We start from the raw sequence: 250,117 nt of genomic DNA, 5'->3' as shown, positions 1-250,117 counted from the left end.
TCTGTGATTTCACAAAGATTCTCCAGGAGCCAAATCAAATATTCTAAGAACATTATCTGTATGCCCAGATTTAATTAATCAGCCAATATTCTCTCTTTCAAATACATGGAGAGTTTGCCATTTCAGAATCAGACTTACTTTTAATGTCAGGGGCATCCTTGCCCTTAATTCCACAAAACAGGGAGCCAAATGTCCTATGGATTTAGACATCTTGTTTCAGAACCCAGTGATTTTCCCAATGTGACTGACTTCCTATGCTTGCCTTTTGCTTTATGTCAGTTGAACAGAGCATTTCATGTTTGCCCAGTTATTTAAATGTTTGGTGACTACTTCACTGGATTAAATCATACAGCACTGCAAGCAACAATTCAGCCATGGTCTGTGTAGGTCATTCAGATTGTTCACTGTGTTTTTTGATTGATCGATTTGGACTGGGTCGCTTTGGCGAATAATGGCTCTGTGTGGGCAAGCAGGGCAGCACTGAACTGAACAAAACTGAATGCTACTGGACTCCTGTTTTGATGTCTTATATTGTGTTGTCCACTCATTCTGTTTGCCAGTTGTGCAGTTTGTTCTTTTCTTGCTTGTTGGATGTTTGATGTTTTCTTGACTGGATTCCATGGTGTTTCTTTGTTTTGTGGTTGCCTGCAGGAGGACAAATCCCAGAGCTGTATTCTGTATACATACTTTGATAATAAACACACTTTGAATCTTTAATGTAACCATTTACGAGTTATGATTAAGGCAAGGAAATTTATACTCAGTGGTCAGTTTATTAGGTATCTCCTGTAACAAATAAATTTGGCACTGACGGTATGATCATGGTCATTTGCTGCTGTGGCCCATTCACTTAAGGTTCAATGTGTTGTGTAATCAGAGAGCTCTTCTGTACACCGCTATTATAACATGCGGTTATTTAAATTACTGTTGCCTTCCTGTCAGCTTGAACCAGTCCGGCCATTCTCCTCTGACCTCTCTCATCAACAAGGTGTTTTCACCCATTGTTGATCACTAGATCCTGTTTTTATTTGTTATTTTTCACAGTGTTCTCTGTAAATTCTGGATACTGCTGTACGTAAAAACTCCAGGAAGTCAGCAGTTTCTGAGATACTCAAACCAGCCCTTCTGGCACCAATAATCATTCTACCTTGAATTCATTTACATCAGATGTCTTCCCCCATTCTGGTGTTTGGTCTGAACTACAACTGAATCTCTTGACCATGTCTGCATGCTTTTATACATTGAGTTGCTGTCACATGATTGGCTGATTAGATATTTGCATTAACAAGAAGGTGTACCTGAAAAGAAGGTGTACAAAGGCTGTTGTAAATCTAGTCAAAAGAAAAGAAGAGCTTACAAATGGTTCTAAAAACTAGGTAATGATAGAGACCTAAAAGATTATAAAACAGCAGGAAGGAGCTTAAGAATGAAATTAGGAGAGCCAGAAGGGGCCATGAGAAGGCCTTGGTGAGCAGAATTAAGGAAAACCCCAAGGCATTCTACAAGTATGTGAAGAGCGAGAGGATAATACGTGAGAGAATAGGACAAATCAAATGTGACAGTGGAAAAGTGTGTATGGAACTGGAGGAGATAGCAGCAGTACTTAATGAATACTTTGATTCAGTATTCTCTATGGAAAAGGATCTTGGCAAATCTAGGGATGACTTGCAGCGGACTGAAAAGCTTGAGCAGGTAGATATTAAGGAAGAGGATGTGCTGGAGCTTTTTGAAAGCATCAAGTCGGGTAAGTCACCAGGACCAGACAGGATGTACCCCAGGCTACTGTAGGAAGCAAGGGAGGCGTTTGCTGAGCCTCTGGTGATGATCACTAAGGACAGAAACAGTTCCGGAGGTTTGGAGGGTTGCAGATGCTGTTCCTTTATTCAAGAAAGGGAGTAGAGATAGCCCAGGAAATTATAGACCAGTGAGTCTTACTTCAGTGTTTGTAAGTTGATCGAGAAGATCCTAAGAGGCAGGATTTATGAAAGTTTGGAGAGGCATAATATGATCTGGAATAGTCAATATGGCTTTGTAAAAGGCAGATCATGCCTTACGAGCCTGATTGAATCCTTTGAGGACGTTACTAAACACATTGATGAAGGTAGAGCAGTAGAAGTAGTGTATGTGGATTTCAGCAAGGCACTTGATAAGGTCCCCCATACAAAGCTATTGAGAAAGTAAGGAGGCATGGGATCCAAAGGGACATTGCTTTGTGGATCCAGAACTAGCATGCCTACAGAAAGCAAAGAATGTTTGTAGCCGGGTTATGTTCTGCATGGAGGTCAGTGACCAGTGGTGTGCCTCAGGGATCTGTTCTGCCATCCATACTCTTTGTGATTTTCATAAATGGCCTGGATGAAGAAGTGGAGGGATGGGTTAGTAAATTTGCTGATGACACAAAGGTTGGAGGTGTTGTGGATAGTGTGGAGGGATGTCAGAGGTTACAGTGGGACATTGATAGGATGCAAGATTGTGCTGAGAAGTGGCAGATGGAGCTCAGAAAAATAGTGGGCTATGGATAACCCTGGGTAATTTCAAAGGTAAGGACATGTTTGGCACAGCTTTGTGAAATGAAGGGCCTGTATTGTGCTGTAGGTTTTCTATGTTTCTAACAAGGTGGCCACTGAGTGTGAATTTGAGTTTGGATGTGGAACACTGATTTATTGAAGGGAACTGGTTGTTCAGATACAGTATATTCATTAACTGACACCTTAAAAATCAATGCATTTGCTGAGCTGGGCCACTCAACTTTTGGGAGGTCTGACCAATGGAAAATAAGACAATTTCTAACAGTTCATTGTTGGAATCTAACATTCCCAACTGCGTATCAAGTATCAGCAGTTAAAAACAAAACAAAATAAAGTTGTTATTGTGGTCTTGGTTGCTCCCTTTGCTCTCCTGTTTTGACTGTACCCAAACTGTATACACTCTAGAGGTCTCACCTTGTTCATTTCCTTAGCTGACCTTTCTTATATTAATCCATCAGGGTAAGACTCTCTTCCAGCTCTCTGAATTTGGCTCATTTATCAAGTTCATATTTTATTGAGTTGCATGTCCTGATCTATTTCTTATGATTATGTTTTTCCCAGTGGTACCCCCAATAAATATACTCTATTTACCTTTTAACCCTTGTGAAAATACAATGACCACAAGGTACATATTGCTGGCAGACATACTCAGTGGCCAATTTAGTAGGTACACCTGTACAATGGCTTGTTAATGCATGTATTTAATCAGCCAATCGTGTGGCAGCAACTCAATGCAACAAAAACATGCAGACATGCTCAAGGGGCTCATTTTATGTTCAGCCTAAACATCAGAATGGGGAAGAAATGTGACCTGGGTGACTTTGGTCATTGGTGCCAGACAGGGTGGTTTGAGTATCTCAGGAAATGCTGATCTCCTGGCATTTTCATGCACAACAGTCTCTAAGGTTTACAGAGAATGGCGCAAAAACCAAAAAAAAAAAATGACTCCAATGAGCAGCAATTCTGTGAGTGAAAACTCCTTGTTAGTGAGAGGTGTCAGAGGAGAATGGCCAGATTGGTTCAAATTGCCAGGAAGGCAACAGTAGTCCAGATAAACTCATGTTACAATGGTGGTGTGCAGAAGAGCATTTCTGAATGCAGAACTCATTGAACTTTTGTGTGACTGGCTACAGCAGCCAAAGACCATGAACATACACTATATATATTTCAGTAATCCTTCCCCCTCTACACCACTGTTCTTGGTTGTTAGATATTGAAGTCACCTGTAATAGTCATTCTATAAATATTTCTGCTTTCTATTGAAGAATTGGCCTTCCATCTCATTTCCTCTATTTTGTAATTAAATATACCACAGATAATAAGAATTCATTTATCTTCCCATAATTCAACCCAGATAGGATTTACTTCATGATCTGAAGCGCAATGGCAGCAGCTGTATTACTGGGCCAAATGTGGCTGTCAACAACATGGGAAGGATGCTCACCATCTACCACTCTAACGACTCCTCACGTGGTATACATGTGCTTTTGAACACAGTCCATGTGTGGATTGCCTCTGCGGAGTACCTGTGACTTGCATGATACAAGGATATACAAAACCAGAATGGAAACGTTTTACTGAGGTACCAGGAAGTACAACTTGGATTTAAACTGTACAGGGAAATGAAATAAAGATTAAGAAAGATGGGATTAGGGAAAAGTAACACAGGTTAATGAATATATATTTTAAATCTCCTGGACAATCTATACTTTTAGAATTAACACTTCAAAACCAGAAAGGTTGGAAGAACTGACACAATTTCTGGAAATTCACATTTACTTTGACATTTACAACTTATGTTCTTTTCTGATTTACCTCATAATAAAAGTGCTATTATTGTCAATACATAATGAGTACATCTAATGAGTACTCCCATGACTCCTCTTCATTTTCCCTCCCTATTCCTGAAACCTTCGTAATTAGGAATATTAACCAGAGTTCCAAATGTAAGTTATACTGCTGACGTTCTGAGTGTTTTTGTATTTTTTAATTTCACAACATATGCCGGTGATATTAAATCTGACTCTGACTCAGGTTTCCAGCATCTGCAGATTGATGGTGGGTGTTAGAGTTGAGGTTGGCAAGCAAGAATCAGTCTTGAGATCAGCAGCAATGGTGATGCTGGAGATAAATGGTGTGGGATGGTGGAGGGATTTGTGAACAAGCCATTGTGCCAAACTCACGGAACTTGGGCCTACTCAGGCCAATGGCCCCCATGTGAAGGCTCCCGTGCATCAATTGCATCCACTGGATGCTAATATGCATGCTCAGGATATCCTAACTTGAGCACACTAATAGGAACTATGGTAGTACTTGGCAACCAGGGCTCTCTTTCTAGTTAATGTTACAGCTCTGATGTTGTCTGGTTAGCAGAGAAGATCACTGCCTGCAGTTTACCGTAACTGCATGACGTGTATGTGTCCAGGACAAAGAGACAGGCAGAGAAAGATTGTTGTGGACACTACCCAACCAGCAAACTACATTTCTGAAATCTCCCTTCTGGAAAGCACTAAAGGACTATTAAATCAAAAACTTCATGCTATCTTAAAATTTTCTTCCCCCACCCAGTTAATCTTATCAACCGCTCTAGGTAGCATCCTTCATCTCCCTCTATCTATTACCTCAGTCACTGTATACACTTTTAACCACTTCTTATAATACTGCTTACATTGAAAATACATACTGGTATTCAGTATATTTTATTCTATATCCCCACTTTAACCTCTAACTTTATTTTTTATATAATTCTATATTCTTTATAATTGTTTAATGTTCGACCATAAGACATAGAACTGGAACTAGGCCTTTCAGCCCATCAGGTCTGCTCTGTTACTTCATCATGGCTGATCCCAGATCACCATACACCTGCATTCTTACCATAACCATTGATGCCCTGACCAATCAGGAATCGATCAATTTTCTCTTCAAATATAGTCATGGTCTTGGCCTCCACAACTATCCGTGGCTCAACATCCCACAGATTCACCACGCTCTGGCTAAAAAAATTCCTCCTTAACTCTGCTCTCAAGGGTCGCCCTTCAACTTTGAGGCAGTGCTCTCTAGTTCTGGCGCTTTCACCAGAGGAAACATCCTCTCTGCATCCACCTTATCTAGTCCTTTTAACATTCAAGCAACACACACAAAATGCTGGTGGAACGCAGCAGGCCAGGCAGCACCTATAGGAAGAAGTACAGTCGACGTTTCGGGCTGAAACCCTTTGTCAGGACTAACTGAAAGAAGAGATCGTAAGAGATTTGAAAGTGGGAGGGGATGGGGAGATCTGAAATAATAAAACAAGACAGGGGGGAGGGATGAAGCTAAGAGCTGGAAAGGTGATTGGCAAAAGGGAAACACAGCTGCAGAAGGGAAAGGATCATGGGACGGGAGGCCTAGGGAGTAAGAAAGGGGAAGGGGAGCACCAGAGGGAGATGGAGACCAAGCAAGAATGATAGTGAGAGGGACAGAGAAAGAGAGAAAAGAGGGAGAGAAAATAAGAAAAAAAGGGGAAATAATAAATAAATAGATAGATAAGGGATGGGATAAGAAGGGGAAGGGGGGGATTAACAGAAGTTAGAGAAGTCAATGTTCATGCCATCAGGTTGGAGGCTACCCAGCCGGTATATAAGGTGTTGTTCCTCCAACCTGAGTGTGGCTTCATCTTGACAGTAGAGGAGGCCATGGATAGACATATCAGAATGGGAATGGGATGTGGAATTAAAATCTTTTAACATTCAGTAGGTTTCAATAAGATCCCAGCTGGTTCTTCTAAATGCCAGTGAGTACAGGCCCAAAGCTGCCAAATGCTCCTCATATGTTAACCCCTTCAGTCTCAGAATTTTTATACTCTATTGCTTTTGAAATGAATGCCAACCTTGCATTTGTCTTCTTTACCACAGGCTCATCCTGTAAATTAATCTTCTGGGAGTCTCGTACATGGACTCTTAAGTCCCTTTGCACCTCTGATGTTTGAATTTTCCTGCCATTTAGATTATAGTCGGTACTTGTGTTACTTTTACCAAAATTCATTACCCTACATTTCCTAACACTGTATTCCATCTGCCACTTTTTGCCCATTCTTCTAATATGCCTAATCCTTCTGTAATCGCATTTCATTCTCTGCACTACCTCCGTCTCCACCTGTCTTCCTATCTGCAAAAACTCCACCTACAAAGATTCGGCATTCTTTGACCCTTTATCACCTCTTTCTAAAGATATACTTCCATATCTTACCAACCGAGCCACACTACCACCTATACCTTCCTGCCCGTCCTTTTCATATAAAGTATATCCTTTGAAGTTAAGCTCCCAATTATGACCTTCTTTTGACCACAACTCAGTGATGCCCACAATGCCATATCGACCAATCTCTAATTGCGCCATGAGTTCATCCACCTTGTCCCAAACTCTATGTGCATTTAAATACAGCACCTTCAGTCCTGAATCCTTCTCCCTTTTTGAATTTTGCCTCTGTAGTAGAACTTAACTCTGCATTTGTACCCAATTGTCCTTCCTTACATTCATATTATACCCATCTATTTGTAAACCTGCTGGTTCATCCTCAGCTCTGTCATATTGGTTCAAATCCCCCTGCCATATTAGTTCAAACCACTCCCAACAGCTTTAGTAAATCTGCCCACAAGAATATTAGTCCCCCTCTGATTCAAATGCAACGTGTCCCTTTTATACAGGTCACACTTGCCCCAGAAGAGGTCCCAATTATCCAGAAATCTGAATCCATGCTCCAGTTTTTCATCCACACATTTATCTGCCACTTCATTCTATTCCTATCCTCACTGTCGCGTGGCATAGGCAGCAATCCTGAGATTATTGCCCTTGGGGTCCTGCTTCTCAACTTCCTTCCTAACTCCTTGTATTCTGTTTTCATGACCTCTTCCTTTTTTCTACCTATGTTGTTGGTAGCAATATGTACCACAACTTCTGGCTGTTCACCCTCCCTTTCCAGAATAGTGTGGACACGTTCAGAAACATCGCGGAATTTTGCACCTGGGAAGCAAATTACCATCCTTCTTTCTTTTTCACGTCCACAGAATCACTGATCTGTCAGCCTTGCTATAGAGACTCTATTATTGCTGCCATCCTCTCCCATTCCCTACCCTTCTGAGCCACAGGGCCAGACTCAGTGCCAGAGGAACGGCTGCTGTTGCTTCACCCAGGAATGTCGTCTCCTCCCAACCGTATTTGTTGTTGAGGGGGACAGCCACAGGGGTGTTCTCCACTATCTGACATTCTCCCTCCCTTTCCTGACAATCACCCATTTATCAGTCTTCTGTAGCCTTGGGTTGACTGTCTCCCTGTAACACCTGTTATTGTTGTTTGGTTGCATGTCACAGCCTGACTAACACACCACAGCAAATTCATGAAACATGTAAATGCATATGGGAAACAAAGTTGTTCCTTGACATTAATGCCTTTACAAAAGCAAAGCTGGGGAGTTCTTCCAGACCACACAAAAACAAAACTCTCCACTTCAATTACAACAGCGGATGCTCAGTTGAAGAGCTTTTATATCTCTATCTATTCTTGAATGATAGTCAACATTAACTATGGTAAAGCACATGTCAGGGTAAATTTAGATTAGTTCTCTGTCTAATAAACATTCTGAGTCAGCTTCTAGAAATAATCTATTTATTGTGAATTGCCATTTTCATAATACATTGTTTTTTTAAACAGTTTTAATGAAAAATGCAGTTGCCTAATACGCCGTAACTAGTTGTCGTGTTCACAAAATGGCAAAAAGCAGATGATTTAAGATAAAAGTTGCATAGTTTTATTTTCAGACCTATACAATAATTGAGTGCATTTGCATTTCATGTTATATGTAAACCAAAAAAAAAACAAAATGATACATAGCGTAGCAGTTGTAGCACATCTTTGGGTTGTCCTTTCACCTTTATTTGACTTTACGTAGAGATGACTAAATACAAGAGTGATGTAAGCCTGTTTTCCTATTCAGTCTCAACATTAAACTGTTCCATGTATTATAAATTCCAAATTCTTTCCAGACCAAGACCTTTATACTCTTGTGTATTGTCACATATACAGCTTAAGATATAAATAAAAGTGTATCAAAATGTATGTGGTACAACTCCTGTGACATGCATAGTGGAAATTCAGTGTTTCTGAGAACTCATAACCCCTTTTTTTAATCTCTTAATACCATGTCCGTATTCCAATCTCCTTGCAGACACACACATCGATGCATACACACACACACACACGCACGCACATTCATCCCTTAAAATATAATGATACTTTTTTTTATAATTTTGAGGCAGATTCTATATCTTTTGTTTGCTTCAGAATTCACTTTGAACATCTAAGGCCTGATGACGGAACAAAATTTCAGGAGAAAGTGTGAACTTTTCAAATACACTATGATGTAGGCTGCTATTTGGTTTATTGCTGAATATATGATCTAGCATTTTAAGCTAGTTAAAAAGCATTCTATTTTTGTTACACTACAAAGCTAGAAGTTGTGATTGTTATCTGTAATGAATCACCTTTGCTCTATGTTCCTCCATTCAGAGCAAAATGAACCAATCCATAATCAGTACCACTATTACAAATCAATTTTAAACCTATTAAAACATATTTAACAAAAATGAAAAAAAATGACATTAGGCAGAGCACTCAAAATTGAGGAGAAAGTCTGATTACAAATCATACTGGTTTTATTATTTAACTCATCTAAGAATTCATGAAAAAATCTTATTTTGTTTTTAAATTAATTTTGTTTTAAAATATGTATAATCAATCTTCTAAATGTTCAAATGTCACAGCATATTTTGTTTTTCAATAACCGTGACTTTGATCTGTATAAAGGCAATATACCAATGACTTCAATTGCAGGTACAGATTTGTAACGCTGTGATATTACAAATGGCTTTGGTTGGGACAATGAGAAACTATTTGCTAATAAAATACTACGTAAATCCTGCTGATCTTCTCCAGCGTGTTGTGTGGGTGTTGCTTTGGGTTTCCAGCATCTGTGGGAATCTCTTGTGTTTATATAAATATAAAAAGTTCGTCAAGGCATCTCAGATCTACATGGGCCAGTATTCTGTGAATATTTCTCTAAGGTTGCTTTGCATAATGTGCCGTCCCTGCTGAAGAAAGAAAGAGAAATCAGATTTGTTCTGTGCCAAAAATAAAGTATAAATAGATCAAAACCAAACCTTATGTGCAGTTCAGAAATGTGTGATGTTAACATCATATGCTGAATGGATAAATAAAAATATTGAAAACATGGGCGAATATGCTATTGGCATCAAGTAGCAATCACAATTAACAGGGCCTGAAAATTGAACAATAATTGGCAACCAAATCCAGCCAACCTAAAAATGGAACATCAAAGAACTCCTGTTCCCTTCAATCAATCTTCAGGAGAAGCAGAAAGAAATACAGCTGATTCAGAAATACCTGGAAGTTCCTTTTTTCATTTACTCCATGCTATTAAGAAGAATACCACAGTAAATCCTGGTCTGTAACTCCAATCAATCCTTCCCCAACAATATGAGGATACATTTATTAAAAGTACTGACTTTTTAAAACACATGCATGTGGCTCTAATGTAATGTCACTGATACATCATGTAGTTCTTGACATGGATAAGTTACATAAGCAACAGATCTCTTATTTTCCTAACTGGAAAGTGATAGTTTTTAACAACTTGCTATCACTCAAAACCACTGGCTCAGTTGCTGAGTTCTTAATGCAGCTTTAAAAAAATGAGAAACACATGTTTCTCTTCTAAGGTACGATGATTATGGAAAACTAACTAAAAGGTCAGAGGGAAAAGGAAAAAAAAGGTTCAAGCTACTCAATCATTAGATGTTTTGGAGATAGTGGTAAAGGAGAGGCAAAATCTTCAATACACAGTAATTGACGGAAAGATTCAAGAATTAGTTTGCAATTAGTTCATTATTGTCACATGTATTGACTGAAAGGATTTAAATTGTGTGCCATCCAGACAGGTCATTCCATGTAAGGACAAAAGGGAACAAATACAGAACATCATAAACAGAGAAAATGCAGTGCAGGTAGTCAGGGGTAGTTGATGAGCAATGAGTCAAATCAAGGAACTTATAAGGGAATAGCACTCTGAGAGAATGTGCCCACAGAGCTCAGGTTGAGCCAATACGGTGGAAGGACGACAGAGACTGCAAAGCACGAAACAAATAAAAGTTTATTATTATATTAGAAAAATACAATTTCTGCGTAGAATGGAACTCAACAAGTGGTAAAGGCATTGAATGTCTAGAAAATATTGACAGCAGTTCTCCACATTAAGATTTTTTTTTACAAAATTAGAGTTCATAATGACAAATGCAAATAAACAGAAATGCGGAAAAAGGGAAAGGTTGGGAGAAAGTTAAATTCTTTTAAAGCATTGCATTAAGTTCAGTTTAAATAAATTAAAATTATTGCATGATTTAGTAGAAAATTGCACAGAAATGGTGAAAAATTGAAGGGGTTTATGGAATAGTAGAAGCACGTGTGTCTACAAATGGATGCTCCCTCCAATACAGAATGTGTGACAGTTCCATTCTTTGCAGTGGGTGCCCCTACATCACCATCAGCATCACAGCCTTGGACTGACGTTTCTGAGACATGGAGGTACTGGTGCAATGATGCTTCAATCAGTACTCTGGGCTGATAGCAATATGATCTTTAACATTCAGTATTAAAGTGAACTCGGGAGGATTAATATATAAAAAACGATGTTCCAGATCTGATACTTTAAATCACCATTTTCAACATAATGCACATTGTATTTTATTGAGAGTTAGTAGCAAAAGTGGCTCATGCTCCATCTTTGTTTGCTAAGAAGTAATGGATATTGTGGATATTGGCGAGGTCCTCGTGAGCATGATAGTCAATGGGGAAATGATACCCTTGTGAGGATGTATCACAATTGGAGGTGCCTAGTCTGATTTCCCAATTGGCAAATTTCAATAAGGATGGGAACAAATACTTCAAAACAGGAATAAAATGCAATGCTTTGGAGAAGATATTCACATCAATATTAGCTGAAAATGGGTCCACTTTCTGGGCATATCTGTTTACACGTTTCTGTTTAAGGAGACAACCAACCTATGCCACAAGATAACACAAAGTAAATTGAACTTAACAAATATAATTAACGTGAGCAGTAAATGTAAACAGTATGGGGTTAGGGTTAGATAAATCTGCAGGACCAAATGATCACCACTCTTGTATTAAGGAAATTCTCAGCAGGACAGGCAGCATCTGTGGAGAGAGAAATAAAGCACTTCTTCAAGTCTTGATGAAGAATCTTTGACATGAAACGTTGACTCTGTTTCTCTTTCCACAAAGGCTGCTGAATGAATTTTTAGTGTTGTGTAAAAACCAAACGTTAATCATATATCAATGTGAGAAGTCCTAAATTTTTCCCTTACTTAACTGTTAATCCAGTTCTAGCAAAAGTTCATCAATATTGGAATTCTATCTCTGATTTACTCTCCATATTGCTTCCTTCAAAGTAAATTTATTATCAAAGTACATATATGTCACCAGAAACAACACTGAGATTTTGTGAGCATACTCAGTAAATCCAAGGAATACTATAGAATCAATGAAAGAACCTCACCCAAAAGGGCAGACAAGCAATCAATGTGTAAAAGACAACAAACTGCAAATACAAAAGAGAAGAAAATAATAATAATTATTATAAGCAATTAATATTGATAATGAGAGATGAAGAGTTCTTGAAAGTGAGTTCATTGGTTGTGGGAACAGTTCTGTGATGGGGCAAGTGAAGTTGAATGAAGTTATCCCCAATGGTTCAAGAGCCTGAAGGTTGAAGAGTAATAACTGTTCCTGAACTTGGTGGTATGGGTCCTGAGGCTTCTGTACCTTCTTCCGGATGGCAGCAGCAAGAATAGAGCATGACCTGGGTGGTGGGGATGACTAATGCTGAATTCTGCTTTTCAACGACAATGCTCTGTGTAGATGTGCTCAGTGGAGTGGAGAACTTTACACATGATGAACTAGGCCATATTAACTGTTTTTATAGGATTTTCCATTCAAAGGCATTGGTGTTTCTGTACCAGACTGCCATGCAACCAGTTGATATACTCTCCGCCACACATCTATTGAAGTTTCTCAAAGTATTAGGTATCATGTCGAAATTTGCAAATTTGTAAGGAAGTAAAGGTGCTGCCATACTTTCTTTACAATTACGCTTACTTGCTGGACCTAGGACAGGTCCTCTGAAATTATAACACCGAGAAATTTAAACTTTCTACCTTTGACCTCCCAATGAGGACAACTCATGGACCTCTGGTTCTTCCTCCCAAATCAGCTCCTTGGTTTTGCTGACATTGAGTGAAAGTGGTTGTTCTGGCACCACTGAGCCCAATTTTCAATCTCCCTCCTATATGCTGATTCATCAAATGACAGTGGTGTTGTCAGCAAACTTAAATATGGCATTGGAGTTGTGCTTAGCCACACAGTATTAAGTGTAAAGGGAGTAGAGCTGGCGGCTAGGCACTCAGCCTTGTGGTGCATCTGTGCTGATGGACCTTCTGGAGGAGATGTTGTTACCATTCTGAACTGGTTGGGGTCTGCAAGTAAGGAAATTAGAAACCAATTGCCCAAGGAGGTAGAGAGGTCAATACCTTTAAGCTTAATGATTAGTTTTGAGTGGATGATATTATTAAATGCCAAGCAGTATTTGATAAAGAGCATCCTGTTGTATTTATCTTTGCTGTCCAGATATGCCAGGGCTGAATGAAGAGTCAATGGGATGGCATCTGCTGTGGACCTGTTATGCTGGTAGGCAAACTGGAGCTGATCCGCGACAATTCATTGCAGGAGTTGATGTGTTTTATCACCAACATCTCAAAGCACTTTCCCAGCTTTATCTGGTCTCACTGTAAATATGATTTGACTACAGCTTATGACAGGTTAGTGTGTAGAATGAAACAGAAATCTGTGTCAGAATAATTGCCCTAACATCTTCTGAACATAAGAACATGAGCAGGAGTAGGCCATTCGGCCCATCCAGTCTGCCCTGCCATTCAATAAGATCACGGCTGGTCTGTCCGTAAACTCAGCTCCACCTACCTGCCTTTTCCCCATAACCCTTAATTCCCCTACTATGTAAACATCTATCTAACTATCTTAAATATATTTAGTAAAGAAGCCTAAACTGCTTTCCTGGGCAGAGAATTCCACAGATTCACCACTCTCTGGAAAAACAGTTTCTCCTAATTTCTGTCCTAAATGTGCTGTCCTGAATCTTGAGGCAATGTCCCCTAGTTCTAGACTCACCTACCAATGGAAACAACTTTACTACTTCTATCTTATATATCCCTTTCAAAATTTGGTGCGTTTCTATAAGATTCCCTCTCATTCTTCTGAATTCCAAAGAGTATAGTCCCAGGCGACTCCATCTCACAATGAGCCTTCAATCCTTGCTCAAATCAACCCTATGTAATTATCTGTATTTGGCAAGATGTTAACTTCACTGACTTCCACACAACAGTCCAAAACAATACTCAGTTGCCTTTAGATACATTGATACAACTCTAGTTTTGTTTTTCTTTGTATAGTGGATAAGGCATTTTGAAATCCCATTGCAACTATAGGGTGATTAGCAGCCAATTTTGATTTGCTCTCTATTTTAACAACACAAGGTCTCACATGTGATTCCTCAAGCCCGGTTCAGGTTTCAATGTCTATTTAAATTTAGACAAGACAATGCAAAGTTGACATTTTAATATTTTAAAACATTCTCTAAGAGAAATAAACACCTGACTTATCACCTTTTTGGTAAATATAGTTATTTACAGAGAGAGAAAAAGATGTACTAGCACATGGGCAGCCATTTATCACAGTGGCTATTTTTTGGTTGCCCTTTGAAGAGTGAGTGTGCAGTTTATTCTTAATGCTACTGCTTGCTCAGGTTTATGATTTTGCAACCTTTGTGCTGATGCAGGAGAAACACTATTGAAAGCACCATAAAATATTTTAATGTTCAGCTGTTAGCATTCATTAGTAACTGTCAGTATAGACTGAAATAGTACTGTGCACATATTGCACATACCTGAACATAATGTTAATTTTCCAAACTGAAGTGCTTATGAAAGTCACTTACCATTGGTCTAACTGCAGTGACCCTCTGCGGACTTGAGCTTACTTCCGGCTGTAATCTAGGTGTGACAAAAGGCAACAGTTATCTTTTATCCTAGTGTTTAAGTTATACCATTTTGTGCCCATCTTCCCCTGTCCTGCAGTGCTGCCTTCAATCCGTTTTCAGATTACATATCTTCTGTGTCAGATCTGCTAAGTATCTTTTCCAAATGTAGTTTAGATTTCAAAGTCAAAGTAAATTTATTATCAAAGTGCATATATATCACCATATACTACCTTGAGATTCATGTTAGGTTTAATTGAAAATTTATAGATTTAATAAAATAGATTAAATCCCAGAAGAGTTGTCAATTCAGTAGATGTCCTAATGTTAGTCTGATCGGAAATTGCATACAAGGTTCCTTTACTTGCTTGGAATGGAGAGAAAGAGCTGAGCATTCAGAACCTACAAAGGGAATCTAGACCTTAGGATAGAAAATTAGTCAGGTGATATGTTCTATTGAGAATGATTGAACTTGCACATTTAAACAATCTATTCTACTGTTTATTACAAGCACTTTTTAAACTTAGCAATGAATATGATTTTAATTCCTCTTTTTAAAAAAAGATGGAAGAGCCTGTTGCTTGCAAACTCTCAAGAGCTTCACTTCCCCAAAGATTACCCATATCATCTCTCTTATTAAACCAACTCATTGCTCTGTTTAATATCGTACACTAACTCACTTCCTACTGAGTTCACAGAGTTGGCTCTCAATTAGTCTTTAGGAGAAGCATTGAGTTGCAATAATTTTATCTGCTTGGGGCACTGAAGCTTGAAGGGGTTTTTGCCAGCTCATCTTTCAGGATGGAACAATTTATTCACAATTTTCCATCCAGTATTTGATAGATTATGAGTAGCCTATACTCAGTTTTGCAAAAGTTTGAGAGTGTCAAGAGATGAGACATTCATTGCAGAATAACCTGCTTGAGCTTTGTCTTCATAGTCACAATAGAGACCTGGCAAGTTGAGTTAAATTCTTTGGGCATTGCTGATTCCCAAAATATTGTTAGCCTTAACTTTGGTTCCAGTGGGGTTAAAGTTTAGGGAAGATACTCCTACATTTTCTTCTGGGAGATGCTCTGTACTTCAGTAGTGGGCTAACATTTTGTACTCACATTGACTTTGGCCATGTTCTAGGTTGACAGTGCTTTATGATTGTAAAAATTAAATCCAAGCTAACTGTGCTCAAAAATGACTAATAGAATTTTTTTTATTAAAACCAGCTGAACATTGTTGGATTAGGGGCATAGTTCTAGGAAACTTTTTCACAGAGGTATTAAGGCATTGTGTTAATTAGCTTGCAGTCAATCAGGGCATTTTCCTGTGTGTTTAAGACACCAGTAATTATCAAAGGGTTTTGCTACAGATTCAATGTTGTCTTAATGTCAAGAGCAGTAACTTTTCCTTCAGCATTTAGCATCAGTGAATATTAAAGTTGAGTAGATGCTACTGAGGGTAACTATTGATTGATCTTCTCACTACTTTGCTGATGACTGACAAACTAGTAATTGGCTGGTGGACAAGATGTACCTAAGCAATTTGCACATTGCCAGGTGTAAGACTGGGGTGAGGTGTTGTCAGTGTTAGTGTGTCATGTTTTTAGCGACATTCTCATGACCTTTCTGTGTGCAAATCTCTCAGTACCTTTGCAATGTCGTATAGAGGGAAACAAATAGGTTTGTTTCCTAGAAGGGTTCCTTCAAGATGATGTTGGGTAGGAACATTCATTTTCTGTTCAAAGTATCTTTGTGTACTGGATGGACTGAGAATGGGGATATATTCTTCACCTGGAGGATTAATGCAGCTAAATTTGTCACCAAATACATAGTCAATACTATTATTCTAATATACTTTAGATAATTTTGAAATTTGTCTGAATTCCTTAAAATCCTTCTGAATCAATCTTTCTGGAATCCATCGGGATTTTAAGTAAAATTTAGCTGCTTTAATGCTACTTTTTCATGTTATCAACCCTTACCTGATCATGATGGGATTTAAATCCATATACTATATGCTAATTCAGGAAAGCCTCAAAGACCTTCTCCCCAGTGAAGTATCTCTTCAGCAATCTGTCCACTCTAAGGTTCTCCCAGCATCTTCCTCCTTCTTTCGCTCCTGCATTATCACTTATTGTCCCCTTTAACTTTTACCCAACAATACCTTTGCCTCAGTTTGATCTTTCCTGTTCTGTTGTGCATTCATATCATTTGGTTCACTTCCCTATGTCCCCTTGATTTTGTTTTGATCTATTTCCCCCTTCACTGCCAAGCACTTCCACGCATGGCAATAAACCCTACAATCCCATCTATTTCCCTCTTTCTGGTACCTCCCAAGCCAATCATTTCCCCCTCCTCTCCCTTGGTAATACAGTTTCCCTTACTTATTTTGTCCCTTTGCCCCTTTGCAAATCATTTTCTCTCACCTACCCCACCCCTGCCACCAATTCATATTCCTCACCCCTTTCCATCAATTCTGTCCTCTCCCCTATCCCTGGAGCAGGGATATTAATGCTTGAAATTTTGATGATTAAATAGATGGGAAAAAAAGTTATATGACTGCCTTGAAATATTTACTTTATTCCCTGGTATAATGTACTTGGCAAAATGATGGTTCAGCAGGTGGGTGAACGGCTTTGAAGAATTGGGCTGGTTGTAAAATGTCAACAGTCACCAATACAAAGCAGTCACATTCAAGAGATTTTCAATCCAGCTTGTCTGACTGACATCTGGGGTTCAAGATCTGATTTTGACTCTAGTGTTGGTGAGTGAATTTTTAACGTTTGAAGATCCGTTCTGATATCAATTTCACTCTTGCTCTAAACTTTCTTCCTTATTAATCTTAACACAAAATACCTATCAGAACTTTTCTTCATTTTGATAAGTTACAGGATTAGGATCAAAAATTTCAGTATAGTTTTTGGATAATCACTAATAATATTTAAATAGCTCCCTGGTGGACATTTTTGTTTTGTACAGCCATTCCAGGGATGGAACAGTTTACATCTTAGACAAAGTTGGAATGGGCATGAACATAGATATATATCTTCTATCCAACGATGACCTTAGAAGGGGTGGCTGATTTTCCATTGGAAGAATCAGTTTTATTCTCCCATAGGTTGCGCTTGCTTGATACATCTCCTGGCTTCACATCCTAGAATCAGAAATACAAAAACTGTAAGATGGCAGAAAAGAGAAGGAAATTGCAGATCCATAAGACAAACGCAGGAAATGGACATTGTGCATCTTTTCATTACTTTGTGATGTGTTCAATAAACTTTGATTTATCATTCATTTTTTCATGTGCAGCAGGAGAAACAAGCACAATGCAGTTCTGTTAACTGAGCAGCACTCGTGTAAGAGTTTAAAAGCAAGTGCTTATTAAAGTAGAAATCCGATGATTTGCAAATTGTGTTCAAATTAACATCCATCAATACATTGTAACTATGGCATCTAAAGACACACGTGCACATTGCTGCTTAAACTCAAAATATACTTACAATTGTGAATTTAGCAAAGATAATTAAGGTAGTTTATTTCCACAATGTGACTGAATAACTCTCATTCCAACAGATCTGAGCGCAGTTCAAAGAACTTCAAAGTTGGCATTGTAACACAGGTACCACGGCACGTAATTCAGCAGAAACAAAAATCAGCTTATCATTGTAAATGATAACGGACCCAAGGTGGAACGTTTCACCCATATTGTCATTTACCCACATGATTCCACAATTAAAATGTAATAATGAGCAAAGGGCCCTCAGTAGTTAGGTTTTGTTGCAGAGAGAAAGCTTTGGAAAACCTATATGGTACAAGAAATGGAAATCCTGAGAACCTGTATTTTGGAGATAGAATGGAAAGGTTAAAACCTTAGGACAGATGTATACATGTTCTGGATTTGTTTGCAGTATGTGGGCAGCATTTATTGTCCATCCCTTAATTTTCATGAACTGCGTGTCTCACTCACCCAGCTTAGAGGACAGTTAAGACTCAATTATTTTGTTGGATCAAGATTCATATTGACCAGACCAGCTAAGGCTCAGAAAGTTCCATTACAAAAAGTCATTAATTAAACATATGGGTTTTATCCATAGTCATCTGCTCTCTTGATAGCCAATGTTATTTGCTCACTTTTTACCCCAATTCTGGATTTAATTAATCTCTTGAATTTGGGTTACTCACAATTAATTTTATCATTATGCTATACAATCGATATGAATTATGGGGAGATTACATGGAGGAGGAGGCGAATGGAGTTGAGAGGGTTAACAAGTCAGCTAGGATGGAATGGTGGAACAGACTTGATGGACTGAATGGTCTTATTCCACTCCTATATCTTCAGGGTCCTATGAATGAAAGAGACTACATATGTTGCTATTTCACACCTTGCAACACAGTCAAGAAGTTACTTTGGAACAGGTAAGAAAATGCATGAATCTCGAGTCCTTTACACAACGCACAAGGGCAACTCAGAATCACAGAATGAATCGGGCTTATTATCACTCTCTTCTATGACTAAAAATTGTTATTTTGCAGCAGCACACTGAAGACATAAATTACTATAAGTTACAAAATAAATAAATAATGCTAAAATAAGGAATGACGTGGTGGTGTTCATGGACCAAGCATATTGGCGTATTTATCTCAGTTTATAAAATGTAAAGTTCCTCTTATTTGCACAGTCTTTATTTTAACATTGAAATGAATGCACACTATGACACACAGCCCAATAAAACACCATCACACCATCACCATCAAACCTTTAAAAAGAATGATAGATTTTTAAACTTGGTAGTTGCAATCACTAAATGAAGTTTCTTTAGAATGAAATCTGAGAACTGGCAGGGATAACAACCTCTGGTACCTGGGTTTAAATTTAATGCTGGTTGAAATAAAATGAGCAATCGATAAAGGATCATTTAGCTCTGTTATTCTTAGCTTTGACTATTCTCTCTCGATACAAAGAGTACTCTGGACAGAAGAATACATTTCAAACTTTCTACTCACTTTCTTGTTTTCCCCTAAGTGTCTACTGAGTTGTCGTGACAGAAGAGGACTGACATAAATGTCTTACGGGGAGGCATTCCTGTTCTATGTAAATATGACCAGAAAAACAAGGTGGCACCTATTAGATACACCTACTAGATTGAGCTCTTCTGCAAGGGAGGTAGGAAAACGCACTAAATTCCAAATGTTCTCTTTTAATATTAAAACGAAATTATCTTTGCATTCTATTTAACACAGCACCTCAACTGGAGGTAATAAGTTTTATCTCATCTCTTGATAAAAAGACCTTCAGAAGATATAATATTGAGCCTCAATAAAAGATCTAGGGGGAGATAGAAGGATAGTCAAAGATGCCATGCATCAATGCATTTTAGATAACTGATGCAGAGTACTTTCACTTCTGTTCTGATAGTAGTGTGGAAATATTGTGACTGCAGGAATCAAGGGAAAATCCACCATCTCATCCAATAATTTTAAAATCAATGCTTTTTGTATGCATTGATCTGAATGAGATCAGCAAAAATAAAATTACACACAATCCTGCCCAATATAAAACAGTACTTGTTTATAAACAATAATAATCATAATAATATAAACAATAATTGTTTATAAACAATAATAAACAAAAACAATGTAGATTTACCTGATTATTGACAAGAATCTCTGACCAGTAAGAAGTAGAAGAAAGAAAGAAGGAGAAGACATGCCCAGCTGGAAAGAAATGAATGAAGATACAAAGAAAGGAAGTGGAGGAGTCAACTAGGTAAGAAAATAGGAGAGGTGAGAGGTTAATAAACTTTACACTAAGCTCTTATGTTTTAAACCAGTGCAACTCATTTTGAGTTAACAGCAGAGTCTCATAATGTAGATTCAAATGAATTATTTCAAGTTACAAAACTGAATAGTGGTCATTTAAACTGTTAAGCTCTTTGCAACCGGCAGCTCAAAAACTTAAGGTGTATAACATCTCCCCCTTGTGGAGAATGTAATAACTCACCATGCAGCACACATTGTGCCAATTGTCTTATTTAATATTTTATGCCTTAATGTTTAAAACCAGACAAATGAAATAGGCAATGTTCTTTTTATTAAATGTGCACTTCCCTATATTACCATCACACTTCCTCCTCCTCCAAATACACAGGCAAATTCAGGTGAGCTTGTGACTATTGACATGTGCCTTTTGTCTATATAATAAATGAAGCATTTCTGCAGGGCAGGAATAATAGCCATGTTCCCCTTCAAGTCAAGCCTTGCTGTCACCATTCAAAAAAAAGCAGTGATGTATCTGATCCAGTGAATGTTAGGGTTTCAGTTGGTGCTGTGAACGAAGCTGGTCTTACTCTGAAAAGCTGTTTCTCACAGCCAATCAACTCTGCCTGCTGTAACATAAAGTTACCGAAGTGTGTAGGCAGACTTCATTCTAAACTTTTACTCACTCAGTGGCAGTCTATCTAATCTTTGTTGTGATTGATTGTTTGGGACTTTCCTCCAGTATAACAAAAAAAAATTGGGTCGGATGATAGAGGATTACACCCAGTGCCTGGAGTTCCCAACCCAATCCCCTTGCAGCTGTGGTTACTTGGCCACGTGCAGTGTCTGGTCGCAGTGGTCTCTTTCCAGCAAGTCCAGTGGCTACACTTAGCAGCTGTCCAAACTACTGTTATTTCTATGATAAGTTGTGTGGTGTTATAGTTCACCTCTGGTATGACAAATGGGCCAACAACTAACATAACAAATCATGATCTCAGAGGGATTTCTTCACAGACTGAGTGGTGAGAATGAGCGGGCTTGATACAGATATTACTGGCACTTCTGAGGAGGAAGCTTGATGTGGCTCTGAAGGAGAAGGAAACACAAGCTATTGGAGGAAGTGTGGGAGGTGTTCATTTGTAAGGTGTATAAATACAGGGCTAATTTCAGTGCAGTAAAGACATTAATATTCCATTCATCACACACAAAATGCTAGTGGAATGCAGCAGGCCAGGCAGCATCTACAGGGAGAAGCACTGTCAACGTTTCAGGCCAAGGCCTTTCGTTAGCCCTGACGAAGGGTCTCAGCCCGAAACGTCGACAGCGTTTCTCCCTATAGATGTTGCCTGGCCTGCTGCATTCCACCAGTATTTTGTGCGTGTTGCTTGAATTTCCAGCATCTGCAGATTTCTTGGTGTTTGCTTAATATTCCATCAATGTTGTGCTTAACATGCTGGATTATGAAATGGCATTTGAAAAAGTACTGCCATTATTATAATTGGATAAGCTTTTTAATCAATGTTTTCAAAATTCTAAAATAGGAAACTAATGCATGGATATGATTTTTAAAAGTATATTAAATTTATAAAATCTTGTCCTAAAGTTAGCACTGTAGCCAAACCAAACGAATTCTGAGCTCTTTTTCTCACCTACAGTTCCACATCTTCACCAGGTGTCTGCTCTTTTAGTAAATCCCATTGGTCAATGGCACTGAATTTTTGACACAAACCAAATCCTAGCTCCAAAATTGAAGTGAAACAGCAAATGTCGCTGAGTAATAGTTTTGCCACATCCATTCCCTGTACATATTATTCCTGCTCCTGTTTCTAAGCATAGATAATAACCTGAGGCCAAGATCAAAGGTAGGCAAATACCACAAGAATGGTATAGAACAGCCTCTACACATCAGGCTTACATTTAGAAGCTGCTAGTTGAATGGTTGCTGCACAGTCTGTCTTTTGAAGAACTTTACTTGATATGACTAAGAAATTGGAGAAAAGTTCTTGTGAATATCTAAGAGAATCAAGAATTTTGCTTGGAAACCCTTCAGCTGAGCATTGAAATTGACTTTGATCTGTCTACTTGCTCTTGGAAGGTATCTTAATAATTTACACTTGAAGCCTTTCATGGTCAAGTTGTATCAACATTCATCTGTGAGTCCAGGCCTAGCATCAGTTGTATCAACACAGGGCACTGACTCAAGAAGGCAACATCTATCATCAAAGGCTCTCACCATCTGGACCGTGCTGTCTTTGGGCAGGAGGTACAATAACCTAAAGTCCCACACCACCAGGTTCAAGAACAACTTCCTCTCTTCAACCATTCAGTTTTTGAACTAGCCTGCACAACCTTAATCACCACCTCAGTAGAGCAACGGAGGACGGAGATTAGGATGATGGCTTCTAATGGCGGCTCCTTTGCTTGCACCTTAGGAAACAGCTCTATTTCTATCTTTACTATCTTTTTTTTCCTTTTCAGGGTTCTTTTGAAGACTCTGACCTGGAGTTACACGCTGACTTCGGTTCTTTGCGGAAATGGGACCCGCTCTCTGGGTGTCATGACCGGTCGTTTCTCGATATGCCAAGGACATGTCCTGGAAGACTAGCTCACCTTCGGATTTTCTTGGCCCTGGAGGCAGGCAGACTCGAGGCCAGTGTCACTGCCCGATGCATCGTGGGAGACGGAAGATCGTAAGAAGTGAGCCAGTTGCTGGGTCTGTGCCCAGAGACCAGAGATCTTTGGGCATAGAGCTCGGAAAAAGGGACGTAACAGACTTGTAACATCATAAATCGGCGAGTTGTTTTGTTATGGGGACATCTCTTTTTCCCTTATCGGGGAGAGAGCCTGTGGTATGTCGAATTACTGGGTGAACGAGTAGTCTTTGGGGTTCTGCAAGTCTGTGTCTTTATTGTTGCTTTGTTGCACGCTTGAGTGCTTAGTAGGGAGTGTCGATGCTTTTTTGCTAGTGGGGAGGGGCTTTGTCTATGCGTCGAGGGGGTAGCGGGTGGGCTTCGGGATTCTAACATTTGACTGTCATTCATTCTTTGGGGCACTCCTCGGTTTTTGTGGATGTTTGCAAAGAAAATTAATTTCAGGATGTATATTGTACACATTTCTCTGACATTAAATGCGCCTAATGACCTATTGATCACTTTGCACTTATATTGACATGTTTTTTTCGGTTCTAATTGTATTTTTCTTGTATAATTTGTGTTGTTAATTTATGTTTTCTTGTGAATGTTGAGTAGCTGAAGCTATGTCCTGTGCTGCTGCTGCATGTTTTCATTGCACTTGTGCTTACATTTACTTACGAAGACGACCATAAACTCGACTTTGAAACTTTGCCAATATAATTCCCTCCAGTCTAACTGACTATATTTGAGATCAGACCCATGAATTTAATGCATGTTTATCTATTGAATTCAGTGCAGAATAGGCCCTTCTGGCCCTTCGAGCCAAGTCACCCAGCAATCACGTGAATCAACCCTAGTCTAATCATGGGACAATTTACAATGACCAATTAACCTACCAACTGGTATGTCTTTGGACTGTGGGAGGAAACTGGAGCACATGGAGGAAACCCACACCATCATGTGGAGAATGTACAGATTCCTTGTAGGCAGCGGTGGGAATCAACCCTGGGTCACTGGCACTATTTCACAAACCTCCAATGCAATACCATCCACAAATACATCTTTCCCTCCCCACTCTTTTCAGTGTTTCCTATTTTTGTTTCATTCTCTCCCTTTCCCTTGGAAACTCCTGCTCTTTTACCTCTTCACTTCATGCTGAGCAGGGTTCAAGCAATCTTTCCATTAAAACAATCTTTACTGCTTCCAATTCATTAGATTGTCTTTGCTGCTCATGTTGCCTAGTCTGCACTGGCAGGTCACATATAGCTGGCTCAGGCTCCATGTAAGATACCTGTTTCATGTGTAAATACACCTCTTTCCCATTGATTCTGCATCCTATTTACACTGACCTCTCTGTCCTTGGCCTCCTATATCAATCCAATAAAATTCACTGCAAGTTTGAGCAACAGCAGATTATCTTTCAATTGGTTCATTAGGGCATTATGTTGCAATGTCTGGTCCAAGTTGCTTCAAATAATTATTCTGCTTTTCCCATTTACTGTACATCTCCTTTTGTTCCATTATTATTCTCTTGCCATCTCCATTTGCCTTGCCTTACTCCATCTTCCTGCTTCCACCCATTACAGACCCTTTAGTTCTCTCCCCCCCTCTCTTTCTTCACACCTCCCATCTCTTTTATGTGACCAAACTGTAAAAGAAAGGCCCTTGCTGTTCTATTTCAGTTTTAGAACTAGGATTTGACCTCTGTCAAAAATTCAGTGCCATGGGCCAATAGGTTTGGTTAATACAGCCGGTACCTTGTGAAAAAGTACAACTGAGGGAGGAAAAGGAGATCCAAACTGCTTTGATTTTATTTCTGGTTTATGAACCCCATACTAAATTTTTTAATTGTAATTGTGTCTGTCAATTTTACATTTTGGTGTTTGGAAAACACTGAATAAACAATTCATCCAACACCAATAATGGTGTTGCTACTTCAGATGCTCTCTCACAAACCTACTCATTAAGCACAATACCACAGATAATTTCTTCTGTCCTTTCATCTCACCCATCCTTTTCAACATCTCATTTATTTCTTTAACAGTTTGCAGTTCTATTGAGAAGTCATTGCTTCTCTCACCTGACCTGCTGAGAGTTTCCTGCCCTTAAACAGATGCAGTTCCAGGGAATTTCAATGCAAGTAGTTCCTGCATCCTGGATTAGGGTTAGGATCAGTTTATTATCCTCCAAGAGACCACAACCTTATCATAGGATTTGGAGGCTTGTGTGTCTCAAATGCCCAGAGAGCTATGGTGGCTGGAGTCAGGGCTTTGTGCTTTGGCTGTTGGTAGGGTCACCCATGCCAAATGGGTCAAAGGGCATAGAGGCCAGACTAAGAGTGGTCAACCGGTCCTTCAGGTTCATGGGTTCAGCTCAGGGCTAACAACCCCGACTGGTCAAACAAACTGTTTTGGATGAGCAATGAAGAATCCTTCTACAGTTGTGTGTGATGGTATAACGATAGAAAAGGACAGTGATGGAGGACCTTCATTGCTGCCCTAAACGCCAGCTGGTGTAATGGACAGTAAGTATGTAAGTAGGTTATTATGACACTAAGCAAAACCTGTCTTTTATTCCTTCAGGCCACAGCCCCCACCCCCCAAGCTCCTCCAAATCTTAAGCAACACATGCAAAATGCTGGAGGAACTCATCAAGTTAGACATCATCTATGGAGGGAAATAAACAGTTGACATTCTGCATCAAGACTCTTCATCAGGGCTGAGTCTCAGGCTGAAATGTTGACTGTTTATTTTCCTCCATAAATGCTGCCTGGCCTGCTGAATTCCTCCAGTACTTTGTGTGTATTGCTCCAGATTTCTAGCATCTTCAGAATCTCCTGTCCCTCACAGCCTCAGTACTGTTTCCCATGGTGTGATGTATAGGGAATGACATCATGAAAAGCAACTAAATCACATTAGAAAATGAGACAGGCTCCATTCCAGTCAAATTTTCAGAGCAAAATCATCTGTAATGAAAGCTCTTACTTCTGTCTGTGAAAATGCATTTTTAAAAGCACAGATCTGGGAGTAAAATCAGAATAATATCTTCATATTTTTGGAGGAGCTGTGCAGAATTCTCTCAATACTCTAATGAAAGATTAGTATAGCTCTTTCTGGTCAAACTTCAAAAGAGAAGAAAGTCCACAATCGTCTATCTGTCCAGCATCCGGCATGAATAAAAGCAGTACTGGTAGAGTGTAAATTAAACATTCAATTAAGAACAAATTACTTTTTATTCTGAAGTGTGACTTCAATTATTGAAGAAAAACGCAACAATATGCATCTAACTTCCAATGCAGCAAGTGAAATGTGAATGTTAATGTAAACTGCATCTTTCATCAGAAGATTCTGTTTCATATCCAGTTAAGTATTTTGGAAAAATATATAATGATGAAGAGCCTCTTTGTAACTGATGCTATAGATATAGATTAAAAACATTTCTTTAACTAATGTGGAAAGAATATAAACTTCTATGATATTACAGTTTCATCAAGGTAAAGCCATCTATCAGACATTGAATTTTAGAGCTAGAAATTTCTTCATTTTAGTCTATTTTTTGTTTTCCCAACTTAACCAATTCATGCTACCATTCCAAATTAATTAGGGTGGAAATGAGTACACATGCACATTTGCAGTCATGTTGTCAGTGTTCACTTCTGGCAGGCAGACTTACTAAAAGCTCTGATCACATTATGCACCTCTGCTCTGATCATCACAATTTAAATCAGACTTTAGGATCACTTGGTCTTTGAAAAAACCTGAGTGCAATGTTCAGCACATGCTACTTAGAGTCTAGTCTTAGAGTCACAGAACACGAGAACATAGAAACAGGCTATTCAGCCCATCTAGTCTGTACTGAACAATTAATCTGCCTAGTCCGTCGACCCGCATTCTGATCATAGCCTTCCATACTCCTCTCATCCATGTATCTATCCAAATTTTGCTTAAGAGTTGCAATCAAACCCATATCTTCCACTTCTGCTGGCAGCTTGTTCCACACTCTCACCACCCTCTGACTGAAGAATTTCCCCCTCATTTTCCCCTTAAACATTTCATCTTTCACCCTTAACCTATGTCCTCTAATTCTAGTCTCACCCAACTTTGATAAAAAAAAGCCTTCTTTCATTTACCCTGTCTGCAACCCTCATAATTTTGTGTACCTGTATCAGACCTTCCTTCATTCCTCTACACTTTAAGAAATAAAGTCCTAACCAATTAAATCTTTCCCTATACCTCAGGTCCTCAATTCCTAGCAACATCCTTGTAAAATTTCCTTGCACTCTTTCAATCTTATTGACATATTTCTTGTAGGTAGGTGATCAAAACTGCATATAATACTCAAATTTAGGCCTCACCGACATTTTATACAGCTTCAACATAGCGTCTCAACCCCATAACTCAGATATTTCGGTTTTTGAAGGGCAATGTGCCAAAAGCTTTCTTTATGACCCTGTTCACCTATGATACTACTTTCAAAGAATTATGGATCTATATTCCCAGATCCCTCTGTTCTAGCACACTTCTCAGTACCCTACCGCTCGCCATGTAAGTCCTACCTTGGTTTGTCCTCCCAAATTGTAATACCTCACAGCTGCCTGCATTATATTCCATCTGCCATTTTTCAGTCCATTTTTCCAGCTAGTCCAGATCCCGCTCCAACCTTTGACAGCCTTCCATACTGCCTTCTACACCTCCAATCTTGGTGTCATCTGCAAATTTGATGATCTGATTTAACCTTTCCGTATAACTCAGGTCCGGACAGCATCCTTGTAAGTAGAGTCCCAGTTCAACACTAATGGTCCAGAATTGTCCCTGAGCAGGTAGCCCTGAGATATGAGAAAGGCAGGGAAGAGGCGGGCAACTTACTGAGGGTTTGGATGCAGGTGATTTGTTTGTTTCAGGAGTTTTGGTGAGCCACTGGTTGATGCGACCGGCAACGCCAACTTTCAGACCCGCTACTTCCTACAAGGACAGCCACAAACAGAATCTGTGAAGCTTTTTGTGATTGCATGCAAGTTCCAGTCAGATCTAAAAGCTTGCCACCACAACATATCGTTAAAAAAATAATTTCACCAAAGTGGTTTTCCTGAAGTACTCTCTGTAATTAAGATTCAGAACACATTAAGGACTGATAAATTTATTTTTCAAGCAAAAGAAGCTGTTGTATAATGTACTTCATACAAGGGAGGCCATTGCTAAGGATTTAATAATAAAAAATTGGAGACTATTCAAATATAAGTGTGAAATTGTGTTGGGGGTGTTTTCAGAATGTTAGCTGCCTTGCCCTTTGAAACAATCTAGAGTATAATTCAATTCCTAGTTCTGTATTGTTACCCAGCCTGAACCTCTGCTGGTTATACTGGAAGAAGCCAAGCACAGTGTCTTGGAAGTAGCCGAACAAACTATACACAATTCTGGACACCAAGAATGGAAAGCCAGCTCAGGAGATATTCTCCAGTACTTAAACTTAGTACTTAACTTGCAGCAGCATTGTAAGGGGCTTAGAAAATTTGCAAAAGAATCAAAGGTAAAATACAAAAGCAGTTTCTTATGCAGCGAATTGCTGTCATCAAAGGCATCGGCACATAACACGTTTAGGAACTGCCCCGAAACAATTTCATTTTCAATACTTTGGAGTTGAGTACTAGTTTGTTTCAGTCTCAAGCACAATGTGTACATATCATCTCAAGTACACTGCCTCATGAGAAGATTTAATTGAATTTTCAAAATGGAACTAGATAAATATTTGAAAAAGGTTGGGGATAAACACGGAGGCATAAATGGAAAAGATAGGGAGTGAGATTCTTCTATCACTTTCCTCTATGAAGCATCATTCTGCATTCCACATAGTTATGTTTATTTATTCCTGTTAAAATATAGGAGCAAATCTTCAAAAACATTTCATATTAAATATCTAAAGGTGTAATATCTGCAAAGAGTTTACCTTTCTATCATAGACGCTTACTAAACTTGCTGGGTTAAGTTCCTATGGTGAAAGATTTCACAGGGTCCTGTAAATAAGCCTCCCAGATCAAAGGCTCCTGCTTAGAAATTTCACAGGCGTTTGAAGTGTTTAAGTGTGTTTTCTAATTCTGATACTACGAGGGGGTTTTTATCTTGTAGTTAACAGTTTAGGATTAACTCCTGGGTATTTCAAGCAGTGTCAAACAATAATAATTCTTTTTAAGTTGTGGTGGAGGCATTTTTGGATTTTCTCTATTTCACAGCAGTGGGCAAATCTGTTTTGGTTCAATCAGAGAGAATGACCATCTATTATGCCCAATACAATGAAAAGATTTTTAAAATAAAAAATGACGCTGTGACATCAAGCATACTTTGAATGTTTAACTCTTTAACCCAGAGGCGTTTTTCACACAAAGCATCCTGACATCTTTTGATCCATTTGACACAAGTGGTTGGGCCCAATTTATCACTATAATTAATATTGATAAATTGGCAGAATATTATCTTTAAATTTTTGCCTGTTACCAGTTGTAAAGCAATGGAGATTTTATTCAACCCAAAGAAAACGTGAATTAACCTGAATTTGTCAAAGAGGTAAAGAAGACCGTCTGCACAGTCTTGAGATGCGAGTTCGCTCTCCTCATGTTCAGAACTGTGTGTCAAAACATACCCATGGGAAAAAGAGTTTAAGAAAACAAAGGATACAAACCATATCAAGAACAAAAATAGCAGTGCAGTAAACCTGTGAGCAGTTTTATGCTAGTGTCAGCACACTGACTTGATGTTGTGTCATGCCGTAGACATACCTACGTCCTATTTCAGGTTGACCTTAGGAAGGCAGGAGGACCTCATGGAGAAACCTTACCTTGTTGGGTGTACCCTTATTAGTTGGGGAAGTAGAACTATAGACATCACCAGTTTCCCACATGCTCTTTATGTTCCGCACCCCTTCAGCTGTCAGTGGGAGATCTGAGGCTGAAGTCTTGCCTCCCTTGGTTGACTTGGCGACCTACAAGGAGACTAAAGTGGTCAGTATCCTCTCAAAGCAAACTGGCTATGCAAATGCACAAAGTAGCAGCATCAAAATACAATCTCAATAGGGATAACATTGTCAGCTTCAGAAATGATAAAAATACTTATCAATTCAAAGAGGGTTTTTTTGCAATTGATTTGAAAATTAGTTCTACTAATGAGTGAGACTGAGTGTAAGTGAGGTTAATGTACTCTTGAGCACAAAGCTACTGATTCACGATGTGGAATGGTAGCGTAACACTACTACAGTGCCAGTGATCGGGGTTCATTTCCGGCCGCTGTCTGTAAGGAGTTTGCACGGTCTCCCTGTGGGTTTTCTCAAGGTTCTCTGCTTTCCTCCCACATTCCAACGGTGTAGAGGTTAGGGTTAGTAAGTTGTGGGTGTGCTCTTGTGTGCTGCCCTTCAAGCACATATTCAGACCGTTATTGATGCAAAAGACACTTTTCACTGTATGGTTAGCTATACATGTGACAAGTAAAGCAAATCCTTGTATCTTTGATTGTTAATGCCTAAGAATTAAGCTGTGTGCCACAGCTCTGAGTTTGGGTAATGAGGACATACTGCTATAGTTGCACTTTACATCAGCAAAGCTTGTTTGTGCCTGTGGATTTTATTGCAGTAACAGCTTTGTAACCTCATTTGTGCTACTCTCTGCCAATACATGATCTTACAATATTCCTTTCTCAATTGCCAGAACCCTTGACAGTAAACTAATTCTGAAAGTCATTATTCAAGATAATGCTGTTCCCATAATTATTTAACGAGAACTAACAAGTGGTGTTTTGTATCACCTATTTCCTCTTAACTGATACATTCAGGAAGGTAGGAGCTTGAGATTTTGACTTAACAATATGGGAGTATTTTCTTGATGCTCTGCAATGATATAGAGATTATGTGAAGCATGTGATACAGCAGTTCGTGGAAACAAATGTCACCATGACGTGTGGCGACATTTGCGGGCTGCCCATCCTTAGGCTGTGTTGATTGTTAACGCAAGTAACCCATTTCATTGCATGTTTCAATATATATATGTGATAAGCTCACAAATCCGAACAACACACTCAAAATGCTGGAGGAACTCAGCAGGCCAGGCATCATCGATGGAAAAAGTCCAGTCCATGTTTTGGGCTGACACTCTTCAGCAGGACTGGAGGAAAAAAGATGAGGAGTAGATTTAAAAGGTGGGAGGATGTGAGAGAGAAGCACAAGGTGATAGGTGAAACTGGGAGGGGGGGGGGGAATGAAGTAAATAGCTAGGAAGTTGATTGGTGAAAGAGATATAGGGCTGGAGGGGATTCCTGCCCTGTTATTTGTAAGAACACCAGTCCCTTCTCTTAGTTCCTCCATCTCTGCCATACCTTCTCTCAAGATGAGACTTTTCATTCAGAATGAAGATGTCCTCCTTTTTCAAAGAAAGAGGCTTCCCTTCCTCCATCACCAATGCTACTCTCAACCACATCTCTTCCATTTCACACATCTGCACCTATCACATCCTCCTGCCACCCTACCAGGGATAGGATTCCTCTTGTCCTCAACTACCACCTCACCAGCCTCCGCATCCAGCACATAATTCTTGGAAATGTCCGCCACCTCCAACAGGATCCCACCACCAAGCACATCCTTTCCTCCCCCACCCCTGTTTTTTGCTTTCCACAGGGATCGCTCCCTACACGACTCCCTCCCCACTGATCTCCCTCCTGCCACTTATCCTTGCAAGCGGAACAAGTGCTACACTTGCCCCAACATCTCCTCCCTCACTACCATTCAGAACCCTAAACAGTCCTTGCATATGAGGTGACACTTCACCTGTGAGTCTGTTGGGGTCATATACTCTGTCCAGTGCTCCCAATATGGCCTCTTGTATATTGGTGAGACCCAGAGTAGATTGGGAAACTGCTTCACCAAGCATCTACGCTTCATCTGCTGAAGAAGTGGGAGCTCCCAGTGGCCACCCATTTTAACTCCACTTCCCATTCAACAGGTTAATCCATGGCCTCCTCTACTGTCGCAAGAGGCCACACTCGGGTTGGAGGAACAACATCTTGTATTCTGTCTGGCTAGCCTCCAACCTGCTGACATGAACATCAATTTCTCAAATTTCCGGAAATGCTCCACCACCACCCCCCACCATTCCTCATGCCCTTTTCCCTCTCTCACCTCATCTCCTTGCCTGCCCATTACCTCCCTCTGGTATTCCTTACCCCTTTTCTTTCTTTCATGGCCTTTTGTCCTCTCCTATCAGGCTCCCCCCTTCTCCAGCCCTCTATCTCTTTTACCGAAATGTCGACTATACTTTTTTTTCCCTAGATGCTGCTTTGTTTGCTCAGCATTTTGTGTGTGTTGCTTGGACTTGCAGAATCTGCAGACTTTCTCTTGTTTGTAAATGAATCTGAATCTGAAATTTGGGACTCCCATCGCCAAGGTGCTCAAAGAGCACAGGTGAATGGGAACACCGGCATCGTAGATTCCTCTCCAAGTCACATTTCCTAACAAGCATAGTGAATTTTTAAAAAAGGTTCATGTTAAATGTCTACCAATCAGATTTAATAGCAGTAAATAATTTACCCAGATGTATCTATTCTTACTAAGCCAGCTGGGATAAAATTCCTGTTATGAAAGATTTCATGGGTTCTGTTAATATATCTCCTAGATCTTACTAAGAAATATCACACATATCCGAAGGGTTTTAGTGTGCTTACTCATTCTGACATGATGAGGGAGTTTTAAATTGTGGTTAACAGTTCAGGATTAACTTCTGGGTAGATCAATAAATCAATATAATCCACAAGCTCCAGACATCACCTAAGGTCAGGATAGAACCTAGCCATTCAGCCTATGGAGTGTCAGGCAGGCACCTCCCAGTCTCCATCCAGCTAACAGGAATCACCTACCACTCATTTCTAAATCATCACCTGCAGCCTATTTAAACCCAGCCCAGATCCCCAATTCTTGCTCACTCATATGAGTCAGTCAGCCTCAACCAGTTGTTCCTAGCCTTCAGTTCCCCTGTTAAGTATCCATTTTCACTATTTTGTGGCCCCCTTGTGGCTTGTTATTTTGTAGCTTATTAGTAAAATATTGTTTATTCTTAAGTCATCTGTGTTGCTCTGCATTTTGGTCAAGCCTTCTTTGCAGTTCCAGACGTGGAGTGTCTATGTTGGCTCTTCAGAACAACTCCATTGTCCTGCATATTTTCCTGTAAAATAGTCACTTTTGCCTCCTCTTCAACTCTCCCAATTCTGTTGCCAGCCATCTACGCTAGGGGCAAAACAGTACAAGCTGCTCCACTCTTCCACAAGTCGTTGGGAACTGGAAGCACTCAGGGAAAACCACAGGAAGAACACACAAGCCTCAGACAGCACCCAGGGTCAGCAGTGAACCCAAGTTGTGGAGCAGGGAAGTAACAATAATACCTGCTGCACCGTATATTTAAAGCAGAAGTTGACAGGTTCTTGATTAGTAAGGGTATCAAAGAAGGAGAGGCAGGGCAATGTGGTTAAGAGGGATAATAAATGATTGAATGGTGGAGCAAACTTGATGGGCTGAATAGCCTAATTCTGTTCCTACATCTCATGGTTTTAACACTATGCCTATCCACTTGGAAATATATAACATTTATTATCACTATGGCTTAATTCCTGGAGCTCCCAATCTAGCACCATGAGGAGAACATTGTTTCAAGGTAGCTCAAGGCATTTACTGATCCTCAATAAACACTGAGCAACACACACACACACAAATGTTGGAGGAATTCAGCAGGTCAGGCAGCATTTATGCAGAGGAATAAAGAGTCAACGTTTTGGGCAACGATGCTTCATTGTCATTTCTTGAGAAATTCTTCTGAATGTTTAAATTTTTTCAAATCCCCAAAACTTCCTGTTAAGGAAAATTGGCACAGGTTAAGTACCCCTTATCTGAAATGACAAAATCTGAAAACCTCTGAAATCCGAAATTTTTTTGAGTGCCGACATGCTGCCACAAATGGAAAATTCTGCGTGGCACTGGGAAGGTTCCCAGGCAATGAGCAGATCTCTGTGCACCACAGACAGTTTTTAGAAGTAAACACACATGCGTAATGAACAGAAGTTAATGAAAAATAGAAAAACACCACATGAAGTGAAAAATAAAGATCTTGGTCATGTATAGAAAGAGTGGATTCGTCAGTGTCGGAGTGAACATATGCCACTTAATGATATGCTGATCATCCAGCATGCAAAGATGTATCATGATGAACTGGAAATGAAAGATAATTGTGAATATTCTGCAGGCTGGTTGAAGAAATTTAAGAAAAGGCACAGCATTGAATTTTTAAAGATTTTTAAAAATTTAAAGATAAAGCTTCTGTCTATCACGAAGCAGCAGGGAGATTCATTGATGAGCTTGCGAAGACTGTCGCTGACGAGGATCTAAGACCAGAACAAGCCTACAATGATGATTGTTTTTTATACCTTACATAAAACCTAAAAAAAAGGAAAATAGAAATAGTGTATTGTAATCTCATAATCAAAGCAAGGCATCGTAAATGGAAACTGAGAGTCTGCCATTGTTTGTTGTTGTTCAACAGCTGCTGTGCTGCTTCTGTTACCTTGCCCATATTATATTTTCGTTATATTAATGGTATATAATTATTTTTATTGTTAGTACATATGTTTGGTGAACAAGTGAAAGACAAGGACTGCTTACTGGTAGCACATATACTCATAATAGGAAATGATGGCAATCTCATTATATATTCCAAAATCCAATGCACCTCTAGTCCCAGGCATTTCTGATAAGGAGAACTCAACCTGTAATAACATCAGATAACTGTTGCACTCACCTCAATTGCACTGGTGTACTGCTCCAATTTACTGTCAATCTTGGAGACACCCAGTAGAGGGCGTGCAACCTTGGTGGTTGTGCTGCAGATACAACAAAGTTGACAGTGATCTTCATCGAAGTAAGAAACAACTCCATTAAAAAATATATCGTTAAAAGGGAGCTGATAAATGATTTACCTCTTTTTTGCTGATTTATTCAAGAAGTCTGCCCTTTCGCCAATCTGAAATTAAAATAAAGAAAAGTAGTTTAACATATTCACCACGAGTTGTAAAGCAGAACAGCTGAGAATTAATTCACAAACAAAAGGCACTGCATTGTCCATAACAAACTCACACCTGATCAGATCCAGCAAGAAATCAAACAGAAAGCATATAGAGGAATTGCTTACCTAAAGCTTCCATATCCACTTTGTGCCAATGTATTTGGAGAACCTTTCCAATGATAAGGTGCACATTGTACCTCCCCCCAAACCACCAAAAGTAGGATTTTTACTCCTCAAGTATGTGAAGGATGTAAGAAGTAAAGTCAATTCAGTAGTGGATCTGGGGGTAATTGGAACAAAACCACTAAACAGTTTCCTCAGCACTAAAACATTTTTTTAGAGTAATGAAGTATTGTAACTTCTTATCAATTTCCATAATATATAATTTTAATGCCTTTGACTTTTGAAGCTGCAAACTAAAATACATCATAAAGGATTGAATTAACTGTCTGCTGTTGGCATGTTAAAATGTCAAAAATGCAGGCTGAGAGAAGTTTCACAGCTTGGTGTACCTGATGGAGTATTTTGTTTGATGGAATGTTATTCTATTAATTCCAATATGCAAGGATGTTGAATTACGCTCTAACTCATCAATTCCAGTAGCATAACATCACTGTTCACAGATTCCCATAAAGGAGTTAGAGTGAAAGTGTGCACAGGGAATGCCATTATGGTGCTGTACTTTTGCCTTGATCTCATGCTGGGATCAAGTATAACCCCTCACTGTTAATGAGCCCATCTTCACTTCCTTCCCCCCCCCCCACTGTCGTTAGGTGAAGTTCTGCCCTACCGTTACCAAATGAGCAAACTTAACCCGATAAAGGAATCTCTACTCTTCAACCTTCCACCAATTCAGATAGCTGCTCAAAGTCACCGAGATGCCCAAGTCTTTGTAGAAATGCGTCCACTTTTGGGTTGGATTTTCTCTATATTGCATCAGTTTGTGTGATGGTTGAATGTTGTTTTTAAAAATGTTTTGCTGTGAGAGGTCATTTAAATAAAAGATTTTTTTTCATGAATTTCCTTTCGAACTTGTTTGTTTCTTGCTGCAGTTTGCAACACTATCGCATCACAGTTAACATGCACTTGTGACCTTTGTGGTTACATGCACCCCAGGGAAAAAAAGGACAGAATATCTAATAACCTTGGATTTGCCTGCTTGTTTATTGTGTTTTTATTTCTTACATCACAGGAACTGGCTGCAGAGATAGAAGATACCTTGAATCTACAATACCAAGGTTCTCTAGATTCTGCCCAGGTTCCAGATGACTGGAAAATGATGATAGAACACCAATATTTGAGAAAGGAAAAAGATGGAAGCAGGAAACTATAGATCAGTTAGCCTGACATCTGTCCCTGGGAATTGATATTAAGGAGGTAAAAGCAGTACATTTAGAAAATCGTAAGACAGTCAAGCAAAATCAATATGGTTTCATGAAAGCGAGATCACAATTGACAAATTTATTAGAGTTCTTTGAGGCTTTAACAGGCAGCACAGATAAAGGGAAAAAAATATGAGGAGTGAACTTGGAATTCAGAATCTATTAGATAATGTGCAACATTAAAACTAACTGCACAAGGCAAGTGCACATTTGGGGATTATAAATTGCATAGAGAAGTGGCTAACTGACAGAATATAGTAAATCAGGATAAATGGGTCATTCTTGGATTGACTCAGCCGGGACTCAGCTATGTATAATTATGATTGGTGAGGGCATGAAGGGATTTGGGGAGATTGAGTCTGAGATGAAAAATGGATCAGCCATGATGAAACGGAGGAGCAGACTCGATGGGTCAAATAGCTTAATCCTGCTCCTATTTCTTATGGTCTTCCGGTCTTATAATGAAGACTTGGATGAAGGGCCCAAGATATTGCAGAAAGATTTGCTGGCAGTTCAAAATTAGCTGGCCTATCAAGTTGTGAGGCAGACACAAAGAACCTGCAAAGCAGTTTAGGACAGGTTATTGGACAAGAAGTTTACAGGCGGAGTAAAAGGTGGGAAAATGCAAGGTTATTCACTTGAGGGGCTTGAATGAATAAATACATTATTCCTTAAATAGATTGAGTCTCCAAAACGTGCTGATACAAAGATATCTGGGGTTCCTAGTATATGAATCACAGGAGGTCAATCAGCAGGTGCAACAAGCGGGAAAGAAGACCCTCATTGTAGTGGGAATGAAATGTGAAAATAGAGATGGCTTTATGCAGCCTTACGGGAACTCGGTGTGGTTGCCACCTGGAATACCGCGTACTGTTTTGGTCTGCTTATTTCAGGAAGGATGTGTTTGCGTTAGAGACAGTGCTGAGAAAGTTCACTAGGCTGATTCCTGGCAAGCAGGTTTTTGACATATGAAGAAAAGCTGAGCTTATAATAGGGTGATTTTATGGATATGAGATTCTGAAGGAGCTGCCAGGGTGGGTGCTGAGAAGAAGTTTCTAGCACTGGGGGTGGAGTTTTAGAATAAGGGCCACCCCTTTTAGATAGGGGTGAGGAGAAATTTCTTTTGTCAAGGGTGGTGACTCTTTGGAAGTCTTTACCCTGGATAGCTGAATTTACAGACTCGCTGAATATATGAAGTGGACAAGCATTGAAACTATGAAAAAGTTAAGGAGTATAGAAAGAAAGAGCAAGAAAGTGGGGTTGAGGCCAAGACTAGATCAGCTATTATCATATTGAAAGGCAGAGTGGGTTCAAGTGTGGCTGAAGGTTCCTGCTCCTATTTCTTATGTTCTTTTATTACATTCTTTTAACCAAACCAAAGGTTCTCAATGGTAGTGAATACCTGCTACACTGCTTTCACATTTATTTTTACAAAACAGAAAGAGGCCTTTTGCCCCATTAGGTCCATGCCAGGTCTCAGAGCCTACCCATCAGTCCCTCTGACCCACCCATCTCTCTAACCTATTGTCTCAATGTCCATCATGATTCTTCTGCCACCTACCACATCAGGGGCATTTAGCCTATCAGCATGTTTCTGGGGTGTGGGAGGAAGCCAGAGCACCCAACAGAAACCCATACAGTCATAGGAAGAAAGTGCAAACTCCACACAGACAGCAGCTAAACCCAGGTTGCTGGATCACTGATGTAATCCCACTATGCTGCCCGTTTTAGTACACAATCTCTTCAAATACCTTCCTTTGTTGGGCGTTTAGGGTTAGTGAATGTATTTCCTGAATGAATGGGACAATTTATGTTCAGGCTCAGATTATTTCTTAAGATGTTACACTGCTGAAGGCCTAGAGATGGCGCCACCCCAAAAGGGGATTAAATATATAGGTGATTGTTTTGAAGGAGGTATATTGATGTCGTTTGATCAATTAAAAAATAAATATAAAATATCAAATAATAATCTTTTTTGTTATTTTCAATTAAAAGCTTATTTACGAGAAAAGCTGGGTCAAACAATGTTGATGCCAAAATCTAGTGAAATAGAAATATTAATTCAGAAAGGAAAAATTTAAAAATTTATATCTTGTATGTATAATTTGATCCAAACTCAGACAAGTAAATTAGTTCATAAATCAAGACAAAAATGGGAATCTGATTTGAATGTTAAATTTGATGGAAAAAATTGGTCAAGATTATGTTCTGATAGTATGAGAAATACAATAAATGTTTGACTTAGATTAATACAATATAATTTTTACATCAATTATATATAACACCACAGAAAATAAATAGATTAAATTTAAATATGTCTGACCAATGTTTTCGATGTAATCAAGAAATCTGTACTTTTTTACATTCTACTTGGTCTTGTTTTAAAATTCAACCATTTTGGATAAATCTAAGACTTTTATTGGAACAAATTACTGGAGTACAACTCCCACGTAGTCCAGTATTATTTTTATTAGGAGACATTGAAGGGATAATACCGAAACTTAAATTGAATAAGTATCAGAAAAAAATTATAAAAATTGCATTGGCAGTAGCGAAAAAAGTTATTGCAGTTACTTGGAAATCTGATTTATACTTAACTATGGATCGTTGGAATAATGAAATACATAGTTGTATTCCACTTGAAAAAATTACACACAAACTAAGAAATGAATATGATATATTTTTGAAAATTTGGTTCCCATACTTACAAAAGATAGGATTAAATACATAGGTCCTTTGAAGATAAAATTATAAAGTAATTGGGGAAAGAAAAAAATAAATATTAAAATTATTTTGAACTCCATGGAGCATGTGGGGATTCTCCGATATCCAGGCAATCTTTCTCTTCTTTCTTTTTTCTCTTTAGATCAGGGTTAAGGGGAGGGGGGAGAGTTAATATTTTTCTTACTATTTTATCATCACATTTATTCTTGTAATTTTCTAAAATTTAATAAATAAATATTTTTTTTTTAAAAAGAGGTGGCGCTGCTGTGGTGAAAATCAGAATCCGATTTAATATCCCCGGCAAATGTTTTTAAAATTGTGAACAATATGTGATAAATATATATATTAAATGTATATATGTATATTAAATAGTTAAATTAAATAAGTAGTGCAAAAACAGAAATAAAATAAAATAGGGTTAGTGTTCATGGCTTCTACGATTATTTAGATATCAGGTGGCAGAGGGGAAGGAGCTGTTCTTGAATCGTTGAGTGTGTGTCTCCAGGCTCCTGTACCTCCTCCCTGATGGCAGAGGGGAAGGAACTGTTCTTGAATCGTTGAGTGTGTGTCTCCAGGCTCCTGTACCTCCTCCCTGATGGCAGAGGGGAAGGAACTGTTCCTGAATCGTTGAGTGTGTGTCTTCAGGCTCCTGTACCTCCTCCCTGATGGCAGAGGGGAAGGAACTGTTCCTGAATCGTTGAGTGTGTGTCTTCAGGCTCCTGTACCTCCTCCCTGACGGCAGAGGGGAAGGAACTGTTCCTGAATCGTTGAGTGTGTGTCTCCAGGCTCCTGTACCTCCTCCCTGATGGCAGAGGGGAAGGAACTGTTCCTGAATCGTTGAGTGTGTGTCTCCAGGCTCCTGTACCTCCTCCCTGACGGCAGAGGGGAAGGAACTGTTCCTGAATCGTTGAGTGTGTGTCTCCAGGCTCCTGTACCTCCTCCCTGACGGCAGAGGGGAAGGAACTGTTCCTGAATCGTTGAGTGTGTGTCTCCAGGCTCCTGTACCTCCTCCCTGACGGCAGAGGGGAAGGAACTGTTCCTGAATCGTTGAGTGTGTGTCTCCAGGCTCCTGTACCTCCTCCCTGACGGCAGAGGGGAAGGAACTGTTCCTGAATCGTTGAGTGTGTGTCTCCAGGCTCCTGTACCTCCTCCCTGACGGCAGAGGGGAAGGAACTGTTCCTGAATCGTTGAGTGTGTGTCTCCAGGCTCCTGTACCTCCTCCCTGACGGCAGAGGGGAAGGAACTGTTCCTGAATCGTTGAGTGTGTGTCTCCAGGCTCCTGTACCTCCTCCCTGACGGCAGAGGGGAAGGAACTGTTCCTGAATCGTTGAGTGTGTGTCTCCAGGCTCCTGTACCTCCTCCCTGATGGCAGAGGGGAAGGAACTGTTCCTGAATCGTTGAGTGTGTGCCTTTAGGTTTGCACACTCCTTCCTGATGGTAACAATAAGAGGGCATGCCCTGTGTTGGGGGCCCTTCACGATAGACACCACCTTTTTGAGGCACCGCTCCTTGAAAATGTCTTGGATACTATGGAGGCTAGTACCCATGATGAATCTGACAAATTTTACAACTCTCTGCATCTTACTTCAATTCAATCATTTCCCCACGCCATGAAAAACCAGTAAGGGGGAAGATCAAGGGGTGGAGGAGGGGAAGCAGGGAGGGGATAGGCAGGAAAGGTGAAGAAGGAATGTAAGGGGAAAGCACTATGTGTAGTAAAGGAAGGCAGAATCATGAGAGAGCTGATAGGCAGCTGGAGGAGGAGGCAGAGTGAAACTGGGATGGGGAGGGAAGGGGAGGGAATTACCAGAAGTTGGAGAATTCAGCTGGAGACTTGGCATGAACATTGAATTCTCCAACTTCGGGTAATTCCCTCCCCCTCCCTCCCCATCCCAGTTTCACTCTGCCTCCTTCTCTAGCTGCCTATCACCTCTCTCATGATTCTGCCTTCTTCTACTACACATAGTGCTTTCCCCTTACATTCCTTCTTCACCTTTCCTGCCTATCCCCTCCCTGCTTCCCCTCCTCCACCCCTTGATCTTTCCCCTTACTGGTTTTTCACCTGGCACCTACCAGCCTTCTCCTTCCCACCCTCCCTCCACCTTCTTTCTAGGGCCCCTGCCCCCTCACTCTTCAGTCCTGATGAAGGGTCTCGGCCCAAAACATTGACTGCTCATTTCCACGGATGCTGCCCGACCTGCTGAGTTCCTCCAGCGTGTTGTACGTGTTGCAGTTGTCCAGTGTGTTGGTTCCTCTAGTACTACAAGTAATTTGTTGATGATTATTATTTAGAAACTTCACCAAGTCAGCCTGGTTAAAATACTGGAAAATGTCAGGGTAGGCATCAGGATGTTCTGTTTCATGCCTGTGGATTACATTGCTCAGTTCTTCCAGAGCCTGCTTGACATTGGCCTGCTTATTTATTGAGGTACAGTGAAGAATAGGGTCTTCCAGACAACAATCCCTAACAATCCCCAATTTAACTCTATCCTAATCATGGAATTTACAATGACTAATTATCACTAAACCAGCACAGCTTTGGACTATGGGAGGAAACTGGAGCACCTGGAGAAAACCCATGCATTCCCGGGGCGGAGGGTAGGGGAGGTGATGCAGAAAGTCTTCTTACAGCTGACTTCAGAATGGAATTCCAAACACCAGAGCCTTGAGCTGTAATAGTGTCAGGCTACAATGGTGGAAGTGAAGACACTTGATGCAGCTGAGAATGTGCATGTTCGCTCTATATGCATCTCAATATTTTGTCACACTTCTTCTAAATTTAAGGCAAGACCATAAATCAGAACTCAAATCGGGATTGGAGCAAGACGCAATACAATGAGAATACAATGTATTCTGGTTAAAGTTTGGATATCAAGAACGTTCCATAAAAATTGCCCAACATTGTGACGATATTAATGAAAGTAGTCCACTGACGTAAACTGCTCTTTTAACTGTGTGCAATTTTTGTTTAAAGTGCATGTGTGTTTGAAACAGATAAAGACAAAGAGCAGAAAGAATGTTTGCATAAGTGTGTAGTGTTCTTCTTAAAGTCACTTTCAAACAGTGACTCTGCCATATTTTAAGCAAGTATGAGATGGAATAGTTGTGACATTTTAGGACATTCTCTGTCAGATCTTAATTATTTAAAAAAAGTCAGGAAAATGTTCTTGATTGCCTTGTTCGGTTTTGCTCTGGGTATAAGTTCTGTAGGGTTAATTGGAATAACACTCTCAGCATGCATCAATGCAAAGAACGATGCAGAGTTTTGAATTCATGAAACAATCTTTTGTTTTGATTGTTTACTTCAGTTGGGGTGGACAGTATCAACCAAGTGTAGGAGCACACAGCAACACAGCAAAAGAACTATTGAATGGCATAGATACGGACACATACGGTAAATAGGATGCACATATATTGGGGGATCTGAAACAGATTGCAGAAAGTACAGTCTTATAACCAACTAATGCTTAACCTTCAGGACTCAGATATAATTCTGGAGCTATCCATAAGAATTACAGTTCAATATTTTCCCTATGTCCACTTAAGTTCTTCTAAATAAATCATGTTATAAAGGCCACATTACACATTTACAGAATCAGCTCTCTAATCTCTGCCTTGATAAAAGCCAACAGTAAGATATTTTGTACTCTAACTATGCTCTGTGTGAAAATGATACATGATATAACACTTTCTTTTTTCTTGCCAAATTGCCCAGTTTTTATAAGAGCTCACCTGCAAATGGAAATAAGAACTTAAACTTATCTTTTTCTTCTCTAAGTAAATAGCACCAGATCTTGTGCCTTATCCTAATCCCCAAATCCACTCACTCTCTTGGTGCCAAATACCTAATGATCCCAACCTTCAATGTATTAAACTACTGAGAAACTACAATCAACTGAGGTAGAAAATCCTTAAGGTGTATGATCATCTACATAAAGGAATTCTTCCAAAGCTCATTTTCTTATCCTAATACTACCCATGGTTCTGGACACTACAGTCTGAGGAAACATCCTGTCATTATCTAACATGTCAATCCCTCTCAGAAGCTCAGATTTTTCGGTGGGGTCATATCTTGGGTTTTGAAGCTCTGGAGACAAAGATTATGGATCATTCACAGCATGAACTCCACATCCCAGTAATCAGTCTAATGAATCTGTAATGGATTGATCCATGGACTTTCATGAAAAGTGAAGAAGTTTAAACAATATATTTTAAAAGAAACCTCACCAAACCTATACCCAATTACTCCTGGATTCCCATAATTTTGTATTCCACTTCCTTCCAATGCAAGTCAGTGTACCATTGTCTCTTCAATTGCTCGCTCTGCCTGCATTTCATAAACTAGCACATCAAGTAGTATTTTGTTCTGTCTTTCTCATAACCCCAGGTGTTCCCCATTGTCTACCATCTTCTCATTCACCTAACTGGCCCCCATCCTTCTGCTTCTCTGCGTCCTTCACACAACTCACATTGTCACCTGACTTTGAAAGCGCGGCACACTTAATCAGGATGCACAGCTCAGTTTCAGTGCAGTTGTGCAGAAGGATTGGATTCACAAAATACCCACAATCACAGTTTGCAGAGGATATCAATCCCTCTGGCTCCTCACAAAAATGGATAGGGCTCACTGCATGAATTTGCAAATGCACAAGAATTTCTAGCCTACAATATGGTGATTGTGACATTGCTGTTTGTAGAAGCTGGTTCTGCATGATCCAACTACTTCTTTTCTCTATATTACACAATAATCATATATCAGAAAATGATTAATTGGGTGTAATGTCCTGGGATTGGGACAAATGCAGCATTAATGCAATTTTCCAGATGGAATCAACTATAGCATAAGTGAATTTCAATAATTAATTTATGAGGGCAAAGTCATTTGAATGACTGTTTTAATTATTTTCAAACTTTTCCAAAGAGAATCTCAGATTGTTATAAATTGGGAGTTTCAAGATGGCGACGTAGACATCTGCCTTCGGGCACTCTTCATTTTATAAACTATAATCACCCTTTAATCAAATCTTTTCGTACTTAATTACATGGGTTGATACTCACGATTTACTTCTTTTTTAAAATAATACTTTATTTAATCTTCAAACTTAAAATGTCTGTATCTAAGAAATCGTCGAAAGACCCTCCATCTCTTGAGGCAATCTCTAGTCTTCTGGATACTAAATTTGCAAGTCTGGAAAATAAGCTTACTGCGAAAATGTCTGAGCTTGAAGAAGTCGTTAGGTCGTTTGATACCAAGCTTCAATCACAGGCAGCAGATATTGAACGGCATGAAGAAAAGTTTGCGGCTCTTGACAAGTTAATTTGTGAAAAAATACGTACTATTGAAACTTTGGAGGAGAAGTTACGGTCGACCGTTAAAATAGTGGAGCAGAGTAAGTTTAAAATCACCGATCTTGAAAACTGATCTCGCAGACAAAACTTGCGAATTATCGGTTTTCCCGAAAATATTGAGTCTGGTGACCTAACTGAATATTTCTCTAACTTATTGTGGGAAATTTTTGGTGAGGACGCTTTGCAGGCTAAACCTACTATTGATCGTGCTCACAGAGTTTCAAGATTTTCGATCTCGAGAGATAAACGGCGAGCTGTGATTGTTCGCCTCCATTATCCTCAGGAGAAAGAGCTTTTAATCCGATTAGCTCATCAGAAAGGTATGATTTCTCACAGAAACAACCACTTTCGAATTGTTGAAGATTATTCATTTGATGTGATGAGGGCGAGAATCGCTTTTAAACCAGTGATGGCAGAGATTCATTCGATTGGACTTAAACAAGCTTTAAGATATCCAGCGAATCTCAGAATTACGTTGAGTGACGACAGTCAGCGCTTCTTTAATACTCCGGAAGAAGCGAAGAAATTCGTCAAAGAATATCGGTCTTCTAGTACAAGTTGAACTATGTGTTATGTTGAAGAAATTTTGGAGAGAAGATGCCATTTCGTTTTGGGCTTTAACTTATGAAGCTGCGGTATAGCTTTTTACTTTGGTCTGTAGACCTGGTCTTTTTTTATTATCATGGTTTATAGAAGCTCTTCTAATTTTACTGTAATGTTTTTTTTTCTTAATTTTTTTCTTCTGAATTGGATATACATGTTAATACTCTGTAATAATGATTTATTTTTTAAGATGTTGTTTCTTCTTCCCATAAGACTTTGCTTTTCGTAAGCATTTATTTGCTTGTACTTGAAAATGGGACGAATGTTTTGGATTTTTGGACCTTTTTTTATATATTGTAGTGATTATTGAATCCTTTTTTAATCCTTTTTTGATGACCTTTTTCTAATAGATTGGTGAATTTACATTTATATTCTGTAATATGGTTTTTTCAAAATGTCGTTTCTTCTTCCCTAAGTCTTTGTTTTTGAAACGTCATTTTCTTGTATCTGAATATGGAATCTTTTTTTAAAGGCATATTACACTATTTTAAACTTTAATGTACAGGAGACCCATATTAGGAGGGAGGATAATCAATGCTTTTTTAGGTTCTGGGAGGATCAACAATTTCACTTGAATTGTACCGCCAAAATTAGGGGTGTGTCTATTTTTATAGCACCTCAATTTTGTTTACACATCATGAAATTATTTCTGATCCACAGGGCAGATTTTTGTTGATAACTGGCTCACTTTTTAATCGAAAAGTGGCTCTAGTTAATATTTACGCTCCAAACTTTGACTGCCCTGAATTTTTAAACGTTTATTTACTTCCCTCCCTAATCTAAATGAATATATGCTGATAATGGGTGGAGATTTCAACTGTTGTCTGAATCCTTTGATGGATAGATCTAAACCTATTTGAATTTTTCCGAACAGATCAGCCTTACTAATTAATTCCTTTGTGGTTGATTCAGGAATTACTGAAATATGGCAGTTTTTGAACCCTAAAGATAAAGAATTTTCATTTTTTTTCACGTTTATCACAGTTATTCTAGAATTGATTATTTCCTTATTGATCATCGTTTATTAACAGATGTTACTGATTGTAAATATGACTCTATTGCCATTTCGGATCATGCACCTTTGAAGTTATCTATCAAGATTTCGGACTCTTTCAATAATACTAGATCTTGGAGACTTAACGCTACTTTGCTTCAAGATCTAGAATTTATCACCTTCATAAAACAGCAAATTGACTTGTTTTTTTCAACAAACTATACCGAAGAGATTGACAGAGGAATACTTTGGGACTCTTTTAAGGCTTTTATCCGTGGACAAATTATCTCATATTCCGTCGGTAAAAGAAAACAAAGATATGTAGATATTGCTTTATTAGTGGATAAAATTAAAGAAATTGATAAGATTTATTCTGTGACTCCTACCAAAGAACTCTATAAGAAGAGAGTTGAGCTTCAAATGGAACATAGCTTATTATTATCTTCTTCAATTGAGAATCAATTAATTAAGACTAGGGCTCAATTTTACATTCATAGTGATCGAACTGGTAAATTGTCAGCTAACCAATTAAAAGCTATTTCGACTAAGCGACAAATTATTAAAATTCGTAAACAAGATGGTAATCTGACTACTGATCATAAAGAAATTAATAATACTTTCCAATATTTTTATAAATCTTTATATCAATCAGAATTTGATGGCGATCTGTCCATGATGGATAATTTTTTTAACAATTTGAATATTCCTAAACTGACAGATGAAGATCGGAGCTTGTTCGATGCTTCTATCTCTATGGCCGAAATAGGAGAGGCTATTTCATCAATGAACCCAGGGAAAGCTCCTGGTCCTGATGGTTATATTATAGAATTTTTTAAAACTTTTTCTTCTTTGCTTTCCCCTTGGTTATGTGAAATCTTTAATGATGCATTTACTCAGAAGAGACTACCCCAGTCTTTTTATGAAGCTACTATCTCTCTAATTCTTAAAAAAAGATAAGGATCCTACTCTATGTGCATCTTATCGCCCTATATCACTATTAAATGTAGACTCTAAGATTCTTACAAAAATTTTAGCCATTAGGTTAGAAAAGTTACTATCACAAATTATTTCAGAAGACCAAACTGGTTTTATTAGGAACCGGTATTCCTTTTTTAATGTTAGAAAATTGATTAATATAATTTACACTTCTTCACCCACAACCTCAGAATGTGTTATTTCATTAGATGCTGAAAAAGCTTTTGATAGAGTTGAATGGACATACTTATTTAATGCCTTGAGAAATTTTAATTTTAGTCCTAATTTTATATCATGGATTAAATGAATATATTATAAACCTGTTGCTTCTGTTCTTACAAATAATTACAGATCCTCTTTTTTTCAATTATCTTGTGGTACGAGACAAGGTTGTCCCTTAAGTCCTTTATTATTTAATATTGCATTAGCACCTTTAGCCATTGCTATTCGTGAATCCCCTAATATTTTTGGTATTACCCGTAATGAGAAGTTATACAAGTTATCACTTTATGCTGATGACTTGTTATATATTTCTGATCCTGACAGATCTATTCCCGCTATTTTATCCTTGTTGGTTCAATTTGGTAGTTTTTCTGGTTATAAACTAAACTTGGATAAGAGTGAATTATTCCCTTTAAATGCGCAAACTTTATTGAATGACAGGATACCATTTAAATTTGTTACTGATAACTTTATTTATTTAGGTATAAAAATTACCAAGAAATATAAAGATTTATTCAGATTAAATTTTTTACCTATGCTTCATCAAATTCAACAACTTACTACAAGATGGTCTCCTTTATCCTTATCATTAGTTGGCCAGATTAATGCTATTAAAATGATGACTTTACTGAAATTTTTATATTTATTTCAAGCCTTACCAATTTTTATTCCTAAATCTTTTTTTGACAACATTGATTCAAAAATTTCCTCATTTGTGTGGCAAAATAAAAACCCCAGGTTAAGTAAAGGGCAGTTACAAAAATCTAAAAAAGATGGTGGTTTAGCTTTACCTAACTTTAGATTTTACTATTGGGCGAATAATATTCGAAACTTAATATATTGGAAATTAGATTTGGATTCACCATTGTGCCCACAGTGGGTAAATTTAGAATGCAATGATGCACAGGGATATTCTTTATTCTCCGTTCTTGGTTCTTCTCTTCCTCCTGATTTAGTTAAATTCAATAAACAGTTATCCAACCCTATTGTCAAACACACATTACGAATTTGGTTTCAATTTCCTAAGTTTTTTACTCTGAAAAACTTTGTTCTAGATAGCCCTATCTTACTTAACTTCTTTTTTAAACCTTCTTTGACAGATCAAGCTTTCAGCATATGGAAAAGGAAAGGTATAATATGTTTTCGAGATCTTTTTTCTGAAGGTAGTTTGATGTCTTTCGACCAACTTTCCAACAAATTTAAGTTACCTAAATCTAATTTTTTTAGATACTTACAAATCAGAAATTTTTTACATAAAGTTCTACCATCCTTCCCCAATTCAACTTTGATAGATTTTTCAGATATGATTTTTACCTTGAATCCTTGTCAGAAGGGATTAGTGGCTCTTATTTATAATATGATTATGAAGATACAACCAGAAATATCAGGTAGAATTAAACAAGAATGGGAAAAAGAACTTCAATATAATATATCAACAGAAAAATGGGAAAAAATTCTACAAATGGTTAATTCTTCTTCTATATGTGCTAAACATGCTTTAATACAATTTAAGGTTCTACATAGAGCCCATATGTCTAAAGATAAGCTTGCTCGATTCTATTCTCATATTAACCCTCAATGTGACAGATGTCATTTAGATGTGGCCTCATTGACCCACATGTTTTGGTCATGTCCCACTTTACATAACTATTGGAAGGACATATTTGCTATTATTTCCTCAATTTGGAATATTGATTTACAACCTCATTTTATTACTGCAATTTTTGGTATACCAAATGAGGATGGTAATTGGTTTTCCCCTTCAATTAGACGAATGATCGCCTTTGTAACATTAATGGCCAGAAGGTCTATATTACAAAATTGGAAAGAAGTAAATCCTCCTACCACATTTCAGTGGCTCTCTCAAACTATTTCTTATTTGAGCTTAGAAAAAATTAGAAGCACTATTTTTGACTCATCAATTAAATTTGAAGAAACTTGGGGACCGTTCATTCGACATTTTCATATGAATTAATTTGGTCTCTTCCAGACCTTTTCTCTTCTTATTCTTGTTCTGGTATGGAGTTCCGGAGTTTTTGACACTATCATATACATATAAACTGTTATTATTGCCCATGTTAGTTTAGTTTAGGTTTAATTTTTTTTCATTATATATTATTTTTTCTTGTATTTTTTAATTTTTTTTCTTTTGATGATTATTCTTATTCTTTTTCATGTATAATTAATATAGGTTAGATTGATCAATGTACTATTTTTCTTTGCTGATATTTTAATAAGATATTGTTATCTTATTACTAATTCAACTTTAAGTCTAATGTACTCATAACCTATTCAATATTATGATATGTTTTTATATATGAAATTGAATAAAAAGATTGAAAAAGAAAGAAAAGATTGTTATAAATTGAAAAGTAGATCAGACTCTCTGTGTGTCATAGGAACTGTTCCACCAGTGGTTATTGTTTAAACTTGATTAGTCAAGTAAGCTGGCTTCGGGGAATAACAATTAAAAAAAAAGAATTGCATTTGGGATAACTAACATTTCAAGATATTTCAACACCATTGTAATGGCAGACTGTTGAAATTTGTCTCAGTGCTATTGGATTTGGGGAGGGATAGTCATCCTAAATCCATGCTCCCAAAGGATACTGAATGAGCTCCGCTGGAACTGGATACAAGTATGGACATTTTAGCAGATGATCAGCCACAATGCCTAAGTCCTCCTGTGGCACGTGTATGTGTCTGCAAGCCTCATATCACCATGGCAAGTGCCCCAAAAAATGGAGAGCACAGAGATAGCAAACTTCCAGTGAAAGAGGTGAAGGCACAAGAGATTCAAGGAAATATCAAAGGAGATAATGCAGCCACTCCTTTTTGCACATCATATTTGCCAAAATAGTAGCATGGACACCACCAGGATCTCCCTAGGACTCTGGTAATCTACAAAGAGATTCAATTTCCAAGGACTTTGGATCCCATTGACCATACCCATTCAAAGCCTCTGATATACACCTAACATCTGAATAAATCTTCATCCGTTTGGAGCCCAGGTCTTGGAAGATGCCAGGGTCAGAGATCAGGTAAATCTCGTATGCATTGCAGGATGGGCAGCTATACAAAGGGGTACTAGAGCTCAAGAGGAGAACAGATCAGAGATGTTGTCTGATTTCTTTCCCCAACAATGAAGCGTTTCAGAGGACCCAAAAAAAACAGTGTGAATTCCTGAAAATCTCCATGATATAGCTTGTGAAATATAATTAAATCAATGTTAAATGTTCTTTAGTTACACATTTTAGTACACAGGGTTGGAACTGTACAGCTCACTGAGTACTTACTTTTAGAGCGGAACCACGAGGGCTCACACATTTGAATGGTTCATTATCATTGGCTGCCTCGGCATCTTCTGGCTTCTGGCGTTTCTCTGCTGCCTCGGCCCTTCGTCTCTCAATCTCTTCCCTCAGCTTTCTCTTCTCCTCCTTAAAGAAAGACCCAGAGGTTAAAAATACCTTCAAAGATTCATGGTTATTTCACACATATAAACTGCCATTGGGTGGTAGCACTCTGATCTCTGAGCTGGAGAGTTTTCTGTTCAAACCCCACTTGGAAGATTAAATAAATTAGTCTATGGAATTTCAATCACTTGCACCTCACTTTGGCCTGAGCCTTCCATTGTGGATCCCTTTACCTGATCTTGTTGGTGAACACTGTCCTAAGGTCCCCCAATGCATCCTCACATGGTGCACAGAACATGCGATAGGATCTACCTACAAACCCCCACTGGAAACTGTTGACTAAAGGGCAAAGCCCAGCCCTCTGAATCTCCCCCAGAGCACTGCCCACCTTCCTGCATAAACCTTCACCCGCCCTTGCTCCCTGTGATCTGTAAAAACTATCAATTTTACTGTTGCTGTGTCACCCAAAAACATTTAAAACTTTAAAAAATGAAATAGAAGTTTTTTTTTTAAGTGTTAAAATATGAGATCATGTATAACATATAAAGGCATTTTTAAGTAACCAAAACATGTTAAAACAAGCAAATAACAATTATGGGCTAAGATTAGTTTCAACTAGGGATTGCCAGCCTGGGATCTGTAGACCCCTTGCTTTATGGTTTTGGTCCATGCTATAGACATGGTGGGCTGAAGGGCTTCTCACTCTTTTGTTTGACACTTGGATTCTAACCCTTCACTCTCACATCACAACATAAATGGCTGCACTGAATCTGCACCAGCTCCCAGCTACAGCGGGATCCATGGCCAAATTCCCAGTGGGTTACGCTTGGAGATTTCTGCTCCACGTATGGCCTAGGGGTGAAGTACATCTGGGAAGACTCCCCCCCACCCTCCATCCCCAGCCCATTAGCATCTCTTTCCACTTGATCCTTACCTCTTCCCTTGCCTTTCTCTCAGCCTCGTCCTGTTGCCGTTTCTGCTCCTCCTCTTCTCGTACCTTCCTGCGCCCTTCTCGTTTCTTCTTCAGCTCCTCCAGCTCGACTGCAGCCTCCTGCTGCTTCTGCTTCATCTTCTCAAACTCCTCACTCTCCTTCTCGTCCTGACGTCGCTTCAGTTCTTCCAGCTTTTTCTCGGCCTCCAGCTTGGCTGCAGCCTCTTCTGCCTCTTGGGCCGACTTGGACTCTGCGTGGCTGCGCTCCCCCCCAACCAAAAGGAAAAAGAGCAGGATGTTATAAGGCAACAAGTTGGAATGTCCCTCCTTTACTCCAGCTCAGGATGCTTTCAATGTATTCCAAATTTATGGGGCAATGCACCCTCTGCAGCATTGTGGATGGGATCAGGTGCTTATGACTGAAACTAGGGATTGCCCTACCTAACTCCCTGGGATTATACACGGTGTCTTCATTTTTGGTAACATGGTCCAGTCAAACAGTGAGGAAAGCAATGCACTGGTCCAAAATGACTCCCTATAACTGTGTTAAATCAAAGAAATACAAGTGACTACTTAGTTAGACTGAGTGGAAACTGAGGAACAGGGAGGTTCACTCTGCACATCTTTTTCATCTGTTACCACACTATGGCTAATTATTGTTGAAGGAAAATCGACACTACAATTGTTATTTTAGGACAAGCAGCAAACTTCCACCAGAAAGAAGGATTGGTTCATCATTTATGAACAGCCATGCTTCTAATGATCCCTTCTTATATACTTAATGCTGTGGATAAGCAGAACAAAATATCCTGCAGTTAAACATGAGCATTCCTGAAGAGAAATCTCACCCTGCTATCATCCAAACTATGTGCTCGGAGGTTGCATAGCCTGAAGGTACATATACCTTTATTTTAACAGAATCACCTCAAACCAGAAGAATGCTTTCAAGGCAGAAACTGACAAACATTTAAGCTACAAGTGGGAAGAGTGCAGGAACATGTTGAGGCCCAGAATGTTTCAGTAATGATCTTATTGAGAAGTGACTGGAGCCTTTGAGTCTGTTTCTCCACTCAATAAAATGCTTCTATAAAACTATGCAAGACTGCCAACATGCCAAAATCTCTTGAATGGGCCTTGGGTATTATTTTTTTTTTGGCTATTTGCGTGATTTGTCCTCCTTTGCAGATTGGTTGTTTGGCAGTCTTTGTTGTGTGTTGTTTTTCGTGGATCCCGTTGTGTTTCTTTGTCTTGTGGGTGCGTGCAAGACATAAATCTCAAGGTCATATATGGAATTCAAACTTCAATAATAAATTTGAACTTTGAACGTTTGAACTTTGGAACCCATCATCTTCTGACAAAGAAGGGTGAGGGAGCAACAGCTGACATCATAATAAAAATGGTTTTATTTACAGCAAGAGACAGTTGATACACTTCCACTTAACTGATTGATGATATGCACTCAACCCATTCATTTCTGCTGTCCACAGGGTAACATTAGAACAAGCTGACTTGGCTGTTGATTCCATGCATCTGTAAAGTGTCCCTCAAATAGTACTTGCTTTGAAACTTGTATAATTTTGCAATGAACTCTTCAGTGTAATTGTGTGAACATTAATAGAAGATTAATAGATTCGTGAGATCTCTAAAATAAAAAAAGTCCTTGAATTTAGAAAGGATTAATAATTTTTCAGTCAACATGGAGACAAATGTGGGAAGATGGTGGTGAATACAAGACTGAAGAAGTTATACTCAAATGTACACCAAGGTAGTAGCAAGCATGGATTTGTGCATGGAAGGTCATGTTTGACAAACCTTATTGAATTTTTTGAAGAAGTTACGAGGAATGTTGACAAGGGTAAGGCAGTGGATGTAGTCTATATGGACTTCAGCAAGGCCTTTGATAAAGTTCCACATGGAAGGTTAGTTAAGAAGGTTCAGTCGTTAGGTATTAATGCTGGAGTAATAAAATGGATTCAACAGTGGCTAGATGGGAGATGCCAGAGAGTAGTGGTGGATAATTGTTTATCGGGATGGAGGCCAGTGACTAGCGGGATGCCTCAGAGATCTGTTTTGGGCCCAATGTTGTTTGTAATATGATCTGGATGATGGGGTGGTAAATTGGATTAGTAAGTATGCCGATGATACTAAGGTAGGAGGTGTTGTGGATAATGAGGTGGGTTTTCAAAGCTTGCAGGGAGATTTATGCCGGTTAGAAGAATGGGCTGAACGTTGGCAGATGGAGTTTAATGCTGAGAAGTGTGAGGTTCTACATTTTGGCAGGAATAATCCAAATAGAACATACAGGGTAAATGGTAGGGCATTGAGGATTGCAGTGGAACAGAGAGATCTAGGAATAACAGTGCATAGTTCCCTGAAGGTGGAGTCTCATGTAGATAGGGTGATGAAGAAGGCTTTTGGAACGCTGGCCTTTATAAATCAGAGAATTGAGTACAGAAGTTGGGATGTAATGTTAAAATTGTACAAGGCATTGGTAAGGCCAAATTTGGAATATTGTGTACAGTTCTGATCACCGAATTATAGGAAAGATATCAATAAATTAGAGAGAGTGCAGAGACGATTTACTAGGATGTTACCTGGGTTTCAGCACTTAAGTTACAGCGAAAGGTTGAACAAGTTAGGTCTCTATTCATTGGAGCGTAGAAGGTTGAGGGGGGATTTGATCGAGGTATTTAAAATTTTGAGAGGGATAGATAGAGTTGACGTGAATAGGCTGTTTCCATTGAGAGTAGGGGAGATTCAAACGAGAGGACATGATTTGAGAGTTCGGGGGCAGAAGTTTAAGGGAAACACGAGGGGATATTTCTTTACTCAGAGAGTGATAGCTGTGTGGAATGAGCTTTCTGTAGAAGTAGTAGAGGCCAGTTCAGTTGTGTCATTTAAGGTAAAATTGGATAGGTATATGGACAGGAAAGGAGTGGAGGGTTATGGGCTGAGTGCGGGTAGGTGGGACTAGGTGAGATAAAGAGTTTGGCACGGACTAGGGGGCTGAGATGGCCTGTTTCCGTGCTGTGATTGTTATATGGTAGTGCAGTTAGAAGGAGGCAGGTATGATATCATGGGCATTACAGAGGAAGATCACAGCTGGGAGCTAAACATCGAAGGATACATATTCTATCAAAAAGTCAGGCAGGTAGACAGAGGGATTGCAATACGTGAAATGTCAGAAGATATAGAATCCTTGTAGGTGGACCCAACGAACTTTAAGGTTAAAAAGACCCTGATGGGAGTTATATACAGGGCTCTGAATTGTCATAAGAAAGTGGGGTACAACTTACAAATGGAGTTAGATAAAGCGTATCAGAAAGGCAATGCTATGAGGTCATGGGGAACTTCAACATGCAAGTATACTGGAAAAATCAGGTTGGCACAGAATGCCATCAGAACGAACTTGTAAAATGGAAATGAAATGGCATTTTAGAGCAAGACCTGTGTGGTTGAACCGTTGACTAGAAAGGAAATGTTGGATTGGCCATTGTGAAAGGAACCAGATTTGATTAGGGAGCTTAAAGTAAATGTACCCTTAGGAGCTAGGAATCATAATAGAATAGAATTTACCCTGCAGTTTGAGAGAGAGAAGATAAGGTCAGATGTATCAGTATTACAGTGGAGAAACGGGAATTAAAGAGGCATGAGAGAGAACTGGTTAAGGTTGTTTGGAAGGGCACACTAACAAGGATGATGGCAGAGCAGCAATCACTGGACTTTCTTGGGCCAGCTCAGAAGATGCAGGATAGATACGTACATCCCAAAAACAAAGAAGTATTATAAAGGGAGGGTGAGACAACTGCGGCTGACAAGGGAAATCAAAGACAGCATAAAATCCAAAGAGAGGGCATATAATAAAACAAAAAATAGTAGGAAATTAGAAGATTGGAAAACTTTTAATAACAATTAGTAGGCAACTAAAATGCTATAAGAAGAGAAAAGATGAAATTTGAAGATAAGCTAGCCAATAATATCAAAGGGGACACCAAAGGTTTTTTTTTTCAGATATATAAAGAATAAAAGGGAGGTGAGAGTGGATGTTGAACCATTATAAAATGACACTAGAGATATAGTAATGGGGACAATGAGATGGTACACAAACTTACTAAGTATTTTGTGTTAGTCTACACTATGAAAGACATTAGCAGTAGGCCAAAATTCAAGAGTGTCATGGGGGAGAAGTGAGTGTAGTTGTTAATACTAAGATGGTGGTGCTTGGGAAGTAAAAAGGTCTGAAAGAGGTCATCATCATCATCATCAACATGGGCTGAAAGAAGCAGCTGAAGAGACTACACAGACAGGATAGAGAAAAGAGAGTCAGAGGACACTTACTTGGGTTTTCAGAAGGCTTTTGACAAGGTGCCACACATGAGGCTGCTAAACATCTTAGGAGCCTATGGTATTACAGGAAAGATACTATCATGGACAGAAGATTGACTGATGGGAAGTAGATAAAGAATATGAATGAAGGGGCCCTTTCCTTATTGCTATAGCTGACTAGTGATATTCTGCAGTGTCAGTGTTGGTTCACTACTTTTCATGTTATATAGTATGTTAACGATCTGGATGATGGAATTGACAGCTTTGTGGCCATGTTTGTGAATTTTACATAGATAGGTGGAGGGGTAGGCAGCAGGGGCTACAAAGAGACAGATGGAAGATGGCATAGGGAAGTGTATGTATTGCTAGAAGGAATAGAAGTGTAAACTGTTTTCTAAAGGGGAAGAAAATTCCTAAATTGGAGGTGCAAAGGGACTTGGATATCCTAGTGCAGGACTCCTGAAATGTTGACTTGCAGGTTGGAGTTGACAATAAAGAAGGCAAATTCATTATTAGCATTCATTTCAAGATAACTAGAATATAAAAGCAAGGATGTAATGCTGAGGCTTGATAAGCATTAATTAGATCATATTTGCAGTAACGTGAACAGTCTTAGGTCCCATATAAGACGACAAGACAATAAGATATAGTATCAGAATTAAGCCACTTGGCCCATAAAGTCTGCTCTGCCATTTCAACACGGCTGATCCAATGTTCCTCTCAGTCCCAATCTCCAGCCTTCTCCCCATATCCCTTCATGCCCTGACCAATCATTAACCTATCAACCTGTAGCTTAAATATATATGAAGACCTGGCCTCCACAGCTGCTTCTGACAAAGAACTCCACAAATTCACTACTCTAGGCTAAAGATATTCCTCCTCATCTCCATTCTAAAAGGAACCCTCTCTCTTCTAAGACTGTGTCCTCTGGTATTAGAATCTCCCACCATAGGAGACATCCTCTCTACATCCACTCTATCAAGGTATTTCATCATTCGATAGGTTTCAATAAGGTCTTCTCTCATTCTTCTGAATTCTAATGAATACATGTCTAAAGCCATTGAATCCTGAAATCATTTCTGTGAGTCTCCTTTGAACCCCCTCCAGTTTCAGCACCTTTTCTAAGGGGCCCAAAACTGCTCACCAGTGCTTTATTAAGTCTCAACATTCCATCCTTGTGTTTATATTCTAGTTCTCTTGAAATGTATGTTAACCGTGTTTGCCTTCTTTAGCAGAGAGTCGACATGCAAATTAACCTTTAGGGAATCTTGCACAAGGACTCCCAAGTCCCTCTGTGCATCAGGTTTTTGTATTTTCTCTCCATTTAGAAAATAGCCAACTTTTTAATTTTTTCTACCAAAATGCATGACCATACACCTCCTGACACTGTATTCCATCTGCTATTTATTTGCCCATTCTCCGAGTCTGGCTAATTCCTTTTGTAGTCTCTCTACTTCCTCAAAACTACCTGGTTCTCCAACTATCTTCATATTGTCTGTAAACTTTACAACAAAGCCATCAATTCCATCATCCAAATCATTGACATATAACGTAAAAAGAATCAGTCCCAACACAGACATCTATGGAACACCACTAGTCACCAGCAGCCAACCAGAAAAGGCTCCCTTTATTCCCACTCTTTGCCTCCTGCCAATCAACCATATTTTATCTATGCTAGACTCCTTGTAATACCATGGGCTTGTAGTTTGTTAAGCAGCCTCATGTGCGCCAGCTTTTCAAAGGCCTTCTGAAAATCCAAGTACATAACTTCAACCAATTTTCCTTTGCCTAACCTGTGTGTTGTTTCTTGAAAGAATTCCAACAGATTTGTCGGGCAAGATTTTCCCTTGAGGAAACCATGCTGATTACGACCTATTTTATCATGTGCCTCCAAGTACCCTGAGAAATCACCCTTGATAATTAACTCCAACATCTTTCCAACCACTGAGGTCAGACTAACTGGCCTATAGTTTCTTTTCTTCTGACTCCTTCCCCTCTTGAAGAGTGGAATGACAATTACAATTTTCCAGTCTTCCAGAACCATTCCAGAATCCAGTGATTCTTGAAAGATCATTACTAATGCCTCCATAATCTCTTCAGCTACCTCTTTCAGAACCCTGGAGTGTACATCATCTGGTCCAGTTAACCTATTTACCTGCAGACCTTTCAGTTTCTCAAGAATCTTCTTTCTAGTAATGGTAATTTCACACATTTCATGACCTCAGGTACCTGTAATTTCTACCATACAGCTAGTGTCTTCCACAGTGAAGACTGATGCAAAATACTTATAAAGTATCAGTGTAGTTTTTGTACGGTTTCATGTAGCACCATGGTCCTGAAAAATGTTGTCTTGTTTTTACTGTGTACTGTACCAGCAGTTATGATCGAAATGACAATAAAAAGTGATTTGACGACTTGAAGTTCATCTGCCATTTCGCTGTCCCCCATTACTACCTCTCCAGCATCGTTTTCCAAAGGTCCGATATCCACTCATACCTCTTTTAAAGTTTATGTATCTGATGAAACTTTTGGTATCCTCTTTAATATTACTAGCTAGCTTACTTCTGTATTCCATCTTTACCTTCTTACTACTTTTTTAGTTGTCTTCTGTTGGTTTTTGATATTTCCCAAACCTCTAACTTCCCATTAATTTTTATATTATATGCATTCTCTTTTGCTTTTATGCTGGCTTTGACTTCTCTTGTTAGCCACAATTGTGTCATCTTACCTTTAGAATACTTCTTCCTTTTTGGGGATGTATATATCCTGTGCCTTCCAAATTGCTTCCAGAAATTCCAGCCATTGCTGCTCTGCCATCATCCCTGCCAGTGTTCTTTTCCAATCAATTCTGGCCAACCCCTCTCTCATGCTTCTGTAAATCCCTTTACTCCACTGTAGTACTGATACATCTGACTTTAGCTTGTTCATCTCAAATTTCAGCATGAATTTGATCATATTATGTTCACTTTCCCCTAAAGGTTCTTTTACCTTAAGCCTTCTAATCAATTCCAGTTCATTACACAACACCCAGTCCAGAGTATTTGATCCCCTAGTGGGATTAACCACCAGCTGCTCTAAAAAGCAATCTTGTAGGCACTCTAAAAATTCCCCCTCCTGGAATCCAGCACTAACCTGATTTTCTCAATCTCCCAGCATATTGTAATCCCCCATGACCATTGTAACAATGCCCTTTTGGCATGCATTTTCTACCTCCCATTGCAATTTGTAGATTCCACACTTACTACTTTTTTTGGGGGGGGGGGGTCTGTATCCAACTCTCATTAAGGTCTTTTTACCTTTGCAGTTCCTCAGCTCTATCAATACGCCCTGACTCTATGTCACCTCTTTCTAATGATTTGTTTTCATTTTTTACCAACAGAGCAATGCTGCTCCCTCTGCCTTCCTGCCTGTCCTTTTGACGTAATGTGTATCCTAGGACATTAAGCTCCCAGGACATTAATCCTAGGACATTAATCTTTTGGCCATGATTCAGTGACGCCTACAAGATTATATCTGCCAAACTGCAACTGTGCTACAAGTTCATCTATCTTATTCTGTATACTGTTCACATTCAAATACAACACCTTCAGTCCTGTATTCATCCTTTTCTGTTGCAACCCAGCCTGCTGAGTTGCAATTTTGCCCTATCAACAGCTCTCTTCACTATACACTGCCTCTGTTTGTAAACCAGCTACTTCATCTTCAGCACTATCAGCTGCCTTTCCTACGGTACTTCTTGCATTGAAAGATACACAGCTCAGTCACGCTCAACCTTTGCCTCCACAACCTTTCCACTAACTGTTCTGGCACCCTGGTTTCCATCCCTCTATAACACTAGTTTAAACCACACCGTGCAACATTAACAAACCTTCCTGTTAGGATATTCATCCCCCTCCAGTTCATGTGCAAACCGTCCCTTCTGTACAGGCCCCATCTTTCCTGGAAGGGTGCCCAATGATCCAAAAATGTTACGTCCTTCCTCCTACACCAACTCCTTATCCATATATTAAACTGTATAATCTTCCTAGTTCTGGTCACATCAGCATGTGTCATAGGTATCAATCCTGAGATCACAACCCTTGAGGTCCTGCTCTTCAACTTATCATCTAACTCCCTGAACTCTCAATGTTGAATCTCGTCACTCATCCTGCCTATCTCATTGGTAGCTACATGGATCACGATATTTGGCTGTTCTTTCCAATTAAGAATGCTGAGGACACGATCTGAGATGTCCAGGACCCTGGCATTTGAGAGGTGGCATAACATCTGGGAATCTCACTCTTGCCCACAGCCAGTCCATTCTCCTAATTAACAAATCCCTTATCACCATAGTGTGCTTCTTTTCCCCTTTTCCCTTCTGAGTCACAGAGGCAGACCTTGTGCCAGAGACCTGACCACTGTGACTTTCCTCTCCCCCCCAAAGAGTATGCAAAGTGATACCCCTGTTGTTGAGGGGGACAGCCACAGGGGTACTCTGCACTGGCTCCTTAATCCTTTTCCCCTTCCTGACTGTCACCCAGTTGTCTGTGTCCTGCCCCTTGAGTATAACTACCTCTCTATATGTCCAATCTAAAACCCCCTCAGCCTTCCAAATGATCCTGATTTCATCCAGTTCCAGCTCCAACTCCGTAACGCATATTGTTAGAGAGTGCAGCTGGATGAACTTCATGCAAATTTAGTCAGGGACACTGGAGGTCTCTCTGCCTTCCCAGATCCTGCAAGAGGAGCATTCGACTATCCTGCCTGGCTAGCTGAGCAGATATAAAGGAGGGAAGGAAAAATGACCTTAACCCACAGCTTTTCTTCTGCTTTCTCTGACTGAATCCTCTCTTCACTGAAGCCTCAAAAAGCTAAACCCTCAGGATGACCAGTCTGACTCTGTCCACTGCAATGACAACCACTGCGCTTGCCACTGCCTTCCTTTAATTTGCTTTTGTGAATCGATTCCAAATACCAATTGGTTACTGGTCAAAGCTCTTTTTCATAAGCTGCTGTGAAACTCTGCCTTTCAATTCTAGATCGCCATCCTGATTAAAAGGTGGCTCCCTAATGCACTCCCTGCCATGGATTGTCCAACTCAGAGGGAATAGGTGTGAAGCTCTGTCTTTAAATCTTGAATGCATTCCTGACTGAAAGGCAGCTCTATAACATATTCCCTGCCATGGATTGTCCAGCTGTAAGGAAGTACTGCTGGCTTTGAAGAAGGCCCAGAGGAGGTTTACATGAATGATCCTGGATATGGAAGGGTTAACATATGAGTGTTTTATTGCTTTGGTCCTGCCCGCACTGAAGTTTACAAGGGGGAATTTCATTGACACCTATTGAATATTGAAAGGCCTGGATAGAGTGGAAGTGGATTTCTCCAGAAGTGGGAGAATCTAAGATTAGAGGACATGGCCTTAGAATAAAAGTATTCTCCTTTAGAAATGAGATGAGGCAGAATTTTTTTAGTAAGTGGTAGGTGTAATTGGAATTTATTGCTACAGACGACCGTGGAGGCATGTCATTGAGTATATTTTAGACAGATGTTGATAGGCTCTTGATTAATATGGCCATCAATGGTTACAAGGAAAAGGTGGATGAATGGGGTTGAGAGGGAAAATGAATCAGACATAGAATACTATGTATAAGTCTTAGGTAAATATATATTGCAAGGGTGCTTAAGAGTTTTACATAGTATTGTATCCGTCAACGTGGAGTGGGGAGCGAGTTTGTAAATCTGGTGGGAGCAAATGGATGTTGGGAATGGCGAGGGTGGAGTGCTGCGGGAGGGGTGTGGGACTGGTGATAGAGAAGGATTGGCAGGGTGGGGGGTGGTGAGGGTGTAGACACACCCAGCTCTGAGACACCAGGCAAGGTCAATGATTCCCAGCAAATATTGATCATTACAGAATGTCTCTCAGGTGCTTCCTGTTCCATTCCCCTTTTCCCAACTATGATTCCCCTCTCCCTGCCCCTCTCCCACTCTCAGTCCACAACAGAGACCTATATCAGAATCTGGTTTACCATCACTCTCATCTCATGACATTTGTTTTGTTTTTATGGCAGCAGTATAGTGCAATACGTTAAATTAGTACAGTATTGTGCAAAAGTCTTATGTGCCATAGCTATGCCTAAGAATGTTACACAGTGCTCTACATTGGTTAAAATAGGAAGGTGGTTGGGGAACAGAACTAAGAGTACTTGGGTTTGTATTAGCTCAGTAGTATCAAGTGTTATTTGGTAACTGGAAAAACATAAAGTACAGTACTCAGCAAAAGTCTTAGGCACCCAAGCTTTAAGTATGTGCCTAAGACTTCTGTTACTATATTGTTAATAGTATACAAATAAATATTAATTATTATTTTTCTATCCAATATTTCTACTCTATAGATGTTGTAAAAGATTCAGGGCTTGCAGCTCAGAAGAGGGGTTGGTTAGGTGAAAGAGTGGAGCAGTTAACGAATAGATACAAAGAAAGTTAGTGGAAGAATAAGGGATCCAGCTGAATGTGGGATTCCAAAGGTGGGAGAAAAAAAATCCACCAGGGGATGAAAACTCTTCACCAAAGAAATAAGCCTGTAGAGCAGAGGTTTCCAATCTTCCTTATGCCATGGAACATCACCATTAATCAAGCAGTCCACAGACCCCGGGCTGAGAACCCCTTTTGTAGAGGAAGGAAGAAAAATAATTCAGCATTGCATCATTGAGTTGGGGGGATAGTTGTCTATGAGGACAGATTATTTGGGAGAACAGAGGGGAAGGGGAGAAGGGATAGCAAGAATATGGAAAGAGGAAAGGAGAATATATCAGGTACAAATGAAGGAGAAGAAGGAGACCCCAAGCTCAAGGTTTATTGGGGTCTGGAATGCTCAGCACCAGAAAGTAAGTTGAGAAGTCTTTTGTTGAACATAGAATGCAGTGAAGGGTGAAGTGGAACTGAAGACCAGGACAGGTCCGAGTGAGCCAAGAAATTCTACAGATGCTGGAAATCTAGAGTGTCACGCACAAAATGCTGGAGGAACTCAGCAGGTCAGGCAGCATCTATGGAGAGGAATAAAGAGTTGATGTTGGCCGAGATCCTTCATTAGGAAATTAAGAGGGCAGATGCCAGAATAAGAAGGTACTCTGAGGTAGGATCTGGCCTGCTGGGGGGAGAGGTCAAAAACACATAGGTACTAGTGAGTGAGTGATATCACTGATCACCGACAGATCCAAAATGGGAAGGATGACATTTCAGTTAGAATCCACGTGGAATAAGTCAGAGCTGACGATACCCATCAGGGAAAGGGAAAGGGATGGAGTGATGGAAGTGAGATTTAGTGGATACTTGTTCAAAAACAGAAAGGGGAACAGAAACCAAGATGGAACAAGATAATAGAGACAGCTGTTAATCCTGTCACAGAGAACAGAATTTCTCCAAGGTGTCTGTTGCAGGAGGAGTGGCACGGAAATAGACAAAAAAATAAATAAATAAATAACAATTCAAGAGACAGATTCAGCACATGTTGGAGAATGGAAAGCATTTGAAATATTCAGTAGCTTGGGTTGTGCTGCGGTTTGAGGAAAGATCATCACTGAAACATGAACTGTTTTTCTCTCTTTTTAAATTGCTGCCCAACTGCCTAAGTATTTCTAGCATTTTCTGTTTTACATTGTGTTCAGATTTACTGACAATACTTAAATTCCATTACAATGATACAACAGTCTGGACATTTCACAATGGACTGCTTACTAATTTGCGCTTCACATCATACCTACGTAAAAGGGGAGTTAAATTGCGAGTTACTACCATCCATCAATATTAACTTCAGGTCGATCTCCCGGAAACCTGATCCCAACAAGTGGACGTTAAAAAAAAAGCAGTTCTTCTGCTCCTACCTCGACACTTTTTCCATCTTTTTATATTTCTGTGTAATCTCTTCATGGAGTGCCTCTCCGTTCTCAGAGCTGGCTTTTGATATTTTCTTCTCAGTGCGCTCAACAATTTCTTCCTTCCATACCTGGCTTTTCTGTGGGGTGGGGTTCAAACAAAGATCGTTGTTTGTGAAACTATTTCCAAAAAAGGACAAGCATTTAAAAGTCAAGTTCGTTGCCAAACATTGCAAGGAGAGTTACCTCCATGTAGCAAAGACAGTGCAAAATTGGATATTAAGCAAGGGAGCTGTTAATTCATCAAGAATGCAGTAATGAAACAGCCATCTCACTACAGAAGGGGAAGTATTCCCTGAAGGCAAATTGTTACTGGACTGATTATCTATTCCAACCCCCCAGTATCTCTTTTCAATTCATATCACATTGTATTTGGCTCATAAATTCCATAGGTGCTATAATACTGTATGTTTGTAAATGCTGTGTGGCTGAGATGCCGGAGTAGATTGTCATGAGCACCTCTCCTTGAGAGCTGACACCACACTGTGGTTTCATAACATTAAAAATTAACCAGTCAGGTAAGGCCTGTGCACACAGATGCTTGTGGTGATCTCACTATGTATGACTCATGTATGCTGACTACCAATTAGCCTCGGAACCTAGTGATATAAAGTCACTGCTTGATAAACTTTTCTACCTCATGGATTTAGGCAAATCAGGAAGCTTGCTACACTGAAAGGTAATGTATGCGTTTAGGTCTTAATGCTCATGTTTACAAATCAATGAGTTTTGTCTTAAACCTTCCCTGGGAGGAATGAGGGATTCTGCTTTGGCGCTCCTACCTGTAATTGTCCCACACTTGACGTGGTTGGGGTTGCGGGCAGCTCCTCCAATGGTGTAAGGAAGCCGAGGCAGAAAGAGGCATCTCCTGCCCCTAGAAGTAATTGCTCACCTTTCCTAATCTACCCTCTTACAACTTCTCATAGTTATATATAACCTATAATAAAATAAAATGCTGACTTTGATAATAAATGTACTTTGAGCTTTGATTAAGAACAATGCTTAATAGTAGTGAAGTGACTCATCTTCAGGACTGAGAGTACCGATATAAAACTGGGACAGGATTTCCTTACTGGATTGTGACTTTGCCAACTGAATATAGTCTATCACAGTGGGCAGTCAATTTCTTGCTGGATTGGCAAGTATTCATACTGGGATACTAACTGTGTAGCCCATTCATTTAATAATGTTCTCTGGAGAATGAAATTAACGGATTGTATTACATCAACAATAATGGAGTTGAGATTAAAGAAGTTAATTAGAATTTCTGTACATTGATGGGTCTTCACATCGTATCTGTTCACTGAAGAATGGGCAGCTGAGCATGATATTGAGCAAGAGAGAGAGAGAGTGAGCTGGAGCTGGAATGAGCAGTACAGCTGACAAGAGCAAGGGTGAGGTAGGTCGAGCAAACAAGCATAAATGAGCAAGAGACATCGAGTGAGGGCATGCGCAAGTGAGAGCCAGCGCAGGTGAGAAAGAGGGATAGAGTACTCAAGCAAGCGAGAGTGAATGGGGCAGACTGCAAGCAAGGGTTTGAATAGTTTAATACTATTATAATATACTGTTAGAATTCAATACTATTAAAATTAACATGTAAAATGAAATGGTCAATTCATTCTTCAACCATGCCATTCAAACATACTCAACCACATACATGAAGATGTGAAAGCAAAACAAAAGTTTAAATGAGTTAAGTAACGGCTGTGTTTCTATAGCCGGAGGGTGCTGCACCTGTGAAATTCATTGGCACAGACAGCTCTGGAGAACAAGTCACTGGGGAATTTAAAGTAGAGGTTGATAGATTCTTGATCAGTCAGGGCATCAAAGGTAATGGGGAAAGGGAAGGAGAATGGGGTTGAGAAAGATAACAAATCCGCCATGATGGAGTGTTGGAGCAGGCACAATGGGCCAAATGACCATTCTGCTCCTATGCCTTATGCTCTTATTTGTTGTAAGCTTTTCAAAGCCCAAGATGCTTGTTTAAAGTTATTTTTCTCGTTACTTTGTGCATAATTTTCACCTGCAGTTAATATTTCCACCAGGGAGTTGCAGTCGAGCTTCTACTCGATGTATCACTGGTCTCCCAATCTCCGACTGCCACCTCCTAGCATCAATCTGCTTGCTCTCAACAACTTGCTTCAGAAAAAGCAGCTCTCAATATATAAGACAGAAAGAGTTAAAAAGACTGAATATCTGTAATGCAAAATCTTGTTACATTCTCAGGGCATCTTCATGTGAATCACAGCCCAAGAATTACTCTCAAAGTGTAGTCACTGTTAGTTTATTAGCATGTAGAGCAGCTAGATGGGCAAAGAAATTCCCCACAAAGAAATAAGATAATTAAATTCTTTGTTGTTGATGGAACATTAGCCATGACTTTGGAAGAACTATTCAGGGACTGATTTATGTTGCTTTAGCTGGGTCTTATTTACTTTGCTTGGGATTCTATGTGAAGTATTGATCTTTAGTTTCTCTATTTTAAAAAAAAATATATATTCATTTTTAAAGTCCTGGGATTTGGCATGTTTTTGTGTAAAACAGATGGTCACAAATGCACAGTTTACCTTACCCTCTGCCCAGCTTTCAACCTGTTAAATAGTCGGTAGCCAACAAAGCTCGGTGTGCTCAGGTCCCATAAGTGGACCGAAGAAAAGCAAAGCAAATGCAAAACACTTGGGAGATTTTGCGACCATCTGTTTCCTACCACCTCTCCTGGTGAATCCCTACCCCACATTTTCAACCTTGAAAACTGAGCAAAGTTCCAAAGCAAACTTTAAATAAATTGTCGGGTTACAACTACAGAAATTAATTTACAGCACCAACTCAGAGCTCAGTTTCAATTCTGCCCAGACAGAGGAGATAAACATCTTCTCTATTGCTGCCCATGAATGGTTGTAAATGAGTTCTTTAATGTTAATCTAATCAACTGTGGGTACGGTTCTGAAGTACAAAGTGTCTAGTATTTGGCACTGAATATGGTAGTGTGCAGACAGTGGAATTATCTCATCATAGCACCACCAGCAAACATTGAGCTGATGTTTTAAGGAAAATATAGGGGAGGGAATCAAGGATAAAGTGCTGAAGTCAAAGCTTCTTTAAGTTAATAGAACATAGAATAGTACAGCACATTACAGGCCCTTTGGCCCACAATGTTGTGCCGACCCTCAAACCCTGCCTCCCATATAATCCCCACCTTAAATTCCTCCATATACCTGTCTAGTAGTCTCTTAAACTTCGCTAGTGTGTCTGCCTCTACCACTGACTCAGGCAGTGCATTCCATGCACCAACCACTCTCTGAGTGAAAATCCTTCCTCTAATATCCCCCTTGAACTTCCCTCTCCTTAAAGCCATGTCCTCTTGTACTGAGCCGTGGTGCCCTGGGGAAGAGGCGCTGGCTGTCCACTCTGTCTATTCCTTAATATCTTGTACACCTCTATCATGTCTCCTCTCGTCCTCCTTCTCTCCAAAGAATAAAGCCCTAGCTCCCTTAATCTCTGATCATAATCCATACTCTCTAAACCAGGCAGCAAGCTGGTAAATCTCCTCTGTACCCTTTGCAATGCTTCCACATCCTTCCTATACTGAGGGGACCAGAACTGGACACAGTACTCCAAGTGTGGCCGAACTAGAGTTTTATAGAGCTGCATCATTACATTGTGTCTCTTAAACTCTATCCCTCGACTTATGAAAGTTAACACCCCATAAGCTTTAACTACCCTATCTACCTGTGAGGCAACTTTCAGGGATCTGTGGACATGTACGCCCAGATCCCTCTGCTCCTCCACGCTACCAAGTATCCTGCCATTTACTTTGTACTCTGCCTTGGAGTTTGCCCTTCCAAAGTGTACCACCTCACACTTCTTCAGGTTGAACTCCATTTGCCACTTCTCAGCCCACTTCTGCAACCTATCAATGTGTCTCTGCAATCTTCGACAATCCTCTACACTGTCTACAACACCACCAACCTTTGTGTCGTCTGAAAACTTGCCAACCCACCCTTCTACCCCCACATCCAGGTTGTTAATAAAAATCACAAAAAGTAGAGGTCCCAGAACAGATCCTTGTGGGACACTAGTCAGAACCCTCCAATCTGAATGTACTCCCTCCACCACAACCCTCTACCTTCTGCAGGCAAGCCAATTCTGAATCCACCTGGCCAAACTTCCCTGGATCCCATGCCTTCTGACTTTCTGAATGTAATTAGCTGTAATTAGTTGGTTAAATGAGAGCATGTTGAAGTAAGTTTTCTTGGGGGAGTCTCACTGAAGCATAGTGGCACTGAAGGGCAGAGATTAAGGGGTCCTGCATGGTTTTTCACACCCCCTAATCTTAAAAGGTGAAAAGCCGATAGAGGTAGGCAATTTCTGTCGGATTGGTGAGCTAATAAATGAAGGCATAGAGTCGTAGAGTAACACGGCATGAAAACAAAGCATGCCAAGCATGGTGCTCCCCTGGCTAGTCCCATTTACCAAGTTTGGCCAATACCCTTCTAGACCCCTCCAATCCATATCCAAGGGTCTTTTAAACATGGATTTAAACATTTAAACACAATTTCCTATCCTGATACCTGTCGTGTTGAAATAGAAATAAGGTTATGTGGTAAGAAGTTGAGGGTAGGGGATCAGATGGTGGTTGGGATTCTGTCTGCTCACTATTACCTTTTCCATTTGGTATGGCTTTTCAAATCTTTCTTCTACTATCTCCTTCTTCTCCACTTTTGGTTCCGGCTCCGGCTCGGGCTCCAGTTCTGGCTCTGGTTCCGGCTCTGGTTCCGGCTCCGGTTCGGGTTCGGGCTCTGGCTCCGGCTCCAGCTCTGGTTCGGGCTCCGGTTCGGGCTCCAGCTCCGGCTCCGGCTCATGTTCAGGTTCCGGTTCCGGCTCTTGCCGCCACTCATTTCGCTGGCTGGTCACCTCCTCCTCCTCCTCTTCTCTCTCATTTCTTCGGTTTTCTTTCAAAATGTCTCTAGATTCTCTAATTGTCGGGTCATATTCAGATTGGCGCTCCATTGCCTCTTGAAGACGTTTCTGACGTCGCTCTTCTCGCTTCTGCAACCTCTCTGCCATCTCATCATCATCATCCATTATGTTCTGAGCTCTGGGAACTTTGGTCTCTTCTTCTATTGCACTGGGTGAGAAGAAGATTTATTCCAATTAGATCTCACATTCCACATTCGTATTTGCACATTTCAATGTTCACAATTATTTCATAGAAAAACCATTATATCTTGGCTTATGCTCTCAGTAGCACAGACTCCTAATGAAAATTCCCATTTAGATATTATCATTTGAGTAGACATCCCCTCATTTAGGCACAATACCTTATCATAATGTGAAACTGAAAGGATCTTGACTTAATTAAAATCATACGCAATGGTGCTAGAAACTTTGTGAACACTGTAGAATTTTCTCTATTTCTGCATAAGTATAATCTAAAATATGATCAGATCTTCACATGTCCTCAAACTAGATAAATGGAACCCAATTAAATAAATAGCTCAGAACATTATATTTGTTCATTTATTTACTGAGAAAAATGATCCAATATTTCATGTATTTGTTGGAAGAAGCATGTGAACCTCTGACGTAATGCCGCCTACAAAAGCTCTTTAGAGTCAGGTGTTCCAATCAATGAGATGAGACTGGAGGTGTGGGTTGCAGAGGTGCCCTTCCCTATAAAAAGGCACACAAAGTCACATTACTGACAGAGCCTGCTCTTCTCAAGAAAGATCTGTTTATGTGCACCATGCCTCAATTGAAACAACTTTCAGAGGATCTTAAAGAAGAATTATAGAAATGCATGAATAAATAAATAGCAATATCCACCCAGTATGGCAGTGCACAGTTAGATCATGTTTATTTGGTTGACTCCATTCTCAGTTTTTGAAGCCACGTAAAGGAGGCTTTTGGTAATTGGTGAGCACAGAGGGGAGGATGGTAGGCTGATACCGAGGTTAAAGAAAGGATGACAAAAATTCATTCTCTACTCAAAAGAGCATTGACAATTATTTTTGGATTATTATATCTACAAGTTACTGATCACACTAACATATCGTGAGCTGTAGGTATAATAATTTTTATGCAGGGATTTCCTGAGGCCTGAAAATTATTTCAAGGGTTCCTCCAGTGCAAAAAGGTTGAGAAAGGCTGCTCTATCATGTCAAGACTCCTTAGAACTTATATGTTTGAATAAGATCACAAATCATTTTTCTAAATTCTAAGGTGTACAAACCCAAATCAAGTAGTTACTTTTGAAAGGACAACTCTGCCATTCCAGCAATTAGCCTAGTGAATCTCCTTTAGACTATCCACAGTGCTACCATATTCTTTTTTTTTTGGGAGTTAAGCGGACTAAAACTGAAACTGTGCACAGTATTGTGTGTGTGGACTCATGAACACCCTTCAAAACTCAAACAAACCCTTCTCACTTTCTAAACTTCAATCCAATTGCCAGAATTTTGTTTGCTATCTTAAGCACTTATTGGAGCTGCTGAAAATTGCATGAACTGCATTGGAACACCTAGATTAATTACTCTGTACTTCACTGAGTTACAGCCGCTCACTAGTTAGAAAACTATCTGCCTTTTGATTCATCTTACCAAGTGCAGGACTATACACTTCCAGGCATTAAACTCCATTTGACACGTTTTTTGCCCAATTACTATATTTATATCTCCTTACAGAATCAAGGTATCTTCATCCCAACAAGTCCATCCACCAGTTTTTGTATCATTGGCACATTTGAAAATGTTACATTTTCATTTCCCCTGTTGGTTGTGAGTTTATGTAGTGAGCATTGGATGGACATGAAGTGATCTTTGGGCAACACACACAAAACGCCGGTGGAACGCAGCAGGCCAGGTAGACCCTTCATCCTGGCCCGAAACATCGACAGTGCCTCTCCTTATAGATGCTGCCTGGCCTGCTGTGTTCCACCAGCATTTTGTGTGTGTTGTTTGAATTTCCAGCATCTGCAGATTTCCTCGTGTTTGATCTTTGGGCTATTCCACTAGTTCACTTGATTTACCTTGCATTTTGCAATTTACATCATGGAGTCACAGAATTTGACACACAAAAACCGCTACTTTGGCCCACCAGACCAACAAGCAATCTACTTTGATATGACCTTACTCCTATTGTCTGTCTACACGGCACTTTCTCAGTAACTGTCACAACTTATTCTGCATTCTATTATTGTTTTCCCTTGTTCTACCTCAAGGTATTGTGATAATGAAATGATCTGTCCGTTTGACATGTGGAACAATGGTTTTCCACTGTACCTTGGTATGTTTGACAATAATAACCCAATTTACCAGCTTGGATCAGTCTTACTAATTCTGTTTTAGTCTACTAGGTTCCACCACTCATCTCCACATTGGGGGTCATTTACAGTGGCCACTAACTGACCAACTTTCACATCTTTGGGACAAGAGAGGAACCAGAACAACTAAAGGAAACTCATGTGGTCACAATGAAGACATGCAAACTCTGCGTACACAGCTGTTGAGGCCACGATTGAACTTGGCTGTTGGAGCCGTGTGAACTGCACCACTGCACTGCCTACTTGATAAAACCAAATTAAACATATTCAACAAAAAATAGTTCAGAATTCATGGGCTATAAATTTAACAATAAGGAAATGTTAGAATTACTCAGCAGGTCAATCAAAATCTGTGGAGAGATAAATAGTTAACACGTCCCATCAGTGACAGAAAGCAGTGCTTTCAGCTTCTTCGCAAAGACTTTTGAAACTTACCACCTTAATCCTTAATCTTGGCCAAGGATTTTTTTTTAAAACAGCATAGTTTATGCTTTCAGTAAAGATCACTCTCAGGTTTCATATTAAGCGGTGGACTCTCTTCTCACTAATGGAGACCATGCCAGAAACCTTATCGTATCAGAAATGAGCCCAAAACCAGAAAAGTGAGTGAGGGATTTCAGGGTGAGAATGGGAATGCTGAAGGGAAATCCTGTGATCCATTATTAAACCTATGATTTATGTTTCATCAGTGATTACCTTCCTTGATCACATCACAATCTTTAATCTTGTTTACTGAGTGAATTCAATCCAGTAATGATAACCATCCATCTCATAATCAATAAATCTAAAACTGGCAGAATATCTTTATCTATAAAGTGGCAAAAGTGTTAAACTTTTACCCCATGGAGGTAATGGTAGAGACAGAGGTAGATAATACATCATGAAGAATGAAAGAGAAGTATTTAGTGTCTCTTTGGAAGAAGATTATATGGACTAATGCTGTTACAGATCACCCAACATAGAGTCCTTTTCTCATTTGTTATTTTATGGCTGATTGGAGTGAACTCTCCAAACTCTGCTCAAAACAGTTCCTGATTTAGATAAAAAATGGACTGTTGGAGGTACTCAATGGGACAGACAGCATCTGTGGAGGGAAATACAGCCAATTGAAGGCCTCGACCAGAAATGTCAACTGTCTATTTCCCTCCACAGATTCAGTCTGCTTTGCCAAATTTGTATACTCCAGATTCCAACATATGCAGTCTCTTGTGTCACCTAGCTTGGATATTGTATCCTGCATCATTGTATGCAGTAGGGTAGGCTTCTCCTCTGCTTTGTAGGCAGTAGAGATTGCACAGAAATTGAGATGAGGAGGCAATCATGCAGAGGTTGACAAATTTGGGTTGTTTCCCTGGAGTGACAAAGGCTGAAGGGAGACCTGATTGATGTTTATAGGATTATAAGAGACGTAGATAGAATAGAGAGCCAGTAGTTTTCTCCGAGGTTGAAATGTCTAATACTAGAGAGCAAGTTGTTCTACACAGAGAGTAATACACAGCGAGTGTGGTGGTGAAGGCAAATATGATAGAGGAGACTGAGAAAATCTTAGACCAGCACATGGATATGTAGAGAATGGAGGAATATAGACACTGTGCAAGCAGAAGAAATTAGTTTAGTTGAGCCTTTAATTACTAGTTTTATTAGTCTGGCACGGTATCATGTGCAGAAGGGCCTTTTCCTATGTTCAATGCTCTAAGCTCTAGGTGTGCAGTCAGGGACCAGCTTGGATAATGAACAATCCAATGGTAAGGGAGTAAGGAAGGACAAGAGGGTTGTTCAAGTCAGACAGGTGAAGGGCATAGTTTGGGAAGAAGATAGTTGAGCAGATAAGGTGGAAAGGACTGACTGAGACCAGGCACAGCAAGTGAGGTCTACAAAGACAATCAGTCAATATATCAAATTTTGTCAGAGTTATTCTCAGCAATCTGTTGGCCTAAAGAGTGTAAATGCCATTTTCTAGCTACTTTGGTTCTTTTGCTGAGGTTATGAAGACTAGTGGGGAAGCTCCTGAAGACGTTTACATCCAGTGCATGGACTTATGAATGGGGCCATCAATAATCCAGCAGTTTTCTCCTGCTTTAGCGCTGGCTAGTTTTATATGAGGGCTCAGACACAAGCTTCCTCCAGTTCTAACTCACGTTCAAACACGTTCAAGGCCTTTTGAAGAACATATTCCATTGATATGCTCAGAAAAAAACAGCACGGCTTCCCTAATGACCAATCTGACAATAGAAACGCTGCCAATGTTTTAGCAACGACTCGAAAGGATTGTGTAGATATTCAAATAACAATTAACTTTAGATTCATAGGCTTAACTCAGATACAAACCGCTTTGCAGGCAATGAAAAATGAATTGGCAATTGGCACTTATTCTACTTGGTTTACCTTCCATCAGTGCTGAACTCTACTTCTTGAACCACTGGTCATTTGTTCAAATTAAACTCTACTTCAACTACCAGAGTTTCTGATTGTTCTTGATGAGTGGGATTAACTGGATTTATGCCCATTTATGGCTTGTCATGGAGCAAAATGACAGTTAATTCAAGAATTTCAGATCAGGGCATTAGCAAGTTGTGGGTCACAGCATGCTATTCAGTGACTTAATATGAAACAATGTTTTTATTGGCAGTAATGAGCTTTTTAAGTGGACTTGTGACAATTAGACATATAATTGTCTAATACTGCCTGTGTATCACTCTCTGTGTAGAACAACTTGCTCTCTAATATTAGACATTTTGTTGACACAAAACATATATTCAAATAGTCCAGCATCATTATCACTATATTTCTGGACACCATGTACCTTGCTTTAACAGAAAAGCTATTATGGATGATTGCATTCCATTTAATTCTCACTAACAGTCGAGCCTTTTGTGCTTAGGCAGCTTGGCTCAGCTCTGCCTGTACCATTCAATGGAAATTCTACTTTTGAACACATGTCAACCCTCCATTTTACTAGTGGATCTATCTAAACTAACCTGGGGTATGCGATCTGATGAATTACCAATACCTATCCTCCTTTAACACACAGTTCTAGAGACCCAAAATGGAACTTGAACTCAAAAACTTCAATGAAAAAAAAGTTAAATATCTACTTCCGCTAAATGCTTAAGAAATCCATCGGTATGTATGAATGAATCAATTAAAAATTACCCCAGGTGTCTAAATTACTTTCTGCTTGTTGCTTTTTTTGTATGGCGTCTCCTGCAGCAATCCATTCAATTCCTCTGTGCTTCAAAATTAGCCACAGTGGGAAAATATGTTTGATCCATCCCACTTCCCATGAATACTCTGGTGGATTTTCAGTTTTTCCCTTTGATCTGCCTGGTGGGTAGGCAGAATGTTTGTAATCAACACTTACAGTTTAGTGGAAGGATTAAAGGCATCAGTTCTCTGATATGCAGCTGGAAGAATATATCCATCCAATGTTGTGCTACCTCTTCTAAACAAATCAAAATCTGTGGATGATGAAAATCTTAACAAAAGCACATGGGGATCCTAGGATCTGAAACACAAATTCTATTTCCCATTCTGTGGGTGCTGACTAACCTTGCTGAGCGTTGGCAGTATTTTCTGTTTATGTTTCTGGAGAATAAATAGGGTTGAGGAGAAATATCTTTATCCGGAGGCTGCTGAATCTGTTAGCTTCATTACCACAGATGGCTGCGGAGGCTTATTTGAGATAATAAAAGCAGAAGTCGATAGGCTCTTGATTAGTAAGGATGTCAAAGATTATGGGGAGAAGGCAGGAGAATGGGGAAGAGGGAGATAATAGTCAGACATGAGAGAATGCAGAGCAGACTTGATGGACTGAATGGCCCAATTCTGCTTCTGTGTCTAATGTTAATTTCAGCTTGGCGCGACTCTCCTTCCGTCGTTTTACTAAATATGACTGTACCTTTATCTGTGAAGGGTCTATGTTCTGGAAACCAGCCCTGAAACTCTGTTGTTCTTCAGCTCCCTAAGCTTCTGCTCATACTATCTCAGTTCCTTAATTCACCCGTTTTTGGATGAGGTTTGACCTATGCTTTTAGACTCTCTGAAATTCAAGGATCTGAGTCCCAATGAAGCCATCTCTGGTGCTTTGAGGAAAAGGATGGGAAACTAGAGCTGATAGAGGAATAGCTTAGAGGTGAGATGAAGATACTCTCATGAAGCATAAATACTGGCACAGACTGGTTTGACTGAATGGTTTATAATATATATATATTATTACAAATAATCTATGTACAAATGTACAGATTATTTCTAATAAATAATTTTGGGGGTGTATCAGTGACTACTGAGTGCATGTTCATGGTCTTCTTCTGCTGTAGACAATCGATTTCAAGGTTCAGTGTGTTGAGAGTTCAGTGATGCTTGTCTGCACATCACTGTTGTAACACATGGTTATTTGAGTTTGGTCTGAACAGCAACTGAACTTTCTGAACATGCCTGCAAGGTATAAATACAGTACATATACATTTATAAACCTGAAAAGTCTGCAGGTGCTGGAAATTCAGAGTAACACACACAAAATGCTGGAGGAACTCAACAGGTCAGGCAGCATCTATGGAAATGAATAAACAGTCAACGCTTTGGGCTGAGACCCTGCTTTGGAAATTTTTTTATATATGTATAAACTAACCCCTCCCCTCAATTGTCTGTAGCAAATAATCTATAATGGTGAGATTAGAAACTGACACTTGTTAAATTGAATCTGTTATTTTATTTCATTTATTCTTTTTTTCAGGAGTCTGGGGCATTATTTCAAGACTAACATTTATTGTCCATCTTTAATTGCCCCTGACCAGTGTACTTGGTAGTCCACTTCAGAGGACCTTTAAGAGTTAATCACATTGTGGTGGGCTTGTGATCACATGCAGGCCAGGCTGGGTAAGGACATTAATAAATCAGATGGGACTTCACAACAATCTGAACAATCTAACATCATTACTAGTTGCTTTTGTTTTCAAACATTCCAGATTTGTAGGTCAATTCTTTAAGACCATATTTCCGGAGCAAATCTTTGCTTGGGAGAGAACAAGACCAAAGCAATTGGGACCTCAATGGTATTTCTGCAATGCTGACTTATTCTCTAGAGTAATAAGGCTTTGGGATGGAAAGCAGCATTGCTGAACTATATTTATAAGGAATGATAAAGGTCAAAAGTGTTTCATTCCTAAACACATCATGGATCAAGATGACTAAATGGGAAACTTAAGCATACAGTTCTTTGGTATGGTGTGGCGAAGTGAGAAATAGGAGCAACAAACTACTCCCTACTCCCCAACCACGCCATGTCATCAAGAGCACATGGCCACAATCATCTTAAGGGAGATGGATAGGGCATGTGGGCATGTGATGAGAAGAAACTTCATCATCAAGACCATAATTATTGGACTCCTAGAGGGCAGAGGAAATGGGAGGGACACAAAGAAAACATGGCACCATACCATAGAGGCAGAAATGAGGACCCTGAATCATACTTGGGGCACAATAGAGAAGATGGCCAAAGACAGACAAAGATGGAGGACTTAAATGTCAGCGGGATAACAGGCAAAAACTAATCTAACAGGAGACACACCTACTGTGACCACCCACTCAGGAACTCTGTAAAAAAAAAAGAAACTGGTAAATGGTAAAGGAGCCTCTCCTCATGACAACCATTGTGCAAATCCAGAAAAGGCTGTTACTGCCGTGAGAAAAATAGTGGTGAGGGAGCTGTGTGCCTTCAGTAACTGGCCACCTCACCGCGATCATCTACTCACACTGAGTTGCTGGCAGTGAGTGCTGTTGTGAGGTGTGGGCTCAGCACACATTGCAGCACGACCCTGTGTACTGCATTATGTAGATAGGTTACAATAGGTTATGGGACAGCCAGCATTGTTGTGTGAAGCAGGGTGAGTGACAAAATCAGAGGGTGGCAAAAACAGAGAGCAAAATACTGCTGAGGCAGTCACAGCACTTCCCCAGTCAGATGTGAGCTTTGTATCTTGTTGTTTTGCAAGATTTAGGCTGATTTTCATCAGACCTTTAATAGATAAATGTCTGTCAGCAAACACAGACAGGACTACTGTGCACCAGATGAAACGATTAGTCACTTGCAGACCCCAATCATTCTGGATTGACAACAACATCTCCTCCATAATCACAATCAGCACAGGTGAACCACAAAGCTGTGTGCTTAGCCCCCTGTTCTACTTGATTTACACTATAACTGTGAGACTAAGAACAGCTCCAAAGCCATATTTAGGGTTGCTGTTGGCCAAATCAAAAATGGTGACAAATTAATATATAGGAGGATGATTGAAAATCTGGCTGAGTGGCGCCACAACAATAACTTCTCACTCGATGTCAGCAAGATCAAGGAGCTGATTAGTTACTTCAAGAGGAGCAAACTGGAGGTCCCTGAACTGTTCTCATCAGAGGATCAGAGGTGGAGAAGGTCAGCAGCTTTATATTCCTCGATGCTATCATTTCAAAACATCTTTCTTGGGGCCAGCACTTATGTGCAATTTTGAAGAGACTATGGCAGTGCCTCTATTTCCATAGAAGTCTGCGAAGATTTGGCATGGCATCGCACTTTCATAGATGCAAGGTGGAGAGCGCATTACCTGGATGCATTCTGCCTTGGTATGGGGATGCCAATGCCCTTGAATGAAAAAGCTTACAAATGAAGCCCTCCCCATCATTGAACACATCTACAAGGAGTGCTGTCACAGAAAAGTAGCATTTTTTATCAAAAACCCCAAGGTCTCCACACCACCAGATCCAGGAACGGTCATTACCCCTCAACCATCAACTCTCGCACCTCTGAGCGGATGAGTTCATTCAACCTCTATCCCCAACACTGAACTGATTCTGCAACCTATGGATCTGCAACTCATGTTCTCAATATTTATTGCTTATTTATTTATTATTAGCACTTTGCTTCTTTTTCCTTTTTGTATTTGCACAGTTTGATTTTTTTTGTACGTTGATTGTTTGTCTATATTTGTTGTGTTCAGATTTTCATTGATTCTATTCATGGTAAGGGTCCATGGCATATAAAGGTCAGGAGCCCCTGTTCTAGGTACAGCTTCAGGACAATGACAAATACTGTGACTCAATTCACAGCCCCAGGTAAAGTGGTTCCATTTGAGGCATTTGTACAATTCCATCTGTACAAAATTACCCACAAAGTAAACTGCAGTGATTCATGAATTTGAAGCTCAACGAAGAAGTGGACCACTTGGTCCAACCCTTCTCCCCACCCACACCAATCCCACTTGTCTACATTAGAAAGGTAGTTAGAATCACTGAGGATTCTCCTGAACGGTGGAGTGAAGACAGTGTGTAATCAATAACTGATAACAATTAATAAGCAGCAAAATCACACAAATCTGGAAGGTCTCCAGCTTGTGCTGGGTTTGCCTTTCTCAGCCAGAAGTCACATTGCCCTGAAGCCCTGATAAAAAAAAAATCAGATGCTCCCCTGTTCACAATACAAGTCCCTGAACATCATACAGAGGATAAGGCCCAGATGTGCAGCCCGCTGCTGACACCTCTACGTCCATTTGCCCAGAAATGTAGGCTAAAAAGTGGCCCGGCCAGTGATGCTCTCAAGGTGTGTTGTCATATTCCCACATGAGACTTATATGTGCAGCTTGAGGAAGGATTGCCTGAGCAGCACTAATTTCGCAGTACTTCACAGTACTTCCATTTATGGTGAGCTAATGGCATGAGGCTCAGGCACCAGCTCAACACAAGCTCTTAAAGGAAAAGTACCAATTGTTCTCAACCACAACTGTTAGGTTTGTGCAACTTGCGGTGGTCAGAACTATCATGGTGAGCTTGACATGATCAGCCTACCTCAGGTCCAGCCTTAGAAATCTGGTGGCAGATCAACTGGTCACATCATGGTCTGGTATCCCAATTCAAATGGACAGGAACAGAAGAAGCTGCAGAGAGTAGTGGACTCAACTCATATCATGAGCACATCCCTCCCCACCTTCCGTAGTGAGGCACTACCTCAAGAAGGAAACATCTGTTGACCACATGTGTCTTGCTTTTTATTCAGGCTTTTTCCCCTTTCCTTTTTGGCTCCAATGAAGGGCCATTGCCCTAAAACGTGGATTGTTAATTCTCCTCTATACAGTGGTGCTAGAAAGTTTTGTGAACCCTGTAAAATTCTCTTTATTGCTGCATTAATGACCTAAAATGTGATCAGATCTTCATGCAAATCCTAAAGATAAAGAGAACCCAATTAAATAAATAACACAAAAACATTATACTTGTTCATTTATTTATTGAGAGGTGAGAGAGGAGATCAGACTGCTAGAAAATGATACTGGAGAGATAGCAACGAAGGAGAGGGGAGACCAAAAATGGTGGATGAATCTAATAAGTACTTTATGCTAGTCTTCACTGTGGAAGACGCTGCAGTATGCAAGAAAATTGAGAGTGTTGGGGGCAGAAGTGAGAAGGTGCTTGGGAAGCTGCAAGATCTGAAGATAAATGAGTCACCGAGAGCAGACGGACTACTCACCAAGGTTTTGAAAGAGGTAGCAGAAAAGATTGTGGAGGCTTTAGTAGTGATCCTTTAAGAATTACTAGATTCTGGAATGGTTGCTGATGACTAGAAAATTGCAAATGCTACTCCACTCTTTAAGAAGGGATGAAGGCTATAAACAAGAAATAAGAGGACAGTTGGCCTGACCTCAGTGGTGAGGAAGATGCTGGTGTCCATTATTACAGATGAGGTTTTGGAGGCACATGATAAAATAGACCAAAGTCAGCATGGTCTATTCTCATCTGTGGAATCCATTGCATAGATGGCTGTAGAGGGCAAGTCATTGTATATATTTTAAAATGAAGGGTGATAGATTCTTGATTAGTAAGGTAGTCAAAAGTTACAGGGAGAAGGCAGGAGAATAGTGTTGAGGGGGATAATAAATCAGCCATAACAGAATGGCAGAGCAGACTTGATGGGCTGAATGGCCTAATTCTGCTTCTATGTCTTAGGGTCTTATGTGCAATTAAGCTTTTCACTGCATTGATATATGCATGTACTTGTGCAATAAGCACAACTTTGTCTCTTCAAGCGACCCACTGCAAGAAAAAAGCAAGCTGGAGCTGGATTGCCGGGGGCATTGACACTATGAAGCCTCTAGGACCAGGTCCCAGTACCTGTAGAAGTTTAACAATATCACAAGTATAGTTAAACTTGGTGAAGATGTCAGCAAATGCCATCTATCAACAGCCACATGAACATCAATAGTATTTCAAGCAAACCATACACAAATAATACTTTAAGCCTGCAGCAATTGTTTAATATCTATCTCTATTAATCAGCACACTTCTCTCTCATTCATGACATGTCTCACTCTGTGATTACTTTGCCAACACCCAGATCTACATCTCACAGCTTACCAACTGGTTAGTATCAAACATAGCAGGAACATTAACCAAACATTATAAGGGGCTCAGTTTCATTTTCCCCTGATGTGGGCTCAGGGTCCAACCATGCCCCAGATCTACAGTATCTATCTGGATAAACCACGAACACTGGGGTTGTCAGCCTCAGAGGCCATGCCCAACGGAGACCCCTTCCCCACATACCCCACCCCCCCCACCACTGTCTGACCTTAACTCGGTGTCCTCCTCCTTACAGGACTCCAGGTAGTCTCAACTCTACAGGTTTTGGTAGCTGGGCCAAACAAAAGCAGAAGATGACAACAGTCCGAGAGCCCCGAGCACTCACACAGCCACCTGCAGACATCATAGGCAGTAGGTTGTGGCTTTAAGCAGAGATCCATATTGCCATGCACGAGCCAACCAGAAACGGGCCGGGGGACAGTATTGTACAGGATTGTCATGATGCCAGCTCCCTAGAGGGCAAGGTTGCACATTCATTCTGCACAGCTGGCACACAGCAGCGGGCTGTCATTAAGACCACAGCTCCTGCACGTGCATGTCAAGATGGTGGTGGTTGTAGGGAGAGGGACGGAAGCTAATGCGCTGGCCTGAAAGCTCGTGAAATATCTACCAGTACACAAGTGACTCCAGTCCTAAACAGATCCAGGGCTTTTCAAAGGTGTCATGGTAATGAGTCACCAAACTTCTGTCAATGCTCTTGGACGCAATCAAGTGCTAATCCAGAATGAGGTTGTTTTCACTGACACATGTCATGAAATTTACTGCTTTGTGGCAATACAGAAAAATAACTATAAATTACAATCTATCAATAAATAAGTAATGCAAAAAAGGGATAGTGAGGTAAAACTCATGGTTCATGGACTGTTCAGATATCTGACGGTAAAGCGGTTTGTAAACATTGAGTGTGGGTCTTCAGGTTCCTGAACCTCCTCCCCAGTGGTAGTAATAGAATAGGGCATGCCTTGGGATGGTGAGGGCCCTTGATGATCGATGCTGCCTTCTTGAGGGAGGGTTGAGCCCATGATGGACCTGGCTGTGTTTACAACCCTGTAACTGGTTTTGATCCCGAGCACTGGAGCAGCTATACCGGGTGGTGCTGTAACCAATCAGAATACTCTCCATGTTACATCAACAGAAACTTGCAAGGGCCATTGTTAATATACCGGATCACCTCAGACCCCTATGAAGGTGGCACACTGGATGCAGTGGCCTCTAAGGAGGCAGTCAGAAGTGTAACTTTCTTTTTTAAATGTACTTTTTACAATCATGAGATCCTGCTGGACATTAAGAACTTTAAGTACTGGAGGTCTGCCCCATCAGTGAGTTACCCATTGACAGAGAAACTGAAGGAACTGGACTTGGAGAAGACCACACTGCTGCCTGTGACAGAAAAGAGTCAGTTCGTGAAGGCAGTGCTCAATCTAACAGCGAGTGATCGACTTAATTGTGTTTCTTGTGATTGCAAAACCTTGTTGGACATTGATAATGTGGAATTTGCAGGTGCGTGTGACAGGGGAACTGTGTGGCCTCAGTCACAGCAAGGACTAGGCCGCAAACCATAGTGTCATCTGTTTTCAGGAGAGAGGTGTCAGTCAGTGCACTCCCCTGGACAGCTAGAGGTGGTGTGGTGCATCCATGCTGGAGACGGTGCTGCCCTCCATTGTTCACTCAGCAGAAGACAAGATGTATTGTGTTCAACTTCAGACTGCTGCAATATTCATACACTCAGGAACTTAGACTATTTTTTTGTGTGACTGTATTTTATTGCTGCCTTATACTGTGTGTGCTATGTGTGTCTTGTACTGTGTATGACTATTGATATTTTGCTTTGCATCTTGGCCCTCGTGTCATTTGGCTGTATTCATGGGTATTCTTGTTTGCTTGAATGGCAATTAAATTTGAACTTGAAGTATAGATGCAAGCATGCTTTCTTCATGAATGCATTGATGTGTTAGCACCAGGTTGATGCTCTGTGATGTTGATGTCCAATATCTGCTGCATAGTCCAGCTATTGCACATTCAGCCCACTGTGGACATTCCTGCAGCATCCATTGGCTGTTCCCACATTGCCCTCTGCAGCTCAGGCAGAAGTGCAGGAGCAGGCTGTGGCCAGCAAAATCTGAATTCCTCTGAGGGTGTCACAACTCTCTCTGTCCACAATAGTGGACAACACAAGTGATCATTGTACTGCCACTTGTCCCTAATCCTTGCTGATGCAGACCATTCCTGCTCATGCTAAATCAGCACTGTGAGAAGCGTGATTGGCTAATTCATGACCAATTTCAGCTCAACAGGTCAGGCTGCATCTACAGAGGTAAATATACAATCATCATTCTGGGCAGAGACCTTCTGAAATATTGGCTGCTTATTCCCCTCCATTGATGCTGCATGACCTGCTGAGTTCCTCCATAACTTTGTGTGTGTGTTGCTCCAGATTTCCAGCAACTGCAGAATCTCTTGTGTCACTGTTGGAAATGATCCTTTCAAAACCCCGTATTCTGTGGATGGATGACATTGTGACTTGGTGCTTTATTTTTGCATGCACATTGGGCTCACATAGACAGCAAAAGGATCAATAACTGTGGGATGGAATTTTAGGAACTGTCCAGCAGTGGGTAAAGACAAGCTCATGTAAGATGGTCAGCATTTATTGACTATCCAGCTTGCAGCTTCTCAGTTCACTCCCTTCCCCCATCCATCTCATCTAGTTACATCTATCACCTGTCAGCTTGTTTTCCATAACCTCCCTCACCTCCTTATTCTGGCTTCTTCGCCCTTCCTTTCCAGTCTGATGAACGATCTTGGTCCAAAATGTCAACTGTTTATTCATCTCCATAAATGTTACCTGACCTGCTGAGGTCCTCCAGGAAGTCAGTATGTGTTTTTAAAGAGAATGTTGTTTCCAAAGGAGCTTCCACAGCACTGTATGTGGGCAGCCCCTCCACTGAAGATTGGCAATGGAGATATATTCCCAGGTCTGGATGTTATCTATCTTGGAGTTTACCCTTCTCATGCATGGCCTCAGACATTTCCCTCTCTGGGTCTTCCTTAGTACTAGAGGTTGTGTGGGAAACTTAAGCAAGTTTCTGGTCATCCACAAGGTCATCACATGAATGCAGGTGGCAATAGTTGGATTGACAATCACAGACTGTGTCGTGAATGGCTTCAAGATTTTCCTGTGTCATTCACTCTGCATTTATTCGCACTTGCCTGGTGCTGTTGGTGCTTGGACTACGCGGCATTCAAGCCAGGTAGCAGCTTCTTATGGGACCCTGACTTGACCGACTGGTGGAAAGATTTTGCAAGGTCAGGGACTTAGTCTTCTGCAGAACATGCAGCTTCAGGTTAAGGAGGGTTTACATCTAATATCAAAGTGGTGGATGCATTTGGGAAGGTAATCAGGGAACCTCTGATCATCCTGGTAAGATCTCTGTCTGAAGACCCCAGTGTTTGTTGTCCCAGTGACTGTAAGCTGCTCTATGGGTCTGGTAGTAACTTTGCTCTACAGCACCTGTAGGGGTCTATACAAGAGTGAAGGAACATGGAATCAAAGGATAAACCCGGACTGCAAATGGACCAGCCTGAATGGCAAGCAACTTGTAAGCTGGCACCGCAGAGTTCTTGACAATGTATGAATTGCCTGAACTTCTCATTTGGACTCTTGATAAGCCTTCCCTCTATCCACAAGGCTTGTGTCATGAGCACGGTGGAATACTCTTCATTCCCTCCATCAACATTCACAACGCTTTACTCTATTGAGCTCACCTTTTTATCGACCACCCCATCCATCACACTGCATGTTCATTCCATCCACCACCAGCAGTGACTGCAATACCTAGACTATTCCGACAACACCTCCCAAACCTGTGACCTTCAACAAGGGCACCTGCACCACCTTGATCTTCTTCGTCAGTGCCGACTATACATTCATTTTACCCCTTTACTAGCCACACCTGTACACCTACTCTTTAATGCAAAGATCTAATCAGACAATTATGTGGTAACAACTCAAGGCATGTATGCATACAGACGTGTTGAAGAGGTTCAGCTGATCAGACCAAACATCAGTGAGCTAGTTACGCAAGCCCATCACCCCTACTGGGGCATGGGCTGCCAACAGCAACTCATGAAAATCCTCTGTCCTGGGCCAGTCTTTGAAGTTCTCCCCAGGTGTAGCACATTTTCTTGGTGTCAGCTTCAAGGTTAGGATGCCAGGTGTTCTTTGGTTAGCCTCTCTTTCACTTTCCGTGGCGATTCCACATTAGTGTTTGCCTGGTGACCTTGCTTCTGGCTTACCACGTGTGTCCTATCCATCCTCATCTCCTTCTTCTAAATTCTTTTTCCGCTGGAAGCAGCCGCATTCTCTGTTATACATTTGTGTTGCTGATGGATATGGAGGATTTTTCCCAGAAAACTATTGATCTGAGTGACGCTGATGCTGGAATGATTACTGGTGTCAGATAGGCTGTTGTGAGTATCTCCAAATCTGCTGATTTCCTGGGAATTTCACATATAACAGTCTCCAGCGTTTACAGGGAATGATGCGAAAAACAAAAAAAAAATCCAGTGAGTGGCAGTTCTGAGGGTGAAAACACCTTGTTAATGAGAGGTCAGAGGAGAATGGCCAGCCTGATTCAAGCTGTCACGAAAGTGATAACAACTCAAATAACCAGAAGAGCTTCACTGAATGTACAACATGTCAAAACCTTGAAGCAAATGGGCTACAGTAACTGAAGACCACAAATATACACTCAATAGCCACTTCATTAGGTATAGAAGGCAGTCAGCTTCTCAAAGATGAACCAATAAGCACCAGCAGATGGCACAAAGCATAACAGTTCACATATCACTTCAGTGCCAGTTGTAAGATTGGGGTTTGATTCCCAATGCTTTCTGTAAGGAGTTCGTACATTCTCCAAGTGACCATGTGCATTTCCTTCAGGTAGATTCCCTGCCATATTCCAGTGATGTACTGGTTAGGATTAGTGAGTTGTGGGCATGCTATGTTGGAACCAGACATGTGGGAGCACTTGTGTGCTGCCCAGCAGAATCCTCGGTGATTTGATTTGACTTGACTCACTGTGTTTCAAGGTACACCTGCTAAATAAAACTAATCTTAAAAATATTAATCTTTAATCAGTGCCAGCTGCTAACAAAGTGAATAAACAAGAAAATAAAAATAAGTAAAAATCTCTGTCACTCCAAAATTCACCCAGGTGAATGAAATGAGCTCCCTTCCAAGTCAACAAATCAAAGATCTTTTCAAACAGTACATGAGAAGGGCCACTGCATGCTGTTCATCCCAGTGATCCATGGTAGGCACAGGCCTCAATAAGCTAGGGCGGATATTAAAAGTGCATTGTCCTAAAACCAATGTCAAAGCCTTGTACCTAGTTCATGCATGCACATTGCACACGGAATCAGGCAATCTAATGTTACAAATAGCTCAAGGTGCCATAATGCCTGAAAGCAAATCTCAATTACAGCTCCATGGAACAGGTTCCAACGGCAAAACAAAACCTGTTTATGCAGTTGATTTTTTTATCCTCTGTGATCAGGGGGTAGAATAGCAATTTTGGCCAGGAAGCAACAAGTTAGAATAAAAGAGTGAAGCATCACAAACAAAATTCTGGAAGAAATCAGGAGGTCAGGAAGCATCTATGGTTTTGGACCAAGATCCTAAATCAGGACCGGAAAGGAAGGGGGAAGAAGCTAGAATATGAAGGTGGGTGGGGGGGGGGGGGGGTTTAAGAAGGAGTAAAAGAGGCAGCGAGCAGTAGAGATCACAGAGGGGGGAGCAGTGATAGAGGATCTTGGCAAACTCCCATTGAAGAGAAAATTTGAACTTCTTCAGGGTACTGGTACCTCAATGAGACTTCACAGTGAAGCAGCAAACCATAAACACAGGAGATTTTGCAGATGCAGGAAACCAGGGCAACACACACAAAATGCTGAAGGAACTCAACAGGTCTGGTAGTAGTTATGAAGAGGAATAAACTGTCGATCTGGGCTGATCTTTCATCAGGACTGAAAGGGGAGGGGTGTAGAAGCTAGAATAAGAAGGTGGGGGGGGGGAAGAAAAGAAGAAAGAGGCTAGTTCCAGGCTTCCTAAATCTGCCTGAAACTAAGAGTGTGGGGGGGGGGTGAGAGAGGGAGGGAGATGTCTCCACTTTAATCCAGTCAAAATTGATGAATTCCAGCATTCTGGCTGAGATTAGCTCACTCAACATGCAATGGTGATCAAGCCAACATCCTGTGATAACAGAAGAAAGTGCAACTGAAGTACTTGTGAACCCAGACACCATGGTTTCAGGTTCAAAACTCAAAACTCCCTGTTTCATTAGAGCAAAAGGACAGTATGGCTGCATCAGCGGAAAGATTCTCTGCACAATTGTTCATGAAGGTTTCAGGTTTCAACATAGAATGAGTTGAATGAGATGAGGAAGTGTTCCTTTACACATCTACACAGGACACCTTACTCAGGATTCTTTCCCATAGCATGTTGGCACCCAAAATATCAGTGTCAATAACAAATTAATTTAGTAATTTTAGAAAGTGAATCTTTTCTTAGATCACTGGCTAGTCTGAAAAGCAAAATACTGCAGATGCTGGAACTCTGAAATTAAAGTAGAAAATGCTAGAAGGTCTAGCTGGATCTGAGAGGGGAAGTTAGGACGAACTCTGTAGGTTATGACCTTTCAGCTGGTATTAACAAACCTTCTCTTCATGGATGCTGCCTTATCTGCAGAACTTTTCATCATTGGAGATTATTTGTTATTGTTTAAGGTGCTTCTCCCCTTTCACTTAAACTGCAAGGTTTCAGCTGCCTGAACCTCCCTGCCTGTCTCAAAGGCAGTTCCAGTGGTGATAATCCCTCCTTAGCTGAAAGCATTTTTTCAGCCTCATTGCAGGTCCGGCAATGAAAATTTAACTTTTTTTTGGAAATTTTATTTTCCTCTCAATCATGTTTTTATTTGGTTTGTCAGCATGCAATAAACAACATATTTATCCTCCCTAACCTCCCTAGCTCAATGGCTTAAGACCAGAACAAATTCTGAAAGTTCCGGGAATCTTATCCAAGCTTTGGCTGGATTAACTGGCATCTTGCAGTTTTTCCAGAGACAGCCGATTTTACTGAATTCAATTCTACAGATGTTGTTTAAGTTTAAAGTTTCAACACCTTTAAATGAAAAGAAAAAATAGCTTAGAAGAAGCAGCTTTTGGGCAGGATTTTAAAGGAGAACATCAGTGCTTATGAGAAGTGAGCATCTCCCCCTCGCTGACAATCAACACTGGTGCATCTCAAGGAGATGTGCTTAGCCCACTGCTCAGCTCTCTCTACACCAACAATTGTGTGGCCAGGCATAGTTCAAATGCCATCTATCCATTTGCTGACAATAGACACAACTATTGTTGGTGGAACTTCAGATGGTGACGAGGAGACATACTGGGGTGAGGGAGATCAGCTGGCTGAGAGGTGTTGCGGCAACAACTTTGCACTCAATGTCAGCAAGACCAAGGAATTGACTGGGGACTTCAGAAAGGTGAAGTCAAGGGTACGCAGATCAGTCCTCTTTGAGAGATCAGCAGTGGAGAGGACGAACAGATCCAAGTTCTTTGCTATCAGTATCTCTGAGGATCTATCCTGGGCCAAGCACGTTGATGTAATTCTGAAGGTGGCAGGACAATGGCTATGTTTCATTAGGAGTTTGAAGAGAATTGGTATTTCACCAAAGGCACTCAAAAATTACTACAGATGTTCTATGGAGAACATTCTAACTGGTTGCATCACCATCTGGCATGGAGGGGCCACTGCATAGGATCAGAAAACACTGCAGGAAGTTGTAAACATAGTCAGCTCCATCATGGGAACTAACCTGCCCAGCTTTAAGGACACCTTCAAAAGCCAATGCCTCCAAAAGTTGTCATCCATCATTAAGATTCAAGTACATTTATTATCAAAGAATAAAACGTTATACAACCTTGAGGTTCATCTACTTACAGGTAACCCCAAGCAAGAAACCCAAAAGAGCCCCATTAAAGAATAAAAAGTATAGAAATAAAAATATATTACCAAAACTCAATGTGCAAGAGAAAGAAAAAGTACAAATCATGCAAACAATGGCATTCTAAACCAAAAGTGAGTCCTCAGATCTAAGCCCTGGAGCAGCCTGGAGTAGGCCCAAAGCCTTGCTTATCAGTTCATCATTTTCGCGGGCACGGAGCACAGCATCCAGGGAAGTCTTCATAGCTTCAGTGCCACGGAAACAACCATCATGGAGATAGAGCAAAATTGGCTCTTGGCCCGACCGGCATCCTGTCTTTTCAGACCCCGACACCTAGGCTATGCCCTCTTCTCATTGCTGCCATCAAATAGGAGGTACAGGAGCCTGAAGGCATGCACTCAAAGTTTCGGGAACAACTTCTTCCCCTCCACCAAATTTCTGAATGGACAGTGAACTTCTGACCACCACTTCAGTATCTTCCCTCTTTTTTGCACTGCTTACTGAAATACATTTTCTTTTTTATATACACCTATTGTAATTTATAGTTTTTATTAAAATGTACTGCAATGTACTGCTGCTGCAAAATTTTTAAAAAATCACAACATATGACAATGATATTAAAACTGACTCTGAAGAAAAAGGAAACTTCAATAGTCCCTCAGTATCGTGTCCTCCACAATGAGTATTGTAAAGTGCAAGCTTGCATATTAAAAAGCTACCTTCAATGACTTCTCCAACTTCCGTTAATGCCCCCTCCCCTTCTTACCCCATCCCTGTTGTTTGTTTTTTTCTCTCTCTCTCTCTGCCCATTACCCTGCCTGTTCTCCATCTCCCTCTGGTGCTCTCTCCCTCCCCTTTTCTTTCTCCCGAGGCCTCCCGTCCCATGATCCTTTCCCTTCTCCAGCTCTGTATCACTTTCGCCAATCACCTTTCCAGCTCTCAGCTTCACCCCACCCCGTCCGGTCTTCTCCTATCATTTCACATTTCCCTCTCCCCCCACTACTTCCAAATCTCTTAGTATCTTTCCTTTCAGTTAGCCCTGACGAAGGGTCTCGGTCCGAAACGTCGACAGTGTTTCTCCCTATAGATGCTGCCTGGCCTGCTGTGTTCCACCAGCATTTTGTGTGTGTTGTCATATATTGAGTTTATCCCACTCGGGCCCAGCCCATTAAACACAAAAGCTTGATCCAAACCACCATAGCCATCAATAAAAATTCTTGCACAAAATGTTTCAAATACCTTTATCAAAGAACTAATAAATTATACAACCTTGAGAGTTGTTTGCTTACAGGCAGCCACAAAGCAAGAAACCCAAAAGAACCAAATAAAAACCAACCACCTGACGTGCAGAGAAAGGGGGAAAAAAGACACAAATCATGCAAACTATAGAAGTGAACAACAATGTTCCGAACCAAAATGAGCCCTCAGATCCAAACCCCAGAGCAGGCCCAAAGCTCATTATATTAGTGGGTACGATGCACAGCAGCTAATATTCATCTTAATATTTAAATTGTCTGCTTCAAGGCTTTTTCAGTGGATATTTCTGTTTTTTTTTTAAATATTTAAACAGTATCTGCTTAGGAATTTATTTCCAGTTGCTCAGGCAAAATGCTCTATCAGTCACGCAAGCATATGGAACTTTAACCAATGGACTGAACTACAAAAGCTATTCTGATGAAAGGCTTGAAATTAATAGTCCACAAATTAGACACCTGCAAGTTAAAATAGCAGGGGTTAAGGAAGGTTATGGAAATTTTTAAGCTAAATTGGATGAATGGGAGACTGGATCAGTGTTTTAATAAAAAGACAATTTAGGATCCATACTAAAAAATTCTTGTTTTAAATAATGCTAATCCACAGTTGGAAGCCATCGCCAGGAGGAGTAGTAAAGGAGCCAAACCTAAATTATTTCAAGAAAGCTACTTGGTTCAGTCTCATCATGACTGAGAAGCCATAAGGGTCTTAAGCCAACTGAAAAATAATGAAGTCTCAGAACCAGGCTATGTTTTTACTGCAGTCTTAAAACATGGTAAAGAGGAATTTCAGTCTCAAAACTAACAGCTTCATCTCTCACTCCGGGAAGAGAGGTTATAAACAGGAGACCTTAGAAACATGGTACTCATAAATATTTTTTTTAAAAAAGAGGTAAGTTTGATTTCTATACCCACAGCAGGGTCTCCATGCTGTGTACTAGAGGGAAGGACATCATCAGGATTCTCCTCAGCTGCCATTCCCAGTAGGTAAGGATACAGTGGATTCTCTCTATCGAACCCAATCTTTATTGTGTGCCAAATCCAAGAGATATGCAGAGATACACTGTGATATTTGTCTTCACAAAACCCACAAATTGAGAGAGAGAATTACAACCATAGCTAACCAATCAGGAACAGTCTCACTGAAGACCAGTGTTGAATCTGACCCTGTCCTTAATTTGAGCGAATCTGCAGGACAAAGGGGAAAATGGCTGACAATGCTGACTTCCTTCCAGAGCCACTGTTTACACAATTTTAATCACAGAGTTGCTGCACACATCCACATATTTGGAGGTAGTAGTCCAAATCGTCATTGGCTTGTTCACACACACACTCACACAGTTCTTACACTGAACATCTGTGAAACAGATCTCCTCTATCCTGCCCCTACTGTATGACTCCAGAAATACACAGGCTACTGTAGAGTTTTAGAAGATGGAAAAAAAGTTATTTGGCCAATAAGTATCCATTTACACTAATCCAATTTTACAATTCACAGAGGCCAATTAACATACCAACCCACATATCTTTGGGACTTGAAAGAACACCAAATCAATCGGAAGGACCTAAAAGAGAAAATGTTGCAGATGAGGCTGTAACTGTGGAAAGAGAAAGTCAACGTCTCAGGTCATGGGTCTCTGATGAAGAGTCTTTAACCTGAATCATTGACTCTGTTTCTTTTCCCACAGATGCTGCCTCTCTTCTGAGTATTTCTATAAATTTCCAGCATCTTCAGATTATTTTGTGATTTTCCACACACTGAACAAATGTGTGCAGATTTCTATACGGACTGTGTCAGAGGTCAGATTTGAACCCAGACAGTTGGAGCCGTGTGTTAACAGTTTTACCCCAGCTGTACCACTTGCCACACCGTCTCATTGAAGTAGGACATTGATAATGATATTCACCATTGTCTTCAGTGAACTGGTGCAACATTCACCTCTCTGAGGAAAGGAACATTTAAAGATTGAGACCTCAAACCCTTCTGTAATTACGAAAGTTAGCTTCCCAAACCTTTGCTGGCATGGTGGATAAGGGAAAAGATCCAAGAATGTTATTGGAAGCTTCCTTGAAAATGTGTAACATTGCCAACAGCTTGTTGGAGTTGCTGGCCATTGACTATTCAAAGTAGTGAAGAAGCATTTGGGATGGTGTTGAGAAATGTTGGAAGAACTCCACCCTGCAGAAGGACTGACCACCTTCATTGTCTACATTGCCCTCATAACCCCCGGAAAACCCAAAGAACTGACGAGCCTCAAGACATCTGAAATCCCAAGGAATTGTCTAAGAAGCAGAAGTTTTAAGAAACAGTTGATGTCATTGCATGATTCCTAAGGAAAAACAAGTTAAGATGGACTAATTGAGCTTTCTGACCATAGTTATCCAGTGGATTGTTATTATCTTTCTACTAGACAGATTCACATCAATGGGCACTGGAATATGATGTGAATTCATTATAATCAGAGACACTGAGGAGACTGCAGATGCAGGAAATCCAAATCATCAGACACAAAATGCTGCTGATCAGACGACGTGTTGAGAGGGGTGTGGGGAGGGAAGGGTGAAATCATATGTTTTTAATTTAAAAAAAAAGAAAAAAAAAACAAAATGCTGGAGGAACACAGCAGGTCAGGCCACGTCTATGGAGATGAACAAACAGTCGGCATTTCAGGTGATTTCTAATGCACAAGGTTATAAACCAGCATTCTCTTTTGGGGATACCTCTGGGGAAATCACAGCTCACAGATATGAAGAAACTGACAGCAAATGGATTTTTAATTTTTCTGGAGGTATTCCTCGACATTTACCTTTTCCCTTTCGTCACTGTGGAAAAGACAGAGAAAATCTAACCATCTCCAGGGCTGCCATTAATTTCAAAACCTTTAGATTTAATTTGTGGTGACACTTGCCAACTCTCAATTTCCATCACAACCAGTGAAATACACACAAGGTGAAATACATACATCACCCAAGATATTTTGTCCTTCCGTTAAATAATAAGGTCAGTTCATTAGTTGGAATATCCTGTTGTAAACTCACCCTCCTGCTTCAGATCTACTTCCAATCACCTGTTTAATGGTGATGTTCTTTCGTAACCCTCCCCATAAGTTCAAGACAGTTCAACGTTTATCTATTTGGTGGCATGTTAGTGATTAATAAAAAGCTGATACATGAAAGGATGTTGCTCATTTTAAATATAATTCATCCTGGCACTGTTCTTAAAGCTTCTGGTAATCTGGTAGATGCATTCAGTTTTTAACCACAGTGATGAGGTGGGCCAACAACAGGGTATGGAAAATCAATTGATAGCAAAGTGGGGCACAGAGGATATTGTAAGGCTTAATGGTTCTTGCAAGGTGTAAAACCAACTGGTTTCAAACCTGTTACATTGAGCAAATCTACATCCTGCATAGCAGCCATTTTGTTGGATATGCCCAGTGTGAAACATATCCAGTACAATCTATACAACGTGAAGCTCAGCTGGCCTTCAAATGGCCAAGAACTTTTTGTTAACGGTTCTCCACCCAATGGAAATATCCATCTAATTAGGATAATAAATCAATGCCAGTCCAATTTCCCCCTCCACAGGTGCTGCGTGATCTGCTGAATATCTCTAGCAAATTTTGTTTTAATTTCAAATGCCCAATAGTCATGAAACGGAAGGTACATATAAAAATGTAATGGTGGGCAAGGACTCAGATGTACACAGAAATCTTCATCTGTGTTTGTGGGGCAAGGAAATAATTGGTCTGTGACCACAAACCCTAACCTGTCTTAAATCTAAACTAATGACAGCTAGTCGGAACAAGACTCAAGTATGACCCAAGTCAAACCCAAACCTGATCCACTGCATTCCTTATCCTGGGTCTTTACAAACTTTGATTGCTGTTCACACACAAAATGCCAAAGGAACTCCCCAGGTCGTGCAGCATCTATGGAATGGAATAAACAGATGATATTTCAGGCCGTCACCTTCCATCAGTGAAGGATCTTAGCCCGAAACAACTACAGTTTATTCATTTCCATAGATGCTGCCTGACCTGCTGAGATCCTCCAGCAACCTGTGTCTGGTGCTCTAGATTCCTGCATCTTCAGAATCACTTGTGTTTTTAATTGTTGTTCAGGCAGATTTGTTTCCTCTGCTCCATTTGCAACTGAACCCGAGCCTCATTCTTTGCATTCACTTGCTTCCTTAACTTTTGTTAAAAACAAGCTGTATTTATCTATTTACCCAACAACCCAAGACACATCTTCAGACTCAGCAATGAAATATGGATTCCACCAGTGGGTATTCATGGTCACCTGACTTTTCCCTCATTCCCTTCCTGCAGTGGGATTACACTAACCACCCTTCCATTCCCTGCTACATTATGCTCCATTTGGACCCCTAAGACGGTGGCTTGCTACGTGAGCAGAGATTGGGTTTAATTCTCCCTTGAGCTTAGAAGAGCGAGAGGCAATGTCACTGAAAAGTACAAAATTGATACTGGGATTGATGCAAGTATGATGCCCTACCCTGGCTGGGTGTCTAGAATCAGGGCTACAATCTCATGTTAATAGGTTGCCTAATCAGTACAGAGATGAGAAGAGATGTTTTCACCCAGTGGGTGGTGAACCCTGGGAGTTTTCTACGCAAGAGAAATGTCTTCACCCAAAGGGTGTGAACCTTTGGAGTTCCAGTTGCTGAGACTTTTCAAGACTGGAGTCAATGGAATTTTGGATATTAAGGGAAAATAGGAATGTGAATTTAATGCACAAATGAATCAGCTTTGAGCTTCAAAGTTCAAAGTAAAATACGTACGGTATACGTCACCATATCCAACCTTGAGATTCTTTTTCCTGTGGGCATACTCAGCAAATCTATAGAATAGTAGCTATAACGGGATCAAAGGAAGATCAACTAGAGTGCAGAAATTGCAAATGAAAATATAAATAAATAGTAATAAGTAACAAGAACATCAGATGACAAGATAAAGAGTCCTTAAAGTGAGATCATTGGTCGTGGGAACATCTTAATGGATGGCAAGTGGGTGTAGTTATCCCCTTTGTTTAAGGGCCTGATGGTTGTGGGGTAGTAACTGTTCTTGAACCTGGTGGTTCAAGTCCCACGGTTCTTGTAACTTCTACCTGATGAGAGCAGCGAGAAAAGAACAGCTTATCAAATGGCAGAGCAGACTCAAGGGAGTGGGTGCCCTTGTTTTTTTAACCTATGTGCTTATACATAACTAGATGACATGATTTGGAACTCAAATCCACTAGACATGCTAAACCACAAGGGGGCAGCACAGGCAACTCCAACATTGGGAATAAGTTGAAACTGTGCAAATTTTGACTCATTTTGAGACTTTTGCCTACTACTGCTATTTCTAGACTTAGGAAGGAAATTTAGCAGTTCGTTTTCCCTGGGCAAGGCGGTGTGTGACGGGAGTGCGTATTTTACATGTGATCATGTCTGATTCATATTCTGTCCCAGCAGCTAGTCTGTAATACGCTTCTGTGCAGACATTTTCCTTAAATGCGATCCTGTCTCTCTGCTTCTGCAGCCAGGAGAGCTAACTTGTAAAGCTGACACCATATTACACCACAGTCAATAAACTCACTTTTTATTTGAATGAGACATGTCAAATCTGCAAAGGTCTGATTATATGGCAATCAGAAATTGGCATGTGCTGTACTCAACACAGCAATAAAAATTGTTGAAGGATGCTCTGCTTGGATTCAGGTTCTGAACTTCAGAGTTATGACTGGATCAAGGGCTTTGTAAATGGAAAATAACGTGAGACATTGGAACTGTTGTGGCTGGGCAAGGTGAATGTTTGTCTGAAGAAAACTGCCTGATTTCATTGGTGGTATTTGACTCTGAAAACTCATTATTTGCCTGATTCCTGACACACATTGTTATACGAAGGTTACAGCAGAATGTTCCCCTTGCACAGAATTCCCTCCCAAGCCTTTCTACTTCTCAATCTGTCTCCCCTTCTCTTTAAAATCTTGCTCTCTAACCACGTGTTTGCCCACAGAGAGTCCGTTGAACTGTCCCCTGTCTACTTCTGGCAGGGGCTTCCCTGCAGGTGCGAGGGTGTGTGCACATTGACTACTGATTCCCCAGACTTCCACAGGTTTATCCCGCTCTCTGCCACCCTGTCAGCCGACTTCCTCCGCTACCAGTAATTCAGGCAATGCCAAGGCCTTGGGCTGTACAGGCCACCGTTGAAATTATACAGCACAGAAGCAGGACATTCAGCTCACTATACCTGTGCTGTCAGACACCCACTTACACTAAAATTACACTTTTATAAAGAGATTTTTGAAACATACAATTAAATTCATCATTTGCATTAAATCTGATCAGCTAGAATTGTACTGAGCTGCCTGCAAGAACCGCAAAACTTATGGTGCCAACAGAGCACGGCCACAACTCACCAACATCTTTGGAACTTGGGATGAAATGGGAGCAGCCAATGGTCATAGGGAAAATGTACGGACAGTGGTGGGAATTGAATTGTGTTCTTACAGCTGTTGCTGTAGTACTGTTACCATGCCAACCAAATCCAAATTACTGTCTTATTTAATTGAAGATCCATCTTTCAGGAAGCATATCTCACTGGTACACCTTAGCAGTAGACACGAGCATGACAACTTGTACAGCACTGAAAAAGGCCCTTTGGCCTAACTATTCCATGCCCACCGGAGTGACTTCCTGAGCTAATCGCGCTCGCCTACACTGAGCCGATTTCCCTCTAAACCTTTTCCATCTACAAACCAGTCCAAATGTCCTTTAAACATTTTAATTGTGTCTGCCCCGATACTTCATCTGGCAGCTCGTTCCATGTACCCAGCACGCTGTGTGTGTGAAATATCTGCCTCAGGCTCTCGCCTACATGAGAAGAGATCGAGAGATTGAGTGGGGGTGGTAGCAGACAATGTCTGAACCCTTAAGAACCCATGGCAAGAAGGACATTGGAAAGTTAAATATAAACTAGCCTAGCAAATGCTGTAGAAAATAACCAGGTCTTCCACCATCCAGGTCATGCTCACTTCTCTCTACTACCATTAGGCTGGAGTCCTGGGGGCCACACTACGAGAGTCAGGAACAGTTATTAACCTACAACCATCTGGCTCCTGAACCTGCATGAATAGCTTCACTCACCTCAACTCTGGACTGATTCCACAACCTATGAACTCATTTTCAGGGATGCTACAATTCATGTTGTCAGTATTATTTATTTATTTTTTATTTGCACAATGCCTTCTTTTGCACATTGGCTGTTTGTCAATCTTTGTTTATATATAGATCTTTTCCATAAATTCTGTTATACTTCTTTATTTTCCTGTAAATGCCTGCAAGAAAATGAATCTCAAGGTAGTTTATGGTGACATATATGTACTTTAATAGTACATTTACTTTGATTTGATTTGAGGAAATAGAAACATAGAAAACCTACAGCACAATACAGGCCCTTCGGCCCACAAAGTTGTGCTGAACATGTCCCTACCTTAGGAATTACTAGGCTTACCTATAACCCTCTATTTTACTAAGCTCCATGCACCTATCTAAAAGCTTCTTAAAAGACCCTATCATATCCGCCTCCACCACCATTGCTGGCAGCCCATTTCACGCACTCACCACTCTGAGTAAAAAACTTACCCCTGACATCTCCTCTGTATCTACTCCCCAACACCTTAAACCTGTGTCCTCTTGTGGCAACCATTTCAGCCCTGGGAAAAAGCCTCTGACTATCCACATGATCAACGTCTCTCATCATCTTGTACACAACAGAAATGTTGCTGGGTAGAGGATAATTGAGTTTGGGAGTAATAATCAATCTGCTAGATCAGGGGTTCCTGAGCTTTTTATATAATGCTATGGACCAATACCATTAAGCATGAACCCAGTAGTATCTGTGAGAGGAATCTTCAGAAATTCAGGAAGAATCCCTGCATGAGGATGCATATCACAGTTTACAGATGCGGAATTCCTCCAGGAGTTTGACTGTTGTTCTGTATTCCAACATCTGCTTCTCCTGTGTCTCCACTTGCGAATGGACAGCACAGATAGCTTGGGTGGAGCAAGGAGCGAGGCTGGTGTTGGTATGGAAAACAATGAGAATTAATCTGAGCAGGGGCAGTAGGAGTGCAGAACCATGCTATAGCTAATAGCTGAAGTTCAAAAAGCCTGTGAATGACTCCGCCCCACAGCTGGGCTAAGTGCCTGCAGGAAGTTCCCGATGAAGTAGGAAGAGTGGAGCAGAGATCAACAGCAAGTCTGAAAGTTAAAGCCCGATGCCCGAAGACTGGGGTCTGGAGACCTGGAGTTGGAAGAATGTCCATGTGTGTAGGGAGGGAAGAAAGGGGCTTGTTTTGTTCTGCTCTCTGTTGTTCTGCTGAGCATTGTGGGCATGCCACATTGCCATTGGATTATGCAGCAACACTTGTGGGCCGCTCCCAGCACATCCCTAGGTATGTTGGTCGTTAATGCAAGCAGTACATTGTACAGCATGTACACATAATTAATAAATCTGAATGTAAATTCCTGAGTAACGAACAACTTGTGCTGGAAGTCATAAGTACAGAGCATCCCAGGCTCACGTAGGAAACAGATCAGACAGAGAAAGAGCTGAAGGAGAGAATGAGAGAGGGAGAAGGCAGGGAGTGAGCCAGGTGGCCACCATGCACTGTGGCCATTCTGCATTTCAACATCCAGACAAGAATTGTCTGCAAATTATTGAGCCAGAGTCAAACCTAACACTAACTTCAGGATATGGGTTTCATTAGACATGGGCGCATACTATATTTCAATACATTAGATAAGACAAATGGATTTTGCAGCCAATGCCAAAAAGAAAGAATATTGAGGGGCTTTTATTATCAATTTACATTCCTGAAGAGGTAACTTAGCCATTACTGGTTGATGGGCTGGAGGGTCTTGATTCTTTCTTTAAATATGTTTAAATGAAGGGCTCCCATCCTGGCGTCCATGGACCCCTCGGTTAATGGTAAGGATCCATGGCATAAAAAAGGTTGGGAACCTCTTGTTTAAGTGGAACAAAACTGATGAAGTCTCTTATCATTCTCCAGCTTCATATTGTCAGATCTGATCTCCAAAAAACATGGGCTTTAACCTTAGGATGGAAAAATACAGAAAGAAGGCCCTTCAACCCATCATGGTGCTGGCAGCTCTTTAAGGACTCTCTATCTTATTTTGTCCCATTTCTCTCCCTTTACTCTAATCACTGGGTAGTTGGTTTATTATTGTCACAAGTGCAGAGACACTGTGAAAAGCTTGTTAGCGTATCATCATGATAGTGGAGAGGCTAAGGTCAAATTCCTTCTTCCGGATCTGACCTTGCATTTACAATCTCAACTCTTCCTTCAGGAAGCTGCACTGGAAGGGGTCACAGGTCAGAGGGTGGCGGCCTGATCTGCCAGTTCCATCTCCAGCCAGCACTCTCTTGAGTGTGATTCACTGTCGAAAAGTCATTCAGTTACCAGCTAGCCAATCTTTTTATTTGGAAGGATTTGCAGAAAGTAAATCTGTTTCGATGTGGTCTTTCTACCTGTGCTGCGAGTTGAATTCCAGGGTGTCCTGATTGAGTGCAGACTCCCGCAGCCGCTCCTGGCGAGCTTTGCGACGACGCTCTTTAGCGAGCTCTTCTTCATCATCATCTGTCCGCTGACTGGTCATTCTGTTGGCAGAAGGGAGCTTGATGTAAATAACTTCAGCTTTCATTCAAAACAGCTGCTTTTACACAAGTATCTTGTTTAAAATACATTTGCTTCCAACTGGCCTCTATGAACCAATAGCTATTTGTTTCTTATTAAGTATTAGAGGTCACAAATAAGCATTTTTTAAACCTTGCCTTGTATTACAGAGTTTGAGATGAAGCATGCAGAGGAAGAGGAAATTACACCCTTTGGTACTGCTCTTGGATTTTCAATTAGCAATGAAGCTGTAAATAAATAGGGTGGTTCCTGCAATCAATGCCTTGAAACAACATTAACAGGAAACATGCCTCAAAATGATCATACTGCCTTCTTTGATTGACCAACAAAGCCTCCCAGATAAAATGAGCAGAAGTGCCTTTTTATATGCTGCAATAAATTACCATGCAAACCAAACAAACTTTTAAAGCAACAAAGGGTGGCAGTAGTTTAACCAATTAAACATCAGTGTTAATGCAAATGTCAGTGTCATTACTTAGACTGGAGAGCCCAGCAAAGCAAAATAGTGGTGATCCTATGGGAAATCAAGGGCCATGTGCAAGAAAGGATGTTGGTGATCATACTGAACTATACAAGATTGTGAAGGGGTGTCACAAAGTATAGAAATACTGAGAGAAATCAATAACTAGGGCCATTATTTTAAGATGGGGAGAAGGAAGCCTTTCTTTAAGAGGGTCATGAATCTTCAGAATTCCCAACCACAGGGGGATTGCGGAGATGTATTATAGAATATATTCTGTGCTCTGTTAGTTAGAATCTGTTAGTTTTACTCTTTAAGGTGTCAAGCATTATAGCCAGAAGAAAGGAAGGTCTGTTTTGTTGATGTGTTCGTTTGGAGTTTCTTTGTTTTGTGGCTGTCTGTAAGGAGACGAATCTCAAGGTTGTATAATGTATACATATTTTGATAATAAATGTATTTTGAACTTTGAAACCAATATCAGATTGAGTATTATCTTATTGAACACTGATACTTGTTTAGGAAGCTCCACACAATATCTGAGAGTAAGTCTTGATAAAATATAATGTTCTTCTGCACCATTGTACTGTTCACTTGAACCACTGATGCTATTCAGTTGACTACACACTGAGGCAGATGGTAATCCCTCAGTGGCATTACAAATAAAAAGTTCATCATTTGGAAGAGTTTCATTTATCCACATGCAAACACTGAAACATGTAGAATTCTTGCATATTAAGTTTCACTGCCATGTTATTCCCTCACACACCACTTTATGTACTTAGAGATAGGCCCTTCAAGCCATACCACCCAGCAACCTCTGATTTTATCCTATTCTAATCACAGGACAACTTGCCAAAATTCAAGAAATTGCTGAAATATCTGTAGGCCTATGTTCTACGTGTAATCAACACTCTCAATGCTTTTGAAGTCAGATCTGTCTAGTGTTCTTAATCCAACTTGGGTAAACTTCAGCCTGAATGGATAGATGGTCCTTGAACTTAGTAATACAACTACTGGCCACTGTGCTGTGAGCCAAGACACTAAATTCTAAAATTTGATATGACACGATCTCATCGCCTTTTCTTTCTTCTCGCCCCTTTCATGCCTCTAATTCTGCCTGGTCTCCACCCCTCAATTAGGACCCCAAGTCTACTGCTCACTCCACCCTATGCTGATTAGATGATCCTTTTCTTCCATGAACTGAAATCCAATCCCAACAGTAATTACTGGCCATTCGGTCTCACTATACCATGATCCATCCCATCATCCCTCCCTGCCTGCTGTAACCCAAACCTCACCAAACTTTCTCCTAGCATGCTACCTTTACAGAGAGAAATGAAGAAAGGTGCTCAGAAAACGTCCAAGGTCTATTGAGACTCGAGGGACAGAACACATTGGCCTACCGATAATGCTGAACACCATGTTAAGTCAAACCAAAAATAATTGGTCTTGGTGCAGTCTAGTGTAAATAAAGCTCAGGAATAGAAAATAAAATACTGATGCTGAAAATCTGAAATAAAAGCAGAAAATGTTGGACATGTTCCGCAGCCCAGGCAGTAACTGTAGAAGAGAAACTGTTAATGTTTTCAGGTCAAAACATCTTCATCAGAACATATTGATGAAGAGTCTTTGACCATCGATTTAAGCTTTAGTACTCTTTTTAAAGATTTATGCTGATCTGCTGAGCACTTCAAGCACTTTCAGTTTAATTTGGATATTTATCAAAGGATGCCTGGGATGTGGAGGGAATCACTTTCAACAAATGGTAATTAATACTTGGAATGGGAGCAGGTAATGGAGCCAAACACCCTGGGAATTATTCTAGAGTTATATACATTCATTTTATTTAGTGAGTCCACTGAGCTATGCTGCCCCACAACCCCAATTATGGGACTTTTTACAATGACCAATAATCTACCAGGTACGTCTTTGGACTGAGGGAGGAAACCGCAGCATCCGGGGAAAACCTATGCATTCCACAGGGAGGACATACAGAGACTTCTTACCAAAAGGTGCTGGAATTGAACTCCAAACTCTGGAAAGCCCAGAGCTGTAATAGTAACGTGCTAACCTCTATGCTACCACAGTACTATATAGTGGGCTATCAGCGTGTTTACGTGGCATATAGATTATTTAGTCTAAAATTCCCCTTGTTATCTGTAGTCACCTTTGGACAAATGGTACGTGAACAGACAATGAAAGCCAAGAAGAAAGAAAAACAAAAAAAAATTGCCAGATTTAAGCTGGTTTACTACTGACACATGTTATGAGGAAGTGTAGAAATTTTGTTTTGCATGCCATGCATACAGATGATTTTGTTGTAACAGTGAACTGAAGTATTAAATGAAAACAATAACAGAAAGCAGAATAAAGTGTTGCAGTCACAGGGAAAGTGCAGTGCAGGCAGACAATAATAAAATTGACGGAGAATTGATAGACGAACATTAAATAAATTGAAATATTTCATCAAATTCTTGAACTGGAAATTCAGCTCCCGGACAAATGGTGAAACAGGAGAATTCGAATGGATTATGGTGTGCCCTCATCACCCTTGCTGTTTGGGACAAGTTGTATATTTAACTATGTACTCCTGTAACATCACCATGAGTTCCCATATTGGACAGACACATTTTAACAATTCCATTCCAGAAAAACAAACAAGCTGATTGAATTAATCTTGGCAGTGTGTTACAGTCCCTGCTTTCTCCTACATCTCTATCATACAGTATTTACAACTAGTTTGATTTGGAAGTCATGCTCAGTTTATTAATCTGAAGTGATTATCAATGTAAAGTAAAATACTAAAGGGGGTGTGTTAGAATGAGAATGAAAATGAGAATCAGGTTTAATATCACTGGCATTTATCATTTCTTGTCTTTGTGGCAGCAGTATAATGCAATACAGAATAGAGAAAAAAACAACTTAATTGCAGTTAACTTAAATAAGTCATGCAAAAATAGGAATAAAAAGGTAGTGAGGAAGTGTTCATGGCCCAAGGAACTGTCCATTCAGTAATAGCATGACAGATGGGAAGAAGCTGTTCCTGAACCACTGCAACACACACAAAATGCTGGTGGAACACAGCAGGCCAGGCAGCATCCATATGAAGAAGCACTGTTGACATTTCGGGCCGAGACCCTTTGTCAGGACAAGGAGTCCTGACAAAGGGTCTCGGCCTGAAACGTCAACAGTGCTTCTTCCTGTAGATGCTGCCTGGCCTGCTGTCCTCCACCAGCATTTTGTGTGTGTTGCTTGAATTTCCAGCATCTGCAGATTTCCTCGTGTTTGCGTCCTGAACCACTGACTGTGTGCCTTTAGGCTTCTGTACCTCCTTCTTGAAAGTAGCAATGAGAACAATGAGAATGGGTGTTGGGGCTCTTTAATGATGGATGCCACCTTTTTGAGACCTTGCTCCTTAAAGATGTCCTGGACACTACAGAGGATAGTGCTCATGGTGGAGATGACTAAGTTCACAACTCTCTGCAGCTTACTTCAATCCTGTGCAGTAGAACTCCACTCCCTTCCCCCCCATACCAAATGGTGATGCAACCAGTTAGAATACTCCCCGTATCCGTAGCCCGGATGATGTCAACGGGTTAATAAACTGATGAGAAAGGCTGGCTCTGTTACAGGAGACAAACTGGACACACTGGAGGCTGTGGGGGAACAAAGGACCCTGCGGAAAATCCTGGCAATTCTGGGCAACATTTCTCACCCTCTGCATGCCACTTTGGCTGAACAGAGGAGCACTTTTAGTAATAAACCAAGACAGTAGCCCTGCTCCAAAGAGCACTAAATGAGGTCATTCTTACCCTCGGCCATTGGGCTCAATAATGAGTCAACTTATAGCTGGGGAAGTGATGATCCCCACAAACAAGAGAAAATCTGCAGATGCTAGAAATCCAAGTAACACACATAGGTCCTGATGAAGGGTCATGGCCTGAAATGTCAACTATACTCTTTTCTATAGATGCTACCTTGCTTGCTGAGTTCCTCCAGCATTCTGTGTGTGACCAAGTGATGATCAACTCCTGTTAGTGTGTTTGAGGTAATTTATTTTTTAATCTTTCTTAATTCTCTTCTAATATTTGTATATCTGTGCACTTGAAATACTACTGTGACACTATAATTTCCTTTGCGATCGATAAATTATCTGTCTATCTATCTACTTAGAAATTTTTGAGTGCTTACCTCCTCAAATTCCTATTGAAATATAGCTGCTGTCATGGCTTCTTTGTAGCCGCATCAATATGTTAGGTCCAGATATTGACATGCAGAAACTCGAAATTGCTCACTCTTTCCACTTCTGATCCCTCTATGAGGACTGGTGTGTGTTCCCTCATCTTACCCTCTCTGATGTCCACAATCAGTTCCTTGGTCTTACTGGCGTTGAGTGCAAAGTTGTTGCTGTGACACCACTCAGCTGGCTGATATATCTTGCTCATGTATGCCCTCTCTTCAACATCTGAAATTCTGCCAACAATGTTTGGATTGTCAGCAAATTTATAGATGGCATTTGCACTGTACCTAGCCACACAGTCATGGGTGTAGTGAGAGCAGAGCAGTGGGCTAAGCACACATCTCTGAGGCATGCCAGTGTTGATCGTCAGCGAGGTGGAGTTGTTGTCTCCAATATGATCAAAGCATCTTTTTTCCTTTATGCCCTTGAGCATTCCTGAATTACACATGCATAAATAATTATTCCTTAACTTGTACCAGCCCATGTTTGTATTTTCTGTTCTTATAGCAATTGAACAGCTATTAATTAACGTGTATGGTTGCTTCTTTTGCTGTCTCAGCTTCTTGAGTTTCCATAGGAGTTTGCCAAGATTTGGCATGACATCTATAACTTTGATAAACTTCTGTAGATGTGTGCTGGAGAGTATATTGACTGTCTACATCACAGCCTGGTATGGAAACACCAATACCTTTGACTGGAAAATTCTACAAAAAAATAATGGATAAGACTCAGTCCATCACTTGTAAAGCCCTCCCCACCAACAAGCACACCAATAAGCACAATGGAACATTGTCGCAGGAAAGTAGAATCCATCATCAGGGACCCCCAACAGCTAGGACATGTTCTCTTCTCTTTGCTGCGATCAGGAAAGTGGTACAGGTGCCTTAGGACTTACAATAGGTTCAGGAAAGGTATTAACCCACAACCGTCAGGCTCTTAAACCAAAGGGGGCAACTTCACTCAACTTTACTTGCTTCATCATTGAAATGTTCCTACAACCTATAGACTCACTTGCAAGGACTCCTTATCTCACATTGCTTATTTATTTATTAATTATATTATTTCTTTCTTTTTGTATTTGCACAGCTTGTCTTCTTGTGCAAACCTGTTGAAGGCCCAACTTGGTGCAACCTGCCAGTGATTTTATTATGGTTATTATTCTACTATGGATTTATTGAGTCTGCCCGCAAGCTCTCATGGTTGTGCATGGTGACATGTATGTTTTTTTTTAAATAAACTTACTTTGAACTTTGAATTTTGCAGTTTGGCCAATCATCAACTTGCTAGTTTGCCACTTACTCTTCAGACTTAATACGCACAGCTTCAGTGTGATGGATGTTGTTTGGGCTGTTTTTAATAATTCCAATTAGAGAATTATTTTAAATACAATGAGGAAAGTACAGTGGTGTAAACATTCATCATTCTGTAACAGCTCACAAGTTAACCATATTGATTTCCCACTTTCCTATTGACAGGGCTATTAACTTGGGTCATCAGCACTCCAAGACTAAGCTGCACTCTTCAGAAACTGAGTATTAAACTCTGCTGTTACAATCTGGTCAAAAAGTTGTAGGGATGTTACGTTGAACTTTCATCATCACAGAAAATTTTAATTATAGACAGGAGCAGGGAAACATTGTCAAAAATATGATTAATTCAACCTATAAGCAATTTTCTATTTGTTTCTTGGTAGTGAGAGCATGGAAAAGAGGCAGTGAAAAGCGGGAGGTTGTGATGAAATCCCGGAGATTAGCTCCATCAAGTGTGGCAACCTTAATCTTCACAAAAATCCACCTAATCTAGGCTCTCGACCAACATTATTAACTGCAGCAAACATAAAATGCTGGAGGAGCTCAGCAGGTCAGGCAGCATCTATGGAGAGGGATAAACAATTGACGTTTCGAGCCAAGACTCTTCATCATGACTGGAAAGGAAGGGGAGATGGGCCAGAAAAAGAAAGCAGTGAGGGACTGCAAGCTGCACTAAGTAATGATTATTCGAAAACTTCAGCTTAGCAAATTTTACAGTGACCTGAACAGACAAAACACAGATCTTCATATGGAGCTTCCCCCCAAAAAAGTCTCTTTATTTTGAAAAAAAAAGGGGGGCTGATTGTGTCCCTCTGAAATCAGGGACAGTTATTATGGAGAATATACCCTGATTCAACTATAAAACCTTCTAAGCCACAAGAAAATGTGACTACCTCTGGAACAAAATAAAACAGTTGGGACACTGTTAAATGCTAATGAGGTCTTAAAAGTTGTATACAGTAATTCCACTGTACTGTGCTGAAATGTCTGACCTGGCAGTCAGTTGTAACAAATCCAAGCAATTTTGGTCCAGGCCTAGTAATGGACTTAAATTAGGTGGGTCAGGCAAAGGTTCCCCTGCTGCCTTTTCTATATCTTATGTTAAATCACAGCTATAAAACTGCTCAAACACTGACAGCTTAATTAAAGTCCCTTGAGCATTACACCCTCTCAATGAATGTGTTCTTGTAGTCTTTCAGTGGGGTTGTTGAGATTGGGCACAGCATCACATTGATAAACCCCAAAATGCTGCATAAATACATATTTAGCAAAAATTAATCTTAGCCTATTGAACCACTTTGGATTAGGTTCACTTCCAAAAGCACATAATATAGACCATACAAATTAAATTGAATAAAGCAGCTCCTCATGTCGATGCACGATTCTACCACAGCATGACATCTGAAATATAACTTGAGGATTATTGGCTATTTTTTAAAAATGGTAATTTTGTTGAATTAACTTTTTGTAGGCAGAACAAGCAGCAGTTCAATCAGCAATGGATTTTTCAACACAAGGAAATATTCTCTATATTTTTCTTTACTATATTTAACTTCACACTCTAAAGATTCCTTCTTCTATTCCTGTTATGTTATTGAGATGATTAAAAACAAAAATGTCACTTTTATGTCCAAGCCTATTCTTTATCCCAATTAGACCTGAACTAAAGATAAAAATATGCAGATAAAAATGTAATCATTAGTAAATCCTTTACAGAACTGAGAAACATTCTTGTATAAAAAACCATGGAACAAATTCTGTTAAAGGTTAAAAGTGCAAAAATATCTCCTGGTGCTTTAGATAATGATTAGAATATTCAGTGAGGCCCCATAAGTATTATGTGATGCATGACTCTTATACAATAATTCCTTCTTTAGGTACCTTGGTGAGCAATCAAGAGTCAAGGATGTGAATCTTCACCTGCTCTTCATTTGAGATATTTTATAATTACTTAACCAAATAAAACATTCATCACTTCATGTCCTTAAATTGTAAAGTATATTTTATGATTTAATATATTTCACATATCAACAATATTTTTAAGACTGTGTTCTTCATTTAAGGAACACAGCAATTGTTTTATTTCCTGCAATGTCTCAAGATGCAGACAAATTGATACACACGTTTGTTTTTAGCTGATTAGACTAACTGTAATGCACACTTTCAGGACAGCCCAAGAAAGATATAAATCAGCCACAGCTTATTCAAAATGCAGCAGCAGGAATCTTAACCAAAAATTGAAAATCTGAGCACATTTTGCTGGTTTGGTATCATTACACTGCCTGCCTGTGTTCTTTAGGATCCATTTTAAAATACTCTTCATTGTGTATAAGGCTCCGAATAATCTATCTCCTCCATTGGAGTAGCTATCCTCTTATATTTTAATCGTAAATTTAGATCCGTGAATACTGGTTTGCTTACTGTTCCTACAGCCAAGCATATAAGAACAGGTGATATGGCCTTTTGCTCTTATGCACTAAAAATTTGAAATATACCACTGACTGAAATATGCCAAAATACTGTGGAAAGTTTCATAACACTTCAAAAAACCTACTTTTTAAAATTTAGCCTACTTGTAGCATTAATGCCAGTTGATGTTGATTATATTATACAATTTGGTATATTTTCTTACATTTTATTCTATTCTACATAATGTTTGTCTTTACTTACGATTTTTAAACTTTGTCTCATTTTTATGATTGTATTGATTTATTTTTACAATCTATGTGAAGCACTTTGAGTTTGCATTGAATGTATGACAGGTGTCATATAAATAAAGTTATTGCTTTTATTCATATATGCATTTCCTATAAGGAATCCACGTGTTCCAATTTACTTAATCATTCTTTCCAGTGATTATCTTCAATGTTTATTTGAACCTTCAGTGCTCTGGTGGTATAATCAGGTATTCCAGTGCTTCTCCTACTACTCACTGGTTCGATGCAGAAACTTTCTTCTTACATTAATTATATAAGGTCACATATGGAACCTCCTCACCCATGAAGCAATCACAAAGTCAGGAAGCCACCTTGCTACAACTTAGTCTCTGAGATCCACGACCTTGAAGAACCACGATGTTCAAGTTGAACTAAGCACAATGCTTTTGGCTTTTTAAAGAGTAGCACTCAAAATGCTGGAGGAACTCAGCAAGTTGGGCAAAAATATGGAGAAGAATAAACAGTTGACATTTCAGACTGAGACCTGGGTGAGGGTCCTGATGAAGGATCTCATCCTGAAATGTTGACTGTTTATTTTTTTCCCCTATAGATGCTGCCTGATCTGCTGAATTCCTGCAGCATATCGTGTGTGTTGCTTTGCATCACTAGCATCTGCAGAATCTTGGGCATCTGCTTGTGGATATTTGTAACCCAAGTAACAATCAAGTACTAATAAAGGTGAACTTCATCCTGGGCAGTAATGCAATATATTTGACAACAATTTTCACACTTCTCCAATGCTAATAACCCCACTAGTTTGCTTCACATGGGAATATTTTAACTCCTAATGCTGAATAGGTAAAAGGTATTAGAACATAAACTGCAATTTGAATAACTTATGAATTTCGTTACTATACTTGTCCTAGCATTGCTGTTCTGAGAACATTATTTTTTATTAACAAAATATACTTTATTCAAAAAAATGATGTACAATAAACCATTCAATGACTCTCAATCCTTTACAGACGTTTCCACTATATCCCATACATTTCCACACTTTTTGCCACTCACGCGGCACTCTGTTGTTTCATCTTTACACACCATTGTTGAGGGGTATACTCTCCCTGCCACCCGACCCCTCCCACTTCCACAGAAGAACTCTAAACCATGGCTCTTACAGCCACTGCACCAAGTTTGAGTGCGTCCCTCAGCACGTACTCCTGCAGCCGAGAATGTGCCAGTCGGCAGCATTCCCCCACGGACATCTCCGTGTGCTGGTAGACCATCAAGTTTCGGGCCGACCAAAGAGCATCTTTCACCGAGTTGATGATCTGCCAGCAGCACCGGATGTTGGTCTCGGTGTGCGTCCCTGGGAACAGCCCGTAGATCAGAGAGTTCTCTGTCACGCAGCTGCTGGGGATGAACATTTTTTTTGGGGGATGACAGTTTCAACATTATTAGATAAATCCAGAAAACAAGCTGAGGGAGATTCTTTTGTCCAATAAGACTATGTTCTTCCTGCATTTCTGGTTCCTCTTTTCACATACAGGATATGTTTTGTTAACAATGGCAAAAGTTTAATTTACTTATACCACTTTACTCTTAGGCATCATTGTCTAATTGTGAAGCACCATTCATAACTAAACCTCTTCAGTTGCAACATACACTCAGTGGCTACCTGTACATATGCTTACTAACATAAATATCTAATCAGCCAATCACGTGGCAGCAACTCAATGCATAAAAGCATACAAACATGATCAAGAGGTTCTCAGCTGTTTTCAGACCAAACATCAGAACGGGGACTAAATGTGATCTTAGTAATTTAACCATGGAATAATTGTTGGTGCCAGATGGAGTGGTTTGAATATCTCAGAAACTGCTGATCTTCTGGGACTTTCAGGCTCAACAGTCTCTAGAGTTTATAGAGCAGTGTGATAGACAAAAAAAACACCCAGTAAGTGGCAGTTCTGTGGGCATCAATGCACATCAAGGGAGAATGACCAGACTGGCTGAAGCCAACAGAACGGAGACAGTAATTCACAACTCCATGCATTAAAACAATGGTTTGCAGAAGAGCATTTCTGAATGCACAACTCATCAAGCCTTGAAGTAGATGGGCTACAGCGTCAGAAGACCACAAATATACAGGAGGTTGCTAATAAAGTGGCCCCTGAGTGTATGTTACACATGGGGATGTTTTGTGATTTGAATGGCTGCATTTACTTGAACTGCAATGAATGCTAAGTTTCTCCTTGTGGAAGGGATTGCCAATATAATTAACAAGAATTTGATGAAATTTTGATCCTATCAGTTAAAGACAGCTGCTCACATTCATCATGATTTAGGTCACTGCTTCAAGCATGTACAAATGCAGGCAGAGCCAAGTGTTAAATTGTACCACACAGGCAAAATTGAAGAGGGTGAAGAATGCAGGACTGAAGGTGTTGAATTCAAATGCACATAGCATTTGGAATAAGGTGGATGAACTCGTGGTGTAATTAGAAGTTGGTTGGTATGATATTGTGGGCCCCTCTAAGTTGTGGCTGAAAGAAGGCCATAGTTGGGAGCTTAGCATCAAAGAATATATTTTGTATTGAAAGGACAGGCAGGAAGGCATAGGCAGCGATGTGGCTCTGTTGGCAAGAAATGGAATTACATCTTTAGAGAGAGGTGACATAGGGTCAGAGAATGTTAAGTCTTATTGGTGGAGTTAAGAAATTGCAAGGGAAACAATTATGGAAATCATATATAGGCCTCCAAATAGTAGCCAAGATGTAGGGTTGAGATTGCAAATGGAGCAGGAAAAAGCATGTAATAAAGGTAATGACATAATTATAATGGGGTACTTCAATATGCAAGGGGATTGGGAAAATCAGGTTGGTGTCGGATCGCAAGAGAGGGGATTTGTTGAATGCCTATGAGATGGCTTTTTATGAGCAGCTTGTGCTTAAGCCTACTTGGGGAAAGGCTATCTTGGGTGCGTGTAATAACCCAGATCTCATTAGGAAGTTTAACATAAAGGAACTCTTAGGAGGCAGTGATCGTAATATGACTGAATTCATACTGCAACTTGAGAGGGAGAAGAATAAGTCACATTGCAATGGAATAAAGGGATTTACAGAGGTATGAGAGCGGAGCTTGCCCAGATGGATTGGAAGAGGATACCGGTGGGGATGACAACAGACAGAGATGGCTGAAGTTTCTGGGAATAATTCACAAGGTGCAGGATAGTTACTGTATGCCCCACAGAAGAAATAGTTCTCAAATAGCAGTGATAGGCAACATTGGCTGACAAAGGAACTTAAGGACTGCATAAAAGCCAAGGAGAGAGCACATAAGGTAGCAAAAGTGAGTGGGGAGTTGGATGATTAGGAAGCTTTTAAGATCCAACAAAAGGCTAATAAAAAAGCTAAAGAAGGAAAAAGATGAAATATGAGGGCAAACTAACCAATAATATAAAGCAGGATTTCAGAAGTTTTTCAGTTACATAAAGAGAAAAAAGGGAGGTGAGAGTATATTGGACCACTGAAAAATGATGCGGGTGAGGTAGTAATGGGGGACAGAGAAATGGCAGATGAACTTAATGGGTACTTTACCCCTGTCTTCACTGTGGAAGACACTGGCAGTGTGTCAGAGGTCTGTGAGTGTCAGGGAGCAAGAGTGAGTGCCATTCCTATTGCAAAGGGAATAGTGCTAGACAAACTCAAAAGGTCTTAAGATGGATAAGCCACCTGGCCCAGATGGACTATATCCCAGAGTCCTGAGAGAGGTTGCTGAAGAGATAATGGATGCATTGGTCATGATCTTTCAAGAATCACTTGATTCTGGCATGGTCCCGGAGGACTGGAAGATTGCAAATGTAACTCCACTCTTTAAGAAGTGAGGAAGGCAAAAGAAAGGAAATTATATGCCAATTAGCCTAAAACTCAATGGTTGGCAAAGTGTTAGAGTCTATTATTGAGAGTGAGGCATCAAGGTACTTGGAGACTAATGATAAAATAAGTCAAAATCTGCATGGTTTCTGTAAAGGGAAATCTTGCCTGACAAATCTGTTAGAGTTCTTTGAGAAAGTTGCAAGCAGGGTGGACAAAGGGGAGGCAGTGGATGGAATTAGAAAGTGGAAGTGATGGCCTGGCGGAAAAGTTTGCGGATGATATGAAGATAGGTGGAAGGGTAGGTAGTGCTGAGGAAGCAATGTGATTGCAGCATGACTTGGACAAATTGGAAGAATGGGCAAAAAGTGGCAGATGGAATACAGTGTTGGGAAATGTATGATAATGCATTTTGGTAAAAGGAACAATAGTGCAGACTATTATCTGAATGGGGAGAAGGTTCAAACATCAATGGTGCATAGGGACATAGGAGTCCTTGTGCAAGGCTCCCAGAAGGTTAATTTACAAGTTGAGTCTGTGGTAAAGGCTGCAAAAGTAATGTTGGCATTTATTTTAAGGGGAATAGTATATAAAAGCAAGGAAAAAATGCTAAGCCTTTAAGATACTAGTCAGGTTGCACTTGGAGTACTGTCAACAGTTTTAGGCCCCATATCTTAGAAAGGATGTGCTGTCATTGGAGAGAGTCCAGACAAGGTTCACGAGGAGGATGATTCTGAGAATGAATGGGTTAACATACGAGGAGTGTTTGGCAGCTTTGGACCTGTACTTGCTGGAATTTAGAAGAATGCAGGGGTGGGGGGTGTGGGGATCTCATTGAAACCTACTAAATGTTGAAAGAGCTAGATAGGGTGGATGTGGAGAGGATGTTTTCTATGGTGGGGGTTTTCAGAACTAGAGGGCAGAGCCTCAAAATTGAGGAGCAACCCTTTAGAACAGAGGTAAGGAGGAATTTTTTTAGCCAGAGGGAATGCTCTGCCACAGACTGCAGTGGAGGCCAAGTCCTTATGTAGAGTTAAGGTAGAAGTTGATTGTTTCCTGATTGGTCAGGGCATCAAAGGAAATGGTGAGCGGCAAGTGTATGGAGTTGAGTGGGATCCGGGATCAGCCATGATGGAATGGTGAAGCAGGTTGATGGGCTGAATGGCCTAATGCTGCTCCTCTGTATGATGGTCTCATGGATGTTGAAGGAATTCAATCGATAAATGTATGCTTTTGCTCTCATCTTGTGGCAAACTTTGTGGCTTATTATGATAACACGTTACTGAGGGTCTGTCCATTTAGATCACATAGCTCCTTTGGATGTGTGTTTAACCACCAAATCCCCTGAAGGAGTTCTTTATAGTGTGAGTGTGTATTTATGAAGTCTGCCTGATATTGTATTGGTTAAAATTAAAACCTGCAGGTATTGGAAACTTGAAATAAAAAGAGAAAGCATTCTGCTGGTCAGGTGGGCAGAGGACATAATTAAAGTTTGAGTTCAAAGATGCTTCATTAGGACCTGGCATTTCTGCTTGTCGACAGTGGGGCCAGTCAGATCTCTGCTCTGACAGTGGATTGGGTGATGGTTGTGCAGGTGGAGTGGAGTTAAACAATAATCAAGGATGAAACTGATGGGCTAGGGCTTGAACAAGCAGCTTGTGTTGAGGTATGGTAGAGGGCAGAATTCAGCAACCTGGACTGAAATGCAGGCAGCTACGTCGGGTGTATAGTAGCAATTTTAGCATCAAGATATTAACCAAACCCTGGGCTGGATGACCGAGATATGTGAAATGCTGCTGTGTGAGCTGGAGTTGATCCAACTTCAAGGGAAGTTACTAAACTTAACTTGCAGGTATCCCAGTCTCATTCTGCATTTATAAACACAACTATGGTCTCTCCCAGATTAACATGGTCCAAATTTTTTTGAAATAATCATAAAGGAATATTGCCCAAGGGCTGACAACAGGAAAGCAAGGGAGTAATCAGATTTCCAGATGAAAAACGTCCCAGAAAATATTTCTTTCCAGTTGCATAACTGGAAAAAAATCAGCTTATGTGGCTAAAGACAAGCCTGTCAGCTGTTCTAACATCTCTAATGTGATTTGGCGTCTGTTTTTGTGGTGCCATGGCTCTGCAATGGATCAAAGTATGCTTTATTCCTTTAAAAACCTGTTTCTAAGCTCATCACAGGCTAACTGTTACATTTACAAATTAGCATGTCACATTTTAATGAAAATCCAATTCCAGCAGAAGTCTTAAATAAAGGACAGCTCACTCTTCCTAGCCCGGACAAGTTGCTCAGAGCGGTATAGGTGGTTGGGCAGAGATACAACTCTACCGTAAGGAGGTGAAAGGCACTCCATCCCTCCGCTAGCCTGCAGGTTAAGGTTGGGCAGAGCGTAGCACCTGCTTAGCCCACCCCCTCCCCTCCACTGGATTGGAGTCATGTGAAGCCATGGGAACAGGTGGCGGATGGTCGCATGAATAGCCAATACAAATCCTGGTTATGCAACCACTGATGCCCTAGGCAGACACTCCCTGAAGAGACTGGTAATGGCTGAGATCAACTGTCTTGTAAAGACGCAGCCCAGAAGAAGACAATGGCATACCACCTCTGTAGCAAAATTTGCCAAGAACAATCATGGTTATGGAAAGACCATGATGGCCCACATCATACGCCACAACACATATGAATGAAAGCATAGACTTATGCAAGCAGGACATTGCATTGTCTTCATTTTAGAACATAATATTTTAGTTATAATATCTAAAATCACAATTTATTCAGTCCCAGATATTTTTGACAAGTTTGAGAGGCTGTTACACAGGGCCCAGTGGCAGCAGATTTTGACATATTCCTTCCCCACAGATACTTTGGAGTGGCTTCACCAAATTTCACTGTGTCACACCGCACATACTCTGCAATCTCAGAACAAGCCAGCTGGAAGCATTCGGGTGCCGAGACCGTCTTGAACTGGAAGACCAATGACTTTTGGAAAGATGATAATGAGCCTTATACCACACCGATGATCTTCTATCGGCAGTTGATGTTTGTCTCAATATGTGACCCTGGGAACAGCCTGCAGAGCACAGAAACCTGGGCTGTCTTGGAAGCACTTTGCCAATTATCAATGCATCTCTTTCCTGACCCTGTAGGCAAAGACAGGCTGCACAAAGAGAAAGATGAGAGTCACATCTGCAGCACAGCTGCCTAGGGGCGACGTGTATTTGGACAGAGGTTCCATCTGTGCGTTAAGGTTCTGACTGGGAGTGGAAGGCCCTTCTCACTACCAGCCAAGCAAGTTACTGATGCTTTTAGAGTCTCGGTAATAAGGCACTACGTTTGGCAGTCTGCTTTAGAAATTATCCCTCAGGGCTTCTGTATAGCCTGATTAACTTTGTATTTGGGATTTGGCCCAGCTGAATGGAATGTTAGGTCAGATCTATACTTTGTAACAATGGGGACTTGGAGAACCCCAGACAAGCCACAGTCAAACCTTTTATGGACCATGCTCCATATACAGCCTCATAACAAATATAGTTGCCCTGATAAAGACCACAGTGTGTATAGTTCTCTCTGGACATTTGCAGACATAATGCATGATTGTTTGGCAGATGAAATGGATGACGGCACAGGTAGCTCAACAATGGTATGGACCACACCTCCACCATAGACAGCAGCACCAAGAACACCCTGCATCTGATGACCAAATTCCTTCCCAACAACAAGAGGGAATGCATGCCCACATTCCCAGCATCTGCTGCACCTTGGCTGTGTGCTCTATCCTGTGCGTGCGCACGTCTTGACTCCTCTAAATCAGATTATCAGCACCTTCGGGTCATCCGACCTGATAGTGAGTGGAACAGAGGTTTGGCCAGCTCAGTTGCCAAAGAACATAGCTATATGCTCACTGAGGTTCACTCTGTTCCACACTGTTCAAAGCCAAACCAGTTCCATATGCTGATTCAGATCATCAGAACTAACAGCTCGATGGATTCAGCAAAGGCATGATACAGCACACAGACAGGATAGAGGAGGGACAGCATTCTTGTCTGACTCCCTCTTTGACTGGGAAAATTTACAAGTTCTACCTATTAATTCGAACTGTGCTACTGATGTCTATATTGGAACAGGAAATCCAATTACTGATTCCCTCCTCAAAAACCATTTTGGACAGCAGACCCATTATTTACATGTGCAATATTCTTTCAAAGGCTTTTTCCTCATTCAAACTGACTAAGAAAATGTCCACCCCACATCCTTCACTCAGTAGACCAGGCTATATCTACTATATGGGATTGGTCAGATTGGGATGAAGGTCCATCCTACCCTATGGTGGGAGCAGGAGATCTTCTGTCCAGTTCCTTGTCAGTGAACAGGACATAAAATGCAAATGGAAAAAAAATTGCCTTCTCCTAAGCATGAAAATGACAGGTTAAATTATCCCATTCCTAAAAAACAACTTTTAGGGAAAATAAAAGCAATACTTTACATCTATAAAGAACAGTGATAAACTGCAAAATTGACAAGGAAAAGTTTATTACAATCTTGCAATTATTTTGGAGCAAGATAATGAAATGTCAAGATATTCATTATTATATATTTGATCATTTGCATTTATCTTTGCCTTTCATTTACTTAATAGGGAGCTATTTGGTCATTGTAACATCACTAGCTAAGTGTTAAGACTGATCCCCCAATGTAATTTATACTGCTTCCTGGTCATTATATGTCAATGGCACAATGGCCAAGAGCACAGCTCTCACTAATCCCACCCCAAAGATCAAGAAAAGCCGAGATAAGCTGTGAGCCATGCGTGGGTTCACTCTCTGAATGGGTTTCCGCTCCAGCCAACAAGAAACCCACTGTCCAGTCACAAATGAGTATGCTTCCACACGTCAGGCAAACTCCCTGAGAACAGTGATCAAGTAAGTCTCGCTGTCACAGGACCTAAAATACAGCTGCCTCCTTTGCAATTCCATCTACTTACATGCATTCACCCCATCAAAGTGAGCAGCACGAGTAATGAAAGTCCCAGAGCTGATTAGCAGCAACAGAATGGACAAATAACATTTCTGTCATGCACTGCCTGTGTTGGAGATGGAACAAATTAAACAACAGGCATTCTAATCTGTTCTTCTGCTAGGTAAAGGAAGTAAAGGGAGGAAAGAACATTAGATCTTTTGTTCTCTAAAGACACTACCTTCCCCATCTTACACACAACACCCCACTGTCTGCATAAATCACATTGTCACAAGGCTTTAATCAGGCACTTACTTGGAGAAAGCTGACCATTTTTGTCTGGTTTGTGCTCTGCTTGCCATCTTTGAAAAAGCAGATTCCAAGAGGCTCTGACAGGATTATTTTTCACCGTTGAATGAGCTGCTTTCACAAGCAGCTGCTTTGTCTGGCTGCGTGAAACATCACCTTTTAAATACCCTGGTTTTCTCTTTCCAGATGATGCAACATTAACTTCATTTCCCAAGCAGCAATCGTACTGTGGGTAGCTACAGCTCCTCTAACCCACCTCATACTTTGAGAGGACAGGCTGTGATTACACCCTGCGGTAGCCCCTGAGTCACATGACCAGTGGTTTCCATGGTATTGTCTGTAATAGAAGCCCCCCCTCTAATTCTGGTGACTTTGTTGCTGACAAGATTGCTTCTTTTCTCTCCTTTACAATTACAAAGGATCAGAAAGATTAAACTTTTTTTAAAAAAACTTCTTTCAAGATTATTCTATGCCACTTCCCCACCTCAATTAACACATAATGACACCACTTTTTAAAAATTATTTGGTGCCTTTAATGTGGTAGCACATTCCAAGATGCTTCACTGGAGTATTATCAAAGAAATATTGAACACCAGACCTGTAAAGAGATATTAAGGAGGATGATCAAAAGGTTATTCATTATGACAGATTAAGAATGGTTTTAAAGGATAGAATATCAGAAGGTGAAGAGGTTTAAGTAGGGAATCCCAAAAATTACAGTCAAAGCTGCTTAAAGTTCAGTCACCGATGGTGCAGCAATAAAATTAGAGAAAATGCAAGAGTCTGAAATTTTAAAGGATTACCCTACAGAGAAGTTACCATAGAAATTATGGCACAGTTTGCCACTTGACCTCATATTCCTGGGTCAACTGCAAAGTCTAAAGTAATTCATACATTATGCAGTGTTTCTATTCTTCAGCGATTGGTTGGAGGAAGTCTCTTGGGCAAAGTGCTTAGAGGAAAATCAGACAGCCTCCATTATGAGCCTGCAATCTGTCATGCTTAACTTTAACTTTTGCATTCTGCCCCAATGACGTTTAATGCCCAAGTGGGAGATCTACCCCAATCTCTTGAAGAGAGAAAGGAAATAGTAGCAAACACTATCCAATAAAGGACTGTAGAATTCCCATTACTCCTAAGCATGTTTAAGAACTGAGCAGCAGTGAAGCAGAATTTGGCAACACTAAAGAATAGAGCAAAGAAAATCGAAACAGCATTGTGAAATTATTTTGTTAATCAACCTGATAGAGCTAGAAATAACCACATTTTTTTAAAAAATCCAATTTCCTAAACCTTGTCCTTAATCCTACATAAAGACAGCCCCAGGTTATGTAAGGATTCTATTCCTGAGAGCTGCCTTTAAGCTAATTTGTCTGAAGGTCAGAAACATTCGGTTTCTATATGGTGTCACCTTACACTTGCTATATTGCTTCATTTCATTGAATAACTACTCCAATACCATGCATAATTAAATTAATGAACTACGTTGTATACCATATCCAATAATCAATGAATACCATGTAATACAATTTATTATCATTATTATTATTATTGATTTTTATTATAACTAGTTTGCAACAAGTTTTAAAATGTGTGGGAGAAATTGCACATATTTGGATTTTCACAAGTCAACTTATTTGTAACTGGTAGAGTCCCTATATTTTATGTTCTGTCAGTTTACTGCCCAGTTTCTTCAATGCCTCTGCAGACTTGAGCACATGGAGAACTTCATCTCTTCCTCCATCATCCAATTCAGTATCTCTGCTTTCTTGTGATGGTACTTTCATAGTCAATATCACGTCACTGCCAATAACTGACGATTTCATTCATCCTCTCTTTGAGAAAATAGGATGAGTCTCCTTGTTGACAGCACCATGGCAACCACCAGCACTACCTCCCAACACACACACAAACCTGGCAGTGTGCTCCTCTGTCAACTCTGCACTCTTTATTATTGGTGGTTTCTACCTCAGTGTTTCTGTCTTCATCCTTGCAAATGCTACCCAGAGATACAAAAGCTTGAAAGCATGCACCGCAGTGCTGAAGAACGGCGTCTAACCCATGATTATAAGACGACAGAATTCTTCCCTACTACTATAAAATGGACTCTCGACCTCTCAATCTACCTTGTTGTGTAATTGCACCTTGTGCACATTTGCTGAACTTTATCCTGCACCATTATTCTTTTACCAAATAATACCTCTATGTACTATTATAATGAATTGATCTGTATGGACGATACACAACATAAGTTTTACAATTCTACATACCTTGGCATACATGACTATAATAAACTAATTTTCCTCATGTTACCTTTCTCTTTAGCTCTTCAACTGCTTCTGCCCATTTCTGTTGCTACTCAATGGCACCTATTAGAAATGAAACTTCCAGCAACTTATGAACGTGCCTTCCTTGTTTTGCATGAAGTCATATGGCCTGTATGTCTGTTTCCTGGGCCAGTGCTAATTCAATGCACTGACAACAAAGACAAACTAAACCACTGGAATCTCTTAATAATATAACAGTACTTTAGTACAAACAAACAATAACAACTTGTATTTCAGAATCATTAATACTAAGGTAAATTATCTGGGAGTCCTTTGTCAAACAATTTTTGCTTAAACAATTTCTGATTCCTCAAAGACTTCTGTTTTTGAACTTGTGCTTTCACGTTGTGGTTTTTTTAATGCCTTGGACCAAGTTTTGCTGGCGCCACCTTTCCATCATCCAAACCTTTCTACAGTCTCACCCCAAACACTTCCACAGAGAATGAGGAAATCGTTACATACTTGTCCTTCTTGTACCTTCTGTGGGAATGCAGTGGGGGGGGGGGGGGGGCTTATGACTGGTGCAACAATGCCTAAACTCATTGGTGAGCCAGAGAGCTGCCTTATTCACCAATCAGCAGACCACAAAGGCATAAGCACAAAATATAACTGCCCGATCCCCTAAATAGTCTGAAATTTGAAAAAAAAGCCCTCCAAAAAGGCTTTTGTTGAAATCTAATCTAAAATTAAATTACGTCTGTTTGTCAAGTCAGTCTCCCTATTTACTCCCATTACTGATGACTGACACAATTAATACAACTGTATTTAATACTGGGGAGTTGTAACTTGTAACCAATCAAAACAAATTTCAGTACGTACAGTATGTCAGTGAAAACAAAAATGATTTTGATTCTGGTAAGTTTAGTATTCCCTTGATGACTTAGAAATACTGAGAAACTAATTCCTTTTGAGCTTTTCTCATCTGTCATTCATGTTACTGTTCCATGTTTTCTGGCGTCAAGTAGATATCCAAATATTTGTCAATTTAACAAATGAAAACTTCATTTGTGAGATTCAAAGTTCTTGTGCCTGCCTCTGAATGTTAAACTTGACAGTCTAGATCTGAAACTTTAATTACTTTTTTCCTACAGATGCAGCCTGATCTATTGACTATTTCAGACTTTTCTGTTTTTGTTTTATTTCAATAATCCGAAGAACAGTTTCAAAGATATTGTAGCAAATAATCAAATGTTGAGTCAAAGAGAAAGTGGAGGACAATAATGAGGATTAGGATGGCAATTACAGAGTTGGAGACTTGGTCGCTGAAGGTGAGTGTTTGGGGATCTTCCAGAGGCCAAAGTTCAGAGTAACACAGATATTTCATAGGATTGCTGTTGAAAGAGACAGGAAAAAGCATGGCTGAAGCAAAGAGAGATATGGAAACCAGGCTGAAAGCTTAAAAATTGAATTATTACTCTACCAAGAAGGAATGAAAGTCAGAGAGCAAGAATTAATAGAGAGGCAGAATTGGATGTGAATTAGGATACTGATGACTGAGTTTCAGGTGACCTTGCATTTAAGAGATGATGGGAGGCAGGACTTCTTCACCTGATTCCTACCGCACCCTCCCTCTCTCCTCTTTACATCAGCTGTCTCCCTTCTCCACTCAAAGTCCTGATGCAGAGTCTCAACCAAAATGTTGACTATCCCTTTGTTTCCACAGATGCTACTTGACATCCCTCAGCAGTTTGCTTTTGTAAATTGGGGTTGTTAAATTCAGGATAACATAGATGTGTTGAGAGCTTTGACATCAATTCAGCCAAGGTGGTGTGGGGTCAAGTGTACTTATAAAGTGAGAGTATTGATGCACCATCAATAACTCTCCGAGACGTGAGGCGAGATATAGGCTTTTATTGGCTGGAAGAAAGAACAAGCAGCAATTGACCACCACACTACATCCTGGAGACTGAGGGCAGGGCTCAGGCTCCAATTGCCTTTATACCGGGGTCTGTGGGAGGAGCCACGGTCAGTGGGAGGAGCCACAGGAGCAGTCAGCGGGGAGGGGGGGGCGTGTCCAGACAGGTATATGTAGTTCACCACGTATCTAGTATCAGGAGTGGTTGAGACATGTGGTAGAAGCTTATGTGAAGCTCAACCACAACACTAAGGTTGCTGGCTCATCACATGACAGGTGCTAAGAAGGAGAGACTCAACAGCTAGTTCACAAAATCCATAATATTGATAATGCTTAATAACATTGCCTACCAACAATATTAATTATAAAATATTCAAGTTGATCTAGCATCATGAGGTTTTTAAAAAGGGAGAGTTTGGGGAGAAATGGGAAAAAGAATTCCAGATTCTATTAGCTTGATACCAAAGTTTGTAATAAATATTCCTTACAGAAACATTTTTGGAACTTCTCGAATTGCTGAGTCAGTTGCAGAACATCCAATAGTTTTGCCAAGGTGTGTTATTAAGCTGAATAAAAGCTTTGAGGTGAACTGCAGTGGAACATGCTGCTTACAAGGGCTACAGCTGCACATTCTCTCACTCCCCCTGTTGTGAGAGGGTTAGCCCACTTGTCGGTCAAAAGCCATTTCTATCGTGCCTGTCATTGGTTGGCCCGTTTCAAGTATGCAGCTGATCTTTCCCATTGGTTGCCTTGTGTGCCATGGCACCGGTGTCCGGTTTCAGACACCTCAGGCATGAGAAAAGCACGTGCGGGAGTCTCTTTCCTTTTGTCCAGGGGCTCTTCACACAGAGGCCACAACCCGTGCTGACGAATCTTTGGGAAAGTGTGCTCCAGATGTAGAAGGCTCACTCACACTCTTAGCTAAGTATCTGCTTGTTGAATATTTAGTTCTGTAATTTGTGTAACTTGGGGGAGGGCTTTGTTGTTTGGTGGAATCTTTCACTGTTTGTAAATTAATGATTAATATGCTTGTTTCTGGCCAGTATCTTCTGTCTCACTCACTAAACCTGTGAACCTGCTTCCACACTACGCACTATTCTAAGCTATCACAATACAAAGGGATCAACATAATAGATTGAAATAGTCATAGGGCAGGGAGAAACAGAACAACGTTTGCATCTCAAACTCTTGGAGAAATCCTCAGGTAAAGGGGGGGGGGGGAAGAAGGAGTTTATCTAGACTCCTTTATGATCAGAAAATGATAACAATTCTGTAAGTTCATGATTTTCAACAGATCATCACTTTTCCAACCAAAAGGTAAACCAACTTACCCTATCCATTCCACAAAAACCGTTACGACATCCCTTATTATTTGTTGGATCTGTAACCCAACAAACATTGTAACAATGCTTTAATGTCTTATGAGAGACAAGACATGCTGTTATGTTTTATAACTCCAAAACTATTCAAAAGAAAAACATGGAAGCTGGGATAACGTGTCTACTTTGTTTTACTTCAGTGAGGTGCGTATATATGATGCAGTGATATAAAGATGCAGGCAATTTAGATAATTTTACATATAACTAATAATGAATTATGTAAAGAATGTGTAATATGTACAATTTTACTAAAATTTTAAATACACAACACTCCTCCATGCTTAATGATGAACTCCAATTCAATTTGGAATGCATCTCAACTATATACACAGTATACTATATAATACAAGTACTTTATCTCTTACTCTTGTGGGATATCGTCTTTCCTGACAGGAAAGGGCGGGGGGGGGGGGGTCATTTGGCAGGGGAGACTTGTGGCTGTGAAACAATCTTAGGGTCTAGGGCCTGCTCCATGGTGGTTGTAGGAATTGACTCCAGGACAGCAGGAAGTGGCTCCAACAGCTTTGGCCTCCTTTCTTCTGGATGTTTTGGCATCTTGAAAAGTGCATGTTGAGCTGCTGGATCTGCTATTCTATCCCAGGCAACCAGACAAAGCTTCAAGCCAATTCTTTCATTTTGACCATGTCTAGACAACTGGCATGTAGCTCCTCCAACACTTTAGCTCTTAGCTTGGATGGTACAACTGCTCTCAATCCCCAGATAAGGCAACCCCCATCAAGGGCCAGTTCATCCTGGTGTTGGGGGAACTGGAAATATTGCTGCACATTCCAGCCATTTTGGATTGCAACCTAGACCTGAAACAGTCTGGGTTCTTTTCTGGTTTCACTTTGGATCGCCTCTGCTGTATTAGGGAGATTTTTGATTTGCATTATGGAGAATAGTCAAGCTGAGCGCCCTCTTTTGTAAAACTTTTCAGACATTTCTTTTTCCAGGGGAAAAGGGGACAATCATCAGCATTTCCATGAATAGTTATCCTCTTAAATTCAATCTTATAATTGTCTCCTCCAAGAAGCAGAGCTATCTCCACATTTGTGCTGTTGCTGCTGTCCCTTCAATCCCTTCCGTGGATTAAAAATGGACACTAGTGGTTGATAATCAGTAAAGGGAGTAAACTCTCTCCCATCTAAGTACCGGTTGAAATGATTTGCACCTCAAACCAGATTCAAGGCCTCTGTGTCAATCTGAGAGTAATTTTTTTCTAGGCAGCAATAAGGGAATGTAAAGCAAAGGCTATGGGGCATTTACTTCCATCACTCATAACATGTAACATGACTGCACCTGTATCATATAGCAAAGTGTCACAAGCAAGGTTGACTACATGCTGCAGATTATATTGTGTGAGTACAGTGTCTGACATCACCATTTCCTTTGCCTTTTGATAAGCCACTGCTTTGACTATGCCATTTCTTCCTGATCTATAGTAATGAGTTCATGAGGGTAGAGCACAGTAGCCAGGTTTGGCAGGAACCTCTTATAGTAATTGACTAATCCAAAGAAGGACTGCAACTGTGACATGTCCTTTGGCCTTGGGGCATCCATCACTGCTTTGAATTTTCACATGTAATGCTTGTGTATCAATGGTGTGAACACAGTGAGTGAAGTTTGGTTTAAAGGATTCACACTTGTTGCATCATTCTCTGAGCCCATAATCTTCTGATTTTTCAACACTTTCTTGAGCTTTTGGAGGTGGTTCTTCTCATCCTCACCAGTAACAATGAGGTCATCCAGGTAACACCGTGCCTGGGCAGTCTTGCAACATCTGGTCCATTGCTTTCTGCCAGAGTGTGGGTGCAGATGCAGATGCAATTCCAAAAAAAAGCCTAATACAGTGATAAAGCCCTTTCTGAGTGCTTATGATGAGATACACTTTGGACTTTTCTTCCATCTCCATCTGTAGGTAGGCCTCAGCTCAGCCCATTTTGCTGAAGTGTTTTTCCTCAGGAAAAGTTAGCAAAGATATCCTTGATCCTGGGAAGAAGATATTGATCTACTTTCAGTCTTGGGTTGATGACAACTTAAAAACCACCACAGATCCCAACAGACTTATCTTTCTTGGCTCTAGAACTACTGGCTCCACCCAACTTCTACAGCCTCATACGATCCAGCTCACTGCCTACTTTATCACAGATGGTATGAGGAACAGTACAGCGATTGTGAAACTTGAATGTGGCATTTTCAATTAACATTATTTTACCTTTGATATGTTTGAATTTTCCAGTTCTATCATTGAACATAGCTGTGTCATTAACCAGTAACTTTCTTAATGCGTATTTCACTGTTATGAATTTCATTCCCGAATGAGTTATCTTTTCTCCAGTACAAGTTCCTAGTCTGCAGGCTTCAGTTCAGTATCTTTGATATACGTTCAAACACGTCTTGTGTAATGACTGAAACATACCAGCCAGTGTCCAATTGTATTTTAATTAATTTACCGTTCCCATCGGGTGTAAGCCATATTGTCTGTTTCCTGTTAGCTTTGACATTGTAATCTCAAGTCTACCTGGTCCTGTTTAATTATCACCATCAGATTTTCTCCATCAACAGCATGTAGATTAGTGCTCTTTTTAGAACTGCAACTTGGCTTTTTATCTTCCGGGTATGGTCCATTTACTTTTGTCTATCCAACATGCTTTTTGTATGAGACTTACTTTGTTGCATTTTCTGCAAGATTTGCGTTTAAACCTGCATTGGTTTACTGTACGTGAGCCACTGCCACAATTGTAACACAATTTGTTCAGCCAGCAGGTTCCTGTTTAGATGTTGCAATTTTGTTCAAGCTCACTTTCACCCCTGACTGCAACTCAATTGCATCTTTGGCTGCTGTTTCCATAGAGAGAGCAATTTCAACTGTTCTTTTACATGTGAGTTGTTCTTCAGTTTGGAGCCATTTTTGAATCCTTTCTTGTATGATTCCACAAACTAAATGATCTCTCAATGCATCATTAAACCCATCACTGAACTTGCAATGCTTAAGACAATTTCTTCAATTCTGCCATGCAAGCTGAAATGGACTCCCCTTCCTATTAATTCAATTATGAAACCTAAACTCAAAGGCTTTGGGTTCTAAATGTTCCTGCATTCTGTTCACGACATCAGCCAAGCTAATTTCAGCTGGTTTGGTTGGAGCAATTAAACTTCTAAGCGAACTGTGTGCTTTTCCCGTGACAAAGACCAAAGGATGGTTAGGACCCAAATACTGGCGTATCTAAGGCAAGGATTGAGACAGGGTAAGAAAAAAAAAATGGATCGAGAACTGAGCACAAAGCAAAACATTGGACGATATCTCGAGTCAAGCTTACAACTGAGCATTGAGCCTCAATTCAGTCGGTCTTTAAATACGCAAATCTTGGTGCCTAATACATGATGCCAATTAGTGGGACGGTCCTGAACTCTTAAAAGGGGCCTTGCTAGCTATCCATGTTCCGGAGAGTTATAAAGCGTCTAAATGCCAGAAGCTAGTGTGATTGGGTGTACATCGTAACAGAACCCCTTTACCTACAGCTGACTCCTGATGAGCCCGGCTGCTTGGAGAGATGATGATGGTAGTCATGGCGAGATCTGGATCCAAGCTGTCCATTTCAGGAATCCCTCCCAGTCCACGAGGAATTGCTGAGCACACCAAAAAGTTGGTAAATCAAGATTTATTCATTTATTTTACAGTCAAAATCTGTTCCTCATCAACAAATGTGGGTGTCTGAGGGGCTGATAGTGGTGAGGCTGTAGAACTGGTACTCATAGGTTTCAACTTGGAAATTTAGAAAGTGGGACTGATATTGAGGGTCTTGGGGAGCTGCAAGGTGTAAGTCAGTTGGTTTACTTTCATGAGAATCTTGAAGGGTTCAATGAACTTGGCTTCCAGTTTCCTGGACTCTACCTGGAAAGGCAACTCCTGAGTCATTCGTTGTCTGGGATGCAAACGTGGTCCCTCTCTTCTCTTGTGGTTAGCCTTTATTTTAGCCTTTTGGGTAGAGGCAAACAAAATCCTTTGCCCTGGTCCATTTTTCCTTGCTGCATCAGATGAGATCATCAAGCTACAGGAACCCCAACCTCAGCCACCTGTTCAAGGAAGAGTGGCAAAAAATACCCAAACTGGCATTCTAAAGAGAACATCTCATATGCTGGATGCCGTAAAGTGTAGTGCCTAATCTCTGCCCACATCAAATGGTCGCTCCACTTGTCTGGTCTTTCAGAGGCTGGATATCTTAGGGTACATTCCACATCTTGGTTCACCCGGTCCAGCTGGCTGTTGGACTGTGGGTGAAACCCAGAGGAAAGACTCGCTGTTGCTCCAATCAGCTTGTAAAACATCCTCCAGAAACATGATGCAACTTGTGGACCACAGTCCGTGACTCTGTCCAGCGGAAAACCATTGATTCTGAAAACCTGGTCCAGGACAATTTCAGCCATCTCTACCACAGATAGCAACTTATCCAAGGCAATGAGTCTGCAGGCCTTTAAAAATCAATCGACAATTACCATGATGATGGTCTTCCACTGCAAATTGGAAAGCCCGTGACAAAGTTCATGGCGATGTGCAGGACAGAAATTCAGCCTGCAGTGTTAGCAGCAATCTTGATTTTGATACTATGACTTCTCATCACTGAAGAGCCTCAAGTTACCAATCTGCTTGGGCTTCCCAGAGTCCTGAGCAGGAGATGGGCTGGTTATGAACCTAGATCAGAGAGTGGAACTGCAATGGATTGAGGGCAGGCTTGGTCTAGCCCTTTTCGGCCTCGTAATGTAGTACCTCTTACACTATGCAAGAGGATTGTTGACATGAATAGGCTGGTCGATGAGGACCTCCAAGTCCCCTGTTGGTTCTCCAAGGCAAGGGCATCCTTTAGTTCATCCCAAAGTCCGTGGCAGTACAGGATGGCCAAGGCTTCCCCATTCCAGCCACTCTCTTTTGCTGAAGTCTGGAACTCAATACCATAGTTGGCTGTTGACCAACTTACCAGATGCAGCTTCATCAGAACAACCGAGGCTCTGTTTGAACTGGCGGGATAATAAGATACATGATCCAGTTATCTGATGTACAATCAAACACGTCTATCTTTCCAATGTGGACAGCCATTTCTAGCTTTTTATTTTTAAGTTGATTATTATCATTAGCCGGTTCACATTCTTTATGAAGCCTATGAGTTTTGTCCACATTTTGCCTTTTTTAAGCTCAGCTGTCTTTCTCTCCTTGAGAAATAAAATGCACTGCACATACCTCACTGCAGTTCAATAGATAGGTGGCAATTTTGGGTTCGTTTCTTCATTGACACTGTTATGTTTTGTAACTACAACACTAATTGAAAGAAAACACAGGAGCCTGGGAAAACACATCTACTTTGTTTTACTTTAGTGAGGCATGCACATACACCATGGTAGCAAAATGATGTATACCACTCACATACTTTTACATATAACCACAAACTGTTGGAGAAACTCAGCAGGTCAGGCAGCATCTATGAAGAGGAATAAGGAGTTGACATTTCGGGTCTGTCTGTTGCTCAAGACTACTCAAGACTTGTGTTCAAGATTATTGTGTTGATGTATTGAAGGTCACCCTATTAATAATTTTCTAGTGATTTCTCTAATCTGAAGTCATTGGCCAAGTGAATGCAGCAAACTTCGATCATGGCTTTCCCTTTGCACTGTTTATATATACTCTCTTATTTTTAAATACCATTGCAATCACTGAACAATTACTTACCGGGAAATGCCAGAGGGTTGAAAAAGATTTCTTAAGTGAGGAACAATACAAGGCTTAACATCATTCATTTACAACCCATTTGCTTCAGTTTACACGGTTTCACTTAAAATGATTTGCAGCTGTTTGATATGATTTCATAATAATGGCTGGAATTCATTGCTGGCATTCCCTAGGACTGTAAAATTCACTTTAATCTTTTGCCTGTTCGCGTGGAGGCCTACTGTATACACTGCCTGTTTTCTCTGGAATCAAGTAGAGAGATTCCCTTCAATATACCTCTGCCCATCAGTACTGTGAGGGTAACTGATTTAATTGGACAAGAAATCACTGGTAGTAAATAGCTGACATTCAAATTCCTGACAATGGCTCAGAATCCAGGGAAGTTTCCACACCGGGAGTAATTTTGGTTTTGGTATTGATGTTAAATGTAGCTTCAGTAAGTGAAGGGTACAAGAGATGAACAATTATAAACCACCCACTATAATATATAGTCAAGATATACTGTATAGCGCTGACCTGTTTTGTTCACTTTTTTGGTGCAGGAGGAGGGATTTGGGGATTGATGTGCCTGTTCCATTGTTGGTTTTTTTGCAGGGAGGTGGGATTTGTGGGTAGATGATCGTGCTGCCTTTCTTTTCTTTCTTGGTTTCATCGCCTCCCGGAGAATTGAAGAATTTCAGAGTTGTATTCTTTGATAATAAAGTGAACTTTTGAACCCTTGATTATCCTACTCTGTATAGTTATGGCCTGCCCAATGAATGCAGCACTTAGGAAGCATGGGGAAAAAATGACCAAAGTTTGACTGAGATGACACCAGGATGAAGAGTTTCTAGTTTTGAAAGAAGTCTAGAATCAGAATCATTAACGTGAGAGGGTGCTAACAGATACTTAAAGACTAGGTCCAGTGATCTCATTCCCTTGGCTGGTAAATTGGTAGCAAGGAGCAGATAATCACTAGAATTACAGAGTCATAGAGAGAGACAGTGTAAGTGGCCACTTCCCTGCTATGCATGCATGAATCTCATTTTTATTCTTCCTGCATCCTCAACCAGTCACCGCATGTTCTTTCGCTCACTAACACACTGGGACAATTTACAGAAGCATGACTTTGGAACTTTGGAAGGAAATTGAGTATCCAGAGGGAAATCCGCTTGGTCACATAGAGAATGTGCAAAACTCCACACAGAGGTCAAGACTGAACCTGGGTTTCTGGTGTTGCAAGGGACCAGATCTACCAGCTGCACTGCTGTGCATAGTGTAGAAGATGAATGGGAGATTCCATTTTCATATTTCATTTGGCAACATAGGTTGGTAAATTAGTTCATCATTGTCACATGTACCAGTGTACAGTGTAGAACTTTGCCATGACATCCACACTGACCATTTCATCATAAGAGTACATTGATGTGGTACAAGAGAACAACAATAATAGAATGAAGAATAAAGTGTTATAATTACGGAGAAAATGCAGTACAGGCGAACAATAAGGTGCAAAATTGTGAGATCCAGAATCCATCTTTTCATACAGCATTCAGTAGTCTTGTAACAACATGATAGCTGTCCCTGACCCACTTCCTATTCTTCGTGTCTTCTGCTCAGTGGGAGGGGAGGGAGAAGAAGAGAGGATGTCCAGGGTGGATGGGGTCTTTGAGTTTGTTGGCTATTTCACCAAGGCAGTGGGAAGTGTAGAGAGAGTCTATGGAGGCGTGACCCTAATGATTCATCATACTGTAGATGTGTTATCAGAAATACTAACTTCACTTAAAATGAACCAAATATATATTTGAAGATAAGGAATGTAACTGGCTGGAAGAAATTTGATTTGAGTAAGAGAGAAAACATAGGACTATAAGACACCAGAGCAGATTTAGACAATATTGACCATTGAGTTTGCTCCATCATTTCATTATGGCTGATCCACTTTCCTCTCAATCCAATTCTCATGCCTTTTTCCCACATCCTTCCACACCCTGACTAATCAAGAACCTATCAACTTCCACCTTAAGTACACTCAACAGCCCCCTGTGGCACTAAATTCCACAGACTCACTACCCTCTGGCTAAAGAAATTCCTCCTCATCTCTGTTCTAAATGGGTGTCCCTCTGTGCCCTCTGGTCTTACTAAAGGAAGCATCCTCTTCATATCCACACTAACTCGGCCTTTCAACTTTTGATTGGTTTCAATGAGATTCCTCCCCCCCCCGCCCCATTCTTTTAAGTTCCAGTGGGTACAGGCGCAGAGCCTTCGATCGCTGCTCATATGATAATTCATTCATTCCTGGAACCATTCTCGTGAACCTCCTCTGAACTTCAGTTGCCAAATATGTTCTTTATTGCAAGATCTATAAAGTCGTTATTTCAAAATAAGAATTGGCAAATAAAAGATGAGATGCCAGATTGATGACTGGATCACAGGGATGTAGTTTATAATAAAATTGTCTGCTTGGAATATCATTGAGAAAACCCAGAATGAGATGATACCTTAGCATGATGTAAAGATATTTCACTGAGGCAATGAAAACAAAAAAAAAGCACGGGATTGGTTAAGTAAAGTCTGTAAGAATAGTGAACGGTAATTTTAACAAATACAAAGAATGACTTCAGGGCTTTGTAAATACTTGTGCATTCCATAATGAAGATTGTTGTTTTCTTGTGTGCAAAGTAGGCTTCTAATGCAACATGTGGTAACAATAACTACGCAGTATTCCACAGAAGATACAATCCAAAAACAATAAATTTAGTTCAACTAACTCATGTTCTGTAGAACTCGTCTCCAATGCGTTTCATCTTGGTGGAAAATAACATAATTCACAACCATTGACATTGAGGCTGGTCTGACATGATGCTGCAATTACATGAAATACAGTTATCATGCATTGTGTTCAGTGTTTTGATCATTGCGGTTTTTCTGCAACACAAGATGCCTCTCACAGTTTTATTTTCAAAAGCCGACACTATTGTGCTTGCCTGGACAACACTATGGCAGCAAATTTCAGTTTCAAACAAAACTAACAAAGGTTTTTTATTTCTCTTGAATTTCCTATAGGATTTGTCACTACTTACCTTACAGTCTAGGATCTCAATTGGAATTATCTTCTCTTTGTTTAATTCATCTCATCATTTATAATCTTAAAGACCTCAAAAGGTCCATTAGCTGGTCAATTAATTCCTGATAGGAGTAAGTTTTCTGTTCTGGTATTATTTGATAGGACACAGATAATTCAAAACTCATATCAACAATTTGTGCCAAGAAAAGGTGTCATAACTTGGAAGACAAAAACCAAGGCATGTTCTAGATATGGAGGACAACTGCCGTTATTTCAAGCACAAGCAAATGAGGTCTGAACATCAAGAGCTTTTCCAACTATCACCTCCCAATTTCTCACTTCACCCACCTCCCCCACTCACCCACCTCCCCTCTCACCTGGCTTTACCCATCACCTGCCAGCTTGCACTTCTCCCCCCACCCTCCTTATTATGGCCTCTTCCCAATCCTGATGTAGGATCTCAGCCCAAAACACTGAATACGTATTCCCTTTCATAGATGCTGCCTGGCCCGTTGAGTTCCTCCAGAATTCTGTGTTACATCAGACAAAGTCTTGGTTTCAAAACCTGCCTCATTTAAAAGAGTGAAACACCAGGAGGCTTTAAAAAAAACAGGTGTTCAAAGTACTTAGACAACCTTGAGATTCATTTTCTTACAGGCAGCCACAAAACAAAGTAACATGATAGAATCTGTTGTAAAAAAAGAACCACATACACAAAAGACCGCCGCACACCTAATGTGTGGGAGGAAAAGAACAAATTGTGTAAACAAAATAAAAATGTAAACACTAACACACAGAACGTTAACCACTGAGTCCTGGAAAGTGAGCAAATGGTTGGAGGCCACAACTGCAGCGCTGAAGCACCGTGATCAAAATTGCACAGATAGTTAAAAAGTAAACAAAAGCATGGGATGTAAATTGCAGAATCCCTGAAAGCGAGTCCACAGCTGCAGAGTGCTTTCAGTGTGAGGTGAGTGAACCCCATCCAGGAGCCCGATTGTTGCAGGGCAACGACTGCCCCTGATCCTGGCAGTGTGAGAACCGAGACCTCTGCACCTCCTGCTCGACGGCAGGAGAAAGGGGGACTGGTCAAACGCAGGCAGAATGCGCTGAAAACCTATTTGCTGTCTGCTCTAACCCTCAATAATTTTAAACCTTGCTCAACGCTTTAATCAGCACGCAGTAATGGAGCTGATCACAGGCTCATGTTCCACCAATAGAAAACGATGCAGTCACCCACCCCTAGCGATGACCAAACCTGCACTTTCCGATGTCATCCTCGCTGAATCCCCAAGGAGATCGCAAAAGCACCAGATAATTTATTCGGCTCAGAAACACATCCTTAAAAGGGAAATTACAGGCTGCAGTCAATGGCAGTTCAGAAGTGTATCTAGAAGGAGTGTACCTAAGTTGTTTTTGCAGGCTGGCTGCAACATGCTGCTATTGGTCGCTGGCACCATTTTACCACAGACAAGAAGCTTTAATCTTCCAAGTATTTTCATTGAGCTGCCAGAATGTACAACACTATCAGACACAGATACAGTCAGATCCGCTCATTTCAGAGATCATGGAGAATGAAGATTTCCAACACAGAGCACCTACCAACCTGAAACCCAGTAAGCTAGGTGAGAGAGTTGTTCATTTGTATAGAGCCTTTCATGGTCACAAAGTGTGCCAAAGTACAGTTTAAATGCTTTTGAAATATAGGCCTTGCTATAGTTGGCACTGATGATATGTGGTGATGCTTTCCAGGCAGCTCACAAACCTATAGATATACTTCTTTTGAAGTACATCACTGTGTAACACTTACCCAACAGGCTGGTATATGTCTAGGGGAAAAGGAGATCCAGCCACTCACCACCCCCACCTCCCGTACACACAGGTGCTGTGTGAATCAAGTTTATGCCACGCGCACACACACAATATCAAACTCACACCACATACCGTTATGGAATACACTTTAAAGATTTTACTAAAACTAAAAGAGTACTATCCAATACAGTATATATGAAGGAAAAGAAAATAAAGTAAAAGGCGCCAAACTTATCAAAGTTCAGTCAGTTTAGTGCACATCGTTGGAGCTCAACCATCGAACCATTCGACCCCTCGTCACTTTCCTCCGACCTCCATGTCCTCGCACCTGGGACCACCCCTGGTGGTTGACTGAGCAGTGCAGCGCACGTCCACCTTCCTCGGCATCTTCTTCCCACCTCCCCTGAAAAGACCGCAAAAACCCCCAAGCTCCCATCCTCACAAGGCAAAATAACATTCCCTATTGGTTAACAAATGAATACAATCCCCATATCAGCAAGTCCAAAGCTAAACAACTGCGAGAGAAAGCACTTATCATACAAAGAAGCATTCCTACTCTTAGCAAAACAAAGAAGCCATTTTGATTAACATACACAGTACATTGTACAACTGCAAATCCTAGTCTATAATTTCACTTTAAGGAACATACTTTTGAACCATATGAACTAGCGATTTTATGATTCCCTGAAGGACTCAGTGAACAGGACACCGAGGTAGTTATGGCACCTAGAAGTGGATGAAAGCCGGCCATTGCCAGGTGAGTGGGCAGAAGAGACAGCCTTGTAGACTTCAAACCAGATTAAAGTGTTGAGGTCAGAGGGTGAAAAATCAGATTCATTTTCTTGCAGGCATATTTAATAAATCCATAATAGAATAATAACCACAACAGGATCTCTGGAAGATTGCATCAACCAGTGTACAAAAGACAACAAACTGTGCAAATACAAAAAGAAAATAAATGAGCAATAAATATAGAGAACATGAAATGAAGAGTCCTTGAAAGTGAGTCCATTGGTTCTGGGAACATTTCAGTGATGGGACGTGTGAAGTTATCCCCTTTGGTTCAAGAGCCTGATGGAGGAGGGGTAAAAACTGTTCCCGAACCTGATGGTATGGGTCCTGAGGCTCCTGTACCTTCTTACTGATGGTAGCAGTAAGAAGAAAGCATGAGCTGGGTTGTGGGGGTCCCTGATGATGGACGATGCTTTTTCACAATCCACCTGCACGTGATAAATATATCACTCTGAAATTCATTTATTACAGACTTTTGGATAGTTCAATTAGGAGCGTGCCAAACAGTTACTCTCCTTGCCTTGTCTGGGTGAAGCTAGGCTTTCAGAACTAATGGACTGCATGTTATCTGTTCTGGGCAATCACCATCCTTGTTTTTTTTTAAAAAAGAACTCTTTATGCAACAAATGCCTGATCAAGTCCACACAGCCCTCACTAATACACCTGTGAACACTATAGGGAGCTTGCTAAAATGGCTGATAATCTACACTCAGCCAGGCAGAGATTCATTATTTCCCCTCCTTTCCCTGTCCCAATAAGCCCTGTCAGCAGAACCACCAGTAGACTCATATCCACGGTTCTGAATCAGAGAATGCCGGGTTGTTGTTTTTACCATGTGTGCTTTGATATGAGTGCCAAGTGCCAACCACCATGCAGCTTCGACAGTGTCAGCACATCAAGACATCAGAGGACTGTGAACACCATGGGTTGCAGCTGCCCGGGTCGTCTGCTGTTCATTACAGACACTCTTTCAGGGCGACACGTTCTGCGTAACACGGGCGCTCAAGTGAGTGTGCAGTCAGCATTGACCATCAATTATCAGGCAGAGAGGAATGGCAACCTGCAGCAAATGTCCAGTGGAAGCAGAACAGAACACATGAGACTTCGTCCTGGCTAGACCTCTGCTCGGTGCAGATTTCCTGTGCACCGAAGCACTGTTAGTAGATCATAAGAAATGCCAGCTTGTGGACACAAAGGACTTTGTGACGTTACCCTATACTCCTAGTCAGTTCCCCATGATGACTCTGCCTAGTGCTTGCGCCATTACATGTGAATTCTCTCACCTGCTTCGTGAATTCCCAAACATCGCCAATCCCAGGTACTCCACTACAGTCACAAAGCATGGGGTCAGGCACCATATTGCCACAACTAGCATATCCATGCATGTAGACTGGATTCAGAAAAGCTGGCCAGCGTGAGGCCCGAACATGCTAATGTGGAAATGCTTGGCATTATACACAGGTCAAATAGTCCTTGAGCTTCACCCGTCCGCATAGTTCCTAAGCCTGAAGGTAATTGCTGTCTATGTGGTGTTTACTGCTGCCTTAATGAGTCCATCACTCCAATTGTTACCCGATGCCACATATTCAAGTCTTTTCCGCATGTTCAGCTGGAAAGATAATGTTTTCTAATGTAGACGTAGTCAGGGGCTACCATCAGGTACCTGTGCAGCTGTGAACATTCCTAAAACTGTTGTTATGACCCCATTTGGCCTAATTAAGTTTCTGCATATGCTGTTTGGACTGAAAAATGCAGCAGACACTCTCCAACAACTAATTGACCCTTTGTTAAAAGACTTTGATTTTCTTTTTGTTTACCCGGATGATGTACTTGTCACCAGCACATCCAGAACTGAACACTCATCACATCTCCACACACTTCTGAAGTGCTTAAGCCAACATGGGCTGATTATGAACACCACTAAATGCTGTTTTGGGTTGTCTGCTGTTGACATCTCTGCAGAAGGTGTAACACCTTGCTGTCAGACGTTCTCGTTATTATGTACTTTCCACTGCCCTGCACCACACAAGCACTGCAAGCGTTTTTAGGTACGGTGAATTTCTATCATTCTTTCATTCCGCGAGCTGCTTCCCTTAAAGGCAGCACCCCTAATCCAGTGCTTGAGGGGTCAGGGGATATTTCCAGAGCATTTGACAACACCAAACAAGCTCTTTCGAATGCAATCCTATTGGCATCCCTGCTCCTCAGCTTCCTCATAGCCATCACATCCGACGCCTCAGACTACACTGTGGGTGCTGTGCAAGAACAGTTTGTTGGAGTCACGTGGCAGCCGCTTGCCTTCTTCACCCATGCCGGGCAGCTCGTGCAGGCTCTAGACCCGCTCACTATGCTGGTTTTGGTGAATTCTGGGATGGGGGTGGGTGCTGTGCAGGGTAATGTAATGGCCGACAGATGACACATATTATTGCTCATAATAGAAACATTTCTACACAATTCACAAACATTGAGCTGTTGTGTTCACTTTAAGAGAAGCTGTCTGATGTAATGACGTCAGTGTGAGGCAACTGCTTTTGTTTTTGTCCGTAATGGAAGTAAAGGGCTGTGGTTTTTGTTAAGCACATAAAACCACTCTCATATGTTTTATTCGCAAAATCCTACAATACTAATCCAAGCCATCTGGCCAACATCTTGAATACACTGGCAGCTATTCAACCGTGGCTGCCACATCATTCAGACATATTAGCTGTCAATCAATAGCACCCTTACCTCCCTTTGCAGGGAAAGGCAGCACGCATCATGAAGTAGAAGGAACAAGCACCACCAGCTCGAACAAAGCAAATGAAGATGAGAATATTTTCTTCATCTTATTCCAACACCCACGCTTCCCATAATTTCAGCAGTGTGTGCAAGCATACAGGCTCCTTTCACGCTGCACAAAACCCTACTGTTGCCTTCTTATTCTTTCAGAAACAAGAATTTATCCTGCACGAACAGTGGAGGGAGGTTAAAAAGATTGTGAAGGAAAAGCCACACAGTCTTTCACAGCCAGAGCCACCAGCGAAGAAGCTGGTACAGGGTGTAATGCAGATGGGTTGGGTAGGATCTGCACTGGTGGAACAGTGGTTATAAACGTGCTGTAGTGATGGCAGTTGAAAGAACAGCACTGAGACTGGTCATACAAGTTCTACCCTTTTGGATTCAAGGATCAAGGATCAGTTTTATTCACCACAGAGTACTGTGAAATAGTCTTAGGCATCCTAGGTTTTATATATGGTTCAGATAGCCTCCACAGAGCCCTGATCTCAGCAACATTGAGGCTGCCTGGGATTACCTGAACAGACAGAAGCAAGTGAGACAGCCAAAGTCTGCAGAAGAACTGTGGCAAGTTCTTCACAGTTCTCCAACAATCTTGGAACAACCTACCAGCCGATTGTCTTATAAAACTACACGATAGGATACCCAAGAGAAATCCTGCAGTTTTAAAGGCAAAGGGTGGTCATACCAAATATTGATTTGATTTAGTTTTTTTTAAAAACTGTTTACTGCTCTTTATAGTGAATTTTTTGATATTTAGAAGCTTTTCACCTCATTCTTTTGAGAGCACCTTCGCTTTACAGAATTTATTTTACATGTGCTTAAAACTTCTGCATAGCGCTATATATTTTCATGTATTAGCTATAGTGTGTTGGTGCGACATGTAACAAAAACAACATTCAATGATTATAAAGAACTATATAAAATAATTTAGTTGTTAAGGTACAGATATGGGATCAAAATATGCATAAATCTCATTATGTATTTACAATGTAACCAGCACTATAAAAAGTGGTTTGAAATGTTTCCACCGCAGTACAATGACAGAGACAATAGATGGAAGGGAGTGGGGAGGGGTCTAACTAGAATTATTAATCAGATTACCTACCAGTTGGAAGAAACTTTTAAAGTGGTGTGAAGCTTTCGTTTTATTTTATCAGGGATGCTGATTTGTCAGGCCACAGAAGAAGGCTAGATGGCCTGGGAAACCCATCAGATTTACACTGCATTATCAGTTTTGCTTGGGCAGTCTCAAGAGTGTTTGGAGATCATCTTCCCACAACAAAATGGGGCCACGTACAACAGAGCATTCCGGAAACCTGCCGTAAAGCACGAATCAGGTTGAAGCTTCCATTGCACAAAGAATTCAACAAAACTATGTCCAAGCAATGCCATGAAAACTCAGGCAATGTCAAGAAATATTATTAAGTTTCCAAGGAAGCCAAGACTGTTGGCATCATGTCCATGTATAACAATAGGCATGGGGAATATCCAGCCATTATGTTTCGTTCAGCAGTCTCCAACAGATCATTTGCCTGTATTACTGGGGAAAAAATTACTTCCTGCTGAAAGCCTTATCCTCTCCTCTTGCTCTGTTCTGGAAGCTTGCCGTGCTCTAAGTGAGCTCTGCCCAATTCCCCATTGTGCTCTTTGGTGCCATGGATATTGGAGCTCCATTAGGACATGCTTGCCTGAAAGCTTTTGCTATGTACACCAGATGCAAGTCATGTAAGGACAGTTCAGCGCCAATCAGCAAAGTCCCTGTAGATAAATGAATCTTTCGACAAGCATGGGAACACAACAAAAACTGAGTCGCCATAACAGAAATAAATGGGTAGTAGGTTATTACTGATCTGTTAATGGTGCTGTGGGGAGTCTTCATGACATTTTATACTCTGTGATAAGACTTGGGGAGGGCGCAGGAAGGAGTGTGGAGCTCCAAAGTAGCAGAACTGGCATGGAAGTGGCATTGGAGGCTGAGTGTCGACATGAGCTGCCAGTCCTGAACAGGCAAGTTATGTCCACTTACTCCATCAGTCTGTCTTTGAAGTGCTCGACATTCAACGTGGGTGCACATTCTGCAGACACTATTTTGTGAACTTTGTCTGCTGCAAAACACACAAAAATTCACACTTTTACCATATTCTGCACTTTCATAGATTCTGCTGCCCATCTGCCTCACATTATGGGATGAATAAAGTGTTTAGTTCATTTCTTCATGCCATAGACAAATACCATTAAGCAAGGTTGGGAACCTCTGATCAAGTGTAAGCTTAACAGAACATGCAGATGTTCCAGCAAAATTAATAGATGCAATGAGATTGTAAAAATCTCCCAGCAGAAGGATGGGTTCCAACTCCAAACCTCATCAATAAGTGTTATTATGGCTATTTTGGATTGGCTGTTGTGTTGGAAGCTGCAGTTATGACACACCAATGGCCTTTTCAGAAATTTTTGATGCTTCATGCAAAATTGAAGAGCACTTGTCCTTTTACAGGCCTTCTTTAAGGCATATTGAAGATAAATGGCCACTGTTTCCAGTCTATCTCCACTTCCCCAATCATATCTTGAGTTCGGACCCTGGTGCACTCTTGTCTTTCACTGGGTTGGTTTTCCATTCTCAGTTGGGCCACAGAGGTTGTCTTCAGCCCTGGCTGTGCTGCCTTTCTGAAGAACTAAGAATTAATATTTCTTCCTCTTTCAAAGGGCTGGCACATTTCAAAGTTCAAAATCTTGACTCGCTGTTCAAATCACTGCCTTGATTCAGCTTGCACCTGCCACACCACTGGACTGTACTTTTCAGAGTCCAGTTCAGCAAATCCCTCAAAACACTGCAAAAATGCCAGATCATACAGGCAGTTCAAGAGCACAACTCTGAAAGGGAAATTACAGGCTTTTAATTGCAGAAATTGTTGTGCAGAAAAGTGTGATTAATGGGCTAATTATTGGCCTTGTTTGCTACCAGTAAACTGTCATTGTGTCTCACCAGCGCCATCTTAAACCAGAACTTTTCATTGCCCTATAATGGATGCACCATGCGTACATCTCAAACTTGCTTTGAAAGGCACTCTTCTCTGACTGGAAAGCAGCCTTACCAGTTTACAGCTGATTTTAAGTATAAGAATGGTGTACAATAAGGAAATTATTTCCTTTGACTTTGGGAGGTCAACAGTTGGGACTCAAACGTGACATTTCTGCTTCATATTCAAAAGAGGAGCACTACCACAAGAAAGACACATCCATCATCAAGGACCCCCGCCTCTCTTCTTGCTGCTGCCATTAGGAAGGAGGTACAGGAGTCTCAGGTCCCACACCACCAGGTGCAGGAGAAGTTATCATCCTTCAACCATCAAGCTCTTGAACCAGCATAGGTAACCTCACTCACCTCAAATCTGAACTGATTCTACAACCTATAAGTTTCAAGGACTCCACACCTCATACTCTCTGGATTATTTAATTATTTTGTGTAGATGTCTTCTTTTGCACGTCAGAATGGAGAAAATGGAAAAGATGCCCAGAGAAACTGTAGGCTTATTTTCTGGTGCCCCTATCATAATGGTGCAGGTACCAACAGAAGTATTTTGGCAAGTCAGACCCAGGGACCAGTGCGGACTGTTTTATTTAATCTTTTAAAATCATTAACTATAGAACTGTGTGAGCCACACATCCCTTGTCTTGGCCACTCCAAAGGAATTCCTAATTCACAATCCTGTGACCTGAAACTCTACTGGCGGCACTCAAGCATAAAATTCACCCTCATGAGATTAAGAAATGTCCAGCACACAACATAAAATTACATAGAGATGCATACTGACTATTGTAACACAACTGACTAGCTTACTTTAAAGAAGACTCGAAAGAAACATTCTCATGTAGATTTAGTTCAATGTTCACATTATTATCATATATAACATTGAGATTCACCTTCTTGCAGGCATTCACAAAACAAAGAAACACAATAGAATCCAAAAAAAGACACACACAAATGAAAAAGACCAACATGCATCCAACATACCAATAAGGAGAAATCAGTCAAACAAATTAACAAATAATACACAGAACGTGAACAGCAGTCACCCGAAAGTGAATCCACTGGCTGCAGAGTCAGTTCAGTGCTGAGACAAACCGGTCCAAGTGCCCGATGGCTGCAGCGCTACAACTGTTCCTGGACCTGGAGGCACGGGACCCAAGACTCCTTCACCTCCCACCTGATGGTAGTAGCAAGAGAAGGGTGGATGTGGGTGAATCGCAGGCAAATGGTGAACACCAATTCACTTTCTGCTCTTGGTCTTTGATGCTTTAATCTGGCTCAGCACTTTAATTGGTGCAGAATAATAGAACTGAGCACAACTTCCTTTTCTGCTCTTGGGCCTCAATGCTGTGTCCACCCCAAGTGATGGCCATCCCAGCTGTACTTGCATTCTCGAGAGTCAAGTTCACTGAATAATTCTGGAGACCGTACAATCACTAGTTCGATTAGACGGTTCAAAAGTGCATCTCTCAAATGGAAATTACAGGCTGTGGATTGCAATGATCTTAATTCAGTAGAAGGCTATCAAGTAGTTTGTGAGCTGCCCATAAAACGTCAGCACCATTTTGGATTTAGTGACTGAATTCAATGAGCCTGCATCAGAAAAGTAGCAATACGTTGTGGAACCCAAATACTCCACAGATGTGCAAAAATGGCAATGTGCCATTGGGGATTATGAGTATCGCATGAAGAAAATAAATCATATGAATAAAATAAGTCTTGATATGGATTTCATACAATGTTAATAAGGTACATTTTCTGGCACTGTTGCCAAAACAGTGAGACCTCAAAGCACCGTGCACAGTGCTCAGTTATATCTTGCAGGGCTGATCTCACAGGATTTCTGATTTCACCCTCATTAAGTATTCTGAACAAGTTTCCAGCCCAGGCTACGACAGCTTGAGAGATGTGTGCTGCCAGTGCGGGGAAGAGGAGAGAAAAATTACTTCTTGCAAGTTGTGGTACTATTTAAATTGGCTACATATGTCGATGGTCGATTAAGCAGAAACCAAAGATCCGTCTCTATGTTAAGGCATGTGTTCAGAGCTTCTTGTGTACAGCGTCCTTTGATGGCTGTTTGTTTATGTGGCAGACAAGAAATACCCAGGCTGGTTCTTCATAGATGAAAGTCAGAGTCAGAAATATCAGTGAGAGAAAACTGAAGGAAGATGAATGCCACTGAATATCCATTTAAGTTTGTTGTTGATGCCCCACTAGTGTCTTATCATGAACCAGATAGGCAGCAAACTGTCTGCAAGGGGTCGTGGCAGTGTCTGAGATCTGGATTCACCCCAACCTCCAATGCTGTCTGTGAGGAGTCTGCACGTCCTCTCTGGGAGCATGTGGGTTTCTATCTAGGTGCTCTGGATTCCTGCCAAAGACCTGTGAAGCAGGAAGTTAAATTGGTCAGTGTAAATTGCCTCTCGTGTGTAGGTTGATGGTACAACCTGAATGAGAATGGGGGGAGAATTGGACAATTGTGATTAATGTAGGAAAAGGAAAAAAAGTGTGACTGATGGACAGCCAGAAATCCTACTTCCCATCTCTGTTACTCTGATGGTTTCATGCATCTCACTAAATCAGTGTCCTGCAGTTTCTGGCCAAACCAGAAACTTTAAACTGGAGACTGCTGCCTTAATCTTCTTAGAATCAAATGTTTTTTCCTTTGTTTGCTACAAGTTTTTACTAAAGGTGTTACAAACACTGGTTGGACAGGAATGACAGAATCTCAACATCTCTTACAAAACCTTTGCCTGTAAGCATGGCACAGCACAGGTCTTCAAGATGACTGTAAACTTGAAATTGCATTTTCTGCTGTTGTCATAGTTTTAATGGTGGGCCATTCAGGAGTGTTCAGATGTCTCTTGGGTGATGTTAGCTGGCACTTTCTCAGGTGGGCACCATCCTTTAGTTGCAACAGCTGGCAGAAACCAACTCAAAGATAAAAGCTATCACTGAAAACAATCAGGGGAGAAATCTGCTTAATTCTGCTCCCTATATGACCTTCACGAAGGGTTTGGCCAATGAAGAGGTGAATACAGCATATATGAACCCTTTCTTTTTGCTGTCTTTCAGGAACGATGGCAGGAATCCGCCACAACCCGAGTCGTAAAGGGAGCATGCAGTTTGCTAACTTCACTTTCAAATATCTTGATACCAGAGAAGTCCTTGAAGTCTGACATCACTGCAAAGTCATCATTGTCCAAAAGCAGGGTAATCACCAATGATTTCAAAGGTTATGCCCAATTATTCTCTTGCCATGGCCTACAAGGTAATTCAGAAGCTCATATCTAAATAGTACGAGGGAATACCCTCCAAATTAAGCAGGCAGGCTTCAGAGTTCTCCAAACAAGTCTCAGCAATAACTACCAACACTGAAGATCACTTTCAAAGGCAGATGAAACAGCAGTATGGCAGACAATGACCTGTTACTGAAATTGCCCATTACTGTAAAACCCTCAGGATTATTGTCAGTTGTGGCAATACCACAGGTTCTACGTCTACCTTGGTGACAAGAGCAGCTAAATGCAAACTCTCAGCCAGCCTTCCACAGAGGTTAATTCCAACTGGTGAATTGTCATCAAACAGGCTTGCCTCACATTCAATGCGGGGAGTCCAAGTTTGGCATTGTTGACACAAGCGTCAGTACTGAGGAACGCAAGTAGGACTCTTACATGCTGCGTACACTGTTGCTTCTGTTTATCCAGCCTGATCAGTAACATCAATGAGCCAGCAGAACTACAAGGCAGCTGGGAAGGAACTTGAGGTTTCCTTTTGTGGAAGGCACTTTACCCTGGGCACCATCCTAGATTGGAATTTCACTTATCGGCCTCAACCATCTAACAAGTTAAAACAAAAGGTAAACCTGGTCTAGAAGCTTGTTGAAATACTGTGGAGGAACAGTAGAGGTCCTTGTACACGCTGCTGTAGAATACAACTGACTTATTGTCACAGAAAGACGACTGATGTGAAGCTGTATGCCAGCAGGTAGGCAAGGGCAGAGATGTTCAACTGACTCCAGCAAATGGTTACTGAAACTGGTCTATATAGTCAGCCTGCTATTCATCCCATCAACCTCTGCAAGAATGAGAAAGTGCAATGCTGACCAAATGATCCACATGTACTTGGTAAAATAACAATACAGTCATAGAGCACCACAGCACAGATAAAAGCTCTAGGTCCATCCTGTCCACACTGAACCATCATTCTGTCTGGTCCTGTCAACCTGAACCTGTAGCCTTCCCATCCGTGTAATTATCCAAACTTCTTAAATGTTACAATCAATCACACATTAACCACATCCACTGGCAGCTTCATCCACACTTGCACCACCCTCTGAGTGAAGAAGATTCCCCTTCAATAGTTCCCCTTTCACCCTTAATCTATGACCTGTAGTTCTAGTCTCATCTAACTTCAGAGGCAAAAAGCCTGCTTGCATTTACCCTATCAATACTGCTCATAATTTTGTATACCTCTATCAAATCTCCTCTCAATCTCAGTCCAAACAATAACCTTGTAAATTTTCTCTGTACTCTTTCAATCTTTTTGGTATCTCTCCTGTAGGAAAATGTTACGGACTGATTGGATCAGTTTTTTTTTGTCACATATGCTCTGAAACATACAGTGAAATGCGACATTTGCATCAAATCAAATCAGCAAGGATTGAGCTGGGCAGCCCGCCTACGTCAACACACTTCTAGAACCAACATACCACGGCCACGACTTACTAACTCGAAATGTAAATCTTTGGAACGTGGGTCAAAACTGGAGCGCCCAGAGGAAGCAGACATTGTCATAGTGAGAACGCACAAGCTCTTTGGAGGCAGCTGTGGGAATTGAACCCCAATCGTTCATCACTAGTTGGCACTGTAAAGCAATGCGCTAACCACTGTACTACTGTGTCACAAGCTGTGGGCACCCACTACTTCCGTTTGTTCAAAACAGAACAAATGTTCTGTTTGATTAGCTTTGTTTGTCACATATACATCAAAACATACAGTGAACTATGTCGTTTGTGTCAATGGCCGACACACCCTAGGATGTGCTGGGAGTAGCCTACAAGTGTCAACATGCTTCTAACTCCAACAGACTCTGACCCTGACTTACTAATCCTAACCCATATATCTTTCTAGGAATGTGCGAGGAAACCAAATCACCCAGAGGAAGCACTTACAGTCACAGAGAAAATGTAGAAATGCATCACGTGGTGGGAGTTGAAGCTGATTGCAGGCACTGTAAGGCATTATGCTAACCCCTTCTGTTGTGCTGTCTGTAAGCTAGTGTTTACTTTGAACAAACACAAGCAGTGGGTGCCTGCAGTTTGTGGGAGTCCTACTTGCTTCCCTTAATGCCGATGTTTGTGTCAACAATGCAAGGCATGAACACCCTGGATCAGTGAGTGAAAATCACATCAGAAATTCCAGAATACAGCAGGCAACATCCTTGCCAAGGGAGCAAGCTCAAAAGCCAGAGGGTAGGAATGGAGAAACTGTTCCCTTCAGGGGAAGGAACAAACATCCAACCAGTGGAGGTTCATAGGACTGACCTCCCCTGCGGGTAGCAGACAGATCTGAACAACCTTCACTAATATAGCCACCATAGTTGGTGATGCTGAAACCGACAGCTCAATACCATGGAACACAGCACTTTTATCTATACATTGCTGCTGAAGGCACCTCATTCATCCACTTGCCATCTCAGGATGTCCCAGATTGGATCAGCAACCAGCAGATCTGTCTAATCAGCCTTTTTAGCCATAGAAAACACCCATATTATGGAATGGACTCTGTTATGGAGGCCACGTCTAATGGAAAAAAAGTCTATTAAGTTCAGATGATAGGATCCATACAGAAGCCCATAATTTTGCACAGATTCTATCAATAATGTCCACGCTTCAGGAAATTTTACCAATATAAAAATTGCATTGTTGGATGTATGACTAAGTTAGGTAGCCCCGTGAACAATATGTCAGCTATAAACAGCAGGTTATATTTATACCAAGCTCCTTTAATGTAGCTGAATGACCCTAGGTACTTTATAGAATTCCTATCAAATACTATTTGACATCAACCCACATAAAGAGAATAAACGTCAGGAAAGTAGAGGCAGCTTGACCCAAAAGCAGAGCAATGGGGATGATTAAGCAATGCGCAACATCTCTAATAATAAACTGCTAAATAAAAAGCCAGGAGGGGCCACAAAGAAAAAGAGAGAACAGATGCTGAATAAAACAAGGTTAGGAAGGCTAGGAGCAACTGATTGATGCTGGCTGGTTTGATGCATGAGCCAGGACGGTGAACGAGAGCTGGGTTGAAATAGGCTGCAGGTGACTCCTGTTAACTGGGAAGAGACTGGGAGGCGTCTGTTTGTGCAGGCCTGACAACGAAGAGATACCTGGCAAAGTGAAAGAGCTCGATTCTAATGGGGATGATGGCAGTGACTTTTGAGGAGAGGCAAGCAGTCTCTGAAGCAAAGGGAATTGTTCACAACATCAACTCAAGGGACCAGGAAAGAGAGTTGGGTGTTTAATGATTTGTCAGGAGTCATGTGAAGGGAAAATCTCAGCAATAAGCCAAGCGTGGAAAGAGCCTGGGGGGGGGGGGGGGGGTGACGGGCGGGTGGAGGAGGCAGAGAAAGATGTGAGTTCAGGGCTGGAGCAGGGTGGGAACTTCTTACATGTTATTGGGTTGACAAGTATTGTTGAAGCACCCTGCAGCAACTGGCTGAGCCAGACATACGGTAGAAATATTCAGACTAGTGAGCCCCTACATTGCTGCTGGGGTTGTTTGAAAGGCAGATTTCAGGAGAGCAACAGTCTGCCGTCAACTTCAGAGTAATCAAGAGCCCGTGGAAGGTTGATTTCGGCACACATAGACGGTAAGGTAGGTGGTAGCTCTGCTCATATGTTTCAGTGAGGAGGTACTGGTTGGGTAAGAGTAATTCTCTTTCAAAGAAACCTGACCTCTTTACATCCATCCTAAATTATAAGAAAAAAAATTGGAGAAATACTAAAGGAATCTCAGTTTTCCACATTAAAGTTTTGAGATGAAAGCAAACTCAGAATGCTGAAACTCCAAGCAAAAACCTTACTGAAGTAACCAGGGATAAATCAGCACTGAAAGCACGTAAACTACAGAAAAAATATTCACCTTCTAATGTTATCAACACAATCTGATATGGTGACCTCCTGTCAGTCCAGGTTATTCACCTCCCTCCGATTAACTGAGAGCAAAGAGAAACCCTGGTTAAAGCCTCAGGGAACAGAGCAACCGGGCACCAGTGTACAATCAACAGAAATATATTGATGTATTAATGTGAAACTTTCACATTTTTTGTATCTAGGCATATGTTAGGCTGATAGCTAATTTATAGGCAACAGAAAATAATATGTCCTGTACATATACGCTTGCTAATATAAATTAAAATTCTGTTTATTTGGGGAAAATGGATTTACAAAGTCATAGAAAGATATAGCACAGAAACAGACCCTGCTTCAGAACCATCCATGCTGACCTACTTTTACACTATTCCTACCCTAACCCATTTTATTCTCTCCCCTAAGATTCTATCACTCAGCTCAAATCTGCGCATGCGAGGATATTTACAGTGGCCAACTACCCTGGAACGTGGGAAGAAACCAAAGCACCGAGAGGTCAGAGGGACCACGTGCAAACTCCACACGGATAGCACCAGAGGTCCAATTATTGGAGCTGTGAGGGTGGAGCTTTACTAGTTTCAAAAAGTGCCCCACTCTGATTGATCAAACCAATAGGGAAATTGTCAGTGTAACATATTGTTGCAAAATGGGTTGAAGTGGAAATGAAGCAAAGGGGTGCTTTACTGAGCTTATTCTCAAGACAGAATGAAGAGTCTTTTGCACTGCCCTGGTTGTGCTTACTCATTTGGGAATGTTGCCAGTGAGTTTCAATGAGCAGTATAAACATTTCTCACCTGAGTTAACAAGTGTTAAAGAGAAAAAAACTTTGTTTTTTTAAAATTTGCCTAGTTTGGACTGGAAAGCCAAATTGCAGGTTATATTTTGCAGACAGTTCCCTTAAGGCAGAAGGATATTTAGTCTGGCAGAACAGCAGGTGAATGGTGCTGCAGGTTACCTGGTTTGACAGCAATGACTTCACTCCAACAACAATACTGAGAATTTTTGAGCTATGAGCCCTCTTACTGTCACACATCCAAGACTCCAGATTCTGAACTACATGCCAATTCCTGATGACTTTCTCAGGTTAAATCCCTTTAATATGATACTCACCTACACATTTCACCTAGATGTTTTTACATTGCCTAATACAGCTATGACTTGGTGACAGCTGGCACATCACATTTAATGACCATAATAAAGAGATATTACTGATTGAAATAATAAGTGGCTGTAATTTTGAGACTGGTTTGGTGAAAACACAGGCATGTCCCTCCCTCACCCCAAAGGAGAATTTTCAAACTTCTCCCTTAAACGATAATCCCCAAAGTGGACTGGAAGTCTTTCATGTGGCACAGTGATCTTGTATGCTGCTGATGGGATTTAAACCTGCTACTAATTACGTCACATACACATAAATTAGAAGCTGGAATAAGTTACGTAGCCCTTCAAACTTTCTCACCACCTCACTGATCAGGGATGACATAATTGCAACCTCTACTCCACATTCATGTTCACTCTTACTAATGAAATACCTACCTACCTCAGCCTTAAAAATATTCAAAAGCTCTGCTTCCATTGCCATTTGAGGAGGTTTGTCCCAATGATGAACACACAGAACATGAATAAACTTGCCTCATCTCTGTCTTAAGTGGACATTCTCTCATTCATTAACAGTGACATTCCAGATTTTCCCATAGGAGGAAAAATCCTCTCCACATCCACTCTGTCAAGACCCATTGGGATTTTGTTTGTCTCAGTTGAGTCTCCTCTCAGCTCTTTAATCAACAGCAAATACAACAGGTCTAACTTGTTCAACTTTGCCCCATACAAGAGGCAAACAATTCCCAGTAATGGTCGAGTGAACCTTCTCTGAATTGCTTTCAATGCATTGCCATTCGTCTTAAAAGTTGAAGTAAATTTATTATTAAATTCATATCTGTCACCATATACAACTCTTGAGTTGCATTTTCTTGTAGACATCCTCAATAAATCCATAGAATAATAATCATAACAGAATGAATGAAAGACTGGACCAACTTGGGCATTCAACCAGTGTACTAAAGACAAGAAGCTGTGTAAACACAAAAAGAAAGGAATTATCATAATAAACAAATAAGTAATAAGTATCGAGAATATGAGATGAAGAGTCCTTCAAAGTGAACCCACAGGTTGTGGGAACATGATTGGCAAAGTGAAGTTGAATGAAGTTATCCTCTTTGGTTCAAGACCCTGATGGTTGAGGAGTAATAACTGTTCCTGAAAGAGGTGGTGTGGAGTCCTGAGGTTCCTGTACCTTCTTCCTGTTGGCAGCAGTGAGAAGAAAACAAGTCCTGGGTGATGGGGCTCGCTGATAATGGATGCTGCTTTTTTGCGACAATGTTCTGCATCGACAAGCTCAATAGTCGGGTGGGAAGGCTTTATCTGTGACGGACTGGGCCGTATCCACTACATTTTGTAGGATTTTCCATTCATGGGGATTAGTGTGTCCGTATCAGGCTGTGATACAATCAGTCAATATACTCTCCACTGCCCATCTATAGTCAAAGTTTAAGATGTCATGTCGATTTCACAGACTCCTAAGGAAGTAGAGGTGCTGCTATGCTTTCTTTGTAATTGCACTTACGTGCTGGGCCCAGGACAGCAACTTTAATACTTTACACAATACTTCATCAGTTTTCTGATGCTTCTTCATCTTCACAAGCTTGTCCTTTGTGATCTTTAAAGAGACCAATGCCATCACTCAACCCACAGTGAGCCAATGGAGAGGTGAGGCTTGCTTCGGGATTAAAGTGGCCCAACCTTATTGGGTATGTTGTCACAGCTAATGCTTTGGCAGATGAGATTTTAATGTATTTTGCTGATTGAACACTTCCAACACTTTGCTGCTGGGTGATAGAGGGTCCCACTTTCCTGTGAGGTCACCTCCTGCAGACCACCCCTGCTTCTTCCTCCTCCTCCCCACTCCCCTCCAATCCACACAGTGCTGCTTAGTACAATTATGCAGACAATACTTTCCAGGCCCTTATCCTAAGGCTGATCACCTCCAGCTCTGCTTTCAAGCTGGATACATGGAGACTTCTTGCATTTACCTCTTTCCCTCATCTAGACTAATCCACATCGTGTTTATTCATTTTCAAATTTTAATTTTCTTATGACATGGAAGGAGACACATCTATGTTGGCTCTCAGAGTATTCTGAACAATCATAATCCACCGCTTATTTCCTGTAACCAATCCTCTCTAGCACACCCATCGACTCCCCTCGATTCTCCTCAGCTACTCTAAGGTCCGGTTTGGACTCCGATCCCCAGAGCTGTTTAGCAGAATCAAAGAAACAAGCGAAATTGAATCCGCACAAGAAGTCTGAACATAGACACTTTCAGAAATGTCGTTTAACACTGAAAAACATGAATTACCGATTCTTTGCCTCACACTTCCTGTCACCTTGAGAACTTTTATGACCAATCTGTTCCAATTGCACAGCTGAAGCAGTCACTTCATTTAAAGAATGTCTCGGATATGTTGTTGCAGGCCTGTGCAGGAAGAGGACTTTTCCCTGGGAGTATAAAGAGTTTTTATTAAGCTTACTATTGCAGCCTCATGAGCAACATCACCATGTGTTACAGAAATAAGGTATTTATTCTATACAGAAATCTGTGCTGACAGTTTAGTAGGATATCTAGTTTACAGTATGATATCCCCATGAAACATCCAGAATTCCCATTGGGCTAGAATGTGCCAAGGTTAGCACTTTCTACCCAGGAACTGTTGAAACAGACTTTCTATAAGCTTAAACATTGCAGGAGCTGGATAAAAAAGCGATGCTCGGAATGGGAAAATGAGTATCCAAAGAATTTCCTATCATAAACATTATGTGCAGTTAAAAATACTCTCTCCAGAGATTATGAAAAATACAAATACCAACCTACTATTTATATCAAGCTTTATACAGAACCTAGCTGATTTTCCAACAAAGGACTTGTTTGAATCTGAGGTTTTTTTTTCAAAAGATTCCAGAACAAACATAATGGAAAATGAAATTGGATCATGTTACTGGCTACCAAATGTACTTGTTTAATGAGGCAGCTACTATTGAAAAATCGTCAGTATTTGAAGAATTACAGCTTTTAAATCTTTTCCCCATTGAATCCGCCAAATACGTTGCAGTTACTTGAAATAGCCAGCCTTCATAACGGTATGCATTGAGTACAGATGATTTCGGAAAGATCAAGTTTCCACAACATAATTCCCAATGTTGTTTGTCATTCTCCAAATCAGCGATGCTGAGTATCAATCAAAGTAAAGGTAGATGCTGAAAAAAAATGATAATCTGAAGGTCAATCAAAAGTTTGGAGGTCTAAGTCCGGTGTCCAGGCCTGAAGAATGGAGACTGGAAGTGGAAGGCCTGTCCTGGAGTTGGAGGAGTGTATTTCTCTGGGGGTAGGTGGGACTGAGGAGTGTGCTTTTGTTTTGCATTGTGAGCATGCTGTATTGCACTGGGAAGGTACGAGGACACCTGCAGGCTGCCCTCACCATGACACCAGGTGTGTTAGCTGTTAACTCAAAGAGCACGTTTCATTGCATGTTTCGATGCACTGCACATCTGTGATTCTGAATCTGGCTCAGAAAGACAGAAAATGCTGGAAACACTCAGCAAGTCAGGCAGCACCTATGGACCTGAAAATCCCGATGAAGGCCTTGCATCTGAAACCTTAACTCCGTTTCTCTCTCCACAGCAGTTGTCTGAGCAGCTGAAAGTTTCCAGCATTTCATGATTTTGTGCTGATTGTCAAGGTTGACACCAATGTCTCAGACAAGTACATAGTGGTGAATGGTGAGATGCTCCCACACATTGCTGGTGGTGCAAGTGTGGCTTTGCAGGAATCAGGCAGCCTTGTACTGCCAAGCCAATAAACTGTTCTAAAAAGCAGCCTGAATCAATCCATAGTATTTCCTGGGGCCTTGAGGGCAAAGGCCATAAATTCAGGTGATAGAATTCAATGAATCTTGGGAAGGGGAAAGAATACAGGTAGGAGGGTGGGTTGGAAAGGGAAGGAATCAGAGGGATGAAAGCTTGTTCAGCAAATGGGGTGGGGGGAATAGGGCTAGTGAGGCATCAGAGTGGTGACTTGACAGGAGTGGGAAATGGCAGACTACAGAAATAAAGAAAAATCAGGGAGATTGCAGAAGGAGCAGTGAGAGGTAGCCAAGAGATTCCATATGAATTTGGTAGCACAGTGGCGGGGGGGGGGGGGGAGAGAGGAGAGAGAGGAGAGAGAGGAGAGAGAGGAGAGAGAGGAGAGAGAGGAGAGAGAGGAGAGAGAGGAGAGAGAGGAGAGAGAGGAGAGAGAGGAGAGAGAGGAGAGAGAGGAGAGAGAGGAGAGAGAGAGAGAGAGAGGAGAGAGAGGAGAGAGAGAGAGAGAGAGAGAGAGAGAGAGAGAGAGAGAGAGAGAGAGAGAGAGAGAGAGAGAGAGAGAGAGAGAGAGAGAGAATATAAAGAAGAGTACAGATACAGACACAGGGGGGTGGCAGAGACAAAATAGAAAGCAAGAGAAGAAATGGCAGGGGTAACACTATGGAGTCAGTAAAGCTGTTGTCTCAGAAGTCCAGTGCTGAACTCTGAAGCTGACCTACAACTGCTCGAGCTTCCCAGATACTCCAGTTCCTTCTCACATTCCAGAGGCGGGTGGCTTGGTGGCTTGGTGGGTCAATGTAGATCCCTCCTAGTGTGTAGAGGAGCAGCAAAACCTGAGATACTTGACGGGAATATGGGGGGATTAAAGTGAGATGAGTGTTAAGTGAGGTTGGCATGAGGAGCTTTCTCTATGCTCGAGAGCAGGGGTCCATCAACCCTTCAGTGATTGGTAGGCGTCCATGGCATAAAAAGGTTGGGAATCCCTACTCTAGAGCTTCATAACTTCAGAGTGAAGTTGGGAGCTATTTTAGTTCATTGTTTCCTGTCAGCAGGAGCCATTATAAATTTTTGGAATTATTTGTGTTGATGACATCTTATGTTCCAATATATTGAACGTTATTTCCAAATGAATGCAGGGTGTTGGCTCTTCATCAGTACATTGCTGTTCCTCCCTTCCTCACCTAGCTTCCTATAAAATATTGCTTTTCACAGTTCCACACGGTGCGAGTTCTGTACTTAATCCTGCTAATGTTGAAGGAAAGATTATTGAATTCTTCATCAGACTCATCAATATGAACCTATCTTCTCTCCATCTTTTTCAGTGATTTCTTGACCATAATAATTTTTCATTTTTGTCCATTCCTAATACGGTGGGATTCTCAGTGGGAATAACCAAAGATCAAATGTTTGAAAGAAGAATATAGCTTACGGAGAAACACAAAGCATTTTATGCTTCAATAGACATACCACACACTGGTCTACAGGTACCAGCTTACCAATGTGTAACACCCCGCATTTCTACAGAGTCAACAGAAAGGTGGAGTCCAAACTTGAAGTCAGCATAAATACAACTGCTTAATGATCCTTCCAAGAATCCTTCCATGTGCATTTTGGAAGAGAGTATAAAATAATCTGAATTCTAAACATCCCAGCACCTGGCATTAACACCACTGTAACAGAAAGCAAGAAAGCACTTGCATCAAACTGATGAGAATCTCATGAGTCCTCACACTCCTGTCTATTGGGTAAAAAAGCTCAATTGAACTAATAGCACATCAACACCTTGGAAGGAGATTTGAGAGTTCAAGCCCCACTGCAGGCAGTATCACACAGCCACCACTGCGTCCTCACCCCCACCCCTATCCCCATCAATAGAGAGCCACATTGCAATCTCTCCAAACCCAGAGTCACTGTGATTCCCTGAGCTGAAATTAACAACACCCGTTAAATAAAGCAAAACAAGAACTGAAAACAATGAGCATCAATTCAAACTCAGAAAAGCCCCAAAATACTTCTTTAAAAAAAAGTGGCTGTGGAGATGGAACAGAAGAGAGGACAAGCAGGAAAGAAACCCTTCTCTAACTAAATAATACAGCTGGAGTACAAAGAGATGCTATTTTAAGAGTTTGCTAGCTTAAGAAGAAAAAAAAGAAAGAATGAATGGTCTTTGTTTTGCACCAACGAAGTATAATTCCACAACAAAATGCATGTAAAGAATTTCATTTTGATTTCACAGCTGGGTGTAACTGAAGACATTGGGAATGTTCACACCTGAAAAGTCACAACTCCATACCATGGTGGACTGTCCAAGCAGAAAGCTCCTGGTCAGCAATGTGTATTCAGAAGTTGTCCCTCGCTTGGACATTATATCTCCAATCAACAACTCCAGCAATGAAGTTTCACCACCAGTGACAGACATGCCATGTACTTTTAGTGCAATACAAGCAGTTCCTGAAGTACACCTCATTTAGGCATTTAGTCACAAGTTAAATGACTGGATTTAACTTTCCCAATGATCACCATGTATATAGTACTTGTCTACTTATGCTTAAGTAGGAAAACATTTTTGCTGAACACTTGCTCTGCCACAACTCCTAACATGCAATCTTGTTGCAAAATGCAACAAGGTATGTGAGTGTGTTAAAGCTATCTTCCCTAATATCTAAAGATAACCAAGGTATTCAGCCAAAACTTTTCCCTCTAGGTCTGGCTGGCATTTATCTTTCAACTGGCATCACCAAAGACTAGCCATTGTGCCATGACTGTGATTAAATTCTCTCATTATCTGCATACAACTGCGATGATACTGCATTCTATTGGCTGGAAAGTTGATAGGTGAAGCCAGGTGGGTGGGAAAGGTAAAGGGCTGGAGAAGAATGAACCTGACGGGAGAGGAGAGTGGACAATAGGATAGAAGGAAGGAGGGAGACCGAGGGCATAGTAATAGGCAGGTGAGAAGTAGTGAAGGGTCAGAGTGGGGAACAGAGGAAAAGACGGGCATGTACTTTTAGTGCAATACAGGTAGTTCCTGAAGTACACCTCACTTAGGCATTTGGTGACAAGTTAAATGACTGGGTTTAACTTTCCCAATGATCCCCATGTTAACTGTACTTGTCCACTTCTGTTTAAGTAGGAAAACATGTTTGTTGAAAACCAGAACACCTAACATGCAATCTTGTTGCAAAATGCAAGGTATTTGAGTGCTTTAAAGCCATCATCCCAGACATCTAAAGATACCCAAGCTATTCAACCTAAACTTAAAGAATAAATGGCCTTTGTCTTTGCCAATAATTCTAATTGATAGATTGACCCAAATCGAAATCCATGTCATGTTCCATTTTGACTTCACTGGGTGCAGCTGAGGACATTGAAAACCCTCCATAGCAGCTGCATATTTGAAAGGCTACAAGTTCTTGTCTATGAATTTCTGGTTGAACGGCTGGACATTGACCCCAGGCTGCCAATTGGTTCAATACTCCTAGTGATCACTGTGAATGACTTAACTAGGTCAAGTGCACTCAAACACACTCCTAAACTGATCAGAGTTACTATACCTCTGAAATGTCAAAACCAAACTAAAACTGACCTTATTCTCATAAACCAATGCAAGGTCAGTTGATGACAACCATACTGGGCAAATGGATGGGTGCTTCTAGTCATTGATGGGAAACAGCTGCCACAAAGCCTCCAGATCTAGGAAAGAAGGAGATTTACCGTTCACCTGCTTGACAGAAGTGGTGTAGGGCCCAACATCTAGATGCTGGTCAAAATGGGACACCTGTTGGTGATCTGAAAGGAATGTGGAATGAAAAGCCTCACCATAGTCTACTTGCTCATGAACATAATTACACTTCACTTGGGATACATTACCAGGTGTAAGATCATAAGGAGGTGAAACTATTGTACAAGGATCCCCATCGTTTTTTTTATATCCCTACACAATAAACACTTCCAGATACAAATTGAACAAAAAATTAACCATGTAGCATTGTATACACTTTGCATGGCAATACAGTATGTGTTAATGGGATATATCATTATGGATGAGATTAAACTGCACCTCTGTCTTCTTAGGGATATATAAAAAGATCTCGATAACAAGATGATGTGCACCATGCAAAGGTAAATTATATGAAACAGTTTATAGTCCAGGTGCTAAAATTTTCCTCTCTAACCAATGCTACCAAAAGCAGATTTTCACTTCAGGAATTCCAATTAGAGTCTGTGAAACCTTCTGAATTGCTAATTGGATTATTCATTTGTCAACATTTTATTGGGATGTCTTGAGGATGTGATAAGATTCACAAATGCGGCTTTCAACACTGATACAGTGGGATGACACCAGCAGGGATGACTGCAGAACAGCAATGGCTGGAATTTCTGGCAGCAATTCAGAAGCCACAAAATAGATACACCTCAAAGATAAAGTAGTGTTCTAATGAGAGGGTGAAGCAACCATGGCGGACAAGGAAAGTCAAAAATAGCATAAAAGCAATTGAGAGGGCACATAATATAGCGAAAATTAGAGGGGAGGTCAAGGATTAGAGAGCTTTAAAAACCAAATTATGGCAACTAAAAAGTCATAAGAAAACATGAACTATGAAGGTAAGCTAGCCAATAATATAATATCAAAAGATGCTTTTTCCAGATGTAATGAATGAAAGCAAGGGGAGAGTGGATATCAGAATGCTGGAAATTTAAGCTGGAGAAGTAGTGATGAGGGATAGAGAAATGGCAGAGAAACATAATAAATATCTTGTGTTAGTCTTCACTGTGGAAGACACTAACAGTATGCCAGAAATTTGAGAGTGTCAGGGGCAGAAGTGAGTGTCATTGCGATTACTAAGGAGATGGTGCTTGGAAAGCTGAATAGTCTGAAGTCACCTGAACCAGGTAGACTATACCTCAGGGTTCTGAAGAAGGAAACTGAAGAGACTGTGGGGACATTAATAGTGATCCTTCAAGAATCACTAAACTCTGGAATGCCTCCGGAGGACCAGGACATTGCAAATGTCAGTCCATTCTGTAAGAAAGGACGGAAGCAAAAGAAAGGAAATTATAGGCCAATTAACTGACTTCAAAGGTTGGGAAGATGTTGGAGTCCATTGTTAAAGATAAGATTTCAGTGTACTTGGAGACACATGGTAAGATAAGCCAAAGTCATCATGGTTTCCTTAAGGGGAAGTCTTGCCTGACTAATTTGTTGGAATTCTTTGAGGAAATAACAGGCAGGATAGACAAAGGAGAGTCAGTGGACGTTATTTACTTGGATTTTGACAAGGTGCCGCATATGAGGCTGCTTATAAATGGGGAAATGATTCAGAAATCAGGTGTGCAAAGTGATCTGGGAGTCTTCGTGCAGGATTCCCTAAAGGCTAACTTTCAGATTGAGTTGGTGGTAAGAAAAGCAAATGAAAAGTTAGTATTAATTCTGCAAGAACAAGAATACAATATAAAGGATGTAATGCTGAGGCTTTCTAAGGCATTGGTCAGACTGCGCTGGGAGTGTTGTGAGCAGTTTTGGGCCCCTCATCTAAGAAATGTTGGCAATGGAGAGGGTGCAGTGGAGGTTCACGAGAATAATTCCAATTTACAGTAATTGGAGTTTAGAAGAATGAGAGGGAACTCATTGAAACCTATCAATATGGAAAGGCCCAGATAGAATGAGTGTGTAAAGGATTTTTCCTACAGTGTATGAGCCTAGGATCAAAGAGCACAGCCTCAGAATACAAGGATGTCCCTTTAGAACAGAAATAAAGGAGACATTTTTTTAAAAAAGTCCAGTGGGTGGTGGATGTGTGGAATTCATCGCCACAAATGGCTGTGGAGGCTGTCATTGGGCATATTTAAAGCTGAGGTCGACAGATTAGAAAGGGCATCAAAGGTTATGGGGAGAAGACAGAAGAATAGGTTCGAGAGGGATAATAAATCAGTCATGATGTAATGCCAGAGCAGACTTGATTGTCTTAACAGTATAGTTCTGCTGTTTTATTTTATGGCCTTGTGGCATGACCAAAGTAAGGCAAAGAATTCATTGCCACACTTTATTGGAACCTTAAACAATTTGATTCAGATAAAATGCAAATGCCTCGATGGAAACAAACCAAATGCTTGGATAGCTTTAGTGTTATTTTTGTGTTCATACAGTTTCAGCAAAGGTCCAACAGAATGATTTGGTCTTCAAGTGGTAGGAAAAATCTATGGATAATGGGCTAATGGAGTAATCCTATGGGTAGGAGATCCCTCCTGTTCTCTCTGTGATTTTATGATCTCAGACTGATCCTTCTATGTAGTGCTGTTAGTTGTTTGAAAAAGCTGATGAGGACAAAGTACAAGATAGGGTCCAATATATCATAGGGGACAGATGGAAGCCTTCACTTCTGTGCTTTGAAAGAGATTTAAGCATTTCGTGATACAAAAATAAACAAGGAAGGATGGATTTATCCAAGTGGAACCAAATTGGGACATTTTCCTCAGCAGCTGCCGATCTCAGGATTAACTCTGGTTCATGTCTTCCCCCCCGGCTGACAGTTTCTGCTTAACCTGCTCATGAGAACTGTTACCTGTTTCCAAACAGCCCTTAGTGAAGATTGTTAAGCTTTTCAGTATCGCCATAGTAAAATCAAGAAAGTACACTAACTGGTACATTTTAAAATGAAAACAACTACTTGTCAGAGGAATTCACAAAAGATAAGGAAGCATTTGTGGGGAGAGAAAAAAAAAATAATGTTTCAGGCTGATGACCTTCCAACAGATCTAGATCTAATTTCAATGAAAGGACTCTGCCTGGAATATTAACATATTCTCTTTCTACAGAAGCTACCTGGTCTATTATTTCCAGCATTTTCTTCTTTATTTCAGATTGCTGACATCTACTCCATTGTGATTTTTATTTGCCTACCTACCAGTTGTAGACTGGAATTACTATGACAAGCATATTATATAGCTCTGTGAATACTGTTCACCATTTTGAATTTCATTTGCAAGTTTCTGTTGCCAGTAATACAGAAATTCTTCATTTTTATAATAAAATATTTCTATCTTTTTTGTCACTATCCTTTCTCCCAGTTCCTCACACAGTTTGAAAACCACCTCTCAGAACAAACTAAAGCAAGACTACTGGACCATTAGCAAGCAGTGCATCTCCAATGGTAGCATAATGCTGTGATAGTGCCAGCAACCTGGGTTCAATTCTCGCCACTGTCTGTTTAGAGTTTGAATTTTCTCTCCGTGACCGGGGAGGTTTCCTCCCACATGCCAAAGATATGTGGTTTAGTAGGTTAATTGATCACATGGGCGTAAGTGGACAGGACGAGTTTGTTGGGCTGGAAGGACTTGTTGCCTTACTGTATCTCTAATCATGATCAGTATCAAGAGAACTGTTTCAGTGTGTACAATGGAAATGAGAGGCTGACTTCCTGATGACTATAACTCTAATGTCATTGTATTGCCTTTAATTAACTTTGAGTGCCCTGATTCTATGAGGATATGAGCACCTTTGCTGTTGATACTGTTAATCCACAAGAGGTTAATTTAACATATTTAAAAGTCTGATTTCAGCCATTTGCTCTATTGTGTCAAAATCTAAACTTTCTTGGACTGGATTCATCAATCTATGAGGTCTCGAGGAGCTCTGCATTATCAGAAGTTGTTCAAGTGCACAATTTAGATCCTATAACAGCATCCAAAATGGATAGAATGCCCGTAACGTGCTGGCCAAAGTTACTCCCTTAAACTGAAATGAAAGAACAGATTAACTGGCCATTCATTTAACTTATGTTGGTGGGATCTTCCTACCTACTAGTCAAAAGAACCCTTGCTCAAAGAGGGTGTTTTTATGAGTTTGAAAGTTTTATGCTGATCTTGCTAAATGTTATTTAATTACAGGTATTGTCCTTCGGCAGTACAATGCATTCTAAAGATTTTTACTAATGTTAGAAGTAGAATCTGTTGATGACCATATAGTTGTCTCAATAATCAATGAACCAAAAGGAAAATCATAGGTGAAATCTTACCTTAAATCTGTTCAAATAATACCAATAAATTCTTTCTAGCTACCAAGGTATTTTAAAATAATAGTTTTAAAGTCACACCAATCCTCTGACAGCTTTCACAAGCTTGTGATCCAAGGTATACTTCACACTCTCAGTGTAGGTGATGTAGGTGTGTGGAACATCTGATATCTTTTTATTTGGTCCAGTGACTTCAATCACATCACCTCCTTTCGCAAGTTCATCATACCCAACTTCGCTATGCATTAGAAAGATTGAAAAAAGTAACTTTGCCAGTAGAAGTGCTGTATACAAAGCATTACCTTTCCACTTCTCTGCGCATTTCCTCGCGCTTTTTCCTGCGTTCCTCCCTACGGCGTTCAAACTCATCCATATCCATGGCTTAAGGGGAAATGTTCTGCTCTGCCTTGGTATAAATCTGAAAATAATAAGGGTAATAATTACAACACTCAGTAAGCATCAGTTGCATATACGAAACATCAACAAGATTAAATGTACTCATTATACTGTTTACCACATCAGGTGTCCCAAGGTAACAAGGGTTTCCCTTTGGTTTGGTGAATCAGGACTAAGTGAAACTGCTCATGCATATTGGCACCATTTAAAGATGTTAAATTAATTAAGAAAGATTTTTGTTAAACATTAGAAACTTAGTTAAATTGCCTGGCTCTGAGAATCGTCACTGCCGAATGAATTGCAATAATGCAAACAGCAGGGCCATAGCCTGCAAATATAAAGCAGTCAATTTCTCTCTTAATCTCTCACCATAAAATATTCTGTCAAGCTGAACTTGCATTGTAAAGTGTTTAAATGAAAATTCTAGTATTACATGCTAGAAGCATTTTATGAGAGATCTGCTTTACCAGTAATGAATGTCTCCAGTTGAACAAGCTAATGAGAAGTAGAAGAAAACACAGGTAGCATCACTGGAACCACCCAGAAATCTTCCGTGAATTAGATTTTCTGATAGCAGGAAAGAAATGTCTGCCCAGTCCCTGCAGTTTAATCAAACCGTTCCTTTTCCTGATATCTATTAGTCCTTTAAATAGTACCGCGTGGTGCTGAACACTGCCGAAAGTGTTCCAGCCCTGTGAGACAGTCCTTTTTCATACAGTGAAATCCACAGAGCCCACAACTAGAAAAGGCTATTAGAAAAGGGAAAGCTGGCTTCTCTTTCTGCTGCAGCCTTGTTTACAGAGCTGTCAGTGGTTAGCGAAACTCTGAAGGGAATCTGGCATTTAAGGCCAGCTCTTAGATTGTTTCCTGTGCAGTGCTGGAGGCCTCCACTTCCTTTGGAATCCCAGCTTTGGCTGTTCAGCAAGAACTGAAAATATTTTGTAAAGCCTGTGCAGACAGGGGCTGCCTGGATTCTGCAGCAAAGGCTGCCTGGGGTCAGCCGAGCTTGGCTTCAGGAACATGTTTTTGGTCGTGTCTCTAGTCAGAAGATTGAGAAGAGTTGCAATAAATATGTAGCAAGGGAGATATTTCCCCGAGGTCACTTAAAACTAGACATACATCCATTTTATGAGCAGTGAAACAAATATTAATTAATGGAATGTTCGTTTGTCTGTTTGGACTTTGTTAATTCAAAGAGATTACAAATAAAGAATTTGCTTTTACTTAGTGTCCATTATATCCAGTTTAGGTTATCCATCTGTACAGAGTCTTATTATGCTCTAGTAAAGAAGTACAGCAAGCTCCCACAAACATCTATGTGATAATGAGGTGATCGGCTTAACTAAGATGCTCACTGAACTAAGGGGCAGCACAGTAGCCTAGCAGTTAGAGTAATGCTAATACAGCACCAGTGATTACCAATTGGGGTTCAATATTTGTTGATCTCTGCAAGGAGTTTGTACGACCTTCCCATGACCACTTGAGTTTCCCCAGATGCTTCGATTTCCTCCCACAGTCCAAAGACGTATGGGCTAGTACATTTTGGGCATGCTGTGTTAGCACTTGAGTATTGGCGACACTTGCGTGCTGGCTTGCACATCTTCATTGATGCAAAGAGTGCATTTCACTGTATGCTGTGATGTACATGAGACAAATGAAGTAAATCTATAAAGAAGAGGAAGAAAGCCCTTAACTCCAAGTGGAGTCATTGGGATGCCGTTGTGACGGTGGTTTTCTCTTTAGCAGGATTTCTTATTTTTACAAGGTTGCTAGCTCGACACTCAACCCAGCACGGATGGAAAGCATGCAAGGGGGCTGGCTGGATTCGAACTCGGGAGCCTTCGCTCCAAAGTCCGGCACTGATGCCACTTTGCCACCAGCTGGCTAATCTATAAAGCTAAAGACAACCAAGGCTACTTTATTTGTGGCTGAGGAGCAAATATTGTCAGGAACATCAGAAACCCTGTGGTCTTCCTTTAAATAATACCAAGGGATTGTTTTATGTATATCCCTGTAAGCAGAAGGGCTTGATTTAGAATAATCTCTGACAGTGTTGCACACCTTCAGTACTACCCAGGACTGAGTGTTTGGGACCCTGTGGAAACTGAACCACAGTGTTCATTATTCAGTTTTGCAACCTGAGCATCTCTGCAGGGGCAGCATTTATTGCACAGCCAGAATGGCCTTTCGCAAAGTGGTGGTGAGCCACCTTCTTGAATTTTTGTAGTCCTTCTGGTGAAGATACTCCCACAGTGCGACTTAGAGATAGACCCAGTGACAAAGAAGAAAAAAAAGCAATGCATTTCCACAGCAGGTGGTCGTGAGTTGGACAGTGTCCTGTAGGAGCTGATGCTCCAAAAATGCCACAGGTAACACTGTACTCCTGAGTTTGGCCATCTTTGGTCAGGCGAGTACTATTTTTATGTACATAGAGAAGTTACATTATATATTTATTACTCCTGTCAATGCACCTCACTGTAAAACAATTTAAATCACCTTTTCATAATGTTGTAGATGCATGCTGGGCTGGCATTGATATATTTATGCACATTTTACTCCGAGGATGTACGGTGTATTGGAAAGAGAGGTTAGTAGGCAGAGGGGGTGGTGTGGCCCTGTGTATAAGAAATAATATTAAATCATTAGAAAGGGATGACATAGGATGGGAGGGTGTAGCGTCTCTATGGGTTGAGTTAAGAAATGACAAGGGTGAAAGGACCCTAATGGCAGTTTTATACCAGACTCCAAACAGCAGCCAGGATGTGGATTACAAATGACAGCAGGAGATAGAAAAGGCATGTCAGAAGGGCAATGCCATGATAATCATTGGGGATTTTAACATGAAAGTGGATTGGAAATACTAGGCCAGTACTGGACCTTGAGAGACAATTTGTATAATGTCAAGGGATGGCTTTTTAGAACAGCTTGTTGTTGAGCCCCCGAGGGGATCAGCTGTGCTCGATTTGGTGTTGTGCAATGATCCGGAGCTGATAAGAGAGCATAAAGTTAAGGAACTCTTAGGGAACAGTGATCGCAATATGAGCAAGTTCACTTGGAAACTTGAGAAGGAGAAACTAAATTCCTATGTGTCTGTAGTTCAGTGGAAAAAAGGAAATTATAATGGATGAGAGGGGAGCTGGCCAAAGTTGACTAGAAAGGGACATCAGCAGGAAAGGCAGCTGAGCAGCAATTGCAGGAGTTTCTGTGAAAAATGTGGGCAGTGCAAGACAGATATATTCCAAATAAGAAGAAATTTTCAAATGGAAGAAGGACACTACTGTGGATAACAAGTGAATTCAGAGCCAAAGTAAAAGCAAAAGAGTGGGCATACAAGGAAGCCAAAGATAGTGAGAAGACAGAGGATCGGAAAGTATTAAAAAACTTGCAGAAAGAAACTAGGAAGGTCATTAGGAAGGAAAAGATGAATTATGAAAGTAAGCTGGTGATTAATAGCAAAGAAGTTACTAAAACCTTTTTTAAGTATATAAAGGGTAAAAGAGTTGAGGGTAAATATAGGACCAATAGAAAATGATGCTGGAGACATTGTAATGAGAGATGCAGAGATGGCAGAGGTACTGAATTTGTGTTTTGCATTGTGTTCACGGTGGAAGACATCTGCAGTATATCAGACATTCAAGAATGTCAGGAAAGTGAAGAATGTGCAGTGAAAATTAAAACTGAGAAGGTGCTCAGGAAGCTTAATGGTCTGAGGGTTGATAAATCTCCTGGACTTGATGGAATACACCCTCACATTCTGAAGGAAGTATCTGCAGAGATTGCAAAGGCATTAACAATGATCTTTCAAGAATCGATAGATTCTGGCATTGTACCGGATAACTGGAAAATTGCAAGTGTTACTCCGTTATTTAAGAAGGATGGGAGGCAGTAGAAATGAAACTATAGGCCTGTTAGCCTGACATCAGTGGTTGGGAAGTTGTTGGAATCGATTGTTAGGGATGTGATTACAGGGTACCTGGAGGCACAAGACAAGATAGACCAAAACCAGCATGGTTTCCTGAAGGAAAATGCTGCCCGACTAACCTACTGCAATTTTTTGAGGAAATTACAAGCAGGATAGTTAGAGATGCAGTTAATGTGGTGTACTTGGATTTTCAGAGGGCCTTTGACAAGGTACTACACGAGGCTGCCTAGCAAGGTAAGAGCCCTGGAATGATAGGGAAGTTACTGGCGTGGATGGAGCATTGGTTGATTGGCAGAAAACAGAGCGGGAATGAAGGGATCCTATTCTAGCTGACTGCCAGCGCAGTTCCACAGGGGTCGGTGTTGGGACAATTGCTTTTACGATGTATGTCAATGATCTGGACTGTGGGATTAATGGAATTGTGGTTAAATTTGCCGATGATACAAAGATAGGTGGAGGAGCAGGTAGTGTTGAGGAAACAGAGAGCCTGCAGAGTGACTTAGATAGTTTAGGAGAAAGGGCAAAGAAGTGGCAAATGAAATACAATGTTGGAAAGTTTATGGTCATGCACTTTGGTGGAAGAAATAAGTGGGCAGACTGTTATTTAGATGAGGAGAGAATTCAAAAATGCAGAGATGCAAAGGGACTTGGAAGTGCTTGTGCAGGATACCCTAAATGTTAATCTCCAGGTTGAGTCAGTTGTGAAGGTGGTGAATGCAATGTTGGCATTCATTTCTAGATGTATAGAATATAAGAGCAGGAATGTGATGTTGAGGCTGAATAAGGCACTTGTGAGACCACATGGAGAATTGTGTGCAGTTTTGGGCTCCTTATTTTAGAAAGGATATACTGACATTGGAGAGGGTTCAGATAAGATTCACGAGAATGATTCCAAGAATGAAAGGGTTACTATACGAAGAACGTCTGGCATCTCTGGGACTGTATTCCCTGGAGTTCAGGAGGATGAGGGGAGATCTCAGAAACATTCCAAATGTTAAAAGGCCTGAACAGATTAGTTATGGCAAAGTTATTTCCCATGGTAGGGGAGTCTAGGACAGGAGACCATGACTTCAGGATTGAAGGAAGTTCATTTAGAACAGAGATGTGGAGAAATTACTTTAGTCAGAGGGTGGTAAATCTGTGGAATTTGTTGCCACGAGTGGCTGTGGAGGTCAAGTCATTGGTTGTATTTAAGGCAGAGGTAGATAGGTTCTTGAGTAGCCAGGACTCAAAAAGTATAGGGAGAAGCAGGGGAGAGGGGATGACTGGAAGAATTGGAGCAGCCCATGATTGAATGGGGGAAGCAGACTCAATGGGCCAAATGGCCTGCTTCTGCTCCTCTATCTTATGTTCATTATCCTCTAACTTTACTTTTATGTAATTCTTTACAATTGTTGAATAGTGTTGTCTTTGTTGCATGTCATGTCTTGACCAACACACCACAGCAAATTCCTAATAAATGATAGTATATAGTGAATAAAGTTGATCCTTAATGTTCATTATTCTGCTTGAGCAGTTCATGTATATCTAAGATGCCAGACACTATTTAATTCCTGTTCTCAATAATTTTCATATGCTTCAAAATGATGATACTAATTGAGCTTTAAGTGCCAATACATTTGGGAAATGGAAGATGGATTAGTCAGAGATTTACACTCATTCTCCAAGTTCTCAATATCCCTCTGAGGCTACCTAGGCATCTTCCTCTGGGGCAGTGAAACACAGCTCTATTGTTTTCATGTGAGTCGGGCTCGATCCCTCTACAGTCACACATTATCCTGATTCAAATATTTGGTTTTCATCATCATTATGGACATGGAGGCATGGACATAGAAGGATATCGATGCAGAAGATAGATCGAATCACCATGAAATGACTCTCGCAATATTAATTGCAATCTCCTTGCTATGGAAAGGAAATAAACAGTATGAATCTTACATTGGTTGGAGAGGGGATTGAAATAGGTCAGTCACTGATGCTTCTAGAAATGTAGAGAAACCGGGAAGCTGAAGAGAATGGAAATTCCTTCTGAAATCCATTTGAGTTGAGCGAAGAAATGTTTAGGGGAGACATCAGAGACAATTGTTTTTTCTAAAAAAAAACGCAGGATGTGGTATGTGCCTAGAACGCACAGTGGGGTTGGTGGTAGAGGCTGATAATACAGGGACATTTAAGAGACTCTTAAAACAAATTCTTCCCTCCGCCACCATACTTCTGAACAGACACTGAGCCCATGAACACTACCCTTAGTATTTTTCCCTCTCTTTTTGCACTACTTAAATATTTTATTAATGCTTATTGTAATTTATCGTTTTTATAATGTATTACAATTTACTGCTGCTGCAAAACAACAAAATTGATACATATGCCAGTGATGTTACAACTAATTCTGATAGGCACGTGGTTGTAACAAAAAAGAGTTATGGGCTATGTAGGTGGGTAGGGTTAGGTTGAGCAGGTCACAGAGCAGGTTTACGTATGTCAGTACAACATTGTGGATTGTGCTAGACCAGGGGTTGGCAACCTTTACCACTGAAAGAGCCATATGGACCCATTTCCCACAGAAAAGAAAACACTGGGAGCCACAAAACCCGTTTGACATTTAAAATGAAATAACACTGCATACAACGGTTTTTTTTGCCTTTATGCTATGTGTAAACAAACTATAATGTGTTGCATTTACGAAATTGATGAACTCCTGCAGAGAAAACAAAATTACATTTCTGCATGCAACAAAAACATTTTGAACTCCAAAAAAAAGACGTTGGGTTGAAGGTTACTCCATAGTTAGCCTATCTTGGATCGAAGAATTAAAAGAAAGCGCGCACTGGCGGGTGTCAGGCATTGGCAGTGGTGATGTATATTAATAGCGATAAAAAGCACGTTGTAGCGGCGTGCTACATGCAGCGCTAAAATAACGACACTGCAGTCAAAGATAACTTTATTCAAACTAAACAGCCTTGCTTTAAAGCCTCCCTCAACCCGCCCCCCATGGGCACGGATGCTCCAAAAAACACGTACTCACAAACCCCCATAGGCTATCTTCCTTAGCTGGAACGGTGGCTAATTGTGAGCCGGTTCGGATGTGCCAGGAAATGGGGTCGCCACAACGTTTTATTTAGATTGTACAAGATCACCATAATCTTCAAATTTCGAATTACATTTCAAAAACTAACAAACCACGGGGAGCCGCAGCACAGAGATGAAAGAGGCGCATGCGGCTCCGGAGCCGCGGGTTGCCGACCCCTGTGCTAGACTGTTGAATGTTCTGTGTTCTCTTGAATAGTCTGATGGTGAAAGGCAGAATTCCTGTGAATATCGAGAAGTCAATAACTTCAGAGCTGAACAAAGGAAGTTAGGAACTAGAGCAAGGGGGAGTATGAAAGTTGTGACACACTTCATGGTGATTTAAATTTAATAAAAATTGGGTAGGGAGGCAATAGAGAAAATGCAAAATATGGGCTGGGTGAATGAAGGTGAAAAAAAGACAAGTGCAGAGAAGAGTAGGTGAGGAGGTAAAGTAGTTCCTGTGAATTACAGTTGAATTAAAATTTACAGGCACAGAGAGTTGTTTATTTGTAGTGGAGCAGCAAACCCTGCCATCAAAATTTATTGGAAAGTCATGAGAAAACAAATGGAATGGGTCTTCCTCATGTTCAAACTGAAAATGGGATTTCAGTGAAGGAAGTGCCTGGTGCTTTTATAACCTCTCCAGGTAGATCTTTAGCTATGACTCAGAACTGACCATGGAAAAATATCAAACTATACAGACTAAAATGGTCAAGAATGACCAGAAATGGCCACATCATTCATCCACTACACATTTACCTGTATCAATGCTTAGAGTAATACAATATGGAAACAGACCCTGGTGACCAAGGTGTCCGCCTGAACTAGCTCCATATCCCTCTAAACTTCTTTGATCCGGGTACCTCTCTTAAATGTTCTAAATGTACCTGCCTCTATCACTACCACTTAGTAGCTTGTCCCATATACCCACTAGCCTCTCCTTTCCTCTCTCATTTTAACCCATGGCCTCGAGCTTTCGATTCCACTATGCTGAGAAAAAGAACTTATCCTTGCCCTTCCTGATTTGATAAATCTCTAGAAAGGCAGTTCAGGGTATTTGTACAATGTCTAATTTACTGTTCACTGCTGCAGTATCATCATAAGAATCTAAAAAGACAGTACGAGCACCACGTTCACATCTCTTTAGTGCTTTACGGTTTCAGATTCCTTGAGTCCTACTTCCTAGGAAACCAATAAAATATTTCCCAAACATCCATAAAAAGTAATGACAGTTTGGAATTGCAAGAGATCATTAAAGAGCCCATGTAGAAAATGTATTTGCTATACAAGTAATTCCTGATCCTGCTTTATGCAGACACCGGGAGCAGTCTCTCCAACAAGCTACATTCCAAAGTACTGGCAAGCTACATTCCATGACTATTAAAATTCACTAGAAGGTATCAGATTTAAATATAGTATTTAAATTGTCTCCTAACCTTGTCTAATCAAAATGAAAGGTGAATTTGTTTTCTTACTTACTTTTACTTGGTACAGTCAACTCTTTTGTTTCTCTGCTCAATCTCAAAATTCGTTACAACCTGCCATTCTCTTCATTTGGCTATATTATAAATTAAAGTCAACCTTTCTCATTTCCCACCGATGCTGACTGATCTGCTACACATTTGAAATGCATTGAACTCAAATATAGGAGTGTTTTACAAAACTGACCAACAAAACAATAAACCGATAATAATAAGCAGGAAAAGAGAACATCAGTCATCAGGTTTTTAAAAGAATTCATTCAAGAACAGCATCTACTTTCCTTTCCAAATATATAGTGCCAGGCAAGGACAACAGGTGGAAGTGATATGTACTCATATTTATATAACATCAAAAGACTGGATTGGAACAAGTGTCACAAATGTGAACACACCTAGACTGATGGAGGCATCAATGACCTTCAAGTTGCCTCGTATTTAGTGGGTTTAAATGGCTGGTTTTAATCTAATAATCTGGGATCACTGAATTAATCATAAACTCAAGAGGTTCTGCAGATGCTGGAAATCCAGAGTAACACACACAAAAAATGCCAAGACATCAAACTTTACTCCTTTCCATAGATGCTGCCTAACCTGCTGAGTCCTCCAGCATTTAGAGTATGTTTCATGAAATTAATCAAAGCTTCCAGTCAAGAAGGCATCGAGTTGCAGTCTCTGATTTAGTTGCTTTTAAAAGTTTTTTTTTTAAGGCTCGTAGGGATGGGTTTTGGGGATAGAGAGGGACAGTAGGGGCCATTTGTTGTTATCAGCAATTCCTACTGAGAGTGAAGTTCAAAGGTCGATTGGAAGTCTGAAAGTTAAGATCAGAGCCCTGATTCAGCAAGTCCTCTCAGGATGTTAAAGGCCCAGTGTCTGCAAGTCTGCTGGCCTGTCCTGCCTGGGTTTAGAGAGCTGTGTATATTGGTGGGATGGAGGGAGGAAGAAGGCATGTGTTGCATTTGTTGCTTTGGAAATTCTCTCTCCTCCTCCTTCCAAATATATTCAGAAGATATCAAAGCTTAAAAATATGCACCACTGGGTTCAAGAACAGCCATTATAAGGCTCTTGAGTGAATCTCCCATTTGACCTCACACTCTACCTCACCATGGCCCTCTCATACTATTGTCTACCTGCATTCTACTGTCTCTGTGTCTTTAACTCTATCACTATAATCCGCATTCTGTTATGCTTTTCCCTTGCACTAACTCAATGTACTTACGTTTTGAAATGATCTGTGTGGATGGCTTGCAAAAGTTTTTTTTTATTGTTTATTAATGCCACATATACAAAATGCAAATTCCAGTTCCAATCAATAGTCAAGGAGAACTGCCACAGGTGAAGCATGGGTAAATTAGTCATGATCATAATGTATGTCAGGACAAGCTTGAAGGACCAAATGGCCTACTTCTGCTCCTATTTTTTTCCCGTGTCCTTGAGCTAAGATGCGATTAAGCAACGGGAGGAATCTCCTTCTGGACATTTAACTACTTGTAGGTAAGTTTCTTCATGCAGTTTTGTTGCAAATCTAATGTACATATTTATCTCCATTATCTACAAAGCTACATTGCCATGCTTTCTAGTGTAGTTCCAGATTACTATGGTCAGCCAGGAATATTATGCCAAGTACCCCATTTCCTCAAAAACATGAGACATCAGCACTTTCACAAGGGCTCCTTTACCAAAACCTATTGTATGTTGCCACAACTGCAACTTTACGGCAAGGACTGCTTTGTCAGTGAATCTCAAGAGGAAATTGGCAATAAGATTTCTACATGAATCTTATTGGAACTGGAGCTAGAAATGTTACAATACTTCACACTTTGAAACCAACTATTAGATAAGGTAGATAAATCCAGTGACACTTATTTCCAAACACTGAATTTCGTTCTCTCTTGCCAGCAAGTGGAGAGGTACCGGGATTGGCTAAAACTGCAGACTTCCTTATGGTGGAAGAAGCCATTAATTGCAAGCATATTCTTTTATGGATGAAGCATGTCAACTCTGAAATCTTTTTCATGTTCAGTAAAGGACAATTTCTTAATATTTTACTGCTACATGGTATATAATATGAATGACTTGAATTGTCATATTGTCTCATCTTCTTACTGAATTAAGTACATATTGCTGTCATCATCATTACATGCTGTGTCATATGACATGGACAATCATAGTCTCATGAGCATGATTGTTCTTGACAAATTTTTCTACTGAAGTGGTTTGCCATTGCCCTCTTCTCATCAGTGTCCTTACAAGACAGGTAAGCCCAGCCATAAACAATCCTCCTCGGAGACTGTCTGCTTGACGTCAGTGGTCGCATAACCAGAACGTGTGATATGCACCAGATGCTTATACGACCATCTACCACCTGCTCTACTGGCTTCACATGAACATGGTTGGGGGTTGGGGGGAGGGGAAGTGGGCGCAACCCCTTGTTCAAGGATGACCTGCAGGCTAGTGAAGGGAAGGAGCACCTTTGGTATCTCCACCCCACCACCAAAATGCGTATTGCTGTATATTCTGAATTAGCTGAATATTGTTGCAGCAATAAAAATAAATAGCATTACTGTATGATGCTTGGAAGAGGTTTAATCTAAAGGAAGTCAAAAGATTGTAAAACTCACTGCAGTCCAAGTGGAGACATCCATGAATTACAATCCTAAAGATTGCTCTTCTGATTTCGCTAAAGGTGTGAATTTCACAGAAGATGATTGTCAATTTTGAGGTAGAATCACTATTGTATGGTAGCAAATGCAGTATCCAATATACATAACAAGATCTCAAAAGTGTCAAGATAACAATAAAAATGTTATCTGTTTCACTAATATTTGTTGAGGATTAAACAGTGGTTAGGATATTCAATAGAGTAGACAAGGTCTCAGTTTAGCAACAGTGATACAACCCTGAGATTAATTTTTTTTGTGGGCATTGGCAACCTAATGACCACAGTGTTAGTGATGCAGGTGGTTAGTTCTCTAAGAACTCTCTGGAGAGGAATTGAATCCATAATTTTCTGCATCAGAAAGCAAACACGTTGCCAATTGGATAGCGTTGGAACACATTACGTATGGTTATGATTCTTTTAAATGATTGATGAATGAAAAAAAATCACAGAATTCTGATTTAACTGTATTTAGGTCTGAAAGAAAAATCTCACTGTTGTTACTGGGTAAAATTAAATTGCATTGTATATAGAAAAATAAAGTGTCATTTTCTCTTTTGATTATAAAGCATTGTTAATTAATGTATTTTTAAATATGATCTTTGCCTCAGATAGTAGCAAAGTGAAATCTTAATATTTGAATATACTTATCTCATGAGTTCATAAGGCAATAAAAAAGAAACTTGTTATTTTGTTGACCAACAACTTGCAATACTTATTCACTTTATATTTATGACTGTGAAGCTAAGCACAACTCCAATGTCATGTTCAAGTTCACTGACAACACCACTGTCGTTGGATGAATCAAAGGTCATAATGAATCAGTATATAGGAGGAGGAATGAAAATCTGGCTGAGTGGTGCCACAACAACAGCAACCTTTTACGCAGTGCTAGCAAGACCAAGGAGCTGGTTATTGACTTCAGGAGGAGGAAACCAGAGGTCCATGAGCCAGTCAGAGATGGAGAGAGTCAGCAACTTTAAACTCCTCACTGTTATCATTTCAAAGGACCTGCCATGGGGAAGTGTAATTACAAAGAAAGTTTGACAGAGCCTCTACTTCCTTAGACATTTGTGAAGATTCAGCATGACATGCAAAACTTTGACAAACTTCTATACCTGCATGGTGGAGGGTATAATGACTGGCTACATCACAGCCTGGTATGGGAGAACCAAGCTACTTGAACAGTTCTTCATCTGAAGTTCTTGATATCATTCATTCATCGTGTATTTATTTGTTCATTTGTACATGTGGTTTGTTGTCTTTTGCACTCTGCTTGCCAGCCCCATTGGGTGCAGTCTTCATTGATTCTTTATGATTATTGGATTTACTGCATATGCCCACAAAAATTAATCTCAGGCTTGTATCTGGTGATATATATGTACCTAGATCAGGGGTCGGCAACCCGCGGCTCCAGAGCCGCATGCGCCTCTTTCATCTCTGTGCTGCGGCTCCCCGTGGTTTGTTAGTTTTTGAAATGTAATTCGAAATTTGAAGATTATGGTGATCTTGTACAATCTAAAAACGTTGTGGAGACCCCATTTCCTGGCACATCCGAACCGGCTCACAATTAGCCACCGTTCCGGCTAAGGGAGATAGCCTACGGGGGTTTGTGAGTACATGTCTTTTGGAGCATCCGCGCCCACGGGGGGCGGGTTGAGGGAGGCTTTAAAGCAAGGCTGTTTAGTTCGAATAAAGTTACCTTTGACTGCAGTGTCTTTATTTTAGCGCTGCATGTAGCACGCCGCTACAACGTGTTTTTTATCGCTATTAATATACGTCACCACTGCCAATGCCTGACACCCACCAGTGCGCGCTTTCTTTTAATTCTTCGATCCAAGATAGGCTAACTATGGAGTAACCTTCAACCCAACGTCTTTTTTTTGGAGTTCAAAATGTTTTTGTTGCATGCAGAAATGTAATTTTGTTTTCTCTGCAGGAGTTCATCAATTTCGTAAATGCAACACATTATAGTTTGTTTACACATAGCATAAAGGCAAAAAAAAACATTGTATGCAGTGTTATTTCATTTTAAATGTCAAACGGGTTTTGTGGCTCCCAGTGTTTTCTTTTCTGTGGGAAGTGGGTCCATATTGTCTCTTTCAGTGGTAAACGTTGCCGACCCCTGACCTAGATAATAACTTTACTTTGAAATTTGTATTTTCCTGTAAGATTGTTGGTGAGGATAACTATAACACATGCTATTTTAGATAAGTGTCAGATTATGGAGTGCTAGAGGGCATCAGAGTGACACATTATACTGAGAAGTTTTATGGTGAAGAGGATTAAAGTGAAAGAAATTAGAATGAATTACATTAAGTTAGAATAATGGAATGATGTGCTATGGTGAAGACTATTTTTAATGAAGTAACGGTCCATGAAACCATTGTTGCTACCTCACTATTTTGCACTATTGTAGTTTATAGTATATTATCTGTATGGTTCTGTACTGCTGCTGTGAAACCACAAATTTCATGAGTTTTCATGAAAAATCTATGGCCACATTATTAGGAAAAAGAGTGGAACATGGTGTGGTCTTCTGCTGCTGTAGCCCCTCCACTTCAACGTTTGATATGTTGGGTGTTCACAGATGTTCTTCTGCATACCACCATTATAATGCATGGATATTTGGGGTACTGTCATCTTCCTGTCAGCTTGAACCAGTCTGGCCATTCTCCTCGGACATCTCTCATTAACAAGGAGCTTTTGCCCTCAGAAATGCCACTCACTAGATGTATTATTTCGTTCTGATTATCACACCATTCTCTGTAAACTCTAGCAACCACAGTGCACAAAATTCCCAGGAAATCAGCAGATGATTCAAACCATCCTGTTTGGCATCAACAATCGTTCCATGGTCAAAGTTACTTACATCTTATTACTTCCCCATTCTGATCTATGGTCTGAACAACAACTGAAACCTCTTGACCATGCCTGCATGCTTTTATACATTGAATTGCAGCAAGCCAACTTATTGATTGATTAGATATTTACACTAAAGAGCAGGTGTACAAATACCAAATAAATCAGTGGTAATAAACCTCATTGTGATAGAATACTGAAAAATGCCAGTAAAGACTATTAACATAGAAGAAATCTGCTAAATATATTGAAGCAAAGAGGACTAGCTGCACATCTCAGCAATTCCTTTTTATATCTGAGCTTGGACAAAACATTGACTTGGACTCCAGTGTGGAGAAAAAAGAGTGGAGAAAAGAACCAGTGACTCTTTACTGGCAATACTAATGAACACACTGAAGCCAGCCCTTATATTAATGAACAATCCTCAATACTAAAAACATACTTAATCCAGTTCTTATATTTTCTGACTGAGGTACAGCATTTTTCAAATAAACTGTTGGAGTTTCTAATTGTGCACCAAGAAACATTTTAAATCCACAGCTGTGCAGGTTTCTGCAAACTTGGCCCAAGTTAAGCATTGATCCTGAACACTGAACTTTTGTACTGTACTTTTTCACTGCTAAACCCAGTTTCTTTAATATAAAGTAATGGTTCCACTGGGAGACTGGTTACTGGAAGCATAACGAGTCATTCCGAGTTAAAATTTGGTATATGTAGTTCAAAGTTCAAAGTAAATTTATTCTCAAAATGCATGCATCACCATATACTCCGCTAAGATTCTTTTTCTTGCAAATTCAAAGAAACACAATAGAATCAATGAAAATACACACAAGAAATATGGACAAACAACTAGTGTGTAAAAGGCAACAACATCTGCAAATACAAAAAATTTTAAAAAACAATAATAAATAAAGAATAAGTATCGAGGTCATGAGTTGCAGAGTCTTGAAAATGAGTCACTACATTTTGCAATTATTTCAGTTTTGGGGCTCTATGATTCAACAGCCTGATAGTTGAGGGGTAATGATCTTTCCTGAACCTGTTGGTGTGGGTCTTGAGACTCCTGTACCTTCTTCCTGATGGTAGCAGTGAGAAGACAGCATGTCCTGGATGGTGGGGGCATAATTTAAAATAATTCACAAGATTTAAACCTCTAGCAGCACACACAAAAATGCTGGAGGAACTCAGTAGGTCAGGTGGTATCTATTGAAATGAATAAACAGCCAACATTTTGGGGCGAGACCTGTGTTTAGGACTCTTTTAAACCTTTAGTTAGGATCATGAAGCATTTTTAAATTCACTCCTCCCCATTCTATTCTCAGCCTGAGCTAGGGAAATCAGCACAGCTTGCACTTATCCATTCAATGCAGTCAGTGAATGGAAGATGACCTCATACAAAGTTTCCCATCAGTCTCAACTAGCTAGAGAACTCTTTGTATTCTGTACAACAAATTCCCACAGCCTTCTTAAATCCCATCTTTTTTTAAAATACTCTAAAGAAGATGATATTCATTGCCCAACCCTGCTTCTTAAATAAATGTGATGCTGAGCAGCATTCATTTGGTAGGAAGAATCACTGGGTCACTTCAGAGGCCAGCAGAGGTCGAGGTTTTCTCATGTCCATTCTCTATGATGTTTGAAAATGTGCTCTTTCCATCAAAGTAATAGCATATTACTGGGGAAACACCCATGTGAAGTGTTGAACTGATGGTAGACACATTATGGTGGTCTGTAAACACAGCAAACTCTTGTTTAACAATATTTGTAGTTACATTGAAATGGATTCTTTTTCCATACTGAGATGGGTAAATGGCTGGATGTGTTGGTGATATTGTTGAAGGAGAATGGGTGGGATGGGGACTTACCTTCATGGGCTTTCAGTTCTGCACTGCACAGTAGAACCTCAAAACAGAAGCGGCTGAGCACTGTCACCCGGTAACACCACACAAAGCAAGCAACAGTATTTTAATGAGTATAGGCAGTTATAAGTGAACCTTTTCAAACTATTGTGCAATGTGGAAGGAGATCCTGCAGCCCATTTATCTATGCTAGCACATGGTGCATGCCCAACAATACAATCCCCTATTTCCCTGTAATATATTCTCTCCCACATGCCCTTTAACTCCTCCCCACTGTTTCTCCTAACATCTACCTATGCTAGGTGCAGTTTACAACAGCTAATTAACCATTTAAACTTTGGAATAGAGCACCAAAAGGAGTCCATGCAGCCACAGAAAGAGCATGCATACTCCACATAGACAGCACCTGAGATCAAAGTTGAACACAAATTAACGAAACAGCATGGCAGCTGCCACACTATTGTGCCACCATAATAGCTTACAACCCAGGAATGACAGCAAATTCAACAGTACCAACCCAGAACTACTTGTGGTCCACAAGCTGAAAGAAATATTTAATGTAGTTTCACTACTTGCCATATTGAAACTGAGTTGCTGACTAGCTTTCAGTTATTGTGTGGACAGAACTGACCTCCCTTGGCATCATTCATTACTAATCCACATCAGTGCTCTGCCTTAATATCCTTGCTTAACAAATAAATTAATCAAATACTCAACTTATATTTGGACCATAGGGTTGGGATGATTATTGTTGGAAGTTTTCCTTAAAACATACTGCTTTTTTAAAAAAATGTTTTTATTTTGAAACATTTCAATTACTTTGAACATGACTTATGGCATTTGGAAACATAGTCAGAAATGAGACACTGCATAGCCAACAATTCTGTGTAAAATCACATTGTCATCAAAAGGAGTATAAACTTTGCAGATATCAGTGCCCAAGTTTCCTTTGCAAAATTTCAGACTGAGATAGATTACGTTTCAGAAAGTCTGAAGAGGAAGATAAATTAGAAATGATGATGAATAATTCTCGAGTGAGCTTCCAACTTTGGAGATCTAGAATAACATGAACTCGAGATGAAACATTAACACACGTTGCTGTTGGTTTTCACCCATTGTATTGTTTAAAAATAGCACATGAAGGCCAGGCATGAATCTAACCCAATTTGCAATTCCATTCCATTGCCTTGCCTTTTTAGACAATAGCTTAAAATTAATAATGCTCTTCAACTCCTCATTGCTCTTGTGGCCCAGACATTCACTGAGAGCTATTGATCCTTCTGGTCTACTCACTTCAGCCTTCTAACCATTTCTTTGTAGTTTTTGTTGAGTCTTTTGAATTGCAGGTTAAGGAATTACAGGCTTCTTTCCAGCTAACAAACAAAATGAACGACCATGCTTAAATGAAAAACCTTAAATACTTACAGCAGACATAAAGTAAACACACTCTAAACTCAGAAAGCTGATTGTTTGACTGTAAGGAAGCATAGCAGAACAAAGGGCCTTCATCTCTGTTCCTTCTCCAAATTATTCACATAGATAGACTCCATGGCAATATCTAACACATAACCTCCCGAAGAAAAGTAAAGAGGGTGGTTTACAGATTTAGCTCTCCCATGGAGAGTCTCATATACTGTCTGCAAGAAATAGGAATTTCAAAAAAACCATTCTGGTTATGTTTTTCCAATTAAACAAAATCAAGGTCTAAAACACTCAATCTTCAGTGCAGTCTCCCACAGTTGAGACTCTAACAAATGCGCAAAGTTAAGATAAAGCTTTATTAATTTCTAATCCTAAAAACTGCGGTACAGAATGTGGGTGTTCATCTATCCTGGCAACCATCCACAGATATTCATGCTCACTTCGGGCACCAGGATCACAAAATGATTTGAAATATTTGACTATCCGCTCAATTTCTCTCCTTATTACTGCCAACACCAGTCTCGTTTCTGTTACAAATTATGAAATGTTCTTTCAGTAGGATGAGAACTGAATACAGCATCTGGTTAACGATCTTTACAACAACATTTTATAACAAAAACGAAGGTAATTTAGAGGTAGCTATCTTTAATTTAAATCAGCATTAATGAAACTGGGTCTTAATCTATTGCTTCCAAAGCCCAGTAGGTCTATTTGTGTGGATTCTTTTTTGCTCAGTTTCTGTTTGAATTTTGTGGACTTGGAGCTTGCAAATCTAGTTTTTCCCTCATTTTCAGATAAATCTCAAGTCAAAAAGTTTGATATATTAGTGCCCTGACATAACATGGACTAAGATAGTGCCACAGCATGGGGTTAAGGCAATGAAAACTCACACACAGTCCTTGGAATTCAAAATATACAGGACCATAGCCCAGGAAGCCAAACATAAAAGCTTCTGCGGCAATACAAACAATATGGTGGAGGAGCTCAGCAGATCAGGCAACACCTATGGATGGGAATAAACAGTCAACATTCTGGGCAGGACTTTCATCAGGACTGGAAAGGAAGGGGGTAGGAGTCAGAATATGAATGTGTGAGGAGGGGAGGAAGAAGAACAAGTTAGCTGATCATAGGTGAAACTGGGAGAGAGAGAGAGAGAGAGGGGGGTGAAGTAAAGAGCTGGGAAGTTGATTGAAGGAGTAGATAAAGGGCTGGAGAAGGGGAAAATCTAATGGGAGAGGACAGAAGGCAAAAGGACAGAGGTAAAAGGGAAGGAAGGGGAAGGAGCACCACCAGAGGGAGATAATGGGCAGGTAAGAAGAGATGGTGTGAGAGAGAAACAAGAATGGGCAATGGTGAAAGGAAGTTGGCTGGGGGAGGAGGGGTGTTCAATTAATGTAAACTTGCAAAATCAATGTTCATGCCATCAGGTTGGAGGTTACCCATAGATATAAAAACCTCTACCTGAAATCTATCGGCTATTACAAAGCAGCACTGTACTACACCAATCTGTGGGTATTAAAGATATCATTTAATAGAATTTAATTACTTGCAAACGTAACTTGAAGTAAGATGTGTTGTGCAAACCAGAAGGTGAAAAGACCTGCTTGTGGTGTGATAACCACCTTGCTGAGGGTATTTGTTACTACCTCGAGGGTATTTAAATCAAATAGATTTAAATATATTATTCATTACAAGAATTTAAAGGCCAAGTTTGAAAAGTTTCAGTCAATGGATAGAAACAGTCAGAGTGGGGGCAATTCTTTTCTCATCATAAAGAAAGCTGACATTTATTACAGTACTCCCATGGTAAACATAACCCGCAGTGGATTCCAACAATGACAAGCGCATATCCTGGGGCTGCTACGCATAATAATCCACAGAATTATCCCTGCTGGCAAACAATTAGCTTCAAGAAATAGTTTCATTCTAAATGTTTGCCAGATAATTGTCAGCAAGTTCTATATGAATTAAATATGTAACTGCACAAACAAATTTTAGGTACCATGCTTGGAAATGGAGCAAGGTAGTCGGGAATGTCAGTGGAGCACTCCTACATCATTATTGTGGACAATAAGGGTTACACAACGATGGCATGGGCAACTTGTATGTCAAGGGGATTTGAATATTTGGCCAAATAAGCCAAATTATTTCAATGAATTTCAGAATGTTTTAAATAGAATCCTTATTCATCAGTCCAATTCATCAAACATCTTCCAATATGCACAATCAACTGCATTCAAGAGATGTTAATAATTACGAAAGAATATTACTTTTTTCTACTTTGGTTTCTAACAAGTCCTAGTCAGTATTCAAAGAGTGTCAAACTAATTGCCTCACGAGCCAAAGAGAGTGCTAACGAACTATCTCAAGGATGCTCTCTGTATGAATTCCTCATTCCAAATAAGATAGAAGTCTCCACAAAGTAATAATGAAAATGATCATACTTAAAACTGAAAAAGAAAATAAATATAATACAGAGGGTCTTAGTATCTCAGCTCCAAGTTTTGTTCGATGGGAACAGAAATCAGATAATTGGACACAGATCCAGCTGTCATGAATTTCCCCTGGTATGTAAACTGTGAGATACATTGGGTGGATAGAAGAACGGGAGTTTGATTTGATTGAGCTAACAAACCCTATGCCAGAAAAGCTTATCAGGAGCTGAGGCACAGATCTAATAACCATCCAGGACTTGTTGACCTTCATGCCTAATTCCTAGCAGAAAGTCAATCCCAGGAAATGTAAGTACTTGGATGACTCCATTGGTATAAACATGTTTTCATCCTTGAATGTTGCAATCAAGAATCTGCAGGATCCAATATTTATATTTAAAGAGGAGATGTAGTAGTTACCCATTTAAAAGTCTGTTTGGTTATTGATGATCCAATAGGGAGATGGAGAAACTTTTCTAGAGACAACAGGTGTTAGAGTTCCATAACAATTTTTGACTGTCATTTCCTCTACCAGGAATATCATTTCTGACAATACTCAGTCTTACACAGCTCATTGAGTTCCCTCACAATGCTTCAAGCTTAAGATTCAGATTCAGATTATTGTCATTTAGAAACCACAAATGCAATGCAGTTAGAAAATGAGACAACGTTCCTCCAGAATGATATCACAAAAGCATATGACAAAATAGACTACACTAGAAAATCCACATAACATTTGGCAATCCCCAATCCAGAGTCTGGAGAGGCTGCTGCGTATTAATATCGTGCTACCGTCTTGAGCAAATGGCAACAACTGTTCTCTTTTCCGTAGAAGCTCAGATACCAAAAAAGGCTGAGGCATGTTGGCTTGGTCTGACGCTGTCTGTTGGTCATCACAATTGAGTCCCTTCGATGGATAAATTAAACATCTACTTTTTGTCTGGGCACTTGGCTTCTTGCTAGGAATTCAGACGTAGCTATCATCAAATACTAATTGGTCTTAGGATCTGTGCCTGAATTTCTGATAAGCTTTTCTGACATAGAACTTGTTCTACCAATAATAATCTCAGGTTCGTATTGGGTGACATAGACTTGCTTTGATAATAAACTTACTTTGAACATTCTAACATTATTCCTCAGTCAGGACCTACAGATGTTTCTGGTTGATCAGACAAAACTGGGAGGTCACTTGTTGTAAGACTCATCCACAATGTTTCATTCTCTATTCCCGAATTATTAAGGTTCTACTTAAATTAAATTGGTTTATTATGGTCACATGTACTGAGGGCAAATAATTTACTATACTTGTACACAGTTCATAGAGATCAATTCATTGAGTGCATTGAGGTAGTACAAGGTAAAACAATAACCAAATGCTGAAGAAAATGCTACCACTACAAGAGAAAAGGTAATCTAAATAGAAAATAAGGATCACAATCATAAAGAGGTAGACTGTGAGGTTAAGAGTCTATCCTATTATACCGGGGAACTGTTTAATAGCTTGAGAACAGCAGGATAAAAGCTGTGCTGGAGGTAGCAAGAAGAATAGACAAAGTCCATGGAGGGATTTATGGTATTAGTTTCTATGATGTCCCGAGCTCTGTTTACAACTCTCAGTAGTTTCTTTTGATCACCAGCTGTGATGCATCTGGATAGGGTTGTTAAATGGTACATAGATGAAAACTGGTGAGTGTCAAATGGGACATGACAAATGTCTATAGCCCTCTAAGGAAATAGAGACACTAGTGAGATTTCTTTGCTGTGGTGAGAATGTAGCTGGACCAATGTTCACTCCTAATAACTGGAGTTCCTCTTTGAACTTAGCCGAGTTCAAATTAACCCAACAAATTTAAACATTTGCCATGATCCAACACAACTTTAACTATAGTACTTTGTGAACCTATAACCAAGCAAATGATTGATTGACTAACTTTACTATATATTAGGTAGACAGTTATAGATATTATATCCCTTAGGATACTCCAATAATTGACCTATGTTTTCCTTTAGCTGCATTAAACATTACAAGGACCCCAGTCCATTACTTACCATGTCCCAATCCCCGTCAGCCATTTTCCCCTGACCACCAGACCAATTCCATGATGGAGGACTGGATTTCCTCCTTTCTACCATTTCTAATGGTTCTGACCACCAGCCAGCTATATTTGACCAACCCCAAAAACACCCAGAGTAGGAACCATCACCATCAATTCTTAACTCAGGTCGCCAATCAGATGCCCATTTTTCCCCACTGTATTCTCACAACACGGCGTCATTTGTGCCATTGTGAGTCAATAGCTCCTAATTCCTTGGAGCTGCTTAAATTTACCATGAGACCTGCACCCAAAAGAGCCAGTGATACACCGTCAAGCAATGCTATAGCATGGGTTTTAAAGAACACTTCAATTCCATGGGCCAGGTGCTTGCCTTAACAGCAGACTTCCCTTCCAGTTGCTAACGGTTTCATCCCACATCTCACAGATGTGCAGGTCGGTAGGTTGATTTGTCACAAGGAATTGCCCCAATATGGTTGAGAGGTAGAACTGGCAGGGAGGAAAGGGGAGGGAACACGCAGCGAATACTGACAGAAATAATGATTGCTATTGTTCTGAGAGCCAGACGAGCTCAAGATGGAGTCCTTTTGAGTCATAAAGAAACACAGAAACATGGAAGAAAATCTGTATCATGTTTCACAGCTCACTGCTGTTTATGGACATTGTTAAAGAAAGGACTAGTCATGTAGTGAAACAGTAGTTAGGAAAACAGTAGTACAGGTCAATATACAACAACACCCACAAAATGCTGGTGGAACACAGCAGGCCAGGCAGCATCTATAGGGAGAAGCGCTGTCAACGATTCGGGCCGAGACCCTTCATCGCTGTTGTGGTTTCAATTTCCAGCATCCGCAGATTTTCTTGTGTTTGTACAGGTCAATATGACGTATCGGTGATAAAATACCTGATGCAATCAATATAACTGGTTAAGTTGGCAAAGTTAATGATATTACTCTGCTGGGAAGAAATTTACATCAGTTTCACGCCTGTGAAGCACCTCTCTGTGGCACAGAAAGGATCCAGTCATTTGGTTCCTCCCTCTACTGAAGAACAAAGAGAAACCAGTCATTTGGTTCCCACTGGAGAGGTACGGAGCTCAGCTGCTCTGAGAACACCCTAACTGGCAGCTGAGGAGAAACCTGTGACTCACAGAAATCCAAATAGCTGCCAGGAATTGGAATTGGAGCCTCTTGCTGGAGGATTTTGCATAATACAATGGGGCCCGAGCCTCTTCACATGCAGATTATAAAACATTTCATTCTGGTTGGCACGGTAAATTCAATATTCTGGCAAAAGTTGGTAAGTGACAAATAACATTTGTGCCACAAAATGCCCAGTATTGAGCAGCTCTAAGAAGAGTGAGTTTTAATTCACCACCTTTGTTCTTCAATGGCATTATTTACACCTAGTCTCTATCATCCACTTCGCTCAAGGGGCCAGAGATGTGAGCATGGAGACAGAGGACATCCGTGGGCTGTCCCAGACTGGTGTATGAGGGCTGATTGGCAGCTTCCTCAGAGTTCAATCCTCGACTTTGGGGCCTCACTGTTGGCCAGTCTGGTGGGTTGACACCAAGGATAATCAGAAGTCCAGAAGTCACAACCCAAGGGCCAAAGCCTGCGGACAGAGAGCCTGTCCTGCAGTTAGACGACTGTTTATGTGTATGGGTGGGAGAGGGGAGAGCAGAAAAGCGGCTTTTGTTGCTGTTATTTTGTTGTGTTTTCTTGAGTTCTGAGCAGTTCTGCCAAGCATATGGGCATGCTAGGTTGGTGCCAGAAAGTGTTACGATGCTCGCGAGCTGGCCCCAGCACATCATTAGGTGTGTTGATTGTGAACTCAGATGAGCCATTTCACTGTATGTTTCAATAGATGTGCCAATCTGAATCCGGCTCATCCAGAAGTTGCCACCGACAGCTGGCTACAAGTGCTGGTCAGAGTTGGGTGCCCTGCAGTGGATGACTCATCTCTTGACACCAAATTCAGTACACGATGGAACGCTTTCTGCTTGTCAACACTTAGGAAGCTCAATCCTATCCGGGACAACCCTAACACTCAACAACCACCCCAAACGTTCCTTTCTCCTGCCACCACTGAGCAGTGAATACAATGTGTATAATCTACCACATGCACTGTAACTGTTCACCCTGGCTACTGCAACTCCAAAACCTGCAAACTTTACGGCCACGAAAGGCAAAGGCAGCAGGTGTACGGAAATTCTGCCACCTCCAGGTCCCCTTCCAGGTCACAGACTTTATCAGTATTAGGTCTGAATCTCGGAGCTCCATCACCAGAAGTGGGAGAACCATCAACCAGACGGACCGCAGAGGTCCATGGAGGCAGCTCACCACCACATTGTCAAGGGTATTTAGGGATATGAAATAAATGCTGTAATTTGCCGTGATGCATCACGGTCGTCAGGGCACAACTGCAGCCGCCCTATGGCTTGCTCGGAGGCTCGTCAGGGAAGGGTAAAGTCAGGCAGAGTGGTGGTGATAGATGGGGGATGGACAGCCGATTCTGTGGCCATGATATCTCAGAGAAGCTGCAGAAGATTCTCACGAGGCAGGGTGAGCAGCCAGAGGCCAGCATGCACATTGGCACTAATGATATTGGTAGAAAGGGGGAAGAGGTCCGGTGCAAGTTGGGGAAGAGGCTGAGCATGATCTCCAAGGTAGTAATCTCTGGATTACTCCCAGTACCACGTGCTAGTCAGGGCAGGAATAGGATGATAGTGCAGATGAGTGAGTGGCTGAGGAAGTCGTGAATGCAGCAGGGTTTTAGATTTCTGGGTCATTGGGATCTCCTCTGGACCTGAACCTAAGGGGGACCAATACTCAGGGGAAGGTTGTCTAGAGCTGTTGGGGAGGGTTTAAAACTGATTTAGCAAGGGGGTGGAACCAGATTAACAGAGCTGAGGATGGGACAATTGGTATACACATCAATGCATTATGTAGTGAGACTAGGAGGAAGGACAAGCAGATGATAGACAAATTCACAGTCAGTGTGATGAGTTGAAGTGTAACATGCAAGCAGAGTGATAAACATTTGAATGCACACAATGTACAGAATAAGGTAGATGAGCTTGTACCACAGTTAGAGATTGACCAGTATGATGTTATGGACATTACTGCGCCGTAGCTGAAAGAACATCATAATTGGGAGCTTAACATTCAAGGATACACATTGTATTGAAAGTACAGGTGGATGGGAAGAGAGAAATGGGGGAGGCTCTGTTGGTAAAAAAAAATGAAACCAAATCCTTTGAAAGAGGTGACATTCGATTGGAAGATGTAGAATCCTTGTGGGTAGAGTTAAGAAAATGCAAGGGTAAAATGACATTGGTGGTAATTATATGTTGGTCTCTGAAAACTAGTCAGAATCTGGGATACAAATTGCAACAGAAGATAGAAAAGACATGCAAAAAGGACAATATCACCCGAGTCATGGGGGGATTTCAACATGCAGGTGGATTGGGGAAGTCAGTTTGGTGCTGAATCCCAACAGAGGAAATTTGTAGAATGCCTATGAGATGGCTTTTTGAGCATTCTGGTTGAACCCACTAGGGGAAGGGCAATTCTGGATTGGGTGTTGTGTAATGAACCAGATTTCATTAGGGAGCTTAAGGTAAAGGAACCCTTTGGAGGCAGTGATCATAATATGATGGAATTCACCCTGCAGTTTGAGAGGGAGGAAATAAAGTCAGATGTATCAGTATTACAGTGGGGTAAATGGAATTACAGAAGCACGAGAGAGGGGTTGGCAAAAGCTGGTGACTGGAAGGGGATACTAACATGGATGACAGCACAACAGCAAAGGTTGGAATTTCAAATCTGTTGAAATTCTTTGAGGAAATAATAGGCAGGAGAGACAAACAAGAGTCAATGGATATTATTCACTTAGATTTTCAAAAAGCCTTTGACATGATGCCACACATGAGGCTGCTTAATAAGAAAAGAGCACATGGTATTATAGGAAAGTTATACCCATGGATAGAAGATTAGCTGACTGTTTGACGGCAAAGTTGGAATAAAGGGGGTCTTTTCTGGTTGGCTGCCAATAACTAGTGGTGCTCCATATGGGTCTGTGTATGGGCCACTTCCTTTCACGTTGAATGTCATTGGTTTGGATGATGGAATTGATGGCTTTGTGGCCAAGTTTGCAGATAGATGGAGGTGTAGATAGTGTCAAGGAATCAGCGAGTCTGTATAAGGAGTTACACAGAAGAAGTGGCAGATGGAATTTAGAGTAGGGGAGTGTATGGTCATGCACTCTGGTAAAAGAAATAAAAGGCATGGACTGTTTTCTAAATGGGAAGAAAAAAAATCAGGAGGTGCAAAGGAACTTGGAAGTCCTTGTGCAAAATTTGCTAAATGTTAACTTGCAGGTTGAGTTGCTAGTAAGAAAGGCAAACACAATGTTGGCATTCATTTCGGGGAGACTGGAATGTAAAAGCAAGGATGAGGCTATCCGAGACATTGGTCAGACTGCACTGAGTTGGTTTGAGTACTGTAAGCGATTTTGGCCTTGGAAAGGGTCCAGAAGAGATTCACAAGGATGATTCCAGGAATGGAAGATATTAGCAGTATTGAAGGCTCCGGGGCTGTACTCACTGGAATATAGAAGAATGAGGAAGGTTTTCATTGAAACCTATCAAATATTGAAGACTTAGATAGAGTGGATGTGAATAGAATATTCACTTTGTTGGGGGATTCAAGTGCCAGAAGGCACAGCCCCAAAATAGAGATTTGTCCAATTAGAGCAGAGATGAGAAGAAATTTCTTTAGCTAGATTGTGGTGAATCAGTGTAATTCATTGGTGGATGACTCAGCAGGCCAAGTCATTGAGTATATTTAAAGCAGAGGTTGATAGGTTCTTGATTAGTCAGGGAGTCAAAGGCTATGGGAAGAAGACAGGAGAATGGGTTTGGAGGGATAATAAATCAGACATGACAGAATGGTGCAGTAGAATTGATGGGCTGAATGGCATAATTCTGCTCCTCTGCTCTATGGTCTAAAATGGGCTCAATTCACCAATATACAAGCTATCTATCCAGAGTGAGATTTCAATCTAATTTAATGTCTACTTGCTTTAAATATGTAAAACAACAAAAGGGGCTATTTATGTCAGCATTTTGAATCATTGCTGTTAAAATACTGAAAAATATCACCCAAGCAAAAGTATCAGGACTCTTTCACTCAAAGGTTTGGACATCTTGGATCCACAGGTGAGCTCCTCACAATCTTCAAAGGTGAATTTCCAGTCATAATTCCCACCACATTCCTCTTTACAAAACCAATATTTCAGTTGCAACATTATCTGACAAAAATTGGATCATGTTCACATTTATAAGTAATTCTCTAATCTCACCCCCACTCTATTGCTTTCTCCTCCCTTTAACGTCTTTGACCAGTCTTCCAGGAGCCCTACTACTCATTCTCATTATTTTTTTTGCACTTGCAGTCTGCATGCTTTTGCACATTGATTCCTTGTCAATTCCTGTTTGTGTGTAGTTTTTTGTTGTTTCTATTGTATTTCTTTGTTCTACTGTGAATGCCTGCAAGGTAGTATATGGTTGCATACAATCAGTGTCCACTTTATTAGGTATACCTGCTCAATCATGAAAATATCTAATCAGCCAATCATGTGGCAGCAACTCAACGTATTAAAGCATGCCAACATGGTCAAGCAGTTCAGATCAAAACATCAGAATGGGGAAGAAGCATAAGCCAACTGACTGTGTCTGTGAATGATTGTTGGTGCCAGACAGGGTGGATTGAGTATCTTAGAAACTGCTGGTCTGGGACTTTCATGCACAACAGTGTTTGGAGAATAGCGCAAAAAATTTTAAAAAAATACATCCAGTGAGTGGCAGTCTGTGTATGACAACACCTTGTTAATGAGAGGGGTCAGTGGAGCAGACAGGAAGCCAACAAATAACCCCACATTACAATGGCATGCAGAAGGAGCATTGCTGAATGCACAACAATTCAAGATGAAGCAGTTGGGCCACAGCAATAGAAACCATGAATATACACCCAGTGGCCACTTTATTAAGTAAACAGGCCACTGAGTGTACATGTACTTGATAATTTATTTGCTTTGTACCTTAAACTATGTGTCACTCACTGCAATCACTCACCCATTCAATCACCCAACTTCACCCACCCATTCCCACCTCTTCCCAAAACCCTCTAATATTTTCTTTCTGGCTTCGGTCCGCATGCTGCTTCCACTTAACTCCTTATCTCCAAGTCTGGTTTGTTTCCGCATAAAAGGGACCATATAAATTAAAGCTGTTTTGTCCTGCAGTGAACAGAGTGGTCAAGTTATAGCATTGAAACTTCTTTTTTGATTCGATTTGTCTTCTATGCCCTTCTTTGAAAAAAAATGTTATCTAACCTTAAAAGCACTTTCAACGTATCCGCCAATTGTTTGAGTTTAATCCTATTAAGGTGGAATTCAACAAAAGCAGAGGTTTCAAATTTCTCCCTCTGCAGCTGGAAACAATTTCATATGTCTCTGTGATGACAACTTATAGTATTATTAGGAAAATGTCTAGCGCAGACCACACATACTAATTGTTACGCTGAATAAGTTTTGAAAATCATAGCAGCAGAACTACTGTTGTGACAGGAGTAATACTCTTGAGGAGTTTTGTCGTTTGCATTGTCGTCCTCTTCAGAACAAACTTTGTGACCAATGACAAGGACTGGAAGGTGAGTGGGAAGGTCATTGTTCTGAAGTCATTAATTGAACTTAATACTGACAACAGATAACTTCAACCAGAAGTAGCCAGAGGGATCTTGGTTTTCCTGTGTATGGATCACATACTGTCAGTTGTAACAAGTAGTTAAGGTGGCAATTTTTCTCTTTTTGGTCTTTATTCCCCATACTCACAAAATCAAACTCATTACTCACATAATGTAGAAAGTTGGGATAATACTCCTGAGCTGCTGTAGGTGCAGAGTAGAGAGCATCCTTACAGGCTACATCACTGAGTGGGACCGAAACAGCATTCAGGAAGCTTCTACTGCGGTAGGTAGAACTGCCCAATGCATCACCAGCACCGACTTACCCACCATCAGGGATGTATATAGAGAAAGATGCCAAAAAAAGTCCCACAATATCATGAAGGATCCCACCTAACCTGCTGTTTGTCCCACTCCCATCAGGGAAAAGGCTACGCAGCATCCTCACCTGAATCACTAGACTCAAAAGCAATTACTTCTCCCAAGCCGGCACACTGATCAACGGCTCCAGCCTTGTGAATATACACATCACCTCTGATCACTGTATGCAATACAATCATTCCAGTATACAACAGCTACCTGCACATTGTGTTTTATAGGATTGCTTTTATATTTATTGTGCTTTTTGTTGTGCTCTTTATGACTATTGTGTTTTATTTTGCGACATCAGATCTGGAGTAGCAATTATTTCATTCCCCTTTACACTTGTGTTATGAAGAATGACAATAAACTATACCATGAAACTTATTGAAAAGGATACAAGTTTAGACACTGGAAATTGTTACTGTAAGACTGTACAGTCTGGGTCTCCTAGTTGATGAAAGAATATGTTAGTACTGGAGTGATCCAAAAGGATTCACTGGCTAATTCCTGGAATGAGAAGGGTGTTCTATCATGAGTGACTAAAGATATTAGACCTATATTCTTTAGAGTTTAGAAAAATGAGGAATAAATTTTTGAAGCAATCAAGATAGTTTAAACATTTGGGATTGCAGTTGGTATGACACTATTACAGTGCCATTGACCCTGGTTCAGTTCTGCTCCTTGTTGAGGGAGTTTTAGGTTCTCCTTGGGACTGGGTTCTCTGCCTTCCTCCCACATTCCAAAGGTGTACAAGTTAGTGGGCTAACTGGTCAAATGGGTAGTATAGGTTTGCTGGGCCGCAAAGCCTGTTACTTTAAATATATCTCTAAATATAAAAAGTAAGACCATAGATATGGTAGCAGAGTTAAGCTATTTGGCCCATCAAGTCTGGTCTGTTAGTAAAATAATAAATAATCCTAATAGGGAGAGACAGAGGTGTCAAGATGTTCTTAGTGGGAGAAGCTTGAATGAGAGGACATACTGTAGTTACAAGATTTGGGAGCAGTTTTTAAAACTGAGATGCATTGGGAATAATTTCTTGCGGAGAGCTAAGAACATCTGGAATCATCTACCCCAGAGGAAAAGATAATAGTTTGAAAGACCTAGGGATCAAGGGCAATGGGAACTAGCACAACAAAGAAAGTCTGTCAGATTAGCCATGATCGTATAAAATGACAAGGCAAACTTGAGTGGATGAGAGGCTTACTCTTGCCCAATTCTTTTTCTTTAATGTGGCTGAAGTGTGATGTACATTTTAACGTAATGATTTACCAACAAGGGTTGGTTAATTGAAGCACTTCATTAATATCAATAAATTGTAAAATTCCAAACTCACATTGCCATAACAATTCACAAACAAAAGAAAATCTGCAGATGCTGGAAATCCAAGCAATGCACATAAAATGCTGGAGGAGTTCGGCAGGCCAGGCAGCGTTTATGGAAACATCAACTATTTCCCCCATAGATGCTGCCTGGCCTGCTGAGTTCCTCCAGCATTTTGTGTGCGTTGCCATAACAACATTTCTCCAACTGTTACTTGTAATTCCATTTCAAGTACCACAGTTTCCTATGGTTATTAATTTGGTCCGTGAAGGATTTAATTTACCAAATAATGCCTGAAACGGTTATTTATTCTTCATTCAGATTATACACATCTTATATTCTTTCTGCTAAATTTTTTAACATAAAATATATTATTCTTTAAGTGCTCTTATTTTCCCCAGGTCCCTTGAGTCCTGCTGCAGGCTGCTTCAAACAGACCTATTGTCTTTTCTCTAATGGATTTAAAAACCTCAAATTAATTCAAGATTTAAATTCTCCTCAACAGTTGTCTCAAGAGCCTGGAGTCAGCTTCAGTTTACTCTAATGAATACCCTAGACTTCTCTGATGTACTGCAGCCTGCAGCTGGCTCTTGGATCATTACTTCAGATTTACCTGACATATCTTTTGGGCTCCAGACAATGTTAACTCATCATCCTGAAGATCTGTCCAGGCCAAGCAAAGCCACCCACACTCTCATCTATTATTTCCACATGACAGCATGACTTCATCAACCAGAATGTTGCTGAGATACTATCTCATAACAGTGGGAAACTATTAGCACTAAAAACATGATCTCCAATGTAATTTAACCTCGGGGTTTACTGATTGCTGCTCCACTGAAGCTATAGTTGTGAGGGTGCTAATATTCCATCAGAAGATAATTTCTATCTCTTACAGAACTTACCTTACAACATTGCTGTCTAACACTGTGTTAAGATTTGAAAATACGAAATGACTTAGGAAACAAGTTCTCTAAAACAAAATGTTAGTAAAAGAAAATGTTATTTTTCCATGTGCCTTCATTTCAAAAGAGACATCAAATTTAAACATAGATTTTTCCTTTTTTTCCATTACATGGGAAATTGTTCTTTTAAAGGAGTTCACATTAGAAGAAACCCGTACAGATGTCAGATTTGATTGCGGGTCTCTGAATCTTTCCACTCATCTTGCCAACCTTTCTGCCCAGCACATCCACTAGAAGTCAGAGCACATCAAGCAGTCTTCAAGCCCCCTTTTCTGCATTTCACCAGAACATCTGCCCTCTTGCTCATAGAGTATTGCATCCTGGCCTCATTGTGGGTGACTGTACACCCCAGCATTTGACAAAATCTGATTCATTGCTTCCTCTTCACAGCTTGCTTAATACACAAGACACTTAATTCCATGTCTATAATATTATTGCTTTGGCCCCAGCTACAGCAAATACTTTCAACTTTACCTCATTCTTGTGAATATAGACATAGAAGACTAGGGTGTTCACATAGCGAAGCAGTCTCTGCCTTAGACAACACCATCCAAAAACGTTATCAGACAGATCTCTTTCTGTACTGTTCACACAAACTTGTTTTTTTTTTGCAATTTGTTAATACCATTACTTAAATACTAAGATGTAGAAAACCAACAGGCCAACTTCAGTATCTTACCATAGATTTAGAAGACTAAATGCAATTTTACTACAGGATTCATAGATTGTTGCTGCTCTGAAAATATATTTGCGAAGTAGTTAATCTTCAATAAAGAGGTAGAGAGGTACTTTTATGAAACTTAATTTCTAATATCACCACCTTAAATTGTGCTAAGATTTTACAGCGCCAAATCCTGCAAATAAAAATGGCTTACAAAGCAATTTCTCAAAATCTAAATGTTAGTACAGTAATGTTGATGACACTGCTAAGTGTAATAAATAGAATAGGCCACATTGATCACAATAGTTGTGAGTAAAACAGAGTTAATTATATGGTTTATTGTAGACTAGGAGGATAAATGAGAATGCTAAGTCATCAAGAAACCACAACCAAAGGCAGCGGACAATTAATCTCATTAGGTATATTCACAGAGATAATTGAATTGTCAACACTAGTACGCTGATGAGACACTGGTCTGCTAAACCACTGCAGAGAGCTTATTCACATACAGTAAGCCAATGTCCTTGCGGTATCTCTGGGGGAAAAGAATCAAAGAATCTTACCTAAAATGGTAAACCTTGGCAGTGTCACTATATATTTGGGTAGATTCCCTTCACTCCAGCATACAGTGACACCAGCAATTCAAAGTGCCCAGCAGAACTGGCTTTCATTCAACCAGCTTCCCGGTAACTCACTGAAAGGGAGGTAAATTACAGAATGTCATAACTACATCCCGACACCAAAGGGTGCTTTTCTCATCTTTGTTTCCGGTCTCTGGGCAGGCGGTGTCAGGGGAGTGTTGGCTACTCGTGAGCTGCTCACTGGTTGATGGTACATTCCAGCAATCCTAACGAGGACCATGAACATGGTTTCCCAGTGTGCACCCTCTCGAGCACCATTCTCCATCCAAATTTCACAAGCATTCCTCTAACATTTCGAGTCAAACTGGAGGCCAGAAATTTACATTTGTCTGTGATTTTTTTAGTCAATTGAAATGCCCGGAAGATATTTACATAACTTTCCAACAGAAAGTACAGTACTGTACAAAAATTTTAGGCACAAATGTATAGCTAGGGTATGTTGGACATTTGCACAGTACTGTAGTAATTTTATGTATTTTACTATACTTCTACCACAGGGAAAAAAAACAATCTTGTGACACTGTGAGTGATGATAAACCTGACTCTATTGTGGACTGAGAGAGAGAAGGGGGCAGGGAGAGGCAAGGGAATGGGAAGCACCAGAGAGGCATTCTGCAATGGTCAATAAACCAATTGTTTGGAATCAAATGACCTTGCCTGGTGTCTCAGGGCTGAGTGTGTCTGTACTCAGGAGGAGGGGCTTAGGAGAATCAATGACGCTTAACGGCATTGCCTTTGCCTGCTTCTTCAGAAACAGCTCTATTTCCATCTTTAATAACTCTATTTTTCTCTTTCAGAGTTCTTTTGAAGACCCTGACCTGGAGTTACGCACAAACTACGGTTCTTTGCAAGAATGGGACCCGCTCTTGGTGTTCCACGATTGGCCGTTATTCAGCACGCCAAGGGCACAGCCTAAGAACTTCATTTGCCTTCCGAGGTTTGAGATTTCATGGCTGTGGAGAAGGGGGTATCGGAATTCAGTGAGATGGGTGTGTTGTGGGAGATGGAAAATCTAAGGCTGTGTGCCCAGAGCTCAGAAAAAGCAACACAACGGACTGTTAACGTCATAAACCAGCGAGTTGTTTGTTACGTCTCCCCCTCTTGCTGTGAAATGGAGACACAGAGACAGAGACTCACCGTGGTATATCAAATACCAGGTGAATGCACAGTCTTTGGGGTACTGCAAGTCTGTGTCTTTGCTCCCACTTGAGTGCTCGGTGGTGGGTGCCGATGCTTTTTTCCTGCCAGTGGAGGGAGGGGGAGATCATTGCTTTGCTGCTGCTTATGCATGGGAGGGAGGAAAGCTGGGGGTGGGGGACTTTGGGATTCTAATATTTAATTGTCATTCATTCTTTGAGGGCACTCCTCTGTTTTTCATGGATGGTTACGAAGAAAAAGCATTTCAGGGTGTATATTGTATCCATTTCTCTGACATTAAATGTACCTTTGAAATTCACACCTCACCTCTTTCAGGCACTCTTTCTTTGCCTCCTGTCCCACACTCCACACACATACATACATAGAAGGCTTTTGCATAGTACTGTACTTGGACATGGGATTTCAATTTACTGTTTTAGAAATTTCCAAATTATGGAAAATTATATTCTTCATTCATGGAAGCATAAATGTTTCAAGTTCAGAGAGACCATTTGGGCCACACTTCCATGCCAATTTACAGCTGGAGCAAAAGAAAACAATTCCCTACTCTCTCTTCCCTTGGTGTAGTATTTTCCTTTACTTCAATTGATTAGCCAACTTAGACACACAAAATGCTGCACCTCAGCTACTTCTTGTATCAAGGTATTCCATACTTCAGTAAAACTTAGTATTATTTGTTCTTCTGCATTAACAGTAAAGGTTCTGTACAAGAGATTATTTAATCAATTTCAGTTATGCCCAGAACATAACTTTGGAAAATGGGACCTGCAACTTTTTTTGAACATTGCACTTTGGTTGTTTGTCAAGTCTTTGATAAAGTTTTTCATAAATTCTGTTTATGTTCCTATAAATGCCTACAAGATAATTAACCTCAACATAGTATATGGTGACATACATGTACTTTGATAATTAATTTACCTTGAAATTTGAACTTTTGAACACTGTCTGTGAGTCATCCTAGGTATAGGAACATCCTGTCTGTATTTGTAGTGAGATTGCATAGTACATTTCTTCTGACTAAAGCAAGGTTTGCTTAAATTAAAGTGCCAGAGGTTTATCCTTGAGCAAGTATTTTTTAAATAGGCATCTTTCCTTTGTGGCATTGCTCTTTCATTGTGTCAATCATTCCCTTCATTTCTTGTGGGGTTAGTATTTTAATTAATGATAGGCTTCTTGATTACAATTAAGAGAACAGAAAATGCTTACTTTTACACTACAATTTCAGAAAAATAGTTGTTACATTTTACTCAATTAATCTATCATTTGTCCTCGAAGTCATTTAGTGTAATGAGGTTACATACAGTACATGGTCATGACTTAAACAAAGTTTAATTTGCATAGTTAAAATGATGAATAATAAATGTTAAGATATTGCATACAGGAATCTGCAAAAGATTGTCCATTTAAAACCATAAAACTGCAGCAGACCCTCTAATCTGTAGTATGTTTGTGATTCTGTCCTTGCATCACAAACAGAAATAGAGCTTTGAAGTCTCGTTACTAACTAGTCCAAATATTTAGCAATCCTATTCAGTTGTTTATCTACTACATAGTGCAGAAATTCATAACTATGCTATGATTTGTTTTTATTGCACAACCAGAACGACCAGATTTGAAGACTTTACTACAAGCAAGTTTATGAAAATTTATGAGGAGGTGCATGCAGACAAAATGGCTGAATATACCAAGACACTTTCATTTTAGCAAGTGAGGAAGATGTTAAGCACATGGCTTATAGATTCTCGGAGTGAGGAGGACTCACAGTAAAATTTATTCAGGAGGTTTTGAAGTGGATCAAAATAACTGCTCAGTGTGAAAGAGTTCAGTTATGGAGTTGTTAGACGGAGAAAGAAAACTATTTGGAATTTGGAAAAGAATTGGAATGCATACTTTATTATTGCTTTAGATAGTCCCAGTTTAGTGAATAGATTTTATATAATAAGGTTTTCCTGCCCAGATGGAAATGTAAAAGCCCAGAACAAGTCCCAATGAAGGGTCTTGGCCCAAAACCTTTCCATAGATACAGCCTGACTTGCCGAGTTCCGGTTCATTTTGTATGCACCGTTCTGGATTCCCAGCATCTGCAAAATCCTGTCTTTAAAGCCCACAGTATTTACACGTAAAGCCTTATACCATTTCCCTGGTAAAATACTTTGCTGCAGAGATTTTTTTTAATCTTTTTTCTTGATCTACTGATTAACATGGAAAAGAAACCATCCAAAAGAAAACAAGTGAAATATTCTCCCAGGAAATGCATTGTCTTGACTGGATACTGTCATAGTTAAACACTGACTATTATAAATGAACACACAGGTAAATAAGACTCTCAGAGGGTTCTATTGCACTTTCCCTAATCTGTACGTGTTCCATTTGTTAAGAATTGTAAGTGGTACATTATACTCAAGCAGTGAGATCACCCTCACTTCTTGCTAATCATAAAGAGTCCAACAGACATGCATAACGCGCTGGAAGAAGGTTCAGGTTTTTTTTAAAGGTTTATTGCTTTTAATGATGTGGAAATGTGTCAATCTTCAGATATTTCAAAATGCTTGGTGGATTATATGATAATTGCATTGACAATGGGGTTGTTGTAAGGTCAAATTTCTATAAAAGAATTTAAAATGTCATGGGAACAATATCCATATTTGGCTGTAGCCCACGTAAGAAAAAAAAACAGATTTGAGTGTCACACATTACAATATGAATACTAATTTTTCCAAAAGAATAGATTCTGAAAATTCCTGATGCTAATTAGAGCCTCATGTAATGGAAACATAGATCAAGAATTCAGACACTGAGAAGGGGAAATTTTTGTACCAAATTCCTGAAGTGTGCCCTGTGGAGAAAGAATTTGTAAAATCCACCATTTGTGTTTGTGAGAACTGTAATGCATTCCACAAAGTTTTAAGAGGCCACACAGAAGGTTTAGAACTATTTTCTCATTTGTTTACTGTATGCAAATCATATTCCTCCTGACTATCATGTCCATCCAGTGTGTGGTCATGCATTCACATTCCAATCACAGATGCTATCTGCTGGTTAAAATATAGGTCTGTCTACATTTGTTCATTCTTGCCTAGATGTTCATCTGAGGAAACAGCTAGGTAGGCCATTTATGAGTCTCGGGATGATTTGAGATGCAAATGCATAGGATGGAGATCAGGTACTTGAATTGAGATTAGGCAAATTTCCATAATGTGCATGAGGTTCCCACTGAGCATCGTCATTGAGCTGATTTTCCACAAGTCCAAAGAACATTTATTATTGAAGTATGTATACATTATATAACCTTAAAATTCATGTGCAAACAGGGAGCCACTAAACAAAGAAACCCAAAAAAACTACATTAAAAAGATGAGCAAACACTCAAAGTACAGAGAAGGAAACAAACACCATGGGCCTCACATCCTGACGTTTCCAATCTGACCCGGATCTTAAATCATCCAAGCATCATATTCTGGTGGTTCAGTGTGCTCTGGTGCCTAGACCCCACAGTCTCGATTCGCCCCGTACCCGACCTTTACAATTCCGCCTTGCACTTATACCATTAAGGCACTTATCACTGCTAAGTGATGGAAGTTTATTGCATCCAGGATCAGGGCCTGAAATAAGATCAAGCCCATGGTCTTGGAAATGATTTCACCCATCAGTGAGTTTCCAGTCATGAAATCCCTGCTTCGGTAGATTTTTCAACCTACCCATGGAAAATGAAGCCATTCTGCGATTTTTAATTGGACAACACTGTGGCAATGGCTAGTAGAGCTGTAGCCCATTGGCCCAGTGACTCAGTTCAAGTCTGTCCTTTGGAACAGTCCTTATGAAGTTTGTATGTTCTCCCTGAGACTTCAGGACTCCTTCTAATCCCAGAGAATGTACAGATCTACAGCTTAATTGGTCACTGTCAATTATGTATAGTTGAGAAGACACAGAGTGATATAGGGTGGAAAGAGACCTTTCTCACTATGGTAAAATGACAACAAAAGCTTTCTGGAACTATCAATCAGAATGTAATTGTTCTATGACCTAATGGACCAAAGCGGCCTCCTGTTATGTGGTAAGAAAATATGGATCCACTGGCCCATAATAATGTGGCTCCTCTCTATATCTTTCATGGAAAAGGTAGCAAGCAGATATTATCCTCAAGTCATAAACGCAAGAGATTTTGTTGATGCTGGAAATCTTGAGCAACACCCAAACTGGAGGAACTTAGCAAGTCAGCCAGCATCATTGGAGGGAATATACAGTCTAAATTTTGGACCAAGACCAGAAAATCTCACTTTAAGGACTCTATCTTGTTATTTCCTGTTCATTATTTATTGATATTTGCTTTCACACAGTTTGTTGTTCTTTGATCCTGTTTACAGTTACTATTTTATAGATTTGCTAAGTATGCCCACAGAAAAAGAATATCAGGGTTGTATATGGTGACATGTATGAACTCTCGTAAAAAAATTTTACTTTGAACTTTGAAATCCTAGGAGATCAGCTGTTTCTGAGATACTCAAACCACTCTGCCTGGCACCAAGAATCATTCCATGATCAAAGTAACTTAGATTGCATTTCTTCCCCATTCTGATGTTTGATCTGAACAACTAAACTTTTTGATGATGTCTGGGTGTTTTTAATGCATTGAGTTGCTGTCACATACTTGGCTGATTAGATGTTTGCGTTAATGAGTAATTGTATAGGTGTACCTTGTGGACACTGAGCGTGGGGAATTTTCTAATGATAAGACAGATATATTACTTAAACCCCTGCTCAGTGTCAACTTGGAGAAACCAACATTATGCTCATCTTAACTACATCAATTTGTTAACTAATTCTGTAAAAACAGGCTTTGAAGTTGTGGGTCAGTTTCAGCAGAGTCTACTGAATAGTGAGGAACTACCTGAACTACCTGAATAGTCTGAGGAAATGCATATTGGCCCTGCACTACAGCCTAGAAACCTTGGTGTTAGGGAATAACAGATTTGCATCTAGAAGGTTCTATACTCTCAATCCTACTTTGTACATGTATCAACATTTCCTTTTATTATTTTTCAGTCACATACAACACTACTCCAAACAATACAAGCAGAATGGAACCAAAAATAACCCATTACCAAACATGAATTCCCATGTATGTCAATGCAGCAGTGTTGTGGAAATGGCAATAATTGTACTTGGGAAAAACTAATATACCATCTTATACCATAATATTTATTTCTGTAAGAAGCTTCCTAGGTATCTGGACACCAGGTATTGCAAAGGGTCTGTGCCTATATATGTGTGTCTGTCGTGACTGCCCTGGTCTCCAACAAAATCACGAAAAATGGAAAAGGTAATTACTCTGGTATGAAAATATTTGGCAGACACAGTGGCTGCGCAGCTCAGCTTTCATAAAGCAAAATTTAATAAGTCACATTGTTCAAGTCATTGTTAGTTGATCATCACAATTTTACTATGGATTTAAAGTTGGTAATAGCCCTCTGGGATTATGTCAGAAGCATCAAAAGTAGCATAGATTTCACTCGCATTCAGAAAGAGAGCAAAAGCATTTTTAGCTTTTCTTTTGCCATGACATTGTCATTTAAAAACTTTGATCTTCAGTTCAAGTAAGAGCAAGAAATGAGTCCAGTCTGGTTCCAGGCTGTCAATTCTTTCTTCAAGCTGCTCTCAAAATACTGCTGCAGCAGAGCAGTGCTTGTTGTTCAGGCTAAGGACACTATAAAGTCTGCTTCTCTAAACTCTGCCACTATTGTTTAATTTTACATTTACGAATAGCACCACACTGTAGCTAGGCCATTTGCAGCTTTACTTTATGAATTCTTCTGCAACAGAATACATCAAAATTGAAACTTAACATAACATGTACTGTATTATTGGCTTATATGTAGAATGTTCTCTCTGTCACACTTGTAAATACTTAAGAATTACAGGGCCTGTTAGCTGTTGTTTTTAGCACCCAAGAGTTGAAAGGTCAGGGAGAACAATACTTAATACTTTATTGTCATCAAACAATTGATACTACAGCGTACAATTATCACAGCGATATTTGATTCTGCGCTTTGCGCTCCCTGAAGTTCAAGTAAATATAATAAAAATTTAAATTATAAATCATAATTAGAAAATAGAAAAGGGAAAGTAAGGTAGTGCAAGTCAGGTCTGGATATTTGGAAGATACGGCCCAGATCCGGGTCATACAATACAGAAGATGATCTAGTAATTTCCACAAACAAGTCTCTCTAGCAAACTGATTGTTTAACCCATGTAGTGCTCAATATCCAGGGAAAACCTCCATTGTTTATTTATTGAGATACAGTGCAGAATAGGCCCTTCGAGACATGCCACCCAGCAATCCTCTGATTTAAACCTAGCCTAGTCGTGGGACAATTTACAATAACCAATTAACCTACCAACCGGTAGGTGTTTGGACTGTGGGAGGAAATCGGAACAGTTGGAGGAAACCCACACGGTTATGGGGAGAACGTTCAAACTCCTTACAGGCAGTGGCGGGAAATGAAGCTGAGTCCCTGGTACTCTAAAGCGTTGTGCTAACCACTTCCCTACTGTGCTACTCCACCAACGGGAATCATATTGGATCTTTGGAAATCTCAAAAACAAATTTGGGAGCTAGGATTCTATAGAAAATTCATTGGCTTGTATCACAGTTTAGACAAAAACTTGTTTTAAGTAATTAAAAATTAATAGAAGCAAGCTAACAAATTTATTAAATCCATTCTCATTAGAAGAGAATCCTTATCAAGAACACATTTCCAGTCAGTGACACTTTTATATTCCAGGCATATGATTAATTTGTGTCTAGATTAGCTCCACCAGCCAAACCCAGTTCCATAGTGGCCCATTCGAGTTAGGAGGCTCCATTGAAGCATTTCAAACCTTAAAGTTGATATAATCTCTGAGCTACAACAGCAGAGGGTATTACAAGATAACCAATCCAATCTTAAAAGTAACACCATAAATCAATTGCCAATGAGGAGATGTGCGCCGGAAAATATGTTTGGCATTGAAATGTGTTTTTTAAAAAAAAACAACAAAATTGACTTATTCGTCTTCATGGAAATGATTGTATCTGCCATAGAAGGAAAAAGGCAATGTAAAACTGGAGTATAGTTCTCCACTATCCAATTTATTTTTATTGCTCTACAAAAAGGATTAAAAACTATAGCTGGGGCAAAAAGACCCAAGAACTTTATGGCCACAAAATAATGATTTAGATTTTTTTTAAAAATTCCAGTTTAGGGTTTCCAATATCCAGTGTCTGGAAATGAGTTATGAAAGTCCCTGGGAAAATTCACCAGTGTGTGATGCTGAAACCATATCATGAGGCTATACTGAAACTCCCAAGCTGTACACTGGTTGCTTTTTGAAAACTAATGGATTTTACTTTTTTCTGTTAAGTTTCACCAAGTATTTTCTAAAGACTACAGATAAATGAGTAATTCTCTGATGCCAGCACTTGATAACCACAACTGAATAAAAGCAGGCCATTTAGTTTGGATTTGACTTTGATAGAAATTTAATTTAGTACTGATTTATTTCAGATAATAATTTTTAAGGAAGAACAAGATTTGTCACCAAAGATATTTTCTGATGTGCGTGCTCACACTGGCAATTGATTTAAGCTGCTAGCTTCAAGAAGAAATTAGATTTTCACCCTCATAACTTCCATCTTCAGTCTATTTATTTCTTGTTCTTCTGCTTCATTCTGCAGTTATTTGATGCTGAGTTTCATCTTTTCAATTCTATTGCAAATGGGACACTTTGAAGATACAGTTAATGTTGTGCTCAAAAATGGATGTGAAATTGATGAAGTATCGACCTATTGGGTATAAAGTGTCTTCAATTTGTTCTGGGGAACACGGAGCCCATTGTATTTGCTCGTTATATAGGATATCAAATTTTTGAACTTGCATGACAGTACATGCATTGAAATCATTCTTACAAGTTTAGCATGTTCTTTGAGTTTAAGCTTTACTTATTGTTCAGACTGTAGAAGTCACTGGTACTTATTGTACATCTCTAATTGTCACTGAGGGGCACAGCTGAGCCAACTATGTTAGTACATCTGGATTCACACATACACCTTAGCACGTAAAGATGGCAATTTCCCTTCTCTGTGAACCTTCTGGAGTTTTACAACGGCCCAGATGCATCATTTTTATCATTACCAAGACTAAATAAACATGCATTTAACATTTGCTAATTATTTCATTTTAAATTGCCCAGATAACAAGGTGTGCTTAGAATAGTCTCCAGATCAGTGGCTGCCGTCCATTAACCAAACCACACAGTACCCGAGGTGCATTGATTGACATACTTTCACAAAGACTCTTGAGGGTGACCCTCTTCTACTTACATCCATGGTTCATTCAAAACAACTTAATTACTCTTTCCACCTAGTCCTTACTGACCCATGGCATCGACTTTGTACGCAACAGGATGCTATAATTGATGGATGGCCAGCTGTGCTGCTGTTGGCTGAGGAAGAAATGCCAGCATGGTAAAAAGCAAAACCACTTCCCCCTTGTTGAATATTGCCAGGAGATCATTCATGCTTTATAGGCAACTTCAAAACTAATATCACATTTCTAATGACGAGCCTTTTGGCACAGCTTTAAGTTATGGAATAAGTTCTTACAACATAGATTGATCTGAAGTTGGCTAGTATTTACATATATTTATAGGAAAAGCTCTGATTTGGAAGATGGATGCCTCTAACTGTTAACTAAAAGCCTTTCATAGTGAGTTTTCTTGATGTGAATAATTAAGTAGAAAATTCTGAATTACTTCATAGCTAATAGACAACAATTTGTCACTGTATGATATCCCAATGCTGGAAGATGGTTCTGACCATCATATGACAATGAGATAAAGTCTAGACAAGCAAAGGGAAAGGAGTGAGATATAGTGAGGTTCACTCCTCATTATCTGAGTGAGGAGTATATATAGTGAGATTCCCAGATTTAAGGCCCAGATAAAAACAGTTAGCTTTTCAGTAATCGAGTATTTGCAAGAGTTTCATACTAATATCAATGTTCAAAATAAAATTATCCAAGTACATACATGTCACCACACACTCCTGAGATTTGTTTTCTTGTGGGCATCCACCGTAAATACAAAGAATCACAATAAAATCAATTAGAAACTGCACATAAGAGATGGATCAATTATGCAAAAGACAACAAAATGTGCAATATTTAAAAAAAATTATACCCTAAATAAATAAATAAAGAACATGAGTAGTAGAGTCCTTGAAATTGAGACTACAGTGTGGGGAATCAGTTCAGTGTGGAGGCGAATGAAGTTATCCACACTGGCTCAAGAGCCTGATGGTTGAGGGTTAATAACTGTTCCTGAACCTGGTCATGTGGGACCTGAGGCTCCTGTCCCTCCTTCTTGATGGCAGCAGTGAGAAGAGAGCATAGCCTGGATGGTGGCTGTCCCTGGTGGATGCTGCTTTCCTGTGACAGTGTTCCTTGCGGATGTGCTCAAAGGTACAGAGGGCTTTATCGGTGATGGCCAAAGCTCCAGCCACTACTTTTTGTAGGCTTCTCTGTTCAAGGACATTTGGTGTTTCCTCAGCAGGCCATGATGCAACCAGTCTGCATATCCATAGAAGTTTGTCAAAGTTTTAGATAACATGCCGAATCTTTGCAAACTTCTAAGGAAGTAAAGGTTCTAGAGCACTTTCTTTGTAATGGCACTTAGGTGCTGGACCCAGGACATGTCCTCTCAAATGATAACATTGAGCAATTTAAAGTTGCTGACTCTCTCATAAGGACAGGTTCATGGACCCCTGGTTTCGTCCTCCTCCTGTAGTCAATAATCAGCTGTTAAACTTTCACAAACATTGGTGCCACAACAACACCTCTCACTCATTCAGCTAGCTTTTCGATCTCCCTTCTATATGCTGATTCATCAATATTAGGACCAAATCAGGGTCTTTGAATAAGAGGTTGTTGCTACACGTAATAAGGTACCTCCTGTAACTAATAAAGTGGCTGCTGAGTGTATGTTCATGGTCACCTGCTATAGACCATCCACTTCAAGATTTGACATATTGTGTATTTAGAGATGCTCTTCTGCACAGCACTGTTGTATCATGTGGTAATCCAAGTTATTGTCACTTTCCTGCCTGGCCATTTCCCTCTGATGTTTCTCATTAACAAGGCACTTTTGCTCACAGAACTTGACCACATCTACATGCTTTTATTCACTGAATCGCTGTCACATGATTGGCTGTTTAGACATTTGCATTGATGACCAGGTGTACTTAATAAAGTGGCCACCGAGTGTATTTCTGACGATCTAATATTTTACCAACTTATACATTTTCGTTTCATACACAATCATAGGCTGTTTGCACAACCAGCATTTATCATTCATTAACTTTGAACCCATAGTCAGTGTTACCGCTCTATATCTGGTCAAATATTGTAGAGGCAGTATAAAGGGAGAAGATTTCCTTCTTGAAAGGGCATTACAGAAGTAAATGTGATGTAACACCAGGCTGTTATGTGATTGCCAATAAAGATACTTCCTCTCAAAAATAATTTATATAGTTAATTAATTTGTACTTAAATTCTATTTTGGGATGTTGTGTTGAAGTTGTACAAGACATTGGTGGGGTCTAATTTGGAGCATTGTCTGCAGTTTTGGTCGCCGACTTACGGGAAAGATATAAACAAGGCTGAAAGAGTACAGAGAAAATTTACTAGGATGTTGTCAGGTCTGGATGACCCGAGTTATAAGGAAAGATTGAATAGGTTAGGACTAAATTCTTTAGAACGCAGAAGACTGAGAGGAGATGTGTTAGAGGTATACACAATTATGAGGGGTATAGATTGGGTAAATGCTTTTTGCACTAAGATTGAGTGGGACTACAACCAGACATTATGGGTTAAGGATGAAAGGTGAGAAGTTTAAAGGAAACATGAGGGGGAACTTTTTCCCCCTCTCAGAGGCTCGTGAGAGTGTGGAATGAGCTGCCAGCACAAGCGAGTTCCATTTCAACATTTAACAGAAGTTTGGATAGTAGGGGTATGGATAGTAGGGTCCCAGTGCAGGTTGATGGGAGTAGGCAGTTTTTTTCCATGGTTTCAGCATGGACTAGATCAGACAAAAGGGACCGTTTCTGTGTTGTACTTCTCTATGACTCTAAATGGCTGAACATGTACACTCACAACTCCAGTAAAAGAAGCAGGATGCTGTGAGTCTGGTTTCACTCGCAGCCCTCCTCCCCTGCACTAATACATTTCCCAGGACTATAAAAGAAATGAATTTGTAACCCTACTATCATGCTTGGTCTTTCAATCAATTTTGCTGGACAAGTATGTTGCAGAAGATCTGGCACGTTGGATCTTAAGGAAAGAAAGTAAAAGGCTGACTATAGTTATGTGGGTCTTTGTAAACAAAATGTCAAACGCCACTTTAAATATCATGCATCTGCATTGGAGCTTTTTTTCCATAAATGTACGTCTGTGCTGTCACAAAGGGGAAGCGATGATGTTTATTTTCCCCAGCCAGATATATATTTAGCACTCTGCATGCTTCTTCTCCAGTTAAAGGCAACATTTCCTAACTTCATAAGCCCAGATCCAGCTCAATAATAAGGAACACGGTGGAATTTGGATAACAATGTAGCCGGTACACGCATAGACTTTATCCAAATATGGAATTCTTTATGCCATTCCCATTTACGCACATTATAGAGTGCTTTAGGGGCTGGCCTTATTTGCATCAAGTGGGAAATTTCATCAACAAGAATGTTTTCAATCAAGACAAAAATGGGAAACTGACTTGAATATTAAAATTGAAGAAACAAGTTGGTCAAGACTATATCTTGACAGTATGACAAATAAAAAATGTCCGGTTAAGATTAGTGCAATATAATTTTTTACATCAATTATATATTACACCACAAAAAATAAATAAATAAAACCCAAATTTATCTGATCAATGTTTCCGATGTAATCAAGAAATTGGTACTTTTTTACATTCTACTTGGTCTTGTTGTAAGATTCAACCCTTTTGGACAAATTTAAGAGTTTTATTGGAACAAATTATTGGAACACAACTTCCACATAACCCAATATTATTCTTATTAGGTGATATTGAAGGGATAAAACCAAAACCCAAATTGAATAAATATCAGAAAGAATTCATAAAAATTGCATTGGCAGTAGCTAAAAAGGCTATTGCAGTTACTTGGAAATCGGATTCATACTTAAGTATAAATCATTGGAAGAACAAAATTTTCAGCTGTATTCCACTTGAAAAAATTACTTATAATTTAAGAGATAAATATGAAACATTTCTGAAAATTTGGCGCCCTTATTTACAAAAGACAGGATTAAATATATAGGTGCTCCGAAGATAAAATTTTTGGTTATTTGGGGAAAGAAATAAATATATATACTAAAGCTATTATGAATTCCGTGGAGCATGTGGGGATCTTCCGATATCCAGGCATTCTTTCTTTCTTTCTTTAGGGATATGTTAGGGGGGAGGGGTTAAGGGGGGGGAAGGGTTGATAATTTTTTTTCTTTCTTTCTGTAATCATTTGAAAACTCAATAAAAAAATAAAAAATGTTTTCAAGAATTTAATATATATGCTTTGTTGGCAAGCACCAATATTTATCTTGACTCATCTGAAATTATAATTGAGCAGTGAGGACATCTTTAAAAGCCAATGACTGAAAAAAAATGACACCCATCACCCTAGGCATGCTTTCTTATTAATACCATCAGAGAGGAGTTACAGGAGCATGAAGATGCACACTCAACATTTTAGGAACAGCTTCTTCTCCTCCACCATCAGATTTCTGAACAAAGAATGAATCAGCCCATAAACACTACCTCATTATATTTTGCTCATTTTTGCACTATTATTAAATTTTTTCTGAAATATTTCTAATGTAATTTATAGTCTATGTATCGTACTGTAATGCTGCTGTAAAACAACAAATTCTATGGCATTCAGGTTTCCCCCGTTATCCAAAGTCACAGCATTCCTATGAAACCATTTGTAAGCCAAAATATCATAAAGTGAATAAGCAATTACTGTTAATTTATATGGGAAAAATTCTTTGAGCATTCCCAGACCCAAAAAATGACCTACCAAACAGCACATAAAACCTGAAATAACACAAGCATATAGTAAAAGCAGGAATGATATGATAAATATACAGCCTATATAAAGTAGAAATATTGTATGTATGGCGTAGTTTCACTTATCAGAATCCAGAAGACAGTGAGCCAAAATATATTATTTTTAATAATATAATTAAAAATTATATATATAGGGAGAGGGGAGGGAGAGAGAAAGAAAATAAAATAATAATCGTCATGTACATGCATGCGCACACAACTGCCCACACAAGGCTTCACGGTCATGGTAGTCTTTCCTCAGGGTATAACACACGTATAAAGCAGGTGTCCTTTGTCGTAAAAGCAAAAATCCTCTTTGGTTAGCGAAAACAGGTACTAATGTAGGTCTTTCGTAACAGCAAACTATAGTAAAGCGAACGTTTGAAAATCAGGGGCCACCTGTATATCAGTGATACTAAACTTGATTTTGAATTCATTTTATTCACTTTTTTTAAATTTGGAGATACAGCATGGAACAGACCCTTCTGGCCCAAGGAGCCACACCGCTTGCAACCCTGATCACGTGACAATTTACAATGACCAATTAATCTAATAACCAGTAGGTCTTTGGACAGTGGTAGGAAATCAGAGCACCTGGAGGAAACCCATGCAGTTCACAGGGAGAACATACAAACTCCTTACAGTGCTGGAATCTAGCTCTGAACTCCAGAATGTAATAGTGCGCTAACCACTACATTACTGTAATGCCTTGCTTTGGCTCAGAAAGCAAAGGTTTGGGGAAATTGCTCAGGGTTATCAGTGGGTGAACCATATACAGTAGGTGATCTCCAGCTCCAGATAATAGCATTTCCACCCAACAGCTGCAGAGTGATTTCACAGGCTCACACCGTGGGCAGGAACCGAGGCCATTCATGGTGCCAATCAGTAAAACATGAATGGTGTGAGCAGATACTGCTCAGTACTCTCCCCCACAACACCACCCATACAATCGATTGAAAACAGAGTTGGGAACATAACCTTTAGTTATTTCACATGCATTGGATCAACAGTCACAAATTGCATGAATGTTTATCTATCCCCAAGTGCACACACAAATCAAATTGATCTGAATACCAAACGTGCAGTAATGTGAAGCAAAAAACATGTATTAGCACAAAGATTCATGCATTTCTTCACACAGCATTACTCCAGAATTAGGTCATTATTTTCATTTAAAGAATGAGTTAGGAAAACTAGTGCTCCAAGCACAGCATTTCTTGGTAAATGACCTCTCGTTTATCAGGACTACACTGGATGCTCAAACACTGAAATCTGGCCCACTAAGTACTCTTGCGTGAATCCCCACATTAAAGAATTCACGATTACAACAGCTTCAATATAGAAAGAAGCCAGCAAAGTGTTTTTACTTTCACTGTTATACAGATGATTTACTTGAGGAAGAACTTATCTTGTAAGTTCTATATACAGGTCATCTTACACCTTATGGATAAAATGCTAAATTCGGCTCTGAAGTATAAGATGAACAACAGCACAGACTTCTCCTGAAGTTTTTACTTCCTCAACCAACACATATCTATCAGAATAGCACACACACAAAATGGTGGAGGGTCAGGCACCATCTATGGAAATGAATGTTCTTGGTCAAGACCCTGCTTCAGGACTGGAAAGGAAGGGGGAAGATGCCAGAATAACATGGTAGGGGAGTGAAAGGTTAATTGATCACTTGTATTTGACAGATTTGCTGTAATCACCTTGAAATATTAACTGTTTCCCTCTCTATTAACACCATCTGATACGATGAGTGAACATCATTTTCCTATTTACTGTCTGCATGCTGGCTGCCATTTTCACCAACAGAACAGTAGCTCCATTCCAGATCCAGAATGAGAAAGGTATAATGAGTGCAGGTTTGTTCATTGACTCTTACTGTTATAAATGATCAAGTCAACATCATTGGAGAGCACTGTATATTGAGTGGACCTTTACAGAAATCAGTTGGACTGTAGAACACAAGAACAGAAGATGTAGGGGCAAGTGTAGGCCACATGACACCTCATGCCTTCACAAGATTATGGCTAATCTTCTAACTCAATTTCACTTCCCTGTTCAGTTCTTGCAAATATTCATTCCAAAAAGATTCCACAAATCTGGCAGTTCCTGCCTTGAATATATTCAGTGTCTGACGAACCATGGCGCTCTTTAGGTACAGAAATCCAAACATTCAGTAAAGTTGTTCCTCTTGACCTCAACGCTACAATGCATAATTCTTTATTCGGAGGTTGTGCCTATTAGTTCTAGGCCCCTGTCACACCCATTCAAAACCTTGTACAGAGTTCAATGATATCTTCTAAAGAAAATTTTAGCCTGTTGTAATCAGTATTTTTTTGTTGGAGAACTCAACAATCAACCAAGTAAACGTTCCTTGCACTACTTCCAAGGCAAGCAGGTCCTCCCTGAGATATGGAACCCAAATTTGAAAATGGCATTTCAGATGTAGTCAGATCCAAAACCTTCACAATCTTTATTTCTCTTGTACTCCTTCTAATAAAAGGTCAACATCTTATTTGCCTTCCTAACTCCTTTCTGTGTACTAGCTATCTGTGGTTCAAGTGCCAAATTACCCATATTCTTCAGATTACAAATATTAACCAGTTGTTTAACATGCAAACCTGTTCAGTTATTTCATGCTTCCTGCCACAGTAAATAATCTCAGGTTTATATTACTCATTCATTTACTGGACGTGGGCATTGCCAGCTAAGCCAGCAGTTATTGCCCATCCCTAGTTGCCCTAGAGAAGGTGGTGATTAGCTGCCTTCTTGAACCATTGCAGTTCTCTATATTAAACTCCCTCTGCCTCCTTCTTGCCCACTCAGTGAACAAATCTATATTAACTAACCTCATGTTCTCTATATTAAACTCTATCTGCCACTTTCTTGCCCATTTATATCCTTTCTGATGCTTAAAGCCAATTACAAGGTCTCCATTCTGACCTTCTGAGGGACACTTGATTAATTTCATTATTCCCTTCCTTTTGACAAATTTGTGAACACTCTCATCGAATGGTTTTCATAGCCAATAGGTACGTGCCAACATTAGTCTGAGAGAGTTACCAACTCCAAAATGAAAAGAAACTACAAAGTACAAACTGATAATTCTGACTGGTTGCATCATCATCTAGTATGAACATGCCAATGCACAAGATCAGAAAAGCTGCAGAGGGGTGTAGACTCAGCCAGCTCCATTATAGGCACTAACTCCCCCACCATCGAGGACATCTTCAAAATGTGAAACCACAAATCATCATCCATTATTAAGGATCTTTGCCATCTGGGGCATTCGGAACTCAGACTCAGCATTTTCGGAACAGCTTCTTGCCCTCGTCATCAGATTTCTGAACAGTCCATGAACACTACTTCATTATTTTCTCTCATTTTGCACTATTATTTTATGTATTGTAATTTATGATCATTTTTATGCATTGCACTGTACTTTTGCCACCAAACAACCAACTTCACAACATAGGCCAGTGATAATAAAACTGATTCAGATTCTGCGAATTTATTCTCTCATATTCCCAAGTCCTTGATCATAGGTTATCCAAAGTTTACTGAGAAACATTGAAAGTTAGAGACTCCAACTTTAGGAATTTCAGTAACTAATTAATATATATCAAGTTCCTATTTACACCTATTGATAACTCAATAACCTGTCAAAGTAATAAAATATTGGCCCACACACCAAGAATAATCTCCTGCTCTTCTTTCACACTTACCTAGAGATGATGGGATTTTGTTTAAGTCCCATCAAAAAGACAGCATATTTAATTGTTTAGCTCCAGCCCAATAATCCTATAGAATTTTAGTTTGGATTTTTATACCAAAGAATCTGAAGTAGAGATGGAATACAGCAGTGTCTGGCTCAGAGGTAAGAGGACACCCACCTGTGCTTGCATTTTCTACAGTACAGCAGGCCTGTACTATCTGTAAAGGACCCTCTAACTCACCGTGAGAAATATCAATGTCCAAAACTATAACATCCATCTTCTTTCAGTGCACTTAATTCAATTAGTGCCATATCGCTGAAGTTTAAAAAATGAAAGAAAAGGCTTGTGTTTCAAAGAGACTAAACTGGTACTCAAAACTAACATGGACATTTAATTAGATGCCCTCACTTTCATCTATAATGCTGAGGCTTGGAATCACAACTGGCAAACCACTTGACATGAATCTCTGGAATGCTTTTTCCTGTAATTATAATCATTCCTGGTTCTGAGAGAGACTCAAGTGTAATACATAATGGATATGTTTGCACTGAGATAAAGATGATTTATGTAGCTTACTTCTAAATATGAAATGATAACCAAATACATAGCTGTAAAGGTATTAAAAGGTTTCAGTTGTGGTCATTTTATGTAGGATTTTAACATGTTCAGAGAAGGATAAAGGTTTTGATTTGTGTACAAGCTCAACTCTGGCCCATTTTCAGTCAATTTCTCAATAAAAAGACTTACTTGTGTCCATTAGCAGTTTCAACTATCTTATAGTTTGCATAAGAGATTAGGTTAGGCCTATTTCCAATTGGAGTTGACAGTATTCTGCTAAAGCAGGATTGGAAATCTGTCAGGATAAGTGTCGATCCAGAGACGACTGATCAGATCCAAGTTTATGCAGAGGTGTGGTACAAAGGAAGGGCATATTTCAGATAATGTTTGAAATCATGACCACATCAGGTAGATACAGAAGATCCCATGTGAACATATCAGCAAGTTCCAATAATGCCACTTGATCCATCAAGTCTTTGAAGTTGTCAATCTGCTTGTCCAAATGTGCAGCACTGGAAAGCAGAAACTCCCTCTAACTAGACACTGGGACAGATTGAGTTGTTATCTCTGATATTACCACAAGCATTATTCTGTTGTTATTTATTCTACCCATCTCCCTAAAAAACAGAAAATGAATAACCTTGTTATCACATTTGACCCCAAGAGATGGTGCAGATATGTGGGCCCCATCAACAAGACTGCCTTCTCCACTTCTGCTCCAGGATATCTGTGACTTAGACATCTTCCACTCCATGTTTATCTCTAGAATGGACTATTTCAATCTGAACCCCCACCCAAAAGACTTCCCACAACCTAGACACAGACTTAAACTTGTTTGGCATAAGCTCCATGGTCAGATTCCTGACCTGCTTCCAATCTTGTCTATTTCTGTGCTCACTGACCTAAACGTCAAAAATAAAGCAATGCCCACATTATAAAAATCACATCATTATTTCAAAATTGCACATGCCCCATTTTTACAATATCATCCAGCCTTACAATTATCCTTGGCATCTGCACTCTTTCAAAATTGTGCCTCTTGCTGTTTGCAAAACTTACTAACTCAGTGGTCACTTTGTTAGATACCTCCTGTACCTAATAAAGTGGCCACTGGGTATATATCTGTGGTCTTCTGCTCCTGTAGCCCATCCACTTCAAGGTTCTGCACGAGTGGTTTCAGAAATTCTCTTCCGCATGCCACTGTTGTAACATATACAAGTTATGGCACCTTCCCGTCAGCTTGAACCAGCCTGTCCATCCTCCTTAGATCTCTCCAATGCAAGGCATTTTCAGCCACTGAATGGCCACTCACTAGATTTTTTTTTGTTCTTCACACCATTCTCTGTAAACTCCAAAGGCTGTTATGCATGAAATCCCAGGAGTTCAGCAGTTTCTGAGATACTGAAACCACCAACAATCATTTCATGATCAAAATCACTTAGATCACATTTCTTCCCCATTCAGATGTTTGGTCTGAACAACATGTGAAACTCTTGATCATGTCTGTATGTTTTTTTTTTGCGTTCAGTTGCTGTCACATGATTGGCTGATTAGATATATACATTAACAAGGTTTGCCAATGTACCTAATACAGCAGCCACTAAGTGTATATAATTAGCAGTCGATTGTTTTTTTAACTCACCAAGGTCATTCGCTTATACGTTCCTTTTTAAGATAGGGTAGAGTAGTAGGAATTCAAGACTAAGAGATTTGGCATCAAATTTTCTCTGATGCAATCTGTGACATGTCCTAGAATGCTTGGGTCCGGCAGAGATGCAAAATAAATACAAGTTCTTGTTTGTTAAACTCTCCCATTATTTTGTTTAATGCAATGTTATGTTCTTTTATTCTAAAGACTCTTAGGTCACAGCAACATAATAGATGCCTGTGTTCAGTTCTACCATGGTCTGTAAGCAGGTATATAATTGAATGCTTGGCACTTCATAACAACTTGGCCATGTAACATACTGTATAACTCTCCTGGGGTTATGTTGGTGTGGCTTGGCTGGTTTGGAGGGCTTGTGGTTTTCAGCATGTTATTCAAGTTGCACGTTTCAGAAGCAAAGAAACAGACCCATATGCTTGGATTTTGACTCAGTTAATCCGGTTATAAAACAAGGGGAATGAAGTGCAACCTCCCAAAGTACTCGCCAATGAGTTGGCAATCAGCAATATCCAGCAGACATAAGTAATGCTGAGTGTCTGGGGAATGCTCAGGCACCCCCGAGGTCCAACGCTGATATTGATGAGGATGTGTCTTCAGTGCTGCCTCAATACTTGCCCTCAGTACTGCCCAGATGTCCCTTCAAAGTGTAATAGGATGAAGTGCCAAACAAATAAAAGCTCTTGTCATGTTAACTTCAGATGCCAAGGCACTTAGTTGGAACTTTATCAAACAAACTTCGACACTGAACCATGAGGAGATATCGGAACAAAGTGCAAAATAGTACACATTCTGAAAACACAAATACTCAGCAGATTTGGCAGCATCTGAGGGGAGTAGATCTGGGTTTACATTTTTAAGATTGACAAAGGTTCACCCACCCTTTCCCATGACACAGGCACTGCATGATCCACTGACTGTCTCCAGCATTACTTCTGAGTAAGTCTTTCTATTAATAGAGATAGTAGGACAGGTTATCAGAAGCTGTCAAGGTTCTTTAGAAACACATGAAGGTAGAAAACAAAGATGGGTAAACTCCAGTGCTTTAGCTCAAGGCAATTGATGGTGGAAATATGTATTCTTAGATAGATATATGAATAATAAAAAAAAAAGGAGGGCTAGAAAAAAAGGGGGGGGAATGGGGGAAGTGTTAGCAACACACATTCAAAAAGTGCTGGAGAAACTCAGCATCTATCAAGAGGAATAGAGTCAATGTTTTGGGATGAGAACCTTCATTAGCAAGTGTTGGAGTAGGTTACAAGGTTGGCACAACATTGTCAGTGAAAGTCCAGTACTCTACTGTAGTATTCCATGTTCTATTGAATTATATTTTACTAACTTATAGTATAATACTTTGTTTTTTGTGCTGTGTGTGATATGTTGATTGGGTGCACCATGGTCATGGAGGAACATTTCACTTGAGTGTATATATGTACAATCAAATAACAAAAAAGCATGAACTTGGAATAAATAATCACATAGAAAATGGGTATTACAAAAAGGAGAGTAGTCTGAAGTCAACATTCTGTCTCTTAAAAGCTCTCAATGGTTATATAAAGCTGGTTGCTGTTTTTTTTGTCTTGGTCACAAACCATTCTATTCTCACACTGTTATCCTCTGGTGCATTTCTGAATCAGTGCTCTCCACCCAGTGCTAGGACCCTGCTCACCCATGAGGTAATGTATCTACACAGAAGTACTTGTTCACTTACTTCCAACATCCAAGCACATGGAGCAACTAAAATTACGGATGTGTATAACAACTCTTCCGGACTGGAAGAGCATTGAAAGCTAAGAGGGTTAAAAAGATAGGAATCGCGTGTGGGTGCATACTAAACAAACCTTGAACTAAATACTTCCCCTTTTCTTCATTGTTTCAAGTCAGCTGCCACCACAGTGGAAATTTCATGTCATAGCAAAAGGTTGACAAGAAAATCTCTGAAATGATTTAAACAAATGACTTGGCTCATTAGAAGCTCTAAGTTTACCATTTTGCTGAGACAGAAATTCATTGGCAGTCTTGGACATTCACATCCTTCAGTTAATCTCTATCCCCAACTCCTTTCCAAGTTGGAAAACTGAAGGGTAATTGATTGTATGAATGATACTGGCATGCTATAAGCCTCTACCAGGGAGTCAACAAGGATGGAAAATCTCATTCATCCAAAACTAGAGTGCGCCACTACCTGCAGGGTAGATTTCTCCAACTAACAACAAAAAAGTAGATTTTCTTGGATGCAAATCCTGTGGCATTGGCATGGGATGTTGGAACTACTGGCTAACAGATGTTCACTGCAGTATTTCCTACCTCCAAGTACAAGTAGTTCTGCGTAGATACATTAACTCATGAGTGAGCAGGGTCCTAGCATTGGGAGGAGAGCACTGATTCAGAAATGCATTGGAGGGCAACAGTGTGAGAGTGGAATGGTTCGTGACCAAGACAAAAAAAAAACAAAATACAGCAACCAGCTGTATTTATATAACGATTGAGAGTTTGTCAAGAAACACAATGTTGACTTCAGACTGCTCTTTTTTTCTCCCCTATGTGATTATTTTTTCCAGGTTCAAGTTTATTGTCATCTAACTGTACATATATATGACCAAATGAAATAATCTTCCTCCAGACTGTGGTGCACCCATACTACATACATCACAACTAGCACAAACCAAAATATTATACAACAAACTAGTAATATTTAACTCAAAATTCATATAGTAAAGCACAGCATAGATAAACAGTAAATGGTTTAGTGAACAGCTCTCTTTCCTAGTGATCAGACCTCACTGGTGGCGGGGTATTCATTAGTCTCATATCCTGAGGCAAGAAGCTGTTACCCAGTCTGGCAGTCCTAGTCCTAATGCTTCTGTACCTCCTCCTTGATGATAGTGGGTCAAAAAGATTGTGGGATGGGTGGTAGGGATCTTCAACAATACATTGGGCCCTTCATCTGCAATTCTTGCAGTAAATGTCACAAATGGGGGGGGGGGGGGAAGACCTCTTGGTGATTTTACTGTACTCTGTAGGGTCTTGCAGTTCAACGTCTTGCAGCTTCCGTACCACACAATGATGCAGCCAGAACAGGACATTCTCAATAGTGCTCATATAGAAAGTTGTCAGAATGGGACTGGGAGGTTGCACGCCTCAAACTCCTCAGAAAGTGTAGATGCTGCTGTGCTTTCTTGACCGGTGAGGAGGGGTAGTGGGTCCTGGTTAGATTGTCATTATGTGTACACCAAGGAACTTTGTGCTATTCACTTTCTCCATGGCAGAGCCATTGATGTGTAATGGAAAGTAATTGACTTCTGCCTCCCTGAAGTCCACAATCATCTCTTTTGTCCTGTCCACATGGAGACTCAGGTTGTTGTTCTTGCACCATTTGACAAGCATCTCTGTATATTGATTCATCACACATGCTTGGTTTACTCTAACTCCTTAATCAAGAGGCCAATCAATGACCTAAAGAATCCACTAGATTTTAGTCATCCTGTGAATGCTTAAAATGCCATAGTCATTGAAGACCACAGTTAACGTTTTTGCTCCAATCAGTTCAGTGCCTTATGCAACACACACAAAATGCAGGAGGAACTCAGCAGGTCAGTCAGTATTTAAGGAAATGAACAAACAGTTGACATCTTGACCCAAGACTGTTCTTTAGGACTGGAAAGGAAGGGGGAAGATGCCAGAATAAAAAAGTGTTATGGTGCTTCGCCTACTGTTTACCATTAACTTCCTCAAAAGATCATTCCCTACCCCATTTCTGCCTTTTCCCTGCATACACCCAGTTTCATGAAAAGCCAAAACTGCTCGACTCTGCTAATTGGTGACTCTACAACTTTGCTCTGGCTTCTCAGAGTCTTTTTCTTTTGGGGAATATTGCAAACAAACACAACAATCATGCCTTGTCACAGTTGTGCAACATCTCCTCAGCCATTTACAAAACCTTTATAAAATTCCTATTGCTGTTAACAAAAACACCAGCCTATCTTAGCTGCATTTTCTGTAACCTTGCATAGCCAACTTTCTGTCATGTTGAAAAACTACTATTCACTACTCAAGCAAAAGAATTTGCTCACTAGAGGTCAGTCTGGGGAATAGTGGAGATTGGCAATGAGTGTCAATAAATATAGACTTCTGTCTCATTTCATTTTGGTTGAAGACCACATTGTAAAGAGGACATTGCATCGCTATATTGTTTGACCAATTCATAGAGTCCATTTAGTTATATACTGACCGGCAGTGTAGTGACATCTGCATGGGACTTTGAGGCGAGTGCCCCCCCCCCACCCCGTTCGAATCCAGTCAGCTCTTTGCATATTTTCCATCTGCTCAACCCAACACATCAAGCTAACAACGCAGCCTCGTAAAAAAAGTGGACAAATGAGAAAGAAATGGCAAGGTTGCCGCTCGATGTGCCGCAAGGCACAGAAAAGGACAACAATTTAGTTACATCAATAGCTGTAAGTCATTTTGTAATTAAGTTAGAGAGCCATTAATTCAAATTGCTGTATAATTTGCAAGCAAAATAAAATGCAGTTGGTGTCATAATAGAGCCAATTTTTTTGCCTATCAATGTTGAATCTAAATGATGTAAATCTTGTCAGAGTTGTAACGTGCTAATAGACATTTGATTTGTGTTAATTGATCTGCAGAATGATTTGTAACTCATGGCACAGATTTTGGGTTTTAAACAGTGGCTTTTTAAATGAGAGACCAGGAAATAGATTAGAGGCAAAAAGGACAATTAATCAAAAGTGGAACACAAGAAAAGGCCATTCAGCCTTATGAAAACATTCAATTAAAACCTACCTGGCTTTTGGCAACTGGTAGCAGAAAGAGACATCATATCTTACAGCTTCTGACAGTAGAAGCCCTTGGATTTGCCCAGACTGAAGAAGGATAAATAACTTGTTTTTCCTTTGTTGTTAGAATAATAGAGGTGACAGCAAGGAAACAGGCCTTTTAGCCCACAGAGTGGTTACTAACCATTAACCAGTCATTGACTAATGATTGTACATGAATCCCATTTGCTATTGTTCTCACATTCATTTCAGAATCCACTACTCGCCTGCATTCTGAGAGAAGTTTACAGTGGCCAATTCACCTACTGTGGATTTTGTTGGCAAGGCCAGCATTTTTTTGCCCATTACTAAGGGAAATTCAAAGGGCAGTTATCAAACACACCACTGTGACAATGGATCTATATATAGTCCAGGTCAAGTAATGTCTCAAGTTTCCTTCCCTGTACTAATCATTTTGCTTCTAAAAAGAAATACTGTACACAGAATACAACAGCCTTGTTACTGTTACTAATATTTGCTTTTTTTTGCATCTTTGATAAACAGAATTCAAACTGCCACAGAGATTCAAGTATGTAGAGTAGATTCTGGTACAAAGCTTATATTTTCTCATGTAATTATCCAAAGAAATAAGCAGAATTGCAGTGAAATTTCTCACTGCATATTTACAATATGTCTACTGCTAAAGCTTATACAATCATATTTAAGTTCCTCATATTTAGTTCATTCTTTTATTTATTTTGTGCAGATACAGACCCATTTTACTGTAACCAAGCAAATTTTAGCTTGTCCAAAATAAATCTGGTTAAAGATTGCAGCTTCCCACATCGGACCATAATAGTATTGACTTTGGACCAAAGTAAGATGTTCCTTACTATAATTCATTTTTATTGCAAAACCATGGTTAATGAAAGGGAAAGAAGGGGAAAACTATTCCAGATACATTAGTTGTTCTAAATAATCTCGTGGTCTTTAATTGCCAGAATGCAAGTATGTTCAGGGCCAAGGGCTGGAGGTGGTCTCTCGTAGGGTTTCGAGATGTGAGAGGGAGACGGGGGTTTGTTTTACTTCTTTCTGATGCCGTTGCTGTTGTTGTTGCTTGTGTTGTTCTGTGTGCTGTTGTTGTGTTAAACGTTGTGGACGCGCTACGTCGGCACCGGAATGTGTGGCGACACTTGCAGGCTGCCCCCAGCATGTCCTTGATTGTTAATGCAAATGACACATTTCACTGTATGTTGTTTCGATATCCATGTGATAAATAAATCTGAATCTTTTTGGTTGGACACATCCACTGTAAAACAAGACGTACATAACCTATTTCTGGTCTGGCACTGCTTCTTTTTCTAAGGATTGTTGTAATTAAAGAACTTCACATCTTATCCAAGGCAAAAACAACATCCACACCGAATAAAAATGAATGAAGAAATCGGTGATCATAAACTACATAATTCATACAGTACTCAGCAAAGGTTGTAGGCACATGTAAAAAAAAAATTCTGTACAGCAAAGATGCTTCCAAAAATAATGAAATAAAGTTTCTAAATATCAAGACATTTCCAATAAAGGACAACAGTCAAAAACTAAATCAAATCAATTTTGGCGTGGCCATTCTTTGCCTTTAAAACCGCATAAATTCTTTTTAGGTACGCTGTTGTGCAGTCTTATAACAAAATCAGCTGGTAGGTTGTTTCAAACATTTCGGAGAACTTGCCACAGTCCTTCTGCGGACTTTGGCTGCCTCATCAGACTGTCTCGACGATGTTGAGATCAGGGCTCTGTAGAGGCCATACCATCTGAAACCACAAAAAAAATCTAGGCTGCCCAAGACTTTTGCACAGTACTGTACATATCTTTTTTCTAACCATAGCAAAATGTCCAGCTATGCTCTCAACTTCTCTTGACAATAGTCACATATATCTAGAACAAAATAACAATAAAAGATTATTATTACCATAAGAATATAAAAAGGTACTGAGGGTAGGCCATTGGTCCCAAGAGCTGAGCCTTAGTTGTACCTGTACTTCAACCAGTCACCACTTTGAATGCCTGAAGTGACCCAGAACCTTTCAAATATACTCAATGGGTTTTTCCACTTTGCATAAAATAGCACATATGTATGATACAGAAACAAAATATCTGTTGTCCAGTGATCTTGGATTGAGAAGATAAATAGGCCGTCTTTTCCTGCTCACGACACCAACTGCAATAGTAACACAAGCTGAGGAACAGCAGCAAGCTGAAACAGTACTGAACCAATCTTTTAGCGCAATTACTGCACCTGTGACCTCCAATCACCTTCCAAGAGCCTACCTAGCATTGTCATCACTACTGGTTACATCAATTTTTATTTCAATTGAACTGAGTGCAAAGAACACTGGGAATTTACATTATAAAAGGTGAGAATTGGAGGCAGATATACGAAAGTTGATACTTTTGTTATAGACACTTAACCATTAAAATTGCTAGCAAACAACAAAAAAAATTCTCATTCTGTGGAGCACATTGTTTATAAGAAACATTATTTCAAATTTTATTTAAATAGAACAACTCTGTGTATGGATGGGGTTCAGCCCAACCAGTGTATGTTCAATCATCTCATGTGTGTTCCTCTCGTTGGAACTTCCCAGAGATTTTCCCAAAACTGGCTGCCATTGATTAGAAATACAAGAGACTCTGCAGATGCTGGAAATCAGAATAACACACAAAACGCTGGTCAAACATTTTTGAAACTCAGCTCGTCAGACATCATCTAAGGAGAGGAATGAAGAGGCAACATTTCGAGCCAAAACTCTTCATCCTGTTGAAGGTCTCATCCAGAAACATTGGTTCTTTATTCCTCTACTTAGATGCTGCCTAACCTCGTGAGTTCCTCCAGCATTTTGTGTGTGCTACTGTTCATTGTTGCTTTTATTTTTAAGAAAAAAGGTATAACAATACTTCCTTGAGAAGAAAATGGTTTACCTAAAGTGGATTAGGTGGGACAAAATTTTAACAAGATTATGTGTCATTAAAGGATTTACGTTTGAGATCTTTGGTACTGAGATTTTGTTCGTTATGTGCTATGTCATATGACATGGGCGGTCATGGTCTTTCCATGACCATGATTGTTCTTGGAAATGCTTCTACAGCAGTGGTTTGCCATTGCCTTTTTCTGGACAGTGTCTTTACAAGATGGATGGCCCCAGCCATTATCAATACTCTTCTGAGATTGTCTGCTTGGTGTCAGTGGTCACATAACCAGGACATGATATGCACCAGATGCTCATACGACCATCCACCACCTGCCCCCATGGGGGGTGGGGGGGGGTGGTTGAGCTGGAGCTACACCTTATCCAGTGGTGACCTGCAGGTTAGTGGAGGGAAGGAGTGCCTTACACCTCCCTTGGTAGAAGCGCAACACCACCCCACCACTCAGTTAGTGCTCATATAAAGTTGAGTTGCATCATAACAAAACGGGCGTCAAAGCCGTGATGAACAGAACATCATTGACACGTACATACGAAGTCATAGTGCTGTATCTTAAGTTGTTAAATACTTTTGGAACATTGTATTGTGTTAAAAGACAATACATAAATAAAGCTCTTGTTATTGTATAAATGAAGTTAATTTACTAAAAGAAAAGAAACACAGCAAGATTAATCTCCAAAAAGAAGATTCTGTTGTAGAAATCCAATCTCAAACAGGAGAAAAGTCTGCAGACGCTGGAAATCCAAGCAACACACATAAAATGCTGGAGGAACTCAGCAGGCCAGGCAGCTGTAGAAAGCATGGATTCAATGCTGTGTCAGAAATTAATTGATAACATAATTTACTAACAAAATATGACTAACAGCAATTATTGAAAGTCTGCATTTCATTAAATAGTATTCAAGAAACCAGAATAATTATCTAGGGAATGATTTATAACAGTGTAAAGATACACCTGGAAAATGGTGGAATCAAAGAGGCAACATATTGCACTTTCTGCCAGAATAATTATGAATTATATTTTGACCTTATGACAGCACATGTTCAATCAGAACTAATATACATTCTCATTCCATATTCCTATACTGTACATTCAGTGGCCTCTTCACTAGGTACCTCCTACACGTTAGTGGTCTTCTGCTGCTCTGGTCCCGTCACCTGAAAGTGGTGTGCAGAAGAGCACAACTAAATATGTAACTCCATTGTAACTTGTGGATAGTTGAGTTACAATCACCTTCCTACCAGCTTGAACCAGGCGTTTTCACCCACAGAACCACCACTCACTGGATGACTCTTGCTTATCACACCATTCTCTGTAAACTCTATGGACTGCCATGCATGAAAAATCTCCAGAGTTCAGCAGTTTCTGAGATACTCAAACCACCCCGTCTGGCACCGACAATCATTCCACAAAGTCACTTAGATCACATTTCATTCCCATTTTGATGTTTGGTCTGAACAACATCTGAACCTCTTGACCATGTCTGCATGTATTTTTATTTGCATTGACTTGCTGCCATGTGATTGGCTGATTAGATATTTGCATTAATGAGATTTGCAGGTATACCTATGAAACCCTGCCTGGTTTCCTTGGCTGCACAAGTCTAGGGAAGACGCACTCTGGTCCTGCCAGACCTGTGAGATTGAGACAGCTCTCCCACCCCACACCCCGGTTTGTGTGGATGCTGTGTATGCTGCTACCCTGTTACAACTCAGTGCCAAGAAATGACAGACAGCACACTGCAGACAATTAAGGAATTATAAATTTGTGAACCTGTACTTAACTAAAAAGATTAGACAAGAAAAAAATGAGGCCCATTATAACTGAACAATTAACTGTGTACAAGTTGGAACCCAACTCTTTCAGAAGTCATATGTATTCACCGATCCTCAGTCAACTGCAGCACCTTGCTCCATTTAATCATGGTCCCCCATGGGCCGAATCCCAAGACTGGTTCTCACCAGCATCTTCTCTTTTCATCTTCTCCAAACAAAGGGCCCAGCTGACAAACCAAAGCACCCATTATCCCTAACCATAATCCAAACACATTCGGGTAGATGGACAGCAGCCTGCTTAGAAAGAAAACTCTGATTTTAAATCTCCACTACCTTGCAGCCATACCCACCCATGGGAAAGGCTTCGGGAGTAAACCCCGAGGAAGAAATCCAGAGCCGGGGTCCCCAAGGCAGTTTGATATTACTTACAATTCACTCTGGCAACCTCTGCTGTATCGACGCTTGCCCTTCCCTTGGACTACAGTGACGTGGAAAGGGAAAACCGACTGTATTGACAATAGCCGATTCTTCAAATCTTCCCACCCAGGCTTGCACACAGTCCACCAGAGGTGCAAACCCATGATCCCTTGGGATCAATGGCTGCCTACTAACCCAAACACTGCTTCTACAGAAAGACCATGATGTTAGTAGTGAAACCTTTCCCAGGGTGTTTCACCTAATAAAGTACTCAGTGAGTGTTTATCTCAATGTACGAACCATGCTATGTGCCACATACATCATAGGAAACTGGGGTCACTTACGTGGCTGTATATTTGCTTGGTTGCAAAATACATTTATTAATTCATAAAAGAAAACAACAATCCAAAAAAAAAAAGCCTTTACTTTCAGCACTTAAATATATTAATAATACACATGGTTCTTCAGAATTAATTTCCATTACCATTATTTGCAGCAGGCCTTTGATAAAGTCACACATGAGGCTGCTACACAAGACAGGAGCCTGTGGTATTGCAAAGAAGGTACTTTAAGACCATAAGGCATAGCAGCAGAACTAGACCATTCGGTTTATCAAGTCTGCCCCACCAATCAATCAAGGCAGATTTTTAAAAAATCAACCCCATTCTCCTGCCTGCTTCCTATAATCTTTAACCCCTTTACCAATTAAGGACCTAACAATCTCTGCACCAAATGATGTGGCCTGTACAACCTTCTGTGGCAACAAATTCCACAGATTCATGGCCCTCTGGATGAAGAAATTCCTCACACATTTTTTAAAGGGACATTCCATTATTCTGAGGCTGAGCTCCGATGTTGCCACAGATAAGATATTTATTAGTATTAGTATGGACAGAAGCTTGACTGACTGGCAGAAAGCACAGAATGGAAAAAAAGAGGGCCATTTCTGATTGGGCTGCCAGTGACTGACTGTACAGGGGTCAATAATGGGTCCACTGCCTTTATACTTTTATAATCCCAATGACAGAATAGATGGGCTTGTGGCCAGGTTTGCGAATGATACAAAGATAGCTGGAGGGGCAGGTAGTGTTGAGGAAGTAAGGAGTCTGCAAAAGATTTGGACAGATTAGGAGAATGGACAAAGAAGTGGCAGGTGGAATGTAACATAGGGAAGTGTATGGTCATGCACTTTGATAGAAAAAACATTTCTGAGCATGGAGTGAATTCAGAAATCAGAGGTGCAAAGAGATTTGGGAGATCCAGTGCAGGATTCCTTAAAGGTTAATGTTAAGGTTGAGTCAGTAGCAAGGCAGGCAAATGCAATGTAAGCATCTTATTTTGAGTAGACTAGAATACACAAGCAAGGGTTAATAATGCTGAGGCTTCACAAGTCATTGGTCAGACCACATTTGGACTGTGTGAGCAGTTTTGTACCCCATATCTAAGAAAGAAAGTACTGGCATTGGAGAGGGTCTAGAGGAGATTTATGAATATGATCCTGTGAGTTAAAGGGTTAATATATGAGGAGCATTTCATAGCTGTAGGCCTGTACATGCTGCAGTTTAGAAGAATAACAGGGAATTACTGAAACCTACCAAATATTGAAAGGCCTAGATAGAATTTACGTGGAGGGAATGTTTCCAATAGTGGGAGAGTCTAGCACAGCCTCAGAACAAAAGGGCAGAGAAGGTTCATTAGAACAGAAATGAGAAGGAATTTCTTTAACCAGATGGTGGTGAATCTGTGGAATTCACTGCCACAGACAGCTGTGGAGGTAAAATCATTGGATATATTTAAAGCGGTGATTGATTGGTTCTTGATTACTAAGGGTGTTAATGGTTACAAGAGAAGGCAAGAGAATGGGGTTGAGAGGGAAAATAAATCAGCTATGATTGAATACTAGGGCAGATTCAATGTGCTGAATGCTCCATTTCTGATTTATTCCTTAATATAGTCATCTAAATCACAATATTCTGTAAAAAATATTTCAGTTTCAATTTGAATAATCTACAGCATCTAAAATGTCTCCTGGATTTGTAAGATTTTCTCCAACTTTTATCAAATCTCATTCTATCAATTAGATTTATTTTGAAAACAAAAAACAGAATTCTTTCCTTACTTGACAACCTTCTTGAGGTTGTCAATATCCTCACTCTACCTCTCACTATCCAGTTGTATTGCAAGATTAAATTATATTTCTATGTTGTTTCTTTTCTCCAGATTGCACTGTTTCACATAATATTGTTAACATCCTCTTCAGGTAACCTATAAGGAAATATTTTCTTTCCCTAATCTATGATCATCCATTTAACTGAATTGCAAATAAAACTGCATCTCTGTTTTTTCCATTTAATAACGAAAGGAATGGGTTCAGTTGTGTTAATTTAACCATTTCCTCTGAATGTATAATTGTTAAAATTCCATCTTCCATTCTAACACAAATAATTTACACCACAGCATTTATTAAAGAACAGAGCACAAACTAGAAATGTCATGTAAATGTTAGCTTTGAGTAACTGAGACTGAATTCTTTGCACTCAAGCCCCACTCAGACCTTGTCCAATTAATCCAAGTCAATATTCAGGATAGCACTGAGCGAACGGTGCACTTCCAGAAGTAATTTCTTTTGGAAGAGATTGTAAATCAAGACTGAAGAAAAAGATAACACAACTACACGGGGATCACTTTATTAAGTACACCTGCTTGTTAATGATAATATCTAATCAGCCAATCATGTGACAGCAACTTCATACATAAAAGCATACAGACATGGTCAAGACATTCAGTTGTTGTTCAGGCCAAACATAAGAATGGAAAGGAAATATCCTCTATGTGACTTTCTCTGTGGAATAATTATTGGTGCCAGATGGAGGGGTTTGTGCATCTCAGAAACTGCTGATCTCCTTGGATTTTCACATAGAGTTTATAGATTAATGGTGCCAAAATCCAGTGAGTGACAGTTTCTGTGGGCAAAACACCTTTTTAATGCGAAAGGTCTGAGGAGAATGGCCAGGCTGGTTCAAGCTGACAGGAGGACGACAGTAACTGAACTAGCCACGTGCCACAACAGTGGTGTGCAGAAGAGCATCTCTGAACTCACATGCACACATGTTAAACATTGAAGCTGATGGGCTGCAGCTAAAGACCACAAACATACACTCAATGGCCACTTTATTCGGTACAGGAGGCAGCTGATAAAGTGGCCACTGAAGATATACTACATGAACTGCAAATTCCTTCCATTCCTTTCACCAGTATTCCTCTCTCAGCCATCTACTTGTAAATAAACTCTCTGGATCTTGTGTAGTATTTCAAAGTCCTTAAAACCTCTTAGTGCCTCAGTATATCAATCAACATAAGCAAAAACATCACCAAACCAGGACATCCTCTCTCCTCCCTCATTCCCATCAGGCAGAAGATACTAACATCAGAAAGCTTCCATCCTACTGTTGTAAAACTACTGAATGGTTCCTTAAGATAGACTTTTGAATTCACGGTTTACCTTCTTATGGCCTTGCACCACTGTACTTCCACTAACTGTAACCTTTTATTCTGCGTCCTATTATTGCTTTCCCTCGCACTATCTCAATGCACTGGTAAAATTAACAGATCTCTATGTATTACATGCAAAACAATATAACAATGATAAACTAATTTACCAGAATGTCTGGGCTTGGCTTTCTCAGAGCAGGGGTTTTCAACCTTTTTTGTTGCTGTTCCTTTCTGAGCCTGATGGCGCGTCAGGCAGCAACCTGGCTGATTCCTTAGCATTTGTCTGCTTTCTTTTTAAAAACGAGGTCAAGTTACTAGCTTGATGCTCAACCCAGCTTGAATGGAAAATGGGCAAGGAGAGAGCCAGATTCAAATCCAGGATCACTTGCCTCAAACTCTGGAGCAGATGCCACTACACTAACAGCCAACCCTTTTTGTGCCATGGACCAATACAGTTAATCAAAAGGAGACTGTGGATCCCAGGTTGGGGACCTCTGGTTTGGAGCAAATGTGGCTCAAGGTAAAATGAATAAACACAGTCAGAAGTATGACAGCTTTTAGGGACAAAGCACATCTTTTGGCAGATGGAACAATGGCCCCAGAGTTAAAGGCAAAATAAGCCAGTGGATGGATGATGAAAGGGTTCAAAAGCTGTCCACCCAAGAGGGTGATTAAAGAAGTTTCAAGATTACTTAGAATGGAGGCTGTGCACAACAGTGGGCAAAGATTGTAAGAGTGGAGTTCAGCCACTTCCAATCAGCCAGAATATGAGTGATGGTCTGAATGGTGCAATCTGTGCAGTTTCTATGCCATGAAGCTGTCAGGAGCTGACATGCTCTGAAGATCTGAAAGGCCCGATCTTAATCCAAGCTCTTTCATCTGATTAGAATAAATGATTATCATTATTAACATTATATAGTCACATCACTGAAATCTGCATGTTATCAAAACAAAATACATATTTACAGGCAACAATTACCAAATGAGATATTCCACACCAAGCAAAATTGTCTAGAGAAGGTTATTTCAATAGTCAAATATCTGTACAATTCTTGATTAGACTGGAATGGAGCACTGTTACTTTATCAGATGCTATTTACTTCATAAATAGAACAGATATCATTCTCACCAAATCATATTTTGCAATAATCCTAATCTGCATAAATATGATCATATAATTTTCTTCTGTGATCACAGGGCCGAAAGGGAAAGGTTCTGTGGCCAATAAACCAGCAGCGAGTTTCTTCTAAAAATGACAATTAATCTCACTCCAGATTCTTTCTCCAAAGTCTTGTAATTTTTTCCCCTTCAAGTCCAATTCTTTAAAGAATTATGGTTTTCAAAAAGAATGTGACTCTTTTCGAGTCCAGTTCAAAGAGGAATATAATGAAGTGCCTGAAGTCATCCTTTTGAGCAATTCACCAGATCATTATTACATTACTGAAGATTTTTCCCACGCCACATTTCTTTGTTGAGCCCATCACTTCAAGTACATGAAGCAATAACTCTGATAAAATAATATGTATTTTATTTTAAGTCATCAGCTTGTGCTTATCATTTGATAACTTAATTTTATTCCACCACTATTAGTGTCAATGTCAGCAACTTTCAACAACTAACAATTATTGGTAACCAGTTCTGCCACGTTACCTCATTGTTAACACAGTAGTTCCTCATAAAATAAAATCAATAGGCTCACTCTTCCATCAGACTCACAACTTGTGAAATGGATATTATAAATAGCAGGAATGAGAGGGGGAGGGATGGGGGGTGGGAAAGAGAGAAGGGAAGGAGGATCCTTCTACCATAGCAGTATTTTTTTATTATATAAATGTTGTCAAAGCTGGTCTTGTGGAATTTTAGTAACTAATATTCCATTGTAAATTATTATTTTGTAATAAAAGGTGGGAGGAGTGAAACTGAAGTCATGGTGTAAATCCTGTCACACTGACCTTACATTGAACTGTAGATTGAGACTCCTTGGAAAAATCTAGGATAACTTACAAATACTACACAAAGATGGCACTAGCATTAGACTGAATTACTCAGGTCAACACTGAATTACCAGCTTGACATCCTCCAAACTGCACAGCGCTTGTCCACCGTACTTGTTTATAACTTCCTTACTCTGTATTTCAGCTTACAAAAATTATATTTTCTTAACAGAAGGTATCTACACAACAACCTCTCACTCAATGTCAGCAAAACCAAAGAGCTGATTATCAACTACAAGAGGAAGAAGCTAGAGGTCCATGAGTCAGTCATTAGGAGAATGGAGGTGTGAGGCGGTCAGCAGCATTAAATTCCTTGGCATCAACATTGTATAGGTTCTGTCCTGGGAAAAGCACATAAATGTCATACATAAAAGCCAAGCCAGTGTCTCTACTTTCTCAGAAGGTTGTTTAGATTTGGTGTGTCACTCCACTCTTCAAGGGAGGGCAGGAAATGGCAAGAAATTATAGACTATTTAGCTTGACTTCAGCGGCTGACAAGATATTGGAGTCACTTATTAAGGAGAAGGTGTCAGTGTGCTTGGAGTCAGATGGTAAAGTAGGCCAAAGTCATCATGGTTTCCCCAAGGGAAAGCTTGCCTAACAAATTTTATTTTATTTTAAGTTTTTATTAAATTTAGAGATACACAGTGTATCAATAACCAATTAACCTATGAACTGGTCATGTCTTTGGACTGTAGGAGGGAACTGGAGCACAGGGAGAAAAATGACGCAGTTCACAGGGACAGAGTACATAATTGTTTTCCTCAAGGGTTGTGTTGGGTCTGCTACATTCCACATTATGTATTCATGATCAGGGTAATGGAATTGACAACTTTGTGGACAAGGTTGAGGATATACAAAGATAGATAGAGGGGCAGGTAGTGTTAAGGACTCGGAGAGATTAAAAGAATGAGCAAAGAAGTGGCAGATGGAATACAGTGTTGGGAAGTATACGGTCATGCACTTTGCTGCAAGGAGTTGAGGTTTAGGGTATTGTTTAAATGGGGAATTAATTCAGCATTTATTAATTAGGGATACAAAAGGGACTTGGGAGTCCGAGTGCATGGTTTCCCTGCAGGTTAACTTGCAGGATGTAAGGAAAGCAAATGCAAGGTTAGCATTCATTTCAAGAGGACTGGAATAATAAAGCAAGGATATAATACTGAGGCTTTATAAGGCATTGCCTAGACCACATTTTTGGTATATTGTGAACAGTTTTGGGCACCATATCTAAGAAAGAATGTGCTGGCATTGGAGAGGGTCCAGATAACATTCATGAGAATGATCCCAGAAATGAAAAAGTTTAAGTACGAAGAGAGTTTGATGGTTTTGGGCCTGTACTCACTGGAGTTTAGAAAAAAAAAGGGGAAGGAGGATCTCTTTGAAGACAACAGAATATTGAAAGGCCTGTAGAGTGTGGATTTGGAGAGGATGCTTCCATAAGTGGGAGAGTCTTGGAGCAGAGAGCAGAGCCTCAGAATAGAGGGACTTCCCTTTAGAATAAAGATGAGGAGAAATTTCTTTAGCCAGAGGATGGTGAATCAGAGTCCGGTTTATTATCACCAGCATGTGATGTGAAATTTGTTAACTTAGCAGCAGCAGTTCAATGTAATACATACTTTAGCAGAGGAAAAAAAATAAAAATAATAATAACTAAATTACATATATTGAATAGATTTAAAAACATGAAAAACAGGAATACCGTGTATTAAAAAAAAAGATGGAGTCCAAAGATTCAAAATCCATTTAGGAATCAGATGTCAGAGGGGAAGAAGCTGCTGCTGAATCGCTGAGTGTTTGCCTTCAGGTACTTCCTATCTGATGGTAACAGTGAGAAAAGGGCATGCCCTGGGTGCTGGAGGTCCTTAATAATGGACGCTACCTTTCTGAGACATCGCTCCTTAAAGATGTCCTGGGTACTTTGTAGGCTAGTGCCCAAGATGGAGCTGACTAGATTTACAACCTTCTGCAGCTTCTTTTGGTCCTGTGCAGTAGCCCCTCCATACCAGACAGTGATGCAGTCTGTCAGAATGCTCTCCACAGTACAACTACAGAAGTTTTTGAGTGTATTTATTGACATGCCAAATCTCTTCAAACTCCTAATGAAGTATAGCATAATCTATGGAACTCTTTGTCACAGACATCTGTAGAGGCCAAGACAATGGGTATATTTAAAATAGTGGATGATAGATCTTTGGAAAAGTAAGGGTGTTAATGGTTATAGGGAGAATGGGGTTGAAAGAGAAAATAAATCAGCCTTGATGGAATGGCAGAGCCTATTTCTGCTCCTATGTCTTATGGCCCTCTTATCATTTTTGAAAATCAGTCCCCACCATTGAGTTTATCTACATAAAGCCCTGCTACAAGAAAGCTGCATTGATCAACATAGGTCTTCACATCCAGACCATGCACTCTACCCACTTTTATCAGCAGGCAAGAGTACAGAAGTCTTCGCTGCTATGCCACCAGGTTCAGGAGCAGTTACTACCCTACAAGCTGAACCAGTGTGGATAACTTCATTCAGTACGACACTGAATGGATTCTACAACTTTGGTAATAAATGTACTTTGAACAGTTTTGTGTTCAATACTTAACACCACTGCTTATTTTTGTGCAATTATGATCCTAGTGTACAAATTGTTTTTTGTATATGCATATGTGCATGTTCATCTGCACATGTGTTTAGCTGCACATGTATGTTGTGCATTTGGAGTAGTATTTAGGTTAGATTATTTTGCATTTTATATATCGCTTTCATAACAACAAATTTCTTGTCAGAGCCAAACTCCCACTTTAGGTCAGGGAATCCATTGACAACTGTCTTCATTGTACTTGCACTATAATTTTTCTTTGGAAAACAGCCACTATTAATTATTTAAAATTCAACTAATAAGCTTGCAAAATGCATCCAGTATGTTTGTAGAGCTTCAGACTGAAGCATTCCACTGTCATTCATGATTGACATCATGCTTACTGCAGGACACACCAATTTGTTGCAACATGCTGTTCATGCCACACATTTCTGTAGCATTCTGAAAAGTAAGGTGTCTCAAATAACTCTAGAAATTGCAATGCAAGTTGTTTGGGTCCCTGGGTAAAGTGTAGAGTCCCACAGTCCAAAGACGTACCGGCTAATAGTACTGGCTATGGTTGTTGTAAATTGCCCTGTGGTTAGACTAGGATTAAATTGGGAGCTGCTGGGCAGCAGAGCTTGAAGGGCTGTAAGGGTATTTCATGCAGTATCTCAATAAATAAATAAATGGACTGCAATAGAGTTAGTGCATAGCTTATGTCTCCCAAAGACACTTGAAAACCGGAGGCAGTAGGACTAATTGTGTTTCTCTCATAAACTAATGTAAAGCAATTTACAGAGGAAGATCCAAAGAATGTGGCTTCATGAGGCAAAAGTTATCAGTTCTATTGGAACAAAGGGAGTGTGGACGAGAGCTTAATGGATGTCAGTGAAACAGCAACTATATGTGGGGCCGCACCCTAGATGAGATCACCAAGGTAGAGCTGAATGAACAGAGGAATCTGAAATTGAAGGCAACTCAGTTCAATTCATAATAAACACAAAGTACACTGCAGATGCTGTGGTCAAATCAACACGTACAACAAGCTGGAGGAACTCAGCGGGTCAGGCAGCATCCATTGACTACTCGTACCAGTTCAATTCATCCTATCTGTCCATTCCACATCAACACTGCACTCAGTGGAACAGTAGCATAATGATACCACAGTACAAGCAATTCCACCACTGTCTGGAAGGGGTTGGTACATTCTCTCTGTAGCCAATGTTTAAAGATCTTTAATCTTATGATCTGTTGGTTCTAATTGGTTTATTGGATCTTTGCCAATTATTCCAATCCAGCATTCTCTGATACCACTGCCATGTGTTCAATTCTAATTCAGTACTGATTCCAATCTGGTAACACTCTCTCAATAGTCATACAGAACCTCAAGTGGAAACATAGAGTTTTCTAAGAGTGAGACTAGTATTCACTAATCTACACATATAATTATAGATAAGATAGGAGGTGAATTGCAGCTATTTTTGCTAGTATCCTTAAACCAGTCAGTCACATCCCTCCCTCAATAAGTGATTGACATTAACAATGACTCCAGCAGCAGTTATCTGCAATGGCTTTCCACAGAATCAAGATGACTTGACTTAGAATTATTCCTTGTATTTTGTTGGAAAACATCACTCTGGGGTGTGTAGGTTTTGTCATCATTATGAAACAGTTGAACACATTTTGTTTTTTTTAACAATGTGAAGCATGCAAGGTTGAAAGAAAGTAAATGCAGGCTTTTAATGTTTTTAAGTGAAAACTAAGTCACGGCAGTGACTAATTCAATTCACAATATTGTTTTTCATTGTTTACCAATTATGGGACATTTGGGGACAATTTAGTTTTCATTTGTTAAAGAACTAGAAGGTGTTATATTTCCCAACTCTACACCACATGCTAGTCCAGTTGGTGGTGGTAACACACCTTTAAGCTCGACTGCCAACTGCCATTAAATGGCAGAAGTAGCAGAGAGAAAGCAAAGATAAATCTAATCCAGTAGGCTTGCCATATGCATACTCTTGTAACTCTCTTGACATTGGTACCCCAGTGAGAGCTTCTGGCAACAGAGGAACTGACAGCCCAGGTGGAATGGTTTTGTAAAGGGCTTGTTGATGTAAGTGTGCAATTGGGGAAAATGCAGGGGATTTTTCTGAATCATACAAAATATTTATACAAAATTTAGGGAAATAATGAAATTGTTCCATAACTGAGAGCAGTTACTTCCCCTCAAAAACATTGATTTCATTGGTAGATAACCATTGAAATGCAATAAATTTCAATTCCAGTAGTTGAAGAAACCGGTTCATTACCTCCTTCACAGGTCAACCAAGTTAAAGTCTGTCCCGAGCCTTATAGGCTCATCAGGCCAGTGCCTATGCTGGTTTCTGTGACAGTTTTCATGGCACAAAGCGACTAAGAGACCCCCGCCCCAGATAGGACGCCAGTCTATTGCAAGGTTAACCACTAGCATTTTGCCGGTACCCATTTTCAGCTGGGTGGACTGGAGCAATGTGTGGTTAGATGCCTTGCTCAAGGATACAACTCACTGCATCAAGCTGGGGCTCAAACTTACAACCTTCAGATCGCTAATCCAACACCTTAACCATTTGGCCACGTGCCACACAGCTCAACCATCCATTATCAATAACATCAACATTTGCCTCTTCTTGTCCTCCTTTTCCAACTGAATTCAAAAGGAAGATCTGCTTTAAATAACACACACATGCACAAAAAACACTGGAGGAACTCCACAGACACAGCAGCATCTAAGGGGAAAAAATATAGTCTACGTTTTGGGCCAAGACCTTTAAATATGCATGTTAACATTTATCATGACTAATCAAAAAGGTAGAATAATAGACAACTGGAGTAAGCATTGCCATAGGCAGGATGATCCAATAAGTGTACATTGACAAGAACATTATGTACCTACCAAGTATTGCTGCACTATCAATTTGTCATCCACTTGAAACCTTTTAAGCACATGACTCACTACCTAAGAGAGTAATTACTTGAATGTTATTCTTAAACTAGGATCGTTAAAAATGCAATTAGCTTGCCAGCTGGTGAATCTTTGTACCAAGTCGTAAGTGAGTACTAACTGGGCAACTGAATTCCTGTCCTAAAAGAATTAACATGTAGGCTGGATCTTTGCTGTGAAAGTAGTGAATATTAACAGCACTCATTATGAATAGTGTGTGACTAGCCCAGTAACTTCAAAAGGGTTGCTCATTTCCTCTTGCTGGTTAATTTGTGTATTTCTCCATCTGCCTCACACGGGCCTTCACATTAACATTTGGTACTCACTGGTTTAGCACAATAATTGCCACTTTACTCACTATCCAATGTTAAATCTGATTGTTAACAGTTTAAGTGTCATTAACAATGGAGTTATTCAATGGAATTAAAAACAAATCTCATTGAAAATGAACATAAATTGCTAAGACCTCAAACATCTGGCAGCAAGTAGTTGTTAGAAATATTTAAAATTTCAAAGTTTACATTTTATTATCTTTGCTTTTAATTCTTGTTCTCCTTTTCCTTTTGTTTTATTTGGTCCTCCATTGTAACTGAGTTGACTTTAACACCCTCACCTCCCGAATCATTCATCTGATTTAATCTCAGTCTATTTGCTGTTCAAGTAGGTCTCTGCTGCTATTGTCCAATCCATTCCCTCCTCCCATGAATTAGACTTCCTTTGTTTTTTTTGGTTTCTAATAAACAGCAAATGATGTCTCATTTTAGTCAAATGACACACATTGCTGCTTGACTGTATTAAGTGTATTGCACAATAATAAAAAAAGAGAAACTTTGATGCAGAGGTTAATATTTCTTGGAATAGGCAATGAGTATAATGTAATCTTTTTCCATTGGTCTGCTTTTCTACAACTAGTGTCAGGTAGCGACTTGTATTCAGTGCAGGCCTGTTACACGTTCAAATGAGTTTTCATATAAAGAGGTGTTCGGAAATCCTGACATTTGATGATGTAATATTTTAAGGGATGATTGTAAATGTAGGTCAGAAATTACTATTCATAATCCATGTTGAATGAGATTGTGTGTCATTGTGCCCAATGTTTCAGTAATGGTGTTAACACTTCATAAGCCTGCAAGTAAAAAAGAGCTGACAATGGGATATCATGTTATGATTAGAACCAAGTTGGAGTCTTTATTTAATATTTTCCTTAGAAGGTCTTGATAGAGGAAGGGGATCATGTTTGAATGCTACCTACAGACCGAGCAAAGTGCAGCATATTCCTATAGAATTAAAAAATTCATTACAATAAAAATAACCAAAACCACATTTATTTTACACTTCCTAAGACTAATTATAAGGCAGGAATGAAATGCAGAGTACAGTTTAGAATCCGTTGCACATTTCTTACTTGAAATGCCCATTTAGCCTATACAAACATGAACTTGCACTTCATGTTCCAATTGGTTCCTAGAACTCAATGCCCACAGTAAACTCCCTGAAACACCCAGAAAGGCAACATACATTAGCAGCTGATTATATGTCTGTACTTGGTCTTGTGCTCACTTTACATCCATCTAAGGAGTTCAGAGCAACTTGGCAAATCTCCCCTCTCCTGCTCGATCTTTCCATAACTGCCTCACAGAAAAATGCTTGCTCACATTTGATTGGCATTTAGAGGTTTTGACTTTGATCTGTCAAAAAAAATTGGAGTAAAAACCCAAAAAAGGAATGTTAACAGAATATTATGTTACTTTATAAATGTCTGCAAACCACTAATTGCATATCTTTTAATAGTGAACCAGATAACTTCTGCCTTTACTATTCTGTGACTCAATATTTTTGGAATGTTGAATGTACCTTGAACATTACCAGAAAATGTTTTATGGTATGTCAAATGCTTTGAGAGAAAACAGAACATAACGTACAATGGCCTTTGGTAAATGAAAACTTGTTACCACTTATGGAAATTGAATATTCAGTACTCTTTATGTACAGGTTATGCTTCTAATGTTTGAAATTGAGTTTGACTATGTTGTTCAAGAGTTACACATGCGAAAGAATGAAAGTAACAGCATTGTGTTTTCGTCTCATTTGTTCTACTGATTTCAGTCTATAGATAGTGAATTCCAAAACACAGGAATTTAAAGCTCTTGATGTATCTTAAAATGTGACTTTAAGAAGGATTGCTTCAGATGTCTGTATTATGTGACATCAGAGTCGGTGATTTGTCTGTTCCATAGCAGAATCATTACTTGCCTATAACGATCAAGGGAGTATGTTCAGTCTTCAGCAATGGGTCATACATGGACAAGGATGTGGTCAAGATCTTCCTGAACAATTGCAACATTCCCACTGACATGTGCAAATCTAGCCCACAAGGACAAGCGACATTTGAGACTGTTTAAAGAACTTGTACAATTGTTTTCGTAGCCTTGACATGTTGCAGAAAATTTTACAAGAAAACAATTATCAAAAGCAGCACATAAAAAATGCTGGAGGGACTCAGCAGGTCAGTCGGCACCTATGGAAATGAATAAACAGCTGATGTTTCGACCCTCCTTCAAGACTGGAAAGGAAGGGGGTAGACGCCAGAATAGAATGATGGGTGGGGAGGAGGGGGAAGGAGAATAGCTGGAAGGTGAAGCCAGGTGGATAGGAAAAGTAAAAGGCTCGAGAAGAAGGATTCTGATTGGAGAGGAGAGTGGACCTTAGGAGAAAGGGACTCGGCCCAAAACAGCGACTGTTTATTCACTTCAATCAATGCTGCCTGACCTCCAGCATTTTGTGTGTGTCACTCTGGATTGCCAGCAGACTCTGCAGACTTTCTCGTGTTTATGAATTACTTACGAAATATTGTAGCACAGGAAACATTGAGACTAATTTGCGCGGAACAAAAGCCCACTAACAACATTGAAATTATCACCAGGTATTCTGCTTTAGTGAGTAATTAACATTTACTAGGGCAGTGGTTAACATATTGCTCTTTATTCAACTTATGCTATTGAACTTTTTTAGGCCAAGTATATCACAGCATGTTCAACAATGCATCAAAACGAGAGCATACATTGTGCACAGATCTATGCTAATATGAGAGGGCATAATTTTAAGGTGAGTGGAGGCACAGGGAGGGTGTCACAGGCAAGTTATTTTACACAGAGAGTAGTAAGTGTGTGGTAGAGCCAAATCACTAGGGATGTTTAAGAAATCCTTAGATAGGCACATGGATGATAGGGAAATGGAGGACTATGTGGGAGGGAAGAGTTGGATTGATTTTATAGTAGGTTATAAAGTTGACGCAACATTGTGGGCTGAAAGGCCTGTACTGTTCTATGTTCAAATCTCTTTAGTGTGTCACACATCCACAAACACTTGACTTGGAGATATAAATGCTGCCATGAAGCCAAGGCCTATTCTCGCACCAGCATGCTTCCATTTAGAATGTATACTTGTCTTGTCAATTTTCCTTTTCTTTCCCTTGGATCAAGAATGAATTGCATACACATTGGCTTTATGGCCATTGGGATGACTGATGAGGCCAAAGTGGGAGCCATTGGTTCTTCAAAAAAGCAGAGCGGGGAAAAGTATGTGGGCAGTTTCTGTGATGTCCTTCTGTCACTTACACAAGGCTACTATGCATTCTCTTTGCAAATATTTATTCCTCAATTAACCCCACTAAAGCAGAGTCATCATCATCATTATCTGCCACTCATATGAATTGGCCAATCATCGTCTCATGACCATGATTGTTCTTGGCAATTTTTTCTGCAGAAGCAGTTTGCTATTGCCTTCTTCTGGGCAGTGTCTTTACAAGACGGATAACCCAAGCCATTATCAATATTCTTCAGAGATTGCCTGCCTGGCATCTATGGTTGCATATGTGATATGCACCAGCTGCTCGTATGACCACCCACCACATACTCCCATGGCTTCATGTGACCCTGATAGGGGGCTAAGCAGGTGCTACACCTTGCCCAAGGGTGACCTGCAGGGTAGGGTAGCAGAGGGAAGGCAAGCTTTTCACCTCCTTTGGTAGAGATGCATCTCTACCCCACCACCCACAAAGCAGAGTACCTGGTGATTTTCTCAATGTTGTGCTCAAATTATCTCCAATGTTTCTTCATTACAATCCTTGATAAGAACTATTTGGCTATAAGATATTTGGTGAGGTGCCAAAAACTTATCTGCTGGAAGAACTCAGTGGGTCAAGCATCATCTGTGAGAGGAAAAGAGCTATTGATGTTTTGGGCCAAAATCCTGAGGGTGGAGAAGTAAGGTGACCAGTGTAAAGAGAAGTGTAGGGGTAATTGGTGAACTGAGGAGGGGTGTAAGATGACAGACAGTTAGTGCCAGATAGGGGAGGTAAGAGTTGTTAGAATTGGAAGACTGCCATAGGGTAGGTGGAAGCAGACAAAGAGGAAAAAGATGAGCAAAGTGGGAGGAGGGGGAGTGAAGATGGGAAAGCGATGCTGAAAGGAGGTAAGCAGCAACACGAAGGGCTACCAGTGCTAGATTCTGATCAGTAAGGAAGGTGAAGATGGGAACAATTAGGGGAGAGGTGAAAGACAAATGGAACCAAAAACCAAAGACTTGGGGGGGGGGGGGGGTGGGGGTGTGCTGGTGGACTTGCGTGTGAACTGGGTGGATAGATCCTGGAGGGAGATGGAGATGAATATGGGTGAATGGGTGTTGGGGTTTGGGAAAGGGGATGAAATGCGAGGACTGGAGAAGGATATTGAGAGTGGGGGGAGGGGTGGGGGAGAAGGGGAAGGGTAAAAGGGTTATCGAAGAGTGAAAAATTCAATTTTCATTCCGTTGGATTGTAAATTAGAGAATACAAGGTGTTGCATCTCCTGTTTCTGTTGGGCTTCAACTTGGCAGTAGAGAAGATCAAGGTTGGACAAGTCAATGTGGGAATGGGCAATGGAGTTAAATGGTCTATATCTGGGAACTCCCAGGTTACCTTTCCAGACGGTACATAGGTGCTCTGTGAAACAATCACCGAGTCTGTGTTTAGTCTCACTGATATAGAGGAGGCAACATTGGAAGCACTGAATGCAGTAAGCAAGGTTGGAGGAGGCGCAGGCGAACCTCTGCATCATGTGGAAGAACTGTTTAGGTCCCTGCATGCTGGTGGAAGAAGACAATTCCCCAGATGTCAGGATCTGCACTCCCTCTTTTCCCCAAAAAGCACAATACAAGAGCAAGTTCTTTATTCCCACAGGAATATCATCACTACTGAATCACAACCCTGGCTTTTTGCTGGATTGATAGCCCAATCTGAACCCAGCTCAAGACCATGTACTTTTGTACGCTTTTCCAAAATTCAGCCAGCTAAAGACATTGGCAGAAAAGCAGAAACGAAGACTTGGCAAGTGCCGTACATTGTGAAAAAGAATACATTTGAAGGCACCAAGCAAACCATCCTGACCTGGATAAAGCACAGATCTGTGCTGGCAAAATATAATCCAAACAATATTTGACTAGAATATAGGTACACCTAGCCTGACCGCAGCCTGACCCTTAATGATCCCATTGCATCAGAGCCAAGTCAATTTTCTACCAAACAGCTTAAAGGGAATTTACTACATGGACGGTAATGGTTTGAGCAGCTGCCACTATTCCCTGCCAAAGGATCATGAGGCTGGGCTGTAAATGTAGGCAACACCCATTTATCACAAGGAAAAAAAACCTGAAGAAAATCCTCGGAAAATGAATAATCTTCTTGCCTATCAGAACAGAGATAAAGATAGAAGCTGCTAGAAGTATGCTAAATTATAAAAGTATATAGCTAATAAAAAGAAACATTTTTAAAGAGGGGTAAACATCTGCTTAATTTGCAAATAATTGTTAAAAGATGCTCAGTACTGAGCCAGCTATAGATCAAAAGGCTCAAGAATTGTTCAAAAATGTTCAATAATATGAAAATCAAATTAAGTTTCTCTTTTTTCAAACATTCTTACCCAGCCATTAGCCTTGATTAATGTTTATGATTTAAATCAGTGCATTATTAAAAATATACTGCTCAGTTGCACGTTAAAATGGGCCGTGATTACATATAATAGGTAAATTTTCCATTAGCCAAAATTTGCATTTCAAAACTGTTGACCTTAAAACTTGTAGCATTCAATCCCAGCACAGCTAACAAACAAGTCCATTAGGGAGTTGCCATATTCCCCTTCCAAAATACAAACTTATTGTTTTGTATACCCTTCCTGCTTATTTTCATCGTCATGGGATGTGTCAATGCCAAAACAACATCTACTGGCCAATTCTTAATTCCCCTGGAGAAGGTGGTAATGAATGCCTTCTTGAACTGCTGTTGTCCTTCAGGTGAAGGTACTGCAAAGTGCTGAAAGTCAGAAAATAAAAAGCAGATGCTGGAATTCTGAAATAAAGGCAACAAATGCTAGAGAGAAAAAAATCATAAAGTTCAGACAGCACCTGTGAAGAGGGAACAGTTAATGCTTCAGGTTTGGGAGTGTTGCTGGGTAGAGAGCAGGAGGAAAGGGACTCAGTGACAAGGAAAGAACGCTGGTTTATTTCTACGTCAGAATAAGGTGTGACAGTGCAAAGATGCTGCAGTTGGAGGTGCTCCCCTCTTGCGACTCTTGTTCCTCTAGGTGCAAGAGGTTAGTGGCTGCTTTTGAGCTTCTAGTTGCAATATATATTTTATTTATACTTAAACTCTGCAAAAGTTTTAGACACATATATATGACTAGGGTGCCCAAGAACTTTGCACAGTACCATACTTGCCACTGTGGAGCAGAGGTTGAGTTTGTAAATCTGGTGGGAACGGTGAGGGTGGAGTGCTGTGGGAGGGGTGTGGGACAGGTGGCAGAGAAGGAGTGCCAAGGGTGGGGGGGGGGGGAAGTGGAGTGAAGTCACACCCAGCCCAGAGACACCAGGTAAGGTCATTTGATTCTGAACAATTAGTTTATTGATCATTACTGAATGGCTTCCCACTCCCTCCCATCTCCCTTGCCCAACCATGTTTCCCCTCTCTCTCTGCTCCCTTCCCACTCAATCCACAATAGACTCTCATATCAGAATTAGATTTATCATCACTCACGTTATGATTTTTTGTTTGCGGAATCATTACAGTACAACACAAAATTACCACAGTAATGTGCAAAAGTCTGGGACGTCCTAACTATATACACGAATGAGACCTTCACACATTACTGGTTATCCCTCATTATAACTTAGAGTTTTGTTATGTTTTGCACTGTACTGCTGCTGCAAAGTGACATACATCAAAGATAATAAACATTATCCTTGCAGTGTGTGTTGCAAATGGTAAACACTGCAATCTCCATCAGTGAATGGGATAGATCATCTGCAATTTCATACCTTTTTTTTGTGATAGTAACAAATACCTGGTTTAAGGAAAGTTATTTACATTTGTCCTCAGAAGCCAAAGATAGGTTGCTTATGAAATGCCAGCCTTTTAGATAGCGGTAGTGTTTCTCAACTTGTTCCCTTTTCTCTGATTCTGTTTTACGTTTGGAGCTCAAAATGTGGTGCACCAGATGGAAGTGAGAATAAAAGATCCAGTTGAATGCTAGCGCTCGACAATGGGAAGCAATAAAATTTAAGGAGTATTGAAAATTTAATGTATAAAAGATGGAGTGAAAGGAAATGTCACAATGAGCAGGTTGGAGAGCTGTTCCTGAAGTTGTAAAAAATAGTAGATGAAGTTGAAAAGAACTGAACACTTCCTTCAGGGTGGAAAATGTGTGAGAATTCAAGTGAATGTGGGAGAATCCTCAAGTGATACATTTCAACAGTATTAAGGCCAATTAATAAACACAGCTTGTAAATTATAGGAATCGACCTTAGCAGCTGTGCATTTGTCAGTATAGAGAACACTTGAAACACTGGTAGCTACTGGCAAAAATCAGTCTTTATAAAAAAAACTATTTTAAATTAATTCATGGACACATCTTTTCAGCTTAGAACAAAGCAGGCCATTCGTGAAGAGCAGTGGAAAATAAGCCCCAGAGAGGGATTCAACTCATTGCCCATTTACAGGTACACTGTTATCTTGGCATTTACTAAGAAAGTAGTTGCTCGGTGTCCTGAAGTGGCTCCTCTTGCTCAGCGAGGATGAGTAGTTGCACGTGTTCATAGTAACCTTTCAGAAGGCCATCCATTCATTATGTTCTGCCCAGAGCAGGTCTTGACTTAAGGCCCATTTGAAATCAGAATCAGATTTATTATCACCGGCATGTGACGTGAAAAATCCTTGATTAGGGAAGTGAGCAGAGGGCATTTCCTCAGTTGTTTTTTTTCTAATCCTCAGAGTACCTTTAACTGAAGGAGGGCTTCTGCAGATAAGCCTGAAGAAACTTATCTATGAGGGTTGCAGACTTTCCAATGGATTTCACGCAGGCTCCGGTATCAAACCACAGAATTATTATGGCACAGAAAGAGTCCTATTATGCCTATCAAGCTATTCCTGGCTCTCTTCAGAGCAATGCAGTTGGTCCCTTTTCTCCAGCTCTCTATCTCTGTAAACCTGAGAATTGTTCCCTTTTAAGTGTTTGTCCAAATCCATTTTGAAAGCTCTGGTTCCACCCTCCTTTCAGGCAGTGGTATCTATATCATAACCACTATCTACTGAACATGAAAACCTTTCTCATGCATTCTTCTTCTTGACTACTGACTCTTGACCATCTATTGCTGGGAATATCTGCTATCTATATACAGTGACAAAGTCAACTGTTTTCAAAGTCACAACTACCAGTTTTCATTTCAATTTCTTGCCTCCAAGGAAAGCAGTCCCTGCTTCTCCCTTTTACCTATTTGCTGAAGCCCTCAATCCTGGACCACTCTACTGTATCCAAAGTGGGATTTGAACCAATCATTCTAACTCCAAAGATGATCTTCAGTGCTTACTTGCTAACACAGGGAAGATGCTGAGCAACAGTTTTGCAAATTGTATTGTGTCCAGGAATTGTCCCGAGAGTGAGTGCAAGAGTTAGTTATAGTTGAATTTCCAAGAGTATTGATGGAATTTCAAATTTCCAGATAAATGCCTCCAGCAGCATGTAACCATATTTCCCTTACCATTTCACCAGACCTCCACTTTACCACATCAGCTCCTTCTACAAGGTCCTGATGCCCCTACTCTTCCTTCATTTGGATGATGCTTCATGCCCTTTAAATCCAATTGGCTTGACTGATTTCTTCACTGGTAGAAACCCAAGTTCCCCTTTGGGCTACGTATTTAATGCCAGTAGTTTTGGCATTATAATGGAGACCTCAAACCAAAATCATATTGATCCCTCCTCATGGATGTTGAAGGTTTCCAGTTAGTGTCTGTTTGATTTGTTCTCCAGAAGAAATTAAGAACATGTTATTTGCCAAACCCCCTAAACATTGCCAACAAAAGAATGTGACTCATAAACGCTTTGAAAGATAGGACTGCCACTGTTCTAGAATGGTGGATTTTCTTAAAGCAGAGCAGGAGGCTATAAGTTTTTGAGTGCGGTCTGCCCTTTGTTTTCTGATGACTTCATTTCTGTTTTATCACACTTTTTAAACAAAATATTTAAAATATTTTCAAAGTCTCTAACCAAGAAATATCGATTGGTTACAAAGAAAGCTTAATTAGACATGTGATTTTTCCTAAGTCACCTGTACAATAAAAATCCCATAGAAACCCTTTCTTTTTCTTACACAGAGAACTTTGTCGTACCCATCCATCCCTGATTGGGACAATGAGAATGACCAGCTCCCATACACCACCATTTCCATTCTGCCCTGCATTTTCGCAGATATAGAAATTTAATTCCATCCCTTTCTTTTCTCTTTGTAGTGGAAGGACCCCAACTCAATTCAAAGCTGTAAAGTGTAACTGCATCCAGAATTAATTTCAAGTAGGTTGAGATGATGTAACTAAATTAACAGTGGCCAATTAAATATTTGCTAACTCAGTGACAATTCTTGCTTCCTCCACAGTCTATGGCATTGAGATAATATTACCACATCAGTTATGAGTATGTAATTACATCATTGCATTAGTGATTCAAGTCATTGGCAGAGAATGGGGAAACCAGCCCAGTAGTTTAACTGTAACTTATCCAGAACTGTAGTGCAGTAACCAAGCCCAGCCACATTCAAACTAACTACACAGGCATTCTGGTAACCTCTTCCCTATATTGTATGGGGAACTTTACTTTCCCCATCACTGAAATGTTTCCAAAATCTATGGACTCACATTCAAAGTCTTTTCACCTCATGCTCTTGATATTTATTGCTTATTTGTTTATAATTATTATTTCTTCTTGTATTTGCACAGTTTCTTGTCTTTTCACACTGGTTTACCCCCAGCTGGTTTAGACTTTCATTGATTCTATTAAGGTTATTGGATTTATTGAGGATGCCCACAAGAAAATGAATCTCAGGGTTGTGTCCGGCGGCATGCATGTACTTTGATAATAAACTTACATTGAACTTTGAATCTATAATCCATGGGGGAAGTCCATCAGCATTTTCTGGTACAATTGCAATCTCCTTAAATCCATGAAAAACTATTCCCACATTAACTTAATTAACTTTCAAATAAAAACAATGAAGAACATAACGTCGATTTCTATTATCAAAGATATATTCAACATCAGTTGATTTTCCCAAGAACAGATTCTGATGTTACAATTTTTCTTCCTGTTTCTTGGCAAACTATTGCCCACCTCGAGATCAACCACCTAGACAGAGCACTTTTTTTCAATGACTGAATACCACACAACATGCCAACACTCAAGCAGGAGAAAGGTGAAGGAGGTGAGGGCTCCATTCATTCCTCATCTTCCCCCACTATTGGGCAAAACCAAAACAAGGTGATATATTGTCCAACTGAGCTCAAGCCTTTTATCTCTAGTTTGAGAATGAAGTATCCATAACCATTGGTCTAATACTATTAATAAATAGAGCGTAGAACCCAAGGTACGTTCCCTATTTGTGCAAAGCTGCTCTGCTTCAAAAAGATATGGATTTGTGAATATCATGAAATAGAGTGACAAGGATTAGAGAGACTGGGACTGTTCTCTTTGGACAAGAAGTGGCTGAGGGGAGATCTAAGTGTGGAGAATCTGTCGGAGTGGATAGAAGGAGGTTATTCCCATTGGCAGGAGAGGTGACAGGCACAAATTAAGTGGAAGAAAATTAATGGTGCTGAGGTAATTTTTTTTAAACCCAGCATGTGGTTGAAATCTGGAATGCACAGCTGGCAGTTGTGGTGGAGGCAGGTTCCAGTAGTCTTTAAGAGGGAAGTGGCTAAAAATAGGCTGAGGGAAAAATTGCAAGGCCACAGAAATAATAGCAGTTACTAAGGTATGGAGCCAAGTTGGAAACAGTGGACTGAATGGCCCTTTGACTCTATGATAGGTGCTGGTTCTACACTGAAGGAAAGTTGCATGAAACCATTCTCCCTTTTGATGTAGAGTCACCTTAAGCCAGGACCCTGATTCAGGCTCTATTTGCACTGTACTTTCTACATACTAATGCACAGCCAAACTAATTCACACCAGTGGTGTAGCTGTGGTTTAAGCTCACCCTTAATGAGAAGCTGTCAAAGAGCCCGAGTTATTTCCTTTACCCTTTTACAATCCAGACTTTACACATAATTAGATTTTGTCAGTTCAGATTCTCAACCGTTTGCAAGGTTTCGGCAGTAGCTCCCTTGAGTGGAAAGTCCAGACGTCTATGCAATCCTGACTAACATCACTATCAGGCAGCTCTGATGAAGCTGGGCCATTTTGTGGTCTCTGGACTTCATTCGAATACTTACAGCTGCCTTAGTCAAGAAGGCTCAAAACTACTACTGGAGAATTCAAGGCTTAAATCAAAGAATGCTTTCAACCTCTCTAACCAAGGAAAGGTCTGATCAAAAAAGAAACAATAAAATTCAGCTATTTATGTAGTGTCCTCAGCAAGGCAAGACTGGCATTTCATGTGTTTCTTTAAAGAATGTGGGATTTATAAAGCTTATGCAAGCAGAGTCTGACTTGTTTAATGATGAGGCTTCTAAGCCTATGCAATTGGACAGCAAAACTAAGGAGTAACAAATTGGTCACATGAGATTTATCAGAAACAGAATAACAACCAGATCAGATATATTGTAGATTTTGTCACAAGGTACAATTCAAAGCTACCCACAATTCAATGTATACAATAGCATAGACCTTGTGGTGTTCAGAGATGCAGTGCAGTGAATTCAGAGGGCAGATAACTTGATTTTCTTTCCTGCTACGAACAAATGAAAAAAAATCCCACAGAATTTTTTTTACAATTGCTTTCTTACATTCCATAGGTCAAACCCATCATCTGCCACCAAGTTAAATTTGCTCCTTATAAGGCCTAGGCATTGAGTGCATTCCCTTCATTTTTCCCTAACATGGGTTCTTTATCAGATGTGGTTCCACAGAAGGCCAGCAAATATTTAGCTAACCTTTTTACTTTTCAAAATACTGGCATGCTGCCAGCTTTCCCAAGCAAGTTAACTGAGGTGCTCACTGAAGCAGACAGCTCCCAAGTCTATGTCTCAAATCTTATCACTTCATTGTGCAGGAATCACTGTAATTCATGACTCTTCCCCACCCCCCCCCCCCCCGACCAGCTCCACCTTTCACTGCCACCCCTCTCCTCCCCTCTTCCTCTATCCCAACCTTGCCACCATAGCACCACTCCCAATTCAGTAGAAGTTCATCAGCATGGCATCAAGTTGGTCTGTGAAGACACCATTCAGATACAGTACTGATAATGCAATTGCAGAAATATTTTCAAAAAAATTTTTTTTAAAGAGGCTTAGGATATGAAAAGAGATGAGATTGCTGGAATGTTTAATTGCATTAAAATCAATGAAGAAAATGCAGCGTAAAGAAAAGAAAACAAGGGACTCTAAGGAGCCAGCTCATGGGACACAAAACACTGCAGCATTCCACAAATGATGATGAACAGGTTTAAGCAACACGGAGTCTGAAATCAGATATCAACTTCAACCACAGTTTAAATTGCCTGAACATGTCAAGCTGATTAGAATAAAAATTCAGCCTCTACTCATGAGAAAGCAGAATTGAGATGCACACTAAGCATCTACCTTCAGATTAGACTCTGTTTGAATCTTGTTCCCGTCTGTACTCCGTTTAAGATTAAAATGCAAGATGTAATAATTTTTATGTGGATAAAAACCTGAACATACTTACTCACAAATTGCAATCTTGAATGAAAACTGCCACCCGAGTTTTATATGTTAAAATCTCTTCATTGCTTGACACAAAACAACCTAAAGAAAATTAGTCTGAAACTCCTTCAAAGATTCCCCCTTAAAGTACTCCACTTATTCCTATGCAAAACCCTTCACAAATCCGCTATGCCTCTAATCTTCAAGCTTATTCAATTGGAAGTTCAACTGAAATAAAGTTTAATCTTAATCCTGCTCAATGTAAATCTTTGAAGCAATGACTGCTACACAGAACACCAGAAGTACATACCTTACCTCTGTAGCTTGAACACTGGCTGGCTTTCAAAGAATACAAGCTACGATGCAGCGGCAAGGGAAGTACAGGCAGTCAAAACACCAATACAGTTCTATTCAATAAAACTCCAGTCATGCCTAGGCCCCTCCCAAAGTCAATGCCAAGTGAACATATCTCCCCCTATGTTTACAGTTGACAACCACTAGCATGCATTGTCTGTAACTTGTTCTGCAAAGGAGCCAATCACAGGGTTTAAACCTGATTTGAGTCCAACCTCCATGCAGGAATGCCTGTCATTCCCCAGGCATGCTCAGGAAGCCACTCATCAAGAAACAAGACTAAAAACTCCTGAAAACTGGTGCTCGCTGCCAAAAATGTCCTGCAACATGCCCTTTTTTGGTTATCCTTAACAGGGCCTCTGAAAGTAAATAGTCTGTCATGTATAATCATATGAAATGCTAATCCCGGGGAAATGCATCCATTTGAGCTTTCACTTGGCTGACTGAAAAGCTAAAAAGAAGCAGTGGATTCAAGATCCACACATATTCTTTTAGCGTAACAGACAAACCAAGCTGAGTAGAGCTATGATTTTTTACCTCAGCATATTTTTTTACAGCTTATTAAAAACACATGCAAGAGCTGAAAAAAAAGTCCCATACATGTTACACGTGTGCCAATGTACTCTGAACAAATTTTTTTTTAAATTCCCAAGAAATTCAGCAGAACTTTGATAGCAGTTTTGTTCCTTTTGGGGATTTATTGTTAATCGCTGCGCATTTAGTACTAAAGACTGGATGATCATCATTTGCTGTCTGAGCCAAATCTGACTGTTTTAATTTACTGGAAGAGCATAGTTTTACAGTAACCCTTTAGATGCCAATGTCTGTAACAAAAAGGCAACACACACATGTGGAATCCCTTAGCTCATTATGAGGCATTTGACGTTTCCACAGCAGTCCTCGGCTTCCAAGAGATAGATGTGTCATTATCACAGCTGTGCAAGGTGACTGTGAGATGCAGCAAAGTCATTATGAGAACAATAACAGCATACTTCAAGAGTTAATAAGACTAATTTTACCTGTCATACATGTAATATATTTAAGGAGCATGGATGGCACAGTTTATTTTCACAGAATTTTTCCTTTAGTGATGAGCAATAAATAAATCATATAACATTTATTACAGTTCTCTCTCTTTCATGGCCATCCCAGGGACCTTACAGACAATCACATCTTTTCGCCTAGTCATTCTTACAGGAAAACATGACAGCAAGTGCATGCACGGCAGTTTCCCACAAAACTCATAAAATGAACAGTTTATTGGGTTTTTAGGAATGCTTGTTGAGAGATAAATGTTAACCCAGAACATTATGTGTGAAAGGATCTTAAAGCAGCCAATGGGCCTCATTTTAATATCTCACCGTTAAGGCAGCACAAGTTCCACAAAATGATTAGACATCCAGTTCTCTGAAATGGGTCTTAAACTCACAACATTCTGTTTCAGAGCTGAGAGTGAGCCTTGACTCTGGAGAAATAATGATTCATTTTTATGCATGTTCCAAATGGTAACTCGTTAGATATATGTTGTTCCACTGGAACTGTTAACTTGAAGCCAGATATCTAGAAGGAGGTGCACTGACAGTGGTGGCTGGTAGGAAGAGGCTAAGAGGAAATATTGAAGCCATGACCTGATAAGAAAGTGACTGGAGGGAGGTAATGGGCATTGGTGGTTAATGTAGGTGTTGGTCTTGGGAGATGGTAGCAGGAGTGAGATGTTGGCCTCTTAACCCTATTCTAACACTAAGACATCTTGCAGGAGTTACTCTTCATATCTTTGAGCAACAACAGCAATTTGAAGTTTTATCACAATATTATCTTATGTACTACACAAAAGCAGGCTCAAATAAAATGTATCAAGTTTTCTTTATGAAATACATAAGATGTTTCTATAAAGACAGTTGAGACAGGATTTAAGAGCATAGAGCATAGAACAGCTCAGGACAGAAACAGACCCATTGCCCCATGGTGTAAAATGTCACTAAATTCTTGGGCCTATATCAATAACCCTCCACCTCATATTCTCACATGTCTATCTAAAAGCCTCTTAAACCCTCTATTGTATATGTCTCCATTTACATCCCTGGCAGCTCATTCCAGGTACCTACAACTCGGAGTAAAAAACTTGCCCTGCACATC

General features: G+C 40.2%; 1 protein-coding gene across 3 annotated transcripts; it reads right to left on the bottom strand.

Moving 5' to 3' along the window:
* Positions 1 to 8,300: 8,300 nt before the first annotated feature.
* LOC132403850 (non-muscle caldesmon-like) lies at positions 8,301 to 248,090 on the bottom strand. 3 transcript variants are annotated; one of them, XM_059987585.1, is made up of 13 exons: positions 247,943 to 248,090; positions 160,644 to 160,759; positions 99,541 to 99,669; positions 68,667 to 69,132; positions 63,954 to 64,084; positions 51,771 to 52,026; positions 50,720 to 50,860; positions 35,089 to 35,132; positions 34,911 to 34,992; positions 29,924 to 30,067; positions 27,961 to 28,056; positions 14,671 to 17,856; positions 8,301 to 9,655 (listed from the first exon to the last, which is right to left on the bottom strand). In XM_059987585.1, exons 2-12 carry the CDS (start codon positions 160,718 to 160,720, stop codon positions 17,752 to 17,754), a joined length of 1,671 nt encoding a protein of 556 aa, XP_059843568.1. In that variant the 5' UTR covers positions 160,721 to 160,759; positions 247,943 to 248,090; the 3' UTR covers positions 8,301 to 9,655; positions 14,671 to 17,751. The 3 variants fall into 3 exon arrangements, with proteins under 3 accessions (XP_059843568.1, XP_059843567.1, XP_059843569.1); XM_059987584.1 differs by having other exon boundaries at positions 247,938 to 248,089; XM_059987586.1 differs by having other exon boundaries at positions 8,301 to 9,652; positions 247,938 to 248,089.
* Between the last annotated feature and the right edge of the window lie 2,027 nt (positions 248,091 to 250,117).

The sequence above is a fragment of the Hypanus sabinus genome, chromosome 13, assembly GCF_030144855.1.
Source record: "Hypanus sabinus isolate sHypSab1 chromosome 13, sHypSab1.hap1, whole genome shotgun sequence".
In the NCBI taxonomy this organism is placed as follows: Eukaryota; Metazoa; Chordata; class Chondrichthyes; order Myliobatiformes; family Dasyatidae; genus Hypanus; species Hypanus sabinus.
The sequence above is the reverse complement of the archived record's forward strand: the minus strand, read 5'-3'. Positions and strand labels throughout refer to the sequence as shown.

What these genes read in the sequence shown, in the direction of transcription:
- LOC132403850 (XM_059987585.1), bottom strand. Translation starts at nt 160,720, where the DNA reads ATGGATATGGATGAGTTTGAACGCCGTAGGGAGGAACGCAGGAAAAAG. An exon ending in GAATTCAACTCGCAGCACAG is followed by an intron (nt 69,133 to 99,540) that starts GTAGAAAGACCA and finishes CTTCTCACCCAG; the next exon opens with TGCAATAGAAGAAGAGACCA. An exon ending in CACCTGCATCCAAACCCTCA is followed by an intron (nt 17,857 to 27,960) that starts GTAAGTTGCCCG and finishes TTCTGATTCTAG; the next exon opens with GATGTGAAGCCAGGAGATGT.